The sequence below is a fragment of the Carassius auratus genome, chromosome 5 (assembly GCF_003368295.1).
Source record: "Carassius auratus strain Wakin chromosome 5, ASM336829v1, whole genome shotgun sequence".
NCBI classification, from domain to species: Eukaryota; Metazoa; Chordata; class Actinopteri; order Cypriniformes; family Cyprinidae; genus Carassius; species Carassius auratus.
In genome coordinates, this window is record NC_039247.1 from 7,166,615 (window position 1) to 7,398,169 (window position 231,555).

General features: G+C 35.4%; 6 protein-coding genes and 1 pseudogene across 14 annotated transcripts; 5 read left to right on the top strand and 2 right to left on the bottom strand.

Annotated features, from left to right (window-relative positions):
* Positions 1-13,288: 13,288 nt before the first annotated feature.
* On the bottom strand, positions 13,289-20,945 carry fam111.2 (family with sequence similarity 111.2). Of its 4 annotated transcripts, XM_026245898.1 has the most exons (7): positions 20,818-20,919; positions 20,612-20,657; positions 18,287-18,343; positions 18,074-18,136; positions 17,454-17,519; positions 17,146-17,211; positions 13,289-15,770 (listed from the first exon to the last, which is right to left on the bottom strand). In XM_026245898.1, exons 3-7 carry the CDS (start codon positions 18,317-18,319, stop codon positions 13,965-13,967), a joined length of 2,034 nt encoding a protein of 677 aa, XP_026101683.1. In that variant the 5' UTR covers positions 18,320-18,343; positions 20,612-20,657; positions 20,818-20,919; the 3' UTR covers positions 13,289-13,964. The 4 variants fall into 4 exon arrangements, with proteins under 4 accessions (XP_026101683.1, XP_026101682.1, XP_026101674.1 ...); XM_026245897.1 differs by lacking the exon at positions 20,612-20,657 and having other exon boundaries at positions 20,818-20,945; XM_026245889.1 differs by having other exon boundaries at positions 18,074-18,343.
* Positions 20,946-23,001: 2,056 nt separating this feature from the next.
* Positions 23,002-33,974, bottom strand: lmbrd2a (LMBR1 domain containing 2a). The gene is made up of 18 exons (XM_026245904.1): positions 33,819-33,974; positions 32,921-33,144; positions 31,591-31,694; positions 31,323-31,421; positions 30,351-30,518; positions 30,038-30,248; positions 29,894-29,968; positions 29,702-29,815; positions 29,268-29,451; positions 27,811-27,992; positions 26,836-26,969; positions 26,638-26,743; positions 26,260-26,357; positions 26,050-26,153; positions 25,586-25,632; positions 25,372-25,480; positions 24,758-24,857; positions 23,002-23,755 (listed from the first exon to the last, which is right to left on the bottom strand). Exons 2-18 carry the CDS (start codon positions 33,092-33,094, stop codon positions 23,692-23,694), a joined length of 2,073 nt encoding a protein of 690 aa, XP_026101689.1. The 5' UTR covers positions 33,095-33,144; positions 33,819-33,974; the 3' UTR covers positions 23,002-23,691.
* Positions 33,975-41,935: 7,961 nt separating this feature from the next.
* On the top strand, positions 41,936-60,969 carry LOC113073039 (excitatory amino acid transporter 1-like). Its single transcript, XM_026245914.1, has 10 exons — positions 41,936-42,094; positions 43,650-43,907; positions 44,357-44,494; positions 53,413-53,617; positions 53,701-53,743; positions 53,843-54,114; positions 55,149-55,382; positions 56,897-57,091; positions 57,449-57,583; positions 60,095-60,969. Exons 2-10 carry the CDS (start codon positions 43,727-43,729, stop codon positions 60,303-60,305), a joined length of 1,614 nt encoding a protein of 537 aa, XP_026101699.1. The 5' UTR covers positions 41,936-42,094; positions 43,650-43,726; the 3' UTR covers positions 60,306-60,969.
* A 4,320-nt stretch (positions 60,970-65,289) lies between these two features.
* Positions 65,290-102,962, top strand: LOC113073048 (nipped-B-like protein A). 3 transcript variants are annotated; one of them, XM_026245923.1, is made up of 45 exons: positions 65,290-65,441; positions 67,354-67,503; positions 70,989-71,154; positions 73,577-73,713; positions 74,597-74,705; positions 75,561-75,715; positions 75,824-75,879; positions 76,739-77,108; positions 77,730-78,443; positions 79,494-79,658; positions 80,094-80,261; positions 80,563-80,634; positions 80,724-80,813; positions 81,409-81,509; positions 82,683-82,769; positions 82,887-83,118; positions 83,952-84,103; positions 84,201-84,281; positions 84,707-84,807; positions 84,902-85,028; positions 85,111-85,193; positions 85,293-85,425; positions 86,100-86,243; positions 86,354-86,440; positions 87,155-87,372; positions 89,236-89,338; positions 89,430-89,528; positions 89,628-89,774; positions 90,537-90,671; positions 90,787-90,885; positions 91,687-91,740; positions 91,830-91,938; positions 92,930-93,060; positions 93,839-93,979; positions 94,910-95,158; positions 95,505-95,595; positions 96,118-96,291; positions 96,461-96,651; positions 97,509-97,616; positions 98,204-98,404; positions 98,504-98,650; positions 99,737-100,125; positions 100,225-100,399; positions 100,581-100,763; positions 101,892-102,260. In XM_026245923.1, the coding sequence occupies exons 2-45, from the start codon at positions 67,440-67,442 to the stop codon at positions 102,258-102,260; spliced, it is 7,107 nt and encodes a 2,368-aa protein (XP_026101708.1). In that variant the 5' UTR covers positions 65,290-65,441; positions 67,354-67,439. The 3 variants fall into 3 exon arrangements, with proteins under 3 accessions (XP_026101708.1, XP_026101716.1, XP_026101725.1); XM_026245931.1 differs by lacking the exon at positions 65,290-65,441 and adding an exon at positions 65,510-66,116; XM_026245940.1 differs by lacking the exon at positions 65,290-65,441 and having other exon boundaries at positions 67,440-67,503; positions 101,892-102,962.
* Positions 102,963-107,741: 4,779 nt separating this feature from the next.
* LOC113069042 (melanopsin-A-like) lies at positions 107,742-115,777 on the top strand. Its single transcript, XM_026242019.1, has 9 exons — positions 107,742-108,012; positions 109,405-109,538; positions 109,655-109,858; positions 110,930-111,101; positions 111,182-111,337; positions 112,954-113,061; positions 113,616-113,790; positions 114,028-114,144; positions 115,163-115,777. The coding sequence occupies exons 1-9, from the start codon at positions 107,879-107,881 to the stop codon at positions 115,499-115,501; spliced, it is 1,539 nt and encodes a 512-aa protein (XP_026097804.1). The 5' UTR covers positions 107,742-107,878; the 3' UTR covers positions 115,502-115,777.
* A 2,184-nt stretch (positions 115,778-117,961) lies between these two features.
* LOC113073062 (PDZ and LIM domain protein 5-like) lies at positions 117,962-176,463 on the top strand. 4 transcript variants are annotated; one of them, XM_026245965.1, is made up of 15 exons: positions 117,962-118,059; positions 126,344-126,512; positions 138,580-138,731; positions 156,634-156,670; positions 159,828-159,847; positions 161,460-161,480; positions 161,584-161,601; positions 161,761-161,945; positions 162,664-162,700; positions 169,370-169,464; positions 170,535-170,709; positions 174,461-174,641; positions 175,175-175,295; positions 176,110-176,225; positions 176,309-176,462. In XM_026245965.1, the coding sequence occupies exons 2-15, from the start codon at positions 126,414-126,416 to the stop codon at positions 176,396-176,398; spliced, it is 1,347 nt and encodes a 448-aa protein (XP_026101750.1). In that variant the 5' UTR covers positions 117,962-118,059; positions 126,344-126,413; the 3' UTR covers positions 176,399-176,462. The 4 variants fall into 4 exon arrangements, with proteins under 4 accessions (XP_026101750.1, XP_026101757.1, XP_026101740.1 ...); XM_026245972.1 differs by lacking the exon at positions 117,962-118,059 and adding an exon at positions 125,687-125,816 and having other exon boundaries at positions 159,831-159,847; XM_026245955.1 differs by lacking the exon at positions 117,962-118,059 and adding an exon at positions 125,687-125,816 and having other exon boundaries at positions 176,309-176,461.
* Positions 176,464-203,128: 26,665 nt separating this feature from the next.
* On the top strand, positions 203,129-228,399 carry LOC113073081 (bone morphogenetic protein receptor type-1B-like; annotated as a pseudogene).
* Positions 228,400-231,555: the final 3,156 nt, after the last annotated feature.

The window sequence follows — 231,555 nt, forward strand, 5'->3', positions numbered from 1 at the left end:
TCTTAACTAAATATCAGAGTGAGTGACAGAGATACAGTAGAAACATTATGTGTGGTTTTGTATTAAATAATGACCCAGATTGTGAAATACATTTATTAGGCTTAGATTAAGGGAAGCACAACTTGCACAACAAGCTATGGATTTATTTAAAATATTTGTAATGTTCTTTAAAGTTATCCATAGTTTTTTTGTGGTTCTTTTTTTTAAAGTATCGGTTCAGGCACCGTTTAGGAGCCGGTACCGTTTTAAAAGTATTGAAAAGGCACTGGACCCTACTTAAAAGTTATTATTTCTCACTGGCTCATTTACCAAATGAGTGCTTTTTCTTCGTCCTCCACAAATTAAGCTACTGTAGGTAGTTCGGTAGCGAGATGTTTTAATAATTTAGCGTTTTCGATTGACGATGCGATTGACAAAGTTGTGATAAGTATATAATAAGCTATACCAACTTTGTGTGATAAGCTATACCAACTTTGTAACTCGTTACCCCCCAACACTGGACATAGCAGACGTATGTACCAAATACAAGAAGCTATCAATCAAGAAAGTATCAGGATTATGATTTCTTTTTCAGTTTTAGTTTTTGATTAATCACTTGGATTAATCATTCATTTTGACAGCACTATAATGTTTACTGTAAATAGACAACCATACAAGTGTAATTGTTATTAAGCCTGCACCAATGTTCTTGTCCATTGCCCTCGAGATTCCTGCAGCTAATCATGGATGTACATAAACATTCCATTAAAAGTTATTGATGACAAGCCTCTGAAGTTTGACTTTTTGCACCATAACAATACTTATTGGCAACTAGTCATCATATCTCTAGTCCTTTAATGTATTTGCATTGTACTAAAGTGCGTTCATTTTAAATGGGCATATATGCGGCTGAGGAAGACCTGAAGGTCGAAACGTTGCTTGATTAAATTCCTCTGGAGCAGTAGTTTTCAGTGTTCAGACTTTACTTCTTTATTTGTCTATATCATTTAGTTGTCTTGCACCTGTGTCCTAATTGGATGTTTGGGATGTGCACACCATTTTTGTATTTTCATATATGCGGCTGAAACAGGAAGCCTAGTGCATCCCAAATTTTTCAACATGAACATTTTAATATAACATTATAGTCATTATGGCATATGGCCTTTAGAAAAATGTTTTTTGAGGAGGTGGGGTAGTACACAATAGGCCCCTGTGGTGCGGCCTAAGCTTTTGTTCTTAATGGCATTTTTTTCCCCTTACATTACTTTTACTTTTATACTTTAAGTAGTTTTTTAAACCAGTACTTTTACACTTTTACTTGAGTAAAAAGCTTGAGTTGATACTTCAACTTCTACAAAAGTCTTTTTAAACCCTAGTATCTATACTTCTACTTGAGTAATGAATGCCAGTACTTTTGACAACACTGCTCCCAGTGGTATACGTTACACACAGTTTAGCATTATGTGATTCATTGACAACAAAAACAAAAACAGAAGATGATGCCCTCAATTTCAAAATCTTTGACTTTTTTTCTTGTCTTTTGGTTTGCATTACACATTGAATTTGGACATGCTCAGTGCTATTTCATTTTCATCTAATTGTTTTTCCTGAATTGGGCTGTGTGTGAAGAAATTTGAATGATTGAATGAAGTGGAGGATGTGGCAAGCTCTCCTCCTTAGGGGTGAAAGGTAAGAGTTCAAAGCAGGGCACTCGGATCAGAGTATGAAGCACAGTGCAGATGCCAGTGAGACCTCATAAATCTGGGAGACCAAAAAATCCCTTGTTCAAGTATTCAGTAAATACAGACTTTAAACTTCAAATAAGGCTTCTAAAGGGAACTAATGTGACCCTTTTTCTTTCCCTTTTCAGCCACATGATAACGATCCTCTACATGAAAACCAACCATCGCTGCTCTGAAGATGCAGCACCTTCAGTGAACTACAGCTGCTTATATGATGCTTGCTGTTTGGCTACATCTGGAAGAAGCAACTGGAGGTGAGGTCAAAACAATACAGAAAGCCAGAAGAATTAAAGCTGCAGTCCCTCACTGGACAATAAAAGAGCTGAAAAAGCCGCATGCAAAACACCTTTGTAAAATATAAAAAATTCTGTCTTTGAATGTACAAATACAGGATATCATCTTATTTTGGGCTCCCATCTTTTACCAAGATGTCAAGAACTTGACTTCCGGTTGGCAAGCGGAATAGAGTAGTGTGTTTTTTCAGGCTCCTGCCACACAGTCTCTATTTTCAGTATTATTCAGTCTTTTTAATCTTAACCTCACTACAACTGCCTTTTAAACAGTAGTTGGACTACTGGACTTAGCCAGCCATTATGTCTAAAGGTAAAATTCATTTAACATTGCTTCTGTATGTAACCGAGTGGTAAAAAGTATAATAATTTATTTCTCCCTTTGCATCGTCAAACTTATTTTATTTTTATTTTCTGTTTTCAAGTCAGAAGAAACAGTTAATATCTGCATTTTTCCTTCAGTCGTCAGTAGGTGGTGCTGTTTGCATTATGCATGTGAAATGCGCATGTGCTGTTTTCAGACCTTTTTGGGTGATGTGCAGGGAGCAACGTTGGGGAGATGTGCACTCTCTGTAATCAGTGACATATTTAAGACCATCCAAGGGTAAATATAATATTTCTTTCTAATTTTCCTCTTAAATATCATTTCTGGATATATATTTTGTTGTGTGGTTTCTAAGGATGTCATGTCAATAAAGTTGTATTGTGTACAATGGTATGACGTCACACCATGCAGTGTAGGCCTGTTCAACTGTGGCTTTACACATGTTTTACATTGTGCAAATGTTCCATGTGTTGATGTTTTATCTGATTATTTACAGTACAGCATTTTGTTGAGGATTGCAGCCCTCATAAAGTGAATGTGAGGTGTAAAGTAGGAGCTCATCATTTTGTGAGTGTTATCTTTTTTATTTTTCACAAATGATATTTAAGTGGGTAATATTTCCATGTTCTTATTATGCTTTGCTTCTTTTGTATAGTATTCCCACTGCCGTATTGTACCGTGTAATACCGCATGTGATTTTAGTGTGGTAGTTTCTCTGTAGTGTCTCACAACATTTTGTTGTTGTGGAATTCCTTTTGTATTTCGTATTTTTGTGTGGCGGCTGTATTTTTGTTGGGCCGTGTTTGCGATGGTTAAGAGTTTGTTCCTGCTTATAGCAGTTGGACTGTGAAACAATCTGTAGAACATTAGGAATAATTATACGCTGAGAAATATAGAGCTGTGAGATTTAAATTTTATTCCCAGCTCTTTGTATCCTTCTCTGTTTTTTTGTTGTTTTGTCTATTTTCAAAAATAGATATTTAACTCTTTTTCTTTGTTTCCGGTCTATTTTGTGGAAGCAGTGAGCCGGAACGGTTTCTTGTACACTCTTGTTAAACATTTCAGAACATATAATTCTTTTGAAAATACTAAATGAATAAACTACAAAGTAAGTGAACCCGCTAAAAGTGTTTCTGGTGGTCAATCAAATTCCCCGGTCACACATTTTTGGTACCAGGAGTGGGGTAGTTTATTCAGTTTGATTTGTTTGCAATGAGTGGCGTGTTTGGTTGGGCAATACGGCAGTGGTGAATAATTTTGCCGAGGCAGTGGACGTCCAGAGCGTGGAGGATTGCGGTTGTGGACGTGGTGATCGACGTTGGATTGATCGGGTTTACGGGGTGCCAGGTGTGACGACTGCTTAGAAGACTGGTCCAGGTTGACGTGATTCCTTCTGTCAATGTGCAGAGTAGCTCCCAGAATTTAACGGATCCATCCAAGAACTGTGTATCATTGCGAGGGCGTCTGAGATACTGGAAAGGACTGGGAAGTTTGGACGAGTTTTGCACCAAGGACATTTATATTTGACTGAGTTGTTCATCCTGAGTTATTTTTATTTTATTTTGACCTGCTTGTGTAAGAAATGTCAGACACTGACGAACTGCCTGCAGGGGGGGTAGACGTCCCTGTTGAGGGGGCTGTGGGTAATGATGTTATAGAGCAAATGAGAGGTCAAATTCAAGAGTTAAGAGATTGGAGGGATAATGCTCTGGCCAATAGGGCAGTTGATGGGGGTAATTCAACTCGCTCTTATATTTATGTCCCTTGTGAACGTCAGATTCAACCCTTTTGCGGAGAGTACAACAAAGATGGGAGGTCTGTAGAAGAGTTTATTGAGGAGGTGGAAAGGGTTCTACGGGCCAGAGATCAAACCCAGGAAGAACAGTTGGACTTTATTATTTCACATCTGAGGGGGCCCGCACTTGAAGAGGTGCGTTTATGTGTGGGAAACCAGTCCAGACAGGCCAGTGATTTGTTTGCATTCCTACGGGAAGCGTTTGGAGAACGGCGTAGTGGGACACAATTGTTGCAGATGTTTTACAATCGCAAACAATTGGAGGGGGAAGACCTTCGAAATTACTCTCATGCTCTCTCTCGCCTATTAAGCTCTGTCACAAAACAGTCCCCAGGTGGTCTAGCTAATGAGCAGGGGATTTTACGTGATCAGTTTGTGGAGGGTGTGCGAGATGCTGCATTAAGGCGAGAGCTGCGTAAAACAATCAGAGAAAAGCCCCATTTGACCCTGCTTGAGATACGTAATGAAGCCATTCTTTGGTCAATGGAAGAGAGCAGGCCGATTAGAGTTGCAAATAATCGACCCATCCATTCAGAAGTACTTAGTGAAACTAAGGATAATGCTGCCGGGTCTGAGGCTCAAACATCCACTGTGTTAAATTATATTTTACAAGTGATTACACGGCAGGACAAGCGAATAAGTGAGCAAGAGCAAACCATTTCAGAGCTCACTAAGTCGCTAAAGGAGTTAACTGCACAACGGTCAGTGTCAGTTCCGCAAAATTTTGTGCCCTTGTCAAAGTCTCCTCCCAGGTTTACAGAGGAGGGAGAACCTATCTGTTTCAGGTGCAATGAGGTTGGGCATATCGCTAGGCGCTGCACTATGAGACGGGGTGGGAGACCCAAGAGTACTGCCAGGACCAATGAAAGGCAAGAAAACCCAGGTCCTTCCATGGCGCTGAGTCAGGCAACGCAAGGGGCAGTGTCTGGTTCACCGTCTGAGGGAACCAGTCGAGATAGGTTCCTTGAACGAGCAGTTGGAACGTGCCCTATGGTGGACTTGAAAATCAGGGGTGTGCTAGTGTCATGTCTGCTCGACACTGGTAGTCAGGTCAGTACCATCACAGAGGGATTCTTCCGAGAGCATCTGTTTGGTAATGAGAGTGATGTGTTGTCAACATCAGGTTGGCTGAAGATCACAGCAGCCAACGGTTTAGACATTCCTTATTTGGGTTACATGGAGCTGGACGTGGAGGTTATGGGGATGACTTTGCCTGAGTGTGGCTTCTTGATTGTTAAAGAAACTCCTAGTCCATCGTCTATGGCTGTGCTAATCGGAATGAACATTATTAGTAAGTGCCGACAGATCGTTCACGCTGAATCTGACACTGCATTAGGTGGGAGACTTGACTCCAACTGGAGGGTAGCCTTCCAGCAGGCCCAATCGGTTGAGTTAGTGGAGCGAGTTTCATTCGCTCGTGTCGCAGGTAAGACTCCTGCCCATGTGCCTGCTTGGTCTGCAGCCACTGTCCTGATCAGGGGTATGGAATCTGGGAAAAAAAGGGATGGCTCTGTATGGTTGGTTGAACCAGTGAACACACCCTTGCCAGGAGGTTTGGTTGTAGTACCTACCTTGGTCACGTCAGAGTTACCTTTGTGTCCAGTGAGAGCCCAGAGCCCGTTTAGGTATGGTGTCTCTGATAGATGGTAGCAATGCGGGTTCATCCTGCGAAGTGAAGTTTCAGCGAATCTCCGCAGACACAGAACGGGTCACTGTTGGTGTCGGTCAGTGTTCTGAACCCCCCATCCAATCGGTCTTGGATCATGTTGACATGGGAGGCACGCCTGAACAGCAGGTTCAGCTAAAAGTGGTTCTTGAGAAGTATTTAGGTGTATTTGCTTTGGACGATGATGATCTGGGTTATACAGATAAGGTTCAACACGAGATACATTTGACTGATGACGTTCCGGTGAATAAGCCTTATCGACGCATTCCACCCAATCAATACCAAGAGGTTAGAGAGCATATCACAAAGTTACTGAAGAAGGGTGTCATTCAAGAGAGTGTGAGTGCTTATGCCTCGCCAGTGGTATTAGTTCGCAAAACCGATGGGTCACTACGTTTGTGCGTAGATTATAGGAAGCTCAATGCAAAGACAAGGCGTGATGCATTTCCGCTACCTAGAATTGACGAGAGCTTTGATGCCCTCCGGGGAGCAAAGTTTTTCTCAACTGTGGACTTGGCCTCTGGTTATCATCAGATTGCAGTGAGTGACCGGGATAGAGCCAAGACGGCGTTCACGACACCCTTTGGTTTATTTGAGTACCGGAGGATGCCGTTTGGGGTCTGTAATGGACCGTCGACCTTTCAGCGGCTTATGCAAGCTGTCATGAGCGATCTGATCTTTCAGGTGTTGATAGTGTACTTAGATGACATCTTGTTGTTTTCACAAACATTTGAAGAACATCTAGAAAGACTGGAGATGGTGCTGAAGCGGTTGGCAGAGACTGGTTTAAAGGTGAAGCTGGGGAAGTGTCGATTTCTCCAAGACACTGTGCGTTTCCTTGGTCATCAGGTGTCAGTGCAGGGGATTTCTCCTGACCCTGACAAGGTTGCTGCAGTTAGTAATTGGAGGATTCCGGAGAATGTCAAGGAGTTGAGGTCATTTCTGGGGTTCTGCAGCTATTATAGGAAGTTTATCGAGGGATTTACAAAGATAGCTGGACCCTTACATCACCTGGTCAATTTTTGTCTGAGGGAAGGCAGGTGTGCCAGAAGTGGTCGTCACTTTAGTACTCTGTGGTCTAGTGAATGTGATTGTGCATTCAATCAGTTAAAGGATAGACTGACAACAGCCCCGGTACTTGGTTTTGCAGATTTCAGTTGCCCTTTCATCCTTGAAACAGATGCGAGCCAGAATGGGTTAGGTGCCATCTTATATCAGAAACAGGGTGATGAGAAGCGGGTCATTGCGTACGCCAGCCGTAGGTTGCGTAATGCAGAGAAAAATGATCGCAACTACAGTAGCATGAAGCTCGAGCTACTGGCCCTCAAGTGGGCAGTAGTTGAGAAGTTTCGTGGCTATTTACTCGGGTCCTGGTTTGAGGTGATCACAGATAATAATCCGCTTTGTCACTTACAAACCGCCAAGTTAGGAGCGATTGAGCAGAGGTGGGTAGCGCAGCTTTCTGTCTTTAACTTCGAGGTGAAATACAGACCGGGAAAGAGTAATGCTGCAGCCGATGCGCTGTCTAGGCAGGAGTTTGCGATTTGCAGTGTGATTAGTCGGGGTACAGCCTTGGGACCTGAACTCGCATTTAAGGGTGTTGAGTGCACCAGGTTGAGGCAGATCCGTGCATTGGAGGCTGGAGAACAAGCTGGCACTGGTCTCCAAGGAAACACTCATACACTCCCTGGCTATACTAGGGAACAGCTGGTTGAGTTTCAGAAAAGCGACCCTGTTCTGAGAGAATTTAGAAGATTCTGGGACAAGAAAACGAGACCAGAGCACCCAGAAAGAAAGTCGTTATCTAAGTCAGCGAAGTGTCTTCTGAAGCAGTGGAGTTTTATCAGGGAACGTAATGGGTTACTGTATCGGGTAGTCGATTTTTCTTCTGAGGAGAGCTGTTGGCAGTTGTTGTTGCCAGCGTGTTTGAAAGAACAAGTGCTGCAGAGTGTGCATGACGATATGGGGCACCAGGGCATTGAGCGGACTGTGGGGTTGTTGAAGCAGAGATGTTTTTGGTCTGGTATGCATGAAGATGTGGAGGAATGGGTAAAGAAGTGTCAACGGTGCATCCTCACAAAGATGCCGCAACCCAAAGTCCGTGCCCCTGTGAGAGCATTTTTGGCTTCCAGGCCCCTTGAAGTGATTGCGGTGGACTTTACTGTCCTAGAGCCTGCTTCTGACGGGCGTGAAAATGTTCTGGTTGTCACAGATGTTTTCACAAAGTTTACACAGGCATTTCCCACCAAAGATCAAAAGGCCGATACCACAGCAAAGGTCTTGTTGAAGGAGTGGTTTATGAAGTATTGCGTCCCGGAGAGGTTGCACTCTGATCAAGGCCGAAATTTTGAAAGTGAGGTAATCGCTGAGCTGTGCAGACTCTATGGGGTGAAAAAGACCCGTACAACCCCTTATAGGCCACAGGGAAATGCCCAATGTGAACGATACAACAGAACGCTCCACAACCTGTTACGTACACTACCCCCAGAATGGAAACGCCGTTGGCCTGAGTACTTGCCAGAGTTAGTCCATGCATATAATGTGACGCCACATGCTACTACCGTTTTTTCCCCTTATTATCTTCTTTTTGGGGTACAGCCACATCTGCCCATTGATGCATTGCTGGGTGGTGAGGAAGTCTCTGAGGGGAAGCAAGTCTGGTTATCTGTTCATCAGGAGAGGCTGAGGTATGCCCATGAGAAAGCTAGGGAGTACTCAGAGGAAAAAGCTCTAGAGAGAGTGACTCGGTTGAATGAGAAGGCATTTTGTCCCCAGGTCGGTGTGGGCGAGTTGTATTTGCGTCAGCGGTTTCCAGGCAGGAACAAGATTCAAGATGCCTGGAGCCCAATTGTGTACCGAGTTGTGGAAGTAATAGGCACGACTTACACTGTGGAACCTTTAGAGGGAGGGCCCTCAAAAAAGGTTCACCGGTCAGAGTTGCGTCCAGGTGCTGTGCCTACTCCTAGGCCTAGGAGTAGGAACAGGTCTCAGCCAGATACACAGCAGGTTACCATGGTTGAGAATGACACTTCTGAGCCCGATTTTGTGGTCGTAGAGGAGATGGTGCAACCTTCTGTAAGAGGGGCCACCAACATTGAAGTTAACTCAGAGGCACCCGGTACTTTGGAGTCGGAGGATGACAGCTCTGAAGGTAACCAAGTGCCAGTATCATCTGACACTGGTAGAGATTTTGCAGAATCTGATGGTGTGGCCTTAAATGCAGAGGTTGCAGATGAGGTTGTTCGGTCTTTATGGTTTGAAACTGGTGAAATGTGTGACAGAGTTCAGAGAGAAGTACCCGATCCAGCTGTGCGCAGAAGTAAGCGTGCAACTGCTGGTGTTCACACAAATCCTTTCCATGCACCTAGGTCTGCTTGTAATGCAGTAAGTGTCAGCACAGATATGGTGCCGCAAGTGCTGACCAGTATTGGCACTGCGTTGTTTGAGAAGGCATTACGAGGTGCCATGAATACTGAATTTATTACTGAGTGAGTCATCGAGGACGCTGACTTATTGCAGGGGAGAATGTAACCGAGTGGTAAAAAGTATAGTAATTTATTTCTCCCTTTGCATCGTCAAACTTATTTTATTTTTATTTTCTGTTTTCTTTAAATTACCAAGTCAGAAGAAACAGTTAATATCTGCATTTTTCCTTCAGTCGTCAGTAGGTGGTGCTGTTTGCATTATGCATGTGAAATGCGCATGTGCTGTTTTCAGACCTTTTTGGGTGATGTGCAGGGAGCAACGTTGGGGAGATGTGCACTCTCTGTAATCAGTGACATATTTAAGACCATCCAAGGGTAAATATAATATTTCTTTCTAATTTTCCTCTTAAATATCATTTCTGGATATATATTTTGTTGTGTGGTTTCTAAGGATGTCATGTCAATAAAGTTGTATTGTGTACAATGGTATGACGTCACACCATGCAGTGTAGGCCTGTTCAACTGTGGCTTTACACATGTTTTACATTGTGCAAATGTTCCATGTGTTGATGTTTTATCTGATTATTTACAGTACAGCATCTTGTTGAGGATTGCAGCCCTCATAAAGTGAATGTGAGGTGTAAAGTAGGAGCTCATCATTTTGTGAGTGTTATCTTTTTTATTTTTCACAAATGATATGTAAGTGGGTAATATTTCCATGTTCTTATTATGCTTTGCTTCTTTTGTATAGTATTCCCACTGCCGTATTGTACCGTGTAATACCGCATGTGATTTTAGTGTGGTAGTTTCTCTGTAGTGTCTCACAACATTTTGTTGTTGTGGAATTCCTTTTGTATTTCATTATTTTGTATTTTTGTGTGGCGGCTGTATTTTTGTTGGGCCGTGTTTGCGATGGTTAAGAGTTTGTTCCTGCTTATAGCAGTTGGACTGTGAAACAATCTATAGAACCTTAGGAATAATTATACGCTGAGAAATATAGAGCTGTGAGATTTAAATTTTATTCCCAGCTCTTTGTATCCTTCTCTGTTTTTTTGTTGTTTCGTCTATTTTCAAAAATAGATATTTAACTCTTTTTCTTTGTTTCCGGTCTATTTTGTGGAAGCAGTGAGCCGGAACGGTTTCTTGTACACTCTTGTTAAACATTTCAGAACATATAATTCTTTTGAAAATACTAAATGAATAAACTACAAAGTAAGTGAACCCGCTAAAAGTGTTTCTGGTGGTCAATCAAATTCCCCGGTCACATGTATACCTATATATGCATGTGTTTTCTTAGATTTACTGTGTGGTTCATAAGTGACACCTGAGGGGAAAACAGATGTCTGAGAATGACCTGAGAGGGTCATTGGGCCATATAGTGGGGGAACAAGGCCTGAGGGTAACCTGAGGGGGTCACCTAAGTCCTAAATGTGTGAGAAACCGCCCATAGAGAGTGTTCCTTGTTATGTGTGGAAATTTACAGCTGCTAAGACTGTGTAACCTTGAAGCAGCAAAGGGATAGAAGGTGGAGGACTGCCCTCTTCCTGGGTCGGTTTCACTCTGCAGGAACTCAGCGTTGCTGTATGACTGTCTGACCTTCTTTGCAAAGAATAAAAGGTTTCTTTTTAATTATACCTGAATTTGAGTCTGTCTCTTAGGCTGAAGATAGTCGATTGAAATTTTGCCACGACAACCGCCAAACAAAGAAAGAAAGAATGTGCATCACCGGACTCCACTATCGACAATGCCACTTTAGCCAACATGCTAGTGGAACTGCGGGCAGACCTGCTAACGAAGCCTGTCTCACTGTCCGTCAGATTTAAAAACAAACTCGCTGCCATTGACGCCAAAGTAGACTGTGTACAGACCACGGTCACTAGCCATGAACAACGTATTTCCAACCTGGAATCTGGGCTGAATCAACTGCAGTCATTGGAATCTCAGCTATCCAACATGGCCGATGACAACGTTAAACTGAAAGCCAAGATAACTTACCTGGAGGGCTCTCATTGGAGTACCCGAATCGGTTGAGGGAACACGAGCAACCTAATTTTCTCTAATCTCCTGGTGGATATACTGGGCAAAGATGCGCTGTCTTCTCCCCCGGAGCTTGATAGGGCTCATCATGCGCTGAGACCCAAATCAACAGAGGGGATAAAACTAGAGCCGTGATCATTTGCTTCCACAAATTTCAGACCAAGGATATGGTAATTCGTGCTGCCCGCAAAAAGTGAGACGACCTAAAATATAATGGCAAGTCAGAAGAAGTCACGCTTCAGCTGTTCACTCTCAAGCTCAAGCCTTCACTACTGTATCCAGCGCGACTGTTCATCAGGGCTGACAACGAGGAGAGATGGCACCTTTTTTCTGTGAAGGAAGCCCAGCAGTTTCTGGCATCATATCAGAAACCCGGATCTTTGATGGAGATTGGTGACTGATCCCTACAAGAGGCGATTTGCTTTTCATGTTACTCTTATTTCTACTCTTCCTGGCAAGCGTTTTTCTCTACTCAAATTACCATATTTTCCGGACTATAAGTCACACTTTTTTTCATAGTTTTGCTGGTCCTGCGACTTATAGTCAGGTGCGACTTATTTATCAAAATTGATTTGACATGAACCAAGAGAAAACATTACCGTCTACAGCCACGAGAGGGTGCTCTATGCTGCCAGAGATGCTGCTCAGTGCTCCTGTAGCCTACATTGAAAACATAGAGCGCCCTCTCGTGGCTGTAGACAGTAATGTTTTCTCTTGGTTCTTGGTTCTAAGTAAATGCGACTTATAGTCCAGTGCAACTTATATATGTTTTTTCCTCGTCATGACGTATTTTTGGACTGATGCAACTTATACTTAGGTGCGACTTATAGTCTGAAAAAAATGGTAAGCTGGGAGCGCAGGCCAGTGCAAGTTATGGTGTAAGTTGAAGTGAAGTGTTTTCCTTTCTCTTGGACTGTAACAACTACTTGGCCCACTGCGCTGACACACACAAAAAAATTACTGTTCAGAGGTGTTTTGAAAAAAGATTAGTTAAATCACTTGTTCATATGACTGTGTGAAGGAGTGGGAGGTTATAAAGGGAAGGAGCTCCGGGAGAATTTTAGGAAAGTCGACTACATGTAGACTACAGCCGACCTGTCAGCCAAATTTCAACTTCCATTTGATCACCTTTTTCGCTTCTTTCAAATTAGGCATTTTGTGCAAAGAAATGACCCTGATTTTCCAAATCTCCCCCCAGAGACTTTGGTAGACATGCGCTCAAAGTAAACCCCAATCAGAAAGGGGCTATTTCTTAAATCTTTAAAGCCCTTGATTCCACTTTCTCTAAGTTCCCCCAAAAAAACTGAGATTTATGGGAGCAGGATTTGGGGCATATTGAGGAAGACCAATGGGACCAGATTCTGGAGTTAGTCCATAACTCCTCCATCTGTGCACGGCATGGACCGATTCAATGTAAACTAATACATGGGACTTACTACACTAACCATAGATTGTCCAAGTTCTATCCCAATGTTGCAGATTCCTGTAATAGGTGCAACCAATCTCCTGCGGACTTCATCCACATGTTTTGTACATGTTTGAAAGCTAGCAGACTTTCGTTTTAAATATTTGACACTCTTCACATAGAGTCTGTGTCCTCTGGATTAACAGTGTAACCACTAATGCAAAGATTTTGTTTTATTTTATTTATTTATATTTTTCTTAATATATATATATATATATATATATATATATATATATATATATATATTTTTTTTTTTTGTTTTTTTAATGTGAGCACTGTTTTATATTAATAAGTACTGTTTCACATTGTGTACACTTTTTATGGTTGGTGCTCAATAAAACATTTGAAAAAAAAAAGATGTCAAGAACTTGGCAAATAAGTGGCGGTTTATAGGACATTTTATTTATTGTGTCAATCTATTATAGAGGAGCAGCAGGATGTTTACTTTTTACTGCATAAATCTTAAGAAGAATAAGATTCAGTAATGTGTTCATAATATTAAATACTGTATGTTGTGTTTATAATCAGCAAGTTTTGTTCTGTTAGTCAAGAACGAGGCCAAACTATTTTAAAGCATGATTATTTAATATAGCAAAAATTAGGTACAAAATATAAAGTAAAAAAAGAAAAGAAGAAGATCTTTAAAAAGATATACAGTGCATGCATGCAGATGTAAGCCTCTTTCTGAAGCAGCAGAAAGTACCAGCATTGAGCAATCTGAAGCAATCAAAAATATTCAAGTACAATTTAAGAACAATTTATATTATTAAACCCTTAATGTATAGTTCACCCAAAAATACTGTTATGATTTACTTGTGTTTTTCCAAACAATTTTCCTATTAAAATATTTTGTGTTCCACAGAAGAAAGCCAGTCATGCAGGTATAAAATGAGATGAGATGGATAGAATTTATAGAATATATATATGAGGATTACTAGAATTTAAGCAAAATATAATTAATAATTGAGAATTATACAAACAAGATGCTGCTGTCTGTTTTCTGATTGCTACATAATGAAACAGAATGTCAATACACAAAGAACAGATTAAAAATGAAAATAAAAACCCATAACCAATGATATGGATTAATAGATGGACAAATTTGCATCCAATGACCATACAGAATTTATACATTGTTGAATGAAATTGTATGTTGAACATGCCTCAAGATAAATGAAAATTTGTATATTTCATAAAAATAAATCATCAATCAGGACTCAAGACTGTACTGTCCCATTGCTCATATAAAATCTTCCTGATTTTGTGGATCTTCTTCCATGTCAACATCATTGTCTTCCAAGTTAGGATTGAAAGATTTATGTTCAGAGAGTAATTTCAAGATGTCGGATCTCTTTCTTTCCTTTGCCTGTGTGATGATACATTCCAGGATGGGCTGCATGGAATAGGCATATTCCATAATGCTCCTAGTTTTACACTTTTCTCCTTTGTACGCGTAGCCACCGGTGTGCACGCCAATCAGATAACAGTCTTCGTCAAAAACTGGAGAGCCAGAAGATCCGTGAAAGAAACAAGAGTTATAAATGATCTGGTTGTCGTGCAGTTCCCATTTTTCTGCCAAATACTGTTGTGTCATCACGTGAATGAAATTGAAATTCTCCAAGATGTGTTTATCTGCAGCCTCTTGTAGATTCTCTTTCCCAATGATGAAGCAGGGGTCAATTTTCTTGACCCCTTCACCTGGATGTCCCACAATGCAGATCCCACCACGGTTAGGAGGGGGGCCATGAATGTATCGACTGAGCAATCCAGGACGATCAGCCATTTCATCAGCATCTTTCAGTTCAAGAAGAGCGAAGTCAAGATATGTTTCTTTGTTGATATATCCATGATAGTACGCTGCAAGATGTTCTTTGACCGGCATACACCTAGTGTTCTCTGCTTTCAGATCTTCATAGCCAAATACTGCTGTGAAGTCCTTTGAAAGTTTCCTGGTGAAGGGGTCATATTCTCCAACAACATGAGCGTTAGTGAGGATGAATCTGTCAAAGAGCAAGAAGCCGGTTCCTCTGGCGGATCCCTCCACTCGAATCTGACACACAGAGTCAGAGAGCGTCATGAGCTGCTTCACTTTCTTCACTTCCAAGAAACTCTGAACACTTTTATCATATTCTGCTCTGAAGAACTTTTTGATATCGGTTTTGCTCTTCAGGTTCTCTCTCTGCATTAATATCTCCAGTAAATCTTTAAACTGAGCACGCAGAATTGCTAGAACCTCTTCAGACTTTGGAATTATTTTTGGAGAATTAGTTTTTGTGGGTTTAATAGGTTTTGTGGATTTCACTGTGCTTTTCTTCTGTGTTTCTTCTTGTTCAGTGTTGATGGGAGGTTCATTATGATCAACATTTTCTTTCAAATCAGCGGCTGAAGCTTCATTCATTTCAGCGCTGTCATCACTCGAGACAAAATCTGGGCTATCTGGCTGGTTGATGTCACTGATAACAAGGATCTTAAAATGCTTTCCATCAAGATGCTCTACGGTCTTTGACATTTCATATTTGGTCTCGCTCTCCAAGTTATAGAGAACACACTGTTTCTTGAATATGGCATTGCTGAATCGTCCGTCACGCCGAAGAGCAGCATTCAGTTTGTCATCTTTGAACGCATACACACAAACATCTTCAACCTTCATCCTCAGCTCATTGTTTTTCATTAAGCGTTTCACTTTCTCCCCTCCTTTTGTTTTAATGTAAAATATTACGAAGCCTTTTGATTCATTGGAGAATGAAAGCCTTCCAGTTGTTTTTTTCTTTGTAGCAACATTTTCATGACTTTTAATGAAGGATATGTCTAAGAGCTCATTTTTTTCAACGAGACAGCAGGGGAAATCGGTCTTGATCGCCGCTCTATGAACTGCTCCTTTGGATCTCTGGATCACTATTTCTTTCTCCTTGTTGTCTTTCTTAATCTTTCTGAAAATCTTGTTTGTATTGAGAGCATCGAGGACAGTCTTGGATGTATCACACGCCACTTCAAATTTCTCCGATTTGTAGCGGAAATTAAAAGTGTGGCTTTGCCCTTCAGGACTCTGTTGAATTCAGAAGAACAGTAATACACAAAAGCATTTATTTAAATACCTATGAATAAAGGACTTCAGTAAAATGATTAAAGGGGGGTGAAATGCTATTTTATATTTCATATAGTTCATGCTATATAAAGTTTTTTTCGAGTATGGCTCTGTGTGACGTTAGATGGAGCGGAATTTCCTTATATGGGTCCTGACGCACTTCTGCCGGAAGAGCGTGCGCTCCCGTATAGCAGAGCACTGAGAGCACAACAGACATTCACTGATCAGAGCTAGAGCGTCGCAAAATGTCACAAAAGGAGTGTGTTTTTGGTTGCCAGGGCAAGACAACCCTGCACAGATTACCAAAAAAAAAAAAAAAACAGCATTAAGGGACCAGTGGATGGAGTTTATTTTTACAGAGCATCAACGGAGTTGTGCAAGTGTTTGTGTTTGTTCCCTGCATTTCAAAGATGCTTGTTTTACAAACAAGGCCCAGTTTGACGACAGATTTGCGTATCGTTTATTTCTTAAGGATGATGCAATCCCAAGGAAAAAGGGTCACGATCGTGTGTTGGAACCGCAGGCGGTGAGTAAAACTGCTTCAAATATCTCTGCCTCCTTGTTAGTGCGTCCCCTCCCATGCCTGAGACCCGGGTTCGAGCCCCGCTCGGAGCGAGTCGTTGCTGCTGCTGCTCTGGTTCAGTTTCAGCCTCTGGATCTGATTCTGGATCATAAATAAACGGCTGAATCTGACTGTAAGCCATGGTTTGTTTTGGATGATGGGTTTTCCCTCACGGTAATGTCACAGCTTCCACATGCTCTCAACGCAAAAGCCTATTCGCGCTCGTGATTCTTTAGCTCCGCCCACACGTCACACCTCCAGCCGGTCGTGTTTTTCCGGGAGAAATCGGTACAGACTATCTTTCTCTTATGAATATAATAAAACTAAAGACTTTTTGGATTTATGAAGGATGCAGTACTACTCTATAGGTACTCAAGATTAACAGGATATTGAGTGAAAACGAGCATTTCACCCCCCTATATAATTTTAATATAATATAAAATATAATTTTTAGAAATAATAACAATATTTTTCCAGATTTAATTTGTTTCTACAAGCCCTTAATTCAGTTATTTTATTTTATTTCACTTTTATTTTATCCATGAAGTGGAACAGACTGCAGGACAAGAGGTGCACTATTGGTAATTTTCAGTGAAACTGTTTGAGATTAAAAGATCAGTCTTGAGATTTTAACAATCTTTCTTAAAATTAAGTTTATCAACATCAAGTTGTTTTAATGGATTTAGCTTAATAACTCTGGTTACCAAAACACCTGAGGTATATTTATTCACTTACATGAGAGGAGTCTCGCCTCAATTCTTAAAAGTCTCATACCTGCTGCAGATGACTTTTTGATTGTCCCTCTTCCACTTTCTCCTTACAAAATTGGTTTGTTCTTTCCTGAGTGAATGAATATGAAATGTTGTCAAATTGCTAATATGAGATCAACAAACCTAAATTGTTTTACCATCATTTTGTAAATCATAATGAATGATGAGCAAAAAGATCGATGTGGAATTTTTAAAGCAGCTAACACGTCTTCCTAAAACATTTTTTTTAGAAACACACACACACACACACACATACTTTTTCATGAGCACTCATAAATAATACATTCAATGATTTGTCAGTATTCAACAAACCTTTAGTGGTTCACGGCCATTAGTTCCAAGCCCCTTTTCTTTTTTCTTGCTTACATGGTTTTTTTCCTGGAACAATGGCAGTAGCAACAATAAAATTGCATATGTATTAATTAATTATGTATTTATTAATCAATTAAATACACTTGAATCTAATACAGTTTAGGACATTTATCAAATTAGCATTGAATTTTATAACACTGCCACACATAATTAAACAAAAGTGCACACTCAAAAGATTCTCCGATTCTGTAACATACACCATTTCACTCAAGATGTGCCCAAATGAAAATAAAAACAGGAATATCAGAGTGAGAAAAAGGTTAATATATTGCAAGTCTTATAAAGCCATGCATTAGCTTTGAGTGAGGAACTGACTGAAATGTGTTACTTACTGAAACTCTTTGAAAACACACGAAAAAACAAATAAATTGCAGAGAGAGAAAAAATGTAATAAACCTTTTTGTGTTCCTTGGGTGAGTATTTGTAAATGAGTAAAAATACTGGTTCACTTGCACTTGCTCATTTACATGGCCTGCATCTCTTCATTGACTGGTTTTCAGATACATGAACCGTTACCTAAAATAACCTGAATCATTATTATTAAAATATCTTGACCTTACCTGAGCATTGCCAGCAGCTTGTGACGCCCTTCTATCTTCAGTGTTACTTTCTGGCTGCCTTTTCTGAAATGGAAAACAATCTAAGGCTAAACAATTCAATACAATGTTCATAAGAAAATAGTAAATGTAATTAGACAAGCAAAGAAATTTGAAAATCTATTTTTATAAATAAGGTATATAATCCATGCTTCTTAATGTTTTGCTTTTTGTCACCCCAAAGTATTTCAAAATGCTGTTATTCTTCATGATGATGTTGCCAAGTCACGGTTTCTGTGAAGAGGACAAATTACGATTAAAACGATTAACGAGGTACATCTAATAAAATGATCTCAAGCACAGTATTCAGTAATTAAGCGAATATTGCATTCATTCATTTTCGTCCAGCAGATCCTCATTCATGAAAGCAGTCTTACAGTAAAATGCTATTAAAATTACAGATTTTGGAAGTGAAAAAGAACATCATTGTATAATTTACAGTTAACATAAATATAATAATATAAATATAATAAACATAAATTGACATTACCAGAATTCCCTGCATGACACTTCACATTTTATGTTTTTTTTTTTTTTTTTTTAAATAACTGTTTAGTTTTTTTCTTAGCAGATGTGCACATTAGGGTTTTTATCTTACATCTAATGTTGTTAAATTAATGTTTATTGCATTATTTCAGTAACGTGTTGGTGTAACTGTGCACCTTTCTATATTTGTACATACACTATTGGAAAAGTTTGGGATCAGAATGATTTGAATGACGTTTTTTTTACAGAAGTTTCTTATGCTCATCAAGGTTGCATTTATTTTATTAAAAATAGAAGAAAAAATTGTATATTGTGAAATATTATTATGATGTAAAATAACAGTTTTCTATTTTAATATACATTAAAATCTAATTTATTCCCGTGATGTGCAGCTGAATTTTCAGCAAGATTATTATCAGTGCTGGAAATTGTTGTGCTGCTTAATATATATATATATATATATATATATATATATATATATATATATATATATATATATATATATATATATATATATATATATATATATATATATATATATATATATATATATATAATATAGAAAACTTTTCTAACAATATACACTACAGTTCAAAAGTTTGGGGTCAGTAAATTTTTATTCTTTATTTTTCTGAAAGAAATTAAAACCTTTATATATCAACGATTTTTTAAAAAGTGAACAGAAATATTTATATTGTTAGAAAATATTTATATTTTGAATAAATGCTGTTCTTTTTAACTGTTTATTCATCAAAGAATCCTGAAAAAAGTATAGAAGTTTTCCAAAAAATATTTGGCAGTACAATTGTTGTCCACATTGATAATTCTAATAATAAATCAGCATATCAGTAAGATTTTATTAAGGATCATGTGACACTTTATACTAGTCTTGGCTAATGGAAATTCCACTTTGCATCACATAAATAAATTATATTTTTTAAGATATTAAAATAGAAACCATTATTTTATATTGTGATAACATTTCGCAAAATTACTGTTTCTTTTCTGTATATTTGATCAAATAAATGCAGCCTTGATGAGCATAAGACACATTGCAAGTCTCAGAGTCAGAGTTCACTGATCACGTGAGCGCTTCGGGTGTATCACACGCCGCGCGCGGCAAATATGACGCAAATACTTCATTGGAAATAGGAAAATAGGAAACGATGGCGGACTTAAGGTTTGTTTGTTTTATCAGCAAAATGTAAAAGTTAAGAAAAAGACCGCTTCTTAACCCAGAGAATGTTAACATGTTGGTCACCAGCAGCCAATTTAGTTTGAGTTTTCTTTTTGTTTTCATTTTTAAAAGCTATTTTCAAATTATCTTTTATCTTTGTTGTTTCCCGACGTAACGCTTTGGAGGCGCTGTTTTATTTTTTGTAATTTATTTGTCAATATATAATTATAGTCGCTTTAAGATAATCTACATATAGTCTTTGATTTAATATAGCTGTGTATGACATGCCTCGTGTCGTTGTGTTTTTAATTAAGAATAACAATGAATCCATCTTTCAAACATTTGTTAGTCTTAAAAAGTGAAAGGTGCAAAAGCACAACAGATCATTATCTTTTCTTGTAAAAAGCGAAAGTGAAAGCGACCCACTCTCACAAAATACACATCAAAAATAATACTGATTGTAAAGAACCAGTTGAATGTTTATTACACTTTTGTTACCATATAACGTTAACTATAAACTATGGTTACGGAAGAAAAAAAACCTATTTATTAGCATGCATTAATTGATCCAACTTTGTGGCGAAAAATAAAGTCTAGAGCCCCCAGCTTGTGGAAAAGCTGTTTATTATGAGTTTTCTCATTTCCTGTATTTAACTGGAATAAAACAGATAATAATAGGTAAATAAGTTGGTATATTAACATTATATCATTTAATGAAATAAGCTTTTTTTAGTCTTTTAAGTTTAAGTCTGTAAAACCTAAAATGTTGATTCCATATTTTTTCACGGTAAAGTAAGACAGAAAGGCACATAAAGTCAAAACAGCACTGATCCAAATACCTTTGGTCTTCATACACGACAGAGAGGAAGAGTCTTTCTTTCTTTTCTTCACAGATAAAACCCACAAGCATTTAAAAAACAGTCTGCAGTGATTTTTGTTTATCCATATTTAAAGATATATTCTAAGGAAAGAAACTGGAGAAAACTCTCTTGGGGGGATATTGTAAATAATGTTATATGGTATATATTTTGTGTTAAAATATTACCTTATGTGAGTTGGAAGTTTAAATGAAGCAGGAGAAAGTGCGAGCCGTCCGTTTCCCGCTATTTTTTCAAAAGGTGTGTGATCATCTGATCACTTCTTCTTCGTCGTCGTCGTCGGGGTTTTACTGCACTTTGCATCCGATTTGTTGCTTTACTGCCATCTGCTGTTTTTACGCTCCTACGACCCAGGCATAGACTTTTGTCCTCTGAGGACCAGGGGCGTAGCCATCTTTTCAGAAGTGAGGGGGACTTAAATTATGAAAATAAAGAAAACTTTTTGAATGAGAAGGTGTGTCCAAACTTTTGGTCTGTACTGTATATATATATATATATATATATATATATATATATATATATATATATATATATATATTAAACATTAAAATATAATAAAACATAACAATAGAACATTTCTGTAATCTATAGCCTACCAGTCAACCGTTTTTGAACAGTAAGATTTTTATTGTTTAAGCATTATTTTATAAATAGAAGAATCCAAAGATCAGCATTTATGTGAAATAAAAAGCCTTTGCGACATTATACAGTATATCATTAAAAAAATTGGAAAATAAATTATAGAAATTAATATTTTTATTTAGCAAGCTTTAAAATCTCAAATTACATTTTGAAATATATTCAAATAGAAAAGTTATTTTAAATAATCTAGTACAAATATTTATGTTTACTGCTTTGCTGTACTTTGGATCAAATAAATCCAGGATTGGTGAACAGAAGAGACTTGACTGGTAGTGGATATATAGGCAACTTTAATTTTTCTCTAATTTCTAGCTTTTAACTGGCTTAGAAATCTATAACTGCTGGACAATAACAAATAATAATGATTTTTTATATATACTACAAACACTTATTTATCACATAAGGCAGAATAGTTTCTATACTGTAATAAATCTATGTCAATTAGCACTGTTTTGTTCATATACTGTATTTATCACATGCTGAAGATGACTTGAAAAACCATATATTGTCGCAATCGTATATTAATGTCTTTGTGTTTCCATAAGTGTCAGTTCTGTCAAAACAACTGTTTTCATACAGCGACAGCTGGACGCTGTTGCTCATATTAGGAGTTTCCTGATATGACTTTCTGCACGAGAGCGCGCTCCGGCTTCGAGGATGAATGAAACAAACACTGCACGAGTGTTTAACCCTACGTGAAGTTCATCTCGACTTCTGGGTCCGAATAAAATATCAGGTCATGCACAGACTATCCTGTCACGTCCCATGCGTAATCTACGCTCCTGCTGAGGACATTATATTTTAGTGAATTTCTCTGAGACCCTACATCCCACAGTTTTAAGTCTGGATATCCTGTTCAGAGCACATTCAGGGCTTTTTAGGGATATCAAATGTTTGGAGATTTGATCATAAACACACCTTCTCCTTGCTCTTTATTGACAGAATGATCAAATCTACCACTCTTGTGGAAATATACAATAAATGTTTTGTAAATTATTTGTAGTAAATAAACATCTCAGAAATTCTTTTATGGGGTTTCAAATCAGAATATGAATTTTTGTTATGATACAGTGCACCATTTTCATCCATATCTTCTGTAGAGGACACATAATGTTAACCAGGCCTTTTGGGGAAACACAAGTCAAATAGGGAAAGAAATTAATTATAGATCAACATTCATATTAAATATTATGTTGCTAAATTATTACTCTTATTATTACACTTATTTATCTCATTATGGTTTGCCTCAAAAAAACATGAATATGCAAATTAGATGCAGTGTATAGGTACATTGTTTATAATGGGAATAGCGTGGACATTTTACACACATATACCATAAAGTAAAGTAACATATTAAATCATTCTGTTATAGCTTAAATAGATTGAGAATAATCTTTGTAATCTTTGTAATATTGAGAATTTTGCAATATTCTCTACCGATTCTTTTGCCAGTGTTTGTCAAAATTAGTGATTTGCCTTCATTTAAAAAAAAAAAAAAACTATTGGAATCTGTTACTGGGTAACATTGAATGTCAAAACCATTTTTGTCTCACTTAGTTTTACACAATTGTACATAAATATAATTAAGATCTCAGAAATGTTTATTTGAAAAATGACGAAATGAAAACAAACGAGACACAACAGAAAATCATTAAAACTGCTGCAGACGTGTTTCATCCCCCCCAAAAAGCACAAATCATCCTTCAAAATGTCAGTAGCACTGCGCAGTAATTTAATATTAATCCAGGGACAGTCATAATAAATAGAACATAAATGAAAAAGCAAAACAGTATTGATGTTATATGCATTCAGACACTGTTTGATCAAAGAGATTTGAAGTTTACAGTACAATACAAGAGCTGAATAACCAAAATGAAACGTTATAAATCATCTCCCCTGTAACTTTAAAGTCTGATCTGTTAAATAATGAATGATTAAACAAAATAGTCAAACAAAAATACTATTCCCTTTAGGTAATTTACTGGTCTAACAGTAGGGTGAAAGGTCAGAGGTCAAAGCAGGGCACACAGATCAGGACCAAGTGAGACCTCAAAAAATCTGGGTGACCAAAAAAATCCCTTGTTCCTGAAATTCAGCAAATACAATCTTTAAAAAAAATTTAAACTTCAAATAAGATGAAAACTAATGTGACCCTTTTCTTTCCCTTTTCAGCCACATGATAATGATCCTCTGCATGAAAACCAACCATCGCTGTGGTGTTTGCCATTTTGGCTTCATCTGGAAGTAAAAGGGCAATGGAAGGTAAGGACAACGCACACAAAACATAACACTTCACAGAAAGACAGATGCGTTGAAGCTGCAGACCCTCACTGGTCACTTCAGGAAGAGTGTGAAAGTTGAAAAGTGCAAACAGTTTTCCTTCATTGTTCTCCTTGTTCTTAAACATCATCAAAGATGCGTGAACGAGATGCAGAGGTCGAGAGGTAATGTCCTCCAGCCGACCTGCAGAGACACAAGTCCAATGTAAACCTTGAAAAAGCCTAATTTCCTAACAGTTTCTTTTTATTCCAAGATTTCTGCGAGTCTTAAATATGAGCAGAAAGTCTTACATTTATAAAGTAATGTCATTAAATGTTGCATTAATTACAAAAAATGAGTGTATCTGTTTTTATTTTAGTTTTTGTTTTTCAATACCTAAACATCTTTAAATCAAGATACAGACTTGAGATGCAGAATAAAGATACAACGTCTTTTTTTTTGGGAGAAATTAAACAAAATTAAATAAGTTTAATGAGTTTATGCTTGAAACAAGACCAAATGTCAAACTTGTTTCAGCTTTTGAATTAAGCTGATTTTTCTGCTTTCATAAATTCACTTCATTTTGATCTATTTCTCAGAAAATCTATCTTGATCAAGTATTTTTAGACATATGCACCAAGTTATTTCTATATTCTAGTTAAGCATTTTTTTTATTAATTAAAAAGTCATGGAGATTGGTTGGAAGTTGTATTTTCAAACTTTCTAGTTCTGCTAAAACAACTCCTTGTGTTCACTAAATACATCTAAATGCAATATTTATTGTCAATTAACACGGGATCAGTAATGTCTGAAGAAATGTCTAATGTATTTACACAACAAAATGTATTAACCTGTGCTAATTAATTATGCAGTAAAAATTAAAGTGACTATATTTATCTATCTATCTATACACACATACATACATATGATTATTATTGGGGCAAACAAATTCAAATTTTGTCCCAAAATTGGCAAAATAATTTATTTCTCTTGTACTTGGGTAAGAAGAGTCATGTTAATTAAATAACAAAATAAATATTAAATAATATTTGCATTATTTCATTAAAATATTATATTCAAATTTGTACTTGTCATTTAAACAAACCATTCAGAGTAACGGCATGAGAAAACCCTTATTTTCGAGCTATGGTCCCCTTCCCTTAAATGACAGTAATGCAGTTAATTTATAGATATAATAATACAGACCTCCTGTTATCAGTTTCCAGCGGTTCTTCTCCAGTGAAGTCTAACGGTTCAACATCCTGTAGTAACTCGGCTTTGTCACTCCGATCTCTACGGGACTGAGCTGCACACACACAAGTCAAGTCACATTCATTTATATAGCGCTTTATACCATTCAGATCGATTCAAAGCAGATTCACATTAATAAACAGGAAAATAACAGTCTCAATAATATAGAATTCATTCATTATGAAATTAATTTCAGCTCTGTATAAGATGATCGTGATTATACAGATCAATTTAGTTGAAACTTGTTTCAATTCAGTTCAATAACTGTCAAATTCAATCATGAAACAATTTTGGTTCATCTATATGTAGCTGTACGGAAGACATTATTAGTGCCTTTGTTCAGCTCAGGCCTGTTGATTCAATTTGGTTTATAATAACACTGTCAATGTCGTTAGTGTCACTATTCAGCTCAAATTTTGCTCTCATTCATCAGTACAGTTAAAATTAATTAAATTACTGAATATTAATTATCTTTTAACTCAATGCTCTTCATCACATCTGACCAAGAGCTCAGCTATTGCTCAAAGCATTTTGCAGGAGTGTTTTGTGACCGTGTGAATCCTCTTAACCTCTGCCAGTGTCTGTGCCGGAGCCGTCCTTCTCCTTCAGCTCCGAGTACGCACTTCTGTTTCTCCCGCCGTATCTTTCCCTCGGTTCACTATAGCGTTCCCTCCATTCCTGACGGACAGAGACGTGATGAACAGGCTTCAGACAGGCATCAGTGATTACACAAGTGCATAATCCTCAACAATTTTGAGGCAGTTTAGCCAGAAACAAACTCACTCTGCGCCGGCTTTCTCCGTCCTCTGTCCTCTGCCTTTTTCTTCTTTCTAAAAACAAGAGAAACACACAAAAACAATAATTTAAGGCATTCTATAGGTATGTATACTACAAACATTGTGTTCTTAAGAATGCAATGCAATTGTATGCAATGCAAAGAAATAAAATGCAATTTTAAACAATTTTCTGATAAAAACAAATGTGCTGCCATTTCAGGTCCAATGAATATATGAAGATATACTTTGCATAAAGACTGAAAAATGCTTATATTTGTAATTTAGCAATATTATCCAGTCCCAGTAATCATTTACAGTCATTCTTAGGAATATTACAATCAGATAAAATACCTTACAAAACATTTGATGTAATTTTAAGTGTATATCTGCTACAATTATCTTAGCAATGATTAAAAATATATTAAGATAGAGCTGATGAGAGTATGAATGAAGGGCCGGTGTCTGAAGTACCTCTCCGGATGAGTTCCCGTCCTTCGTCCACCAGGTCAGAGGTCAGATCATTCTCCCCCACGAACTGCTGAAAGCCCAGCAAATTCAGACAGCGTGTGCCCAGACTAGAACAACAAGAGGAAAAACAATGAGCTAACAGTCTGCCAACAACAGTCTCTATATTATATAACAGCCAGCTTTGTGAGTATCTGTGTTGGAGGTAAATCTTACCTGAAGTAAGTCGCGATGCAGAGCAAAACGATCAGCATCGGATAATAAATATAAAATCCATTTGCGATGAATGAGAGGACCTGCATGGATCCCATTATCTAACACAAAAAAACAGAGATTATGTGGCCGTAAGAATCAGTAAGGCTTGCTGATATACTGAATATACTATTTTTATATCACAATTAGTTGATGAACTTTACATAGTTATTGAACTGATCTGAATCAACACTAAACTGACTCGAACTAAATCATAACTTTTTCAATCCTTGATTAGTTCTAAAAGTTGCTTAATTGTATTTTTACAGGTGCATTACTTCAAAATGCTAATTTTCTAGATATGTGATCATATTTTTTCTGTGAGCGTGGTGTGTGACTCACTGAAGTGTACGCTGTCGGCTGTCTCTCCTGATGGGAGATGGTGGAATCCATGTGAATCACACCCAGAAAGTTCAGACACAGCGGAGGGGTCAAACGGCAAAACAACCTGAACAGCAATCAGAATTATATGCAGATTACTGATAACTAATCAAAACAACCCGCGGATGATTCTTGTAAGAGTCACATGGTGTTTCGTACATGCCGCTGAACTGCAGACTGTAGGCGTCCGTCTGGTGGTGAGGAGCCAGATAATAGTAGTTAAAGACTCGGATCCGGAACACAGTCGAGTACACGCAGTAACACAAGAAAAATATGGTGACAAAACACGCCATCTAGTGGACAAAGATAAAAAAATATTATGCACAGGTTTCAGTTAATTTAGTTTACCATTAATTCACAACAGTCATGTTGTTTTCATTGTTGAATTCGGTTTAAAATTCACTTAGTATTTGTGTGTATATATATATATATATATATATATATATATATATATATATATACACACACACAAACACACACACACAGACACACACACAAAAAAATATATGTATGTAAAGTTTAGAACCAATTTTTATTATATTCGGATTGGAAAACCATTGTTTTTTTAAACCATTTCAGATCAAATTTTTGAAACTAAACTTTAATTTAAAAGCTGAAAATTGCGATTAGATCAAATTATTTATGCAAGAAAAATGGATTACAAACAAAGTTTGAGGTTAAATTAATATGTGCAAACTTTTCCCTTGATGGATAATTAGTATTCATATTTTATCCAGCATGCCTAAAGTTTAATGCCTTTATATTGCACTTTTTTTTTTTTTTACAGTTTCAATTGTTCCATATTGTTACAATTACTCATAGGGTTTATTTTTGTAGTTTATGAAAGCCTTTCTAGGGACTAATGTTGCAAATGAGCTCTGGCTACAAACACTGTCAACTGCAATGGCTGGCTCCTGTTTGCTCCAGTATAGTTTAATAATAAATAAATGTATAAACAATCCCACAGACATAGGCTCAAAAAGTTTTTTTTTCTTCTAATACAAAAAAGGATGCAAAAGATGGTTTTATAGCCAGTAAATTTAAATTTTGGACCCTTGCTTCAGCCTAGGCATGTAAACGGCAGTATTCAGTCTTCTCCAATATACATGTGTAACTGCGCTTGTGTTTCCTCACCTCTATGTAAACATAGTTGTAGTCTCTCTCTGCGAGCTGGATGAAGACGGCGAAGAGAGACAGAACGGGCTGTGTGCTGAAGAAGGTGCATTCAGACCAGACCACGGCTGCAGAGAACGCACACAAAACCACAGCCAGCACACGATAACACCACCGGCGGAAAACACACTCCCAGTACCACTCTACAGGACACACACCGAGATGCACCAGGTTATGACCTATTCAAACTGCTTATTTACAACATCTGCTTATTTATTACTCAAGGTTAGTGATTTGAACAAACCACAAATACAAATATCTGCAAGGTCTGCAGCTCTATTATTGAAAAAAACAGTGAAATGTCCAACTTGAGCCCACAAGAGCAGTTTATTTTGCATAGAGAAGCCATGACTCCATTGACATCCATTATTTAAAAATAATGTCCTCAGCCAGACAACCAACTTCTTCTGTTTGTGTAGTAAAGGTCACATGTAGGTGACATCAGTCGTGTGTGCTGAAATGAAGCAACCATTCCAGAGTCTTTTCAAACTGGCTCGACATTTGATGATAAAACTATTGGTTTTTCTGTCAGCATTTGCCAAAAGACTGTTCCACAAATGTTCAAATCTCACTAGACTTGTGTGTTTTCGTGCAACAGTCTGGTTTGTTTAATGATGCCACCCAAGTAAACATGGGTAGAAGAAAAGACTGAGCAAGATAAATAGTGATGAAAGCCTTACTCTTTTTCCCCTTACTATGGAAGTGAATAGCTGAATATGAATAGTCAATAGCGACATCTGTTTGGTTACTTATATTCTTCAATATCTTCTTTTATGTTCAACAGAACAAAGTAAGTCAAACAGGTTTGGAACAACTTGAAGGTGAATAAACTGTGACAGAAAGTGTTATTACAGGCCTGGAAAAGCCTAAATGCTTCTTCATCAAGTTAATATTTGATCTGAAAGAACACTTGACTGTAAAAGAAAGTTTGTAATAGCAGCCCTCGTGACGACTGAGAATGTGCATTTGTTTTCCCATTATAAATTTATTTTAGACACATTTTGGAACAGCATATAAGATCAAAGTGTTTGCATTCACATGCTTGCATAGGAATTTATTTTTGAGCTTTATAAATGGGTTCCAGTTAGTTCTGTTGCACAGGTATACATGACTAACATACTTATGACACTCAGCTGCCAGAATACAGGTGTATTTCTCACCCACAGTGAAAACAAGGGTGAAAAACATTTAAAATTGAAACAATGCTCTTCTATTTAGACCTTTTCATACACTCAAACACTTTTTCTAGGAACTAAAAAAAGACAAAAATGGGTGCGAGTTGGTCAACAGGAATACATTGTTGTAAAGTCTTTGTATGCACGCTCATTGTTAACAGGCCCTCGTGTGTATAAAGGTTATTGTACTAAGAAAAGAAATGTATTTTTGTCTACAAAATGAGCATGAACAGGTTTTCTTACCCACAGTGGGTGTGTACAGGTACTTGCTGATCCACCCAGGTGGTTCGGTAGAAGGGAAGCTGTGAACAAACTTGTGGGTGGAGCTTGTCTCATTTTTGGCCACATCCTCTAAGTGAAAAGCCTCGTCCAATAGAATCTGCCACTGAACTTGCGTACGGTTATGCCTCTGAACAGCATAGATCACCTGAAAAGAGGATATGATTACTATGCAATCACAGCTCAAGTCAATCTTGATATAGATTTAAATACAAGTAATTGTTTATTTTTTAAAAAGCACATATCAATTATTAAAATTCTATATTATAATTACAATATATACAATTGTATTTTACTATATTTTATAATAACATTTACATTTTCAGATGATACATTTTAAATCATATTTATTATAAATGCATTAGTCACATTCTGTATAGCTGCAGGGATTTTATTACCTGTTTATGTAATTTGACTAAACTCTTTTTACTAGGATAAGGGTTTCCTTTGTCATCGAAGTCCTCATAATCGTCCATGTTCCTGCCCAGCTTTTCTTGGTATTCTACAGGACACTGATAAAGGTGTGGGGGTGTTAATGCGCCATATTTACACATGCACAGTCAGTGGGATGCAGAGTACATTTACTTTACCTTTTTCAGAATAGTGTCAATGCATTTGCGAAGAGGATGATTGTATTTGATCGTCTCGTTGACCTGTCTGACATCCTGCAAAAGTGTGGACACTTAAGCATGCACCTATTTTTTTGATAAGATAATCCATCGATGATCTGTTACCTCCATGACGTCTTCCAGGTTTTCCTCGGCATCTACTTTTTCCGTCATCAGTTTTGCTGCTTTAAAGTACGTCTTGGCCAGCAGCTGCCCGTGGCATGATGCCCTCCAATAGGAGCGGGGGATTTCCACCAGGCCGTATCCCAACAACAACACCAGCAGGAACAACCCCCAGGTGTTGGCGGCAGTAATGCCAATCGTCCGCAAGCCAGACCTTAAAACACAAACGAGTAGAAAAAGTGAGATGTGCATTGGTCTACAAATGAAAGGAGTGTTGTGACTGTTTGAAGGCAAAAGATGAGGGCGGGACACGGACCAGGTGAGATGCAACTTCAGAGTGACGGCGACGTAGATGAGCAGGGAGCAGAAGATTATCAGGTATGTGCCGTAATAAATGGCGTTCTCTATAAGAGCCGTTTTGATCTTCCCTGAGATGGAGAAAGCTCCTGAACGTGCATATGACTGCATGAAGGGAATCAAGAGCCTGCGCACACGGAAACAAGACATTCTCAAACCATTTAGAATTCAGTCAAATCAAAATCACTGAATTTGTCTTTTCACAAAAAGTGGCATAAAACAGAAATGTTTGATGATGTCACTAAAGCTAGACTATCATTAGTGGAGTTGTATTTCAATGGGACCTTCCCGGTCATATACAAATAAATAAGTAAAATGTTTTATATTTAATGTAATTATTTTATAAGACTATGAACTATTCCATGCAGCCTTAAAAAATGCAAAAGTAAATAAATATAGGCAAAAAAGCTATTTTTTTTCACAATAAAACAAATATGAAAAAATATTGTATACATTAAGTTGTATACCTAATTGCATGATTTGCAATGCTTCAGTGGATTTAGCATTCACTGCTGAGTTACTTAAGTGTAATGTCCATTTCCAATTAATTACTTTTTAATAAGTGAAAACATTGCGGATCATAGTCGGAGTAGTGCCACATTTTATTTTTGACTGGAATAATTAAAAAAAGAGGCTGTGAGGGACAGAAATGCGTTCAGTTGATAGTACTTTTGTTAAAGAACATACCGATTGTTCAACTGGCGAAATGTCTTTCCGAAATCAAAAAAAAAAAAAAAAAAAGATCTAGGATCTTTATACAGTGCACGCCATTGTAAAGACCGTTAGTCTTCCCCTCACAACCATGCTAAATTAAAAATGGCATCTGATCTTACTACATCCTTTAGCAATATCAGAGCTCAAGGTGGTTCTGTCAACAGAACCCTAATGTTGCCTTTAATTGTGAAGAACCAGGACACAATTTCTCTCGCACCATGTCAGGAACTGTGAGGTCCAGTACACCACCCTCCAAAACACAGGCAGAATTCCATCTGGGATGTAACTCCAAGGCTTTTGGCAAGTCTTTAGGACCCTATGGTCAGGAGAAGGTGGAATGTTGTGGAAAAGTTAATGTATAACCATATTAACAGTGTTAACTCAATATTAAACTCTTAGCACATTTTGTACAACAGTGTTTAAACAAACTTCATGGCTTTAGTTCTTCCTTTTGCTATTCTTTAGACCAAAGCAAACGTGTTTACCTTTGTGTTGGAAATACCGAAGAGTTGGAGGAGTTATCATGGTTGATAGTTGCGATCTCCACCTGGTGAGCCTGATTATCAGTCTTACACTGGTTATATATGGTCTGTGGAAGCAACACATCACAGGGAATCAAAATAAGACAACAGGGACTAAATAAAAAGGAAAACATTAACATTTTGTGTTTAGATAGCGCTTCTTTCCCCGGAGGAAATGTGCTTGCCATCTGTTGATCATTTAAGTCATGCATACATTAAAGCAGGTTTGGTAAATGGCTCTAGATAAAATCATGTTATATGCCTTAATTATAAATGCAAACATTATTCCCTAGTCTAATTCTGCTACTTAAAATGTGTTTTTTTATACACACCGGTTTCTATGAAGGTTAATTTAAGACTTTTAAAGACCCAAGTAAATAATATTTATTTAATAGATAAAATTTACATAAAAATATTGTCTAGTAATTCTTCAAAGTTTTTAAAGACATCTTCCAATAGATAGAACCAGTAGAATATAGAAATAATGTTAACTTGTTTTTCAGTGCAAATGTCTAAAAAACCTTAAATCAGTAAACATTTACTTGAGAAGCAAAATGACATACGACAAGATGTCTTGTTTTATGAGAAACTGATCAAAATGAAGTGGATTCATGATCAAAACAAAAAATATCTGAAATATATATATTTGATGGCTCAACTGACAGATATTTGTTCACGTTTGAAACGAACTCAAATTATAATGTTCAGTTTCTCAGAAAACAAGACTTTATATCTTCAAAGTAAATGTACAGTTTCTTGATTTGAGTCTATTTAGATATTTGTAATTGAAACAAAACAAAACGACTCAGGAAGATACTGATTTTAATTGCAGTCCATGTTAACTTTAATGCCATGACTTTATGAATTTAAGACTTTCTGCTTAAAGGGTTAGTTCACCGAAATTAAAATATTAAGCTGTGTTTTACTTCTGCACTCCCCGGAGCCGTGTAAGACACTTATTTTTAAGGATGGGCACTTTTTGTTTAACATCTTTTGGACTGATGCATGATTTAATGCCAGCAGAAACTTTTCATGTAATTTTCAGTCATTCTTAGTAACTGGATGATTATTTGTAAAATATTTTTTTACAGCAATTGCACCCCCCCCCCCCAAAATACAAATATATATAAAACAAAAAATCAATACATGAGTGAATGTGAATGCATTTAACTCTTAAGAGCACACTTCTATCTGCATCACACCTTACGCAGTTCAGACCTGCAACCTTTCAGTCTCCAGGCCAGATTCTTAACTACTACACCAAAACACCTTTAACTGATGAAGGGGGTCTCACCGTGCTGACGTCCAGAGGGAGGATGAAGACGATGAGGAAGCACAGGAACCAGGCGAGGAGGGTGGCGAACAGGACCATCCGATACTGCTTGCGAAAATCTCCATATCGGTGCAGCAGGAAGAGCGCGAGGAAGAACACCACCACCACCTCCAGCGCGAGCGCCACGCCGCTCATCCTGACATAAACCCGTCAGACGGGCACCAGACACTCCATCAACACCTGCCCTGTTTGGATAAAGCAACTTCATCAAGATTTGTGATGTACATCTAATATTGACATTAATAACAAGTTCACTGGAGCCAGACTGGCACGAATGTGTCTATCAATAAATCAAAAAGTATTAATCTCATAAAGAAATAAATTACCCTAAACCCTATATTGCATTAAGATGAAACTGTAATTAGGATTGGGGAATTTTTTTTTCTTCAGCAAATGAAATATGAATGAAATTTGACTGATAAAACTAAATAAATATATATATAAAAATACAATTATTAAAATATACTAAAATATACATACTTTTTAATAATATTACAATTATCACATATAAACAAATTAATTGAAATTATATAAACAAGGAGAAATATCTAATGTAAATTAGTTTAATCGTTTTAATTAATGTTTATGCTAAATTATGCGCTAGACGTCAAAGTACGAAAGTACAGAAAAAAAAGTAAGTATCTGAAACCCAAGATAAACTGATTATCGCTGTTATTGAAATCGTGTGGTCAAGTTTGAGTATCGAAAAACACCGGTTGCTAAATGTATTTCGTGACACGTAATCATTGCGTAATTAATAGTAGAGAGTCGAAGAGGTTCTGTCAGCGACCCGAGCACTTTTCCGCTAGAATTCATCCATCTGTGAACACATTATAGAAATAGCCGGACGATAACTTACGAGTTCCAACAGGCACGATGTTTAAAGAACGTGTTTCGGTCCGATGTGAGAGAACGATCACATCTCGTGGTAAAAAATTAAGCAGCCCGTGACATTTGTGTACAGAACACAGAAGCTTTTGACGTGACACGTAACCGAGCTCTGAGCAGTGATGCACTTCCTGCTCGCGCGATGTATTGTGGGAATTGTAGTTTTTTCCCCCACTTGTTTCCCTGAACCCATTTTATATATATCGTAGCTACATAAATGTATGAAGTAAATTTTAATTTAAGTAAAAAAAATAATAATAAAAAAGCATAAATAAACAAATTAATTAATAAAAAAATACTTGTAGGCACATTTTTTTTTATCGTTTTTTAATTGATTATTTGGAATTGCTAATAAAGGAAAATCGGTCAATAAATATCCATCTATCTATCTATCTATCTATCTATCTATCTATCTATCTATCTATCTATCTATCTATCTATCTATCTATCTATCTATCTATCTATGATTAAAATATGTATTTTAAATTAGTTTTTTAAATTCTTATTACCAGTATTTTTAATTGTATTTTCCCTTTTTTGTTATATTGTTGTTTTAATATATATATATATATATATATATATATATATATATATATATATATATATATATATATAACACAACTCTTATTATTATTATCTAAATCACTAAATTATAAATAATTATTGATAATTTAGTTTTTATATTTCAAATGATTTTTTTTTTACATTTAATTAAATACATTTTAGTCTTAGTAACACAGAAACATTTATTGTTGAAATGTAACAATTTATTTAATATTACTGTTTATATGGAATAAAATTTGTAATTAAATTATAAATAATTATTCATAATTTAGTATTTATATTCCATTTTACCGTTTACATTTTGTTTTTGTTTTTTACAATTTTGTGAAGTACATTATAGTAACACATAAACATGATAATTATAGTTCCCTCAGTTCATTTGTATTTCATATGACTGTTTACTCACTGTAAACAGTCATATGAAATACAAATAAACTGAGGGAATTATAATTATACAAGCAGTACAGTGTTACCAAATTAAACATGTCCTCATTAACCAAAGAAATTATAATAGAGGTGACAGGTGCAAAGTAGTTAACTTCTTGACTTGATCTTATATATCAAGAATAATCAAAAGTGACAGCAATTTAACCTTTCTTCCTATATTTGTGAATGTTGAGAAGAGTCCGTCAGAAAGCTTCGCTGCAGTGAAATATTCTGGAAAATCATCCTTCGCCGATTTGTAGAACTGACTTGGAGGTCTAGATGTTCAGAAAAGCCCAGGTTGAGAGATCATCTGCCCACAAGGAGCCCAGAAAGCGAAGGCACACGGCCCGGTCCTCCAGCAAACACTGCACCTGAGCGATCAGATCCAAGCTCAGATGCTCCAGCAGCCTCAGACACAGATCCCAGTCCTCCGTGGGGTCCGGGGTCTCCAGAGAGTCCAGCAGCAGAGAGAGCAGCACGGAGGCAGACTGGAGCCAGTCCTGAGCGCTCATCTTCATCACGTCTGTAGCATGCACTGTGTGAAGCAGGGAGGAAGGAGTCGCAGTGTTTGTGGCAGAGTAACAGGTGTGCGGCTGTTAGAGCCATCTGCTCCGCTCATCTTAAACCCTTTAACAGCAGACAGGGCAGAGCTCACGGATAATGATGTTATGGTGAAGTCATCATCACTTCATTGTTTCCTGTTTGGCAGTTTGTTTTCACTTATGAAAAATGTACTGAGGGTGCATTATTATAGATATATTAGAATATAGTGAAAAAAGTGACATGCAGGCAGGTTTGGTGTCCCATACTCTGAATTACACTGAAGTCTCTACCCATTAGGCCATGACAGTCCTCTATATAATAGAAGTATGAGAATTATTAGTTACATTTTTGTATATTTATTTGCTTTTCATCATTTTTTATATTACTATTTAGCTTATTTTTTTTTTTACTTAATTTTTACTTTTTTATTTCCAGCTAGTTGTTTCAGTCCATTAATTAAAACATTTAGTTTTTTAACATATTTATTTTTTATTTATATTTGAATTAGCTTTTATTTTTATATCTTTGGTTCAATTTGAACTTTTAGTATTTTTATGTGCTTTTGTCATCTAGATTTCTTTTTAATGTATTTCTATTTATGTTTAAACAATTGTTTATTTCATTATACGTTTTATTTCCGTTTTAGTTTTGAAGGATTTCCAACTTATACAGTTAGTTATGTGCTTTTGCCATTTTTTATTTTTTTATATTACAACAATATAACAAAAAAGGGAAAAATTAAATACTGGTAATAAGAATATTAAATAATTGACAAATTTAAAATACATATGTTAATCATAGATAGATTTTACTATATTTATTACTATATTTATTTATCTTGCTGGTACATAGTGTTCTTTAGTCTGATTCGTCCACTAGGTGGCGATATTTAGAATGAAATGATTCAATATCATGGACACGTTGCATCACTAAAATTCGGACGCGCGTGTCTGATTTGTCCACCAGATGGCGCTTTTTAGCGTTTTGATCTTGTCCCAATTGAAAATATCTATTTCTATTTTAGAATTTATTTGTTTCATGTCCCAGCTCTGCAGTGACTCTGACAGCCATTCATCTATTTAGTTGGTTTTGTCTTTCCCACGGCTGGATTTCAGGCTCTCTCATGCTGTACTCTGATGAATGACAAAGAAATCAGACGCCTGAGAAGACCCATGAAGTGCTATTGTCACACCACTCGCCTTTATATTCTCTCCATTATAAACTGCTATTGTTAATCTTGGCTTATTACATGAAATACGTCAAACCGCATCGTTTAAAACTGAAGGAAGCCGCTATTGCTCTCTTGTTAGAGATGGAAACCTAAAACAAGCAGCACACAAAAGCTGCAGCAAACTGATCCTGACTCTGTGCTTGGCAGCAGCCAGACTGTGAACATTCATACTAAACTGGTGAAGAACTAACCACACAATAACCACGTTAACCCGGCCACACGGCAGCTTTACTACCCTTACGAAAAAGTTCATTCAAGTGTGCTATTAGTATACATCTTTTAAATTAAAAATAGGAAAGTATGCTTTTAATTTACTTTTTATGTACTTCTCAGAAATGGGCTTTATGTACTCATAAATATACTTAAAATGACATCTAAGTATACTTGACATATAAAAAGTCTAAATATATTTGAGCTATACTCCTAGAATACGTGTTTTCACTATTATACGTTAGAGGGTGCTAGTACACATCTTCTGTGCAGAATTTCCGAAAACACACAAGTGAAGAAGAAATAAAAACGCCAGATACAAGATCATCTGACATGAAACAGCATCAAAACTGTAATGTTATGGAATACGATGTAGCGCAATGAAGAGGTAATAATTACAGTCAAGCTTTGGGGTGTTGATCGACTCCATCTACGTTTTGATTATCATTCTTAATCCAAGCTTTTTTCATCTTTTTGTTCAAAATGTTTTATGAAACACATTAAAGTGTTTAAAAAAATTATGCATGAAGGTTGACTAAAATATGCCAAAATACTTTCGTATGTGACAGCTCCAGTTAAACATTTAATGTTATAAAGTTTAAGTTTTTTATGGTTTCTCTTTAAGTAAAAAGGGGAGCTGACTAAGACGTTTATTCACTTTATATATTTTAGACATGTTAAACATCCACATTTCGCATTAATTACTGGGTGCCTTAATAATATAATTGTCTATACATTAGGTCATGATTATGTAAAGGAATTAGTGAATTAAACCGGTTCATTGAAATGAATTGTCCAGAAAGAATCAGTTCGCGGAAAAGAATCGAACTTCTCGTTAAGGATCTGGATGGACTACATGTAATGTTTAATTTCTTGCACAGACCAGTCGTTTCGCTTCATAAGACCTCAATATATCGTCAGGAGTCACAGGAAGGCTGTTTATATTGTGTTTCCTGTTATGCTTTTTTATTTCCAAAAACATGCAGCTGCCGACTTGAACTGATTCAGCAAAAATATTTTTTGCTGTTCTACTCAAGAACTGAGGGTGAGTAAATTAACAGTAAATTTTAGATTTTTGGGTGAACTATCCATTTAAAACGTTATTAGCCTTTGTTTATATATTAATTTTAGTTACATTTTTAGCAAGTTGGTTTGTATTCATTTAAAAAAATATATATATAACTATTTAGATAGTTCAGTTTCAGTTATTTAGCTTTATTTTTAAGTTTGGTTTATTATTTAGAGATTTTGTTAGGTGCTTTTCTTTCTTTTATTTTTTTAATATTACTATCATTTTAGTTTTTTTTTTGTTTTAACTTAGTTTATTTCCAATTTTTGTTTAGTTTTTTTTCCAGTATTATTTAAATTAAATATTTAATAATAAGAAGAGATGGTTTCCTTTTGTTTAAATTCTGTTCACAACATAATTCCACACGTTTCACAATTTAGATGACTTTACTATAGTATCCTAAAATGTTGATAAAAGTTATAATAATGAATAGATGTCCAGATCTAACAGACTTTACATGTGGATGCATATAAGTGGCAGATATCTGGCAGACATTAAACCCAGCGAACAAATCACAGACTCATAAAGAGCTCATATTGATGGCATATATGCCAGACTTCTGACTTGGGATCAGTCATGCTTATTTAATTCACACGGTGTTTCAGCGTGAGCGCTGGTCCAGAAGCAGTGTTTTAATGAGCTGATCTCTCTCCTTCCATTCAGAGTCAATGTACTCAGCTCTTGTTGTGCAGCAGCATGGGGAGGTTATGTTTGAAGTCTGATCCTGGGAACCCTGGTGCACAATGCCGTGGCCGCACAAAGCCGCCCCATAACTCCCTGCGTTCCCACTGTCTCTGTTCTCTGGAGGGGAGAGCGGAGAACAGATCGCATCACCTGCCCCAAATACAGCCCTTCCCCTGGGAACCCCCACCCTGTCTCACCGGTCTGAGATACATGGCCATAATGCAGCAGCGAGGCAGACAGGTTTTAAAGGTCTTCGAGGAAGGGACGGACAGTGAACAAAGTGATGTAATGTTCCCTAGGAGTTGGAGCAAATCTCTAAAGTTTGTGCTTCTGGTGCATAGTTTTGGACTCAGACAGACTCAGAGATTTTTGCATCCGAAATCTTTGTGTAATTATTATTATTTTTTTGGGGTGGTTTCTGAGTGCCAAGCTTTAATTAAGATAATTTAATAATAATGATATGTTCTATATATTTTTCTATATTCTGTTTCAGAATTATTTATTTATTTTTGTTTTAATATTAATTAATCTTTTGTATCTATTTTTACACACACACACACAAACACACACATACACACACACACACACACACAAATACATTTTTTATAAATTTTTCTATTTTGTTATTTTATTGTGGAGAGGAGACTGTAATTTGTCTTAACTGACTCCTGGCTTTTATTACCCATCATGCATCAAAATCAGCTTGTGTCCACAGATAAACACTCACTCTTCAATGATGTCACACGTCCCCATGCGTCCCCTGCCCTAAAGCAGTCAAGCCCACCTCTTACCTTAGTAAAACCTCACTTTATTGATTCATCTACAAGGAAAATATCTATAAAAACAAACATGTAATCTGACATGCTGTTAAAACAAGAAAAATTCGTTTCCATTCGTCTACATTCAATCACAAAAGCTGAACAGAAAGCAGATGTTTCCCAGTCCTGCCTGTCGTGTTTCCATGGAAACTCCAAATCTAAGTTACTCAGCTCCTAATTCAGACGTTCCTCTTTTGTCGTTTCCCAAAATGCCCCAGACCCGCTGTGTGCTTGTATGGGTCCCTCAGACACTTAACAATGGCATCTCTATCAAAATGACTTCCTAACCCTGCATTCACCCCTCCACCTAATAGCTGCCTTTACCTCAGGCTCAGAAATCAGTATTTTTTATGCAGATTTCTTTTCTCTCTCTTTCTTTTTTAAAGTGCTATACAATGTCCATTGTATGTCCGATACTTTATTTAAACAAATTAACTTAACAATCTGAGCAGTTATGGTTATCTGGTTAATTTATTATGGGTAACTGAAATAACATACAAAAGTATCTGTAAATAATGCACATGATATCATAACAGAATAAACATTGTGAGAATACACTGTAAATAACTGTTTGGCTTTTATGATTAGATAATACAGCTTTATAGAATTTCATGTAATCACTCATTTAAGTTTTAAAATCATATATTTCATATTCAATGTTTTTAGAGTATTTTATTTAACGTGTTTAAATAAAACAAAGGTAAATTAACCAACAACCCACTTAAAAGTGTCTCTAATAACAATCTGAGATAGGAGAAAGTATTATAACATGAGAAGATAACACGCTTCAGTTTCTAAAACTTTATTTACAAGCATTGTAGAATCAGCTTACTGAACATTATTGTGAAAAAACTAATAATGGCACTCAGGGTTGCCCAATCTCTTGTAACGAGCCCCTTTAGGGCTTTTAGCAGACCGTGCGGAGGGTTATTCTGCTCACCTGAGCTAGTTTCTCTCCAGGTGAGGCAGAGGCTGCTGAAAAGGTGTTGAAAGTAACATTGAGGATTTGGAGACACACAGGAGAATACACACACTCTTTATTGTGTGCAACTTTCTTAAAGCACCAGTGTTTCCTCACTATTCAGTCTTAAAAGATTCATATCAATTCAAATTTTAACTGTCACCTTAATCTTTTCACTCTGTTCTTATAGCACAGACAGTTCCTCTGTGAGGTTCCCATTTCACCGAGCGTGTGATGAAGCACTGACTTCCTGGAGAAGAGAGCCAGATTTCACTCCAGTCACACTGGGCGCCAAAAACAAAACCACACAATGTGCTATATGATCCCATTTTGCTCGTTTACAAGTTTTAAGTGACAAATGGATGGGCAAAGACAAAGTTTTCAGAAACACAAGAAAACAAGGGCTGGAATTAAAAATTAAATCATATTAGATTAAATTCAGTTAATTTCAAATTGGCTTTATTTGCATGACCGAAATACATAGCACAGTGTTACCAAAGCATTAAAAAAAGTAATATGTATTACACTTTCAAAAAAATATATTTTAAATAAATTTCATGTTTGCCCATACAAGCCACTCATCCACATTTTTTTCATTACAGCAATAAACGTGTTAATTGCATAAATAAAAATATAACGTTTTTTTAAACTTTCAAAATGTAAATTATATTTAATGTTATGGAATACATGTTAATGAACATATCTTAAATAAAAAATTAAATAAATAAAACTTATATATGTTTGCTCATATAAGCTCTTTTACAGCAATAAACACGTATTACATATAACATTTTTAAAATACTTTTTAATGAACAACCTTAATTTAAATAATGTAAAATATAATTAATGTTTGCTCAGTCAGGTCTCTGTTTTTTTTTTATTAAAACAGTTAACAAACAAACAACATTTTAATGTTGTTGACATTTAACTTATATTTAATATATTTAATGTTTGCTCACACAGCACATGGATTTTTTCACTTCTAAACTTCTACAATCATGCATAAACTATACAAACTAAACGTTTTGTATAGCAAAAAAAAAAAAAAATAAGCAAGCCCCACAACTTTGACTTTCAGATGACCTTGTCTCCATTTATTGATGTAATGACCATTTTTCACAATCCAATCAGTTCCTGATAGATAAAATCACGTCACTCCTACATTTGTTTTTCTGTTGGAAACCTCTCTTGCCTCAATATGTCAGACTATGGGTAGTGAAACGGGTTATGATTACTAGTAGTGCCCACAAGTTGGTACAAGACCTGATTATCATGTTCCAGATGACTTTTTAAAACAATTCAAAGAGCACCTCAAAGATGTTCATATTAGGTGATCAAAATAGTTTTTTGTCACACCTTATATTTTTATTAATTTTTCACACAGAGTGGTCTCAGACCATGTGGATGCTACTTGAAAACAAACACATGCTTTTCCCTCCATCTCTTGATCGAAAGTGGGAGGAGCTCTTTCTAAAGCCCCTCCCACATTGACGCTGGCAGCTCCTCCTTCTCTGAAGTGTGTGAAAGAGCTTCTTTCTTTCAGCATGCTCCGCCCCTTCTCATCTTCCCTCCACTCTTATTGGTTCTCCCCTGTCCTTCTCACTCACACCCTTCATGCCTACAGTGTCGGTTCCTTCTAAACTCTTGCAACTTTCTTTCTAAGTACACACTTCTCTCCAGACTCTCAGCATCGTAGAGGATCTTCGGCATAGGAAGGGTTGGACCGAATCCTGTATTTGATGTGAGTAACATGTTTTTGTTCTAAATGTTGGAGTTTTCTCAGACCATGTGGGTCGGAGTGTGTGAGAGTGAGAGCAGCAGTGTTTGGTCTGGCTGTGATCCTAGCACACGTGGAAAGATAGCAGAAGTACTCAGAAGTGTTTGAGCTTCAGAGACCTGTGCTCATGTCACTTGTAACGAAATCAATGTGACATATGTTTGCATTGTGGCTGCATCTTTGCAAACCGTACGAGAAGTCATTACCGAGAGGGACTCTGACTCAAATGAACATGCATTTGGATACACTGGATATGTAACAGTTATCTAAAAAATAGAATCCAAGAATTTAAATCCTACATTCTTCAAAATGAAGGTTTTTTATTAGCGTCACTGGTTCCAGGAGACACCTTAAACATCCATAGAACCTTTCTATTGCACATAGTGGAAAAATGTTCTTTAGATTATCAAACGTTTTTCACACTGAGAAAAAAAATATTCTTTTTAAGAACTATTCACTGAAAGGTTCTTGAATTGAGTTTATAATAATAATAAAAACTGTTTTTACTGGTGTAGAAACAATTTTCAATAAGAAATAGCTTGTAAATATCACAAATAATTCGAGAAAATATTGAGTTTAATTAAATGTACAATTTTAAAATAGAAAAAGTGAAACAATATTTTCTGGTAAAATGCACACTGAATTTATTTTATTTTTTTGACAGTTTAGATTTGTTTTAAGTGTTTTAGTTTTAGGCTAGAATCTTTATTATTGTTGTTCATACTTCAGGTTAGTGGTTTGTTAAAAAAACATTATTACTATTACTATTATATACATGCAGAGTTGATATAAAATCTTGCAATTACATTTCATCAAGATGTGATTCATGATTTTCAATTGATGGATGATAATGCAAGCTAAAATTCGATCGTTTAATCTCATTTGATTTGCAAACACCTACCATAAAAAATAAAATAAATAAATAAATATATATATATATATATATATATATATATATATATATATATATATATGGTGTAGAAACAATTTTCACACAGAAATTGCTTGTAAATTCCACAATCTACTGCAAAGAAAAAGCAAGTAACACCCTAAATAAAAAAATAAATAAAAATAAGTAAAAGAATAATAAAATTTTATTTTCTTGGAAAGCTTACTTCAATGAATAGTAATTTTTTTTAAGTATGAAAAATAATTTGTACAGTATAGTGATCCAAACACAATAGCATCTCCTCACCACATCCTAGAACTGTTGCGGTAACTTTTGTACCATAAACACTATGCTGTAAAAATGATTTTATGTTGTAAATTAGTATTTTTATTACAAGAAAATACTATTTCAGTATATCTACTTTCTAAAATTTAATTCAATGTTACTTGCTCTTTCATTGTAATTCTTTGTAAAATTTACTAGTAAATGTAACAATTGTTGCAATGTAAAACCTACACCAATTTTTTTTTAGTGCACTCATATTTTCTTCAGAAAATGTAAAAATCTAGTTACCACTCGTATTACTTGGCTCTTGTATTAGAGAGGTGACCTGCATGTTGTTCTCTGCAGTTATCACCTGAAGCGGAGTGTTTCCTGTTGATCGTCCAGCGGTGTGTGGTGTGTCCGGTGTGGCGCCTCCTCCAGGCATGACTCAGAGTAACGGCGAGACGCGTCTGCAGCGCAGCCGAGTACAGCAGCTGCGGGACGGCATCACAGAGCGCTCACAGCGGGCGCGCAACACCGTACAGAACATCAGCACTGATGACGTCAAAGGCTGCTTCATGCGCAATGCCTTCGTCATCCTCACAATCCTTGCCGTCATCGTTGGTGAGATGATATGGAGATGATTGTGTGTGTCTACTACTCTGAAAAGGAAAAGCACACACAATTTTAGATTTACAATAGAATATTTAAAATTGAATCAAAATAAATACATTTTAAAAAAATTCAAGTAAATAAGAGAGTAAAAATGGCATACAATTGAACAAAAGTACAAAAATTTAAGAATATGGGTTATCCAAATTGTGATAGAAATTCCATTAGCTTTTCTTTAGGTTGGTTCTGATAAAGACAGTATCATGCTCTGACTTTAGCACTGACAACACACAGAGTACTACACACTTAGAATATTTTACAATCATGACATTCATTTTTTACGTCTCCTGTTTTAGTGCATAACAAACGTTCCATAAACACTCCAGCTAAAAAAAAAAAAGCTAAATGGAAAAAGTATTTTTTACAGACCAATTAAAGTTGCATGTGTGTTTCTCTCGCAGGTATAATTCTGGGATTCGGACTGCGGCCGTATAAGATGTCCTATCGACAGGTGAAGTACTTCTCCTTCCCCGGAGAGCTGCTGATGAGAATGCTGCAGATGCTGGTGCTCCCCCTGCTGGTGTCCAGTTTAATTACAGGTACGGTGCCACCAGGCACTGACCAGACATGGGCAACTCTGCCAGCTAAAGCCAGAACTGCATGAGTCTGAGATAAGCACATGATGCTGTAATGATTTTTCAGCTGTAAATGTATTTGCAAATTGCTTTTAAAGATACCATATACGCCTAAGAATATAATAGTTTTAAAAAGATCTTCAGCATGGCTCTTCCAGCTTCTAGGCTTGTTTTGCTTCAAAATAAATCTTAAGGATGGTTAGCATAGGTTCTCTAAGGGGTACAACCCGTTTAAAGAAACAGAGGCAGGTGAGAGTGTGTGGGGTCAGTGCTTTGATGCTCGCTTTCCAAACAGACAAGAGGTCAGAGGTCAAAGTGACCATACAGAGAAATGAACAACGGCTCCTTTCAGTCAGCTCTCTGTCTCTCACACACACACACACACTTTCTGTATAAATAGCATTTGCTGCTTTCCAAATAAAGCTGCAGATAGTTTCCAGGCAGATTGATGGCAGCTGTACAGATTTATGGATTGCCTATTGAACAAACAGCTTATAAAGAATAAAAAAGACAATGCTTTGATAGTTAAACAGCTGCTTTTATGCTATAAAGTCCACATGAAAAAGCATTCACAAGTTATTTCACCAACACGAGTGAAACATGATATTCAACAAGAAAAACTATGACTTGATTTTATATAGAAAAAATAGAGCGGATTGTGAAAAGTGGTTGTTATATACCAGAATGGAGTCCGATGGCTGGAGCGAAGGGGTTAAAAAGTAAAAGATATTCATGATTCCCTCAGAAAAGGAAAGAGGTGGAGCACATTATTACATTTTGATAAAAGATGATTAAAACAAATAGTTTTTTCTTTGGAATAATGTTGACTTCTTTGGAATGTAATTTACAATAGGACCAGAAATGTGTATTAAGTAAATAGAGTCTGTTTTAGTTTAATATTGACTTATTGCAACATACATAATAGCAGCTGTCTTTAAAGATCTTCTCACATGTACGCTGTTTTCTTGCTCTGTCTTGCACACAGTGACACCGGAGAGGTCCATTCAGATCAAACACTCTAAACATAAACACACACACACACACACACACACGTGGTGTATTAAAGCATGTCATGGGGTCAACCAAATCTGTTAAAGACAAAACAAGGACAAACTTTAGAGACGACCAGTGACACTAATTTGAAGATCTGTCAAATTATTTTATAGTGACTGAATTCAGCTACTTTTATCATTATGCCCACAACCATTATCTTAGTCAGTGAGATTCTAGTTTGCTTAATATAATCCACCTTTAAATCTATGATATGCTGACCTTTAGAGATGGTTTGAATCTGGTTTTGTCCACTATGTAAAAAACATAAGCCAAGTTTCTTAGAAAGTAGTACCAAGCCTTTCCTCAAAATTGTAGAAATTACTCAAATCACCCGCTGCATCTTCATATTTAAGTTCAGAGCTCAAAATGTTTCTTGATGGACCATGATTCATAGTTTATCAGTAAATTCTGGCTGTTCACTGATGGCCACGGAGAGTAAGCTCTCATTAGAAAGTTTCTTTGTGAGAGTCACACACAATTTCTCTTTGAAGACTGTGTGTGTGCGTGTGTGTGTGTATGTGAGGTAATTACTCTGTAGTATAGGAGAATAAGACTTTATAAGACTCATGCAGGGGAAATCATTGTTACCATGGAGAGGAGAACTAATGAGAGCAGCAGGACAAGAACATGACCTGTGCTGAAGGTTCCCAGGCCACTGTGGGGTGTAAACCTGAGGGGGTTTATGGGGTTGGGGGCCGTGAGATCACTACTTAGGATCGCACATGCACACACACATACACCATACACAATAATGGAAGACATACATGGTTCAATACAATGGCTGTTTCAGTCCTATAGAGAGAAATGCTGAATGGCAGTCGTGGTCCGTGACCTTCAGGAAATATACTGTCTGACTGCTATACAAGCTATTGTTGTTGAGCATCAATGTAGAGACTTTCTTTCTTTCTTTGCAGCTCCAATCAAAAGATTAGACACACTAAATTTGACTGATTTTATGCTTGGTCTAAAAGCTCCGACTTAAATTACTTTTGTAGACGATCATAAATTGTACTTCCTTTAAAACTATTGACTGATGTGTGAAGGAAAATCTGCCAAAAAACTCAAATATAAGAGAGGTCACTACATTATTCCAATACTACATACGGTCACACTTTATTTTAGGGTCCAATTCTCACTATTAACTAACCATTAACTATGAATTTTGCCTCAATTAACTCCTTATTTGCTGGTTATTAATAGTTTATAAGGTAGTTGTTAAGTTTAGGGTATTGGGTAGGATTATAGATGTCATGCATTATATGTACTTTATAAGCACTAATAAACAGCCAATATGTTAATAATAGACATGCTAATAAGCAACTACTTATTAGTGTGAATTGGACCCTATACTAAAGTGTTACCCTACATACTATACTATATTTTCCTATAAGATTTTTTTTTTTCAGAAAAATGTTAAGCATCACAGTTTTCAATATTTGTAATAGTAAGAAATGTTTATTGAGTAGCAAGTCAGCAAATTATAATAATTTCTGAAGGATCATGTGACACTGAAGACTGGAGTAATGATGCTAAAAATTTAGCTTTGAATCACAGAAATAAATTACATTTTAAAATAGATTACAATAGAAAACAATTATTTTAAATTGTAAAAATGTTATCAAAATTTACAGTTTTATTTCTGATCAGATAAATGCAGCCTTCATCAGCATTAAACATTAAAAAAATAGCTAACACATTATTTTGAGGATCAATTCTCACTATTAACTAGTCGTTTATTACCATGGATATCACTGGCATATTGGCTGTTTATTATTACTTATAAAGCACATATTAATACTGAAAAACTACAGACTACTCTTATCTAACTCTGATTACGATTCATTGAACGGCTACAGGATGTCCGGTCAGAACATTAGGTCTCACACCAGGGATGTACTTCAGTATGATTTATTGTGTAAAAATGTGTGTGGTTTTGTAAATATAAAAAAAGTATGCAAATATTTATAAATGAATGAATACACATTAACAGATATTTAAAGCACTACTTGACTAATCTTAAGTAACAGCCTTGTAAATTATATATTAGAGAACTTAACATGTAGTAAGCAATATAATATAGATACAAATAAGAATCTTAGTTCTATGCAATGATCATACTACTGCACTTTGTGTCTAGGTCACACGCCTAAATCATCAGGTGAACAAGCCCAAATATGTTCCCTGAGATGTGTTACAAGTCTACGCATTATAGCTTAATATACAATATAACATTAAATACTCTTATCAAACAAATAACACAGGAAGATTTCACTTTCGAGGGGTGGTCTTTATGACAGCTGCCCCCAAATTCACAAGGTGAATTTGAACAACAGGAAAGGCCATACTAAGTATTGTAATATCATTCGGTCAAAGGAGGTAAGCAGATGATCTTGGTCCCTGGCCTTAGGTAAGTTCTGTCCTTCACTTAGATCTCAGCTGATCTGACTCTGTTATACTTCCCAGGGAAAACCTGTTCCCAGCATCCACCGAAACGTGGGGCATTGGGTGGATTGAACATAAACCTGATTTGCTGGCTTGTAAGTTGAGCTTGGAGCTCAGGTTGAAGAGCAGCATAGGCATCCTGAAGCTCCCTTTCCCCACCTTTGAAATTAATTCCCTGGTCTGACAGGATTTCATGGGGTTTCCCTCATCGAGCAATAAACCAACGAAGGGCCATCAGGAATGAATCACTTTCCATACTTGAAGATGATCCCCCAACACTTCTCATTTCTCCGTCCTACCTTTAGAGATGGGGACCAAAGCAGTCTATCTCTGTTGAAAAGAGAACTGGCTGGTGAATTCTCAACCTGACAGGTTGAGGATGCGGTTTAGCCACCCATTTTTGGCATTCAGCACATTGGCGTTGGTGATGTTTGAAGTGCTGCTCATCCTCTTCATACCCAGTATTTCCTTCTGAGATCCTCAAACACCCTCTCTGTTCCAGAGTGATGCAAATGGTCATCGTAGTCTTTAATAATTAGTTTGGTGAGCGGGTGATGTGGGTTAAGGACAATGGGACAAATGGTATCCTCGTTTAGTTGACTGATATGTAGGAGGCGACCACCAACCCAAATGAGATTTGTGCTGATATCTAGTTCGGGGTCTAGGCAAAGCAGTCGACTATTTCTTGGTTGAGATTTACCCAATTTCAAGTACAATATCTCATCTGGGAATGATTCTGCCTGGGTCTGTCGGAGGGCTGTGAGCTCAGCTTCTATACAGTATTCTGCAGTTGCAATGGAGGGAGAGATTTTAGCTGATGGTTGTATAGGAGCATTTAAGTAGTCACTGTAGGTGCAAAATTGATGAGGATCTGACAGTGACAGAGCAGAGGTTAACAGTCCACAAAATGTTGACCCTTTTAGCTCACCGTCTTGACATACGTGGGCTAATGGTGGCATCTCTGGCCAGCTGTCTGGTCTTTTTTTGTCTGAGGAATGCTAAGCCTTGGTTCCATCTGCTGTCTTTGTTGAAATCAGAGAAAGACTTTCCTCTTTTCCTCTAGGCATCTTCTGGGTTGATGGATGACCGTACATAACGCCAGGTGTCAGATATAGTCAAGTCCTGTACTTTTGCCACTCTTTTCCCCACAAACACCTTTAAGCGACAGGAATCTGACTGTGATCTAGAACATGCTTCTGTAAAGAAAACAAGGTGCAACATGGACTGCAAATGGTCCCAAAAGGCAGTACCTGCCATTCGTAGATATCTGGGATTCTGTCTCTCTGCATGTCTCTCCAGATGTATCTCAGCAGTGGTTTATCTTGCGGCAAGAGGTGCACTTGATGGAACATGCTACGTAAGTCACTACTGATGTCAACAGAGTGCTCCCGGAAACGCAGAAGGCCTGCCAGGAGAGATGGACTGAGTGTTGGACCAGGTAACAGGAGCTTGTTCAGATTATGCCCTTGAAATGAGAATGAACAGTTAAAGACCACTCTGTTATTCCCATTATGCTGCACAATGTGGCGTGGGGTGTACCAGGCTTCCTTTGACTTGGCTCCTGACTAAGTTTGACAACATACCCAGCTTGTACTAGTCTGGTCAGCTCCTCTTGGTATGCTGCAGCTAGAACAGGGTCTCTTTCCAGCGGTTTCTCGATTCCCCTTAACTGAGGCAAGACAGCTTCCTTAGGTGTGTAGAGACGAGGCATGTCTTGAAACGTAGAAGAGGAGTGGCATATCAATAGACACCATTAATCTCCACTCCCACTGTGTTTTCTTGCAGAAGCTGAATGAAATCTTTGTCTTGGCGTGACCTGATGATCACCTTTTCACTCTGGTAGGGTAGAAAATCCATTTGTCACAGTCTCTTCACATTTGCATAAAGGTCATTGACAGGCCGCAGCAAGATGAAGAAGCATTGATCAGGGGAAAGATGACTGCTCAATTTTTCAATTGGACCCTGCAGTGTCCATTTTTAGATGTGCTCTTACTGTTGCTGGCCCGCTAGGGGGCCCCAGTTGGACTGGTTCTATTGGTGTAAGGAGGTGGGGGCAGTCAGAGCCAGTCAGAAGAACAGGATGTACCTTGTCCAGCTGTTGTAGAGGTAACCCTGAAAGATGCTTACATTTCCATTGCAGGACACTGACTGGGTGTGTATGTTCTGCCAGACCGAGTGTTTGGCTGTGAAGGCATTACAGATTTTGTAAGCTTTGCTGGGGTGAACAGTTTGGGACAGAGTAAAAGTCACTGCCGCCCTGTGAATGACCTGGGTATCCTTACTCACTGTACGGAGTACAAGGTCTTCTTGCTCCACCACAAGTCTTAATTTCTGCACTTCAGCATGCAGAATTATGGTCCGCTTGTAGAGAGGGTGGTGATGGCATTGGTGTAGTGACTGACTCAGGTGGAGATCTCCGCTTTGATTTCAAGTTTTGAAGCTCATGCCAAAGTGCAGCATTCAGTTGATGCATCTCTTGGAATGCTGAAATGATTTCAGGTAACTGGCTGGATTGTTGATGCAAGGCTGGGTTCTCCCTCTACATCTCCTTTAACATGTCTGTAAGCTCTTGCAGCTGTTTCACTTGCCTTTGCAATACTGCATTCTCCTCTCTCAGCTTCTCAGAAGTACTGTCCCATTAAGGTGCAGCTGTGGCCTTATGGTCAGAGAGCTGGACTAGTTAGCAGAAGGTCGCCGGTTCGAGTCAGGTGGAGATCAGGAGTTGTAGGTGGGATGGAGTGAGTGAATGAACAGAGCTCTCTTCCACCCTCAATACCCATGGCTGAAGTGCCCTTGAGCAAGGCACTGAACCCCCAGTTCAGCGCTGGATCTATAGCCGCCCACTGCTCCGGGTGTGTGTTCACACTTCTGTGTGTGTGTGCACTGGGATGGGTTAAATGCAGAGCACCAATTCAGAGTATGGGTAAACATACTTGGCAAATGTCACGACTTTCACTATTTCACTTTCATTGGTCATTCAGTATCCATTCGGAATGTTCTGATGCTTGTCAGTACTCCTTGTCAGACCTTGATTGTTGTCGATCAGACCCTGTTCCACTGGGCTCAAAGTCTTCTGCGCAGGATGGAGGGTTAACTCGTCTCCTTGCTCACACAGCATGGGTTTCTCTTTCTGGGTGAGACATGTCTGTAGTAATCTACACATCCTGTTTGAAAGACTATGAAAACTGCTGACTACTTTTGTCTAAGTCTGATTCTGATTTATTGAACGGCTACAGGATGTCCGGTCAGAATATTAGGTCTCACACCAGGGATGTACATCAGGGTGAGTTATTGTGGAAAGATGTGTGTGGTTCTGTAAATATAAAACATTATACAAATATAAATAAATGAATGAATAGACATTAACAGATCTTTAAAGCACCACTTCGATACTCTTAAGTAACAGCCTTGTAAATTATATATTAGAGAACTTAGCATGAATTAAACAATATAAATATAATATAGATACAAATATGAATCTTAGTTCTATAAAATGATCGCAGTACTGCATTTTGTGTCTAGCTCACACGCCTAAATCATCAGGTGAACAAGCACAAACATGTTCCCTGAGATGCGTTTCAAGTCTATATTAACACATATACACATCCAGCCTAAATACTGTGTTGTTTTCTGCACTGCAGAACGTTTTGGAACATTCCAAATCATGAACACAGGCGGGAGGGTTCCGAAGAGTTCATTTTCAAGGGGTAGCCCTTTATTACAAATACCTTATTCTGCATGACCACATTTTAGATCCCGTAGGGCTGGGCGGTATATCGAGTTTGTATGATATATTGATATTTTCTTTATAAGCGATTCAATATGAGGCAATACTGTTTATATCGATATACAGTAGTTTAATACGACAGCATCTGAAAAATATAGCTGAGGACACAGACTGAGCTGCTGCGGAGAAAGTGCTTAATCCAATTTGTTCTTAACATGCGGCAAGCTTCACATTAAGGCCTTTAAAAACTGGTAAGACATAATTTAGTTTCGCAGTAGTTTAAATGACCCGTCATACGTTTAAAAGAAAGGAAAATAAGAAAATATTTAAAATGTTTCCGTCAGAAGTGCATGAGCCTTCTGATCTGGGATTCTCCACTAAACTTCAGTGAACGAGCACTACCTCGCACATGTGTGCCAAACAGACAAAGCTCAATTAAACAGGAACGCTATAATTATAATCACACAAGTAAGTCTATTTTTATGATAGCACTGACTGTAAAGAGACTGCAATGGAATAATCCAAATAGCCTAACACAACTCTGTGCTTTTGTTCTCATTTATTTTCATTTTTAGTTTAGTGAATTTAACTTCTGCTTTAAAAGCCTTATTTTTGTTTTTAGATTGTAATGTAATGTGATTTTAACCCTTTTTTTTCACGATATAAAGGCTTACATGGTTACATTAACTTTATTTGTTTTCATAGCCTTTAATATGTGTTCTTTTATTGGACAACATTGGGTAAGTGAAAAAGATAGATATTAAATTACAGATTTCTTTTTTTTTTTTTTTACTACAAAAATGAAAATACCAAGATATATATAAGATATCGCAAATCGTCCCAAAAATACAGAGAAAATGATTTTTTGTGTCCATCTCGCCCAGCCCTACTTAAAGCTGCAGTAGGTAGCTTTTGTAAAAATATATTTTTTACATATTTGTTAAACCTGACATTATGTCCTGACAGTAGAATATGAGACCGATAATCGGTGAAAAAATCAAGCTCCTCTGGCTCCTCCCAGTGTCCTATTGCCATTTGCAGAAAGCCATCCGCTCCCGGTAAAAAACAACCAATCAGAGCCGCGTTCCATAATTTTGTTTGTGTTCAAAATGTAGAAAAATGTATATAATAAGCGAGTACACCATGAATCCATTTTCCAAACCGTGTTTTTAGCTTGTCCTGAATCACTAGGGTGCACCTATAATAAGTGTTTATATTCAGACTATTTTAGATTGCTTCGGGGGTACTGCGGCGGAGTAACCCAGTACCTTTGTGATTCTTCATAGACATAAACAGAGAGAAGTAGCTCCGGCTACAATGTTCTTCCGCAAGATGCAAGCAGTTCTGTTTATTAATCGCTAGAGCGTCAAAAGTTACCTACTGCAGCTTTAATCGTAGCCCATACCTAAACTTAACAACTACCATGCAAACTATTAATAAGCAGCAAATGAGGAGTTTGTTGAGGCAAAAGTCATAGTCAATAGTTAGTTAATCTTACGAATCCTAAACTTTTGAACTCTAGTGTAGAATGAGCATGTGTCTGTCACTGTATTTCAAATATATGCTGTTGCTATCAGGGGATTTCTTCATTACTATAGACACTATATGCATTATAATAGGCATTACTATAATATTGGAGTCTGACGTCACCTGTGTGCAGGTATGGCTGCTCTGGACAGTCGAGCTTCAGGGAAGATGGGTATGAGAGCTGTAGTTTACTACACCACCACCACTATCATCGCTGTATTCATCGGGATTGTCATGGTGCTCATCATCCACCCGGGAAGAGGCTCTAAAGACGAATTCACCAAACAGGAGAAGATAGAACAAGTCAGTCCAGCAGATGCCTTCCTTGATCTCATCAGGTATGAAGTTCATATTTAATTAAAATTTGTATTACCTTTGTTTTTGTTTTTTTTATAACTTTATATTCATATTTTTTTAACAGAAACATGTTTCCTCCTAATTTAGTGCAAGCATGTACGCAACAGGTAATGTTTTAAAACGAGTTTTTAATGCACAAGTACTACAAAAAATCTAGCTGATAAACACAACCAAGTTACTGTTTCTATTCTCTATACCCTCCTCAGTTTAAAACTCAATATGCCAAGCGAGTGGTCACAGTTAAAGTTCTGGTAAACGAGACATTGTTCAGTTTGAATAACGGGTCGCAGGAACTCAAACGTGAGGAGGTGATACCAGTGCTGGGAACGGTTAATGGCATCAACGCGCTTGGACTCGTGGTCTTCTCCATGTGCTTTGGCTTCATCATTGGGAACATGAAGGAACAGGGTCAACCACTACGGGATTTCTTTGACTGTCTTAATGAAGCCATCATGAGGCTTGTTGCCATTATCATGTGGTGAGTGATTTAGAGTGGAAAAGTTTTCAGCTTTGAGCACATTACCAACTTGGTGTTCATAAACAGAGTTTTTTTTTTTTTTTAAGTTCATGAAAACCATATGATAAACAAGGTCATGGCCCGCCAGATTGTTTTTGTGGTTATAATTTCAGACTAACTGAAACAATAGCAATTGAAACATTATGAAATTGGAGGAAAGAGTAAAAAAAATTGGCACTTATATAATAAATAATGGAATAATGAATTACTCTGCTAAGAAACCAACAGAGAAATCAATCTTTTCATTAATTTTGCAGTTAGAAATGGTCTAAAATCTTAATGAATTGTTAGCATTGACTGACAGTTTAAATGGCAACCTAATATAGGTTCAGTATATTTAATATACTGTATATGGCAATTTATCAGTCAGAATTTCAATTTGTGTCTCTACATGAACAAAAAATGCTTAATAACTCAATAATTTAGTAAAGACCACAACAACTTAAGTTGTAACTTTAAACCTGGTTGCTTTTGTAGTTCATTTTATTATACATTTGTTCCTAATTTCATGCTTTCACTCTCTGCTAATCATGACTGTATTTGTGTCATAAATATCACAAGAATATTTATGCTAGTTCTTGCCAGTTAAAGTACACACAAAGAAGATTTAATAGCATAAAAACATCAAAGCATGGTTCCCGGTTCATCTAGAATCTGACGGGGCCGAAAAAACGACATGTCATGCAGTAAGGAAGTCAGTTGTGATCACAATAAACGGTTCTGAACGATTCACTGATTGAATGAATCTGATTCAAAACCTGCTAACTCACGGTTGAGTTTGAATCTGTTGTGTGAATCTTTTTTTACTGACTCGATTAAAAAGAATTGATGAAACTGAATCATAAAAATGCCTTAACAACTGTCAGATATTGTGCTGTTATATTATAAATTATTACACATAGACACGAGACAAAACATGACCATAGAAAAACACTTTATAATCCTAGGTTTTTTCTGTAACGGTAATAAATACCTAATGTGTTTTCCCACCTCAGGTACGCTCCTCTCGGCATACTGTTCCTGATTGCTGGAAAAATTGTTGAGATGGATGATATATCAGAAATGGGAGGCCAGTTGGGCATGTACACCATCACAGTCATCATTGGCCTAATGATACATGCAATCATCGTACTGCCTTCGCTTTACTTCCTTGTGACACGTAAAAATCCATTCGTGTTCATCGCTGGACTTCTGCAAGCCCTGGTCACTGCACTAGGTACCTCATCCAGGTGAGCTTTTAAATTGAAATACATTTAAAATGTATATATTTCATTTAACACAGAGCTTGCTTCATCTCAATATGGATATCACTGAAAATAATGAGAAGATGTAGATTCAGTAGCCGCTCTGAACAATTATATTCAGTAAATGAATCATCAAACGGATTCAAACCAGAAACTTATTGAGCTATGTATTATGGTGATAGTTTTGGTTTTTGTTTCATCACATTAAGCACTAACTGTGAACTCACATTAATAACACAAGTAAATGTAATTTATTTTGCAGTAGCAGAGCATGTGAGTTTTACAACATGCTTAAAAGGGTTAGTTCACTCAAAAAAATGAAATGCATTAATGACTCACCCATGAATTACTCACCCTCAAGTCATTCTAGGTGTATATGACTTTCAGATGAATCCAGTTATATTAAAAATTGTCTTTCAAGCTGTTTCACGGAACTCAGTAGGTGTTGCGTGCATCAGTCCAAAAGAAGTTAAATAAAAAGTGCCCATCCATAAAAAAAAAGTGTCTCATGGAGCTCCGAGGGGTGAACAAAGGCTTTCTGTAGTGAATAAATGCATTTTTGTAAGAAAAATATCCATATTTAAAACGTTATAATCACTTTAATGTAGTTTGAGCTCACTGTTGTACACGGAAGCAGCTCTGGGCGGATGATGTATGAGGTTGGGATTGCGCATGCTTTGTTCAAAAGTCACGAGTGCAGAAATGCAGTGGAGAGATCAAAACAATGGTCACTAATTAGAAGTTTCAAACAAGGATTTGTATAGAAGAATGTCGAAGGATTTTGATATAAGTCAAGAGGAGACTTATATCGAAATAAGTAGCCATGTGAGACTCTTTTTATGGAGGGGCACTTTTTATTTACCGTATTTTTCGGACTATAAGTTGCACCTAAGTATAAGTCGCATCAGTCCAAAAATACGTCATGATGAGGAAAAAAAACATATAAGTCGCACTGGACTATAAGTTGCAAGACCGCCCTCTCGCGGCTGTAGACGATAATGTTTTCTCTTGGTTCTTGTCAAATTAATTTTGATAAATAAGTTGCACCTGACTATAAGTCGCAGAATCTGCCAGACTATGAAAAAAAAGTGCGACTTATAGTCCGGAAAGTATGGTAACTTTTTTTTGGACTGATGCATGAAACACCTGCTCAGTGACATTAAACAGCTTGAAAGATCAAAGACAATTTTTTTTATATAACTCTGACTGGATTCATCTGAAAGAAGAATGTCATATACACCTAAGATGACTTGAGGGTGAGTAATTTATGGGCTAATTGTCATTTTTGGGTGAACTAACCCTTTAATATTTACACATGCTGTTCATTACATGCTGTTCGTTTATTTTCTCATTTGGAACATTTATTTATTTTTGGTGCCTTTTGGACCCTGACAGGCCGTTGTGACTCACCACTAAAAAAGATTGTCAACATTTTGCAACATTTTCCTCTCATGTACATTTTCAAGTTTTAAATACAATGACAATTTATCTCTCCCTAGCTCTGCCACCCTGCCCATCACCTTCAGGTGTCTAGAGGAAAATAACCATGTGGATAAACGTGTAACCCGTTTTGTGCTGCCTGTTGGAGCGACAATAAACATGGATGGCACTGCTCTGTACGAGGCTCTGGCTGCCATCTTCATTGCACAAGTCAATGACATGGATTTGAACTTTGGAGAGATCCTGACCATCAGGTACAGTTAGGACAAAAAAGCACATTTATTGAGTTAAGTCAAGACACCAAAAAACATTTGAACTAATATCATCACAGTACATTAAGACTATACATTTTGTATTACAAGTGTTCTGAAATGTTATGTTTAAATATGCAAATTAGGTGTTGTCTTATTTAAAATGCACTATTTTGCATACATTTGCAGAACAAAAATATGAAAGGTGAATAAAGCCAGGCTCAATGTTTTTGCTTTTCAAACAGTGACTTTGTCTGTAGTGTTTTGCCTTAAATTTAATTGATTTCTCACACTATTAAATTATCTATCTTACTGAAACCAAAAATGATTATTGAACGCATGCTTTGTATAATTTGAAAGCATCACAGCAACAGCAGCCAGCATTGGTGCAGCTGGGATCCCTCAGGCTGGCCTGGTTACAATGGTGATAGTGCTGACCTCTGTAGGACTGCCCACTGATGACATCACTCTAATCATCGCTGTTGATTGGTTCCTGTGAGTATTTTTAGTATTATTATTATTTTATTTTTTTAAGTATTATGACAAATGTTGATTATTCCCCATACTTAAATTTTGCACATTAATCTGGTAGAGGAGAAGGTATTTGGAGAACTACAGTCATCAGTTTTAACAAACAGACAAGATTTCCCACTGTTACACTGTTCAAGTAATCGTGTACTCGTTCTGTGCGATTGTACTGTATGCGGATGAAGTTGAACAAATTAATATCTAACTTTATATAAAGCGCTGGGTGATATATTTACATATTTTACTAAAAATTTAAAACTAAATGGGCAGTAAAGATTGGCTATAAAGTTTATATTTATTTACCTGAGTGTACTGTTTATATGTGAATAAAGTTTGATATAATTACTGTATATCCAACTTTGTGTCTTACTGTAAAGAGCTACAGATGTGATAAGGTTGGATATTCTTATTGAAGTTGTATAATTTGGAGTTTTGGAATTTGAATTTAATACTTGAGTAATGTGTTCAGTTATAGGAGTTCTGCAAATAATTATTAAAGATGAATTCTGTACTAAGCTGAAGACCATAAAAGAAAAGTGTTACAATAATCAATACGTGAAGTGACTAAAGAGGGCATTGCCTACGATTTCAGTAGACTCCAATCTGTTCAACAAAATACTCAACCAGAGGTGTAAAAAGTACTAAAAAATTTGAGTGAAAGTACAAGTACTCAGTGAAATTTTTACTCAATTAAAAGTACAAGTATCTGGTCAAAATAATACTTGAGTAAAAGTAAAAAAATACAACTTTAAATTGTACTCAAGTACTAAAAAAGTAGAAGTACTTTTTTTCTGACAGACAATAAAAAAATGAAGGGAGAGAAAGAAAAAAATGCAATGGCACAGGTCAAACATGTATACAGCAACAATTAAAATGAAACCCATCGGAACACCAAAAATAAATAAATAAATAAATAAAAATACAGGGAAATGGATTAAAAGAAAACTCCATTTCCAACCTCATCCTATATGACTTTCATTTATCAGATGAACGCAAACTAAGAGTTTTAGAAAAAAAAAAGTCTCTTTATATAATGCAAGTGTATGGGACATACAAAAATGACACTTCAAAAACTATACACAAAGAGAATATGACAGTTACTCATTCAACCACTGTTAATGAATCACTGTCTTGTGTGAAACGAAGAAAAATTCAGATACCAATATTTTAATCTTGACCGTCAAGTTCACTTTGTGTGGTTTCTGAAGTGGTCCTGTCCCCTTGCATTATATGGACTAAAAATCTATGCTTGTGTTCATGTGAAGAAAGAAAGTCATGAACATCTGGGATGACAGAGGGTCGGTTAATGGTGAGAGAATTTTCATTTTTGGGTGAACTATCCCTCTGAAGAGCAAGATGTGATGGAGAGGCTAGAAATATATTCCAGACAGAATACAAGAATGTGCTAAATTAATGAGGAGAGGCGTAGAATTAAAACATACAACGTTCACGTTTTTAAAGGCCACTTTATTTGTGTTGTCTATTAACGTCACTGTCTAAAAGGACAATTAATCTTTTAAATGTTTATTTGGGGCATTTTTTGAGTTTTTTTCTTTCTTAGCAAATATTGATAAATAATTATTTGTGACTAATTACAATACAACTGAGCTTTAAAGGACACCAACATACGATCTGATAAAGACACAGTGGAAGAATTACACGTAAACAACGCACAAGAACCAGTGTATGACCTTTTAAATGGGTAGGAGAATTTATAAATTGTTTTAAACCAAAGCTGTCTAGGCAAAAATCCCTTGTAGATATGATACCTGCATATCAATAAGAATATTAAAATCCCCAAGCAAAATCATACTAGGAGACAATGAACAAAGATAAGTTAAAAAGGCAAAAAGTTCATGAAGAAAAACAGAAATGACTTTAGGAGGACAGTATACAGTAGCAAGAATTGTAGGAATTGACCCATTAATTTGCAGAGCTACTGACTTAAATTAAGAAAAATTTCCAGGTATAAGCATAACATATACTATCTTTCCTATTCCATTATACATAATCTAACTGTACATGGCCATGCAATGTCTGCTTCCAATGAGTTAAGGATGCATTGAGCAATACACCCATATTCGATAACATGTCCTTGCAACCTTTAGTCTCACCGCATTCAGAGCAAAACAGCAGTTGTTAAATTCAAGTTGGGATTATGTGCTGGTTAAAGGAGCATACAGAACAGAAGAGGCATTGTGAGGCTTAGAGGAGGCCTCAGACTCTGAGGAACCTTTATACTAGGAAAGATGGGTCAGCAAAAACACACAAGATGGAGGAACTGTTTTTCTTAAGCGGAAACTACATGAGGCCCTCCGAACACAACAAAAGGCTCATGTGACATCCAGATGTGTAACCCAGAGATTGAATCCCCATGATGAGGAGATGACTTTGATAAGAAGTTGTGGTATACTTGGACCAAGCACAGCATACTTCCACCATGAAAATGAATCTGTTTGTTTTCATCTGCTATTTCAGAGATCGGCTGCGCACCACCACTAATGTTTTGGGCGACTCCATTGGGGCTGGCATCGTGGAGCACCTGTCACGTCACGAGCTGCATGCTACTGACCCCGAGATCGGAAACTCCGTAGTGGAGGAGATCGAAACTAAGAAATCATATCAGCTCATTTCTCAGGAGAGCGATTGTGATAATGCCAAGATCCGTGACAGTGAGACCAAAATGTAACCGCCTGTTTCCTGGTGAAAAACTGGAGTTTTGGTACCAATACTAGTGACTTAGTCAGACACTAGTCTGATATTCATCTCAAATCTTTTTATATGCCTGTGAAAGACATCCAAATGTGTTGATGTTCAAGCAGAGATGGACATGTGTGGTCCACTGTTGTCATCTTTGAATTGTTTTATTGTAATGGAATAGATTTGATTTCATTAGACAAAATGTGATTAATTTTCTAGATGCAGGTTTGTTTTTATTAATTCAAGAGAAACTGAAAGTCATTATGGAAATCATTTGTTCACAATGCTTCTAATTGTGCTGGGACAATAAACTGATTTTGAATAAACAAAATGATTCCAAAGGATTTAAAAAAAGAAGTAAAAGGTAAAAATAAGCTTTTTTCAACTGGTTATAAACCACATGGGATGTCTTGGCAGCCTATGTTGGAAATTGAGGCTGTGAGTCCAGAAACATCAGTATAGTGCAGTAAATGTTTCCATTTTACACAGTTACAGCAGCCTTTATCTGTAAAATAAGCTGGAATCTGTGAAGTCACTCAGACCATGCATGATTTGTTTTTGAAAACAAGTCATTAAACTGATGTAATCATCTTATTTCAAGACTTTTATAGATGACTGTCAGTTTGAACAAAATAAAGAAATATAGAAATACCTTTTTTTTGGTCTGGCCTGCTCACATTACAGTTTTGTTCTTAGGATGCACACTTAACAGGTTAGTGATTCTTATCATACATATTTTTTTACCCTCTGCAGTGAATGGGTAGTTGAAACAGCTGATAAAAACATCAAAATAATCCACATGACTCCAGTCTATCAGTTAATGTCTGTACATATTTCTTTCCTTATTGATACAAGATATTTTTTTCACTGGAGAAAGCAATAATATAAATAGAGAATTCATATTTTTCCTAAAGCAACAGTTTGAAGTTACAAAAACACAGCTTTTCACTTCACAAGAGATGTTAATTGATGGACTAGACATGGATTATTTGTGGATTATTGTGATGTTTTTATCAGCTGTTTGGAGTCTCATTCTGATGGCACCCATTCACTGCAGATGATTCACTGGTGAGCAAGTGATGAAATACAACATTTCTCCAAATCTGCTCCCATGAAGGAAGAAATAGGAAGAATACATTATCAGAAAATTTTAAACAGTTCCTTCAAATCGAAGGATTCAATCTTTCTTCATTTTTTTTTAACACATAATCAATTTGAAATGGCATTATAGGAGTTAAATGGTATATTCTTAATGTAGCACAACCTAGTTCTGCAGAATTAGTCATTATCTGATCCTTGAAATTTCTCAATCCCTCACTACTCTACTAAACTTATAAAGTACATGGTGTTACCGTCTTGAATAGAATGCGTGTCTAATCTAATCTCTGTTCATGTCAAGACCTCATTGACACAATTCTATCATGTCCTTCTGTTCCAGTCTTGAGGCGAATATGAGCATAATTTGACATTTTTCAGAACATAATAAAATCTCTTATCATTTTTATACATAGATATGCTCTGAACAGTTAATGAGAAAACAGTAGCCTCAAAATTTTTGACATGTATTCCAAACTAAAAACAATCGATGAATGTCAGTGCATACTGTACTGTATATAACAAGATTATTTACATAGGCATGGAAAATAAAAAGATTTTAAAATATAGTCTAACATTTACTTGATTTTACATGATTTTATGCAGTTACTTAGACAAAAACTAATGGTTTTTAGTTTGGACTTGAATACCACTAGGATATATATGACATTTAATTAGTTATTGGAAGTCACAGTATTAAAGCTCTTTTATTAAATATAGCCACACAGAAATACTTCTCTTTTGAAGACAAAGAAATCCAAAGAAAGTCGTTAATAAACTACAGGTGTGCCCGCTGCTGGCCTTAATCGTTATACTAAGTCGCCATCCAGTGGTGAGAAGTGAAACTACAGAAAGGCTCAAAGGACAGGGCTCTAGGTTAAGATATTATCCAGAAGTACCTACAAGCAGTGTTGGGGCTAGTTACTCAAAAAAGTAATATATTACATATTACATATTACTCTCAAAAATAGTAATGCCTTACTTTACTTTATTACTCCCTGGAGAAAGTAACTAGTTATATTACTAGTTATATTACTAGTTACATCTTTTTTTCTTAATTACTCTATGATTGCCTGAGATGCATCAGATGGAGGGAGAACATACAAAGGAGGAGTGTTCTTTAGGGTCTTTATCAGTGGCGGCTCCTGCCAATTCTCTCAGGGGGGGCAAATGTTTGCTCTATTAATGAGGATAGGTCACCCATTCAATTGATAAATTAACGGGTAGTTAAAGATGTAAAGGGAACCGAACTACTGTAGTATTAATTAAAAATAAACTGACATTAGGAATCAATCTCTTGCACTCCTTATTTTTCTATATCCGTGTTAACACTATTCAGCAGCATATGAAGACTAACACCAGGATGTGGTTTTTCCAAAAAATACTTTTTACTTTTCGATTTCAGTTTAATAAGAAATAATTGAAGTCACATAAATCACTGTTTACACAACTCACTTATATTACTGCTCGTCAGTACACCTGTTCTCTAATCAGCGGTTAATTCCATCAGGTTCGTGATTTCACATAGAGCAGCTGTTACTACACAGAGCCGTTATTAACTGAGAAGATGCGCAAATCCACATTCATTTTCAGCGTTTATTGGCACGGTTGTATGAACATATGGTTCACGCACCTGATGGAATAAACCGCTTTAGAGAACCGGCTTTACTGAGATGCGCATTAACGAGCGGCCGATCGTGATCGGAGCACTCCTACAAAATAATTACTGAATCTCCACCCGTCGAAACTAGCTTTCTGTTGCTGGGAACCTTCCTCTGAAAAAGAGCTTGCCGTTGTTGACGCTTCCATTTTTCCCCATCTGTCTGAGCGTGCCGCTCTGCTGCCGGCTGTCGACCAATCAGTGATGGTAAATGATACCTCGTGCCAAACCCAGACCAATCACTGTTCCATTCACGCCCTCCTCCCCTTCTGTTCTCTGTGTTGTGTGCCTTGTGTGTGATGAAGGTGCTACTGGCAAATGTAACGCAAGTAACTAGCTTGGGAAAACTGTAATAATATTACCATTTTCAGACGAGTAATGCCTTACACTACTAGTTACTGAAAAAAGTAATATTATTACAGTAACGCGTTACTTTGTAACGCGTTACACCCAACACTGCCTACAAGAATATTAAGACTGCTAAAACACATTTTGGTTTTAGGACAGCTTTGATGAATGGTTTTGATTGATCCAATTCAAATGTTGTTGACTGCTGTATACACACACACACACACACATACATAGACACACAGTACTGTGCAAAAGTCTTAGACCATTAGTATTTCCACCAACAAAAAATGTTTTTAAGCCAGTTTTTTTCCTTCTTTTGCTACATTCAGTCAGTAGGAAATATCGGTTTACATTTCCAAACATTAATTTTGCCATTAATAGTAAGAATCCAGTGAATTTTATGTTTGCACAAGGAGTCTGACTGCAGCCAGTGATCTGATCTCACCATGATCCAGTCTGTCTGGGATTACATGAAGAAACAAAAAACTGAGGCAGACTAAATCCAGAAAAAATAAACGCCAATTTCTCCAAAATGCTTGAAGAAACCTTCCTGCAAAGCAACAATACTGTTAAAAGTTTGCCACTTGTGTAAACAGGGTTTAAAATGAGGATACTTTCTAAAATAATGTCATAAATAGATTTTATAAATAACTTCTATTAACTAAATCACATCAGAATTTTTTGTGACCACCCTTTTTGTTAAAGCATCTTTTGTCCTAGGTGAGAACACTGGCTGTCGTCAGACTCCTTCTGCATACAAAACTCTCACTTTATTATTACAATTAGTGGCAAAAGGAATGTTTGGAAATGTAAACTGATATTTCCTACTGACACACTAAAGCAAAAGATAGAAATAACTAGCTTAAACCATTTTTTGTTGTTGGTGAAAATACTATTGGCCTAATACTTTTGCACACTACTGTATATGTCATACAACACATTTTTACTCTAGATTTTTTTATATCCACATCAATACATATCATGTAATAGCGTTATTTACAATGTTATTTAGAATTAATATTCATCATACGTTGTATGTATGTATGTATGTATATATATATATATATATATATATATATATATATATATATATATATATATATATATATATATATATATATATATATGTGTGTGTGTGTGTGTGTGTGTATGTGTATTATATACATAATGTACAGCTTTATCTGGTTTGCTTTCTGTATGTTTTTATAATTTTCTCTTCTGTAAAGCACTTTGGCCAGCCTTGTGGCTGTTGTAAATGTGCTATACAAATAAAATGAACTTGAAGTATTTTGCATAATACTGTAATGTATATATAAAAAAGATTTATACATTAATATATATTATAAATACATGCATATGTATGTTTGAATTATGTGTATTGTAAAATAATATAAATAATATTGTGAATAACACTATTACATGATATGTAATGATGACGATGCCAACTAATAATAATAAAAAAAAAACTATATATATATATATATATATATATATATATATATATATATATATATATATATATATATATATATCTTAAAAAAGAAGACTTTAATCGCTCAAGAATTTTGTTGTACATGTTGTTCGTAACCTGATGTAAAAAATTTAAAGAAAAAAAAAGACTGGAAAATAATAACGTTATTTGTGTTTCCGGTCAACCTACAATTCCCTCTGACTAGCGACAAAGCGTCAGTTGTGAGGCTTTTGTTGGCAAACAAAGACGTGAGCAAATATGTTTTGCGAACATTGAGGCGATGTGTTAAGTTAAAAAGGAGCTGAATTAAACTCGGTTCAATTAATAAATATATTTAAAGTGTGATGAGAGAAAGCCTGACCTCCCCCACCCCAGATAAAGATAGAGTTGACTTGTTGTTAGCTGGCTCGGCTAATCAAACCCCGCTAGCTCGCGCTGATCTGTTTATAGCAGAAAGGGGGAGCCAGAGACTCACAGCAGACCGACAACCAACCTCTCATCCCAACAGTCCCCTTATTTTTTCTTCTTTGAAGTTACCCCAAGCTAAGGTAAATATGAACCCCGGTCACAATTTCCGTCTTCGCGTTCCGTTACCACATTTCGTTTTTTCCTCGACGGAGCGGCTCTGAGGAGACCAACGTCGTAACGGCTCTGCTTAGTCGCTCTCCTGCGGCGCGCCCCCGTGGCGGGAAGCGCGTGACCCGGCGTCGAGCTCGCGCGTAGAGTCCGAGGCTTCTGGGGAGCTCGCTGAGGCCTCGCGACACAAACACGGACGAATGTTTTTGTGTGGGAACTCAAACGGATTATACACAGATATGTTGTACACAGACCGAAAACGGTTCGTCGCCTGACGCACAGTGAGAGGAGAGGACGGTGGAAAGCGAAAAGTGTTTTTTTTTTGTTCGCGAACGAAGATAGAAAGATGTGCGTAGCCGAACTAGCTTTCGCGAGCGTTTAGCATAGCGGCGGCTAACGTTTAGTCAGACTAAATGACTGAACTGTTTACAGAAAATTGTATGTAAGATAACTAAATTTGTTAGTTAAATAAATAGGAACGCAAGCGACTCAGGTTCCTGTAAGAATTCACATATCAGATTAGAGCAATGCTAATTAGCGAGTCACTGCAAGGAATCTATTAAGTTCCGAGCTAACGCTTTGCTAATAGTCGAAATAACACCTAAGCGTCTCTCGATTACCCACAAGCGGCTTGAATGCTTGTTATGGTAAATATTTACAATCTCTGGTGTTCATAACTTTGCTGTGTTAGCCATGTTTGGAGTCTGAATAAACGTCAGTGAAACGCTTTGAGGATGAATGGTTCCTCTCTCTGGTGATCGACTTGTCAACACTTGTGTTTTTGATCATTTTGTGTTACCCCGTTTGCACAGATGTGTTCCTTTACTTTATTGTATGACTTGCCACTTTCTTTAATAGCAATTTGCATTAACGATTTAGACAATAATATCATAAATTGGGCAGATAATTGCATTCAGAACTTGACCAATTGAAAGTCGCTTTCACCATGTTTTCACTAAGTAATACATTTAAACGTGTTATTGCTGTAGATATTGAAATCGTTCATTAATTGTTGGATTTTAAATTCTAACTAGATTTGATTATGAAAAAATGCATTATGTGAATGTGGCTGCTGAGTTGTTGTCATAAAACCTACACGCAAGTGATGGGAATGGTTTCATGAATATAAATAAGTGAAGTATTGGTATTTAAAGGGCCAGTGCAACAGAAATAGACCGGCTGGCATCAGTTATTTGACCGTCAGAGCTCATCGCTGGAGTGTTTACATTTCGAATGCAGTTTCATATGCAAATTGTACATGAATATTAATATGCATTAAATAGCCCGGATGCGGAAATGTATGCAGAATTTTATTTTGATGTCAGAAGATTTTTTAATAATTGAAAATGCATATAAAAACAAATACACACTGCTTATGTGTTGTCATCTGAGCAATGATGCAGTATGTTGTTTTGAATGTGTGTAAAATGTGCTCTTGTTTGATTTTTTTGAGGTCTGCTTCTTTGCATCTGCTCTTTTGTGCTTACTATGCACTGCTTACCATCTTCCAGCTGTCATTGGTCCCCTGAGAGAGACAGGGTTGGGTTTGCATATCTTATGAAGGCTGTGTGTACATGGTCCATCCTCTGTCTGTCCAGAGTGGGTGTGTCCATCAGGCTATCTGCACTGTTGTAGATGTTATGAGTCTCACTTAATGCTCCTCTATGTGGCAGTTAGTGTACACGGAAATCAATACACCTGTTACAGAGAGTATGTCTGAGTGGATTTTTCCTAGAAGTGTAGTGTCTGTTTTGGTGCAAGGGCATGATTTATGTTGGTCTATTCACAATATTGTTGTTAAGACTCCATAACAAACAAATGAAGCATGTTAAACAACATCCTATGTCACAACCTCATTCAAACACTTTTTTTTTCCTCCCCTAGGATTGAGTGGGATGTGAGGGATGGTCAGTGTATAAATATCTCTTTGGAACTCTGTGTGCGTAAGACTTCTGTGCCCAGCCGTCAGTATGAATGGGGACATGCCACATGTGCCCATCACATCCCTTGCTGGGATCGCTGGTCTCACTGACTGTAAGTACACTCATCACACTACTCCTCATTCACATTTTCAGCTGCATTATTTCTAGAAGTATTTTTTTCTATTCATCCTTCCCATTGGGATTTTAAAAAGGTTTTTGTTAAAACGTTATAAGCCGTGAGCTAACCTAACATAATCACAACTTTATAAACCTTGATTTAGAGCAAGACATATTTGAAAATTGGGCAAAGCAACAAAGGTTCAAGACTGTGACATAAAGGCTTTAGTGAGGCTAGGAGCTACAATCGCATAAAAAATTGCAAATGATAATCAAATTAAAATCAATGGAGTAATAGAAACTATTCATTTAAAGAATGATTATAGAAACATATTTACACACACATCATACAACATATTTTTGGTTTATTGCAAATTATTCATATATATGCAAATATTTAAGTATTAAGGTAGACTGACTCGATTACATAATTTGTGATACTTTATGGGCTTCAGCTAAAGCATATACCATAGATTAACAACCTCATATCTCACAACAGAAAAATGAAAAATTCTTATGTATTTTTTTAAACGATATTTTAGCTTGTAGAGGGACCTGTCTAATAACAGTGATGTCTTTGCATTGGTGGCACTGTTATATGGATAGGAATTAGAGCCTGAAAATATAGTAACGATACCGATATTAAGGAGTAAAAAAGGACATCGATATATAGGCCGATATTCTTTGTGTATATTATAGTACAGTGCCAGTCAAAAGTTTGGACACTCTCCCACTCTCTCTGTCTTCAAACACAGGAGAAACTTTCTAGAAAAGGTGGAAATTGTGATTTTATTTTATTTATTTATTTAATTTTATTTTTTTCCCGGTGCAGATCTGCTGTGCCTTTACCGCAATATGGCTGTTCAGAGTTTCAGTGGTATTCAGACTTAAGCTGAAGCTAATAAACTTAAACTGCTTCCATACAGTCATCAGGAGCAAACAATGGAGCCTGCTCTGATGGACAAACTGTGTAAAAAAAAAAAAAAAAAACATATCTGCGACAGGCTCATATCAGCCAATAAAATCAGCAAAATGATATATCGGTCGGGCTGTACTAGGAATATGGGTAGCATAGTTCTTCACCTCCTCGTAACGTTAAGTTAAAATCACACTTGTGGTTTCTATAATACTTGAAAGCTTATGATAGATCTGTTCTAAACGGTTTATAAATTGTTCAAAATCAACTTATATCGAGTTTGTTTTATTTTCTTAATTTTTTTTTATACAGCATCATAGAGGTGCACCAAAATTTTGGCCGCCAAAAATTATTGGGCTGAAATGGCATTTGCATCTCAAAAATACGAGCTGAAAATATATGGCACTGCACATTTCCCAGCATTTTCTTGAGTTTCACTCACCCTCAAAGCATCCTAGCAACGAATTCAGTCGGAGTTATATATATAAAAAAAAAAAAGTAAAATAGTAGTGCTACTGTTCTGTAACGTGGTGTAGTTCAACTGAACTGGACAATGCTGGTAAAATGACACTACTCTACAGTGTTGCCAACTTCTTTGAACTGAAAGTAGTTAATGCCCAATTAATTTTTTTTAATGTCACTAGATGATGTCATATGCTAATTAGCATATTCACAATGTCATTGCTTCATATTGCCTTTTATATTTGTTTGCCTCTCTGAGCTCACAATCTGTATTTCATAGCAGCCAAATTGTCAATAAAACAGTTTTCACTGATTTACTCTTTCTGTTGTCAGACAAAAGGATAAATATGAAATAGTGACTGAAACGCAGCCCATTAAGATGTTAATCTGCGCAAAAATCTTGATTCATAATCGGGACATTGTCTAATGAAATCAAAAACACTTAAGATAAAGACAATGGCTGTGCTGTGATGTCGGCTATTAATTTGCATGTACAAGTTAGAAGCGACAGAATATCTTTTTTTAACTGAAAGCGCTGCTGCTGTCAGGAGCTTGCTGAACAGAGCAGACGCAGAGAGGGGTGTCTGTATGCTGGCAAAACAAGACCTCGCGCTTGTGCGCCAGTACCGGACAGTCTCAGAAACTAAATGAGGTTTGTTCAAGAAGTTGATAGATTTGTTGCTAGGTGTTTTTTTGGAAAAAAAGTCACTAAAGGGGTCTGAAAAGTTGGCAACAATGCTTCCCTCTTGTGACAAAATATGCTCTGCTCACATGCTCTGATAATAATAGCTTTGTAGGACTATACATTATTTGGATAATTAGTCCAAAAAAGCTGTATCTGATTCTGTTGCAATGAACTGAATAAAAATAATATTGATATTCATTTTAAAATATTTCCTGTCCTAATTTTTTATTCATTTATTTTTAATTCAGTGTTCAATTAAAATGATTGTCGGAAGCAGAGCTTTTTGCATAATGGTCATTGTAGGGCTTAAGAATGGTTTCCTTTGAAAAAAATTTATAATAAAGACTTATGCTATTTTTCATTTGGTATGATAAAACCATTTATCATATACTGTATAATTTATCCTATATGAATTGTTTAAAATAAAAGTGCTGCATAATATTTTTGTGAAAACCATTAAGTTCAAATGACAGCATTTATAAATATAAATCTATCTATCTATATATATCTCTATATATATATATATATATATATATATATATATCTCTATATATATATATATATATATATATATATATCTCTATATATATATATATATATATATATATATATATATATATATATATATATATATATATATATATATATATATATATATATAAGTAGCATTTTATACTGTCTCTTGATCAATCAGAGCATCCTTGCTGAAAGCAATAAAATCTTGCAGATCCCATACTTTGGGCATACTTTTCAACATTATTTTAAGTAAATGAATTTGTTATTTAAGGATTTTCTTTTGGTTATTGTCCAGAAATGATACAGTACATTTAAAAACCACTGATTTCCAGCATAAATGACTGCATTTTTATATTTTATGTTTTAACACTTAACTCATACTACATAATAATACAGTGTATAATAATTAATAATATTCATACTAAAATGATATTCTGTTAGTCTTTATGAATTTTGTTTTAAATGTATACGATAGGTTGATTTTGTCTAATGATTAAATGTTACTTTGGTGTTGTTTAATGCAGTGTAATCCTAAGAAAAAGGCCACAATTAGTTTAGTTTAATTGTTTGCCTGTTTATTATAACAAAAAAACAAAAACAAAACAGTTGTGCTGCTTTAATAGTTTTATGCAAACCATGATGCTTTTTTTCCAGGATTCTTTGAATAGAAAGTTGGAAAGAATTGCAGTTTTTTTAAATAAAGTTCTTTTGCTGCAACATCTGGATTATCTTCAGGTTTAGCTTATAAGAAGTTGCTTTCTTGTACTCTGAATTATGTCTGAAGAGAGGATTTTAGGGATATTAGTCAGAACATCACTAGCTACAATTTAGGCTGTTAGATTTCCACCCTGGGTCTTCTTGTTATTAAGAAAGCTTTGCCACACTCTGTTTGTATGTACAGTGTTGAACCAGCTGCCCCTGCCCTCCCCTTTACCGGGCACCACCACTAAGAGCCTGCTGTACAGCAGCCATGTAGCTGAGGAAGTGGCCCATCTGATGGACTGCCGGGATGAAACTCTGGTCTCTCAGCTCGCCAATGGCCTCAGCCAGGTCTCCACGGAGCACATGTGAGTTTCTGCTTATGTTTGCCCTTTACATGCACCACTCCTCTTTATGCCTGCTCTGTCCAAATCTAACTCTCTGCACGTGCAGGTCTATGCCCCATAAAACCAGTTTTATTTTATTTTTTTCAAACACCATGTTTTAATTTTTCTGGATTTTGTTTTAATGGGTTAATTAAATTTTAATAATCAAAAAATGTCTAATTAAAGGTGCAATAGGAGATCTTGGAAAATGTTAGCATTTAGCCTTTGCACTGAAAGCGAACATCCTACCCTCCCTGCAATTGCTGTCCAAAGCCACGCCCCCTTAAATGCATTTATGCTCATCACAGACCAGAATGCCAGAAACAACATTACTACAATAGGCCACATCAGTTGCTCCCAATTCCAGTCCATGTTCCCAAGTAAAGTAAACCCCTGCTCAGGGAGTAGGGAGCAATGAACACTAGGGTAGGGTATCGATTCTATACTTTTAAAATGGTACCTGTGCCTGAATCTATACTTCCATTAAAAAAAAAAAAAGCCTAAAACCGATAACATTTAAAGAACATTAAAAAGATTTAAAATAAATCCATAGCATTCACACGCTCCTTGGATGCTCTCATTCCCAAGCTTCCCTTACTCTAAGGTTAATAAATGTATTTCATGATGAAATTTACGGAATTTATGGAGTCAAATGCTATATCCCTGATAAAAAAGCCTAGTGACGCCCATGCTTCTTGTGTACATTTCGGAGAACCAGGACAAATAATTCAAATCGCTCAGGCATTTAAGAGGCACTGAAATGAGGCACCGAAATCTGCGTTCTGATTCGGTTTGGTGCATACTGGTTCCATAGGTAATATGAACATGGTGTAGGGATCATATCAATTGGAACACAGTTCATTCATGTAGCTTGAGTTGGTCATCTGAATCGGGTGTGTGAACTAAGCGAGACATGCAAATTATGTGTGCGAGCACTGGAATTGGGAACTGCTGGGCTACATCATGTGTCATTAACCAGCGAGAAAACTTTAAAAGTACTACAATACTAGGAAGGAAGTTGTTGTTAATGTTTGTCTGCCATTCTAGCTCTGTCTGCACAGTGTGCATGAATGCGTTAATGCTTGGACTGAGCATTTTGATTGGACATACGTTTCTTGGTCTTACGCCTTCCACAGAATTGATAAATACAGATAAGAAAATTTAAACCACTTAACTTAATGATTGCTACCGGGATGTGAAGAGACTTTCAACCAGTATAACAAAAAACATTTTCTGAAGACAATAGTCTATTGAACCATTAATTGTACTCATAAATCTTTAATTACTTTATAATTACATAATAAAACAACTTGACCCAATTAAATTTTAAATTTTTCAGAAATTGTGTTTTATGATAAATAAATATAAATATCAAAAATGGTGCAACTCAAATGAATGCATAAAACTATTAATGCACGTATGATTGCGGATGACAACATGCAGGATTAACAGTGTTCATGTATCGCAGGGTACGATTAAATAAATGTACATTTTAACCAGTTTAATATGGAGAGGCACTGAAATGTAGACCTTCATTTGTGTTTTTGACTAGCACTGTACATGATGTGAGAACAGTTTGTTATTTAGGTTTGTAATATAACTGAAATGCAAGATTACATTAATGTTCTGCTTGAGCAGATGGAAATTGTTACTTAATGAAAGTATGATAACTAGGAAATGAATGTTTTTGTCTTCATTGGGATTTGGGGTAAATGCTTGGGTACATTTTGCTGTGGGTTTAGGAAATGTAATAAAATAAATTATATTGCCCATCCTCTCAGGATACCTGGAAAAAGTGTTACAAGTCCACAAGCACATTGTTTTTCCATTTTTGTAGCATAAACACCATCAAACCAATGAAAGCTTTGAATTTTCCAATGTTTCTCTATGGCTCTGAAACCTACAGGTTTCCGAGTTCTGCTCCCCATGCAACTTATACTCAGCTGTCATTAGCTCATCTGTGTTTGAGGGGTGGGGCTTAATGTTAGGTCAGTTAAAAGTGCTGCTCAAAATAGATTTATATTTTAAAGGAAAACATGGACCAACTTTTTTTTATATTCCTTTAAAAAGTACATTCAGCATGTACAGTAGTTACATAATTGTCATAATATCTTCAAGTTAAAACAGATGTTAATTTTAATGGGTTGTAGTGGAGACCTTTGAGATTCTGTTTGATCAAACTAAATGGTGAAATGCTGATGTCTTCAAATTAGATGACAGATGCTTAAAAACACCACAAGCATCAAGAATGTGTAGTAGACAAAACTGCCACTCATTCACACATGCAGACATAGACTTTTGCAGTTTAATATCCTCTAGTTCATAGCACAGTTTAAGTGCACAGCCAAATTATCTGAAAATCTGGTGTTATAAAATAAATTAAATTCGGATATGTTTTTCACAGAGAGCTGAAGGACAGCCTTGGCAGTGATGAGTTGGAGGGAGATGTACCAGTTCTGCTGCAGCTTTTGGTGTCTAGGAACCCCAGCATCTTCAGGAATAAGACCGCGCCCAGCATTCCCCAGTATGCGGACCAGGCGGGTAAGAGTCAATCCGAGCATGTAGGGAAACGAATACATTACATTTACATTACATTTGTACATTTAATGATTTATGCAAAACATTTTTTACCTAACATGTGTTCCCTGGGAATCAAACCCACAAACTTTTGCTTCTAACGCAATGCTCTACCAGTGAGCCACAGGAACGCTAATACTACAAGCTTAACAGATTGCACTTGCAACAATGCTAACTTTTGGGTTGCTAGTTTGCTGTCAGGTTACCACATAATCTGTGGTATGGAGAAAGAAATCATTTGTTTTAAGTTATGTATGTCGAAAAATAAGTTTTATGGTAATATGAAAAGCATGTAAAATGGAGATGTTTTCCACGTCTAATTCAGATGCCACTGCACCATTCTTCAGCAAAAGCCTCTTTGCAAAGTCTGCATTACATTAACAACATCACAAAACAATACAAACTGATGTTGTGACAGAACATGTGTAGTGTGAATTTAGAGTATTATTGCATAGCACATCAAATAAAAAAATAGCCCCGTTTGTGCCTAAAAATAAATAGAAAACTTTTGGACAACATACATTATTTGAACATGTGGTGATGGAATTGGCACATTAAAATGCATGAAAGAATAATAAAAAAATGTATTTATTAAAAAATATAATTTATTAGATAAATATTTAATGTCTATTTAATAAATATTTATTATTTAAAGTTTTGTAACTTCATTGTAAGTACCTTTTGATTGTATTATTTCATTATTTACTATTTTCCTAGATAGTAGCAAAGTAATGGTTTTATCTGCCTCATTGGACCCTTGACAGTCTTTTTAAAATGTTCTTATAGTTGCTTTTCTGCCTGTGTTGTTTCTCATCCAGACTGTTGTTCACATTCTTGTATTTCCCAGGTATAAGTCAGCAGTCAATGGCACCGCCGTATAAAATCACACATGGCTCAATGCAGGGAAGTCCAGCCTCTGCCAATTACCAGTCCCCTATGTCCCACAGCCCCTCTGGGTGAGCCAGCCTCTAATTAAGTTTTATGTGGACTAACTTCTGATTATTATTTGTGTCATGTTTAGTTTGTTTTAATTGTACGAAGCTAACCAACAACTGCTGTTATTTACAATTAAAGCCATCATGTGCTCCGAGTTTGGGTTTTGCCCCAGCCATCTTCCTGGACATGCAATGAGGGGCACTTCTAAACCAGCTATAATCAACAAAATAGAAAATTAAACGACCCTCTGTGGTTTACACATAAAATAAAAGCTTGATTGTTTAAAGTTTGAGTTAAACCTTTTTTTTTAATTATTGTAATCGTAATTATTAGAGATATTTATAATTTTTATTATGATTATTATTAGATTTTTTTTTTAATTGAATTTTAATTCCCAATTGCAATTTTTATAAGAAAAATCCCAATTAGATTTCTTCCCCCAAACTGTGCAGACCTATGTTGACACAAAACAGTTTTATAATTATATATTTTATTTGCTACACTTTCATTTTCTTTCTTGTGATGAAGAATATTTTCTTTTAATAAATAATTTGATAACTGAAACACATGATATCCTCTTTGTGTGGCATTTTATTTGAGGTCTGAACAAACTATGCATACAATGAAATTTTTTAAAGACGTCTTTTATTCTCCCCAAGGCTGCTTGTATTTAATAAAAAACACAGTGCAATTTAAAATAACTGTTTTCTTTTTTAATATATTTTAAAATTTAGTTTTCTTCCTAATAAAAACATTTCAAATAAATAGCTTGATGTTCATTTTTTTTTTTTTTTTTTTTTTTATGAATCAGTGTTGGCATGTAGACTTAGTAAAACTTCTTTGTTGACCATGTCCCTTCCTTTTTCTTATGCTAGGCGTTTTGTGCCAGGACAGTCTGGTTCTGGTGGACGGTTTTTGCCTCAGCAGAGCAGCCCAGTGCCCAGCCCTTATGCCCCTCAGAGCCCTGCGACCAGCTACAGACAGTACCCACACCCTCCAGCATACAGTCAACACCAGCACCTACAGCAAGGTCTGCATGAAGACGCACACATAGGCAGATCTGTACCGAAGCTCTTCCATTGATAGACAGCTTTCTCAGTTCTCTGGCTCATTTGGACTTTCATTCTGTTTTTCCCAGGTTCAGTAGCTAGCCCGATGATTCCAGGAGGCATGAGAAATGTTCACGAGAATAAGGTATGTAAAAGTCTGTTCTGCATTAATAGTCAAGCAACATAGACTTTAGGGACAGCATGGGACTTTTATTTTGACATCGCAAATAGAAAGCATTTAATTTGTTATTAGTAATTAGCAAATGCTACAATACTTTCTCATCTACCATCAGCATTCAACAAGTATGAATTTATATAATTTAGTCATGTAGTCATGTTTACTGCGTGCTGTATGTAAAATTGGTACGTACTTGTCTTTATTTGACAAAAATATGATTCCCAGCGTGCATAGACTTACAAGATTGTACTAAGTGCACTGTTAAAATGTTTACTTCCTGTTTATTCTCATTTTTACAAATTTAAAAATACTGTTAGTTAGAATCATTAAGTTGCCATCTAAATTCTAATCGTTTTAAAATTACTTTAGGAAAATAAATATAATTTAAGCAGTTATGTAGTTATTTTTACTATAATATAGATCCGCTTTATATTGACAATTTACAAAAAAATTTGATTTACTGTGCACTCAGACTTACCAGAGCGTACTGTTGGTAAAAATTCAGTAATTCTATAATAAGATTAAACAATCACAAAGTTGCCATCTAAATTGATCGGTTTAATTTACAAAAAAATAATTCTGGTTCTAATTTAATAAATATTTATGTAATTATGTAATAAATATTATCAGCAATTGCTATGCACATATTCTTACTATACTTTTCTACTGTATTTGAAATGTATTTTAACCTTATGTATTTTTTTTTACTACATTTTATACATATACTGGCTATAAAAAAAATCTAAATTGGTTGACTGCTTTTCTTTATATAAAAGTAACTTTTTAAAAAGCTGTTCTAACTATGTATTTCTCTGAAAACAATTAGGATCAGATGAGGGCGGGTTTCACGTCTCACATACTACAGTCATCTCCACCTTACACTCCTCCTTGTGATGGGGCTCAAGAACTGCATCTGGGCTCCCCGGACAAGCAGCGCGGTCTGAAGCCCAACGAGGGCGAGCGGGACTCTGCTGATAAGGCTGCAGTGTATGATATTGTAGGCTCGCCGTCAAAAGACCCCACTAAGCTGATCCTGAGACAGTCACGAGCCAGGCCAGCAGAGGTGGATCTTGGGGGGATGTACCCCGGTTCGGATCCAGAAGGAGAACTTGTAGAGGCTCTTGCTGCAATAGAAAGGATGGAAAGTGAAGCGGCCTTGGAAACAGAGCGTGGTGCTAAAGAGGTGCAGGATAAAGGTATGAGGCAGGATGTCAGTAAATACATCTCCAAAACTGATAGGTTGACTGATAAATGTAGAAAACATACAGGTAATTATGTATAGTTAAAAATATATTCAACCAATCATCCGTAAAACTCCCTTTCCATGACGTATTCAGGCTGAACACGGTTTAAACCGTTTAGCTATACACTGTCATTCAAAGTCTCTTACGCTCAACAAGGCTGCATTTTTTTTTTTTTTATAAATACAGTAAAAACAGCAACATATTGAAGTGTTATTAAATTTTTTTAATTATTTATTCCTGTGATAGCAAGATTAATTTTAAGCATCATTAATCCAGTTTTCAGTTTCACATGATCCTTCAGAAATCGGTCTAATAAGCTTATTTGTTGCTTCAGAAACATTTCTTATTATTAGCTATGTTGGAACCAGTTGCGCAGTCTAATAGGTAGAGTAACAGCAAAAATATCTGAATCAGTGTATTTCAGTGTATAAGCAAAAGAAAGAGAGAATAAATTGTGCTTAAAAAAATTGGGCCTGTTATGCCTTTTTGAATCATGTTTTGAAATTATATTCATAAATAAGCACCTCCCTCAATTTTCATAATAAAAATTATGAATCTGATCTCTCTCTGTAGATAAGCCTTTGAAGAAGCGCAAACAGGACTCTCACCCTCAGGAGCCTGGCGCAGCTGGCACAGCTGGTTCAGGCTCTGGGGCTCCAGGTGGAGGAGGAGGGGCTAACGCAGGGCACAGGCTCGCCCCTCAAGAGGCCAGCGCCGCAGGCACCAGCGCCAGCCGCCCAGGCCTGCAAGTGAGCTTGGAGCAAGTGGGCAGAGTGGAGGACACCTACATGGGCATGCCCATCCCCGCCAGCGAGGCTCAGCGCTGGCCTCAGGAGCCACAGGAGGGCGTCACCCCGAAAGCCCTCAAACACAAGCATGACCACGCTCCAGAACACCGGCATCAGCCTGATACCCCGCGGCAGAAGCATAGATCCGAGGTTCGGCATGGTGATGCCAGCACGCAGCATGCGGCTCAGTCGGGGAGTAAACCAGTAGAGCTTCCTCCGTTCATGCTGGGTGGAAACACCAGTTCGGGAGTGCTTAATAACTTCACCATTCCTAAAATCAGGAAAGATCTCGGAGGAGGAGATATTCCAGAAGGCTGGAAGCAACCGTGTGTGCGGCTGGAGAGACTGGAACCTGAGATGGACATGAAGAAGGCTGTCAAGCCTGTGGTCGTTCTGCAGAAGCTCTCCTTCGATGAAGTGCAAAGGCTCATTAGGGAGAGAGATTCGCGCGGCTCCAAGTCTGGCAAGAACAGGCTCTCCTCTGGGAGATCTGGGAAAGGTAGGGGAACTCCTTTTATCTTTGTTCTCTTCAGTTAGAATGACGGTTTCCTGCTCTGAGAACATCACAATGGTTTTTGCTTTCGAATTGTTATGCTAAAGGTTTCTTGGGTTTTCCAGCTGGTAAGAGCTGAACTGTTACCACTTTGGCCTTTTTTTATGCTTTGAAATGGATGTCGCTCAAGTTTTGAAATGGTCTCATTTATAATGCCAGATTTATTGTGTGATGGGTTAGAGTTATAGAATACGAAAGGAAGAAGAGTAATAGTATTGTTAAATTGTTATTTTTTTAATTAGTTATATTAAATAATTAGTATAATTATAATTCTGCTTTTCATTTTATCTTTTTGTTTATTTTAGCAAGTTTATGTGCTTTTGTCATTTTTTTTTTTTTTGTAAATATTTCTTTATAGCTTTATTTTTATTTTTTTCTTTCAGTTAGGTATTTAAGTCTTAAACTTGTGTTATTTCAGTTAGAGGGCAAGGCATAAGTTAAAATTTTTTTTGAAGTTTTGGTTTTTCATCCAGTATTTTAATTTTATTTCAGATTTTTTAATTAATGTTATTAGTGTAACATTAACAACAATGGTCACTATCACACTATAATGCCAAACCATTTTATTCCACAGTAAAACATATCATGCTTTTGAACTTATTTATTCAACATTTCTATATTAAGATATTTTTTTTTATTCCTAAAAAACAGTATTTGTTGTCAGATATCGGTCGGCAGTATCAGTAAAGTAAATATTGAATAGTTAAAATAATGCAAGAGTAGTTAAATATAAAATTGGGTTTCGTTTTAAATGTGAAAACATGACTTTATTACCTACCAAACAAAACAAAAAAGCTAAATTTAAAACAAAATCATACCCACGTTTTGTCATCTACAACGAACTAATGGTGCTTTTAAAATGTATAAATGCTAAATTTATTCAGTTTATTAGTAGTTGTTTGGGTTATCTCAATTACTTTTGATAATATAAAGGAAAGTAATCCATACCCTGTGTGCCGTAAGCAGTGAAAGTGTAATGTAAGTCTTTGTGCACAGGTGGAATAGACCCGTCAGTGCTGAAGGATCTTCCTCCTGAGCTGCTGGCAGAGATCGAGTCCACCATGCCTCTGTGTGAGCGGGTGAAGATGAACAAACGCAAACGCAGCACTGTCAATGAGAGGCCTAAATATGCAGAGGACAGCTCAGAGGACGAGGACTTCTGTGAGTAGCACCACTGTAATGACTTCTGTCTGCCTTCACACAAAGAGGAACACCAAATTAGTCAATCAGATGCAATATTAATCAAGTTTTTCATTATGAATCCTAACCTAACTGGACATTGTCTTAGTTCACAAGGTGCATCCTGGGATGCTTTTTAAACAGTACTGAGATGATGTGCATGCTGGACACTTGTTGAATGATTTTCATTTACTATCTACTACAAAAAACAAAAAAAACAATAAAACTGCAGCCCCCATGCACTGAATAAAATGGTGTAGGATTTACTTTGAAACATGTTTCACTCATGTAAAATGCTAATTACAAAGAAACTGCAATTAAACATTCAATTAAATGTGAAATTTATTAAGCATACTTCATCAATCCTCAGTTATTTACAACTGTATTTACACTTTTGGGCTCTGTTTTCTGCCCCAGCATCTCGTAAACGTCAGAAGAAGGATCGTGATAGAGCGTGGGAGTTTGAGGAGCGCGACCAGAGGAGTTCAGGAGAGCATCGAAGAGGAAGCTACGATGCACGTAGAGGATCAGGCAGCCGATACGACGACTCTGATCAAGATTCACCTCCTCCCAGCCTTAGTGACGGTTAGCTGCAAACTATTCAGAGTCCATGAAATGGATTATTCCCTTAAAATGAAAATTGTCATAATTTACCCACCCTCATGTCATTGCAAACCTATAAGACCAGGCAACGAAAATGCAAAAGATTCAAAAAGGTCTGTAAATGATGTAATGAGGACATAATTTTCTCTGAGCATTTAATTATGAAATCAAAGTTGTGCTCCAAAACTATAGTTGCTATAGTGTCGTCATATTATTTGAGATTTTTCTGAAATGTGCTTAAACAGTTTATCAGTGGTTGAGCTAGAGATTTTGATTATTTCAGTTGCAAGACGTCTAAAGACGAAGGAGAAACAGAAGAAGAGGAAAGCGTATGAGCCCAAGTTAACACCTGAAGGTAAACCCTCTGCCCTTCCTCATTGCTCTCAATTCCCCCCCGTCAGAGGGATGCTCATTAAATCACTGTATTTCTTTTTTCCCCCCAAGAAATGATGGACTCTTCCACTTTTAAGAGGTTCTCATTGAGTATTGACAACATCTTGGAGAATCTTGAGGATGTGGACTTTAATGCTCAGGGTAGGACAATCTCTCTCTCTCTCTTTTAATAGATATTACTACCCTATATCATGTTTGCTCAACGAAACCCAAAACTTGTTTATCAATTTTGGGGTGCTGATTCCAAAAACAGTGTCTGTTTTGTTCTAAAGTGTCAGATTTCTCACAAAATATGATGTGCATTTTTTTGTTTCAATAACCATTTGTAAGGTGAACAAGTCTTGTATTATCCTTTAATCATGATTCTGAAGACATTGTTATATGCCTAATCTTGATTTCCACTTTCTTGACTCCCTTGCAGGCTGTATTTAAATTATACAGTTTGAATACTACTTTTTGGCATTAAAACTTGACATGTGACTGCTTTTGTTATTTTGACAAGTGCAGTTAAGCTGATACACATTTATAAGAATCTTCTATCTTATTTTGTGGTGGGAAAAAAAATGGTGTAATGGAAAGTTTGCATTGATATTTTTAAACTCAGTCTCACCAAATTAGGTAATAGGAGGCGTTTTTTGCAAATCAGCTGAATTCTTTTAAGATGCAGATCTGTGTTTCAAATGAAGCTGTTTCAGTTGTTGACTAAGGTCATCATGAAGTGTTTGTGTGTTCTCAGATGACGATGAAATCCCTCAGGAGCTGTTGTTGGGGAAACAGCAGCTAAGTGAATTGGGCAGTGAATCTGCTAAGATAAAAGCCATGGGCATCACCTGCAGGGTAAGAGACGCATCACTGAATACTGCCCCTTTTATCTGGATGTTTAAAAAACCAGTGACATCCTACTGCAGTTATGGTGGGTTAAGGCTAGTCCATATCCAAATCTTAAAGTCCAAATGCCATCTTTATGATAATTTTAAACAGTTTAAGTGCACTTTAGATGCATTATATTAATATAAAAGTTTGAGGTCTGTATTATTATTCTTTATTTATTTGTTTTTTTAAGTCTCTTATGATCACCAAGGCTGAATTCATTTGTTTAACAATACAGATAGAACAGACATATTGTGGACATATTTGCAAATGAAAATAACTGTTTTCTGTTTTAGTGTATTTTAAAGTGTAATTTATTCCTGTGATGCAAAGCTTAATTTTCATCATCATTACTCCAGTCTGCAGTCACATGGTCCTTCAGAAAACATAAAATCAGGGTTTCCGGGTCCTTAAAATGTCCCTTAAAATAAATTTAGTTATCAAGTTTCAGGAAAATAATCTTAATTGATACAAGAAAGTCTTAATCATGATTTCCAAAGGTCTTACATTTGGGGACAGAAAGAAAAGAATTGTGATATGGCTTAGTGTGATGATTAGACTTCAAAAGACTTTAATTTATTCAATTCAAAGGCTCATGTTTATTCAATTGTAAATTAAATAAAAATGAGGACAACAAGTTTCAAAGTCAGGTGCTGCACTGCTTTGTGAAAATGGAGTCATTTATAATTTTAAGTTTTCATTTATAAGTTTATAATTTTATAAAACTTTTTGTTTTTGTGAAAACCTGAACTGTAAATCATGCTTTTTACAGTCATTTTACAATTTAATATATTACCATAGATATTGCTCAGCCCCACTTAAATTGTATTAATTTTATCTTTTTAAATTTTCATTAAATTTGTCTTAAAAAGTTTAGGATTTTAATAATCATGCAGATAACCCGAATATGCTGATGTGCTGCTCAAGAAACATTTCTTCTTAGTATCAATGTTGAAAACATTTGCTGCTTAATATTTTGGTTGAAGCTTTGATGAACAGTTCAAAAGTAGAGCATTTATTTAAAGTAGAAATCTTGTATTATTATAACTGTTTTGTATTGAATACATTTATGCAGTGCACAGAGGTCTCATATCATATCTATATACCTCATATTCTGTTGTTGTTTCCTCTAATGCCCAGATTCCTACTGATAAACTGGTGAAACTGTTGAATATTCTGGAGAAGAACATTCTGGATGGAGCCAATCTTTCTACACTCGTGAACCATGTAAACATCACTTTGTTCCTGAATCATGTTGATTTTTCGTGTGATATTTTCACACTTCAAATGATGCCTTTGTAGTTCAGTGCTTTTCCTCAGTCGTCTTTCTCTGCCCTTCATCAGGATAACGAGGGAGAGGACGAGGAGCGTCTCTGGCGGGATCTCATCATGGAGCGTGTGACCAAATCAGCGGATGCGTGTCTGACAGCACTGCACATCATGACATCATCACACATGCCCAAAGCCGTGTACATTGAGGACGTGATCGAGAGAGTTCTGCAGTACACTAAGTTCCACCTGCAGAACACTCTTTACCCGCAGTATGATCCGGTCTACAGAGTCGACCCTAAAGGAGGTGAGAGACTTCGCTTCTGCTGAAGGGCTGTTTTTACATGATGCAAAATCATAGAATATTCACTAACAGTTTGTTTTAAAGCTGTTAACTGTATTTAATACCTAAATTAAGAAATAATTCTTTGGCAAATTAAAAAAGCTCCAAGTAAAAATAAAGTAATAAATATTAGTACTATTCTTTTACATCTTAATGAAAATGACAAATAAAATGTAATAAATATTTTATATATATATTTTAGTTATTTTTTTATTGATGATGGTGGTAAAATTATATTTAATTTATTTGATAAATTTGCTAATACTATTTACTGCCATTTTACGGCCTTTATTGCAAATCACTTAACTTCTGCTGAAGGCCTGTTCGCATCAAGTCTGATGTGTATACATGGTACAAAAGTTTATTTTTATTTTTATTTAATGTCTGAATGATTTCTTGACAAATGTATGAAGAAAAAATGTTCCCTTCAATTAAAAAAAACATAAGTATGTTGCATGAATTGTTTGATCTGATTAATAGGAGTATAAATACAATCACAAATAAAAATCAAGTACAGTACTTTGGTTCAGTTTGACAGAGTTCTTAGAAATGGATTAAGCTTCAAATCTTTCTTTTTTACGTTTATATCGATTATTAAAATGACATATTTTATAAATTAACTAAATTTAATCATAATAAGAATTATTAAACACATTTTACGTTGATATTTACTGCCAGTATAATGCCATTGTTGTAAATCACCAGTACATTAAATGACATTAAATGTCAACAGTTTGTTAATGTAAATGAACTGCTTCCTAACATTTTCATGTGGTTTGAACCATGTGTGGTTTCAGGTTCCTTGCTGAGCTCCAAAGCAAAGCGAGCCAAGTGCTCCACCGCCAAGCAGAGAGTCATCATCATGCTCTATAACAAAGTGTGTGACGTCGTCAGCAACATCTCCGAGCTGCTGGAAATTCAGCTGTTGACTGATACCACAATATTGCAGGTAGGAACTGATGGGTGCAGTCTATTTGTATATACTCTCTATAGTTTATTGGCACTTATTGAATGTTGTATCGCTCTGTGTCGTTGTTCTTCTGTAGGTTTCTTCGATGGGCATCACTCCGTTCTTTGTGGAGAATGTCAGTGAGCTGCAGCTGTGTGCCATAAAGCTGGTGACAGCGGTATGTTTTCATAAATTCAGACCTTCTTAAAAAAAAACACAACAAATTCCTTGTGTTTGTCTGCACACTTGGCGAATAAAGCTGATTCTGATCTGATAAATGATGAGTACACACATAGATGAGCTCTTTTATAAATGTAATGACATTATTTTTTACAATTACCTAAATAACTACAAAAATTTCCTTGTCAGGAAAGTCTTTCTTTTTTACTTTTTTTTTTATTTAATTTTTTTTGCAAATTAATTTAAAATTGTGGTCCTTTTAATACACATTTTGACTTAAAATCAGGATTGCTGCTTTTTTGTCTTCTTTTTTTGCGACCAAAGTTGTTGTGGCAATCAGAAAATTATTTTTAATGTTATAATTTAAACTATATCTAAAAACATGTCACCGATGGAGGGTTTTTGCTTCTCCCTTTGTCTCAGGTCTTCTCTCGTTACGAGAAGCATAGACAGTTAATTCTAGAGGAGATTTTCACCTCTCTGGCCAGACTGCCCACCAGCAAACGCAGCCTCAGGAACTTCAGGTACTGTTATAACTGCTTGTATTCAGCTGACAGTTCTGCCTAAACGTAACTGTGATAAACACAAGCATTTCCTGCACGTCATATCTGTGTTCAGGTTGAACAGTAGTGATGCTGAGGGGGAGCCCATATTCATTCAGATGGTTAGTGCTCTGGTGCTGCAGCTGATTCAGTGCGTGGTCCATCTGCCCTCTGAGAAAGACTCTGAAGATGATCATAAGAAGGTATTAGTTGCTCATCCACCGCCCTCACATTTTTATTATTGCTGTAGATTACAGGATACAATATAATTTGATCTGTTTTTAGGTTGACGACGATGTGTTCATTACCAACTCGTATGAAACGGCTAGACGGACGGCTCAGAACTTCCTCTCTGTCTTTCTCAAGAAGTCAGAACAACCCTCCTTTTCTAAATTTTTTCTTCTTCATGAAGTATTTGTGTGTGTGCAGTATTAACTGTATGTTTTTGTATTGTTACTACTACTCAGGTGTGGTAGTAAACAGGGTGAGGAAGACTACAGGCCGCTGTTTGAGAATTTTGTGCAGGATCTGCTGTCTACGGTCAACAAACCCGAGTGGCCCGCTTCAGAATTACTGCTGAGCCTGCTGGGAAGATTACTGGTATGAACAAGCCATAGCCAATCACATTATCTGCAACATAGCCTGCATTTCCCTGACCATTTTAAACATGAAAACACATGCAAATTTATGATGTTATGTGATTTAGGATTAGGAGTTAATGATGGAGCTTCAGGCGATTTGTGCTAAATAAAGTTTTAAAATGTTATTATATAATTATAAATATAATGCATATATTTTTATTTCACAATTAATATAGGTTATTACTGTTTTTATTATAAATTTTTATAAAATTATGTATGCGTGTATGGATAGATTAGAAAACTAAAAGCTACCCATATTTTACTTAAAAATACAGTGTCCTTGTTGCATATTTCTTGTACTTACTACAGTAATAAGAGTATTTTATTTATAATTGTGAGCATCTCTAAACCAGGTTTATAGAATTGTAAATAGTGTTCCTGTGGCTCAGTGGTAGAGCATTGCGTTAGCAGCGCAAAAGGTTGTGGGTTCGATTCTCAGGGAACACGTTATTTAAAAAATGTTAGCCTGAATGCACTGTAAGTCGCTTTAGATAAAAGCGTTTGTTAAATTTAAATAAATCAATAATAAATCAGTTTGGATGATGAAAGAAAATAGTTACAGCGATTGCAGTGAAACTCATACAGATGATCTTTCTTCTTCAGTGACCCTTGACCTCCATGCTCTGTCCCTAGGTGCATCAGTTCAGTAACAAGCAGACAGAGATGGCACTGCGAGTGGCATCTCTGGATTATCTGGGTACCGTAGCAGCCAGATTGAGGAAAGATTCTGTCACCAGCAAGATGGACCAGAAAGCCATCGACTGCATCATCAGAGAGGTATGCGAACATGTATCTACATTACACATGCTGGTGCATGTGTGCATCTCATAAACACTCAATTTTCAGTCTGCGTTTTTTTACTTAATGCTTTTTCTATGTGTCTTTAGAGCTCAGAGGGAGATGAGACTCAGCGGTTGCAGAAAGCCTTACTGGGATATATGGATGAGAATGCAGAAACAGACCCTGCCCTCGCAGTGAGTCCAGCTCAGATGCTCTTCATGTCCTGTGGCCTTTATGTAGAGTCCTGTCAGCCTTTGAGTTTTTCCATGGTCAAGTGTCATCATGTATAGTGTGCAACAGTACCAGTCAGATGTTGAGACATGCATGACCCAATTCGTTTCTCATGATTTTAAAAACATTTTAAACTGAAGGTGTCTTCTTAAAATCTTAAAACTATAAGGAAAATTTAAAGAGCGAATCTGTAATATATATATATATATATATATATATATATATATATATATATATATATATATATACTCTAAATTGAAGAGAATGTAGATTTTATTTCATATTTCCATTTGTGTTATTTTTTAGTGACATTTAACTTCTGAAATAATATCCCATTAAATGTAGAGAATACTGTATGTAATTTAAATATGATTAATATTAATAATGGAATGATTCTATAAATATTAATATTATTTATAACGTTGCACATGCACAAAATCATAGTTTTAATGATAGCAGATATCAATAATTGTTGTAATTTATTATTATTATTATTTTTAATGATGATGATGATTAATAATGTTAGTGATAATAATTATGTCATAATTATTATATAAAAGAGTCTTGCTCAAAATTATCATTTTACTGATAGCAGATTTCATCAATTTGCCTGATTTTTAATCCTTAAAACCCTTAATCCATTATGACAAACGTGCCAATCTGATTTTGTATTGTAGTTTGCACGCAAATTTTACATCGCTCAGTGGTTCAGAGACTGCACTACGGAGGCTGAGAAGGCCATGAGGAATCAGAATCAAAAGGAGGATGACTCTGATGGGACACAGCATGCCAAAGAGCTCCAGGCCACCGGAGACATCATGCAGCGTGCAGAAACTCGCAAGAAATTCCTCCACATCGTCATTAAATCAACACCCAGTCAGTTTACTACTCTCAGGTATTACCATACACGCATCACTGCTTTAACCCCTTTGCGTGCAAACATCGCTGACGGCCCCAGTTTATTATTGTTTCACTTTCACAGCACATTAAACATCACTGTCTTACTTCATCTGGACAAACTGTGCATCAATGGAAAGTTTAAAGACTCAAGCTTCGATATTTGACCAATATTTTGATAAAACATTGTTGCAGTGACAGATATTTAGTGATTTATGTCAGGAGTGCAAAATAATAAATCCGTATTATGCCACATTTTGAATAGAAATTCACAACTCACTCATATTCAGTCACGTCAAGAGCGGTTTATTTGTGTTCACATAGACTCACTGAACAGCGTCAATAAGGATTTACAGACCAAAGATGCATATCTGCGGAGATATATGGATATATTTACTGATGTTTACTTCATATTTCTTCAGACAGAATCGTCATTTCTATTCATTTTCCACGGATTTACGCGATCAGATGATAAACAGCCTCTCCCAGCGATCTCTGTGTGCGTGCAGTAGTCACAGCTCGTGCGGTGTGTGACTCAGACTCTGATTGGGTCTTTCAAACATCAATCTTAGAGTTTCATATCTGGACACCGCCCCATCGTGTCACATGCTTCCTGCACACTTCCTGGTAGTTATCTGGCCAAAACAACACTGAAACACCTCTGTACACACAAAATATCCGAATAATAAACCCGCGATTACGATAGTAAAGCTTGGTATGAGAATTTCTTGAGATCTGGGGCGTTTTTATAAAAAAAATCGAAAATGTACATCGGAAATGCTAACTTGTGCAGCGATGAAAAAGGCTACAAATAACATATTTTTACAACAGTAAACGACCAAATTCCACCCCTGATCGCTAAAGGAAGTTATTATAAACACTCGATCGGGGTTTAAAGTGAGTTTTGAGTAAACGTGTACTAATAATTTCATAAATTGTCAGATGTAGCTTGATGCTAACGTTAGCACCAATGCTACTAATAGCAGGTGCTTTTCTTCTTCATAATGCATTTTTGTCTCAATAATTCACGTAAGGTCGTAAGAAAATGTTTTGTTGTATTTTTATAGTAAGACTTTTGATAAATAAGGGCTAAATGCAAAGAGAGACTGAAGTGAGATCGCTGCTTTGTTGCTTTGTAAAGCCTGAAAAACCACAATCAAGGCTAATAAAGGTGGAATAAAAACAAAAGAATAATGATAAAAGAATAATGCGAATAATGTGTCATACTTGGCGGAGGTGTGAAAGAACCGTTTGGTGAGAACAATACAATCATGATTCGGGCAGTTTTCAACAGTGAAACATACACAAAGAGCACAGGAAAGTTTACATGTGAGATCTTACAGAGATGACAAGGGCCATAAATCAATCTGATTAGCCTTCTCTAAAAACACACATGACATGGCCTTAGAAAATATTTCATAAAATTCACAGTTTTACAGATTCGATTATGAAATTTTTTATGAAGTCTTGGAAGACTTGTGGCCTTAGCTACACTGTGTTTTCAAACTCATTTCCTACATCAACATTTTTTTAAATACATTTAAAACATATGTTTTTAATATTTTTATTTTTGTTTTTATGTTTGAGCTTATATATCTCTATTATCATAACAGTCTGAGTGATTCTGATTCCTGAACAGTAAACTTTAAAGTGTCAGCTTTGTGAACAAAGGTTGGTTATGTATCTAGTCAGAAAGAATCATGAGCAGAAACCTTTTTATTTTGGGTATGTAATTTCGGTCTCCATGCCAAAAAAGGGGGGTTACTAGTAAGGGGTTAATGATGTAACATCCTCCGCCTCAGTCAAGACTGTATCATACGGGTTATATTGTGGAATTAATGCCAAATAAATCTTTTGACAGGATGAACTCAGACACTGTGGACTATGAGGATGCCTGCCTTATTGTACGCTATTTGGCTTCCACCAGGCCCTTCTCTCAGAGCTTTGACATCTACCTGACACAGGTGAGAAGATTGATCTAAAATATAGATGAAATCAGTTTCCACCTGGTATTAATGTGCATAACCAATGCATCTTTTTTGTATTTTCCTTTAGATTCTGAGAGTTTTAGGGGAGAGTGCCATAGCTGTGAGGACCAAAGCCATGAAGTGTCTGTCTGAGGTGGTGGCTGTTGACCCCAGTATACTGGCCAGGGTAAGAAATGCAACAGAATTAAAACTGGCAGCACAACACTATAGATAATTCTGCTGGAGTTAATGTCTTTTAATTGGTGACTTTGTCTGTGTTGTGTAGTCTGATATGCAGCGTGGTGTTCACGGCCGGTTGATGGATAACTCCACCAGTGTGAGGGAAGCGGCGGTCGAGCTGCTGGGACGGTTTGTGTTGAGTCGACCTCAGCTGACGGAGCAGTACTATGACATGCTCATCGAGAGGATACTGGTATGACAGCACTTCAGAGCACTGTCTGAAAGTTTAAGCTTTAATCAATGTATATATGTAAATGTACAAACTACCATGTGGGGTCAAGTTCTTTTTATTTATTTATTTATTTTAAAATAATTATTACTTTTATTCAGGAAGAATGCATTAAAATTGATGTTTATAATATTATTATTAATAATTTTTTTTGCTTTCTATTAAACAAAAAAATCCTGAAAAAACGGTTTCATGGCTTCCTCAAAAATACACAGCACTGCTGTTTTCAAGATAATAAGAAATGTCTCTTGGACGACAAATCAGCATATTACACTGATTTTTTTTTTTTTTTTGAAGGATCATGTGACACTGAAGACTTCAGTACCATTTATTCTGCTGAAAATTAATCTTTGCCATCCTAGGAATAAATTACATTTTAAGCTATATTACATTAAAACTTGGTTATTTTAATTTCTAATAATATTTCACAGTTTTGCTGTTTGTTTTTGATCAGATAAATATGAACATGAGACTTAAAAAAAAAAAAGTATGATGTATACAACTTTTATGATCTCATAACAATTTGTGAATATAGGTAATGAACTAGAAAATACAAAAATATGAATACAGATTTTGGAAGTTAATGGTGACCTTTTAAAGGCCTAGGACATTAGACAATGATGTGAATTTCGGCTTGAAGTCTTGATGGTTTTTTTCCTGCTATGTTGAATACTGTGCATGTAATCTGTGAAAAGTTACAATTGTTCTGATGTGCTTTCACTCCAGGACACCGGTATCAGTGTGAGGAAGAGGGTGATCAAGATTCTGAGAGACATCTGTTTAGAGCAGCCCAACTTCAGTAAGATCACAGAGATGTGTGTGAAGATGATCCGCAGGGTCAATGACGAGGAGGGCATCAAGGTGCAACCACGTTCTTTCCTTTGTTTTACATGATAAATGCAGCGCTGAACTTCTGTTGTGATAGCTTTTTCCATTTAGTGACAAAAGTGAGCTAACAGTTTTTCCCTCTCTGCAGAAACTGGTGAATGAAACATTCCAGAAGCTGTGGTTTACACCCACAGCCAACCACGACAAGGAGACAATGAACAGGAAGATTCTCAACATCACTGATGTGGTCAGTCCAGATCTTTATATTCTAATATTTATTATGTATTTATTATATACCCAACACATTCATACACAAACACATATTTTTATATGTATATGTGTGTGTATGTGTGTGTGTGTGTGTGTGTGTGTGTGTGTGTGTGTGTGTGTGTGTGTATATAAAATGTTGTCAGTTTGCTTCCAATTCAGCATTTGTTTTATTTGGCTCTAAATCCGAGTGTGTCTTCATTATCAGTGTGAGAACCACTGCAAGCTGTTTGTGGTTGTAACTGGGTAACACTAGAGAAGACGTGTTTATACCTTTTGGTTTTACTACCAGAACATAAGGCCTTCCAGTGGCGCTTGCATCTCTCTGCAACAGATGTATTGCAAGATATGCAAATGTAAGCTGCTCCCTGAAAGCAATTTCTGAATATGAATTGGGTCAGAGGTCACAGATTCTACCTGACCTAAAAAGCCACGGCATCCAACTGAGCAGCTCTATATGACCAGAGGCATATTAAACTATGAATAAATCAACTCCTCAACTTTCAGTGTAAGCGTCACTTTCGATTGTCAAGTGCACTCATTCCTCAGTCTTTGGCGACCTGTGTAAGCATAGAGTCTGAAGAGGAGGGACGGGAGAAACAACTCTCCAATATTATGAATCTGGACTGCAGTACCCATTTTAACCACTAGTCATCGCTGTCACACAAATCAATCAGATCAGACTGACTCCTGTCCACACCTAAAGAGCTAGTGTGAATATGGCGTTTCTCTAAAATAGTGCATCATCCCCAAGCTGAACTTGTTCTTTTCTGTACTGCAGGTCGCTGCCTGTAAGGACACTGGCTATGACTGGTTTGAGCAGCTCCTGCAGAACGTAAGTGTTATGTCAAATCCATTTCCCTCTTCTGGACTCCAGTTTGGAGGACTGTAGAACTGTAATTCACCGTGTTTTGTTTTTAATAGCTGTTAAAGTCAGAGGAGGACTCGTCCTATAAGCCAGCCAGGAAGGCCTGTGTTCAGTTGGTGGACAATCTTGTGGAGTACATCCTCAAATACGAGGAGGCACTTGCAGGTACGCACATTCTACTAGACTTGGGAAATCTGGTTTGTTTTAGCATATCACTTGATTCATTCTGTAAAGCCTGATATATTAAATAATAGTCACCAAAAATATAGTTTTATTGAAATAGAACAGCTTATTGAACACTTAAGCAAAATATAAAAAGTTTGCATTTGTGCTTTTTTTGAGTAACATTTATATGATGCCTTAGACTTTCATGTTTCATGTAGTATGGTATAGGAGAATATAGACCTCATACTCAGTAACACTTTAATTTTATCTGGTGGACCAAACTGAGCGAAATATGCAGTTTACTGATATTGCTGAAAATTATGTAGCCAAGAAGTATGATAGAATTCTAATAGCTTTTAGTTTTATTGTTCAAAATTACATACAGTGATGGTTGAGAGATGAGCAAATTATAGCCTGATGTATCTCATTTGATGCATTGATTTACACTATTTCTCTAAAATAAAAATGTAAGGATAATCAAGTAAAGCTAAATTGCTTCAGTCCAGTTAATGTTCATCTTAAAAAATTAATAACAATGTTTACTTTATATTTATTTTTGCAGTTGAAATCTTCAATGATTTTTCAGATGAATGTAGTAAATTGTGTCCGAGTTTTTTCATCAGGTTTTAATCATGTTGATAATTTAGAGGTATTAAAAGTGTGAATATCAAATGTAATACAATAGGCTTTATAGGTAGTTAATTTAAATGAATTGAATCAAAAACAGGATCACTTTCTACTTTAACCATCACTCAGTTTTCCTTTTTTAGTTTGTGTGTGTGTATTTATTTATTTATTTTTACACACACACACACACACACACACACACACACACACACACACATATTAATGTTTAAGTTTCTTTTAATGTAAATTTTGTAAATAATAAATTATTGTATGTATTCAGAATTAAGTTAATTAACTTACTAGTTTAGGAATATTTTTCCCCCGAAATGTATTAATTTGCTGTTGTGATGCTGTCTGTGTGCAGAGCACAAGAGTGTGAACTCAACGCGGTTGGTGGCGTGCATCACCACACTGTATCTGTTCAGTAAGATCAGAGCGCAGCTGATGGTCAAGCATGCCATGACTATGCAGCCCTACCTCACCACCAAGTGCAGTGTAAGTTCTGACTTCAATTTGAACAGAAAACCTGCCATTTCTAATAATAAACTGGAATGATATCTTAAATCTAGAAAAATAAAAATGACATGTTTTCTGTCAAAAAAAAAATAATATATTTTATATTTATGAAATGTATTACTCCGTTATTGTAAATGTTATAAATTGACTTATTAAAGTTTCATAAACTCAGTTTATTGAACATGCTTTTTTAATTATTACAATTTATTAAAACGTTAAAATTGAATCCAGAAAACTGGCTGAATTTGGGAAGATTTTAAACTTTTTGCAGAACTTTTACTAAGTTGTTGCTAAATTGTAAAGGTTGAATGATTTTAATTAGTTTTTATTTTTATTTTATTATTATTACAATTTAATTCCACCATTAAAACATAATCCAGAAAATTGCATAAAAGGCAAAAACAGAATCCAGTAAAATTGATGGAAATAAATGGAATTTGGGGAAAAATTACCCAATAGGGCCCTAAAAATGCAACTTTTGTTAAAACTTTAATGAATAGTTGTTAAATTGTGGTGTCTTGATTTTAATTAATTAATCACTTTTTGATTATGTTTGAAATTTTGTTCAAGATTAGAAATTAAATCCAGAAATATTAAAACCTCAAATGGGGAAAAAATTCAATATTTGAGGTCATTCTGCCATCTAGTGGCTGTATACTGCTAGTTTTTTAAGATAATATTTTGTCAAGGTATATGTGTCATAAGATTGTTTTCATTTGTTTTTAGTGTTTGTGTAATGCATTTGTCATTTTCCCAGTCTCAAAGTGACTTCATGGTGATCTGTAACGTTGCTAAGATCCTGGAGCTTGTGGTTCCTCTGATGGATCACCCCAGCGAGAACTTCCTGACCACCATTGAGGAAGACCTGATGAAGCTCATCTTAAAATATGGGATGACCGTAAGTGACCTGTACTCACACAATACTCATGCACTTAATTCACATATCTCAATTAACATTTGATTTACCTAAAATACTGTAACAATTTTAAAGTGATTTATTGTGTAACTTTTTAAAGTGGGCACAGCACACAGTTTCTGCCAATCTCATGATAATCTTGAGTACCTATAGAGTAGAATTGCATATCATATGCAATAGCTTTTCTCTGATAACAGTTGAGCTCCTAGAGGCGTGCTGTGGGTGGAGCTAAAGATTCAAGAGCACATGCAGCTTATGCTCTAAGCTGTGACATCTACATGAATAAAATAGGAACAAAAATTCTGACTCAGATTTGATTTAATTTGTTTATAAAACATTTGTCACCAAAATGCTGGGAACAAACACACTTGCACAACTCTGTTGCTGCCCCGGAGAAACAAACTGCATCCTCTGTTCCCTTAACCTTGTGTAGCTTCCCAAAGAACCCAGTGTTATCTTTCCCTCACAACCAGAAACACACTTCTTTCAAATCCTTCTCGAGCAAGTCCTGTGCTTCATCTGTAGATGACTTCTGTAACCTGAATGAAGCACATTTATGTGCTGCTTTTGCTCTTGCTCAGCATGACGTGTGCACACGCTTTTCCAGGAGAAGTGCCTATACAAGGAATTCTGCTCTTTTTGATGTCATAAAGAGCCATATAAAAAAAAAAAAAACGTTTTGAAACTTAAACAAACCCTGAAGGTGCGAATTTTGCATAGAAATACTCTGTCCAACACACCTCCCCTCTTAGAATAATGGTAAAAATGTTCATTTGTAAGATCCATTAATCTTAAATTAGCTCCTCAACTGGCTGGTTGTTCATTTGACGCTACATGTGGTTACAGATAGACTTTTGAAACCTATTTCTACACATCCCACTAAGTTCTTTCTCTTTGTATCCTTTCACACAGGTTGTCCAGTACTGTGTGAGCTGTTTGGGTGCGATAGTGAATAAAGTGACTCATAATTATAAGTTTGTATGGGCCTGTTTTAACCGTTATTATGGGGCTCTGAATAAGCTAAAGCTACAGCATCAGGAGGGTACGAACAGCATGGCACTGGCTGCCACCAAAGCAGCCCTGCTCAGATCTCTCTTCACCGTGGGAGCTCTCTGCAGACACTTTGACTTCGACCGTGAGCAGTTCAAGGGCACTACTAAGGTACACAACCTTTCCTGATATGCAATTATACATAAACCTGCACCTAATTTACATGCAACCATGATTGCCATGTTTTTGTTGCTCATTGACTTAAGCTTAATAAGCATTCAGAAACACTAATTTCACTGAAACAAGACTTAAGTTGCTTAATATTTGTATTGTATTGATATATCTAGCTTTTTAAAACTTATTTATCTATAGATATTTATGGGAATTTAATCAAATATTTCTAATATTGTCAGTTTGTTTAATTCTCAGTTTTATTACTTGGATTTTGTATGGTTTATTTTAATTTATGCTTAACTATATGTTATTTAAACCTGAAATCTTGCACTGTTATTGACAGGTTGTGATAAAGGAGAAGGTTTTGGAATCATTACTGTACTTCACCAATCACGAGGATGAAGAAGTTAGATGCAAAGCCATCATTGGGTTGGGTAAGATGATGCAGTCATTGTTGTTTTCATATTTTTATATTCTATTATAGCATGTATTCATATTTTGAATAAGCTTTTTTCAGTTTTAGTACATTTGTTATGTGCTTTTATCAGTTGTGTTTTTATTATTTCTGTATAGCTTTAAAATGTATTTTTAGTTTAATTCAAATTAATTTATACTTTAATTTCTGTTATTTTAGTGCTTCAGTTAAAAATTATTTCAGTTAATTGACAAGGCAACATTTCTTTTTGATGTTCATATTTTATTTCAGCTTTAATTTAGTCAAAGCAGTGTTCTGTAGTTTTAGTTTTTTTAGTTAACTATTGCAACGCTTCAAAAGTAGAACTGGGTAGTGCTTAATTTGTCAGATGCGTAATTGTGTATTTTCTCCACTTTTTGTTACAGAACCAGTTCTCTGATTGATTTCATGTTTTGAATCATAGCAATTATACTTATTATTAATATTATAAGTACTGAATAAAAAGAAAAAACACCATCATTGCTTTTCTTATGCCGTGCAGGGTTCCTGTTCATCATGCACCCGAGTCAGATGTTCGTTCCAGAGGTGAAGTCTCTGTATAACGGGCTCCTGTCTGATAAGCGTTGCTCCATCACGCTAAAGATCCAGGTGTTGAAAAACCTCCAGATGTATCTCCAGGAGGAGGACTCTCGCATGCAGGAGGCCGACAGAGAGTGTGAGTGACCATTAACATATGTGTAAAGATTTAGTTATGAGAATAACTGCAGAAATTCATATGGTGACATTGACCACACTAACAGCAGAAAACTTTGCCAAAACTCCATAAGGCTCTATAAACTCTGTAACACCCTTAAAGAAAGCTTGTTGTGTTTTTATCTTTTCAGGGCAGAAATTGTCAAAGCAAGAGGATCTGAAAGAGATGGGTGACATCTCCTCTGGTATGAGCAGCTCTATCATGCAGCTCTATTTGAAGCAGGTGCTAGAGTCTTTCTTCCACACGCAGTCCAGTGTACGACACTTCGCCCTCAATGTGATCGCTCTGACCCTCAGCCAGGGACTCATACACCCCGTACAGGTACACACACCCCTATACAACAACACTGACACTATAAACCCAACGTCAGTGTCATCACTAGTCCTGAACAGAATTATGAACTTCGGCACATCTCAACTCTTTTCAAGTTGTGTGGTTTTACATTGCTATAATTACAATGCCATATTCACGGGTTTGATTCCCAGGAAACATGCTTATGAATAAAATACATTGGTGCAAGCAATTGCAAAGTAAATAGCATTTTTTTTTACAAAAGATGTTTTAATGTTAAAGTCTCTTTTGCTCAACAAGGCTATTTTATTTAATAAAAAAAATAGCAGTATTGTGAAATATTATTACAAATGAAACTATTCTATTTTACTATATTTTAAATGGTAATTTATTCCTGTGATCATCATTACTCTAGACTTCAGAGTCACATGATCTTCAGAAATCATTCTAATACGCTGATTTGCTGCTCAAGAAACATTTCTGATTATTATCAATGTTGAAAACCGTTGTGCTTCTTTATATTTAGCTGGAAACCAAATAGAAAGTAAAAAACAAACAAACAAAACAGCATTTATTTGAAATGCAACTGTTTTGTAACAACTGTTAGTTTCTTTTTAAAAAATCATACTGACCCCAAACTTTACATAAATGTTCTTGCATAAGTACTAATTTAGTAGTGCTTTCAGCTATAGTTAAGAGTGCTTTATTCCAGTTAACACAATTTAATAGATTTGATTGCATCCCTTTTTTTTTTTCTTCAGTCCACTTAGAAAATGTTTATTTAAAAAAAAAAAGGTAGTGGTCCTACTCATCACTGTCACAACCTTAGCTGCAGAACTTGCACACTAACACGGACTTGACACTTTCGTTCCTCCTCCCATTCACAGTGTGTGCCATATCTGATCGCTATGGGCACGGACCCAGAGCCCACCATGAGGAACAAAGCAGACCAGCAGCTGGTGGAGATTGATAAGAAATACACTGGATTCATCCATGTGAGCACCAATCCACACACCTTGTCATATGTGTCTCATGCTGGATCATAGTTGTATTATTAATTGGATCATTCTGTTTCAGCATTCCTACTGATGCTGTATACATTACAGACATGAATGAGAGTTCATTTAAGAATATTTGTGTGTGTGTATTACAATATTGATGTATGTATATTATTTGTGTGTGTGTTTATATACTTATGCATACATGCATGTACTTTTGTTAAAAATGTTAATAGTTGTTATAATAGTTCTAGTTTAAATTAAATCAGTTGATTATTATTGTTATATAAATCTATAAAATACCTGAATACTTCATTTTAATTTGTTTTAATTCAGTTCTGTTTTAAATACTGTTCTGCTTAAATAATTAGAATTTTTGCACATTTCGTTGTTGTTGTTAATTTTGAAGGGTATCTAAAAATAAGTCAAAATATGGAAATGAAACTGCAAAAATTACTTTTTTTTTTTTTTTTAACGGGTGTGTATGAAAATTTAATTGTGTTATTCCTGGGTTATTATTGAATTGCTTATTGCAATATTTACTTTAACTGCTTTTAAAGGATATAATTTGAATTACTCTACAGATGAAGGCTGTAGCAGGAATGAAGATGTCATTCCAAGTGCAGCAGGCCGTCTTGGGATCAGCGGGATCTGTGATCCGTGGTTTCCGTCAGGACGAGTCCCATTCTGCTCAGTGTTCCCACCTCTACAGCATGATCCGCACAAACAGACAACACCGGCGAGCCTTCCTCATCTCACTGCTCAGTCTCTTCGACGACAGCTCGGTTAGCACTCTTCTGTGTCTGGCTCTGCCTGACGTTGGCTCTTTGTTGTGATGTTGAGACTGACCTTTTCCATCTGTCTGTCTCTCTGTGTCCGAGCAGAAGATTGAGGTGAACATGCTGTTGTTCATCGCTGATAATCTGGCCTACTTCCCCTATCAGTCTCAGGAGGAGCCGCTGTTCATCATGCATCATATAGACATCACACTCTCGGTGTCGGGCAGCAACCTGCTGCAGACATTTAAAGAGGTACTTGAGTCTGACCTTAACCGTTTGTGTAGCACTGATTGTTTCGTGAGCCTGTCTCAGTGTAATCCAGCTTTACGAAGCAGTTGTGTCTGTCTCTGTGTGAACATAAAGCGCTGTTGACCATTAGCAATGGGAAAAGGACTTATACATCGTTTTATAGGCACAGTAGCAAACATTAATTTTATAACTCAAAAAGATAAAAATGGTCTTGATGATAATAAAAGGTTCACTTTCTTCATTTACACACAAGCAGCTCATGATCTTGTGTTATTAGTGTCTCATCTCTGCGTGTGCTCTGAGTTTGGGTCGCTGATAATGTGCATTTTGAAAACCCAGCATTTAAAAGTAATGAATGAATATTAGTTTTGTTATACTGTAATTCTGAAACTTCAATATGATACCTTGAAAAATATTGATATGCAATACCATTTCCGAGACCACAAGAAAAAATTGGCGCAACATTTCTGGAATAAAATTTTAGATTTTAACTGAAATATCAATATAACAAGGTTAGAAAATGATAATGAGGTGTATTTTTGAGGTGGTAAAACACTGGAGAAAAACTTAGGGATTTGCATACGTTTACTTAAAATTTCTTTACAGAGAAATATAATTTTTACATAAATTTTCCTATTTTTCCCAAAACAGGGTGGTGTGAGTTTTAAATCAATTTCTCTGTTCTGTAAAATACAATTATTGTAATTAATACTTGTTTATTTTACAGTTCAATATTATTTTAGTCATTTGGTTGTTTTGTTTTTTGTTATAAAATATAGTAATTTATAATAATAATAATAATAATATTATTATATTTGAATAGTCATATTTAATTGGATATTTTTTATATTATTGTTAAATGATCAGGGTTTTTTTTTTTTTGCACCAAAAACATAATTTAGATTTTAAAACTAAACATTCTCCATTAATGCCATTACGCCACTTACTACTGTCCCTTAAAGTTTATATGTAAATGTGTATATATCGTTTTATGTATGTAAATAACCTCTGTTATGACTGTATTTAACACACGGTTGTTTATTAGATGTAATCATGGATGGTAATGTTAATGAGTCCTGTCGTACCCAGTCTCTCGTTAAGGTGCCGGGCAGGAAGAGCAGGAAAAGGAGGCGACGACGGCGAAGACGCCCCCAACTGCAACAGCAGCAGAACGGTTCGGAGGAGGAGAAGGCAGAGCAGAACGAGGAACGAGAAAGGAACAGTGGAGATGAAGAGTATGACGAGGATGATTATGAGGAGGACGAGGAGGGACAGCGGGTGAGGAAGCCCAAGCCCACAGAGGGAGCCAGACAGTCAGAGTCAGATTCTGATACTGACCTGGAGGATGCTGATGCTGTAATGGAGCGTCTCCCTGATGACACAACATCTCTCCTGGACTTTGCTAGGGCATCACAGGGCATATTGTTACTGCTAGTGCTTAAACAACACCTCAAGAACCTCTACGGCTTCTCGGACAGGTAGCAAACACCCATCATGCATCCCAGCAACCCTGAAATGACTGCTTTTCTCTTTAGGTTTTATATTTACCCTCTTTATTCTGCTCCCTTCCATCGCAGCAAAATTCAGAAGTACTCTCCCACAGAGTCTGCGAAGGTGTACGATAAAGCCGTCAACAGGAAGTCATCGGTTAACTTCAGTCCACGGCAGACCATCGACTTCCTCCACAATGACGAGGTTCATGATGATATGACCTATGAGCTGAAGAGGAAGATCGTCAAACAGTACCTCGATGTGAGCTCGCTTTTACAAATTTTTTTTTTAATACATAAAAAAAAAGTGTATAATAATAGACTAAATATGAAATGTATAAAAAGATACTTTTTGAAATCACAAAAGCATTGTTAATTTTCTATATATATTTAAGCCAAACTGTTGAGAATTGCTGGTTTATACTTTGATGTTTGATCCTCAGTTTAAGTTGCTGATGGAGCACCTAGACCCTGATGAAGAGGATGAGGAGGATAGAGATACGAGTGCAAACGTGAGGAATAAAGCCATCACTGCACTGCTGGGGGGAGCAGGCACAAGCCCCCGAAACCATCACACCGTTGACTCGGAGGATGAAGACAGTGACGGAGAGGAGAGGACACCAGGGGTGAGAGAAGGCCTTTCAATGCCTGATGTAGCCTGGCTGCATGCAGACTCAAACACTAGATATGGTAGAAATACCACGTTATGAGTTTCTGTCACACAAGCAAACATACTGTATTTCACAGATATCTGCATGATTGCAAATGTGATATTGATTTTTTCAAACAGCTCAATTATCTATTGTGAGGTATATTTTAGGCACAGTATTGTCTTTGTTTCACCAATATCCTTATTTCCAAACAAAGCTCTAGCCAAGATACCAGATGATTTTTGTCAATATCACACAGCCTTTACCACCCATTACCATCCTATTGCTAGCTTATTCTATGTAAATTAAAAAAAAAAACAATATTTTCTTGTAAAATGTACTTTAATAATCTTTGAACTTTTTTTACACTGTACATTTTGGTATAATGTTAATTGCTCTGTAATCACAATTTGCTGTTATTATTATAGCAGGATTTATGCGGGTCTTAAACAGACCTTAAATGTATTTTTATTTGCCCCAAATTTCTGAAAATTAGAGAATGGAGTCTTAAATTCATAAAAATTTGGCATTAAATATTGCTGGCACTGCCAAAAAAAAAAAAAATCTTACTCCGTATTGCTTTGTTTTCCAATACAAATACCTTAACACGCTTAAATCAAGATACATTTACTAAAGATGCAAATTAAACAAGTGTTGTGTTCTGAGAAACTGAACAAAATTTAGTTTAAGCTCGAAAGAAGAACAAATGCTTGTCAGTGGAGGTTGAAAACTAGTTTTAGCTTTGAATTGTTTTTTTTTTTTGGGTGAGCCCATTGGCAGTAATTTGTTTTTGTTTATATACTCACTTAATTTCAAAATATATTTTTTTAAAGTAATGAAGATCTGTTGGAAATGTTTATTTTATTTTTACTTTGAACGGTTGCTAATACCGATGTATTGTTCGATTCAATAGTATTTCCTAAATAAAACTTTCTAAACATGTTCTTAAAAAGTTACATTTCCCTTCATAAAACCGGCAGAAACCATGTAAGATAAATGCATGTAATAAGCGCACATTCATATAAATAGTTAGAGCCAGTAGGCTACTTCGAGATCGTCTGAGCAGTCTTTGCTCACGATTTGTTTCCGCGTCTCTCTTCACAGGCATCTCGACGCGGGAGGCGTGCGGCCGACTCGGCGGACCTGCTGTTGACGAACATGAACGAGTCCGTCAGTGCGCTCGACATCATCGCCATCCACTGCCCCAAATACCGAGACCGGCCGCAGATCGCGCGCGTGATCCAGAGGAACAGCGACGGTTACAGCATCCACTGGATGGCCGGCTCGTACTCCAGCTCCTGGACCGAGGCGAAGCGGCGCGACGGACGCAAGCTGGTGCCTTGGGTGGACACCATCAGAGAGACTGACATCATCTTTAAAAAAATCACACTCACCAGTGGCAACAAGCTCAACCACAAAGTGGCGCAGACTCTGCGGTCACTCTACGCTGCCAAGGACAGGAACTCCAGCTAATAATTCGTAAACGCTCGCACCCACACACCTCCCATCTCAGATCCTCAGCCTAATGCAACACTCACACACTCAACGTCTCTCCATATGCCATCAGCCAAACATCTCCTGGGTCAGCCGAACACACACAAACACGAGTGGCTGTTCTACACTACAGACTCTCTCTCTCTCTCTGATGCACTCTGGGTCCGGCGGTGACGTTTGGTCCTCTGCGCCGGAGTGCATCGTCGTATCGCAGGAATAAAATGTTTGGAGAAACATTGTATGGGTGCTCCTTCGCTGTTGTGCAGCAGATTTCTGGTTGTTTGATTTCTACTCCCAGTGTATCATAGTTTAACATAAAAATATTGTTTATATCTATAAAATAAATTTAAATATATACTGAATGTTGAAATAATTAGTTTGTTGATGTTTTTACTTTATTTCTTCCCATTTTCTTTTTGGATTTCATAGCGTCAAACGGCTTTCTATAGCTTAGCTCCTCCTTTACTGGCTGATGATGATGATTCTCTCTGTCGAGCTGTTTGTCCATTTTGTACGATAGCACCGTGTGGCTGTAATTTATTGTGTATAGCATGCAGTGTCTGTGAGAAGGGCTGTGTCGAAGGAGATTTGCGATTACAGGTCGCCCTGCTCAGCGTAAAGGGACCCACATGCCTCTGATGGAACAAATACTGCAATAAATTTTCTACTTCTCTTACTTGCAAGACTCATCCTGTCCGTTTGTGACTCTTGTTCACTTATCTTTTTTATTTATTGCATATTTTGCAATCTTTTATTGACGTATTTATCAGGGTGTCCACTCTTTTTCACCGATCGTCATAACAGGAGTTCTGACCTTTGTCACCAAAAAGTATTTTTCGTTGCCTTTTTGCCCAAGTAATCATCATAAATTATATATCATTTGAAATCTTAAAACCTCAATTCATCCTGTGGAAACTGTTTTGAAATCAGACACTGATTCACCATTGGAAATGGTGTTTCAAAATCTTTTAGGGGTCTCGCCCCCTTACTAGGGGTATCATTTTACAAAATGTATTACATTCGATTACAATCAAACAAAATATATATTGTCAGAAAGATCTGAGTCTCAAGGTTCCATTTTGGGTTCTTTTAAGATATTAGTAATATTGAGAAAGAGAAAAAAAATTCCATGGAGTTTTTGGTATGATACCTAAACAAAATTGCATAGCAACCTCACAATTTTTTTATATCAACTTCAAATTTGGAACACAGCTTATATAGTTTTTTATAATTTTTATAATTTTTTAAAAAGCCTATAATTTTGCCAACAAAAATGTGACTCACTGATTTTATTCATAAAATAAAAAGACTGTCAGACACTTAATGTTACGTGGGTGTATCTTTAACTTAATTGTAAAGGATCGAATGGTGCATCAAAAGATAAAAACACAGTAATGTTTGACTTTATTATACATTTAAATACCACAAATATATCTCCAAATGTTTTTTGTTTCGTTTACACACCCTAACGGTTTTCATTGTGCGAGACGAACTTCAAAAAGTTATTTGCGACCAAAATTACCCTAAACCTGTAAGAAAATGTAGAAATATTCAATGTTCTTCACCTTTAATGTCATTTGAAAATAAGTGTTGATTGATTTTTACCTGATTTTATAGTTTTTTTTTTTTTTTTTTTGATTATTTGCTTGATTGCATATGAGGTGTTTCACTTTCTATAACAGAATCAAAACAAGAAATCACATTTTATTCGTCTATCTGATGCACGTAGAAAGCTCTTCGTATTTCAACACTAGATGTCAGCAAAATATTTCTGAGAAAACTAAAAGAAGATTGAGGTATTTCTTTTGTTATTATGTTAGTGATGCTTCTGTCTCAGACCTGCAGTGCTGAAATTTGACTGGATCTTACATTAAACTGTCTATTGTCACAGTAGATTATGATGTATTTGATTACAGGGATTTCTCATGTCCCCACAAATTTTTATTTTTATTTTTTTGTAATATCCAAGGCATCCAGTGTCACTTAAACCCAAATGTGATCTTGGACAGAAAACATTCTGGCTGATAAATGAATATAGTCAAAGTGCTGTTGAACTGATATCAGTTTCAGGTAATCATGACTTCTGTGCTTGATATTAAACATGTCCGGGCCCTAAAATACAATTTAAAAAAAAATCTTGCTGTCCAGGTTAACATATTTCTCTTCTTGTAGCTGACATTTAAGGCCAACAGGGGATCAGCAAGTAATCAAAACTATTCATTCCAGATAAAAAATTACATGACTATTCATCTTGGCCTTAAAATGAGAGTAATCCCAAGACAACAAAAGATTAAGATGCGACATGATGATTCAGGCAAAGTTTAAAGCCTTGGTAAATTACACGTTATCTTATTTCACTGGAGAATAGATCACCAGTCATGTGGAGTCAGTGAATTTACGAACTCACGATTTATTTCCATGCAAACATAATGCTTTCCAAGAAAATCCGTCTATCCCTGAAGACCGAGAAAAAAGAAACAAAGAGTGTGATTTAATTGCAAACTGACTACGTAAATGACAATTGAAGTGAAAGCTTATTTTCTGTATGCAACTGGCAGATTTTCTAAATAATGTTTCATAGCAATGTTGTCTCTTTCCTCTATCGGCTTCTGTCTTTTGCACTGGCTGAAATCACCTTTCAACCTGTTGTCTTTAAATGATGTAGTGTTATTTGTGCATGAAATTTTCAAAACATTCTCTTGATTACACAGACATTTAATTTCATACAATTGTTACATTAATGCACAATGCTACAGAGGGATGATGAGGCTAAAGAGGCTTATGTTGGGCTCTACAGTGCACATGGCGCAGCTGTCCTATAGAAATGTCAGTTGTTGTGTGTCACCAGGATCCTTAAATCTCTCACTTATCTGAACAAAAGTCTTAATCGTTATATTGAGTTAAGAATGTTGTGGGTGGTTGCTAGGGTGTTGCTATGCAGTTGCTAAGGTGTTCTATGTTTTTGCACACACAAACATACAGTACTTTTCTTACTTTTCTTAACTTAAAACTTAAAATAAGTCACTTGTTCATTAAGGTCGCATTTATACGCTTGAAAATATAGTAAAAACAGTAATATTGTGAAATATTATTACCATTTAAAATAACTGTTTTCTATTTGACTATATTGTAATATTTAATTTATTTCTGTGATCAAAGCTGAATTTTCAGCATCATTACTTCAGTCTTCAGTGTCACATGATCCTGAATAGAAAGTTCAAAAGTTTTTGTTAAACATAAATGTCTTTACTGTCACTTTTGATCAATTGAATGCATCCTTGCCGAATAAAAGTATAAATTACTTTTAAAAAAGTCTTACAGATCCCAAACTTTTGTATGGTGTACACTCCTCTCTATTAAACCAGGAACCTTAATTTCCAAATGATGTAAATGATGCTCCTGCAGACCTCATCTCTCAGATTAGGGGTGAGGACCTCTTATGTTCCAGGTTCGTTAGATTGATTCCCTAATCTATTATATAATCAGCTGGAGGCTGTTGTGTTACTGTGAGCACGCTTGTCATATAGGCTGAATTAGAGTAATGCTGTTATTGTCAGTGAGGTTTTAGCTAAGATGTAGGATTATGGAGAGAGATATAATCCCATATCTTTCAGTCCCACAGCGGCCGTTGACTGCCGTGGAGAGAACAGAAGTGATGCCTGGATTACGGTGCTAAAGCACAGAGAGATCATGTGGACAGACACACAACAAGGTCTCTTAGGATGAACCATTAAGCTTTTTATTCATTGGTTTTTGTAGGATAAAACAAGGTGGTCACAGTCAAAAGTGTCTTTTCTGCTAATGTTATAGCAAAGCTTTGCATTTCACAAATGTGCAGCAGAAAACAGTAGAACTCATTGTCAATAAAATCAAGCTCGCAGGAAACTCCCTACTTTTTTTATGAAATTAAGTACTAGTAAAAGCGATGCTTTAAATTAAAAGTGGTAAAAAGTTTAAAGCTACCCTGTATGTATACTATCCCTGAGGCTGGGGAATTTACTCAAAGTGATTCATTACTGAGTGGAAGTCAACATTTAAAATGAGTTTTCGTCAACACACACTATTTTACAATTTGGCAAATTATTTTATTTGTATATTTTTTTTTTGTAGAATCTTCTTACTCCTAACTGACAGTTTTTTAATGTACAGACTTATAACATACAAATGTATATGTTTTCTCATGAGTTCAGGTTGGATTTAGCTTTTTTGTTTAGATGTGGATAAAAGACAGATGCCTGTTCAGAAATGCATCGTGGAGTTTTTTTGTTGTTAACTAAGACTATTAAAAAACATGTTCTGAGATTGAAATAAAGGTGAAACGAAATATTAATATTAGATGAAAAAGTAACCTTTTCAAAGAAAATAAGAAACTAAAGTTGAAATAAAAAATGAATGAGATCTGCTAAAGTTTTTAGCAAAGCTTTGAATTTGTCAAATAAAATCGACGAAGACAAGCTTATTATTGTTAATTTAATTTATTATTTATTTGTTTGTTTGGATTATTTATTTATAGATTTTTGAGTACTGAAAACACAAGCCTGTTTACAAACGCACTGTAGATTGTATTCTTTTTATGTTAACTGAAACGAAAATCTAATTTTTAGCAACAGAAATAAATGAAAATTTGAAATCTACTAACTGAAATAAGTTTAACTTGAAGTACTAAAATCTAAAGCTAAATAGAATTATAAAATAACAAACAAGCACATAAGATTACTGAAAATTGAAATGAAAACTGAAAATATAAAAATATTGGTAAATGCTGTAATAGCTAAAATAACACTGAAGTGAAAGTGAAAAGTGAAAGTGGTGACATTTGCCAAGTATGGTAACCCATACTCAGAATTGGTGCTGTGCATTTAACCCATCCAAGTACACACACACACACACACACACACAGACACACACACCGTGAACACACACCTGGAGCAGTGTTCAGCTATATATCCAGCGTCTGGGAGCAACTGGGGGTTCAGTGCCTTGCTCAAGGGCACTTCAGCCATGGGTATAGAGGGTGGAAGAGAGCACATGGCTGTGTTCAGGATGCTCTGTGACATTTCTGAGGAGTTCAGAGGAACTTCAGTCACTGCGGCTCTACATGTTCGAACCCTCATTTGCTCTCTCATTCTGAATGACCCTCGCATCCATCACAGACCTGATGCATACATTAGTGATGAAAGATGGAAAGCACTGTAATCTATCTGACACATGCTCTCATTTCAACTTTCACATTGTTTCTTTTATTTAGTCTCATCTCATCTTGTTCTTCTCTTCTTCTAGTCATGTTCAAAGAGGAGAGGATGTGAAATAACCACCAATTGTTCACTTTTCATAATAAGCGGCTGCTTGTGTGTGTGAGATGAGCTCGGGATCGCTCTGAAGACACAGAAAAGCTTGGGTGGGACAGATGCTGGAGCGAGGGGTGTGTCATGTGACATGACTGAACCGCTCTGACAAGTAGGTCGCAGTGCGCTGCTACTCTGAGCAGAGACAGACTGAGAGGAAGTGATGCGGGAAACCATGACTGAGTCTGTGCTGGGGTTTGGTTTGTTGAATTGTCGTTCTTCAGTGTTTGCGGCTGTATCTTCAGTTTGGTGATGGAGCCTCAACGGCAGATCTACAAAAGACTGGACATCCCGGATCATGTGCATTACATCATCGCCTTCTTCGTCCTCATCATCGGCACTTTAGGAGTCACGGGCAACGCTCTGGTCATGTTCGCCTTCTACAGGTAGTTGTTTGTTGAGCTGAAGAACTTAAACCAAATCTCTTAACTCATCTCAGAAAGTTTGGTGTTTTATAAGTTAGCACTTTATGATACATTTAATGAATTATCAAACATTATTAAATAATAAGGTGCTTAATAGATTATTTCATTAATTCTGTTAAACATGACTGAACTTTGATTCATACACTTTCATTTATGTTTGAGTGTTTGATGCTTGGAATGTGTATATGATGTAAGATATAATTAGGTTATGTACTGTAACGTTTTTCACAATTTCAATCACCTTTTGACGTCACTTTTACATTCACTTGTAAAAAATTTAAACATATTAATATGAGGTCATTAAAGATGCATGCGTTTAGCAAAATGCTGTTTGAAATGTCACTTTTCAAAAATTATTTAATGTTACCTACACCTTGATATATGGATATTCTGGTATGCATTGATAATATTTGTTACAAATATATATTTACATAATTATTACTTTACATTTTGATTAATTACATTAAATGGTACAATGTAAAAAAACTATATATATATATATATATATATATATATATATATATATATATATATATATATATATATATATATATATATATATATATATATTTAATAGCAATAAAATTATATTTAAAATAATATATTAAATATTAAAGTGAAATTAAAAATAATATTGAATTCTTATGAATTATTCTTATTTACACTATCCAACATTATTTCCTTATTATCTTATCTTGTTCCATTTGCTGGGGTAGAAATTATTTTATTTATTTAGAAATTTGAAATAGCCTTGTTTTATTTTCGTTCACTATCACTATCGTGCAGTATCATACAACATGTTTCAAATAGTGGCAGCGAGTTTGACTGTCTGCTTCTGACAGAGCATCTCTCATCTGTGGGATAATGCTTCCAAGTCTGGAATATGTTGTTGATTTTAATTGTTTTAGTAAATTGGGTCAGTGTGGTAGAGCAGGCAGTGAAATACTAGTAAAAAGCTTCTCTTTCTTTTTCACTATGCCCATTTGCTCAGATTAATGTTATGCACACAGAAAACCCTGCAGGTCACTGGAAGGCCCTAATCCTCATTTTCCATAATTGTTTTTCCTTTGCATTCAAAATAGGCCAGTTTTAGGCCAATGAAATTGGGAATATTGTGAATGAGGTATAAATAACAAAGTTGATGCATTTCCATAAATGGATGCAATTATTGAAATCGTGGTCTTCTGTAGAGTGGAAGGAATTGACTGCTATTCCAGGAATGTTGGTGATCCCTAGAAAGGGAAGTGCATCAGTGAAAAAACTGCAGGGGGGACATTTGATCTTTTTGATAAAATCAGCTTTGCCAAATAACTCTGATTTGCTTCTTACCTATTTTTTTTTATCTTTGTGCAGTAATAAAAAGTTGCGGAACCTGCCAAATTATTTCATAATGAACCTGGCGGTCAGTGATTTCCTCATGGCCATCACACAATCTCCAGTGTTCTTCATCAACTGCCTGTTCAAGGAGTGGATGTTTGGGGAACTGGGTAACATCTTTAGTTCTTTATTTTTATTTTGAAAAATGTTGAACAAATAAAAGTCATGTAAAATGTATATAAAAAAGATTAATATACATATTAAGCCTACATATTTGTATCTTCAGGATGCAAAATATATGCATTCTGTGGCGCGCTGTTTGGCATCACCTCGATGATAAACCTGTTGGCCATCTCTATCGATCGATACGTGGTCATCACCAAACCGCTGCAGACCATCCAGTGGAGCTCCAAGCGCAGAACCTCTCTGGCCATCCTCTGCATCTGGATCTACTCACTGGCCTGGAGTCTGGCTCCTCTGATTGGCTGGAGTAAGATTTCATTCTTAGACTTGAAATGTTTGAATATAATAAGGATGTTGGTGTCACTTTCAGGTTATAATAATTTTCTTATGCAAAGTAATGAATGAGAAAGCGTTATGTATCATAATGGTTAAAGCTTGGGGCTGGTAACCGAATAGCTGCTGGTTCAAACCCCACAAGGATAAGTCCATAGGTAGGCTCCAACAGGACTGAAAGTGTATTGGGACAAAAGGTTACTCTCATCTAAACCACCAGATAAGCACAAAGACTTACCACAGCACTTTTCTAAACATCTGTGTTTTACTGTGCACACAATCATGGATAGCAATGCAAAGCTGATTCTCTGCTTAACTGATCTATTAAAACAGAAATATAAAATTATTATGGGATCTTTAAAGCTTTAAATGAAACTGAAATATATATATATATATATATATATATATATATATATTTATTATTATTAACTATTAACTTTATTTATGCAAAGCACTTCAGCTAAGTGTGGAAGCATATTTCTGCCAAGGAATAAAAATATAACAAAGCTAACTGCAACTAAGCTAACTAAAGTTATTATTGCTAGACGTAAACTCAAAATTCTAAGAAATAAAAATATGAGATATGAACTTGTAAGAAAAATAATTTGAGATTTTATTATCAGAATTTTGAGATAAAACATATATTTATGTTTATATGTATTATGTGGCTTCTATAAAAAGATCCGCCTTATTATCTTTGTAAGATTTTTTTTTAACAAAACAAGCAACTTTAATCATTCATTTTGCTATCAAATGTATTGCTTGTTCAATAAAACCCTTTTTTCAGCAATCATACATTATTGGAGTAGAGAAAAAATACTGTGTACATTAGTGGCGACCAACAGTGTTTCAACAAATTGTTCAGGTTTGGAACAACTTTTTGTCCCTGTCAAATAAACATTAAATAAATAACTAAATAAAAACTTGAGGATGAGTTGTTCAACTCAAATGATGACAAAATTCACTTTTGGGTGAACTATCCCTTTAAGATGTGACTTTAGCTCTACTGATGAAATATATGATGTATCTTTAAATGCTCTTGCAGGTTCCTACATCCCTGAAGGTCTGATGACATCCTGCACGTGGGACTATGCCTCTCCGTCTCCCGCCAACAAGAGTTACACCATGATGCTGTGCTGTTTTGTCTTCTTCATCCCTCTGGCCATCATCCTCTACTGTTACCTGTTCATGTTCCTCTCCGTACGAAAGGCCAGCAGGTCTGAGCTCGCCGAGGCATCTTGAGTTTGAAGAGTGTTCATTGAAAAGCATTTATGTCCATATGTGTGTGTGTTTTTAGAGATTTAGAGCGGCTGAGCTCTCAGAAGTCCAGCTTTGTGAAGCAGCAGTCCATGAGGAGTGAATGGAAACTGGCCAAAATAGCGGCTGTGGTCATAGTGGTGTTTGTGCTGTCCTGGTCCCCCTACGCATGCGTCACCCTCATCGCCTGGGCAGGGTGAGTGCTGAGCATCCACACATTTACAGAAATGTGTATTCATACATTAGGAAAAGTGATTTAAGCTTGTAACCCTAAGTATGTACTACATGCATGAATGATACTCTACTGTTCAAAGGTTTAATATAATGTGAAATTTAAATGGAAATATCTGTGGTAATTAAAAAAAATCTATAAAGTATATTAAGTATATAAAGTGTTTTTGGGGGGGTTAAATAAACTTATTATTAAATGTAATTTAAACTGACATTTCTATGTTATTTATTGATTTAAAAAAACACAATAGATAAGATTAATAGATACAAAAAATAGATAAGAATAATTGGTTCCTGGGCCATTATATTGAAATAATTATTTTTTATTGTTTTGTTATCAGCCTTAAAATTGTCTTCATGCTATAAATTATGTTCATCTAACAAGTTTGTAATTTCATTCAGTTGTTATTGATTTTTTTTTGAGCCCAAACACTGTTTTTTAAAGTGTAGAATGATTTTAAAAGGATCATGTGACCAAAGACTGTAGTAATAATTCAGCTTTGCATCACAGGAATACATTACATTTTATTCTAATAGAAAACTGTTATTTTAAACTGCAGTAGTATTTCAAAACTGTTTTAAAATAAATCAAGCTTTGGTGAGCAAAAGAGACTTCTTTCAACAACATTAAACATTCTCACAACCCCAGAATTTTAAACGCTAGTTCTGTGACTACATGCATTATTCATAAATATCAGTATTATTGTCACATGCAACCATATGGGGTTGTAAAATTATGGGTTTGTACTGATCGAATGGCCATGTGATGAGAGCCAAACAACTGCTCACTTGTGTTAGCGCTGAGTTCTCTGTTGTTATCTGACCTGTAGGCATGACTTGGTCTTTACTCAGAGATTAGAGACATGCATTTGACTGAGAAAAAATTCTGAAATACAGTATTTGCCCTAAAGTTGAAAGTTTACTGTTCCTAACAAATCCTATATGTTAAGTTTACAATATAATATTGGGTTAGTTCGTAATGCAGATTTTTCTTTATTCTGTGTTTCTGTGTTGTACTGACTACAAAATAATAATAATAATAAATAAACAGCAAATATTGAACATTTCCACTGTCATTGCCTATAAAAAAGTTTCAAGTTCACCTAACGGAAGCAGATGTTGAACGTAAAACAGGATGCATTGTCACACTATCTGGGGTATGTTGTCACAGTGGGAACTTACTGTTCAAAGACACTGATTTGAAGAAAAGTTTCCCATTCAGAATTAATAGAGATTTTAGCTCTGTTTAGTGTTGAAATGATTGTTTAATAGTTTCGAGTCACCATTATTGTTATTAGTGATCCCTTTGGATATCAGAATTCTAGAGGACACAAAAACATTAAATGTTGCTAAAAAAATATATAAAGGACATTAGAAAAAAAATGAGCATTAATGGAATAAGATGCATTAAATCAGTGTACTAGATGCTATATATGGTTTGCAGTGATCTTTGTATATCAGTAGTGTAACAGTGTCTGTAATCTACAAAAGTGATTCTCTCTCTCTCTTCAGCACTGCACTTGAATGTTGAATGACTTATACGCATTCAATAGTAACTCTATTTTATCCTTTGTTTCTCAGGCATGCAAACATCCTCACGCCCTACTCTAAAACACTGCCGGCGGTCATCGCCAAATCATCTGCCATCTACAACCCTTTCATATATGCCATAATTCACACCAAATACAGGTAAAAAGATCATAAAACAAACTAAACACACAATCATGCACATTTCATGTAAAAATACATGATCATACATGCAAAAAATAAATACAAATGTTTAGTAGAATGTTAAATAAATTATATATACAGTTTTAAAAACATTGGTCAAATTTATGTAAACTAAAAAAAATTTTTTTAAATGATGAACTTAAAAGGCATTTGAAAAAATTATGGCGCATAATACATATTTTTCAATGATGTTCAAACATATAATATTATAATGTATAAAGTATAATATATACTGTTTAAAAGTATAATTTATAAGGTTTTAAAGTTTGGGGCTTAGTTTTCTTTCTAAATACCTGTGCTTTATTAAAGTCAGCATTTATAATGCTAAAGATTTCTGTTTTAAACAAATTGTGTTCTTTGAACCGTTTTTTAACCAAATTTTATCTATAGCTAAATAGTGCTTTAATTAAAAATGACTTAAAAATATATGAAAATAAATAAAATAATCAAAAAGCTAATTGTATAGAAGCCAGTTTCCCACCATTGGTATGTATTCATCTGTCTCTGTGCAGAGCCACTTTAGCTGAGAAGGTCCCAGGTTTGTCCTGCCTGTCTCGCCCTCAGAAGGACTGTCTCACCTCCTCCACCAATAGCAACGCTTCGTTCAAGGACACCAGTGTCAGCAGACAGTCATCAGTCTCCAAGAACAGACTCCACACAACCTTCGCCAGCGGCTCCAGTGCTATGGTACAGTAGAAACGCTGGAGCTTATATGACTCAGATGAGACTCCTCATATCCTGAGCCTAAAATGTTGCGATCACATGACCAGCTGAATACTGCTCACTTTATCTCAGTAACTCTGCTATTATCAAACACTTTCAGCTGCTGAATATGGTGCTGGCCTGTCCATATTTGCTGGCGCTGGTTCATTATGGGTCTGTATTTTAGAGTGTGTGTTTATGTGTGTGTGTGTGAGATTGCAGGTAATGAGAGAAGTGGAGCTGGACCTGATGGAGAACAGGCATAACTTGTCTAAAGTGTCATTTAGAGACTCATCTAGACAGCGGATCCTCAAATGCTCCTCGCTGCTGATAGAGAAGGTGAGGTTAAATTCACTCACACTAAAACATTAATATTTCACTTTAAAATTGGCTGAAAATGTACTTGCCCTCAGTCCATCCAAGATATAGATGAGTTTGTTTATTCTTGGAGAAATGTAGCATTACATCAATTGCTCACCAATGGATCCTGTGCAGTGAATGGGTGCCGTCAGAATGAGTCCAAACAGCCGATATAAACCTCACAATAATCCACACCACTCAAGTACACCGATTAACGTCTTGTAAAGTGAAAAGCTGCATGCTTGTAAGAAACAAATACTTCAGAAATGTTAACTTTACATCATCTCTTTTGGCCAAAATACATGAGTTCAAGATCCATAATAACACTTCCTACAGTGAAAAAGTTCAAACCCGGTTGCCTCTCACATCAGAATTAGTTTTTAACTGTTTTGGACACATATAAACAGTGCTTGATCTGTGCATATTTCTCACCTGATTCAAGATTAGACAATTGTTTCCATAGACTAAGCAATATTATTGATGGAGGACTCTTTTTAATTGTAATTTATTTATTTAATTTAAGAACTTAATTGATTAATTGACTGCTCCGGGTGTGTGCTCACAGTGTGTGTGTGTTCACTGCTCTGTGTGTGTGCATTTCGGATGGATTAAATGCAGAGCACAAATTCTGAGTATGGGTCACCATACTTGGCTGAATGTCACTTCACTTCATTTGTTAATGACAAACACTGAGCTTTTTTCTTCATCAGACATTATCTGATGGACTGGAGTGGTGTGGATTACTTGTGGATTATTGTGATGTTTGGCCTCTCATACTGACGGCACCCATTCATTGGTAATGAAGTGAAACATTTCTCCAAATAGGTTACAATGAAGAAACAGATTCATCTACATCTTGGATTTTCTTGAGGGTGAGGACATTTTTTTAGGAATTTTGGGTGAACTATACCTTTAAATAAAGTTCCGATTGAATGTATAGGAAGAACGTACATATTCAGTAATTCAACCAATCACCAAGTGTGTTTGTGTTCTGTAGCCTTCAATACAGATGAGAGAGTCGTTCAGTCTGTGCGAGCGAGATCTCGTCTCTGGTTCCCTCGCAATGGCAACAGCTCCGACAGTCGTTTACACTAAGAAGAGCGGGAGTGCTGATATGACCTCTGACCTCTCGTTTAACCCTAAGAATGACTCCATGACCCACAGCTCCTCTGGTGCTCCCACATTCATCATCAGTCCAGCTTCAGAGAGCAACACGAGAGAAGATACAAACGGAGAAGTAAAGTCTGGATCTCACTGTCAGGATATAATGTTTGACCACACAAACATAAACTGTCCAGCAGAGCTACTGGAGACTACGGAGACGTTTCTCACATGATCTGAGACCGTGTGACTGTTAAACTCTAGTTCTGACGAGATGTGCATTTCATGAAGGAAATATCAGTGCTTGCTTGCAGCAGCTTTATAACAGTAATGTACGAGGTAACATTGTTTGTTTTTATTGAAAACTGACATCATTTTGTTAAAAGAGATGATAAAATAATATATTTGTACTTTCCTTTTGTCTTTGTACACAATAACCTCATGGATATGGACAATTTTCCACACAAGAAAATTATGTTGTGTTGATCGATAAGTGTTTTTTTTTTTTTTTTTGCTGGCTAATATACTGAAATATTTAGATTTTAAATAGCCTCTTTCTAATAAAAAAATAAAATAAAATCTGTATATATTCAGTACATTATAAAAAAAATACTTATTTTAATGAGCAAAAGTACATTTACATGTATTTGTTTCATCAGCGTTTATCTAAGGCTACAAAACTGAAGAATTGTTTTTCAATTATTATTATATATATTTTTTTAATTTACATTTAAAGATTAAGAAAATATGATTAGTGTATGTTTTAAAGCCAATTTCATTATACTTCTAATTTCAGGTTTTAATTAAATGTATTACTTACTGATTCTTTGTAATTATTTGTGATATTTGTTTGTAATTTCTAAATGAAAATTATTTCTGTGTATTATTATTTTTATGTAAAATATATAAAGTATATATAAAGTATGTATATATATATATATATATATATATATATATATATATATATATATATATACACAAAGCAATTTCCACAAATAGGTATGATGTAAGTCTTTGAACTCTCTCTGTCTCTCTTTTTTAAACAAAATAATTTGTGACTGTCAAACAACTCTGGTAATTAATTTATATCATAGAAATATACTTTTGGCATTACCATAGAGATATCGACCTGGAAGAGACTTCATTTTCATCCTTCATCCAGCAGAGGACGCTGCGTCTCAAGCAATCACAGCCTGTGCAAATGATTCACAGATTATCTTTATTGCAGAATTGATTGACTTTAAGTAAATAGCATGATTATTGTTCCAATGTCAAGTACCTTCAGATCTGTAAGACTAGCCTGAGCTTCAGAGAGATTTGACTGTATTCAGAGCACATCGATTTTTAAACAGTCCCCTCATTTTTTGTCTCTGTTGCTTTATGAGTGCAGTAGCCCATAAAATAAACTAATCACTCACACTGCTTTTTTTCTAAAGGATAGTTTGAACTAGAGTACATTATTGATCCCCGTTCTTTGAACAGATTCTAATATTAGCTTCTTTATGCATTGACATGGTCTGTGTTTATACTACATCCTATTTAGCTCCCATTAACATCAATGCACATGCTTTTAGACTGTCTTTATGGAGTTTTCAACCTTTGTCTGACATGTCAGTCAGTTTAAACAGTCTGCAGTCTTTGTAAAAGCTGTCTTCCTGTGGATGGAGGAGGGGAAGGCCAGACAGGGCCTGTATGATTTAGAGACTATGTTGTGCAGATATGACTGTATCTCTCTATGAAGGAGAGGTTTGTTGGGTTTCATCACATAACATTACACACCCGAGTGATTCAGTAAGCAGTATCACTTTTCCCACACATGTAACCTGCACTCTTTTCTCTACATCATTTTTTTATTTCTTTATTAATTTTTAAATCACAGCTTTTCTCTTTTAAAACAACAATGTAAAATTAAAAACAATGTTTCTAACAGATAATCTAAAAATACGCTTTGTGTACCCTCTATCTAAATTAAATAATCTACATTGTTTTTTTTTGTCATTGTTGTTGTTTTAAAGTCAGAAATATTAATTTGTCATTTAATTGGATCATATTAAATAATTGCATTTTTTACACAATCTTGCAATTTTTAAGTTATTTTATTTTTCTATTTCATAAACTTTTGACATAATTTTTTTTAATGTATTAAAAATGCAGGGATATATTGAATAGTTTTTTTTATTAAGTGTGACACAACTTTGCCAGGACAATATATTTATAATTCATATAAACCATATATTAAATAGTTTTTAAGTAATTTTTTTGGTTAATTTAGTTTGCATCAGTGCTATATATCAAATAAATTAAATATTTGATGTAAAATATAATTTGACTATACATTTATATTATTTTATTATTTTATTTTATTTTTACACATTTTGCCAAGACATTAATTTTGCATTTCTTAATATATATATATATATATACTTTTTTTCACAACTTTATCAGGACATTATGCTATTTATAATTAGTATAAACCATACACTGAAGTATTTTTATTTTTTATTTATGAATTCAAATGTAAGTATAAATATTTTATTTTATTCAATATCTTAATTGTTTGGACAATATATTGCCTACAAAACAGTAGTACACAATGCACTCAACGTCCATATGAAGTTGCAAAGGGTTTTATGAGGGATGCGGGATGGTCTTTGTGATGTTTTGTTTTTCTACAGGTCCAGCCCATGTATGATGGCGTCACTCGCGGAGGGACCATGAACTTCGCAGCTCCGCTTCATCTGCACAGAAGCGACGCGACGTGACGCACGCGACCCACGCGACTCATACGCGCAGGTAAGTGCGAGCTCATCACATGACGCAAGACAGGAGAAACTTTAAAACCGTCATAGCAGCACAGCCGCGTGAATCGAGGGTTTTAAATGGTTTTCACTTAAATACGAAGTTAAATTTTAGTTTTTCAGATAAATTTCAGTAAAGACAATTTTGAAAAAAACAAACAAACATACAAATATGTTTGTGTGTGTGTTCACTTTAATCAACAGCTAGAAAACATACTATGACATTGGTTATTTATTTATACTAATCCATGAGAGTTTGGCACCAAACTATTATTCCTACACTGATATTCACTGTTGAAATATTAATGCATTTTTATTTTATTATTATTATTATTTGTATAATATGGTTAGATGTGTTTAAACATAAACATATATTTATGTTTAAAATATGTTTCAAATTTTAGCAAAATGCTTTTTTGTGTTGACATGGCATGCCTACAAGATTATTAATAGTAATATCCATAACACATGGAGTAAATGTTGAGTGTGAAATATTGAGAGTAAACTGAATTAAAGGGTAAATGCGATTAGCATTTGGTTAGTAGTGTTCTTCAGGAGCTGTAATGTCTCAGTGATGTCTCAGGGGGCCCCATATGGATGGGGGATGTCATGTGTTATTTAGGCTGGGGTCGATGTCTGTCTTCACCCCCTCTGGATGAGTGCATGAGACAGGCAGCAGATGAGAAAAATGATTTAAATACCACTGAATTAACATATATTAAAAAGTGAATATATTGGTGATTTAATGATACACTAGTGATATGAAATAAGTTGTTTTGCAGAATTTTTTCTGTACAGTTCTTAATTTCATACAGATTTTTTATACAGATGTTATCTTTTTGGATAGTACAGCTAACCTAAAAATGTGCCTCAATCTTTTCTTCTATTTTTTAAGTCAAAACTAATATTTAATAAGACTACATTAAACTACATTAATTTTTTTTATTCTTATACATATTTATAATTGGTATACACCATAAATTTTTATTGTAATTATATATATATATATATATATTTTTTTTTATGTCTTATTTTAACTTTTTGGATATCTGTTTCTAGTTTCTTTTAAAAACTTGTTTGGCTTCATAAAATGTGCCAATTTAGTGTGTACTCATACTTTTATTACATCACTGACTCTTTCACATTTACACACAGCAAGATAGTGCTATTTAGAAATGTCTCAAACACACACACACACACACAGAGACGCGCGCACACGCACACGCACACACACTATAATGTTAACTTATATATGGTTAAATCTCTTTGTAATGTTAATGAATCAGATCATCTAAAAACAGTGCCCAGTAGAAACACAACACAAAGCAGCAATCTGTTTTCCTTGTGTCTCCCGCTCGAGTCACTGGATCTATAGCGCATGTTGTTGGAGAAAACTGTAAACCAGAGAAGCACTTAATCCGACAGCTATTATGAACACACACACACACACACACTCAGGCAGCTTGCATTGTTCTGGCTTTGGTCTCAGCTGTTCTCACTCAAGCCTAAAGCTACTTACTGCTGACACTCAGCGTGCCTCTGAATGCTCTATTGTGTGTGTTGGCATAGATCATTTATCATATGTCACTAATGTGATTTCCTTATTGTGTACTGCTGCACTTCTGTGGCAATAGATGCACGTGTGTGTGTGTGTGTGTGTGTGTGTGTGTGTGTGTGTGTGTGGAGAGAGAGAGAGATGGACACATGGAAGGTGATGAGTTTTAAACTATTGATATTAGATCTTGGTCAGATACTGGACAAACTCCTCAATCAGCACACACACACACACACACACACACAGACAGAGATGATGAAAGATCCCCAGACTGCATGAGGACTGACCTTACGGCTTCTCATTGTATTCAGACTTTGTTGCCGAACATTTTTTTTCCATTGTTTATGTGGTGTGTATGTATGCGTGTGTCTGGATTTATGATTAATAATCAACTGTCCATTGTCCAGCTTTGAACTCACATACTCTTCCTCTCCACCCAATTGGCAGCACGCCAATAACTGTGCAGTAGTTATATATATATATATATATATATATATATATATATATATATATATATATATATATATATATATATATATATATATATATATAGTGACTTAAGGAACATAAGACAGACACAGTGGGTGTGGCGTCAGGCCTCGGAGAGTCTTTTATTAATAGAAAATCTAATAAAACAAGGGATAAAGGTGGCCAAAGGGGTGTCCAAAATGAACAGGGAATCTGGTGTCCTCGTCGTGAAGCGGGATTCGTGTGGGTCGGGCAGTGTTCATGGAGGAAGGGTCCAGGTAAGGGGCGGAGTCCGGCGGCCGCACGCGCTCCCCTCTACGGTCCGGGGCGCGAGGGGCGGCGGCTTCCTCTAGCGGCCGTATCACTCTCGTTGGCCGCGGCGCTGGCAGGGGATGGGCGGCCCGGAATCCTGGCCCGTCGGCCATGTCAACAGGTGCGGTTCCCATCCGGATCGAGGGTCCGTCAGCTCACATCTCTAGTGGCGCGGGAGTCCCTCAACGCACCCTTCCTGGACCCACAGTTGCGGTGATGAGGCTCCATTTCCTTCAGGTGTGGCCCACCCACTCCAGTCGGGAGCCTGGTGATGGGGGGGGGGGATCTATAAAAATAGTGATGGGGTCTCGAAAAAAGGGGCAAGAATTTTTGAGGGGTGGCTACATATGGCTACATATGGCAGACGTATATATACTGAATTTAGTCACATTTATCACAGTTTGATGATAAATATATGTGCACACTACAAAAGGGCACAGGCTGCCATTTACAAACTTAATCTCATGCAATCAATGTCTTGCATTTGAAACAGTTCATATATGGAATAAGTGACCATACCCCAAAAGCACCACCACACTCACTAATGCATACAGTATGCATCGACATGTAATTAAGAGCTTTATAAAAGGTTCAGTGATATCAATATGTCAATTTATAATAAGAAACTTATAAGAAAGATTTTAACAGCCAATGACATTTCCAGCTGGGGAGACTCAACTGATTTTCTACTGTTTAGTGTTAATCACCATCTAACTCAACCAGTCAAGAGCTACATTTAGCCTTAGATGTTATATGAAAATGGTCCCGTAAGCATAGCTTTTATTAGCTGACAATAATAATAAATAAATAAGCATTATAGGCACAAATACAAATGTACTTTTAGAAATTGTTTTTGAAAAATATGGTGTTATTGTTTTGGCAAGCTTAAATTAAAACTTCTATGAAAACTAGTGTGATATTCCTTTAAATAATGTTTTAGTATATAGTTTTTTAAGTATATTTTACTAAGCAATTTCTTACATAATTTCTTTGAGTTAGACCAAACTTTTATTTGGTGGGTTGTAACCAGAGTTTCTGTGTTTTGTGAAGAGCTGAAAACACCACACGTGCTTCAGTGTGTTTGTGTGTGTGTGTGTGTGTGTGTGTGTGTGTGTAGTAGAGCACACATTCCCAGAGACGTGTATAACAACACCTTCAGGACCGCTGCTGGCCAAATGGGTGCCCTGAGCAGGATTGTATTGTTGTGCCCCCCTTCCTCCAATATGATGATGAAATAAAAAAACTAAATGAATAAATTTTATTATTTACAAATCACAATTGTAGCTCTCGACATTTACCTGTGGATATAACTTTATTATGACTCTAATTCATTTTATAGTCTCAAGCATTCAGAAATCATACAAAAGGAAATTAAGCAGTTTTACTATGATAAAACTAAGGTTTATTTTTGTAAGGGTTGTGATATGCACATTTTTTTGTTGTTGAAGAAATTATAAAGCCTGTGTCATCTATAGCAAAAAGGTGTCCAAAAATGAAAGTTAATGAATTTAATGTTTGGCATTTGTAATCACATGGTATTTGTAATAACATTTACATAAATTGTTTATTTTGTATTTGCCTACATTATGTATTTTAACAGTGTTATTATTAACCAATCATTATTGCCTCATTATTTTTTATATAATGCATTTTAAAGGCTATTGATGGCTTAGGTCTGTTTTATAGCAACAACAACAACAAAAAATATTACAGTATGTTAATACTTTGTAAATTATTATTCGAAGTAACAAAACCATGGTTAATGTGCTGTTACCATGGCTACAAGAACAATGATTGGTAATTTTCGTAAGGGAATCTGAGAAAAAAAATCTTTCACAGGAATGTGCCTGAAAGTGATAAACGGGCCTCGTTTTTACCTAAATGATTTAAACTTTATTTTAAAAATGTATAAGGTGTGCATTGTAGCTGACACCTAAATGAACACATTACAATTGTTTTATGAATGCAAGTCTTTCTCCTCAAATGCTATTGAGCTTCAAATTTGCGTTTGAGCCCTTGTGAAAGAGTAGCATAATTTACATATGATTTACAGATTATTTTAATATATATCAAACATTTAATACAATTGTACATTATAGCTGACACCTACATGAACAATTACAGTTGTTTTTATGACTATAAGTCATTCTCTTCAAATGCTACTGACGTTAGAAAAGTGTATACCAATATTGAATGTAACTTTAGAGACGGTCCCTAAATTGAGACTCGTCCAACGTCCAATGTCAAGCCAACTTTATGTCTGTTTTTTTTTTTTTTTTTTTACTTTTCTTTTCTCTTCGCTGGATTGCTGATGTACTCTACCCGGACATCATCCATCAATCATGAACATTCAACCGCAAACATGAGGTGCGAGCGGTCGCGAGGCCGGATGGTAGAATGGAGGAAGTTTTTTTTTTTTGAGCAACTGGGATGGTGCCCCCTCTGGGAGTTGGTGCCCTACTCTGCGTGCAGGGAGCGACGGTACTGAACTGAACACCTTTAATATTGCAGACACGAGTCCATATCGAGATTTGATTAAATGCTCTACTTTTGATTTATTCATAAAAAAATGGCCGAATTCCGTGACATCTGCTTTATACAGCAAGTTCCATTTCCGCGATTCAATCCCTGTTGCTTTTCAAACACAAAAGGGGTGAATTTATGAATGAAAGTGTGAAAGTTCTGACACAAAACGAAGTTGTTACATATCCTCACGCTTTTTAAAAGTGGGTAACTATGTTTGAAAGGTGCAATATTTGAAAATCGAAAATTATTAATTTATTTTTAAAATTACATTTATATCTGAATATATGTCAGAGTTCAGAGCGGAATTCGCGAATCGTTTGAGTCAGTTCGGGAGTTCGGAGCGGGAATCGAGAATCATTTGAGTCAGTTCGGGAGTTCAAAGCGGGTTCGCGAATCATTTGAGTCAGTTTGGGGATCACGAATCATTTGAATCAGTTCGGGAGTTCGTAGCGGGATCGCGAATCATTTGAGTCAGTTCGGGAGTTCGGAGCGGGTTCGCGAATCATTTGAGTCAGTTTGGGGATCGCGAATCATTTGAATCAGTTCGGGATTTCGTACCGGGATAGCGAATCATTGGAGTCAGTTATTGGGATCGCTAAACATTTGAGTCAGTTTGGGAGTTCTGAGCGGGTTCACGAATAATTTGAATCAGCTTGGGGATCGCAAATCATTTGAATCAGTTCAGGATTACGTAGCGGCTTCGCGGATCATTTGAATCAATTCGAGAGTTCGGAGCGGGTTCGTGAATCATTTGAATCAGTTCGGGAGTTTGTAGCGGGTTCGCGAATCATTTAAATCAGTTCGGGAGTTCGTAGCGGGTTCGCGAATCATTTGAGTCAGTTTGGGGATCGCAAATCATTTGAATCATTTCGGGAGTTCGGAGCAGGATCACGAATCACGAAAGATTTGCGCTAGTAAATATTTAAATTGGCCATAACCTTTAATTCGTTGTTGCACACTGGGGTGGCAGCAGGGGTGGCAAGGCTTTCTTTTAGGGTGGATCGCCCCTGTATATATATATATATATATATATATATATATATATATATATATATGTGTGTGTGTGTGTGTGTGTGTGTGTGTTGCTGTGTGTTTACAGGTGCATCTCAATAAAATAGAATGTCGTGGAAAAGTTTCAGTAATTCAACTCAAATTGTGAAACTCGTGTATTAAATAAATTGTGAATTGGTGGGTTTTTGTTAAATGTGAGCCAAAATCATCACAATTAAAAGAACCAAAGACTAAAACTACTTCAGTCTACTTCAGTCTCTCTGCAGTGAATTTATTTAATACAAGAGTTTCACAATTTGAGTTGAATTACTGAAATAAATGAACTTTTCCACTGCATTTCTAATTTACTGAGATGCACCTATATATGTGTGTGATCTTGGACCACAAAACCTTAAGTCTTAAGTGTAGATTTTTTTAAGTTAAGCTTTATACATCATCTGGAAGCTGAATAAGCTTTCCATTGATGTATGGTTTATTAGGACAATATTTGGCCAAGATACAACTATTTGAAAATCTAGAATCTGAGGGTGTAAAAAATTGAATACAGAGAAAATCGCCTTTAAAGTTGTCCAAATTCATTCTTAGTAATGCATATTACTAACCAATAAGTATGTTTTTATTTATTCATGGTAGGAAATTTTCAAAATATTTTCATGGAACATGATCTTTACTTAATATGCTAATGATTTTTGGCATAAAAGTAAAATCGATAATTTTGACTCATACAATATTATTTTTTTGGTGCAACTTACATCTGTTGTACATCTATCGATTGATCGATCAATTTCTCTATCATCTTTCAATCAATCATCCATCCATCCTTTCATTCCCCTTTCAACTTTCAATCTATCATCAGTCCATCCTTCCATTACTCTTTCATCCTTCCAACAATCAATCCATCCATTCATCATCTTTCAGGCATCATCCATCCATCCATCCATCCATTCCTTTATCATATTTCAATATATCCATCCATCCATCCATCCATTATTCTATCATCTGTCAATCCATCCCTCCTTCCGAACAACCATCTAACCACCCATCCATCCATCCATCCATTTCTCTGTCATCTTTCAATCCATTCATCCATCCATTCTTCTACTCCTCTTTCATCCATCCATCATCCATCCATCCATCCATTCCTCTATCATCTTTCAATCATCCATCCATTTCTATAACATTTTTCCATCCATCCATCTATCCATCCATCCACCCATCCATTCCTCTTTCATCTTTCAATCTATCCAACTATCCATCCTTTCATTTTTCTTTCATCCATCCATCATCTTTCAGCTGATCCATCCATCCATCCATGATATTTAACAACATAATATAAACGTTACTACAATTTTCCATTGTTTGGGTTTGTTTAATGAGAGTAACATTTGAGTTACTGATAGCAGATGAAGAACATTCTGCATAATCCATGAAGACAGCATGGATAACGTGAATCTCATCTGTATTCCAGTGTTTACATCAATCTTCTTCTTTTCCTATGACAAATTATTGGACAATATGAGCAGTAGACAGATATACTGGCAGGCTAAAGCATTCCCTCTTGAAATGTGCCGATGACAGGACACCCATCAGACCAGTGGAACATTCCAGAGTCTGATCCTAATCTTCTAATCTCAGGACCTTTGTTTTAGATTCTGGTGGCTTTTTGATGGTTCCTCCTTAATATTTGGCAGCACGTCTAGGGTTTGTTCCCTAAATATCAGCATGTAAGCCTAACCCCCAAAATACACACACAGCCTTTGATAGATGGGTATAAATGGGCAGTCTGCTGTCTGTGTGGATCATTTGGTGTCAGACCTTTAGACCTGCACTGCCACTGAGGACTTAGTGTTTCTTTTTGTCAAGATTGTTGCTTTTTGAAGGTAAATTTGTCTGATTAATATATGCAGAAGGATTATTTCACTTTAGCTTTGTTAAATGCATGTTAACTTACGCATGTTGTATTATTAGACAGTTTGTTGTATTACAGTACTGTTCAAAAGTTTTTTTTTCTTTTAAAGAAATTCATATTTTTATTCAGCCAGGATACAATACATTTATTATTATTATGCAAACAATATCTCCTAATATTAGTGGTGGGTTTTGTTCTGAATTTTGACCGAATAAGAGACTGAATTTTGATAAATAAGTATATATATGACTTTTTTACTTCTTTATGCTACTGAATTTCATTAGCTGTGTTTCATAAGACAAGCATCTTTATTTCTTTTAACTTCTAACCCATACCACTGAAACTTATCCTCAAGTAAACAGGTTTTTGCAAGTAATAAACACAGGTTTAGCATTGAGTTTCTCCACTCACATTTTATTACACAAAGAAAAATCTAGTTTTAAATTGCATACTTTTTCAACAGTGTCTGAGTGAACACCTCTCTCTCTCTCTCTCTAGGGCATTCTGTGAGGACTTTCTGAGTGTCTAGCAGCCTCCGCGCTTGTGTTTTACAGTATATCAGACAGCTATGAGTGGTAAATACAGTGTGGTGTTACAGGGTCCGGCCCCATGGGGCTTCAGACTGCAGGGGGGGAAAGACTTTAACATGCCTCTCTCCATTTCACGGGTGAGTACAAACACACACTCATTCAAATATGATACACCCCTTCTGACCCCCCGACACCATCTGTACCCTTTAATGATCTCCCGCTCCCCTCTTTATTGTCTTTTTGTCTATTTTTATGTTGCTTTTGACCTCGTCATAGGGGCGAGCAGAGTAAGCAGTGTTTTGAAACCGTACACAGTGTTTATAATGTGATCATATTTTTAGAAAAGGCCCATCATTTGCAGCTGCCTGTGATTGAGAGATACATTTGATACGCATGTCAATAATGTGTTTGAACAAAATAAATATAAAGACTTAAAGAAGTCTATAATGCTTAGCAAGTCTGCATGTATTTGATCAAAAATACATAAAAAACCTTTAATATTGTGAAATATTATTACAATTAAAATATTTTATTTTAATATATGTTAAATGATCCTTCAGAAATTATTCTAATATTCTGATTTACAGCTCAACATTTTATAATTATCAGTGTCAAAAACAAAAATCAGTGTTTTTTGTTTCAGGATTCTTTATTGAACAGAAAGTTCAAAAGAACAGTATTTATTTTTTATTTATTTATTATAAAACTTTTGTAACATTATAAATGTCTTTACTATCACTTTTAAATAAATAAATGCATCCTCTAAATAAAACTATACATTTCTTTAAAAAAAATCTAACTGACCCCAACATTTTTAACTGTAGTGTATAGCATACATGTTGGTAAATTGCCACTGAATAAAGCTATTAAAATGATTTAAGTAAAATGTTTTAGTTAAAGTATACAATTTAAGTATTTCTCCCAGAATTATATCAGTAGGTAAAGGGTTTATGATGCTCTGGGGTAATTTATATATGCCATTAAAACGTACAAATATTAGTACAAAATTGCACTTTTAAACATTTTCTTAACAGGTTTATGCAAAGAAAAGATGCAAACATTGTAGCAAACAGTTGTCCATTACAAAACTTTTTTAAAGCATTTACACAGGTTCCTGTAGCTCTAATAGAAGAGCATGACACTAACAAAATCAATGATTCCATTCCCTGGGAATGCATGCTCTAAAAAGATGTATAGCTTAAATGCAATGCAAGACACTTTGAAACACACTTTGAATAAGAGTGTTTTCTGTATCCATAAATTACAACATACCCCTAATGTGGACCTTATTTCTATGCCCTGGCATATATCTGTCTATATATTTATAGGCACATTCATCTAATGTCTCTTGATACAGTATATATAAGACTCTTAGTTTTACCTCCATCTCATTTCCTCTTGACTATAGGACAAACTTAAGTCACAAGTGACACAGCTTACCCCACTCCCCCTGAATATTTATCTCTTTATCTGTTAAGTGATCTATGTAACCTTTCCTTTCCACCTGTTGATACTTTTTATTTCCCAATGAGTCTTCCACCCTCTCTCTATCTACAGTATCTCTCTCTGTCTCTCTTACACACACACACACACACACACACACACACACACTCGCTTAGATGCACGTATGTCACACACACGTTAGGGCTGCCAGTGTATGACAGCTATTCCCACAATGCCATCTGGCAGAGGAGTGATGTAAATTACCTTCAGATTGATTTTCCTTGCCTCTCTCTATTACTTTCCCTCCCTCACTCCAGACTCTTCCCTCTTTTTTTTCTGTCCTCCCCTCTCCATCTCGGTATTTTTTATTTTTTAATGTTTTTGTAAAAAATGTATTGTGCTGTTGTGTTTTACATGCTATTTTTTACAGTGTTATTTTAATTTGTTGTATTATTTTATTTTATTAAAAAAAAAATACATTAAAATAAAAAATATATTTTATATTAATAATTGTATTTAATAATTTGATTTAGTTTTAAAACAATTATTAAAATAAAATAAAGTTTAAAAAATAAATACAAATAATTCATGTATTTAGTTATTTGGATCATATTTGGTCTCATTGAATCTCATAGCGTTACAAGCTCATAAGTCACAATAGCAATGTGTGTAAAAATATGTTCATTGGACAATTTGATATTTATTTTTTTCATCAGACAGTGATTCTTCATGTTAGAGTTTGTGATGTTGTGGTTCGTCTGAATGCTGGTAGGTCCGGTTCGTGGCTTAGAAAGCTTTGTATGGGAAGCCAGTGAAAATATTTTATCAAATGAGCGAAAGCTCTCTCGGATCCCACTACAGACTTTACTCACACTCCATAAAAGATGTTATTTCAGCTTCATATCCTCAGTAAAATCTGGGAGCACAGCTGTCAGCTTGCTGGACACATCACAAATCTGTGATTTACATGTATAGGTTGATTATTATAATAAAATGTATCTTTATGGGTGATACTGGGGATACGCAACTAGCACAGCTCGAACAATATACAGTTTAACAGTAATTATTTAAAAAAGTATTTTACACTAAAAAAGGATTTACAGCTGTGGATGTGTTTATGACTCGTTATTACGATGAATCTGGTATGTACGGCGTTTCCATTGTTCATGTTTTTATGTGTACTGATTAAAGTATTTAAGTATATATAGTTTGTCAAGATAAAATTTGTCCCATTTCATTTAATCTATTCGTAAACACTGACACGTGTGAGTTGAGGGGTGTTGAGGACACGGGCGTCGGGGTGCAGGCTAAAAGGGTTTTAAATGTTCTTCAACAAAGAAATAATGTCTCTTTTAAAGAACTGTTCACTGGAAAGGTTCTTTTGGGATACAAAAATGGTTCTTCTATGGCATCAGTGCGAAAAAAAACCACCACAAACATTTTTTTAAGAGTGTAGAGGGCCATGTAATCATTTCAGTCTGCAAAGCGTCGCCTGACTGTAGTTTAACTACTTAAAACAGACCTGCTGTCTCGCATTTCTCATGACATCATTCCCAGAGGAGTGTGCATGTGTGGGTGATAAACTTTTCGTCGATGATAAGATAAAATGAGAATGTTCCAGTTCATGCAATGGTAAAACTAGCTGCTTTCTCAGAGGTCCTCTGCAGGCAGTCAAGCATTTCAGCCGTGAGGAGCTGCAGCTTTTCTGGCAGGAACTTGTAGTTTGCAGATGCAGTATTTCTTCGAGTGTTTGTGCTGATCTCAGACAGGACAGGGTGCTGGAACAGGTTTAGACTGTAAATAAATGTTTGGGGGGAGTGTGTTGGGTTTGGACGTGGACAGGTCTGAGATTGTGGTGGGAGTGTGATTGATTTTTTTTGTTTTGTGTGAAAGCGGTGGGAAGTTTAGCAGTGAGATTGGGTTGGTTTGGACCTCGCTGTACCTCAGCCAGCTTTTCAGAGATTTAATATTCTAAGTTCTGGTTTATGGTGGTATTTAATACAAGGATCTGGTCTAAACTAGGCTTTATAAGACTGTGGTTTGGAGCTGCTGCTACGTTCTGGTTAGTGTCAGTACACAGGATCACAGCTGGATGTGTGTTCTGTTTCTTTCTTTCTCTACTTCTATACCATCTAATACCAACAATGAAGGTTTTGTCTCTCTGTCGGTCTTTATCTCTCGAGGATTGAAGGAAATGTGATTGGTGTTTGTCTGTGTAAAACCTGCCACAATGAAGCTAGGAGGATGGTTGTGTTTTTAAGTGGTTGCTAAGGTGTTCAGAATGTTTTTTTAACAGTGTATAGTTTCTAGATTGTTGTCACTATGCAGTTCAGAATGTTTTGACATTATACAGTTGCACGGAATTTTGGGTGATTTCTGGGGCCTTGCTGAGGGATTGCTAAGCTGTTCTGAATGTTGTTTAACAGTATACTGTTTCCAGAATGTTGTTGATGGTTGCTAAGGTGTTCAGAATGTTGTTTAACATTACATATTAGAATGTTGTTTAACGGTATACAGTTTTTTTAGAATGTGTGGGTGGTTTTTAGGGTGTTACTGTGTGGATGCTTAAGTGTTCAGAATGTTATTTAACACTATAATGCTTCTAAAATGTTGTGAGTGAATGTTAGGGTGTTACTGTGTGGTTGCTAGGGTGTTTAGAATGTTTTTGTTAACAGTATATGGTTGCTATGTTGTGGATGGTTTATAGGGTGTTGCTAGGGTGCTAGGTTATGGCTTACTGGCCCAGAAAAACCTGAAACACAAACAGATTTATTACCTAAAACTAAAACTAGGCATTCTGCCAATCACAATGCACTGAATAGCTGGCCAATCAGAGCACACCTCGCTTTTCAGACTGATGTGCTTTGTAAAAAATGACACGTTTCAGAAATGCAGGGCATGGATTAGAAACAATAATGTACTTGGAAAATAATGTTTTTGGAACCTTAAACCGCACAAACACATTTCATTATTAATTTTTTATTTTTTTATTTTTTTATGATAAAACTTTCAAATACAAACATATTTTAACAAGAACTTCTCTTTAAAACTAGTGATTTGCTATTTATTTTTCTTCATAAAATCATCTTAGGGTACGGAAAATTCCCTTCCCTAAATTCCCTAATTGAATAGTCACCCATTTTCTATATTGGTATAGCAGCAGAAACAAACACAACCATTCATTACGATCCAAGTCTGAATGAAATGCCCCTCTGTCTGATTTCTTAAGCACATGGCTTAATTATTTGCATAGATCTGTAACGTAATAAAGCAAGTGGTATCTGTCTCACACACCTCATCTGAATATTACCGCACACATTCAGTCAGCAGTGACGTTTCTTGACATTTATGGCTGGTCTCTATGTACAGACTATGTACTGCTTGGAGTATTTATTGTGACAAATAAGGAGTTTTATGAGTATTCAGAGTTTAGATTAAAGTTAATGAATGCACCTAGTTTATCTTAATGGGACGGCGTGTCTCTGAGGGACATTTATGAAGTTTAATGGACTTTCTGTTCACCCACAGCTATGCATCATTTCAGAAACAGTAAAAGCACTGATGCTGGAGTGGCAGACCTGTATGCGGTGTGAGATCACGGTTACGCTGTGTAAAATCACCACCTGGTATATTTCAGGTTTACATGTGCTGTGCTGTGATTGGGAAATTGAATGCATTAGTTAAAGGGGGGGTGAAATGCTATTTCATGCATACTGAGTTTTTTACACTATTAAAGAGGTGGATTCCCATGCTAAACATGGACAAAGTTTCAAAAATTAAGTTGTACATTTGAAGGAGTATTTTTGTTCCCAAAAATACTCCTTCCGGTTTGTCACAAGTTTCGGAAAGTTTTTTTTCGAGTATGGCTCTGTGTGACATTAGATGGAGCGGAATTTCCTTATATGGGTCCTGACGCAGTTCAGTCGGAAGAGCGCGCGCTCCCGTATAGCAGAGCACTGAGAGCACAACAGACATTCACTGATCAGAGCTAGAGCGTCGCGAAATGTCACAAAAGAAGTGTGTTTTTGGTTGCCAGGGCAAGACAACCCTGCACAGATTACCAAAAAAAAAAACAGCATTAAGGGACCAGTGGATGGAGTTTATTTTTACAGAGCATCAACGGAGTTGTGCAAGTGTTTTTGTTTGTTCCCTGCATTTCGAAGATGCTTGTTCACAAGGCCCAGTTTGACGACGGATTTGCGTATCGTTTATTTCTTAAGGATGATGCAATCCCAAGGAAAAAGGGTCACGATCGTGTGTTGGAACCACAGGCGGTGAGTAAAACTGCTTCAAATATCTCTGCCTCCTTGTTAGTGCGTCCCCTCCCATGCCGGTGTTACGGTTTAACTGGTTACCGTGTTATCTGGTGACCAACTTCCTGTTTAGGTCTCCGATGCAGATGTGCTGGAACGACGGCAGCAGATTCGCCGATTCTGAAAGCACAAACTGACGTGATATTAAGTGTCTAATAAACGCACACTTGCTCATTGCATGATTTTGATATTCTTGCAGAGATAATAAGTTATAGGTATGATCGCCCGTAGCGGCTGAAGTAAGTAGGATAAACAAAAAAATAAAATACAGTAAATCAGTGTTGGCACGGGTTTCGAACACGCGCTAAAACACGACGCGCCGCGAAATGACACTCACGAACCACCGCGCCACCGATCTTCGCACAAACAGCTCCAGATCTCTGTATTCAACACAGGACTCTCGGCGTCACATCTTGAAACGGGCTGAATCAAGGAACTGTCACCGTGTTAACTTGTGACCTCTGTTTGCAAACCAAAATCCAATTTTACTGTTGCTATAAGTTAACAATTCCAGCCAAAGAGCTTCTAATGCTGCTAAATGATTTGATACGATCTGAAAATTACTCATCGTCAACAATTACGAATCTCATTAATGTAAACATGCATAACAACAGCCCAACGTTTAAGTAGCTTAGTTTCATTGGCAAAACACATTCTTACAGTGGCAGGCTGCCCACATACACTTCTTGGCTATGAACTGCAAAACTAGATGTACAGAATGCATCATTTCACTTTGAGGAACAATATTTAATAATAATAGGATGCACTACTTTGCTGTAAAGTGTAATTTACTTTGTTTAAATAACTTTGCAACATATTTTTCTGCTTGAATGGTTGTGATTGTATGCATCTGAATTGAAATCAACTAGACACGAAGCACAATTGACTACATAAAATTGTCATTACAGACTTACATGCAAAGACCATCAAAGTTTTTATTGAACCCAAATGGCCATTTCCGTTACAACCATTAAAGCTCTTGAAAATGTTCTGTGTTGTTTTTATTCAGGTTTTTCAGCAGCATTTAGATAATATAATAGATAATATTTCACATAATCTTCATTAAACAAATTAGATGATAAACAAGTTAACACAGGCACATTGTCTTTAAAGTGCAACATGCATTCTTCACAGATTAATATCACATGTGACCTATGGTTTCACTGGAACTGTGTTGGTCAGCCTCCTATTGAGGAAGATTTGATTTGTCCTGCTTGTGTTTAAGTGTGTGTGTGGTAAAGCAGTGAAAAGTCCTCTAGAAGTGTTATATGAATTTGTTTTTTTACCTTTATACAAAACTGATTGTGTCAAAGCAGCTTTACAGTGTCAACAGGAAAATGGAGAACAACAGTCATTTTTCAGCTAAAATCAGTTAATTGAGTTAATTGAATTTAATGGTGGCATCGTCAAACCACTGAGCTTAATGATTGTGAACCAGTGAAATGAACCACTTCTGTGTACACCGTCTTTTGTAGCATGATTGATTTGAGCATTAACATTTCTTTAATTAATTTTTTTTTCTTTGTATTTTTGACAAATGTCTAGTACACCAAGATAAATTCCTTGTACCTGTAAATCCATTGTATCTTACAATTAAAGGGATTGTGATGGTGAAAAATAACTTGTGGAGCATTGAAAGATTTTGGAAATTTGTTCTTTTACATATTTTGACATTGTGGCTGAGAGGTTGCATGGGAATATTGTCCCATCAGATATGGATCCATTTGTAAATCCTGATTTTTACTAGTAGTGTTTTTGACACTCTTTAAAAGTTGTCATTTAGTAACACTTTAAATTTTGTCTTGGATAGATGACAGATATATATCTTTTTTTTTTATATTGTAAAACAAGAAGTGTATGTGGGCAGCCTGCCACTGTAAGAATGTGTTTTGCCAATGAAACTAAGCTACTTAAACGTAGGGCTGTTGTTATGCATGTTTACATTAATGGGATTCGTAATTTTTGACGATGAGTAATTTTCAGATCGTATCAAATCATTTAGCAGCATTAGAAGCTCTTTGGCTGGAATTGTTAACTTATAGCAACAGTAAAATTGGATTTTGGTTTGCAAACAGAGGTCACAAGTTAACACGGTGACAGTTCCTTGATTCAGCCCGTTTCAAAATGTGACGCCGAGAGTCCTGTGTTGAATACAGAGATCTGGAGCTGTTTGTGTGAAGATCGGTGGATCGGTGGTTCGTGAGTGTCATTTCGCGGCGCGTCGTGTTTTAGCGCGTGTTCGAAACCCGTGCCAGCACAGATTTACTTTATTTTATTTTTTGTTTATCCTACTTACTTCAGCCGCTACGGGCGATCATACCTATAACTTATTATCTCTGCAAGAATATCAAAATCATGCAATGAGCAAGTGTGCGTTTATTAGACACTTAATATCACGTCAGTTTGTGCTTTCAGAATCGGCGAATCTGCTGCCGTCGTTCCAGCACATCTGCATCGGAGACCTAAACAGGAAGTTGGTCACCAGATAACACGGTAACCAGTTAAACCGTAACACCGGAGACCCGGGTTCGAGCCCCGCTCGGAGCGAGTCGTTGCTGCGGCTGCTTTCGTTCAGTTTCAGTCTCTGGATCTGATTCTGGATCATAAATAAACGGCTGAATCTGACTGTAAGCCATGGTTTGTTTTGGATGATGGGTTTTCCCTCACGGTAATGTCACAGCTTCCAAACGCTCTCTACGCAAAAGCCTACTGGCGCTCGTGATTCTTTTGCTCCGCCCACACGTCACACCTCCAGTCGGTCGTGTTTTTCCAGGAAAAATCGGTACAGACTATCTTTCTCTTATGAATATAATAAAACTAAAGACTTTTTGGATTTATGAAGGATGCAGTACTACTCTATATGTACTCAAGATTAACAGGATATTGAGTGAAAACGAGCATTTCACCCCCCCTTTAAGAAAACATGAATGAGATTTTATATCTATTGTGTTTCTTTTAAAATACTTTTTTTCTCTATCCATAATAAGAATTCCTCCAGTGAAAAAGTCTATCCCCACATCGAAATCCACCAACATTTATTAGTTTAACTTTAGAGCTGTTTTAGACTGTTTTTGCTTGTAAACAGTGCTTGATCTGTGCATATTTCTCTCCTGATTCAGATGAGATTACTTTTTCACAGGAGAAACCAGTATTATGGATAGAGGACTCATATTTTAGACGAAAGCAATAGTTTGAAGATAAATCCATGTGTTGAATTTTTTTTATTTTATTTTTTTACAAACATGAAGCTTTTCACTTGAGATGTTAATTGATGGACTGGAGTGGTGTGGATTTTTGTGATGTTTTTATCAGCTGTTTGGACTCTCATTCTGACGGCACCCATTCACTGCAGAGGAATTATTGGTGAGCAAGTGATGCAATGCTACATTTCTCCAAATCTGGCGAAGAAACAAACTCATCTACGTATTGGATTTGGATGGTCTTTATTTTTGATTGAACTATTCCAAGAATCACACAATTTCTATGCTGTTATTTGTCCATAGAACTATGCTTTCTTCTTTGCACGCATAGTTTGGCATTAAGTGTCAATTATCCATTGAAAACATTTGTCACTGGTGCTCTAACCAGCACTGAAACCAGCAGCCCTCTAATTACTGGTGTGGTGTCTTGACTTTCAAAACCACTGTCACACCACATGAGTAAACAAGTCGTGAAACTTTTTAGCACAAGATTCAGGCCCAGCTAAAACACACGATACAGACCGAAATGTTTTTTTCATACAGGCTGCCTGAGTATCCTGTCATTTCGAACATGTATGACTTATGAACTATGAGAATTTTAATGTTGTTTTTCCATGCAATGAAGGCATAGAGCGACCAAGCTCTGAAAATGGCCAAAAAATTCAATAAGTTAATAAATTAATACTTTCATTCAGCAAGGATGCATTAAATTGCATTAAATTGATCAAAAGTGACATTTATAAATACATTTATGTTACAAAAGATTTCTATTTCATGAATGCTGAAAAAATGTATCACAAATTCCACAAACGTAAATACTGTATGAAGCACCACAACTGTTTTCACCATTAATAATAATAAGAAATATTTCTTGAGCAGTAAATCAGCATATTAGAATGATTTCTGAAGGATCATGTGACACTGAAGACTGGAGGAATGATGCTGAAAATTCAGCTTTGCTTCACAGGAATAAATAACATTTAAAATAAAATTATAATATATAATAGATATTTTAAATTCTAAAAAAATTCACAATTTTATTTACTATTTTTGATTAAATAAATGCGGTCTTAGTGAGCATAAAATACTTAGATCTTACCGACCTCAAACTTTTGAACTTTTGTAATGTCCGAGAGTCCACTCATAGTCATAGTAGTTACTTTTTAAGTCAAATTTGAATCATTATTATTATTATTATTAAAAAATAATTAAAACAGCTATTTAAATTACATATAAAGTGTGGGTTTTCATTTCTAATTATTTTGAGGGAGCTGACACTGAAATTGTGACATGTATGTAATATGCGTTCTGAAACTCTGTAAGTGATTGAAAAAAAATGCAAGAATTTTCTTTTTGGCTGCATTATTTTTTCTTTAAAGAAAAACCAATTATTTTTATTAGAATTATTAGAATTATTAGAATTATTTTTCTTCAAACCAGAGTTCCTCTTTGCCCTGTGGATAAATCATAACGATGCAAAACTGACCGGCCCACATACATACATTTGTATGCAAACTCATACTCACACTTAGACAACACATGAACACACACACACACGCGCTTCTTGCTCTCCCAGCAGATCTCATATTGGTCCCATTTCCTATCTTTTGAAATTTCTTGTGTACACTTCCTGATTTCAGATGTTTATTGTGTGCTTATGTGTGTGTAGTGTCCGCTGTTGTCCTGGAGGGCACCGCATGCAACTGAATGAAATCAAAGACTAACACGCCACATATTCTTAAGTGCATGAATAAGAAAACCCAAGAAGTGTTTACAATTGCACACGATGGCTCAAAAACAACCCCGAAACACGTGTTTGAGAGTTAATTATTTGTTTCCACCTCCAAATTGTCTTTGCTTTAGTTATGTCGAGATTGTGGTTTGGTGAAAAACGTCTTTGGGTGCCGTTGCGCTGTAATTGCTTTCAGATGCTCTTCATGTTTTATTTCTGTGTACTCTCCAGTGGAAACAGAAGTTATGACAGGAATCAAAGAATTCGATGCTTTTGTGTTATTGCGGCATTAAACCAGCAATGTTGCATACTATTACCACATGTTTTCAACATTTTTTTCTTGTATTTTTGCCACACAAATATTTTCTCGAGGGCACAAGAAAGTGAGGCTTTCATGCAGGATTGTGGCAAAACATTGATCAATGAGATGTAGTCTCAAATGTTTAGAGTGTCTCGTATAAAAGACATCTGAGCACACTCGAACACATATGTCTGCAGGGTTTGTGTTTATATAAGATAATTTATTAAAGAGGTCGTGTGATAATTGAAGAGCTCTTGAGTGGTCTGAGACTGAAAGCGGTTTCAGACCTGCTGTAATGTCACGCTCGACTTGTGCATCTGGGATTTCAGAGTCCTCTTCTCTTTAATTCTGTTTTAATTGGCCGTCCCCACCGGCCAGGTTCACTGGGACATCCGCTGGGATTTACAGATCACTTAAACTGAATTTATTTGCACAAAACGTGATCTTTTGTCTTGAGTTGTTTACTGTTGAAAGCTCAGCTGTCTTTGAAGCAAATCTCTTCATGACTCCTTTTACTGATACTCTCTTATTGTTTCCCATAGCTTTTATAGTGAAACTTTACCTTAGTTCAAGAGCGCAGCTTAAATGTCTGTGTTTAGTCACTTTATTTGAATTCTTATGTACATACACTACCGTTTGGGGTCAGTAAGATCTAATTAATGCTTTTATTCAGCAAGGATGCATTCAATTGATAAGAAGAGATAGTAAAGACATTTCTAATGTTACAATATATATATATATATTTCAAATAAATTCTGTTCTTTTGAACGTTCTGTTCATCAAAGAATCCTGAAAAAAAAAATCATGGTTTTCAAAAAAAAAAAATATATATATAAAAAAAATTGATGATAAGAATATTTATTGAGCTACAAATCCGCATATTAGAATGATTTCTGAAGGATCATGTGACACTTAAGACTGCAATAATGATGCTGAAAATTCAGCTTTGATCACAGGAATAAATTATATTCTACAATATATTACAATAGAAATCAGTTATTTTAAATAAAAAAAATGCCTTTAACTGTCATTTTGAATTATTGACACACCATTTTCCTAATTAATGTTGTTCAGTTGCTTTGACACAATCTGTTTTGTTTAAAGCACTATATAAATAAATGCGACTTGACTTAACTGAGAAAATTCTCCATCTTGTGCTTGAAGTCTACTCTGTGTGTCACTGTGTTGTTTTGATCATTATCTGTGTGTTTTCAGCTGTCAGATGGAGGAAAGGCTGCTAAAGCAGGAGTGACTGTGGGAGATCTGGTCCTGTCCATCGACGGCATCAGCGCCGACAGCATGAACCACCTCGAGGCTCAGAATAAGATCAAATCCAACACAGACAAACTAATCCTCTCCTTACAGAAGTAAGAATATGCTTGCACTGCTTTAGTAATGGTCAAAAATAATTTATTATGCTAAAAATGACATAAACAGTTTATATAGGAAATAGTTCTGTCCAGTGCGTACAAAGAGTATATACTATGCACAGTATGCAAATTGCCTGTATGCACAGAATACACAACCTTTTGTGCAGTATACAACAATGCATGGAATACTATATTCATATATTCATATTGCATTGACCTTGCATTGTCAATGTGATGAACGTAAGTAATATTAGCATTTTTTAAATGTTCTTATTTGATTCATTATTTGGAAAATAGATAAATAAAAAGATTATATATTATTATTTTCAGTTTTAAAAATATATTTGTTGTTTTATTTTGTATTTTTTTTAAACATTTTTTTACATTACATTTTATTTGATGTATTATTTATCATTTATAAATTAAAAATTTTAATTTACTATGTTATTTATATATTATCAATTTATTTTTCTCATGATGATAATTGAATGCCACTCATTGAATTAAACATGCAATATGAGATCATGTGACAAAAAAAGAACATACCATTCTACTGTTCGAAATATTTATTATTGAACAATTATTTCTATTTATTTATTTATCTTCTGAAAAGATGTAAAACAACAAATCATGAGATGAAATGATCATACATTTTATATTACAAAGCATATGAAAACTTTGTTGGAGGAAGAGAATGAAATTGAAATGTTGCTGAAAATCTTGGCACAAATTTATAAAGGGGTTATACAATGCAATTCTAATTTTGTTATTTGATAAATAATTGAAGTTTATGACTTAGTGAAAGCCAAAACAATCAGACATGAATCATAACAGTGTTTTTGAGCCATATGCTAACTCATCTCTCTGCTGTCACGTTGCATGAGTGCAAGAGATGAACACAGCACTTACAGTCGATCTGTATTATGTGCAGAGAACTAGTAGAGTACAGCTGTCCAGACTTTTGACTGATTTGCTGTGTGTTTGGAAGCAGAGTGTGTTTTGTTTGCATGTGTGTGCCAGCTTCCTGTTTTCCTGTTTGGTCTAACGGAAAGTTTTGTCTCACTGTCAAGCCATGGGAATCAAACATGCACATGCTGACACATAAGACAGAGAGACTGGGTTTACTCAGCGTTGACAGAAAAACACTCATGCACTGGTCTGGTGGAAATAAAAACATCAAGAGAGAGACTGGGACTGACGGACAGATACATGAGCTGTATCAAACACGACAATTATGAGAGAAAATATGCTCAAATGTTTTGTGTGTCTGTGTTTTTTTTGAGAGATATGTAAAGACGCCTTTCCTGAGAAATTCCCATTTTTTAGGATGGAAACCATGTTCATACTTTTTTAACTGAATAAATTACTTTTTTTCCACAATTAACAGATTTATTCTGATTTGAGGCAATTTAAATAAATGCATTTTGAAAATATAATTATTTAAATAAAACCAAACAGATGCAAATAGCTAATTATAGCTAATAGCTAATTTTTGCATGTAGAAATCTTTTCTGCTGTTTCTTACATATTTCTTTAATGTATGACTGACATACACACACACCAACACACACACACACACACACACACACACACACACACACACACACACACACACACACACATACACGCCTCACCTCTCAGTTTTACTGGGGATTAGTATTAATAGAACTACAGTATACCAGCATCAGCACCATCTGATTGGCAAATTTCAGTTCAATTTCAATTGGAATGCACTTTAAAGAGTATACCAGTGGTATCCTTCGGTGCTTCTCCTGATGACCAGATGTCGAACACTGCATCGGAGGTAGAGCTCTCTGGAGAGGAAGATTCAGCTGTGCTGCCACCCTCCGGGGCAGTGGCAAGGATCCTGAATCAGATTTCCACTCTACCGCCTAGAGGGTAGGGCTCGAGTGGAAATCTCAAGGTTGGACAATTGGTTTCTTGGGGTGGCTCGTGCTGGTTCTCAGTGCCTTGCTTCATGCCTTTCGTCCCAGAGGTGCATAAGGAGCTCACCAGGTCATGGACGGCACCTTTTACTTCCGGAAACCGATCTGCTGGTCTGTCCTCCCTTACCACCCAAGACGGCGGTGCGGCTAGGGTGTATAAGGGGGTCCCCACGGTCCCCCCAGTGGAGCGGTCGATTGCGATGCAGTAGTTTCCTAATACTGCCTCCACCTGGAAGGGTAAACTGTGCCTCCCCTCCCGGGTCTGCAGGTACTCATCTGGCCTGTCCGGCGATGCTATATGTGGAATAGCTGCCTCCACCTTACATGCTACGGTGTTACTACAGGGTTGTCAGGCCAAGGCACTGAAGGACCTGCACGAGGGTGGTCACGATCCGGAAGTTCTGAAAGAGCTCCTGACTGCTCCAGACCTCATGCTCTGAGCAACGAAAGTCACTGCGGGTTCTCAGGGTCCTGCGATGCAAGAGGCCCCAGGACTGGCGACCCAAAGATGGAGGAAGCTGCTCTTTGGGAGATGGTGAAGGCACCTCTCCCCCTTCAACATGCCTGGATGGATGATCTGGAATCTGGATGTGACATCAAGAGTGACTGAATGAATGGGAACGTCTCGGTTACATATGTAACCCTTGTTCCTCGAAGGAGGGAATGGAGACATCACATCCCCTCACCATGGCTGCTGTACTACTGTTGAGTGGCCGGGTCACTGGCTCTGCTCCTCAGTGAAAACCTGGTATGCATTGCACCTGCTGCCTTTTTATGCTCACGCTTTGATTAACCACATTGGCTTGTTTAGTTTACACTCAAAGTAGATTGGTCTCTTTATGAGAGATCACAATTCGTCGGTCACCGACGTGACATCTTCGTTCCCTCCTTCAGGGAACGAGGGTTACATACATAACCGAGACATTCTTGTTATACGCTCAGACTTCACTAAATTGATTGATCGGTACAGGTTGTGTAGATACATTAACTTCTTATTTTTTTTATATAAATATAACATGCATATGCATAGTATGCATATAAGCGCAGATGTAATATGTGCTCTAATGACAGTAGAGATACAATAGGAAAAAGGTAATTTTTTCGGGCCTCTAGTAATTCAAATAAATGGAAGAAATCATTGCTTTGTAATTTATAATAAACTGTGCAAGCATAATTTATAATGCTATTGTCGGATTTGCCTGTTTTGATGTTTTTGAACATATTTTACAGGAGATTGTGTTCTAGTAGACAGGAGATTAACCTTGCTGTGCCTTGTTGACGTGTTATGTTTATATTGGCTGATCTGAGATGCTGCAGGCTTCTGTTCCCACATTAATGAGCTGAAATTAATTTATATAGACTGAAATAACAATGAAAGTACTTTAGGTTAAAAAAGAACTGTGTAATCTCAGTGCTGTATTGTTGCCCTTGAATGGCCTCTCTTAAAAGTTTCAATCACGCTAAACAACAAATCATGTCAGCTTTATGAAATCCTGTAATTCCTTATTCCCTTTTTGGGTGTGTGCTCTTGATTGTGTGCGGATGTTGTTTATGCATCTGTCTGTTTTTGTGTTACGGTTCAGGTTTGATGTTAGTTACGCCACATCCAAACACACAAATGATGCTCGCTGCAACCGCTTAAACACACAGACGAGTGCCAGACCCTCATCAGAGTGCAGATTAAACTGACCACACAACTTCCTAAACACAGAATACATCAAACAGCATCAGAATTCACATCAGGGATGAATGCAGGATACTTGATTGTATGGTTTTGTGGGAGGTGATTTGATGACCGATTGGAGGAAATGTTTAGCTCAATTTAATTAAACAAGCTAATCTCCAATTTAAACCACTTTGGAGTAACCTCAGGATCATCATAAACCCGACACCAGTTCATGTCCCCAGCGAGAGAGGACAAGAGCTTATTTTAGTCTGCTGACAGTCTTCATTATACAGTATGACTCTTTACTTTTTTATTTTCTGCTTTCTTGTCTGCAACTTATTGCATTTTTTAAAATATATTTTCCTAGAATTATCTTATAGAAATTAAACATCACCAAGGATATTAAATTAGATAAAGGATATTCTGTGAAACCTGGATTTTATGAAAAATGTGTCCACATAAAATTAATTTATGCTTAAAAAAAGGTGTGTGTGTGTGTGTGTGTGTCTATATATATATATATATATATATATATATATATATATATATATATAAAATCTTTGATGAAAATTAACAAAAAAAAATCCTAAAACTTATTTTCATAATAATCAGCACTGACAGTTTTGAAAATGAAGCAGTAATAATACTGTTCATTCATTTTTAGCATTATTATTAATATTGTTCAAGTTCCTGTTAAGTGTTGACTTTCTCGCCAGATGAACTTGATTTTTACTCTTGCAGATCTGAATTAGGACTGTTAACAATCTTTTGTCCCAAATGTATGAAATATTATTCTGAAAGAAAAACTGTTTGGACATTTGGACTCTGATGCAGAGAGCACAAACGTTTCTCTGTAATTCCTCTATTCTAACTGATATTTAATTAGCTAAATTTGTAATAAGAAACGGAGACTGAGCCAGCAAAAGATGCCAGAAAGAGATCGGTTTACATTTGAATATGTACTGTATTGTTTATCTTGAATTTTAATGTGACTCATTTTCTGTGTGCACATTCAGAGTGTAATACTAGATTACTGTGCAGTACACATTATTTGTGAATAAATTCACTCAAAAACTGAGGTGCATAAGCTCAGATCAGTGAGACCTACGATCAATCAGTTCCAAAAAGAAACACAAAACCAGTGATAACTGAAATAAAATTAACTGACAACAAATTGAATCCAAGATTTGGTGATAATATAGGAAAACAAGAAATATATAAGCAATTTTTGTAAGCCAGTCATTTTTTGACCAGGAACACCGCAAGTGCAACAAGGTGGGAAAAAATCCTTAAAGGTACAGAAATTACCTTAATTGTTTTTTGAGGGGCTGTTATACACTGTGTGAACAAGTTTTAGTGCAATGTGATAACACAAGCATTTTTTTGGGAAATAAAATCCTGGTTAAAAAAATCACCTGAACACAACAAAGGTAATCTACAAAAATTGTAGATATTTAAAAAAATATTTTTACCAACCCTTGCATGGACCACTGTGCAATCTGCAATACCATGTACAAAAAAGAAACAGACAGGTTTAGTCTTATAATCGGACAGTATCATGGTTACAGGTTGTCCTAATGAACCAGGTTAGTATAGACCTCTAAATTGAGGTAATATTAACAAGAAAGACAATGTGTATCAATTGATTTCACCCATCAGCTCTTCTAGCTGTTGCATGCATGTTATGTTAGATGGTCAGTTTGCTGTCACATGAACATGATTTGTATGCCATGTGTTTTTTTTTTCATAACAGCTCTAAAAGCATTAAGCAGTTTTATCTCTAAACTCTGTCTCTGTATGCATTTTAAGCTCTTAGCTGTCTAAAAGTGTAAGCTGAAGCCTGTTTCACAGAACATTTTCCATTAGCGAAATACAGCAAGATAAAAATCACCATTTGGAAGAAAGTTCAAAGCGCAGTGAAATTTCCACCCTCAGATTATTCTGATCAACAGAAATTGTAATATTTAATGGTTTTGAAAAGAATATAATAATTACCCTCCTACGTGTCCCTTTGCTCTCTTGATTAATTAAAGATAATGTCTGATTTCAACATATAGCATCTCAAAGGAATAGTTCTGTCATTATTTGCACAGCCTCATGTCTTTCCAAACCGATCTGACTTTCTTCTATGGAAACCAAAGAATAGGTCTATAAGGAGATATAATGCCCAAATTGCTCTTTTCATTGTAAATAGGTCCTCTGAATCCACACTTCAGAATCTCAGCAGCAGACATCGCTACCTCTGAAGGTTCTGCAGCGTAAGCCGCCACCTCTGATGATGTTGTAGCCGTAGCTGCCGCATATAGCAAATTGAAAAAAAACAAAACATAAAACAACCCCAGGGGAATGAGTTCATGAGCAGGAGGACTAGAGTGATTTGGTTTTGGGATACCAGCTGTGCCTGCTGACACCAGCTGGGGATGCTCCACCCTAGACACCAGTACAGATGAACTGATCTTAGACTTCTGGTTAAAGCAGACAGGAAGTAACCAGACTTTGGATGATCAGCTGTGATGTGACAAGGGTCTGGCAGATCGGCTGTGATGTGATGAGACTCTGGAAGATCACCTGAGACATAAGGACTCTCTAGAAGATCAAATGAAACTTGTCGAGACTCTGGAAAACCAGCTGAGATGTGTTGAGACTCTAGAAGATCAACTGAAATGTGACGAGACTCTGGAAGATCAACTGAGACCAGAGATGTATAGTAACGAAGTAGAACTACTTCACTACTGTACTTAAGTACTAAAAGGCGGTATCTGTACTTTACTAGAGTATTATTTTTTTCTCCTACTTCCACTTTTACTTCAGTACATATTTTCGCTGAGTTTAATACTTTTACTCCGATATTTTTTTAATGTGCTGCATCGTTACTCCCCAGCAAACACAGAACGTTGTGAGGACGTCGCCAGTTAGTCGTCATTTGGTCAGCGCGACATTACTTTATGGCAACGTTGTGAGGACGTCGTGGTAAAGTTCCATTTTTTTAAATCTTGGCTAACTTCCCAGAAACGTTGAGGGCACGTACTCAAAAGACGTCGCTAGTTAGTCCCATTGGGGACGTTGTAGCAACGTGGTCAGCTGGTCTTCAGATAACTTTTAATATTATTGCACTAGATGTATTATTATTATTAAGATACCATTTGAACAGCATATTCTTTGGGAAATACACAAAAAAATTAATCAAGCATGTTAAAATAATTATATATATATATATATATATATATATATATATATATATATATATATATATATATATATATATATATATATGCCATCAGTTTAAGAACAATAAAATAAAATAAACAATTTACTTAGCAAATGGTGATAATGTTTGTTAATGAAAGAGAGTACGGGACAAAAGAACATTTAAACCTTAAACTAGCAGGGCACGTCACTTTCTGAGTGAAGTGCGCGACGTGCGCGTGCCCGTCATTTTGTAACGGTCAACTTCCATCGGACGGACACGGAGGAAAGGTAAGTCCTATAAATCTACTTTTATTCATAGATTTTAACTGATACAACGGTAAATGCCATCAAAGAGGAGTAGTGTTTTGTATTTTTGTAGGTTTTCTCTTTCAATTTAATAAATAAATGCTCTGTTTGGTTAATTAGCTCAAAAGCAGTCTCAGAGGTGGTCTAAGGTAACGTTAACTGTAAAAATCGAATATAACCTTACCTGTTTTAAATTATTTGAAATTTATCACTATAAACTATACAGTATTAACTTTCTAATTATTCAATTTTTAACCGTAGTAACGTTAATTAGTTTGTTTGAATACCTGCTGCTCGAGCTTGATGATGCTCATGCTATCCATGCTGTGAACTTGAATATAAACCGATATAACGTTAAATATAAAGTTTAACGTTAATTAGACCGAGGCTGCCGAAATCATGTTCAGTGTAACGTTATGTGGGGTTAATAATTTCCCCTTTTCTCCCTCAAGTAGCAGGCTTGTAAATTCTGTCATCTGTTCATTATTGGTGTTAATGGTGTTTTCCACATGCATGCTTTTTAATGCTAGTTTAATTCTCAAATTGATCTGATACTTTCTTTCACAAAAAGTAAACAAATTGTTCACTTTTTTAGGGCCTGACAACCACCAGTTGAGTCCATGATTCAGTTCCTTATAAGGAAATATATTTGTTACCACCTAGTAATTTAAATGTATTATTTATTGCTTTAAAATGAACACATATATTTATCATCAGGGGAAGAGACAGTCTGGGCAGCAGCAACAAGACAACTATTACAAGTAGAGATGGGTTTCAAGAACTGATTGATTGATTCATTACCCTTTAGACACAACCACATATCCTCCAAATCATCTCTGCGTGGATGGCAGCAAGGATCCAGGATCAAGAGATCATTCTTCATGGAGACTGTTCCACAGGAAGCAGTTTCTCCTGGGTGAAAAACTAAACCTGGTTGTTTCAGCATCACTCAGGCAAGACTAAATAATTTTAAATTGATTTCAGTTGGTTGTGTTTCAGGTCATCCTGACCATTGTGCTGTCCAGGATGTAAGGCCGTGCTGGAACTACATTTCTCGTGGTTGAAAGATTTGTGCAGCGGTATCCAGACATATAACGCCCCATCACACGGGGCGTCAACGCCTCTCGTTTACTTTTAAATGAAGTGACATCAAGCATGGTGAAATTAATTCTAGAAATTAATTCTAAATAGAAGTTGAAGACTTTTCAAGCGCCAATGCAGCCCTCCTCCAGTCAGAATATCTTATGCAAATCCCCAAGCGCAGACGCAAGCCAATCAAGTGCATGCAATACCAGAAAACTAATGTGATTGGCTGTCACTATGAGAAGAGACAGTAATTCTGATCCGATATCAGTGTCGTTTTTTGCAAAAAAAATTTTTAAATCAATGTAGAATATTCTATACTTCTGTGTAGGGATGTCAATTTTCAATCATTTCCATGATCGATCGTCGTTTAAATTAACAATCAAATAATCGATTAATCGTTAACCTTAATGCTGCAAAGTCTATTGCAGTAACACCCAGTCACTGGTATGACAGGATGTGCAAAAGTGTGTGTGTGTGTGTGTGTGTGTGTGTATATATATACACACACAGTTTTACATATATTAACATATATTTTAGGGGTGAGCTGGACCGCAGACAGAAGGCAAAAGGGCCAACAAGTGCTAAGCATCTCTCAGGGAACTCCTTCAAGACTGCTGGAAGACCATTTCAGGTGACTACCTCTTGAAGCTCATCAAGAGAATGCCAAGAGTGTGCAAAGCAGTAATCAAAGCAAAAGGTGTCTACTTTGAAGAACCTAGAATATGACATATTTTCAGTTGTTTCACATTTTTTTGTTATGTATATAATTCCACGTGTGTTAATTCATAGTTTTGATGCCTTCAGTGTGAATCTACAATTTTCATAATCATGAAAATAAAGAAAACTCTTTGAATGAGAAGGTGTGTCCAAACTTTTGGTCTCAAACTTAAAGTCAAGGTGATGAGTAGTCTAAAGTTGGGCTCAGGTGGTAGTGCTGCGGCATATGTTTCCCATACATTTATTTATTTTTGGAGACTCGCCACAATTTTAAAACTGATCGATTTTCAAAAAGGCTCGTTGAATAAACATGAGTAACGTTACGTACTGCACGTTTAATAATTGCTAACATTTATATGTTTAAATATCAAAACGAGGCACAGGTGTTTTTATATCGCTGTATTTCTGAAGGAGGGCTTGCATGTTATATGCGTGATAAAGCAGCGTGTGAGCGTACCAGCTCTGCTTTGTTTACAGCTGTTACTGGGGAAACCTTTATTTCTCGCACTTTATGTCTATGCTTTAAAACATCTCCTGCTGGCAAAGGATGAATTAGCATTTTCATCAAGTCCGCCTGATCCACACAGCAAACATTTTGTTTGTTATCAAAAAATATCTACTCTAGAGGGACTTGGCTGTTGTTATTGATTCTATTTGGAAGTCTACCGGTTAGGTTAGGTCCACAAAAGCGTTTGTTTATGTTGTTGCCGTTGAAACCGTCTGTATATATATATATATATATGTGTGTGTGTGTGTGTGTGTGTATAATGTATGTGTGTGTGTGTGTGTGTAAAATACATTTCTTTTAAATGTATAGCACAGTAATGAAGGCAGCAACATGTGGTAGATGGGACAGAACAAGAATCTTTCATTGTGCTAATGTATAATAATACGAAAGGGTATGGCTCCTATACAGCGTGCATCGCGTAAACACAAGCAGTGCGCAGAATGATGCACTTGAAGCAACACAGAGTCACAGCGTGTAGCATTACTCATAGAAATGTTCAAAACACCAAAGGAAGAGATATTGTTGTGTATTATATGTGTGCAATATTTTGAGCCTTTTCTTTTAACAGTTTTAAATATCAGTTATTGTGCGCTCTTGAAGAGAGTTTCATTGTTTTGACTGTAGTAACTAGGGCTGGGATGATACGCTAATCTGCCAATTCAATACTATCCCGATAATTGTGTGCCGATCCAATATATATTTATAATTATATATATATAACTTAGCATTGTGATTATAGTTATATAACTATTGCAATTCGTGACTTATCCAATTTGTCTATAAAATGATGTTTGTTTCTGTAGATTTGAGGGAAAGATTAAAAACAAGGAGGACTGGGAATGACTGAAGGGAACTGACAGCAGTGCGGGAAGGAAGTAATCACCAGAATGTAAGTTCTTTGAGAATGTGTGCATTATTACAAGTTGAGTTTTCATTTAAATGTGGCAATGTACACAGCTGGTCAAAAGTTTTAAATATATTTTAAAAGTTTAATTTATTTCTATAATGCACAGCTATATTTTCAGCATTAATTACTCCAGTCTTCAGTGTCACATGATCTTCAGAAATTATTCTAATATGATGATTTACTGCTCAAAATTTTTTTCTGATTATTATCAGTGTTGAAAACAGTTGTGCTGCCCAAACTTTTGTCTACACTACAGTTACATTTATTTATTTATTATTTATTGTATTTATTTATTTTATTTGGGGGGGGGGGCTAATAGCAAGAATGCATAAAATTGAAAACCAGTGGTAGAGTAGACTTTTGTAATTTTACAAAAGATTACCTTTTTTTTCAATGTTTTGAACTTTGTGTTTCATAAAGTAATCATGAAGAAAAAATTCAACTTTCCAGAAATGCTAAGTTTTCTTCCCCATCATTTCTAATATGGGGTGCGCTTCCCTAAAACCAACTTTGTTCAAAAAGTTCCTTTGTTACCAATAGAGTTCAGTGGAACTAACAACCGTAGCAAGCTAACTGCAGATGTGATTTACATCATGTATGTCATGAGCAGATGTACACTTTGATCTTAGCGGCAATAATGCGATTGGGTGCATGTAAATGCACTGATTTGTGATAATCAGCAATGTTTCCCGATCAACATATCAGTATATGAAAAAGATCATGTGACACTGAAGACTGGAGTAAAGTTACTGAAAAATTCAGCTTTGCCTCATAATTATTTCAATAAATATGTTTAAGTATATTCAAAAAAACAGTATGAAAACTGTTATTTCTTTCTTTCTGTTTTTTTTCTTTCTGTTTTTTTTTTTTTTTTAAATTGATCAAATTAATCTAGCCTTGGTGAGCAGAAGAGACTTCTCTTGAAAACCATAAAGAAAAGATTCCAGATTTTTGACTGGTTGTGAACATACATGAGCAACATTAACAAGATGATCCTCCCTTTCAGCTCAGAGAAGGATGTTGACAGTGCAGGCGCAGGATGAAGAAGAGGAGGAAGAACACGTTTAACAATTTTCTCATAAGCTTGCCATGTGTTATAATAAAAACAATGAACATGGCTACAATAATATGCTAAATGTTATTAAAAGATTCCAGTTTGCAAGAAATCTGAGTGTCTGACTCTACACTAGAGGAACTCTTTTCTGAAGAAGATCAGGTGCTGAGAAGTAGGCCTTGTTCTACAGCAAAACACTGCATCAAGCCTCCTGTCCTTCCCTCAGAAGAGCCTGTCTTCTGCTGCTGGGGTAAGAAACACCCTCTTCCTCTTCTCTATCAGCTGTCCAGCACCTAACTCTGCCTCCTCAGCACTGTCTGAAAGAGTCTTCTCCACAGTCAGTAATCACAGATCACAGATTCTTCTGAGAAAGTCGATATGCTCATTTTCTGAAAAAACTTTGTTTTTTCGGGTGGGACAAATAATACAGGAGAGATGCTAGAAATCTCTATATTGTTCATTTTTCATATCTTTACGCTTTATGAATGTTTTTCTTCTGAGAAGCTCAAAAATTATGGTTCTTTGCTTTATTGTTTAGGTTTATCCTCTGATAGTGAGCACAGAGCCCTGATCATGACATGCAAGAAAAAGAAAGAAATCATGTCCATGATTTACTAATTTGTTCCCTCGATGTACTAAAACGTGCACGATTACTTTTACATTTCATTGATTTGCTAAATCGTATGCACAATTTACTAATTCGTTCTCTTGATGTATAAATAGTGTACACGTTTTAGCAAATCGAGTGAATGAAATAGAAAATCGTGCGCATGAATTAGCCAAATATTTTTCCTGCATGTCGTGTAATTAAAGCACATCACCACCAGACATTTATAACAGGAACCTCATATATGACGCTCACAGTTTTACTTTGTGCAGTATCTCTGTGCAGTATCTGCTGAATTGTTTCATATCTATATATCATGTATTTTTTGTTGCACTAAATTATGTTGTATCAATAAGTTTACTGATAATTATTTATAATTTTCACTGATGACATGATTAACCATCTCACCATCCTTAAGACAAACATTTTCTGTTGTTCATATTGTGTAATCTATGAATTGATGTGTTTAGTTTTCTGTGCTCATAACTTAGTAACATTTTGCATGGTTAAAGAACAGGTGCAATGTTCAAAATGTTTTGGCTTCGTATTTTTAGAAAGTAGTGCTGAATAAATATTGATTTGTGAATGAATGCAGTGTGTTTTTGTCTATTTTATATTAGAATGTTTTTGTATTTGTTTGCATTGCATGTATGTAATTAATGTATTAACTATGAATCCCCTATAATTAGATTACAATTAGATTTCATAAGGTTTATTTTTTGCCCTAGAGATGAATTGACTTTATTAGTTCTTTATGTATTTCAAGGTAATGGTGAGGTGAAAATATGAATTACCAATATGATCCTGTAATGTCACGTCCTCATAACGTGCCAGTTTGGTCGTCAGGACATACTCATCACGTTCCAGCAACGTTCCACTATAACGTCGCCACGACGGATATGGGAATCACAAAGTTACGTCACTGGAACGTTATGTGGTACGTCCCTGAGACCAATATGGTATTTTATAGGAACGTCCTCATAACGTGACAGTTTGGTCGTCAGGACATACTCATCACGTTCCAGCAACGTTCCACTATAACGTTGCCACGACGGATATGGGAATCACAAAGTTACGTCACTGGAACGTTATATGGTACGTCGCTGCGACTAATATGGTACTTTATAGTAACGTTCTTATAACGTGCCAGTTTAGTCGCTGGGACGTACTCAATACGTTCCAGCGACGTTCCACTATAACGTCGCCACGACGGATATGGGAATCACAAAGTTACGTCACTGGAACGTTATATGGTACGTCGCTGCGACTAATATGGTACTTTATAGTAACGTTCTTATAACGTGCCAGTGTAGTCGCTGGGACGTACTCAATACGTTCCAGCGACGTTCCACTATAACGTCGCCACGACGGATATGGGAATCACAAAGTTACGTCGCTGGAACGTTATTTGGGACGTCGCTGCAACGAATATGGTCTGGTCCAGTTACGTCGTCACAACGTAACTGTGTTAGCTGGGTCGTTACAATTATAAAAATGTTACGAATCATTCCATTACAAACCACTGCCAGTACTGTAGATGGCAGGTTTGATGAAGCTGGCACATCATTGAGCGAATCAAGCGAGACTGCGCGTGCTGACTGAACTGCTGTGAAGAGAGAAATGAACACCGAGCCGAGCCAGATAATGACTCGTTCATGAGTCAAGAACCGGTTGCATCGGTTCTCGGATGACCAGTAACGTTAGTTCTTTCTGACAGTTCGATTCAATAAACCAGTTGAAGAAAACAGTTCACCGATTCTTTTGCGCTCGACGCAAGCGTCATTGGCGTTGACTGCACCTGGGCTAATAACATTAACACAGAATTAGTTCAGAATCAATCACCAAAAGAATCAGTTCGTTTCAGACGCTCTGTGTGTCGGTTTGCTTCACGCTAAATCACACATGCGCAGTGTCATCAGCTCATCGGTTCACGAATCGGACGCGTCTGACAGAAACGGTTCTTGACTCGTGAACGAGTCATTATCTGGCTCGGCTCGGTGTTCATCTTCAGTTCTCTCTTCCCAGCAGTTCAGTCAGTGCACTGTTTGAGTCAATTAATTACTCCGGGATATTGGTTTGTTTTAACTCAGAGGGAGTGTCAGCCACATTAAACAAGTTAACAGCTTAATTCATCTGTGGATTAATGCGTATTGGAGACGCGAACCGTTTAAAACGATTCAGTTCGATTTGGTGAACTGTTTCAAAAAAAGATCCGGTTACATCGAATGATTCGTTCGCGAACCGGATATCACAAACTACTTTGTTTTTAACTGTCTTATAACAGACAGGGAAGAGAAGACAATGCCGAATAAAGTGGTAGTTTTTGCTATTTTTGGACCAAAATGTATTTTCGATGCTTCAAAAAATTCTAAATGACCCTCTGATGTCTTACGGGTTTGAAACAACATGAGGGTAAGTTATTAGTGACATAATTTTGCAAATTGGGCTAACTAACCCTAGTAACCGTTTTTTGTTTACAAGAAGTAACAGTCAAAGGAATTGTGATTGTCCTTTAGGTTAATCATTTGAAATAGTAAAAACAATATGTTCAAACTTTTGACTACTTTCTTTAATAGCTACATAACACAATACTTCTACTTTTACTTTCAGTACTTGAGTAGTAAATTTTTAAATAGACTACTTGCAATACTTAAGTACAAAAAATGTTGAATACTTTAGTACTTCTACTTAAGTGTGGTGCTTAAAGAGCACTTCAACTTCTACTCAAGTCACTTTTTTGATAGAGCACTTGTACTTTTACTCAAGTATGGGTCTCTAGTACTTTATACATCTCTGCCTGAGACATGCCGAGACTCTGAAAGATCAGCTGAGATGTGTCGAGACTCTAGAAGATCAACTGAGACATGACGAGACTCTGGAAGATCACCTGAGACGTGAAGAGACTCTAGAAGATCAGCTGAGATGTGTCGAGACTCTAGAAGATCAAATGAGACGTGTCGAGACTCTGGAAGATCAGCTGAGATGTGCCGAGACTCTGAAAGATCGGCTGAGACGCGTCAAGACTCTGAAAGATCGGCTGAGATGTGTCGAGACTCTGAAAGATCGGCTGAGATGTGTCGAGACTCTAGAAGATCAACTGAGATGTGTCAAGACTCTGGAAGATCACCTGAGACATGCCGAGACTCTGAAAGATCAGCTGAGACGTGCCGAGACTCTGAAAGATCGGCTGAGATATGTCGAGACTCTAGAAGATCAACTGAGATGTGACGAGACTCTGGAAGATCAGCTGAGATGTGTCGAGACTCTAGAAGATCAAATGAGATGTGTCAAGACTCTAGAAGATCAACTGAGATGTGTCGAGACTCTAGAAGATCAACTGAGACATGACAAGACTCTGGAAGATCACCTGAGACGTGACGAGATTCTAGAAGATCAACTGAGACGTGACGAGACTCTGGAAGATCAGCTGAGACATGACAAGACTCTGGAAGATCACCTGAGACGTGACGAGATTCTAGAAGATCAGCTGAGACGTGTCGAGACTCTAGAAAATCAACCGAGATGTGACGAGACTCTGGAAGATCAGCTGAGATGTGTCGAGACTCTAGAAGATCAACTGAGACGTGACGAGACTCTGGAAGATCATCTGAGATGTGATGAGACTTTAGAAGATCAACTGAGACATGACGAGACTCCCGAAGATCAATTGAGACGTGTCAAGACTCTGGAAGATCAGCTGAGATGTGTCAAGAGTCTAGAAGATCAACTGAGACATGACAAGACTCTGGAAGATCACCTGAGACGTGACGAGACTCTAGAAGATCAACTGAGACGTGACGAGACTCTAGAAGATCAACTGAGACGTGACGAGACTCTAGAAAGATCAACTGAGACGTGACGAGACTCTGGAAGATCAACTGAGATGTGATGAGACTCCCGAAGATCAAATGAGACGTGTCAAGACTCTGGAAGATCAGCTGAGATGTGTCGAGACTCTAGAAGATCAACTGAGACATGACAAGACTCTGGAAGATCACCTGAGATGTGACGAGACTCTAGAAGAACAACTGAGACGTGTCCAGTCTCCAGTATTTTACTGTGATTTGCTGCTCAAAGAAACGTTACTTGTCAACATCATTACTTATCCTATCAATCCCCATATCTGCTGACTGGCTTCATCACTCCAATAAGATGGTGTGTGGTGAACGTTTTGGCACAATATGGCTGCCGTCCATCATCCAGGTGGATGCTGCACACTGGTGGTGGATGAGGAGATACCCCCTGACAATATAGAGCGATTTGAGTACCTAGAAAAGCACTATATAAATGTAAGGAATTATTCTTATTATTATTACTTATTATTGTAATGTTGAAAACAGTTGCCTTGCTTAATGTTTTTGTGGAAAACAAGATACGTTTGTTTCAGGATTATTTGATGAATAGAAAGTTCTAAAAAGGCAATTTTAACATCTGGGTTTCATTTGACTCATTTCAATCCATACAAAACATTAGCTCCTTAAAAAAAGTCTTATTTATGATTTATTTAGATTTTTGCTGGAAGGATATTTAAAGTCTGGATGTCGAATCTGATTGAATACCACTGGGATATCAATGCATTTCATAAAAATAATTCAGTTAACAAAATAAAATGAATAAAATCATACTGTTTTCTCTCTCTTCTCTCTCTGGCATTATTCTGCTGGTTTTCTGAGTCCTGTTGAGCTATATTGAGTGCACTGAGACCAGATTATTGGCTCATGACTGTAGTAGTGTGAGTGCTCATGTCCATCTGGCTGGATCAGCAGTGCTAAACCTGTCCTGACCTGCTGGATCTCACTCTAAAGACCTCCGGGGAGAGATACCCCACCTTCTTATGAACTTATGATGGTCACGAAAGATCCAGAGCCTCCACATATAGCAAATGCTTACTTCTCCTGTTATATAACACTCTCATCTACACAAGCTGTGTGTGGATGTATTTTAGGGACGAAATTGCAAACCTCCCTTTGGGAACATCCTCAAAGGTCAAAATTATTCATAAATAACAATAATAAAACAAAGAGATGTGTGAAATTATTGTTGAAGGTCTTGAGTTCAGGTTCTCAGAAATGGTAACTGATACTCAAGCACTCAGCCTCTCTCACACACACACACACACACACACACACACATGCATGCACATACACAAACACAAACAGTAAAAACTGTAATATTGTGAAATATATTTTTATTGCAGTTTATAACAACTGTTTTTTTTCCAGCATCATAACTGTGCTGCTTCATATTTTTGTATTTTTTAAATGTGATCTACCATTCAAATGTGACAGCAAAGGTATTTATAATATTACAAAAGATTTCTGTTTCAAATAAATGATTTTCTTTTGAATATTCTATTAATCTGAAAATCCTTACAAAATGTATAATAATAAGAACCATTGTTAATAATTGAGCAATAATCAGCATATGAGAATGATTTCTGAAGGATCATGTCACACTGAAGACTGGAGTAATGATGCTGAAAATTTAGCTTTGATCACAGGAAATAAACAACATTTTAAATATATTCAAATAGTAAATACTTATTTTAAGCCTTGGTGAGTATAAGAGACTTACTGCACACACACACACACACACACACACACACACACACACACACACACACACACACACACACACATAATTATTCAAAATTTTTGACCACCAGTTAACTAGTTTAAAACCATACCTGGATTCTTTAGGACACAAACCTAATTCTGTTCTCCCCTGCAGGTGAAACAAATTCAGAACTGCTCAACAAACTTCCATGCGGTTGTTCCGTGTCATTATGAATAGAGGCCTCATGATTTTACTGCAAATCACAGTTAGACATTTCCTGTGTATTGCCATTCCCAGCTTTAGATGTGGTTACAGCAGAGTCATTAATGTTTTTCTCCATTGTTTATGTTTCAACAGAGCTTCCAGTCTTCCAAATCCAGATGTGGCACCAAAGGTATGAGATTTATATACACATGCAGCCAGCCAGTGTGCACAACTGGAGTATTGTGAATGGATTGTGTGTGTATATGTCATTATTCCCCTCTGAGACAGACACACAGCTCTATATGTATGCACAAGTTTTAGTTTTGCATGTTTGTAGCAGAAGTGTGCCTGCTGAGTTCAGTTATTTTTCTTGAATTGCTAGAAGTCACTTCTAGTCATACAGTTGCTGTTGTCTTTTTGTTTGAGGCCTGCATGTGCTTCTTTCCATGTATAGGATGATTCTGTGGAAATCATCAAACACGTTCCCATGACAACCTCCATTCCATCTTCCTATGACATCACAAACTCCACCCACATCACTACATCCTCCAATAGGAGCGTCCATCTGTTTGGACGGGCGGGGTCACCACACATAGCCTCCATTCCCTCTGATGCATCAGCTTTTGCACCCACCTCCTCAGCTCAAAACCGTAATCCACAGACTTCGCCGACTCCTACTGATGGCTCACCCAATCATCTACCAGTGGTGCCCCGCCCTTCAGTGTATAACACGCCCATCAATCTCTACTCCAATGAGAATGCCTGTGAGGTTGCCATGGGCCAGAGACAGGGCCTTCTGGAAAGCCAGGGTGAAAGCTCTCAGCTGAATGGGTAAGAGTTTGATTGACACCTCAATGCTCCACCCACCCCATGAAACCAGAGCTCAAGAGAGCTCAACAAAAACCTACCAGCTCTGAGATGACGCACAACATTGCAGCATTAATTCATTAAAAACTTGTTATATATAGACAAAGGGACTATATATATATAAGAAGAATATATATAAAGCAGCTGAATATCCAAATTATTATACTTAACTATAAAAAAACTAAAGAGAAAAATAATTAAAAAACATAACAAAATTACTAAAACTTTAGATTATAATACTTTAAAGTTAAAACAGAAATTATTAATATAAACACTAATTCAAGCTATTAATAAAATTATCTAAATTATACTAATATACAGTATCACTGCTCAGAACAAGCTTAAACAACAGATAAAACCAAATCTGTCTGGTTTAAGCTGTTTTTTTTTTCAGCTGAGGTTTTATGTATTTTCTCTATAAATTTCCAAATTACCACAGTCGTCTAATGCTCTAATTCAGCGGTTTGTGTCCGGATGTAATAGCAATATGAGATACTTTCAAATATCATATTGCAGTACAAATCACAAAATGACAAAATATTCTCAAAATAATTACCTTATGCACAATATTAGACTTATTTAATGAAGTTGAAATAAATGATGGCTTGCATTTTATGATTTTGAATACATATACAATTTTTTACCACCTCACTGCTCAAGGTTGGTATAGATTAAAATGTTTGGATGTTATCACTAAATATCACAGATTTTGAATGACATTTTTACTTCCAAAACCCACCTTTGAACTCTGTGGCGTCCTGTTGAACGTTTACACATGGACAAAAGCAGACTCTTGTTACTGAGACCTAAACATAACATTAGAAAATGAAACTGCATTTAGTTGGTTTTCATGATGTCCCTCCCCAACTTTTTTGTAACATGGTTTAGTCCAGACATGCACTTCAGCTGGTTGGATTAAACCATAAGCACACAACAGGGGAGTTTTGAATACTTGGCACACACTTATCAGAAGTCACGTCAACATTTAAACCCAACTTAAATAGGATGTGCAGCACTCATATTAATATTTTCCCCTTTCGTTTAGTACTTCTAATTTTTTTTTTTATACTTTATATACTTATTTAATACTTTTTTTTCCCGTTTGGATCTTTAGGACACTAATATTCCATTATTCCAGAATTTACTTCCATACACCGAAGACACTGGGAGCGTCTCTCTGTATCTGTTTTTGCTCAGTGGGATTCTGTTTGTGTACCAGTTCGTGTGTCAGTTATCTGATGTTTGTGTGTATATTTAGCTCTGTGTAATGCTATCTGTTGTGTATTTTGGTGTATGAGGGCTCTCCCTTGGATAATATCCCAGGCGAAGCTCAGATATATTTTGTGTGTGCGTGAACCTCCCTTTCTGGGTGTCATATTTTAATGATGGTTATAAAGTGCTGATTGACATTATTATGCAGAAGAACTACGTGTCTAATTACACGTGCCGATGCACACACACATTCTGAGACTCAAACACACACACGTCTCATCAGATAAGTGTGTTTGTTGTGGTGCATTTTGTTCGTTTCTGTGTGCTAAATAACTTTAAAAGTATAATATCACCCTGATACCAGCGCAGATTAGAGTTCAGATCACTCAATAAATCTGTTCTGCTTTTCGTTAAGCGTTTGGAATAGCACTATACTAGTCATGCTGCTATTTTTGCATTATGCGTACATAGTATGCATGGGATATAATCTAGAGTGCCAAAAAATGCAGTATGTACTGCACAGTATGCTAGAATTTAGATACCTGAACGCTGTGTCTGAAAAAAAGGAGGAAAGTATTAGAGATGTGGGAGAGAAAACTGATGAAAACCAAATTCTTCTCGTCATACTACGCACTCATATAATTGTTTTTATCCTCCCTCTCCAATAAACTCTGATAAATCCTCCTCATTATCCTCATACAGCTGCACATTATAGTCAAATCAGTGCCAGCACTGTTTCTATGATTTTTATAGGCAATTTTTGAGAAAACATATTTCTCTTTCATGCAGCTCAGTAAGTGCTTGGTTCTGGATAATGTATTTTGTTTGAATGGAAAGAATTCTTCTGAATTAAGTTTGTTTTTCTCTTTGTTGACTCATATGGTGTTTTTAAAGGAATAGTCCACCCTTGTTTCTTCATTGGAACAGATTTGGAGAAATGTAGCATTACATCACTTGCTCACCAGAGGATCCTGTTATGACCCTATAGTTTTTTTGTGTATGTGTGTGTGCGTGTGTTTGTGTGTGTCTGCCCAGGTTGCTGCTGATTGGATCCTGCAGACTCATTGCTGTTGTCCTCTGATTGCAGGGGACGGTGCTTTGTTTAACATAAAGTGATTGAAATTCTGTTTTTCATTCTTCATTGTGTGTGTTTGTTTTCAGTTGTTGGTCTGTCTCAGAGGGCTTCAGGAATCAGTGTTTGATTTCAGCCAATGATGAGATGATTATATGTGTTTAATTGTTGTTTTTCTCCTCAATGTGCTTTTCAGCAGCTGACTCCAGCCACAAAGTCAGTACCATATTAATGCTCCTTTCATTCTCTCTCTCTGTGTGTGTGTGTGTGTGTGCTGTAAATATTGCTGTGATTTGCAGTGAAAGCATTGTTTACCCTTATCTAACCTCATCTATGAGAGTGTTTTGCTTTTCTTTATGAATAAAATACTGTGAAGAAACACTAAGTATTAAAGGTTTATGCAGTGCAATTTACATTGTGCTTGAGATACTTTCAAGAACACCATAGTAGTATTTCAAAACCCATGATACTTTTCTTGTAATTATCCCCCTTCAAAAGGACTTTGATTGGTATCAGTAGTTATGGTATCATGGTATTTTTATCTGAATAATGTACTGAAGGATCATGTAACCTGCTCGGATTTACATGCTTTGCTTTTCCAGACATGCTTTTCTACTAATATGGTGCATGCAAATAAAAATAAGACTTAAACATTTTATTAGTGTAGTAGCCTACCGGTGATTAGTAACTTTTAAAGTAGAGTAGAGCCCACTCTCAAAGCAAAGTTTTGTGTTTTTTACTGCATGAGTGTGTTGTTGTGAGTTTGATGATATGCATGTCGTGTTCTGTCTGTGAGGTGTTATATCGCAGTGGTCAGGTAGTCAGCGGTTTTTAACTACAGTATGTCAAACAAACAATCTCTGTGCCAGCACTCTTTCGTCACACGGTTCGTCCTCGCTCAGCCAGACTGCGCTGATTTATTACAGCTTATGAATGTTGTACGTGTCAGTACAGACAGGCTTCAGTACGATCAGCATGTTCCAGAACTGAAAATGTTTTTTGAGACATGTCCAGATGAGTTTCTTCTCAAGCCGTATGTGGCTTGTGTGTTATTCAATGTGCAGCAGCGCCATCTTCTGTGACCGTGTGCATAAACTGCTTAGACTAGTCTTAAAAATTAGACAAAAAGTTAAAAAATTTTAAGTGAATGACATTAAAGCTTCTGAATCTGAAAAAGTAAGACAGATATTCACTTGGTTAACTGCTAGTTAGTCAAATCAGTTCTTAAGATACTTAAGTCTTTGTGAGGTGACTGTTTATGCAGCTGGTCTCATGCATTTCTTTAACCACAAATTAGTTTCATTTCCTGTGGAGGACTTTAAAACTCAAAAGCTTGTATTTCTGTTTAATATTAACTGTTTACCTGAAATACTGACTAAAAGATGGCATTTGATGGCATTTATTGTTTTAAGTCGATTTCATTAGCCAGTCTTCGTTGTCACACAGTCAAATAGCAAACTTATTGGAATCGATCTTCTTGGATTGTCTTTACTTTTTTCATAAGGAGATTATTTTTCTGAATTTGACCCCTGAACTTTAAAATAAGTTTCTAGTGTATTTTGAATTTGAGTTACCTTGAAAAGTTTGGCCATACTAAAGTTAAACTGTGCAAACTATGAGTCACTGCTGTTATATAAACATGACATAAAGATTGTGAAGGTTGAGGTTTATTAAAGCTGTTACAGTATTAACAACAAGTATTAACTGTTATATCTAACTATAGTATTTTGTAAGAAGCTATTTTTACCATAGTGCATTTTTGTCAGGGAATCTTTGAATTGAATGCCTCTAAAAGCGAATGACAGTGTTTTTGTTGTTTTTTTCATAGTGGTCCTCCAGCTGTTTCTAAGTGAGTACATCTGTAATGTTTTTGCCGTCAGTAAAACCCTTCTAAAAGATATTGAATGACTGAAATATTTATCTTTCTTATTCCTTTTTTATGCCTCCTTCAGAAAACCTGAAATGAACAGGTAAAGAAGGAATAACCAGCAGCCAGCAGTGACCTCATTTCTCAAATGTTTAAGTTGCTTAAATTGTGCATTTGTATGATTATCTAGAATTACATGTAGGAGAGACAGACACTATCTCTCTTTGTGTGTGTGTGTGTGTGTGTGTGTGTGTGTGTGTAGATTTCCTCGTAAGCCTATGACAGAGACGGAGACTGACTTCCTGACTCACCACGTCCCGACTCACGGTGATGCCAGCAGGAAACGCATCATGGTGGACACAGAGGACTGGTGCCCACGGACAGGAACTTCACAATCCCGCTCCTTCCGTATCCTGGCCCAAATCACTGGCACTGAATCAGAATTAGGTGAGTTTTCATTTGTTTATTTATTTATATTTTAATGTTATTTTATTATTTCTTTTTAAAATATTAGTTTATTGTTTTATATGTATTGATTATGGAAAAAATATTCTTTGTTATTTATCTGATATACATCTGATTTATTTCTTTACAAAAATGCTATTCTAGGTTCACTTAATGTAATTATTTTAGATGAATATGCATACTGAGAATTTGGCCATTTTTTTTTTTTTTATATAAAATTCAACTGTATGAAAGAGCACTTTAATGTTTTATATTGTTAGAAAAAATATGACCTCAAAGTTTATATCCTCCTGAAAACCAACTCCTGGTTGAAGTAAAAAAAAAAAAAAATGAAGAAGACTAAAAAAATGTAATGCATTTTATAAATACAAGGCCTTATTCATAAAGCACAAGCAGAACACATTTTGACTGTTTAAATCAGTCATAAAATCATTCTTGCATAAATTGTTGCATTTAATGGTTGTTTACATACCATTTTTAATAGTTAAATTGTTTCCATACAATGATTTTACAAACCATTTGCAGGCATTTGTTCTGCTCATGTTTCATGAATGAGACCCATTGTGTGGAACACTTCGATACTGAATTTGAGATTAAGATTGGAATTGACGTTTTAAACTGAGAATGTCTTTCATTACACCTCTATCACGTGAAAGCTTGTCATATTAAATGTGTTTTGTGTCATGTTTATGTCTTTCAGATCACTCACAGGAGTCAGAATCAGCAAAGACTACAAAGTAAGTTCCTCTGCTTGCCAGCTTTTTCAGTCTGTGTGTGTGTGTGTGTGTGTGTTCTACAATCTGTGTGTTTTTTTTGTTTTGTGATGATGATTTGTTCAGGTTTTCTGTTATTTACCTGTGTGATGTTGGCATCCTGTGGCCTGTTGTTTTATGGGCTTTCTGTTAAAGCTCTGGCTCTAGTTAACCAGCATGTGCAGATCTCTGACACTTTCACCACTAGGACTTAAAATAGTATTTTTCTACATTTCTCAGCAAAAGGTCAGTGAAAGGAAGTGTTTAAAGGGATAGTTCATCCAAAAATAAAAACGGACATCATTTACTCATTTACATTTACTGATTAACACTGTAACACAGAAGAAGATACTTTGAAGAATGTTGGAAACCAAATAATTGATGGTAGCCATTGACTTATAACCATAATTTAAGCATGACATGAAATAATAGTGGATTATTATTATTATTATTATTTTTTTTTTAATGGAGCAGTTTAGACAAAGTATTGAAAAAATGCATATAATTTTTTGTATCACTTTACTTAAATCATTTATATATAATGCATTATAAAGGGATTTTTAATGCATGTGTTATGCCTTGTTACACACCTTATAATGCATTTTATGATAAATGTGAGCAGTTATAATATTCATCTATTCATTGTTACACATTTAGAACATATAATGCATTAAAACACATGACAAACAATCCTTAAAATAAAAATATGAATGCATTTTAACTTTTTTTTTAAGTTATTTATAAAAAAATATATAAAGCATTACAATGTATAATGTATTTAAGTACAGGTTTACTAGGTTTTCTGTTAAGTAACATACATCAGTCATTAATGGTTTATATTGTATGATATAGTCTGAATGTGGAGCTCATACTTGAGGAAGTGAAAAAAACACCTGCATTTTAATCATAGGCCCAATCTGAGTGTTATTCTGGTAGTCTTGCGCTATTATTGGTTTGCTGTTGAAGTTGTCATGTAATAACTTGTCTTGTTTTGTGGTGGGTGAATTCATAGTTTGTGAGGGTTCTTGGCTTCACTTTCCAAAGAAAGGCATTATTATTATTGTTATATAGTATACAGTGCTATACTTATTAGAGTTACAGAATCGAGTTCAACCCGTGTGCAGTGGTGTTTCCGTCTGCATGCTTTACATTATCTCTGTGCTGAAGACATTCACTTCTACAGCTCTTCATTTTGTCTTTATTTCTCTCTCTCTCTCTGTTGTTGGTTGTCTGTGAACAGGGTAGTGAAGATTAATCTTAAGACTGGACCCAGATATAAAACACTCAGAGACTGGCACCATGGAGTGTCTGCTCAAAGCCTGAACTTCCTCAGCTTGGTGTAGACGTGTGTGTGTGTGTGTGTGTGTGAGTGAGTGAGTGTGTGGGAATCCGTGTGTGTGCTAGTGGATCTGTGTGGGATCTTTCCAGAGAAATGAGACTGTAAAATTGTGTCTGAAGTTTTATCGGAAACGAGAGGGTCAGAATTGTCACAAGAAACAACAACATGAGCTCTATAAAGTGTGTATGTGAAGTTTATTAGTCGCACTACAATATTGTATTACATGTGTGGCTTGGATTTTATTTAGATTATGTGATGTTTCAGTTTTTAGTCTTTTGATTTCTATTAAAAGGAACCTTCTGGGCTCAAAACTAGTTAAACTACACACAGCATCTGTCGATTAACAATGGAAATAATTTCACCTCAACCATCAACCAAAACACAGTGATGCAGCGTTTACAGTAATGCACTTCCACAGTGTTCTGTGGTGACGTGCTGCTCATATTTTTGTGGAAATGCTTCATTCTTGTAGTCCTTAACTGCTATTTTTGTTTAAATGATTAGTTCTTCTGAGTAGAAATGTATCTAGTTAGTTGCATGGTCATGATACAAGTTTTAAATGTTAACAGCTTTATGCATTATTGTTATATTTTAAATGTTATTTAAATTGTATTTTAATGATTAATTAGTGCTCTATACTATAGGCTTCATTTGTAAGTGCATTACTGTAAATGTGATGTTTATTTTCATAAAATTAGATTATGTATGCATTTTTATTTTTATTTTCTACGACAAGCCTGCCACAGATGCTGTTTAAACCCAGAACTGCTTGAAAACATACTATTTATTTTAATTCATGATTTAATTCCTTACTCACTTAGTTTTCAATATGTAGTAAAATTAGAATAAAGTGGCCTGTATTTTCTGAGGAATTTCTGCTTTGTATTTTCTCCTTATTTGTGTCAGTGCTTTTATCGGTTTCTTTCTCTATGTCCCTCAGTGAATGTTTTTAAGGAAGAGTCATGATGTTTAGCCTATCAGTTACATAAGTACTGGTAATAATGGACAGGTTAAGCAGACCCACACAATCTAAAACTAGTGGCTTTTTCAAAAAGTGTGTCTTTTGCAACTTTGTGAACACAATTATTTCAGTTCACAGTTCTAGGCGACCTAAAACAGAATTTGCACATATACCTTCTGTAATATTGTAAAGAATAAGACATTTTTGATATTTGTTATTGTATTTTTGCACACAAATATGGCTTTAGAATTATGGAATGTGCACATTAACACCAGGAATATGTCTTAATCATGTTTATATAGGATCAGTTTTGATTTCATGATGATGTGTCGCCACTAGAGAGCAGCACGGATTCGTTCTTCTCAGCAGATGAAACTGTAGGCAGATGACTTGCTGCTTGCTGCCTTATGAGGCAATGACTTTGCAGGCATTGTTTTTGCACAAGGGCAACTCCTGAAACTGATTTTGGACAGACTTCGGAGGCAGAGTAATGGTTTAATGATCTACAGCAAAATATAGAGAGCTTTGGTGATAACTAAGTGAATATTTAATTACTGCAATATTAGAAATTACATAAAAAGGGAAACGTTGATAAAAATCATACTTTATTTATTTATTTATTTTATTGATTTAAAGTTTATTTAACAGGGACCAATACAAAGCCTGTAACTGATGTGCAGCATACAGAGTTTATAGCTAGTGCTAATTTTCAACTCCTGTCCCTGGTTGGGCATTTCTAAGAACATTATAAAACAAATACATACATAAAAACAAGAAATACTACACAGTTTAACACACAAACTGACCACTGACCGCAACTTTCAGATGCCATCTTTATTTTTTTAGCTTATCTATCATGGAATGGAACGCACAGGATTGTGGGATATCAAAATTGTGGGGTAACCTTGTGCGAAGGATACATCTATGCTGCCTGAAATCGGTCAGATGAAGGCATCTCAGGAGACAGGAAGTGAAGTTAACACTGAATTCAGACGTGCCTTAATGCCTTCCTCCCTTGCAATGCGTCCTCCGAAGGCAGCATTTTTCAGTTTTTGGATGCAACCAGTGCCTTTGTCACAGGCTTGTTATACTGACGAGGTGACACAATGTAACACCTTAACACGTCTTTCTTGCCCTACACAAACCTTATACCTAAACCTAACTACTGGCAATTTTTGAATTTCATAAAACACAGTTTTTTATGTTTTTAAGCCTTTTGTTTAATGGAGACACAGGAAGTGTCCTTATAAACCATGTTTATGTTGTAGTACCCATGTCATTATACGCATTTGTTTCCTCATAAACCATACTACACACACATACAGTATATATAATGATAAATGATCAGATCACTGTGATCATGTTCACACTGACAGATTTCCTCTGCTCATGGATGTGTGCGATGGAGTACTTCCTGTGTATTGGCTGATTGCTCCTCTCTCATTCGATTAGCCTGCTGTGCTGCTCCACTCTGATTGGATTATTTGCTCTGTAATGATTCTGATTGGCTGAGAGCAGTAACGATCTCTTTTATAAGTGTGTCTGTTTTCTGTTGTGCCTCTGTGTGTTTGTGTGTCTCAATTTGTTATCTGCACAGAATAAAGTCGATTCAGTTGTGTGTGCTGTATCTGCTGTCACCGTCACTTATCTTTTTATTTTTCCTATATGCTTGCACAATCTTCCTTGAGCAAAAAATAAATAAAACAATTCTGCTCAAGGAAGAGCATTTATTTACAGATGTCCCTTATTCCTTATATGTAGATGTGCCACGTTACTAAAATGGTGCTTTGGACTTGTTGCAAACAAATAAACAGACAAACAAACAAATACGTACATACATACAGTACTGTATATTAATACGTGAATGGCATTACTATCTGAATTGAAAATGATTAAATAATATAATAATTTATTTTCAAATGTAAAAATAAATATAAATTATTTTAATTAATGTTTAGCAATGCAGTTTATGTCTGTGAAACAATGAATTTAATTTGAACTGAAATCATAAAAAACAATTATACATTAATACATTAATATTATTAATTAATTGTTATTATATACTTTGCATTTGCCAGTTTAATTTTTTTTCCTCTGATTGCCATTATTAATGCATTATCATTGAAATGCTAGAATAGTTTTTATTAACATTTAATATATTAAAGTTTAGTAATTTTGTTGCGTGACTTTGTCATTTTTGTTATATATATATATATATATACTATATTACATATTTTATATATATTTTGTTATATATATATATATATATATATATATATATATATATATATATATATATATATATTAAAATAAGTATAGTATTTATTATATTTTCATCTGTTAACTTTACTTAATTTATTGTTAATTATTCTAGTACTTCCAAATAAAATAAACAAAATTGAGAAATGTCTTGGTATAGCTAGCTTAAAATACGTATAGGCATTTTGTTTTGTTTTATTTTATTTAATTTTTCATGTTATCTTTATTTCATTGTTTTATTTAAAGTAATTATTTTTTTTAGGGTTAAGGTTTTAGTTAATGATAATAGCCATGTCATACAGTATAATGCTGTCTTTAAGTTACTAGGTAGAGTCCCAAAATATAACAAAATATACTATAATAATAATAAAAAATACATATATACTGTATGTTTGTCTCAAATGCTGTAGGATCTTTTCTCTTCACTACTTTTCTTCATTATTGTTGCAAAGCAGCATCTTTGAATCAGCTGCTGTGATTTGTATGAAGTCAGTTCTCCTGAATTAATTTTCAACTCTAGATCTGTTGATTTATCACTTAAAACTTTACAAACCTCTTTTCTGAGGTTTATGAGTGTGGCTGTTTTTGTGAATGTGTGGATGTTTCAGTGTGGAATATCTCATCATCTTCTATATTCAGAAGAACAGAACGGTGGTCCTTTCGGTTTCTATTGCTGCCGTTTCCACATCATTCAGTCTCCGGGGGCTTGTAATTAGACAGGAGAGACTGACAGCAGTTGTGTGGCTGAGAATCAGGGTGGTATGGTGTGTGTGGGTATGAATGCGTGCGTTTGTGACGGCCACCCAACATTTCTAGATGCTCAGAGCCAAGCTTCTGTCTTCCTGTCCATCAATATTCACTTTCTGCCTCACTAAATGTAAGCTGCTGGACGGCACAAGCAGACCTGCTGTGTATTTAATGAGTGTTGTGATGGAATGTCTGTCTGTACTGTAGGTAGCCTACAGTAGAAATGAGCTGTGTGTGGCTTTGGCTGTTTATAGTGGAGCACTAGCATACTGCATACTACATCTTGCATACTTAAACACTGAAACAGTTCGCAGTATGCAATGATTATGCAGAACCCAAAAGAGAACATTTTCTGAAAATGTACTCACTCGCAGGCCATCCAAGATGTATATGAGTTTATTTCTTCATCACGGATTTGGAGAAATGTAGCATTACATCACTTGCCCACCAATGTATCCTCTGCAGTGAATGGGTGCCGTCAGAATCAGAGTCAAACTGCTGATCAAAACATCACAATAATCCACAAGTAATCCACACCACTCCAGACCACCAACTAATGTCTTGTGAGAAAAAAAGCTGATTGTTTGTCATAAAGATATCCATCAAGATGCCCATCACTTCTGGCCAAAGTATCCATAACCCATACTCCATAATAACACTTCCTCTGGTGTTGTCCTGTCAAATTAAAATCCACCCACATATTTATTTAGAGCTGTTTTGGACTGTCCTTGTAAACAGAGCTTGATCTATGCATATTTCTCTCCTGATTCAGACGACTTTTCACTAGAGAAAGACATTTCTCATATTTTAGCTGGAAGCAACGGTTAAAAAACATTTTATTGGATTTTTTTTTTTTTTTTTACAAACATACAGCTTTTGTTTCACAAGATGTTTCAGGATGGACTGGAGCAGTGTGGATTACTTGTGGATTATAGTGATGCTTACTCAGCTGTTCAGACTCTCATTCTGATGGCACCCATTCACTGCAGAGGGATCATTAGAGTTTTTCTTAATCCAGTTTTTCAGTCAAGAATGAGAAACAAATTTGAACAATAGTTTAAACAAAAGACACATATACAATGTGTCATATTGTGTAGACATTTCATAAATTAGAATTACAGCTTATAATCTTTTATTTTTATTTTGAGGAAATTTCTACAGGTTTCATAAGATTCACACAACATCATGTGACTCCTGCATGCATGGAGTTCATATACAGTACTGCACACAGTGTACACACTGCATACTACTTTCTCTAGCTCTCTTCTTGTCTTTCCCTTATAATTCTCTCTCTCTCTCTCTCTCTCTCTCTCTCTCTCTCTCTCTCTCTCTGTGTTTGGTCTCTCAGTGAGGAGCTGGATGAGTCTCAGCCCAGCGCTCATGTCACCTGTCCCGTTAAGACCATGATCAAAGCCCCGGGAACACCTGTGCGAAACACATCAGGTACAGTAATATCACTTCATGACAGAAGATCCAGTCTCTCTTCTGTCCACATACTGACCACAGCACTGTGGCAGATCACTGAACTGTAGATACACTACAAATCTAAAGTTCAGACACATCTATAAACCAATGAATCGATTTAAAAAAATACATACGAAATCTAAAATTTTTTTTTAGTTTGGTGCAAAGATGTTGTTACAAAATTTTATTCCGGTATTATTATATTAAGTTGTTTTAGTATCATTGATATACTATTATAGTTATTTTTAGTAATTTGAATTTGTTTTTATATTTTCTTTTTCGATTTTATTTTTTTTTTCACTGTGATTTTAAACTTTCAGATATATCGCTGCATGTTTTTGTAATTATTTTTTAGTTTTTTTTTAATGTTCATGTTTTTTATTACACTAAACTAAAACTAGTTAACTAAATCTATTAAACTAAAACTGATTTTTTTAGTACTAACAAGTTAAAAAATGTATGACTGTGTATATAAATAAGAAAATGGCAGCTACACATAAAATAAAAGTTTAACATATACTGTGTGTGTCTATGTGTATTTATAATATATATTTATATTTATATGTGTATCTCTCTCTCTCTCTCTCTCTCTCTCTCTCTCTCTATATATATATATATATGAGAGAGAGAGAGAGATAATGAAATTGTTTTTGATGCTTCTATTTAGTTTTATTTTTTAGTTAATTATAATAATCCCTGCCATTCCTCTGCTTTAGAGTAAAATTGTATTAATAAAACAAACATTATTGCAACATTACAACAAACTTTCTTTCGTTCTACTTCAGAATTTTATGTTTAATTCTATTTTATTTGCCACTTCTTTGTAATTAAAAAGTTTTTTTTTTTTTTTTGGTATAGGAGACTAATTGATATCTGTGTTTTGTGTCATATCTGTTACTACATTTTATGTTTTAGGGTTACTTTACTTGATAATTATAATACTTAGCAGATCGGATATATTTAAAGTGCACTGGCCTTAAAGGCACCTAAAGAAGCACTGAATCTCTAAAGAGTCTTTGTGTTTTTGTGTATGTTGGCATCTTTGGCAGGTCTCATCACTCCTACTTTTGGTGTCATGAGCAACAGTACTCCTTTAGGCCCCGCCTTGGATCGTCCCATGCCACGCCCACACCCCAAAGACGAAGCCTCATTGGTCCAGATGGCAGAACACATCCCTGCTGGAACACGCACTCCTGTGTGCGCTCACTGCAACTTGATTATCAGGTACACAAACTAGTTTTCAATTTTTGCATTTACATTATATTTGTCCAAAATAAGATATCTTAGAAGGCTACATAATGCCTCTGCCTTCCATTTGTGTGAGGATTATGCCTGGGTCTCCCTACAATCCTTTCCAGATAGGCAACTCACTGCTTTTGTAACATATGCAGAATATAAAACATGCAAAAGGCAAATTGAATGTGAAATCTGTAAACATGGTTAACAACATCTGGTACTCTTGCTTCCTTGTTGTTGTCAGCTTTCCCATTTTAATAAAAAAATACTGACAATGACATTTCGTCTTCTCTGCCCCTCTAGCACATTATTACAGGACAGAGTATTCACAGAATCACAAAGTCATTAAAGGATTTGTTCACTTCCAGAATCAAAATCTCTTGATAAATTTCCACCCCCATGTCATCCAAGATGATCTGGTCTTTCTATCTTTATTCCCAAAGAAATTAAGGTTTTTTAGAAAGAAAACCTGTCATTTGACTAGAAAAAATTACAAAATTAAAATTCAGATACTTTTTTAATCACAAATGCATTTCTAATTAATTAATATAACCATAAATGGAATATTTCTTCCATTATCTCTATCATTATTGTTATAATTACATATATTATAATTATTATTATATAAATAACTATTGATATTAAAATAATTAATACAAACTAAATGGACTATTTCTTTCAATGTATTTACAATTCTTATTCTTAACAAACTATGGATAATTTATACAAACTATAGTAATTTATATAAATGTAAAAAAAATCTTTTTTTTCACATACAGTTTTTGTGACCGACCCGACTGTCCTGTCCATTCCTCCTCAGTCTCTCTTTCACTTTGAAAATGACATGATTAGCTTAAGAGCGATATTTAATAACAGTAGTCACTCTAAACTCACCTCTTACTTTCACAGAGCGAACCGCTGCTACTTTATTCAACGAGAAACACACACCCCTCGTAACACACACCAGATATAACACACTCACGGCGTCAAGTGAGATGGGAAAGCGTAGACTTAGTTACAGTACCTGTTTATGTGTGTGTAAGACAGTAATTAGGATCTTCATTTAGCAAATGAAACCCTGAGTATTTATTCCACATGAGAGTAAACATTACACCAGACTCTCTGTAAACTGAATTACATCTGAGATTCAGATCTTTGCTGAAGCCATTAGTGATTAAAGGTCATTTATGCACAACTAGTGGCAACAAATGGAATTACAGTCTGTTTGTTTGTGGCTCAACCTATGTAATTATATAATAAATCAAATAATTTCTATAGATCAGTGGAGTGTACTGTATGTTAACTGTCCCCAGTTAAAATACTATATATATAATTTTAACATATTGCTGGACAATAATATAATTGAACTATTTGATGGCACAGAAATTGTACATTTAACTTTTAATACAATGACAGATTTCAACGATAAATAAGGTTTGATATGTTTGATGATATTGTTTTAACTATGAACATGTAAATGTGGTGTTGAATTATTGAAATATTAACTTAAAATCTTGAAGTTACTGTGTAAAATATTTCATGCCAGCGCAAACCGTCTTTTGCCATTAAAACAGTAGGCGCATTTTCAGGATTTACTAAAGACGTGCAGTAAAGAGAATTAGCACTAAAAAGAGAATTCGTGCCTGATCTTATTGAATATGAATATTGTAGGATTTTCCCTGTCAATGTATTATGCAACATGATTTACTAACGTTTGCACGTGTCAAATTACTGATATTGGTGCCATTTTTTCACGCCCAAAAAAGCATGTCTTAATGCAGGTGCTAATTTGTTGCACAATAGCTTACACACAGCGCAAGCCTGATTACGTGAGCTGTATGTGAGGTTCACACACATACTGTTTGCACTGAGCATGCAGTCCTTGTGTGGTACACGAGCGGTGACTGTGTGTTTGCAACTGATCCATGGCTGTTTCCTACATACACAACATTTATCCATTAATTAGATTTCAAATCCAAACATTGTTACTTAAAATGCTTCTCCAGCATTGTGATTCCTTTTTTTTACACAGTCCAGTAATACATTCTTTTATAGACATGTTCAAATGCAATAAATATAAGAAACAAATTAATGCTTTTTCTTTAGCATTTACTTCTAGATTTATATATTGAGTTGCTCAAGCTATTGGCAGAATGTTTAAACTACTTTTCTTACATTATCATAAAAAGTCTAAAATAAAACTTGCCACTGACAGAAACAGTCAGCTCTACTGCCTTTCTTTTGCATTTAATTATTTATTACAACAATCCTGCACTTCGTTTTGCTAACTCCACGAGTGCCATCAGTTTTTTTCTTGTTTATCTAAAAGTGCTCTTCCCTTTAAACCTAGCCAAAAAGCCAATGCCTGTGTTGACTGTGAAACACAGTAGACTTTCATTATATGATAAAAATTGATAGCCTGAATAACTGTAAGTCGCTTTGGATAAAAGTGTCTGCTAAATGCATAAATGCATAAAATGCATAAATGCATAAATTATGGTATAATCACTACATGTTCATGTCAATCCATGCTCATATTTACCCCAAACAATTCGCTGTTACTTTAATTCAGCACTTGCAGCGCAGCAATATGCTTGCAGTGTGTGCAGTGTGAATGCTTTAATCTGTTCACATGAGCACGGAAAAATGCACTGCATACACACTACAAATGGACCTGGCATTATGTGCACATACTGTGAGTGTGGATGAGCGCACGGTCTCCAGGAGAAATGTTTAAAACTTGCAAGAATTAAAAAGTAATGCTATTTATAAACTTTAGTGACGATACGACACTGCCTCGATTGGGCAAGTGACGATTCCTGTGTCAACTGTGCAGTGTGCAGCTCGCTATAGTGTAGTGTATAGTGTATGTGATTTGAAGCCATTTGCGCATTTTGAGAGAAAGAGAGATCACGTGCAGTGAATCACTCCTGTTTGTGAAATGTCTCACAGAAAGTTTTCAAATGACTTTATAAGTTATTAATTGAAGAAATATAAACTGTAGCATACCTCAACTTCAGCATTTATAATTATTTCACTTAGACGGTGCTGCATGTAAACCTCTAACGGCAGCGTCATCAGCTTGAGATCGCTTTTTGAGATCGACCTTTTAGATACTGCAGATCAATAATCATATCGGCCCATAGTGATCGGTAGCCGATCATTCGCCGCACCTCAGGGATAGTTCACCCAGAAATGAAAATTCTGTCATTATTTATGGTTCCAAACCTGTTTGAATTCCTTTGTTCTGTTTTTTGAACACAAAAGTTGACCCAGTTGATTGTTTACCCACATTCTTCAAAATATCTTATTGTGTATTCAACAGATGAAAAAACACATAAAGGTTTGGAACAACACGAGGATGAGTAAATAATGACTTTCATGATGAATGATGAAACGATTAATTTATTTGATGTGTCCTATCCCTTTAATATCACGCATCATTTTCAGTTTTCTTGAGATTTTTATTCATTGGAATTCAGCTCCAAGATGGTGTATATACAACAGTGCAACCCATTGAAGGTTTGACTCTACAGCTCTTATTACTTTTGGACAGATGGAGATTCTGGTTAATTTGGCTTGTCGGTTTCATTCTGTCTAGGTGGGCTTGACTTTGCCAGAGTAAACTGAAAATTGGACCAAAAATTGCACCGTCACAACACAACATTCATTCAGTGTAAAAACACCACGAATCTTGTTGCCTTTTTTAATCATTCACATGCATGTATGTGTGTTTCAGGGGGCCGTTCCTGATGGCGATGGGGAAATCGTGGCACCCGGAGGAGTTCACGTGCGCTCACTGCAGTGTGTCTCTGAGCGAGCTGGGTTTTGTGGAGGAACAGGGCTCCGTTTACTGCCAGCACTGCTATGAGGAGTTCTTTGCTCCAACCTGCGCCCGCTGCCACTACAAAATCCTGGGGGTCCGTGACTGTGTTTCACAAACATAAAATACACTCAATCTCTATCTGCCTGTCAAATGCTTGAGCTTTTGGCTCGTTTATACAAATATATTCACACACAGAGACATTAATATATCTTTTGGGACGGTCTAAACATCCAGGTCTTTATTAATTTGCTCGTACATTAAAACGTTTGGGGTCAGTGAATGAAATGAGTGCTTTCATTCAGCAAGGATGCATTAAATTGATCAAAAGTGACAGTATAAAGACATTTCTTGAGCAGCAAATCAGCTTATTAGAATGATTTCTGAAGGATCGTGTGACACTGAAGACTGGAGGAATGATGCTCAAAATTCAGCTTTGATCACAGGATTAAATTACATCTTAACATATGTTCTGATAGAAAACAGCTTTTTTAAATTTTAAATGTTTTTTTCTGCATTTTTGATCAAAGAAATGCAGCTTTGGTGAGCATATTATTAAAATCATGAAAAAATATTACCCAGCCCAAATACAAGTGTAAATGTAAAGATGATGATGTTTAGGTTTAACAGGAAGTGATCAATGCGCTCAAGCAGACCTGGCATGTGTATTGTTTCCTGTGTGCATCCTGCCAGCAACCGATAAGAAACAATACTTTTCACCTCGAGGATGGAGAGCCGTACTGCGAGAGGGGTATTTGTTTGTCTGTTACTTTCTACTTCTATTATTTTTATACCAAATTTCTGGTATTTTATACCACTTACCTCCTATACAAACCTTTCTGCATTTCCTGTATTGATTTTCATGACCATTGTTCCTCATGAGGCTTTTGGATGCTCCTCACGGTGTAGCAGACTACACCTTTTTCTTCTGGAGATTTGATCCCTAAAATAATGGAAAAATATGAAGAACATCCCACATAGATACTGTACCACACTGACAGATAAAAACTACAATAATCATTGGAAAGGAAAAAGATTTATAAATTATTTACAGTTATGAGATTAAGCACAGAGTAATGAAGACTTTTATAAATGGGGGCGTCTCAGATGTTTCTCCTGGAAAAGTATTTGATGAAAAATACAATAAAAGTAGTGAAATATTATTACAATTTAAAATAACTGTTTTGTATTTTAATGTATTGTAAAATGTAATTTATTCCTGTGTTGCAAAGCTGAATTTTCATCATCATTACTCCAGTCTTCAGTGTCACAAGATCCTTCAGAAATTGGAAACATGGAACAATTGGAAACATGATGCAATGTTTCAGGATTCCTTGATATTTAGAAAGTTTTTTAAATATATTTATTTGAAATAAAATTATTTTGTAACATCATACTGTAAATGTCTTTAGTGAAACATTAGTTTCTTTAAAAATATATTTTGAATGGAAGTGCATCCACATTAATTTTATAGCTCATTTATTGTAGAAGAAACACCAGAGACAAAGCTGATAGTTAAAGTGACTCTGAGTTGTTGATGAATAGTTTTGTAATTGTGGGTTTAGATTTCTACAGTCTGTTTGGGACGGGCTGCCGTGGATGTGATTTCCCCATTGAAGCAGGAGACAAGTTTCTGGAGGCCCTGGGTGGCACCTGGCACGACACCTGCTTCGTGTGTGCAGTAAGTGTGTGTTCAGGCTCATCTGTGAGTGTTTGTGTGTTCCCCGAGTGTTGTGTGATGAATGTACTCCGTGTTCTCTTCAGGTGTGCAGCGTCAGTCTGGAGGGCCAGGCCTTCTTCTCCAAAAAGGACAAACCGCTTTGCAAGAAACACGCTCACAATCTCAAAATATAAATACATTTTTGTAAATGCAAAATATGAATGTGACTGTGGAAGCTTGAGCAAAAAAAACTAACTAAAATACAAATTAACATATTCAGATATGAATGACTCATACTCAAAGTAAAATCACTTCTGATATGGTTTGAATGAAGGATGATAACAGCACTTTTGAAACATGTGTTAGTGTTATTTTCTTAAATCAAATAAGCATATTTTCTCTTTCTTATCTGTCTGTCTTAAAGGGATAGTTCACCCAAAAATGAAAATTGTGTACACTCTAAAAAACGCTGGGTTGTTTTTTCAACCCAACTGCTGGGTTGAGGCCGTTGGATAGGACTTTGGGATGTTTTAACCCAAGTTTGGGTTGAAAATAACTATCTTTTTTAACCCAGCGGGGGTGGGTTGAGGACGCGGACGTGAAGGAGAGCACGCACGTCACGTCAAAATCGTACGTCTCTCCAGTGCGAGCAGCCGCCATTTTCTCAGCGTGATAGAAGCGAGAAGCGAGTGAAAGACTATGGTAAGTAACGTTAAGTATTCAAAATGTAAAGTTATCTTTTATTGTTTACCCGGTTGTATGAAAGGCGGAAGGTTTTATGAAAGGCGGAAACAAAGGAGCTTAACGTTATATCTAACGTTATATAAAAAAAACGGACGCGGTTTTCGCCTCGGACACGGAGGTCTTAACTGCCTCATGTAACGTTACTGAACGGAGGATGTACTTTTAATATAACGTGTGAATGTATTTTGTCATATTTACATAAGATTTTACATTATCTGTTCTCTTTGAGGCGTTAACAGACGGTTATGGTCACGGTTACGCTCATGTGAATTTGTCTTTTTTTTCGCGGTTAAACTGAATGTATGTTTGTCTTCTAAAGGAAACGGCATTGTGTAGTAAAGACTAGCATAATTATTTTGAGGCTGTTGAAGTGGTAACTGTTAAAAGTATGTTTTACATGTAATGTTTCAGACTTGTCCAGCTCCTGTCTTCATTGTCCTCGCGCCGAGAGTTAAAGACACAGAAGCTGTTTGTGTGAGGAGTCACAGACCTGTGTGAGGATGAGGAGGTGTTCTTCTGAAGAGAGGGACAGACGGTTTAAGGAGAGTAAACTTCAGAATAACATCAAGTTATCTTTATTTTTACTAAGACTAAAATAATGTGTGTGTTTTTTTAGATGTTGAAATCCAGAGACAAGATAACTTCATTCTTTTGAGACTGATGTAAGTTAAATTATAATTACTTTTTTTTTTTTTTAGAAAATTAATGTTTCTGTTGTGTCCTGCCTGTTAACCTCACATGTTGATGCAAAAACAGTGTGATTTTATATATGTATGTATGTATATGTTAATATTTTATTGAAACCATTGATGTCCCTCTTTGCAGAACTCAAACTAACTGGAGTTAAGGACACACAAGTGCTTGTGTGAGGAGGTGGTTTTCTCAGCTTCTTCTGAAGAGAGGGAAAGATCGTTTAAGGCAAGTAAACTTCATAATTTCATGTTATCAGTTGTTGTTTTTTTACTAAGAGTAAAATAATGTTTGTTTTTTGTTTTTGTAGATGTTAAAAGCAAGAGACATGGGAGATCATCATTCCCTTGAGATTTTATGTAAGTTATTTTTAGAAAATAAATTTTTTTGTTGTCTCCTGCCAGTTTACTTCACATTTTGATGCAACAACAGTGTGATTACGTGCTCATTTCATTAAGACCATTGATGTCTGTGTTTTTTATTGCAGAACTCAAACCAACTTTGGAGTTGTCTTGTCTGATTTGGAGAGTCATTATTCTTGGTCTTCCCTCTTAGAGGTAAAGTTCACACAAAAAATCATTTACTTGCCCTCAAGTCATTCCAAACCTATAAGACTTTTGTCTGTCTTTACAACATAAATTAATATATTTTTAGTTTTCTCATAATATTTGTTAATCCATTTATAGTTTAGATAATCTGTATTTTCAAGCTTCATAAATATAGAGTTATTGTAGAAGTAAATTCTGATATTTATATATGAATACATCTTAAATTATATGATAGCAAACATGTATGTTCAAAATAAATTATTGGTCTCCCAGACCAGCAATGGAGGACACAAAAAGAGAATATTAAATATATTCATATGTTTTCCAAAAAATGAACAGGGTTTGTATGGGTCTGGAAAAACATGAGGAGAGTAAATTATAAACATTTAAATTATTTGGTGAACTAACGGTTTGAAGAGCAGCCCTCCACGTACATGAACATTTGTGAGGTATGTGAATGTCATGACTGTTTTAATGTTTCAGTAAAGAAGCTTTCTGAAAGCAATATTTATTCAAACAATATTGCATGTCCTCACACTAGTGCTGCCATTATAGACTTCATGAGAGCTGTGGTGGACTGAGACATTAAACAACCACACAAAGTGTTGAAACTTTAAAACCGATTATTTACCTATCCTTACGGATGTGAATACACCTCTACCTGAAAATGGATAGTTTAATTAAATGTTTAATTTTTTCAAATGTGTTTCTCTTAGGCCACTGATGAAGAACAGGCGGTGACTGGGATGAATCCTGGTCAGAGAGGAGAATCTTCTTTCCCCTAAACTGATGCAGCGGTGGTTTTAAAGGAGGACGCTGCCCTGGATGATGTAGAAGATGTCACATGCTGTGCAGATGGGGTTTCTTCATGATTACATCAGTTATGCTAAAGAGATCATGAAAATTGACCGTGATGCATGATCTGTATTCATGGACAATGAAACAAACTGTAAGTGTATAATTTGTTAAAAAAAAAAAGTTAAATGCTTTTTCTGTGTTTAGTAGAAAAGTTTACACTCTGTCATTCATACACCTGCTAACATTCTTTCACACACACACACACACACACATGCGTCTGTTAAAGGTTATAATATCAAAGTTAATGTTGTGATTTATTTGTGTACTGTCATGCCAGAATAGTTGGAAAAAAAACTAATTGTAAATTTATTGTATGTGTTTTCGTATATTTTTATACAATATATACAATTGAACAAAGTCCAATTTGATCTTAAGTTATATTCATCAAATGTTCAATGCTTTATTTATGAACTCTGTAGCTGTTAATGCCATCCTTTTCTGCATTTCTTCTATCATGTTATTTTTTGACTTTTCTCTTGTTTTTAATAAATATTTTCCTTTTGGTAATTATTATTTGTGTGTAAAAGTGATATTTAAAATGAACAACATTTGAAGGTTTAATGCCTAGCTCAATTTGGGTTAATTTTAACGTAGAAATGCATCGTTTCCCCACATGGCTGCACTCTGCGAGTTTATTTTCTGCCAGCAGGAGGCGCTAAGAGCGGGAGAGGTAGGTTTCTCCGGTAACGGCTGCACAAACGCTGCCTTATCAAGCGCATGCGAAATGATATCGAACATTTTCTAAATACAGTAGTTTTCCTTCTGAAATACAGTGATAAAAAAAACACCCGCTCTGTTTTTTTAAACCCTGCAATATAGTCATTTTAAACCATAAAAAAGGCAACCCAGCAGGCTGGGTTAAATATGATAACCCAACTGGTTGGGTTAAAACAACCCAGCGCTGGGTTCGTCCCTTTTTGACCCAGCGCTGGGTTGTCAAAATAACCCAAATTGGGTTGTTTTCAACCCAGCAGTTTTTAGAGTGTATGGACAAAAAATACTATGGAAGTGAATGGGGACCAGCAACTGTTTTGTTACCCACATTCCTAAAAATATCTTCTGTTACAGTACAATATGTTTAGCTAAAGAAAAAACTCATAGTAAATGATGTCAGAATTTTAATTTTTGGGAGAACTTGCCTATCAATCTTCTCACTTCACTGAAATTGTGTGTTATTTAATAAAATAAGGACTTAAATGCAAAAGAAATGCACATTTCCCTTGACAAAAAGCAGTAGGATTTTGGTTCATTGCAGAAATTAAGCTCTGTGACCAACAAAAGTATGATTCTTACACATTTAATTCTTATCGAACAGTCATTCTTGCACATTTTATTCAATCTAAACAGCTTCTGACAACTCTTTCAGCCTTCCTTTAAAACTAGTAAATATCATTATAAACACAATACGTCTGTGAAAGCTGGTTGGATAAATTTTTCTGGTTGGCACTGACAAAGTTTAATGTCCCCGACAACTTCTGCTGTCCCATTTTAGCCACTGTTTAGCACAAGATGCATAAAAGGTAAAAACAATCATGAGTAGTATTACTGATGTATTTTATGTTGTAGAATAAAATATGAAAATATCTTGATCAGACCTTATTTCAGACATTAAAAAAATTAAGTTTTTAGGATGATGAAGTTGCAAAAATGCAATCTAGTTTCCAGGTTTTAGAACTCATTCTTGCAGCGCTCCATTGCCAAAATATTATCAAAAGGCTTACGTTGTTGCACACTTATATAGCAAACTTCACAACATATCTCCTGAGAGGTTACAGGAGTATTAAATAAGTAACATAATGAAATGAAAACTCGTCAAATGTTCAGCTGTTCTTAAATAATTATGCAACCAGAAATTAAATGAACAAAAAAGGAATTTATAGCAGAAAACGGACTCATGGAGGTTTTTTTTTGTCACTTTTGCATGTCTTTTCCAAACCGCACATTTTGTGTTTCATAGTAGAAGGAAATTGTATGCATTTGTGAAAGTGAATTGAAGGGAAGTGTATTCTCTGCGATCATATGAAATGCTTGTTTTATATAAATTTTATTTCGTTAATGATTATGAAATATTAGATTTGCATTTTCAAAAAATAAATAAATGAATAAACTCCTGTTTTCTTTCATACAATTTTTTTTATAAAAATTGAATGCCAATACTCTGCTGTCCCCTTGATTTCAGTCTTTTATTTCTTTAAATTTGACCTCCAATTATGAACATTTATAACAGAACTTGAATGGAGAACTGGACATTATGATTTCTTCTTAATATCTAAAAATGTATGTAATACAAAAAAGGGGGGTAGTAATAGAGGTACATATTCTGTTTTTGAGCTAAATATACCGTAGGTTTACAGATCCACAGACACTGATGGATAAATAGATCCTTTTTATGTCTCAAAAAAAAAGAAGATTCGGTTCTTCCATATTGTCTATTTAAATGACGTTTTTTTCTTGCTTATAACTGAGTTAAGTCATTTAAGTGAACCTTGAATACAAACTTTAGAGTTTGAATTCATCCTGCAGTGTTTTTGCTCCAGATATGAATGACTCCTTAATTGCTCTGTAGCCTATATTGAGTCTGAACATAAGAACAGGCAAAAAATCCCACAGATTTACATTAAAGGATTGAATGGAGCATATCTGGCAATGAGAATATCATAGAGGCTTGAGGATGGACTATTTTGTGCTAGCAACCACTACAGTTCCTTAGTAACTGTGTAGCAGGCATTTTCTTTAGGATATAAAAAGTTTAGTGTCGACGTTTAGTGACTAGATATCATCTTAAAGAAGAAAGACTTATACACCAAGGATGACTTGAGGCTGAGTAATTTATGGGCTAATTTTCATTTTTGGGTCAACTAACCCTTTAACAAGCCAAATTATGTAAGTTCTTAAAGTTTTTGATAGTATGTGCAATATAAATGGTTCTTTACTATAAAAATTATTTCTAGTCTAGGGGCAGGATGAAGCATAACAAAAAGTTATGCTTTTTTCCTGCTTCTAGACTAGAAAGGGGAAACGTAACTCATGGTTTAGTAATGGTATGGAAGGCCTACACTGATATTTATTGTGGTCCTGCTTGAATGATTACTATACTTATGTACCATGGTATTTACATGGTACTGTTAGGTACTTCAGAGAATACCATGGTATTCCAAGAGTATCTCATGGCATTGCCTTTGTTTTGGTACTTTTTTTTAAATAGTTGGGCATGTTGTCACAAGATTTAAGAAGAATAATGTAAAATAATTAAATCATATACAGGATCATTAGTTATCTATCAAAATATTTATCTTGATTGAAATTAAATAAATGTTAACTGAATTATATATATGCTTGTAATAATATTTATTTTTTTATATTTTATTTCAGCTGCCAAGGGCACATAATTCTCATTTTGTTTAGTTTAACTTGAAATGCTAAATAACTAAAACTAATAAACATAAATACATTAACAACTATATAGTCATTGCCATATAGACAAAAACATAAATATTGCTATAACTTAACTTTTAATAAACTAAAATTAAGGTGAAGACAGAACATATAAAAATAAAATATAATATAATTCAAAATTCAAATTCAAAAACTAATATTAAAATGACTGATATAATTAGTCATCTAAAACATTCTGTATTTAAAACTCATAATGCAGTATTTTATTTAAGTTTATTTGTATATGGACAGTACAAAAGAAACATCCCAGTCAAAACGAGTATAGCAAAAGCTAATTTGCATCTCAGGTCCCTAGAAAGGCTTTTCTAAAAAAGTACAATAAAAATGTATTTATTTGTATTTTTTCAATTTAGTAAAACTAGAACTATGAACTAATATTTAAATAAATTGCTATAATTTGTTACAATAATTACATTTTATTAACTAAATATTTGAACTACCCCTGGTTGCATTCACATATTTAATTAATTATTTTTTTCTCCCTAAAATCACCTGAAGTAGTTCAGTCTTTCTGTCGAGTCAGCGGCGTCGTGAGCGCGCCCTCGGTAGTTCACGCGCGTCTCGACTCTCGAGCTGCTGATGTTGACAAACACTGAAGACTTTTGTGTTGAACCGACGCATCACTCACAAGGACTCTGTGGCGCTTTTTTTTTAGCAAGAACTCACGGACACTTTCACCTCAGAACGGGTAAGAATCCAGTCACCTCGTTATGAGCGGGGGGAAGCGATTCGGACCGGTCTCATGGTTTATTTACTCTTTTAACAGATTGATTACGATGAATTGTAAACCTTAATTCGATGCGTACTGATGACGGTTTGTATCACTGTACATTATTACAAACACTTATCATTGTAAATATCCGCCGAAATAATTTAATGCTGTACTGTATATTGCAAAGAGAGCATATTTAGGAGACCTTTTATTCATTTATTGTGATCTATACAGTCTAGTAACTTAGTAGTTAGTTGGTATGGTATTTTAGGATAACTTATGGTTACCATGATAAATTATTCCTATATAGGACGTTTATATGAAACCAACACTTTTCACCGTTTTCTGTCTTAACATATTTTAACAACATGATTCAGTATAAAGTTACAATGCAGTAAAACCGATTTACTACCATGTTTTTGTAGACAGGTATATTTTTTAAATTACTTTCCAAAGTACCACATAACTACCATGGCATATGAAAATGGTAAATATTTAATACCATGTTGTAAATCAAAATACTATGGTATTAAAGGGGTCATATGATGTGATTTCAAGTTTTAATTTTGAGTGTTACAAGCCTTTGGTGCATAAAAAAGATCTGTAAAGTTGCAAAGACTAAAGTCTCAAACCCAAAGAGATATTCTTTATAAAAGTTAAGACTCGTCCTTGTCCTTCTAAAATGTCTGATTTAAACACGCCCCCACATATCTACATCACTATGTGGGAAGATTTGCATATTGACTCCCAAATGTTCACGCAAAGTAAGAAGGCTTAACTTTTGATTCTTGCTGTTAATGTTTCATTGTGAAAATCGAAAATACATTGTTTGGCCTTAAAAAATAGGGCACAACAAGAAATCAGTGGTTAAGTTGTATTGCACAAAAAGAGACATGTACATTTTACAGAGCTGGGGGGCGCGAGGACTGGAATTGAGAACAGTTGGTGTATTGTGCTTGTTGTTGGTCATTTTTCCGATCACAAATGCAGACATGGTTTTATATTTATGCGTCATAGAGGAGCAACAGTAATGTACAGTATGTGGAAAATAATGTGTTTTTTGAACCTTAACCACAAAAACACATTTCATTACACAAATACACAAAATAATGTTCTTTTTAGCAGCATCATATGACCCCTTTAACATCTGATTCATCATTACTGTATCTCCACAATACTTTTTTTGTTAAAGGGGGGGTGAAATGCTCGTTTTCACTCAATATCCTGTTAATCTTGAGTACCTATAGAGTAGTACTGCATCCTTCATAACTCCAACGAGTCTTTAGTTTTATTATATTCATAAGAGAAAGATAGTCTGTACCGTTTTTTCCCGGAAAAACACGAGCCGCTGGAGGCGTGACATGTGGGCGGAGCTAAAGAATCACGAGCGTGTGTAAGCTTTTGCGTTGAGAGCGTTTGGAAGCTGTGACACCGTGAGAAAAAAAACATCCAAAACAAACCATGGCTTACAGTCAGATTCAGTGTATATTTATGATCCAGAATCAGATCCAGAGGCTGAAATTGAACAAGAGCAGCATCAGCAACGACGTCTCTATGTGGTATGTACTGAAACTGTATATATTTGCTTAGCGGTTTTGGAAAATGACTAAGTTCCACTTTATGTCGTCTTTTTTTTTTTTTTAAGCTGTAACGTTACATGTGGAAAGTGCAGTTTGATGCCAACATCGCATATTGTTTACTTGATGTGCTTATGCGCCTATAGCTTAGTTAACAACACAGAGATATTTGAAGCAGTTTTACTCACCGCATGCGGTTCCAACACACGATCGTGACCCTTTTTCGTTGGGATTGCATTATCCTTAAGAAATAAACGATGTGCAAATCCGGCGTCAAACTGGGCCTTGTTTGTAAAACAAGCATCTTCGAAATGCAGGGAGCAAACAAAAACACTTGCACAACTCCGTCGATTTTTTTTGGTAATCTGTGCAGGGTTGTCTTGCCCTCGAACAAAACTTGGAACAAAAATACTCCTTCAAACGTACAACTTAATTTTTGAAACTTTGTCCATGTTTAGCATGGGAATCCAACTCTTTAACAGTGTAAAAAACTCAGTATGCATGAAATAGCATTTCACCCCCCCTTTAAGGAAATAATTGAAGGTCTTCTTATCATATTGGACAGTTTGTACTGTGATATTTTGGAGTTACACTTTATAATAACTAAAAAATCTCTGTGTCACTGCATTAGAAATAATGCCTGTTTTCAAACAAGTTTCCAATAGACAATGCCATTGGTCAGGCAAACAGATAGTCCCCTCTCAAGCTTATAATTTTAGGCCATCCTTAAAAATATTTTGGTAAATCCTTGGACAACAGGCAGGACGAATGCAAAGATTCAATATATTGGTAAAGACCAATATTTGATGATTTATTGGCACGAAGTTACGTGCACAATGACAAACCTTTTATATATTTACAATACTTACTAAAATATAATTAATATTATTTTCGGTCGGACTAAAAGCAAAAAAAAATGTAAATAAAAAAAATTTGAGGCGGTCCTAAATTGACAGGGTCGGTCGGGTTACAGCAAACAAGAATATTTTTGAGGCTGGCCTTATTAAAGGAAATTCTTTTTTAAACTTACTTCAATTTGACAGTGTAAAGATGTTTAAATCAATCTTCTTACAGTCATTTTTAGGGTTTATGATGCTGCATTGTCATGTTGACAGTTTTAAAATTGGATATTATAAAGCTGTTTAAATAAATTACCTTTTTAAAATGTAAATTAGCAATTTAAATTGTAAGTGCCTCACTGTAACCCAGATTTGTAAAGACAAGTGGACATTTTTTTTTATGTGGCTATCAACAAAAATGCCAAAAATGCTGTCGATTTGGCTCAGCTTGAACTGCTAAAATAAGACTTTTCCTTAAACTAACTGGAGAAGTTTGCACTGCAGATTTGGTCACCTCTGCTGGGAATATGATACAGTGACAGAAACGTTTAACTGCTCTGATAAGGAGTTAACTCACACTATCTTGATGGCCTCTACTCTTTCAGCACTTAAACCGTAATCCCAACAGGAGTGACTTTCTCTCGAGGAATAGACTGCTTGTGTCCATCAGACACTTGATTTTTGACTTTTATGAACCATCTGGTCCATAAACACAAGAAACAATACTGACTGGATTCACACAATGTCATCAGTGTTTAGCAAAGTCAAAATTGTTAAGTTACAGTTTTTTGTTTTCATGATTGTTAAAACATGTTAAACAATCACCGTTATAGTAGATCAAAATATAGTATACTAGGTATTGTTTTAAGGGATGCGAGAATGACATACATTTATCATTGACTAGTTAACTGATGGGCCTTAGCCCTGTATAATCTGATCAGACCTGTTTTATGGGGGTTTTTTGCATTAGACATTTTCTTGTTTTCACATTTTTATATTATTATAGTTTTATTAATATTTTGTATTAGCTTTTATATTTATTCTGTATTTACATTTTATGTGTATTTATTTGTATTTCAGTTTTAGTTTTAATAATTTTAGTACTTCACTTACAATTAAGTTAGTCACCATGGCAAGTTTTTTTGTCTAATATTTATATTTTGTTTCAACTTTATCTCAGTTAATGGAAATTATTTTTAATAGTTTTAGTCTTAGTTAAGAATAACAGCATCAGCTGGACAGAATTCAACAGATTTTAGAGGTCTCAAGATGCATTTTAAAGATATTTTTAACTTGAGATGTAGACCTAAAGTGGTGCAAGGCATGAGATGTGACATAACATCCACATATGTCTAGACCAGAATAATAATAAAAAAAAAATGCACACTAACATAAATCTGAATCTAAAATGGCATTTTGTTAAAAAAATTATGGCTATAGTGGCAGTGCTTTAAAGATTGGAGACAATGTCTCTGATAACACATTGAAATCTTTATTTAAAAAAAGTTTTCTTTTCGGTCATGCCTGTTGCTATACATATTTAACCTATGAACGTAAATAAAATGCAATGAAGCTTTACTAACTGACTATTCGACCATCCTGACCTGTCCTTAATCGGTTGCACATTATCATTGTATACAACAGGAACATCTTGATTGTGTGTGATATCAAAACAATTTCACTAATATGACTGTAGGTCCAATGTCACGGATGAACAGAGAGAGAGAGAGACCTGATACTATGCGAGCTTTCTCTCACACACACACACACACACACACACACGCACACACACACACACACACACACACAGGCACTAATCAGGTCCAGCTGTGTGACAGTGTGTGTTATGTGGAGTTCAAGTTGGAGAGTGTGTGACCATATGGCATAAAGCGTCCAATTCTTACCTCACCCCCCACCTTTCGTCATGGGACTAGGCAGGAAAGACTCAACGACCAGCCAGAGTCGAACAGCAGATGTGAGTGTGTGTATGAGAGAGAGCGATGGAATGTGTGAGTAGAGTAAACCTGGTTTACAGCTCATGCACACAAAGTCGACAAGACTAGAACACTTAAAATTGACATGAAATCACAATGTCATAACTTTCCTGTGATATAACTCACTTGACATCTACTGTTTGATGCAACTCTTACTTTTCACAATCCAATCAAATAAGCAATCCAATCCAATCTTCTTCAAAAAGCATTTTTTTGTATAATTTATATTTATTCATTTTTATGTAGCTTTTATTTTTGTATTTTCATTTTTATTTGCTTTTTATATCTATATAGTATAATTATTTTAATTTTATATTTAATAAAAAAATATGTATTTTTATATTCCATTTTTGTTGTAACAAGTTGCCAAAATTAATTGCCTGATTTATTGATGTATACAATGAAAGTCAATGGGGTCCAGTGTTGTTTGCTGCACCACAACATTTTTCATGGTATCTTCTTTTGTCTTCTTCAGAAGAAAGAAAGTTTGGAACATCTCAGTTTATTTCATTGTTGCCTACATGAAACAATTAAGACATTGATGAGATCGCATACATGGTTTTACTTCTTCTATGGGATCAGCCGTAGTTCTGCAGGACCCAGGAGCTTTCTTGAACCCCAGCTGATGAAAAGCTACAGATTTAAAGCATTTGAGAGCATGAGATCTCCAATCCAAAGTCTATAAAGGCTTCATGTTCATCTGAGTGATTTATCATGCAGGAAATAATGTTATCACGGCACATTCCTCAGGTAGTATACGATCACACACACCTCCCATTGACCCAGGTGTGTGTGTGTATGTAAGTGAGTGACAGAGAGATTGCTTGTGTCTGTAGGGCTGATATTATCGCTTGCTGAAAAGTGATCTAGATCAAGAGGAAATTGAGCCATTTAAATCCCAGGAGCGCTTTATGATTAATGGCTGTCAGATATTAAAACTGTCTCTCTCTGTAAAGATCTGGCAACCAACCGTATAAAACACCACACACTCGTAAAAGGCAGTCATTTTTCCATTGTCCAAAAGCCACATACCCTCAGCAATCCACCCACTACGGGTGGGCGGTGTGACCCAAATCTTAAATCATGTTATGAGTAATTTTATGTGATGGTAGTGGTCTGGAAATAGTGCTTTATATTTTAAACAACAATGTGGTATATGTCTATTTCTGGATCCATTAAAAGCAAAAGCTCAATGATTATTTCTAAAGTCTCACATTGTATGATGAAAAAATAAAGGCTTTCCATTGTAAATTAGTCCGTTCTGGCAATAAATTTGAATTTGTATCAGACACACTTTAGGTTATTTGCTCATTATATGCATTACCTGTGACCCGCACAGTTGCATTAAACTGTGCTTTTCGTCTTTCTTTGATGTTCTCATGTGTAAATAATGTAAAGCAGTTCTGTCCACTCATAGTTGTCCAAATATGTCTGCTGTGGTATAAACGGTAATTCGAAATGACACATTTCTACTCCTGAGCGTAATATACTGTAAAACCGCCAGTCCCTACCACACACAAAACCATTTTCGCTATTTAGGGAGGTAGTTTAGCAAAAACACAATGATGAATGGTTGAGACCCATATTAAGTGCATTGCGATAATCTAGAAGAGATAATAAAGGCATGGATAACTGTCTCCAAATCATTCAATGAGAGAATAGGTTTTAATTTGGCTATTTGCTTTAATTGGAAATCACCACAGCAATTATCAGTTTTCCAAAATTTAGATCTGTCTCAAAAAACTTTTAGCAAATGACAAAAAAAATCTAATTAGAAAATTCAAATAAATGCTGTTTTTTTTTTTTTTACATTCTATTCATACTAAGAATCTTGAAAAAAAATGTATCATGGTTTCCACAAAAAAAAAAAAAACAAACAAAAAAAAAACTGATAAAAATCAGAAATGTTTTCAGAGCAGCAAATCAGCATATCAGAATGATTTCTGAAGGATCATGTGACACTGAAGACTGGAGGAATGATGCTGAAAATTCAACTTTGCATCAAATATATTGAAATATATTCAAATAGAAAACTGTTATTTTAGATTGAAATAATATTTCACAATATTAGTTTTTTTTTTAACAAATGCAGTAAATGCAGCCTTTGTGAGTCTTAGTGAGCATAAAAGACTTTTAAAAAAACATAAAGAAATCTCAAAGAACTCATACTATTGAATGGAAGTGTGTATATATATATTTTAACACCTGAACATCATACTGGTGAGTTTAGCACAGGTAAGCACCATTCACATTTGCTGCAGAAACTGTAATCCACTTATCACATGGGACATTACACAGATGCCCTGCTATGCTCTTATATGATCGTTATTGGCTCTTAAGATTGATTTACCTCCTTTCCGCACCCCCAGCCCCCCCCAAACTCCAGTGTTCACGTCTGTGAAAGAACTTATGCATTATTTCCTGTCTCAGTGGCTGGACTGGTGATCAACGCTGTTGTGTGTGTGTGTATGTGTGTGTATGTGTGTGTCTTCTCATGTATGAAGTGAACTTACAAACGTATAGACTGCTGACGGATAACCCTCACATAACCCATTTATCATGCATCCTTGAGCTGCAGTATATTTCCGTTTCACATGCACACCTGCTCGCGTGTGTGTCACAGGGAAACTGCTGCTGCTGCCTCCATCTGATAAAGTTTCAGCATCTCCTTTGTCTTCCACAAGCTCAATGTGCTCTCATTAAAATGTGGTGCAATGCGGGGAATGGCAAAAATACAAGCGCAAAAATCTAAACGGTCAGGTTTAGATTTAAAGACTGTAAATCTGCTATGAATATTCCTGGTTTCAATATTCAATTGACAGCATTTGTTTTCTTTATACACTATTTTATATACTATGCTTAGTTTTACTTATATACTATTATTTTATTATTATTTATATTTTAATTTGCTTTTACTTTGTTATCAAATTTTTATTGTTATAACATCGTTTAAACATGACATATCGAAGACAAACAATCAGCAATTACCCTAGTATGAAAAGAAAAATTATACAAACAATAATAAATAAAAATGAAAAAAAAAAACAATAATAAAGATAGTAAAACATTTAATTTGCTTTTACTTTGGTATTTTCAGGTTTCATTTTAAATTTGGTTTAAGTTGTAGTACTTTTATTGTGTGATCTTGTCATTTTATGTTATTGTTATATAGCTTTAAAGCTGCAGTAGGTAACTTTTGTAAAAAATTATTTTTTACATATTTGTTAAACCTGTCATTATGTCCTGACAGTAGAATATGAGACAGATATTCTGTGAAAAATCAAGCTCCTCTGGCTCCTCCCAGTGTCCTATTGCCATTTGCAGAAATACATCACTCCCGGTAAAAAACAACCAATCAGAGCTGCGGTCCGTAATTTTGTTTGTGTTCAAAATGTAGAAAAATGTATATAATAAGCGAGTACACCATGAATCCATTTTCCAAACCGTGTTTATAGCTTGTCCTGAATCACTAGGGTGCACCTATAATAAGTGTTTATATTCGGACTATTTTAGATTGCTTCGGGGGTACCGCGGCGGAGTAACCCAGTACCTTTGTGATTCTTCATAGACATAAACAGAGAGAAGTAGTTCCGGCTAAAATGTTCTTCCGCAAGATGCAAGCAGTTCTGATTATTAACCGCTAGAGCGTCAAAAGTTCCCTACCGCAGCTTTAATTGACCCCCCCACTTTTCATAATTTTTATTGCTTTTTAATATTTATTAGTTTTTTATATTTCTTTCTAGTTTTTTAAATACTGTATATATATTTCAATATAGCCCTAATTATTTTATTTCAGGGCCATTTTTTTTTATTTATATTTCTGTGTAGCTTTAATAAAAATAATTTTTTATTTTTAGTTTTATTTTAGTACTTCTACTTAAACGTATTTATTTAATTTAGTTGCCATACTATCAAAACTGTTTTTTTTTTTTTTAGAATTTTTTTTTTTTTTGTCGTAATGAACTCTGAATATCCTTAAATATTGTTGTAAAAAATAAATGTCTAATTTGCAAAATTAGCTCTTCTGTTTGGCTGATTTAGCATTTTTGCCATCCTGCTCTTCAGATAGATGAACCCATTTCATTGCACTAGTGTGTAATAGGCTGATATATCAGTGATGTTGGGAAGTTTTGCTGATGGCTTCTGTTGTTCTGAAGTATCTATCCGAACAATAGCAGCTTTCAACAGAGCGAATGTTGTTCTGTGTGTGTTAAAGCTCAGCGTGAAAGAAGAGATGTGAGTAGAATCCTTCAGTGACTTGCGCTGAAATAGAGACATCTGTGAGACACACACACACACACACTTCGGGACTTCTGAGGGAATCCTTGGAGTTTTCAAGGTGACTGTTGTTGTGGTGCTAAGGCTTAGAGCGTGTCAGCAGATGGATTCGGAGTCTGAAGTGTGTCTGATTGAGGCGTTATCAGATCCACCTCGCTCTCAGGATGGTTTATCTGGAAAGTGGTCTTGTGGTGAACCGTCGGGAGCTGTTGAGCTGTCTTATGGTTTGGACAGGTTTGCTGTGATTTCGTTCTCCGTGCCAGACTTCGTTCTCAATGAGGGTCTTTGTGCCGTGCTGCTAAATTTAGCTCAGGAATATTTTACCCAACTGCCAAACGGGACGGCCGTTAAAGCCAGTGCACTGTGTAGTCGTTCCCCTGTGGTTGTGTCTCTATGTGTTTCCCTTTCCTCTAGAGTGTTAACAGATACACCTTGTTCTGTGCTGTGGATTTTCTGTGATAAAACTCGGTGGACAATAAAATAGGCCAAAAAAATTCCCGCAGACGTTGAAACAGGTTTTATACATGGCTGAATCGCTGCAGGTTTGCACAGTAACAGCTGACTGAGTCATGAGTAGAGAATTGTGGGTAATTGTGAAATGGAGGATGTGCACCTGTTTGAGGCACTTGCCACTAAAATGCATCAGAAAACTGAATGAAACGAATAAATTGGGAAATTTGTCAAATTCTCTATCGATACAAACAAACAAAATAATGGATGCCTTTGTCTTTTAGTTGCTTCATTTGTGCTACCATAATTAATATCTGTCGTATTAGAGATACATCTAATATACAGCTATCACTGGTCTATAATAGAGGACATTTATAAAAGAGAGTCATTTACTGTATATAGATTAGTGACACTTCACACTTAAAACTGTAAATGCTTTTTTTTTCAAAGCAAGTGTCATTTATTAAAAAAGTTATGATATTTAGTATTAAAACAGGCGTAATGCATTTTTTAAAAGCATTTGTATCATAATAGCTTTGTATCAAATTAGGTATCTTTTAAAAAAAGCAGATGTTTGTATCAAAGCAGGTATCATTTATTTGGAAAAATATATATTTACTTTATTTTTCTTTTCTTTTATTATTAGTCATTTAATGCAATGACATTAAGTGTTCAAATAACAAAAAAAAAAAAAAAAAAAAAAAGTTTTTTTGCCCTACACGTAATAACCCATGTTGAATTAGTGCTCTCTATCTTACTGTAGTATGAAAGGCATGTCTTTCACAGATTGGATTACATTGACTGACTTGTGACTGGTGCTGATGAGGCTGTGTCTGATGTCTTGTGTTTCTCATTAGATGTTTTCTGTTTCTGATTGGTGGAAACATACAGTGACATGACATCAGAAATCAACAGCATCAGGCAGCTAATAATCAGCCAATAACCCTTTAACAGTTTTCTAAGCCGATAGGTGCAGCATACTTTGGTAGGGGATTTAGCTCACTTTCCTTTAAGCAGGAATTTAAGCATAAAACCATCTGGACGTTTGAAGACATTAAACTTCACATTGAATGGAGGGAGGGTGGAAACCAAAATAAAAAAAATTCTTACAGTGTCAACTTTTTGTATTTATCTAACATAAAAACATTTATAGGAATGAATAAGAGCTGAATATTAAATTTTGAGAGATTTCACATATTTAATAGATTTTATAAAATAAAAATTAATTATTTTTAAAAATATTTTTCCTAGTTAATGTAATATTTGTAATAATATATTTAAAAAATTGGATTGCAAACTGGATTACTAGTCCAAAAGCAAAAAGAAAAAAAAATATTATGCTATTTTGAATCAAAGCAAGTGTCAATCACAAAAAAATATTATTTTGTTTAAATATATGTTTTGACATTCCGACATTAAGTATTATACTTCATGAAGCCAAATATAAATGGAGACAAATATTTTCTAGTTTTCAAGTCTCTAGATGTGACCAGTTTTCCTGTTTTATTGTCCATTGATCCAACAGTACAGTACGTTATATGCTAAAGTTTAATATTTGTTCAAATGTAACTGCCTTCGTAAGTGCAAAACAATATAATTATGTGTGTTCCTACAGATCTCCATCGCTCAGGGTTGGATGGTTCGTGGGATACGTGTGCAGGTAAACACAGACACACACACTCCAAAGCTTTATATTACATATATGTCCACCGCTGGTCGAGACCCCGCTGTTCCTGGAGGTAATGTTTATACCTCCGTAACAAGATCAACACGGAAGCTTTAGGTACACCATAACCTATATGTGCGAAAACAAGCTCCGTATTAGCAGAACGAGCGGGCAGGAGTCTCATATCTGTAGAGAGGAAGAGAGGTCAGAGGTCATGCTCGGGGGGGCCGAGAGCTGGTTTCATGTTTCAGGTGAGTGTACAGACAACAGACAGACAACGCTACACACATGATACGACTGAATGCCAGGCTGTGGAGGCCAGATAAAGACGGTAGTGTGAACGGGAGAGAGAGGGTCGACTGTGGCGAGGTCTCCGCATGATATGAGATCTGCGTCTCGTGGAAGTGACATGGACGCTCTATATTCGGGAGCTGAAGCACGACTGCTGACCCCTAGATCCACTCCACCACCTGCTCACACACACACCGGGCTTGTGTGTCTTTGGAAACAGGGCACAAAAGTTGGGTTTTTGATGTAAAATCTCCCTCTATTTCGCTCTATTCCTATTATAATGTGTAAACTTTTCGTGACAGATGTCTTTTGAGCCTCTAAGATTAAGGGATGAAGATACCGCTGTAGAAAATCCCACGAAGCATTGCAAATGCCACAATTGTCAATGTCAGTCTTATGCCATTTTTCATCTGCTCATATATATATATATATATATATATATATATATTTACACACACACACACACACACTATATTCTGCAAGGATGCATTAAATTGATCAAAAGTGACAGTAAAGACAGATTTCTATTTCAAATAAATGCTGTTCTTTGAACTTTCTATGCAAAGAATCCTAAAAATAATTGATCACAGGTTGCACAAAAATATAGCATATTAGAATGATTTCTGAAGGATCATGTGACTGAAGACTGGAGTAATTATGCAGAATATTATTCTTTGCATCACAGGAATAAATTACACTCAAATATATTAAATAAATTCTCTATATATGTATACACTATACATATTGTATAGTTTATTGTAAATTATGCAGTAGTTTTACATCGAACTGTTTGAATCAGTTACATTATTTACACTTCAAGGGATGCAAATAACTTGCATATAAAATAGGTACACAAAAGTGCAGTCTTGTATCTTTGTTGTAATATTCATATCATACTAGCATACTACTCTTACTATGACTTTTTATCATCTTTATATGGCACAAAATAGTAACAGCAGTATGCTAATATGCTGTTGAAATTTTAGCCAACGTCCCAAAACTTTATTTGCGATGTGTTTGCTGCTTGCAACACATTCATATTTTAAATGAGAGATTCTTTTTTTGGTATTATTATGGTAGGTGCTGCATCTAACTAGCAGGGGCCACTCATTCTTTCAAGAAGTGTGCTCAAATTTTACACTGAACACCTGTGGGTGGCTTCAGATCTTTCAGTGATACTCACATTTTTGTTTGAAGCATTTAACAGCAAGTAAATACAATATCATATGATCTCAATTCTTTTTTTTCCACACAGTCTACAGTCATACTAGTCTCTAAATGACATGTAAAGAAAAAACTAATTTGACACATTTACATATCTTTAAACAGTCTCTTCCTGTCTTAATGAGCTGAGCGATATCCACACACATGCATGCTTCAGTTCCTCGTTCTTTTCCTTCTTGGTCTCTGCTCCATTCTTCTGTCTTTCTTTTCTTTCGGGTGGGATATTATTTGTTTTCAGAGGCAGTCAACGTTTTCACAGTACTCTGACTGATCCTAAGCCAGAGGTCAAAGGTCATTTTCAGAGGTCCTGACCTCCAGTGGAATGCCTGTGTGGAGGTTGTTATCAGGATCCAATTGCAATTTTTTTTTTTTTCTGAGATGTGCAGGTGTAAAAACAGTTGTATGTCCAGACTGAAACATTTTGTGGGTATATTTATGTCATTATGTGATTTACTTAATTTATTTTGTGAATTGGGTGCCTCAATTACATTTTAAGTGGCTACAATTAATTCTTTGTGAATCCCCCATTGTTAATCAGACAATGTTTTTTTTACTCACCTGTTTTAATGTTATTAAACATGCTTATTTACCCTAATTTTACATTAAGATCCTTTGCCACCGGTAATGTAATAAAAAAGTTAAATGCATAAAATGTGTAATGAATATCAGTTTTTAATTAAAATTGTTTTGTTAGTATTTAATTTATTTATTTATCTGATATAAAATGTATCAGCTATTTATTAAGTTTATTGTCCATTTATCACTTTTCTAAAGAAGCTTATTTCTGCCAGTTTATAGCTTTCAGTTCTCAGCAGTGCTTTAAGTGGGCCGGTATGCACTGGTACTCAGTACCGCCACTTCCAAATATAGCTCTTGAGCGTACCGCAACCTCTCCGTGCGCCCAGAACGTGCTTGTAGCGTACCTGTACGTTCATTTGGACATCTGTTTTAATAGAGGTTTTAATCCTTTGCCTTCACTGCCGCTTTTCAGAGCGCCCTTCACAATGCACGCTTCCTAATTCTTCCTAGTTCGGAGTATGGAGCGTGAATCATTTGAACCAGTTTAGGAGTTCGAAGCGGGATCACGAATCATTTGAGTGAGTTCGGGAGTTCGGAGCAGCTTCGCGGATCATTTGAATCAATTTGAGAGTTCGTATAGGTTTCGCGAATCATTTGAATCAGTTCGGGAGTTCGTAGCGGGTTTGCGAATCATTTGAGTCAGTTCGGGAGTTCAAAGCGGGTTCGCGAATCATTTGAGTCAGTTCGGGAGTTCAAAGCGGGTTCGCGAATCATTTGAGTCAGTTTGGGGATCGCGAATCATTTGAAACGGTTAGGCAGTTCGGAGTGGGATCGCGAATCATTTTAGTCAGTTCGGGAGTTCAAGGCGGATTTGCGAATCATTTGAGTCAGTTTGGGGAACGCGAATCATTTGAATCAGTTTGGGAGATCAAAGCGGGGGTTCACAAATCATTTGAGTCAGTTTGGGGATCGAATTATTTGAATCAGTTCGGGAGTTCGGAGCTGGTTCGCGAATCATTTGAGTCAGTTTGGAAGTTTGAATGCAGTAATACAGTAGCTCTTTCTAAGGGTATTTTTTCAAAATCCTTTTGCATTTTATTTATGTTCAGTAGTTCTTTCTAGCTCAAGCAAATCCACAAACTAATACATTTATTTATTAATAAGGTTGCCTGTTGACTGCTGTATATAAAAACCCTTCAATATAGTTGTTGTTACCTCAGGGGATGAGGGGAGTCATCAAAAAAAAAAATATATATATATATATCTATTTTTGGCTATAGTAGTATAGCACCTCTTTTGGGCCACTCTTTTGGGCCACTTAAAGCACTGGTTCTCAGAATTTCAAGATATAAAGTCGTAATTCTGAGAAGACTAGATAGAAAACTCAAGAACTCAAACTGTAAGATACTCACTATTGTGACTGAAAAAAATGACAAAATTGAGATATAGTCACAATTACCTCTTTTTATTTTTTATGCCATGCTAAAAAAAAACTAAAACATAAAAAACTGAATTGTGACACGTAAAGTCAGAATTCCGAGAAAGAAATGTCAAAAATGGCACATATAATTTTTTACTTAAAATACTGAGTTAAAATGTCACAATTAGCTTTTTAAATTTATTATTATGTGGCAAAATAAGCTTCCATAGTTTTGAGCCATTTTCAGCAATATCAAGAAATTATTGGGTTATTTAAATTCATCATGAACAGAGCTTTTTTAGACAGCGTTTGGGATGTCCGCGATGTTTAATAAAGTTGTTAATCGCAATAAGCAATCCACTGTTTGCTCTGACTGACACATAGTCTGTGCACTGAAAGCAGCTCTCTCAGACAGCATGCAATCATTACAACAGATCAGAAATCAGAACGGTCAAATATACACACAGTTGTGTCAAAATGCTCATCGTGTGGAGTATTCACGTAAGCAGTCAGTTATATGTTAAATAAAATCAAATAGTTGGGTATGCAAAAACTGGATATTTATGAGTATATTGGATCCGTGCCGTTGCTCTTAAAGGGACAGCAGTCTAATTTACCTGTTTAAATGTTAATCACTCACTGCATTTGACCGAATCTCTTTTGGATCTTTGATAAGAATCAGTTTATGTTTGATTGATACAGTGACGACTATGCAATGTTTTATTTGTACACTGTTAAATAAACCTGTAGTCTGCTGAATAAATTAAAAGTGTATTTTACAGTATATTTATTTGTTCTACTGTTTTTATAAGTAGTTTATTTTTGATATAAATAATTATACAAATAAAAATAGCTATATCGAGATATATATTGGTATTGTGAAATAACATTTTTCATTCTGTGAAATAAGATTTTGGTCATATCACCCACCCCTACTATAACCTTTCAGTTACCATCTTGATTTTTAATATACCACCCATCCAGGAATATTTATAACCACATTTAACACTTTCCAAATGTCAAACATTTGCCCTTTATACTCGATTATGAGGGAAAGGCAAAAATAGATCAAATATAGAGGGTCTGAACAAACACGTTTCTGTCTTGTCATGTGTAATTGCCATCACTTCCTCTCGTCTTGTTGTCTGTCTCTTTCTCTGTTTCATGTTTTTTGCCCTCTGTGACCCTTTGCTTTTGTCTCGTTCATTCTTTTCTCCTAATTGGCACCTCGTTAGGGAATTTCTAATTGGAGGGATGAGCCAGGTGGCAGTGGAGCCGTGATTGCCCTCGTTAGTTTGTGAATATGTGTGTGTGTTTGTCTTTTCTTAAACAGAATAGATGTGGAGTAGCCTGCATGTTCTGATTATGTTCCATTCACCCATGTTGAACTCTAACACATTCCCCTCACAGTCCACCGACACACACACACACACACACACACACACACACACACACACACACACACACACACACACACACACACACACACACACACACACACACTCCGCCTCACTATCTTTATGCCACTGACCATTTCCATTGATCCTAAACAATAAGAAATGCAAAACAACCATTTAATGCAATTAAACACACTTATGATACATTTCGATGATACAATTTAATTGTTTTCATGCAAAAATGGGAATTCTGTCATTATTTACTCCCTCCCAAACAGTAGTGTACTACATTGTTGTCACATTAACTCAAAATGTGCATTTTGCAATGGCACCAAGTCATCATTTTTGAACTAATACAGATATTTTGTATTTTTAATGTCTTCATATCTTGCAGCTTTTGCAAAGAAAACATTAAACAGTGAAGGTTATTGTGGAATAATGTATTTCTAGTATTCCTGCAGTGTGCTTTGTTTGTGTTTGTTTACATTTTGGTAAATGTTGTAGGAGTGTGTGTATACAGTCCACAGTATACATTCTGTAAAATTTGTATTCCCAGAAAAAAAAAAAAGTTCAAATGATTGATTCACTCACAAATTATATTACTATTAGAATTATGCTACCTTATGTTTTCATAGCCTGTTCATAGTTGTCAATTCAGTGGTTCAGGATACACAAGTGTATGGTGTGTGTGTGTGCGCACGTGTGTATGCGTGTGTGTGTGTGTATGTGGGCGTGTGTGTGTGACTAAACGGATGATCTCAAGCAGGTGTGGGGTCACTCAGACCTCTGACCTTTCTTTTGCAAACCCTAACCATTGAGGAATTCTGTCTACCACACAAATATAAGATCTGTTCCAAGACATATTCAGCTGTATAATATCTATCTATCTATCTATCTATCTATCTATCTATCTATCTATCTATCTATCTATCTATCTATCTATCTATCTATCTGTCTATCTGTCTGTCTGTCTGTCTGTCTGTCTGTCTGTCTGTCAATCTATCTGTCTGTCGTCTGTCTGTCTGTCTGTCTGTCTATCTATCTTTCTCTTAGTTTGGCTATCAATGTTTTTATTGTAGTCATTAAATAAAAATAAAAATTAAATGTTAAATTAAAATCTATTTTTTGATTATTTTACATTTAAATTACATTTTAATTACTGCATTTTATTAAAAATTTTCGGGTGTCACAAAATGAACCTTTCCTCAGAATTTGACTAATGTACTGTATCTATCTTTGGTTCCTGCCTTGAAATGCCACTGGCTTCGGAAACATAGCTGTTGTCTGAGCCGTTGTCTAGGCTTAAACTGTTTATGCTTTTATTAGTTTCAGTGCTATTATCAGTGCTATTTAGGTGATCACTGTATTCGAAAGCATGCGTGTGTTGTTCAGACAGCTGAAGGGCTATTTTTGCTGCTGATCCTTACACCTCCACATTTGGAGAATCAACACCTCGCTTTATGACACACACCGCATAATGGCAGCGACAACACACTCACCTCTCCTAGTAGCATCAAAACACACACTCACACCAATCGAAAGCTTACAAACGCTCTTTTAACAGACTAACGCATCCCTCCTGTCAGCTGTGAAAACAGGAGCAAACATTTGGAAGATGAGTTTGTAGCGTGGGCCGGGTAACAGATGGAACGGATTGGCGGGTGTTAGTCAGGGTGTCGCTGCAATTATGGCTTTAGTGGGGAATGTGTGTTTGCTGATTTAATGCATTGAGTTTTTCATTTGAGCATCGTAAACTGTCATAAAATAAATGAAAACACTGTAGTTCTGGACAAATCCCTAAGCTGCTTACCTAGAGAGCATTTTAAAGTAACTTGAAATGGCATTCACAAACTATTTTGCTTCTTTATTTTCAACTAAATAAAGTAGAGTGAGGCTTGGTTTAGTCTGAAGGGAATGATTGCATTGTGAAAAATTGGTTATAGGTGAATTATTGCAATATTTAGAGGTTTTTAAACTTTAATGAACAATTACAAAGACACTTTTACTTTGAAATTGCATGCACCACTCTAATGAAAACATGAGACTAGTAAGCATAAAGACTGTTTCAAAACCTCATTTACTTTGCCATTTTGGATGTAACTTGGCAAACCCAGAATGCATTGCAAGTTGAAAGAAATGTTGTCTAATACACTTAAGTTTCTTTCAGTACTGATTGATAAAGAGAGTTTGATTTGAATGACTGAATTAACTATATTGAACACATTTTCCTGTGTGCAATGCATTTTATTTTTTTATAGTTTAGCAACATTATAATATACATTACTAACAATTTAAAATTTGTTGAGATTGTTGAGAACTTAACTAAAGTTATCTAAACTAACTAAAGTTTTAAGTTGAAACAACACATTACTTATTTTAATGTTGAATTTTAGTTTGTGATTACAAATCACAACAATATATACCTGTGTATATATAATTTTTTTTACTGAGTACAAATATCTAAACCTATACCTAACTTTTCTTTTTTTACAGTATATAAGAATTTTTTTATCAAAATTGAGTTTTTGACTTTATCTGACAAAAATGGCATAAGAAAAATAGAAAAAAAGGGAAATCTTTTCCATTTGAATTTGTAAAATTTTTTGTCCCCATCTGCAATTATTGGTTTTTAAGTTTTAAAGACTTAAGTTTAAGTCCAAGTAGGAAGATGATTTTCTTGCTGTGTTTTCTCAATCTGAATGTTTCAGGAGTGAGTTACAGTATAAATATCTGAACTCTGTGTACAGAACAGGGTCAAGTGTTTAGAGAAGGAGTGACAACCGTATTTAACAGCGGTGAGTATCTGGCATGTTTAGGTGGGAACAAAGCTTGTGTGTTTTGTCTTTACTTTAAAAGGGTTTGTTTTGCTCCAGCTTCATTTGGACTGAGTTTGATATGGGTTAAAGGTCAACCTAGTACAAACTGGAAGACGAGTCAAAGATCAAAGCTTTAAGATGAGCTCCATCACTGCTCGTTATGTTTGGGAGGATTGTGTTTGTGAGTGTGTTTCACAGATTTACTTATCCAGAAGCCTCAGTAAGAAGGAGCGCTGTTCATTTGACCTCTTTTTCCCCTCGTTTGCTTGTTTTTTTAGTTGTAGTTAGCTCTCTGTCTCTTTTCTTAAAGTGTTTGGGTCGTTCTGATCTGCATTTTTGTAGTAGTGTGGCTAACAGCGCTAACTATGATACTGATGTTTTTGTTGTTGTAGTAAGAATTATGTTGCAATTTGTTTTATGCTAAAATGTCAACAAATGTTTTATTTTTTATTTTTTTTAAATGTAATTAATTGTTATTGTTTTTGCATTGTGCTGTTAATCAAATATGAATAAAAGAGTAGCTGTTTTAAATAGCATACTATCTTACTACTCATACTATTTTTGTAGTATGCAAAGTATGAAGTAGTGTTATTTTAGTACTATTTATTTATTTATTTATTTATTTATTTAATCAGTGATAATACACATTAATAATACATAAAATAATCAATGTAAAATGTCTCAGATTTTGCCAATAGTATTATATTACAGGATTTGCTAACATTTTGAATAGTTTTTTTTTGTTACATTTTCTGTTTTCACTTAATTTTAGTTAATGTTTCAGTATTTAATCATTTTTTATGTCTTTCTTTCTTTCTTTCTTTCTTTCTTTCTTTCTTTCTTTCTTTCTTTCTTTCTTTCTTTCTTTCTGTTTTACTTTATTTGGTTAATTTAATATATATATATATATATATATATATATATATATATATATATATATATATATATATATATATATATATATATATGTATACATTTAATTTTATTTCAGTTAATAAAATTTAGTTAAATATAACAACTAGTGGTCAACCGATATAGTTTTTTTGTAGGGCCGATAGCCGATATAAAGCCAATATTTAATCTCTGATTTTAAGTAATTATTAAGAAATGTTATGCCAAAAGTTAAGACATTTTTACACACACACAAAGATTTATAATAATTAAAATAATAAATAAATTATATAGTATATTTGTTAATATAGTTATTTAAAATAATTTATTTCTGAGATGAGGTAGTTGCAGGTAAACATGCTTGTATTGCATTCAGCCAGTTTGTTTGGTAAAAAGAAGGCAAAAGGAGGCTGAGGTGAAAATATGGGGGGGTGGTCTCAAAGTGAGGGGGGTGGGGGTTGGCCCAACTACACTGAGGCTACTGTGTGTAAGACTGTGAATAATCCCCTCCCCCTTCTCTCCCTCTCTCGCTCTCTCTCTCTATCACTGGGCAGTCGGTGTGAAGCTGTGATCGAGGCTGCTGCGGGGTGTGCGGTTTCTCACATTCTGTAGAGGACACACACAGACAAACACTCAAGAGTGTGTGTTGAGCAGACAGCTAAGGGATTCACTCGCTCACAGAAGATGGATCTCTTGAGGACTCGCTTGCGTTGGGTCTGTGTGCTGGTCATTGGACTTCTTGGACTGGTGGAGGAGAACTTGGGTGAGTGTCAACCTTCAGAACTTACTGACTGCAGTTGTGTGTGTGTCTGATGCAGGATCTGTAATGCAGCTGGTCTCTGCTCTACGGATCGCCGCACACATTCACATTCACTCAGATGTTGCTGTTGTGTAGCTCAGGGTATTCTGATTGACTTCTCAGTTAAGTTCCATCCAAGTGTCAAGGGGTTTCTTCTAAGATGTCTTTATCAATGGTTAACATACAGTTAGTATGAATGAATGTGGAATGTCGTTGGCAGACTGTGGTGTCTTGGTATGTTTGAGCATATTATTAAGATCAATTTTTTAGGACTTCATTGAAGACAGGTGAAATCACTGGGGTCTTTTACATTGACTTCATTGAAAGTATTTATTTATTTATTTGTTCTCCTTTTAGTCGCATTGGTATCTGGAGGCAAGCAAATATGCTTGATTTGGGAGAACAAATGTATAAGTTTATGAATCAGTCATTGACATCTATGATGGTTACAGCCCCGTCTAGACGGAATTCGTTCTTCTCTTTACTACCTTTACTTTCTACATTTTTTTTGGTCAATCTCTCAAAGCTTCAATCCTAACAAACTACTTTTCATGAAATGTTATTGCTTAAAGTGGGATTTAAATATACAGTTTATTTAGTAATAAAGGTGATTTAAATATTATATTATGAATAATACTATTTAATATATGAATAATGTTATCTATAATATAATAGTCAATAAAAATATAATATTTGTCTAAATCATTTTTATTTATTTATTATTTTTTTTTCTATTTGTATTCATAATATAATTCAATTAAAAAGAAGAATATATATATATTATATATATATTAAATTAAAGAAGAATATATATATTATTTACAATAATATATTATAGCAAAATATTTTCATTTTTTTATTAATTTGGTGATCAATTATAATTATTATTAGTAAAACATAAATGTGTATAGTTTAATGATATTTATCTGATGCAATGTAATTTATAAGAGTTAGTATGTACAGTATATGTGCTTTATGGTGTTTTGTATGTTGGACTTTTACACACCTCATGTTTGGTGCTAGTGATGGTGTAGCAAATGGTCAGCCAGGTGTTACTGTGTGTGTTTCTTGTTGGGTAGTGTGCTATCAGCCTCTCAGCTGCCTAACACTTGTTTTACACACAGTTGGAGGTCCGGCTTTGAAATCACTCAGTGTTTCATCTATACAACAGACTTTCTTTCTCACAAACTTGTTTGACTGTTTTCTTTTTCTAGCCATTTTTTCTTTGTTATTTTAAATAATCATATCGACGGAATCTAATTTTGTATTTGCTGTAATAAATGTTATTTTGCTGTCGGCCCTTTGTAGCATAAACCAAATATGGCCAGCTGCACAGAAGCGTCAAAAATGATTTGGAGACTGTCTGAATGCATTAGACACACTCAAGTGCTGCAGGATCTTTTCTTTTCACTAACTTCACTTTGCTCAGTGTCTTCTACTTTTTAGTGGATTTATTTTAGTAAATCTTTTGTTTTCAAACTATTTCAAACTTATATTTTAAAACAGGGATTGCTTAAAGTGTGATTGTGATATTTAATGATATATTGAATCATATTATTCAATAAATTATAACATGTAAATTATTTTAATAATACAAATGAATAAATATCATACATGTATAAAATTAGAATAAAAATATGAAATATTAATAATGCCATCAATAATATAATATAGTATTTAATAAAATAGATTTGTTTAAATTATATATATATATATATATATATATATATATATATATATAATTTCATAAAATATTATATAAATTATATTAATATTATTTAATTAAATATGTTTTATATTTTAATTATTAAATTATTAATGTTATATAATAATATTATATTATTATATTATGTTATGTAATAACATTTATCTAATGCAATGTAATTTGCCCGTTTTTAAGTGTGATTTAAGTATTCAAATTCTCCTTACGACCACTGTATTTCATTAAAATTATAATTTATTAAATCTATACAGTTAATTAAATATAAGCCAGTAAAGAAATTGATGTTCTTATCCTTTTTGTGTTAAATTTTGTATACATTCATGTTCACTTCTTGCTGTCTCTCGCCTCCTGAGCGATAAAGAGAGAGTGAAGTTTCCATCATCAGCCATTCCCATCATTGCCCATCCCATAATAACCTCCAGACACAGTCCAGACCGGTCTACTGACACCCAGACGCACAGTGAACTCATCTGCTGTCCACCGAGCGCAGCGGTGCCTGCGGTGCCTCTGTCAGAGTTTATTTACCGTGCACAGCATCTCAGCCTCTCCATCACTATCACGCCGACTCACACATGTCAACTCTGAGTGTCTTCAGAGTACAGAGGACTTCCTCTGACAATGTGTTTGGAATATATAAACTAGCAGGCCAGAAATATATAACATATGCGCGACTGATGTAAGACTACTGTATACAGTGTATATATATACTATAATAATGTATACCTTAATTATGATTGTCATCCATCAAAACTTTACTAGTGCGACACTGGTTTGCTTTATCCAGCCGAAGGATGTAGTTCGTGTGTAATATGCTCATGCAGCTGTCGGGTGTTTTGAGCCGCTCTTGTATTTCACACGAATGTCTTGAGCTGCTCCGAGACTCAGAATATCACAGATCATGTACAAGAGAGGTGGTGCAGTTATTTTATTATTAATTAAATTATCATTTAAGTTATCCCCGCCCAGCACAGTTGAGAACCACTGGTTTGGATGATGGTCATGCTCATCTTGGTCAAGCCGGTTACAAGTTTTACTGTCGTTACTATATCAGTCCGACAGCTAGATTAACACTTCACAACATGGGTTTATTTAGATTGATGATTTCTGATTTCAGTCAGTGTGAGAAACACAGAAAGTGAGAAAACAAAGAGCACTGTGCGATGTTCTTCTCAGTCACACCTCACTGACAGCACTGTCTGAAACACTCACTTCCTGTTTGACTCGGACAGAGGGCACGTCTCATATCCCATCTTTCACCAGTGCTCTCATCACCCTCTTTTCCTGGGAGGTTTTGAGGTTTAATCTCTGATGACTCTGATTAATAATGGCCGTTACAGGTTTGTCTTTTCACTGGCAGCGGCCACCTGTTGGATAAATGAAGTGATTTAGATTTCGTTTCATAGCGTAGTCCCTCTTAAACTGTAATGTTCTGCTTTAAGTTGCTCGTGGAGACTATATCACGGGCCGTCCAGCTGCAGTCGAGTCGATGGCTGGAGTCCAAAGAGATTTTGATGGACAGCCGGCAGATGTAGCTCCACGCTGGATTTCTGGAGTGTGGGAAAGACAGAGGTGTTGAAGAGAGGAATAAAAGAAAACTAAAGAGTATTTGAGACCATACAAGACCGAGAAGCTGAGATTTGTTTGCATGAAATTCTGTTAGTCACAAATTTTGATGGCAAGTGGGAGTACAGTAGCACAGCAGCGTGAGTCGATCTGCCATTGTTTTATCCAAAGTACGCAAGCACAGACGTGAATACTGCACATTAAAATCCAATAAAATCCAATGTTTTGATGCTTTGTAACTGACCCTTCACCAAGCTTCGCCCTTCATTGGTTAAAACAAGCTTTACGGGATTTTCCACACTAATGACCACAAGATTCCTGTGAAAGGTGGGATTTTTCATGAAGATGTGCTCATAAAGTTGCCAGAATTGATTGGATATTATTCTTACATGGGCTGGAATGAATTGTGACTTTGAAAAGCATTTTATCTGCTGTTTTTCTCTACCAAAATTGTTAAATCAGACCGTAAAGTGATTAAAAAATGAGACTGGGAATCAATAGAAGCTAATCCTTTCTGAGTTCCCTGTATGAGTAGCCTAGCATTATTGACTTTTATCATTTCTGTCAAATTATGTTTAAAACTATCCAAACTCAGAGATCCTCAGTAGATTTGCATTATAATGATGTTTTATGATTATTTAAAAACAAACCAGACTCTTGGGCATCATGCGTAAATTGCAATAGGGGCATATTGTGGCTTTTTCTGTAACTCTTTTATTAAGATATTTAGACTTTTGTGATTTTCCCAACTTCTTTGGTTTTCCTTCTTCAAAGGGTTAACACTATGTTGTTCAGAGAGTGAGGCATGAGTGTGTGAGCTCTCACCTACTGTAAAGTGAACTCATGAGCACAGAACGAGGCTTGAATGAGCCTCTGGTCCCCGTGTGATAACTCTCTTAATGGATTTGAATGCTGCTGCGTGCGTGTGTGTGTGTGTGTGTGTGTGTGTGTGTGCGTGTGTGAGTCAGTTCTGGAGTCTGAACTTTCTTGATTTATTAATGGCTTTTTAATGCTAGAGAACAGCGACACTGCAAACAGTAACACTCAGAAACAGCACTCTGTGTGTAGTCAGCCTGGAGCCGGCGCTGTAGTGCACTATTAATGGAGGTTAATGATGAGGAGCAACACATGTTCACATTCAAACCTCTGGGCGTTTCTTGTCTTATTGTACATTTTTTACTCTAAAATGTAAAAATCAATTCATTTTAAATATCTATCCCAGGAAACTCTTATTCAGGAATCACCAAAAACATTGATTGGTCCATCTTGATCATTGGAGAGAAAACAACAGGTAATCACAAGATAACAGTTGCATTTTGGTTTTGAGAAAATTAGGTAAAATATAAAAAATATTAATATATAAGACCATAAATAAATAATATATAAGTAACTATAAAATACAATTATTTATGATTATTATTTGGGGTCATCATGCCTGTAAAAAAATAAAATAAAAAAATAATACATATATAATTTAGGGTCATCATAACCTATAACCAGTTATTGGTCCATTCTTTAGCCTTATAGTATTTCAGAAATTTTGTAAGCCGAAAAGTACACCCTATGTTAACTTAATATTACAGTAATTTAACGGCAGATTTGCATATTCACAGTTCTCTGATGTTGACTAATGGTCACATGACTCCTTGCTTGTTTGTATCATCACAAAATGCTAATTATATTATTGCCCAGTTCTATTTTGCTAAAAGCAACTATGAGGCTTGAAGATATTAAGATATTATAAACATTATGGTCAGGATTTTATCTACAGCTGCTTTGAAATGTGCATTTTGCAACGCATATACATTAATTAGACCTAAATAAATATATAAATAAATATTATATTATGTATTAGATTTACTTACAATTTTATAATGCACTTTTATTATATTTTTTGATTAGCTTTTCATCATCTCACAAACCCCAGTTTAGGAAACTCTATTCTCTCTTTGTATTTCTATGGTTCACTGTAACCCAAGTGCATCATGGGAAGGAAGCAGCTGGATTTGGTATTTGGAGGTGTTGTGTGTCAGTCCATCCTAATGCCTTTATCTTCTGTTCTTTATAATCTGCCCTCTCTTTCATCTCTCTATCCTCAGTATTGACCGTGTCCGTGGACGCACCTGTTCCCGCCTCTCTCTTCTCGCCTGATCCGTAGGCTGAACGTTTCTGCACCACACCTGGACGGACAGCTGAGGGTTTATGGGCCTTCTTTTATTTCAGTTTGTGCTGAAAGGATTTTATGAAGTAATCATGAACAGATTTCACAGCAGAGAGTGAGAAGTGTGGGAGTTCAGCAGCACGGAAATGGCTTCTGTCTTGTTGAAATATTCACTGTTCAAATGGAAATTTTGGACAGACATAGTGAAAAGCAAAGCCAGGTTTTTTGTTTTTTTTTATAGCTACAAACTTTGGTTTATATCACAGCCATGACTAGTAACTGTTGCTATTAGTGGGAGGGATATTCTCATTTTAGAAAGCATTTCGTTGGACAAAACTAAAAAGTTGACTGGCCCAAGAGTGCAAGATTAGTTTTCAATACATTCCCATCCTTTAAGAGAAAAACTGTACTATATACAGACTGTACTGTATCTACTACATTAATTTGCTGCATTTTAAAAAAAATGTATTAGCATGACAATGACCTCAAAACTGACCAACATTGTCATAAAGCTTAATTTTTGATTTCTTGATGTCTTTAATTTGTCATAAAGAATGCATTTTTTTCTGCGTACAAATGAGCCATGTGTCATGAAATTGGATAACGTCAGTTTAAAGTTCAACTTTTGCATCAGTGCAGCATCAGTAGTGTGTCGATTTACATTTTTAAACAATGGATCAATCATAAACAGCAACAATGACATCGTTCTGCTACCGTATCAAAAGAAGGTGCTAATTTACATTCATTTCCAGTTAGCTCACTTATTTAAAAAAAAATAAAAATAAATAAACTCTCTGGACTCTTCAGCACCTATAGTAGACTTAAAAGAAATGTATGTTTGAAAATAATGTTTGTGCTTAATATTTTTACTATACATTAGCCTTTATAAAAAATTAACGTATTAATGGTTGAAAAGTTTGCACTCGCTCTGTTGTGAGTCTTGTCTAAAGGTGCAGACAAATGAGTGAAATTTCACAGTTGAAAATGTTAATTGTATGTCATCAGTAGTGTAGCAATGTATGAAGCACAGCTTACACAGGAATCACTTTCAAACCAAGCAGCTTTCTGTTGGTCATTGTGTTGAATCCACGTGCCCAACTTTTTGAAATTCCCAATTGAATGGATTCCTATTAAAATGACTGGATTTTGGCTGCAAAAATTTGCAGATCAACGGTAAATGTGACTGCAGCTTATATTTAACTTCATTTTAAATCAAGTAGAAAAAAGCCCATTCCTGCACCCAAAATCAAGCACATTTAAACCGACTGTAATCAGAAAACAGTGCTCCATGTTAACGCACTTCTCGTATTTATAATATAGTGCACCTCAAGTGCTTTATTGCTTAATTCTGTTGGAGTCTTTTTGAACACAAAAGCACATCCCACTCACTGTTTAACTGTTAGTGAAAGATACTTTAGTAAAGTTTGAGAAGAAAACTTTTTTGGGTTTCGCTGTTGGCCCAGAGTCATTCTTGTTTCTCTCATGTCATTGAAAGACTCTGGAAATGGAAGCTTGAGTTTTGCTTCGGCTGTTTATTTGAAAGTGCCGTGTTTATTTTATATTTCATTGAGTGTGGCGGCTGTGTTGTGTGTGTATCTGAGTGTACGGTCGCTGGAACGGTCAGGTGGTTGAGTTTCAAGATGACCTTGTAAATTACATCTGGTTATAAACATAAACACAAGGCCACGGTTTGCACACAAGCCATCTGCACAGTCTTTCACTGTGTGTTTGCTGTCTTAATATGGTGTCAGTGGGTGTTTATATGAAATGCTGTTAGCAGTGTCAGATAAAGACAGTCTCATCACCCTGCAGCAAACATATGTCATCTTAAGATGCTTCCAGGAAATTTAAATCAGGGTTATCACCCCAGCTAATTAACATAGAGCAGGCTGTTTTTACCGAGACTCGAAATCACTTGGAACTCCAGACGCTGCTTCATTCCAGATATGAGTGGAATTTTCTTTATTTACATAACAGACAGTTGCAGAACTCTCACTGACGAACCATGGCAACACACGGCTCTGAAACGCATTTCAGACGTCACCGACCAGAGACACGCTCTGCCTGTTATGATTGCAGATGCATGTTGCATGTATGTTTCAATTGCAGGAATATTTCAGGTTGCTTTTGCACACGTTTGGTGGCATGCTGTCAACTATCAAAGACAGCAGTTTGGATTCCTGCTTCGGTTTATATAGAACAGGAGAAGTTTATACCAATAAAACTGTCTAAAATTGGAGTGTGCGAAGTAATATACTGTCTTTCAAGTGTTTACTTTTCAGCGTCGACCCTGTTATTTTTGCTTGGTGTCTACACAAGGATATCCAGAAAGGATGTGGAAGTGAGAAATCAAAAGTAGTCACAACTGAAACGGATGTTTTAGACAACTTTACAGCTCATATAACTATTTTATCTGTTCAAATATTAAAATGTATTATTTTTTTATTGTTATTATAATTTTTTTTTTTACAAATTCATGTTGGTGCTTTTTCCAAAATAGGAGCATTCTCAGCTCAAAAGGACTTTTTTTAGACAACTATACAGCTCAAATAACTGTTTTATTTCAGTTACTTTAATTTAATTTAATTTTGGTGCTTTACCCAAAAAAGGTGCTTCCCATTTCCTCCCCTTTCATAACCAGAAGTTCATCTGCTTAGAAAAGCCGTTTTTCAGAAAGAGTTTCAAAGAGTTTTCAGATAAAATTAAAATTAAAATTTAAATTTAAATTTAAATTTAAATTTAAATTTAAATTTAAATTTAAATTTAAATTTTATTTTATTTTATTTTATTTTATTTTATTTTAAAAGCTCCTGAAGCTTAAAGAGTAGTGCCAGCTTATAATTGTAAACTTCATTTTAAACTTAAAAATCTTAACTTTTTACTGCGGAATTCCTTCAAATGCCAAAGCAAAAACAGTTGACATTATTGTCTTTGGCGATCCGCAGCATTCATGTGAGATATAGACATTAGGTTCCTTTAAATCTTCAGAACAGATTGGCACATATGGCTAAACTGTGAATGAGGAGCAGAAAGCAGCTTTATGGAGCAGTCGGGCTACTCTGACAGATTCACAGTGATTATTTGACTGTGTAAAGGAATGAAAAGTGTCTCTCTGTGTGAAAATCTCTTTCCTCGGGGGTTTTATTCAACCATCAGACTGACAGAGAGTGAAAAAGAGATTTTGATTGAGTTCAGACCCATTGAGACGGCCGGTCATGCTTGACAAAGCCCGGCAGATAAAGACACAGCTGAAGCTCTCTTTTGTCTGTTCTCTATCTATTATCCGCTCTTATCTTTTCTTCTGCTCATAGCAGTTTCACTTTCTTGCATCTGTTGTATTGATCTTTTTTCCTTTCGTTCGTGTAAACTCATTATCTCCAGACCCCCGCGGGTTTGATTGATGGCTCTGGGTTTTGATTGACAGGTGTGTCAGGCTTGACCGTGGCTTACTGAAGTGATTGGATTTTAGGGTTAAAGGTTGTACCTCTTTCCCAATTACACAGCGAGGTGCTCATGCAAGTGTGTGTGTGTGGAAACACATGAGCACCTCGCTGTGTAACTGGGGACACCCTGTTGACTACTATTGTTATTTAACTAAGCTAATTATAATTACTATAGACTGCATTAAAATACATTTAATCCTGACTTTATGCAGTTTTAGATGTGAAGCAAGACTGAAAATTTGACTACTTGTTTGAACTAATTTACTAAACATCCAGAAAAGTAGTCAAATAGTGTTTGCATTAGCGCTCTGACAGTCAGATGTGACGAATGATCGTGTATCTCTAGTGCCAGATTCATGAGGCTTGCATTGTTATGAACAGAGCCAAAAAAAGTATTTCTGTCAGTCATTGGGATCGGTGCAGTTTTACAATCTAACATGGTTATTTACTTATGCTATGTGGCGTAAGCTCTTGTTTTAGCACCCTGTATAGATATCTACAGAGGCTTTTGGATTCCCATTGTTTTTTTTTTTTTGACATAATTGATTTTTTTTTAGGTTTTGCATTTAAATATATATCTAGACTTTCTAAGAGATTACCTTTTGTCAAGGTTTAGATATTTTTGGTTAGATAAGTATCAGGTTTTACATAATGATTACAGTCAAACATTAAAATCTTGTTAAAAAGGGAACACATAGAAAGCATTTTTGTTATCAGTATTTGAAAATGTTAAAATCTACCAAAATAAGGAATGGAAAGTGATAATACAAAACACAAACCATTTATTTTTTTATTTTTTTACCAGTTTCTTACCACAAATCTTACCAGTTTATTTCTGTGTATATATGTGTCATCTCATTCTGATGAAGCTAAGATTTTTTTTTTTTTTTGGTCAAAAATGACCGAAGAGGGCCAGAGTCTTAAACACATTTTGAAATCTTTTTTTTTTTTTTATGAAGAATTGTATCGGTTACAAATTAACATATATTTTTTTTTATACCTATAGCATCACATTTCTAAAACTTCACCTATAGAAATTACATTAGTTAAAATTACTTAACTGCATTAATTAATATGAACTAACAGTGATCAAAACTACGGAATAATCTATGATCATTTTAATTTGAACATTTAATAATACATTTTAACAATCAAATATTTTTTACATTCCCTTAATTTAGTTCAGCTCAGTTTGCTTTGCTTTGACCAAAATAAGAGATTTTAAAAGTCCACCCTTAGGAATTACATTAGTTAAAATAATAATAATTACTAATAATCTTTATATATTATTGTATCAATTTCAAAATTAAGTAATGCTTTTTACATAGCAAAAGTTAACATTTATTTTATTTCATTTTAATTTAGCTAATGCATAAACTAATCTTAACAACTGAGACCTTATTATAAAGTGTTACTAAATACAGAAGTTTATAGTACAAATAATTGTGAAAAGGGTGTGAAATCAATAAATATTCCAGCAAAGACCAAATAAAATAAAAGCTGGTTCTGCAAGCATGATGTTGAGTGTATAAGTTGTGCGTGACTGTAAGATGAACGCTCTAGGGTTAACGGTTATAAATGAGCTGTTCTGTTTATATGTTAAGTCTCACAGCGCTGACTGTGTTTACGACTGTTTTCACAGGGCTTTCTTAACTATGCATGAGAGGGCCAAATCCGTCTGCGTTTATGTGTGTGTGCGCATATGTGTAATAAATGGTTCATGCAGGCATGGGATGAGATATAGAGCAGTGCATCACACTCATGGTGTGTGTGGGAAAGCGTGAGTGTTTATGTTGCATCCCCTCTGAATGAGTCTTACTATATACACTCACATGTCCGTGGAAGTGTGTCTGTACTTTGTACAATTAAAGTTGACCCTAAATGATGTGTGTTAGATGTGCTAGGATGCTTTCAGACACACACAGACTAGCCTCCATTCTTTATCCAGACTCGAGCGCTGTGTTCAGCTCTGTAATATAAGCAGTGCATTAGTGAGTTTAGACTAGTGATAGTGTTTGTAACAGAGTGAAAGACAAGAATAGTCTGCTGAGAGAGAGAGAGAGAGAGAGAGAGAGAGAGAGAGTCAGCTGAAGTTGACTTTAAGTTACTAAATATAACATAATGTACCGTCAGCCAGGTGGTCATTATCATAAAAATAAAACCAGAAGGGTGAACAGGACTCCAACATGGAGTATAGTTTTGAGTTTACATTGGATATAAAATGTTTAATGTTTTATATTTGACTTTTCCAGTATTATATAATATAATATTACATTATATTATATTATGTTATTACTTTAAATAAAGATATATGATAATAGGTTTATAAAAAAATATATTAAATAGAGATATTATTATTTATTTATTTAGATAATATAACATGAATGTAATATATATGTCTTCTGTATGCAAAGTAGTATGTGATTTAGATTTAATTTATATATATATATATATATATATATATATATATATATATATGTGTGTGTGTGTGTGTGTGTGTGTGTGTGTGTATATATATATATATGTATATTTATTTTTTTCAATGTCCAATAAAACACTAACATCATAATGTAAAAACTATATTATAAATATATTCTACAATTATGTTATATTATAAAAGAAGACATTAATTTTTAAGTTTTTATTGTATTTTTGCATGCTTTACCAGTATCTGTTTAAATGGGTTTCCACTAAACATACATGAAACACACTTTGCAGATAATTTTTCAACTATGTTATGAATATTAATTGAATTGTTTATATTGTATTTACTTTAATTTATTATTTTTATTTACTGGTTATTAGTTCATGTACATATATGTGTAATACTGTTTTTTAATACAGTTTTTTTTTTTTGCTGTATATAAACATGATTATCAGCGTTAAAAGAATATCTGACCACTGAATGCCGAAAACGACTAATCAGAATGAAGTGTTCCAGAGAGCCATGAAATAAGCATCTTTATTTTATGTCCTGGTGTCAACATTATATACAGCATTCCTCCGCACCCCTCTCTGTTTTTAACAGCTCACAGATGTGGGGTTATTTTGACTGAAGGGTGCACGGCCCGCTTCTATAAGTACCTTTGTGACTGTCTGAATCTGTGTGTGTGTGTGTGTGTGTGTGTGTGTGTGTTTGTGTTCGGTCACATGCACAAGCTCTTGTGGGAGAGGAAAACCCACACATATCAACTTTACAGCCCTGTATCGTAACTCTGTGTTTCTTAATTTTCATCCAGACTGACTTAGTATGCACTAATTATTGCAGCAGTAACCCCAGGTTAAGTGTGTCACTCATGGGCACAAAAGCACAGTTGTGCTCCTCAGCAACGTTAGTATGGTTTATAACCATATTTTTTACATTTTATATTCAAGTTGTCTTGCCAGTGTAGAAAAAAGGCAGTAAAATAAGTTGAAGTAAATAAACATGAATGAACATCTCATGCCTCATGCAATCGCTCAATCAGTATTTCATCCGTGGAAAGACGGTGATAAAATATCTTGTGAATCAAATGCCACGTAGCATTTAATTTAAGCCTTTCTCAGGAAGTGATCAGTGTCCACGGCTCTTTAGTGCACTCCAGAAATGAAGTCTAGAGATAAGCATTCTGCAAAATATTAAACTATGTACTCACTATATTTAACTTCACCTGTTAGTGATGTCTTAATTATTTAATGTTGAAATAAATCTGTTATTAAATGAGTTATGATAGGCACTGTGTAATGGAAAACATTTCAACAATAAATAGAATTTTTATAATTTGGATGTTCATTTAAATCTGCATTATGTGTCTCTGTAACTGTAATCTTAAAGAACTCACTATAGTTTAGAGCAGAATTATAACTGAATTGATTTAAAGAAAGAGCAATTGTGACTGTGGTGTAATAGTCATTTGTATATTTGTAAACTTTTTTTTTTATTTAAAAACTATTACTTTTAGCAATCTATCCTTGATGCTTCCTGCTCACAAGTTCATCCGTTCAGATCGAGTGTTTGAGAAGCCCTTCTTCAAACAAACTTCTCCAAAAACCTCCAAAACAAGTGACAGACTGTCCAAACTTCATTTCCATCTTTCTGCTTAATTTATAAAATGTCTCGGGGTGTTTTTTCTCCGCAAATATTTGAAGATGAAAGAGTGAGAGTGATGTGCTATTTGCAGCCATATTTCCCCAGGTGCCATACATTTCATACTTCAAAGATGTGAGTCTTGATCCCGAGAGTCTGGGAATCTGGAGTAATTATTCAGTTCGGTCCCTCGCCGTTATTTTTGCTCTGTGAACAAGAAGGGATGAAATAAAGCACACTTTAGAGTTGTATAAATGTTGTGTGAGTTTCTCTCCAGGATGATAACTGACCCATTTCCTCTTTCTCTTCCTCGCCAGCTAATGTTCTGGACACCATGCTGCTGAGGAATTCTGGGAAGGTGGCAGAACGTCGGGAGACAGGAAGTGATGCGCCGGCTCTACCTCAGCGCTCCCTGTGGTGCTACTGTTACCATCACTGTCCGGAGGACTCTGCTAATAACACATGCAGGTAGCAGGACACATCCCGCCTCACTAACCTACACTTGCACACACACTTTCCATGGCTTTCCATGTGTGTTGTGTGTTCAGGACGGACGGTTACTGCTTCTCCATGGTGGAGGAAGAGGGTGGAGCGGCTGTGGTGACGTCAGGCTGTCTGGGTCTGGTCGGATCAGAGTTTCAGTGCCGAGTGAGTCACAAACTGCTCTGATTTCCAAAATAAACCACTTAAGCGTTAGTGCATCAGTCCTCAAGCACAGACGAAACAAAAACCCTACTGAATTAAACACCCTGTCCTGTTGAAATCTCTATTCTTCAGCAAGGAATCCACAGAATATGAAGCAGGACAAATGTGATCAGCATTAACGGTGATAATAAATCTTTCTTGAGCATCAAAGCATCATATTTTCATGATTTCTGAAGGATCATGTGACACTGAAGACTGGAGTAATTATGCTGAAAATTCAGCTGCGCATCACAGGAATAAATTACATTTTAAAGTATATTCAAATAGAAATCATACATTTTCAATTGTAATACTATTTTACATTTTTACAGTTTTTTCTGTATTATTTGATCAAATAAATCTAGTATTGATGAGCAGAGGAGAATTATTTACCTCAACCTCAAACTCAAAAAAGTATAGCTAATAACCATAAAAGTAGTTTATAGTCAATAATGTGAGTGAACTATTGCCTTACATTCCCCTGTATCATAACATAAAACAACTTAAAAATCAAAATCAATCATATTTACTTTAATAATACTTGCCCCTGTTCTTATTGTGAAAAAAATGTTTGTTAAAAAAAGTTCTTCTTCTGCCAAAGCCATGTGGACAATGAAGAATGATATTAATGAATAAATCATAGCTTATTTTTCCCCATTTTGAGTCCCTCCCTTACACTACATGTTGTGATGCTGAACATTTACATAACAAATAGTGAACAAGCAATGAAAATCTCCTTTGAAATATCACACTACAGAAGTTAAACGAGTTGCTTGTAGTGTTTCAGTGTCATTGTGTCTGTGACTAACCACCTGTTAATATAGTGTGTGTGTGTGTGTGTGTGTGTGTGTGTGTTCAGGACACGGGGAACTCTAAACAGCGGCGAGCGCTCGAGTGCTGCACAGATCAGGACTACTGTAACAGAGACCTACATCCAACACTGCCTCCCCTACAAACACCCAGTGAGTGCACACACAACACACAACACACAACACACACAGGGCTGTCGCTATTCGATGAATCCAATTCCACTACTTAATTAAAAAAAATCCTTGATCGAATTTTGCCCATGTCGAGTAATCGGCAAAATACTGCAAGTGACTCATTTCACGGACGAGAATCCATGAAAATCATTTCCAATCATCGGTTTAAGATATGCACTTTAATCATTTGCATGCGTGTACTGTAGGTTACGTTCGTGTATCTCAGAGCGCCTCGATTCACAGTAAATGCTGCTCCACACAAACTGTTAACATGTGTGGAGCATCTTTGGGTTTATTATAACGCTCATCTGGGAACGCAACGTGTGCTATTTCATCAGATTTCTAAGCTAAATCATTGATAAACCCTGCCCTGTGACTTTTATTAATAGAATGGCTTAGATACTGGATCACTGCATTATATTCCTCAGCAACAAGGAGATAAAATCTATGTTTAAGTAACTAAACTCACTGAGAGATGCACAGACTGTCATCTCTCTCTCTCTAGCTCTCTCTCAAACAAACAATAGATAATTATAAAATAGATTAGATAATATAATAGATATAATAGATAATAGATAAAAACCTCTTAGAATACCTTAACAACCACATAGCAACATTCTTTCAACCACTCAAAACACCTTAGCAACTAAACTGAAATGCATTGGCAACAACCCTGTTAAAAAAAATTCTTAATTGAAAAAAGCTTAAATAAAAATGTCTATAAAATATGAATATATAATAAAATCTAAAATGTATGTAAAATACAGAAATGAACTGCACAAAAATTACAAACTGGAAAAAAAGTAAGACTGAAATTAAAATAAACGAAGCCAAAAAAAAAAAACATAATAATAATAATAATAATAATAAAGAGTAATAAAAAATACTAAAATTAAAATAAATAAATGAATCTAGAAATAAAATCTAACTCTAAATATTAAATATACTATAAATATGCTAATTAAATATAACATAATAGTATATTAGTATAATAATAATCTAGCCTGGATAACTATAGACTAACTCAAAAATATACTGAAGTGAATAATAATAATAATAATAATAATAATAATAATAATAATAATAATAATAATAATAAAACATTATTTGACTTCTTAAGTATTTTCCATTGGGCAACATTCCTTAAAAAAAATGTGTTATTTGTTTCCAAAAGTATATGTAGGTCTGAAACTCTCACACAGCTGTAAGGTTTATTGTGACTGTCAGGATACAACTCCTCTCAATCAACACAGCAGAATAGAAGCTTCTCTGTCCGTCACACACACACACACACACACACACACACACACACACCCTCACACCCTCACACCTGTGCTGTAGCTCTGATTTCAGCATCACACACACACACACACACACACACACACACACACACACACACACACACACACACACAGCTCCTGGAGGAAGTGTTCATAGAGCAAAGTCAGTGTGATGATGTAAGAGTTGTGTGTTTACCTCTTTGACATATATACTAATGTGTGTGTGTGTGTGTGTGTGTGTGTGTGCAGGTTACGTGATGGGAGACATTCATCACATCGCTCTGCTCATCTCAGTGACCGTCTGTAGCTTCATCCTCACCTTCATCATCATCTTCTGTTACTTCAGGTGTGTAAGTGACCAAACAGACACAAACACAGACTTCAGTTTCTTAAATAAAGCTAATTAAAGGGGTACTTCACCCCAAAATTAAGATCCGTCACCATTTACTTTCCCTCAAGCTGTTCCACACTTGTATGAGCTTCTTTCACTTACACCGCACTTAAATTAAAACTTTACAGTAAAGGGGTTTGTTTGTATATCATTTTATTCTTAAAACCATGGTGAATTATTTTCCCCCTTGGCAGTTAATAATATTTTCTGATTTATGGAGTGATGGAAATATGTATACAAAATAAGTCTATATCTAACAAAGCAACAAAACCTGGCTTTATCCAATGTTCAGTTCTCTGTTCTGGAAGGGTTTATTTCATTAGATAATGTCTCATTAGGCAAACATAACATTTCAGAACAAATGTAGTTCATAAATGATTGCAGTTCTTGATGTAGGGAAGCATGGTGTGGTCAGGTACTTTTGAACCTTTTCATTTGGGAAGTACTTGCCTTAAAGTGACAATGAACTTTTGGTCACCGTGAACTACAGCGTCTGGCTATATGAGACCAGATTAACTCTTATTCTAAACTTGAATGGATCACATTATTAAAAAGATATTTGTCTCCTCATGTATTTTTATCATTGTGACCACGATATAAATCCCCAGGCTGTGTTTGTGTGGACTTTGGTCATGTTAGTCTGGCGGTGTTTCAGGTATAAGCGTCACGAGTTAGTCCCGCGCTACAGCCTCGGCCTGCATCCAGAAGAGACGTTCATTCCTCCGGGAGAATCCCTGCGGGATCTCATAGAGCAGTCCCAGAGCTCCGGCTCGGGGTCAGGACTCCCCCTGCTGGTGAGAGTCACACACTGCACACAGATCACACCGAATCCACATCTTCAGAAAACATGCATGGAATCATGGAACTTACTGTGGAATGTTATGGAACTTTGGATGAACAGATCAAAAGTAGAATGTTACAATTAATCAAATCACAACATGAACTAGTATCTGTGATTATTAAACTGCAAAAAGACTAAGAATGGTTCATATGAAGTCAGTGTCTCAGCGAATGAGAAGTGCAATTAATACACACAGAAAAATCTTTATTACAACCAGCCAAATTAAAAGTTCCGTCTAATTTGAGGAAACTCTGAAAGAAAAGCATTGCAATTGTACAGTATAATGTACTGTATTTCAAAGATGTATTAGTAGCATTAATAATAATAATGATGAAATTTAAAAATCTCACAAAATATCAAAATGTTTAATCTCTGTTTTCATTTAAAAAGTCAAACGTTTTTGTGCAAAAAATAATAAGAATTTGCAAAAGTTGCAGATTTTTGAGTGTTTAGTTGACACGCAGTTGCAAATTCACTTATTGTTAGTAGAATGTCTAAGGTGCACTATGGAAATGCTTTTAAAAGTCATATACACTCATTTGATTAACACAGAATTCAGAAAATGAAAAGACAACACGGAATCCAATTTTTTATTATTATTTAAAATGAATTAAAATAAATAAAATTACATTAAAAATATAAGACATAATATATATATATATATATATATATATATATATATATATATATATATATATATATATATATATATATTATATATATATAAAGATTAAGATAACATTTTCTTAACCATTAAAACAAAATCCAGAAAATTACAACGTAAAATGTATCTAATTTTAATAAGTTATTAAATTGTTGAACTATCCATAAAACAACAAACAAACAAAAAAAAATGAATACATTAAAAACAAATTTACAATGGAAAACACTGAATTCGGGAAAGAAAAAAAATATGAAAAATAAAACAGATTTCATATTGCACCATTCCTCCTGTTTTATTAATAAATGTCACTGCTCTTACAGTGTGTGATCAATCACTTCATGTATAGTGTGTGTGTGTGTGTGTGTGTAGGTGCAGCGCACTATAGCCAAGCAGATCCAGATGGTGACACAGATCGGGAAGGGCCGTTATGGAGAGGTGTGGATGGGGAGATGGAGGGGAGAGAAAGTAGCTGTGAAAGTCTTTTTCACCACAGAGGAGGCCAGCTGGTTCAGAGAGACAGAGATATATCAGACTGTCCTCATGAGACACGAGAATATACTGGGTGAGACTTTCTCTCTCAAACTTCCTTACGCTACTATTACAATATTAATGTAGCAGATATACAGAATATTAATAGGAAAGGTAGTGCTTGCAAAGCTAAAGCAACACATAACATTGAAAGTTATTCCACTACCCTCTTGAAAAAGTAGGAAGGTGCACTAATAAAATATTTAATATCACTGAAGCTATTATGAGGGCAGTATGTGTATAATTAGGGTGAAAAAATAACTAATTTTTATATTTTTATTGAAGTTTGATGCCAAATGAGTCAATGCTTCATAATAATAGATGTTTAAATATCTCCACTGCACTATATATATTCTAATGTAATGTAACAAAAGTCTTTCAATAAATATAGCGTATTGTCATTTTTACTATGTACTTTACTATACTTTACTAAGTATATAACAGGGATTTTCTCAGACCTTTTTTTTTAGTTGAACCTCTTTGACATAAAATATTTACTCGGAGTAGATTTTTCCAGTAATTTAACAGGAATTTGCATATTCACAGTTCTCTGATGTCCGTTAATGTTCATATGACACACAGGTAAACAGATAAATTGTTTAATTTTTATTTTATAGTATTTATATATATATATATATATATATATATATATATATAATATATATATATATATATATATATATATATATATATATATATATATATATATAATTTATTTTTTATGATTTAATTTAATTATTAGCTTTTCATCATGTCAAGAAATCCCTTCTCTTTAATTTAGTTTTAATTAAAAAGTTTAGTTAAAAAAATTAATTTAAAAGTTCACGGTACTCATACATTTTGTTTTTTAAACTTTGTTCTACGTGTGTGGGTGTGTATATATAATTATTTAAAATGTATGTGTATATATATATGCTCACAGAATAAATTATGATATTCTAATGATATGATATTCATAATTTTCAAAAAAATGTATCTTCATATTAATTATTAGTTTAATGTGCTCATATTAATTAAGTCTATATGATTTGTTACTAAGTAAAAAAATAAAAACTTATTATAAATTGTGCAAAACCTAAACTAAAACCTCAGCATGTCCATGTTATTTGTCAACTACTCAATTAACTAAATATTTTAGACATGGGGACTTCTGGGAAAGTGTTTTTAAGTGATCACTCAAATTAAAGTGAATTTACTTCATTAAAACGAACCATCCAAAATAAATCATTTCACTTTCATTAATCGCTGCTGGAGGACATTCACTCGGATGTAAACACAAAGTAATGCAACAGGCAGAAGTACTGCATCTTCTCATGCTCTTCCACTGATTTAGGAAAAATAGCAATGCTGTTTTCACAACAGTGGAGCTGCTGACACACAACTGAGAAATGGAGTTTCATTAGCAGCCTATCTACTGTTATTGAATTTCTCCCACTGGTGAACATGCAGTCAGTAATTACAGGAAAATGAACCGTGTTTATTAGTAGTCATTTCAAATTAATTAGCTGATATCAGATTAATTATTACAGCCTTGCTCTGAGTATATTAAGCCTCATGCACTAATTGAACTCTCTCCTGTGTTCTCCAGGGTTCATAGCGGCTGATATTAAAGGCACGGGCTCCTGGACTCAGCTCTACCTCATCACTGACTACCACGAGAACGGCTCTCTGTACGACTATCTCAAATGCACCACGCTGGACAGCCGGGCCATGCTGAGACTGGCGTACTCGTCCGTCTCCGGCCTCTGCCACCTTCACACCGAGATCTTCGGCACGCAGGGCAAACCAGCCATCGCCCACAGAGACCTGAAGAGCAAGAACATCCTGGTGAAGAGGAACGGAGCCTGCTGCATCGCTGACCTCGGCCTGGCCGTCAAGTTCATCAGGTCAGAGTTCAGCTGCTACGGTTTTACTTGTCTTTGAGTTTAACCTGAGAATGATTGGAGGCAGCAGTATTACCAAAAACCTTTCAAAATGTTCCTGCTTGGCATTTTACATCTTTCTTTCTTTCTTTCTTTCTTTCTTTCTTTCTTTCTTTCTTTCTTCTTTCTTTCTTTCTTTCTTTCTTTCTTTCTTTCTTTCTCTTTCTTTCTTTCTTTTAGTAGCTAGTGTAAGCAAAAATTAATGCTAATATTTAGTACACAATCTTAGCTGATTGTCACTATTTTCAATTTGTCTGTATGTATATATATATATATATAATATAAATTTATTAATTTCATTTTGTATATATCTAATTTTTTTTATATTGTGTTATTTTATTTTATTTGTTACTATTTAGTGTAAATTTTGTGAATTTTGTCTCTGTAATTAAGGTCCTCAGAGATTTTTGTTATTAATTATTAGTTACATACTTCTGATTATTAAATACTGTTAAATTCAATTAAATACTGTTCTATAATTAAAACATTACCCATTGTTATTTTTTAACTAAAATTATTTTTTATTTTGTTACATTGAGTATGTTATCTATATTAATATTTTCTGTATATTTAATTTTATTGCAGCTTAAACTAAAAAAAAAAAAAAAGTTGCCGTTAACTAAAATAAAAGTATACTAAAATTACTAAATCTGAAATAAAAATGAATTAAAGCTTTATAGAATTTTTAATAAAAAAATATATACAAATTATTGGTGACAAAATAACAAAAACAAAACTGCAAAAATGTTACATGAAAACTGAAAATAAAAAAAATAAAAGCAAATTCAAAATAATAGTACAATTGTATATAATGTTTTGTAAATTTCCTACCGTAAATATATCAAACCTAAGTATTGATAAGTAATATGCATTGCTAAGAATTAATTTGGACAACTTTAAAGGCGATTTTCTCATTATTAAATTTTTTTTGCACCCTCAGATTCCGGATTTTCTTAACAAACCATACATCAATAGAAAGTTTATTTATTCATCTTTCAGATGATGCATAAATCTGAATTTGGAGAACTGACCCTTCAGACTGGTTTTGTGGTCCAGGGTCATATATGCTGAAGAACTGAGTCTTACTAATGAATCACGGCTGTGTCTCATCAAACAGCGACACTAATGAAGTGGACATCCCGCTGAACACCCGCGTGGGCACCAAACGCTTCATGGCTCCTGAGGTTCTGGACGAGACTCTGAACAGGAACCATTTCCAGTCGTACATCATGGCCGACATGTACAGCTTCGGCCTCATACTGTGGGAGATCGGCCGCCGGTGTGTGTCTGGAGGTACACAATATCAGCCTTGTCTTTATGGATGTGGATGATCACACTGATAATTTAATTTTGGGAAATTGTTTAAAACGTTTATATTTGCAGTCTAATATTTATAGCCACTGATATTCAGATTTCATTTAACTTGTTAATATGTGGTGGAGCACTGATGATTTATGTCTTTTTCTATATTTACTATGTATTTAATATTTCTATTTGAAGACTAAATATGTATTTAATATTTATTATACCACATGTACATTTTTATATATTTGTTACATTAACATTAATATTTATTTAATATTAACTAAACTATGTATCATTATGAAGTTAGTTATAAATGACAAATATTACAATATATTTATTTAATATTAACTAAACTATGTATCATTATGAAGTTAGTTATAAATTATAAATATTACAATATATTTGTATAGTTATATTTAAAGAAAAGTAGTCTCAATATTGATAATCTTTATATTTATTACGGTATATTAAATTTATTTTTTATGTAACATTTATTATGATACCTTAAATTGTTTAATTCTTAATTTTAAAGTTAATTTATCATTTATAACTATATTTTGTAATAAATTAGAAATAAATAATAGTGACATTTTCTACATTTTTTGTCAGGTGTTTTGTCGTTGTCCTTTGCTCTCCATTCATCTGTTTGTATCAATGTTATTTCAGTATAAGTATTTTTTTTATATAGTTTGAATGTAGCTTTTATTTTTCTATTGACATTTTTCGTTTTAATTTTAGTTAATGTTTTTAATTATGTCTATATTGCTTATATTAGATTTTATTTCAGTTATTCCATTATTATCTTAGTAGTACATCAGTATAAACAAATAAGAAAGGGTTTTGGATTTAGTTTAATGAACAGTAATAACCCTGGAGTAATGAATGTGTTGTATAATAGGTGATGTCTCATTGGTGTGTGTGTGTGTGTGCATTGATTGATATACGGATGTGTGTCTGCAGGTATCGTAGAGGACTATCAGCTGCCGTATCATGATCACGTTCCTAATGACCCGTCATATGAAGACATGCGAGAGGTGGTGTGTATTAAGAGAATACGGCCGTCGTTCCCCAACCGCTGGAGCAGTGACGAGGTAAACACACATCTGCTCTCCGTTTACACACAGACACTACACTTCAACCTTTTTGCTTTAGTCGTAATTATAGATTAAAAAAAGTCATTACTTCATCACATCATATTTATCTTTTTAATAACCTTTTACACATTTTACAACAAAATATTTAGCTGATAAAACTAGGGTTATTATAGATAACTAGAACCAAAACCATAAAAACATTTGACTTGAAATATAAATGCTAACTCAAAAAACTAACAAACGTTTTGTTTCAGTTTAGTGTAATTTTAGTATCACATTATCGTTTTTATTAATAATTTGAATTTGTTTAAAAAATATATATATTTTCTTTTTTAATTTTAAAGTTTTTCTTTTCTTTTTCTTTTTTTTACTTAAATATGTTTTTTATTCATTGTCTTTCAGTCAATGATTAATATATTTTAAGTTGAGTTCAAGCAGTTTCACGTTTTATATTATTTTATTGTTTTACACTTTATTGTTTATTTTAGTCTAATATAATAACCCTATTTCAGCTAGTTCCCAAGGCAACATTTCCCCTTATTCGTTAAATATATATTTATAATTTATATCAAATAAGTAAACCTAAAAACTTAAATGAAAATGTATAAAAACTAGACATATTAAAAAATGGTTAAAAACTCAAATGAAAAATGATAATATAAAAGTAATTCAAAATATGAATAACAACTATAATAGTATCTCGATGATACTAAAGTAACACTGGCGAGAACATTTAGAAATCTGAAAATGTTCAAGGAAACATTTATTTGCTGATTGATGATGAAAATGTTAAACTGTAACAGATCAAACTTTCAAATGTAACATTTGCAAAGCGGTTTAGTTTACTGGTGTGTATGTTAACATAATACATTGAAAAAAAAGAAAATGATTTAATGATGTACCTCAGTTTCACAGCAACATTTGAGTTACAGCAACATTTTTTAGTTTTAGTTTCTTAGTCATAATTTGTTACATTATTTCCAGCAAATGGGAATCTTTAATTTTTGAGTTGAACATGAAATCAAAATGACCCTGTTTATTATCTTAATTCATGTTCCTTACGGTATGAAACCCATTTCTCCCAAATACTGTAGGAGTAAAAAAAATAAAATAAAATAATTATGATTATAATATTTAAGTAAATCATGTTTTTGACAAAGTCAATGTTAAATGTCATTATTATACCAAAAGATTCTAGATTATGGCAAGATAGAATTATGAGAAATGTATAATTGACTAAATTTAAAAAATGACGTCATTATAAAAAAAGTTAAAATGGGAAATTTAAATTAAACCGCCATAACAGCCATAATAATAAAATCACACGTCAAAATTGACAAAAAGTTACCGTGACAAAAAGTCAAAATTATCACATCAAAATCATAAAAAAAAAAAAAAAATCAAATTTTTGACCAACTGAAATTGACAAAAAGTCTGAGGAAAAAGTAAAATATTGAAAATAAAAGTAAATTTACAAAAAAATTAATCGACAGTGTTGTAATTAAAAAGTTTTATTATAAATCAAGAGATAAATTGTAATTATGACCATTTAAAATTGGCAAAATCAAAATTATGCGATACTAATTACTGTAATTATGAGAAAAAGTCAAATATATGAGATACTAAGTAATAATATGACAAGTCAACATTTTCACAAGTAAAAGGTTTATGAAACTAATTGTGACAAAAGTCAAATTTATGAGATAGCAAGTCTATTATGAAAAAAACTCAAAATTATGAGATGCAAGTCATTATGACAAAAAGTCAAAATTATGTTCATGTAAATTCAACATTGTTATTTTTAAGTGGCCAATAAAATAATTTCCATGGTTCACTGACATAACACATTGCTGAATTATAAAGTAAGATAAGTGTTAGCTTGCAATCGCATATACTGTATTAATAATGTTATAACTCCAGCCCATGTTAGAAAAGTATGTTAATGGTAAGCAAAGAAATCAAGTTTAGAAGAGAAACGAATCACAAAATATTTAGTTTTTTTTCTCATCATATTTTGGACAATTTGAATGATGTTTTGTTTGAACCACCTGTCATTTCTTCGTCTGGTTGTTGAAGTAAGCTTTGTTTTATGGTGTTTGTGTTGTGTTGTCAGTGTTTGAGGCAGATGGGGAAGCTCATGACGGAGTGCTGGGCTCAGAATCCGGCTTCTCGTCTCACAGCCCTGCGCGTTAAAAGACACTGGCCAAGATGTCAGAGTCCCAGGACATTAAAGTCTGAAGAAAGACTAACCCTGAACTCACCGACTGATCTCGTGCTGTCCGAACACGTGACTGTATGAGGATCGGTGAACACTGGCCAGTGGGACGGAGCAGGACCTCAGCGACTCTCTCTGTTCAGCTCATACATGACAGTGCTTTTGGATCACGTCAGATTTTGGTGTGTCATGATAGCTACGGTTTCCCACGTTTTCTGGTGGGCTGTGCCTTATTTATTGTGTAAATAGATGAAAATGGAACGACGCACCGGTGTACTTGAATAAATGTTCTAATAACACTGAATGTTCTGCGCCTCTTTTTCCTTTTTTTAATATAAAATTGATGATTACTGTAATGCAAAACTTTTTTTTTGAATGAGTTTTTTGTTTGTTTTTTTAAAAAACCTTCACATTTGAGAATAAACAATATATTTTACTTTGTTCAGAATAGTTACATTGTATCAATTATATAACTACATACAGTAAACAGGTGCATTGTGCGAATGCTTATTCTGATCTGATCTATGATACTATTCAAAATTATGAGGTCATTTAAGTAAAATACTTTTTTTAATGAAAAGCCCAGAATAACCCACCAATTAAACACTAATTTTCTTATTTGATTAAGACAGAAAGCAGAATCCAAAATATGTCTATTATATTAGTAAAATATTTAGTATATATATAATATATATATATGTGTGTGCGATGTGCGTGTGCAAATATTTCTAGTCTATTGTTTTAAACTACTCAATTATAAATTAGAATATAATATTAAGTATACAGTTCAGTTAAAATAATAGGCACTTATAACTACTATTTATTTGTTATAATTTTTATCATTTTCAAGAGCCCTATATAAGCTTATCAAAGCATCAATGTGAAAGTAAAAGGCAGAAGCTTCAGATGAGCTCTTAACCTTTCTCTTTCTTTTCCAGAAATAAAGCAGTGTTTTCTACAGTCACATTGGCTGGACAACGATACTTGAACATTACCCATTTACTTCAATTTCACTTCCTGGATAGCTCAGGTCAAACAAACAGCATGCCTCTTCTTAAAGCAATTTAAGAAAAATGCATGAGATAAATTGCCAAAATTTAACCCAGTGTTCTTTTGCGCGCTTGATAACACAATACTCTACCAATTGAGCTACAGGAAACATTATAATAATAATAGGTCAAATAATAAAACAACAACATAAACCCACTGTCAGCATTGATTAAAATATATTTTATTTAAAAAAAAATCCTTTACATACATTTTATACAGAAACTGGCTGCAGACCATAGCGTTTTTAGTGAAGCTTTAAATTCTCTCTGTACAACATCGTTGTCCTGTAATAGAAGCAAACATTGCATAGTTGGCACAGCATTAAACCCAGACAAGAAACCACTCAATTGCCACTGCTGCTCGTCAGCCTCACAGAAGGGCTTTCTCTTGGTCCCGTTTTTGCTTGTTTAATGTGGCTTTTTATTTTGTCCGCACAGATCCTCTCCTCTTTTGGAATTGTGGGAAACGGCAGTTGGGTGGAGGCTGTTTGGTGTTGGTGTGGTGGGCCAGCGGCCCTGCAGGCAGTGGAAACTGCGAGACAGATCACATATAATGAGCCCTGTGGCTTCACATTTACCAGCCAGCATCTACCTGGGATGGATTTATGCCAAAAACCATTCTGCCATAGAAGTACGCCAGTCTCACGTTTGCACCAGAACATCATTAACTGTTAAACTGTCTGCTCTGGCTTTAAACACATTTAAGAATTTTCTGAGGGTAACCTTTACGGTCTCATTTAAGGACTTCTGTTACATTATTTCCAAGCCAATGGGAATTAAAAATGTTGAGTTGAAATGAAATCAAAATGACCCTGTTTATTTTCTTAATGCATGTTCATTATTGTATGAAACCCATTTTTGCCACATACAAAAGTAAATCAGGATTTTGACAAAAACAAAAAAAAAAAAAAAAAAAAAGTAAAATGTTATTATTATACCAAAAAAAAAAGAAAAAAAAATCTAAATTATGGCAAGTCAGAATTATGAAGTGGTCATAATTGACTAAATGTTAAAAATTGACGTCATTATAACAAAAGTAAATATGGCAAATTTAAATTAAACGGCCCATAATGATAAAATTACAATTCAAAATTGACAAAAAAGTGAAAAATAAATTTTGAGATAAGCCATCATGACAAAAAGTAAAAATATCACAACAAAATCATTCCGGAAAAAAAAAAGAAAATCTAATTATAACTAACTGAACTTGACAAAAAATCTGAGATAAAGTTACAATTGAAAATAAAAGTAAATTAACAAAAAAAATTAAATAGTTTTTTACAGTGTTAGAAAAGTTTACAATATGTCTTAATTATAAATCTTGTTATAAATTGAAATTATAGCCATTTAAAGTTGACAAAGTCAAAATTATGCGAATACTAAGTAATTATATGACAAGTCAACATTTTCACAAGTAAATGATTTATGAAACTAATTATGACAAAAGTCTATAATGAAAAAAAAAATCTAAATTATGAGACAGAATTCATTATGATAAAAATTCAAAATTATGAGATACTAAGTCATAATGTGACAAAAGTCAACATTTTCACAAGTCAAAATCATTATGACAGGTGAAATAATGACCAATTGAACTTGACAAAAGTCTGAGAAAAACTTTAAACTGTAAAATTAAAAAGTAAATTATGACAAAAAAAAAACGAATCTAAACTGTCATAATGAGATTAATGAGTAAAAAAAAAGAAAAACAAATCTAAATTATGAGATATTAAGCCATGAAAAATTGAAATGAGACACTAAGTCATTATGACTAACAAAAATTACAATAAATCAAAACTTATGGTAAGTCAAAATTGACAAATCAAAATTAATGAGATGCTATGTAATCATATTGACAGTCAAAATCATGACAAATCAAAATATAATAAAAAGTTGCATTTTTATCATAATTATTTTGATCAAAATACTTTTTAGGTTACAATTTCAAATGTTTGTCACAGTTTTGTCTTATGTGATTAGTTCAAATTATTAATTATCTAAGAATTGAGACTTAATGCAAAAAAATTTTTATGATTTACCAAAGCATGATTTTTTCTTAGGTGGTGGAAATGGGCTTCCATACCATAGTGAACGATTCTTCAGTATTAATATTTTTAAAGTTTCTCATAATCTTGCATCAGAATATAATAATAGCTCTGCCTCTTAAAAACATTGCTTCATCACCAAGCCTCTTTTCCCAAGACATTTCTTTCCTAGATGTTTCAAGTTAATGTGCATTTAACACTGTTCTGATAAACTCGCTACAAAAA

Excerpts from the sequence above, each read along its gene's own strand:
- fam111.2 (XM_026245895.1), bottom strand. The coding sequence starts at position 18,184 with ATGAACATTGTATTGAATTGTTTAGCCTTAGATTGTTTTCCATTTCAG. Across the intron at positions 17,520-18,073 it reads AAGCTGCTGGCAATGCTCAG|GAAAAAAACCATGTAAGCAA; the intron begins GTAAGGTCAAGA and ends CCATTGTTCCAG. Across the intron at positions 15,771-17,145 it reads CAAAAAGTCATCTGCAGCAG|AGTCCTGAAGGGCAAAGCCA; the intron begins GTATGAGACTTT and ends TGAATTCAACAG.
- LOC113073048 (XM_026245923.1), top strand. The coding sequence starts at position 67,440 with ATGAATGGGGACATGCCACATGTGCCCATCACATCCCTTGCTGGGATC. Across the intron at positions 77,109-77,729 it reads TAAAGAGGTGCAGGATAAAG|ATAAGCCTTTGAAGAAGCGC; the intron begins GTATGAGGCAGG and ends CTCTCTCTGTAG. Across the intron at positions 78,444-79,493 it reads CTCTGGGAGATCTGGGAAAG|GTGGAATAGACCCGTCAGTG; the intron begins GTAGGGGAACTC and ends CTTTGTGCACAG.
- LOC113069042 (XM_026242019.1), top strand. The coding sequence starts at position 107,879 with ATGGAGCCTCAACGGCAGATCTACAAAAGACTGGACATCCCGGATCAT. Across the intron at positions 111,338-112,953 it reads ACCCTCATCGCCTGGGCAGG|GCATGCAAACATCCTCACGC; the intron begins GTGAGTGCTGAG and ends TTTGTTTCTCAG. Across the intron at positions 113,062-113,615 it reads ATAATTCACACCAAATACAG|AGCCACTTTAGCTGAGAAGG; the intron begins GTAAAAAGATCA and ends GTCTCTGTGCAG.
- LOC113073039 (XM_026245914.1), top strand. The coding sequence starts at position 43,727 with ATGACTCAGAGTAACGGCGAGACGCGTCTGCAGCGCAGCCGAGTACAG. Across the intron at positions 44,495-53,412 it reads GGTGTCCAGTTTAATTACAG|GTATGGCTGCTCTGGACAGT; the intron begins GTACGGTGCCAC and ends ACCTGTGTGCAG. Across the intron at positions 57,584-60,094 it reads ATCGCTGTTGATTGGTTCCT|AGATCGGCTGCGCACCACCA; the intron begins GTGAGTATTTTT and ends CTGCTATTTCAG.
- lmbrd2a (XM_026245904.1), bottom strand. The coding sequence starts at position 33,094 with ATGAGCGGCGTGGCGCTCGCGCTGGAGGTGGTGGTGGTGTTCTTCCTC. Across the intron at positions 29,816-29,893 it reads TTGACACTATTCTGAAAAAG|TGTCCTGTAGAATACCAAGA; the intron begins GTAAAGTAAATG and ends CACCTTTATCAG. Across the intron at positions 26,744-26,835 it reads AGTCTGCAGTTCAGCGGCAT|GTTGTTTTGCCGTTTGACCC; the intron begins GTACGAAACACC and ends ATTGCTGTTCAG.
- LOC113073062 (XM_026245980.1), top strand. The coding sequence starts at position 126,414 with ATGAGTGGTAAATACAGTGTGGTGTTACAGGGTCCGGCCCCATGGGGC. Across the intron at positions 156,671-156,934 it reads ATCCAGATGTGGCACCAAAG|GATGATTCTGTGGAAATCAT; the intron begins GTATGAGATTTA and ends TTCCATGTATAG. Across the intron at positions 176,226-176,308 it reads ACACCTGCTTCGTGTGTGCA|GTGTGCAGCGTCAGTCTGGA; the intron begins GTAAGTGTGTGT and ends TGTTCTCTTCAG.